We start from the raw sequence: 288,358 nt of genomic DNA, 5'->3' as shown, positions 1-288,358 counted from the left end.
ATGTACAAGCACACATATGTACCATTTATAATGTATGTTTATATGTATACCTACATGCCATATATAATATAATGTATTATTTGGCATATGTACTATGCATGTATACTGCTCAATGAGTGAAAAAAGAAATTAATCCGTCGATACCCAGACTTTCCAGGTACGAGCACACCTTACCCTCTGGTTCGGCCTCGGGGTCCTTGAGTTAGTTGTTGAGCCTGAAGATGAATTTGAGGAACTTGGGGCTTGAGAACGTAGCACAGGAGATGTCCATGGGTCCTGCCTGACCACGTGGGTGAGATCAGATAACGGAGAACTTGAAGCTTCTCCTGTGGGAGACAAGGACGGTTTTTGAGGAGAGGAACAGATTTGACTTAACTGCGTGTTCTAACTGCAGTGTGGATGGTGGCTTGGGCTCCCCATGAATGCTGCATCCGATACGTCCACTGGTTCTGCCCTATGTTTAAGACATGGCGGCGTCCTTATGCCTTGGTCCCGACAGCTTACTGGTGGCAGTCCTACTGACCTGGGATGATCTTTTCTGCTTCTTCAACGTGCCAAGGGGCATTGTTCCAAGATGGTGCGGGGGGGATAGTCCCCAAGTCACAGAACTCTATTGTTGACTATCTCGTAAGACTAGTATGCCCTCATTTCATTCAGTCTACCGTTGACCTATGTGTTTGCTGATTCTTTCCAGAGCTGTTTACTGAGCACCAGCTACATGCCAGGCACTTGGCAAGACCCTGGGGACAGAGGGGAACACCCTGGGAAGCAATAGGAAAGCACATCAAAGTTGACAGGAAGCCTGCTTCCTTGGGGGCCCTCCAGAAAACCATTTATATGGGAAGGTCTCTGGGAAGGAAAGAAATGACCAAGAAATGTGAGAAGGCTCTAGACAGAAGTCGCAAGTAAGGGATAGAAGAGCGGATGGGGCAAAATCGTGGGCCATGTGAGAGCCAGGGTTTGGGGCAGTGGTGGCCTTTGGTTTATTTCAAAGTATTAAAAATATATGAAACTTTTTAATTTCATTTCATTTTATTTCTTTACTGTATTTTATTTTTTAAGTTTATTTATTTATTGTGTGTGTGTGAAAGAGAGAGAGAGAATGAGTGGGGAGGGAGCAGAGAGAGAGGGAGAGACAGAGAGAGAGAATCCCAAGCAGACTCCACACTCAGCACAGAGCTCGATGTGGGGCTCAAGCTCATGAACCCTGAGATCATGACCTCAGCCAAAGCCAAGAGTCAGACGCTTAACCGACTGAGTCACTCAGGCGTCCCCTATGTGAAACTACTTTAAGAAAAGTTATTGTGCTTTAGAAACTTAATAATTGTGTTTTCCACAATTATTTAACTAAAATCCGTTTAGTATGTCTTATAACCATAGTTGTCGTAGCCACATGGAAAAGGAGAACTGACTATGCCATTTATTTAGACAACCCCCCAGGGAGGTCTCTACCGGTAGAGTGGTAGTAAAGGAAGCCACTTGACATGGGTGTTGTGGATACCAACAAACTTCAGGCCACGTGAAGTGGCCAACTCGTCAAACCACTGCAAGAGTGCTTCCTCCCACGTTTGGCTGGTATAAGTTAATAGACATTAAGTTCTCCCCCATTTCTCTCTCCCCTGCTCCTTTCTTCTCTCTGTATCAAGAGCACAGAGATTGGAGGAGGTAATCGATGCCTGATTTGCCTGAAGAGAAGAAGTTCTCAAGGACTGTCGCGTGTTTGAGGCAGCTGGCCTCAGAACTAGGTTGGTGAGTCTGTTCTGGAATCAGACAGATTCGTGGTGATGTGGGCAGGGCCTGCCGTTCGCAATCAGAATAGATGTGAGTTCAAATTCTAGCTTTACAAGCTGTGCGACACTGGGAGGGGTGCAGGACTTCTCTGACCTCTAGCTTTCTTATCGTGCAGTGGAAACGGTCACCCCCCCCCCCCCCACACCGTGAGAATGTTCGTGACGTCCTTCTGCACAGCGAGAGCTCAGAAGGGTATGGGTTTCTCCACAGGCCACATGTCATTATCCAACTCTTGAAGCGTGGGTAGTGTCGCATGTGGAAGTGATGATGTTTGAGTATTTCGAACTCCATTAAATCTATGACCGGAATGAATTTCTCCTCCTTCCTTTTATTTTACTAAATGGGGCTGCTAGAAAATCAACAATTACGTTTGTGGCTCTCATTGTGTGTTTGTCACATAGTCCCATTCTAGATATTTTCCTTATTTGAAGGGGGCTGATGACCTGGGTCCCCGTTAGGATGAGAACAGTGATCGGAACTCCCAACAAGCCAGGGACTAAGCTGAGAGAACGATGTGGAGGACACGGAGGGGCCAAGGGGATGGCGGGAGAGAGAGGGCGGAGAAGAAGAGAGGCAGCGCATATTGGAAGCATGATTGGAAACTGCGAGCAAATGATTTCATTGACATCTGCAGAGGGGATGGCACAGACAGCCGTGGATTTCGGCGGGGGGCGGTTGGCTTGTGTCACTGAAGTGGATTTGTAGTGGATTTGTAACATTGGGGCGTCGAAGTGTATTTGTGGAGAGCCCTGAGCTGCCTGATCTGCCGACGGGGGGCAAGTTAAGCGGTAGGTAAGATATGGGGGAGGGGGTGGTGGGGACAAAACATGGTCCAATATCCCTCACATGGACACTCCCAGCAGGTCCACACCCCAAGATTTCAGTGGTTTGTTCACATGGAGGGTCCCTGTTCCCAGCGCTACCGCCAGGGGGTCTTAGCTAAACGTTCCTATACCATATTGTAGAACCTTTATCAGTTTGTGGGGAGAGGGTGTATTTGGTTTTCTCTCTAGACTTCGCAGTGAAACTTCTCCTCCCCCCGCAGGAGGTCTAAAGGACTGTGGAAAAATTAGATTACAGAAAAAAAAAAAATGTAGTGAAAACATCTAATTATGTTTAAATTTAAAAAGCCCGGCTGGAAGGCCAGAGGGGGAGTGAAATCGAGAAGAGAGAGAGAGAGAGAGAGAGAGAGAGAGAGAGAGAGATGCACTTTAGACCTAATGCAATTTGGTTTATAGGCTCATTTTGAATGTTGCCTTCTACAGTTTTCAACATTTTATTGCCATTTTTTTTCTCTCTCACGGCTTGAAGTCAGTAGTGCTCTCTCAACTGCAGATGGCCGTCTTTGGCTTAGCTTGCTTTCATTGTTGGCCATGTGGAATCCACTCAGCCTTCCCTCTGGAACCTTCACTGTCCCTCCCCTGTTCGTCGCTCTCAGCTGGATTTACCCTGGGAATTAGGCCCTTGATTGCAACCCCTCTCTACCTCCGTGGGATCTTTGATGCAGAGACTGTGACACATGCACTTCGGGGGGGCTTGAGTTTTGGTTATAAGCTTGTGTCTGTGTCCACACCCTGTCCTCAAACAGCAGTGCCACAAATGGAACTGAGAGAGAAAATACAGCTGAGAAGTCTTGGAAACAATCAAAGTTTGCAGCGATGGGGCAAGGGTTGGGCACCAAGAGGAAAAAAAAAAACCCAGGAAGTTGACGGAATGGAGTCATACCAGTTATTTCTAGGAGAATGAAATTGGATTTGTGCGATAAAACCGGTTGCCTCAGATTTGCGTGCCCTTCGAGGTTCCGCAGACTTTTTCTGGGACCATCTGGGTTAAGCACTATGCCTCTGCAGTGGTTTCCCCAGCTTCTCTCTGTGTAGAACAAATTAAAATGGTAAATTAGGATAGGGGATTCAGCCCCTTTGCAGACGATGACCCAGCTGTCCCACTAACGGTGTGCGGCAGGAATTTTCCATGACTGCGGACCGAGGCACACATGGCCACACCTGGGCAACGGAAGCGTGAGCTTTGGAAGCAGAGAACACTAGGTGGAAATCACACTAACTGGCTGTGTCAGGTGGACAGTTTTTCAGCCTCTCTAAAAAACTTTTTTTAAAATGTTTTATTTATTTTTGAGAGAGAGAGAGAGAGAGCAGGAGAAGGGCAGAGAGAGACACACACACGCACAGAATCCGAAGCAGGCTCCAGGCTCCAAGCTGTCAGCGCAGAGTCCAACGTGGGGCTCGAACCCATGAACAGCGAGATCACGACCTGAGCCGAAGTCAGATGTGGCCAACTGAGTCACCCTGGGGCCCCTTAGCCTCTCTAAATAGGATGTCCTCAGCTATGAAATGGAGTCAACCATACCTACATTGCTAGATGCTTTGAGCGTGAAACGAAGACATCTTTGTGGAATACAACACCCAGTGCTTGATAGACAAGGCTCCTGGGGAATTCTGGTTGCTTCCTTAACTCTTTGTTTTATCTGTCATGGGTAAATCCAAGGCATGGCCAGATGGGGTTAGGGATAGGTGTGCACTAACATACCAGCTGTGTGTGTGTGTGTGTGTGTGTGTGTGTGTGTGTGTGTGAAGTCAAATTTCCTCAGTGAACAATAAACCTATTACCTTGAATTTATTCGCAAATTTTCGAATCAAGGGAGCTAATCGGGCCAAATAATTGTGTGCATATCAGCTCTGGGGTAGCCTCATAAGGTAGGCGTGAAAATAGGGTAGACACTGAGGCCCTTTTTAGAGGCTCTGCTCCCAAGACTCCAGGTTCTGGGATCCTCCTGGTCCTTTAAGCCTTGAATACAGTGGTGGAATGGAAAAATTGGTTGGAACCAACCGATCCCTTGGCGGGTGCCATTGAGAGAAACTGAGTCACTGTGGGTAACCTCGGATTTCAAGTGAGGCTCCCTGCCCCATAGAGAGTTCCTGAAGTTTTGGTAAGGAGCGCTTCACTACGTTTCAGTTCTGTCATCTCAAAATGGGGGTAATAACAAATATCTCATAGCTACTTGTTGTGACAATTCATGGCTTAGGCTACGCATGATGCCTGTCTGTGGCATCCTCTCGACAGATGACACTGGGTTCCTACTGTTATCACCCCTATCATTATCGCTATTATCACTATTAAATTTCCACTTTCAAGACTCCTCAGGGGTGCTGGGTGGCCCAGTCCGTTGAGCGTCCGACTCTCAATTTCAGCTCACGTTGTGACCCCAGGGTCGTGGGGTCAAGCTCTGCGTCGGGCTCTGCATTGAGCATGGAGCCTGCTTGGGATTCCCTCTCTGTCTCTCTCTCTTTCTCTCTCTCCCCCGCCCCTCTCCCAGGTCATACACGCTCTCTCTCTAAAAAATAAAATAAAATAAATTAAACAAAGACTTCTCAAGGTACCCTGATTTTCGTCCTTTTGTGATTCTGGTTTTGCACCCTTTCCCTCGATCCTGTTCTCGCCTGATGTCCTTCCAAAGATTCCTGATTACCCAGAACCATTTTTCACCACTGACTCTGATGAGATTCAGGGGTCTGATCAGGGGAGCCAACCCTAATATTAAAATGCCTTTCTACCTAGGCTCAAACGTTCTCTATCATGATAGACTAATGGCTTTCTGTATCGACTTGAAGAAAATCTTCAAATGTCCTTTAGTTAAATAATCCAAGGCTGGTCTTCTTGAAGTCACTTTTCTTGGGATTTCCCTACCTGTTATTACTTTAGTCTTCCGTTCCTAAACACTTAAATAGGAAGAAAAGAAGCCTTGCTCCCTAAACTGCTCCCCATTATTTTAAAACAGCCCCATTCATTCATGTTGGGAATCTTGGGGTCATCACTGTCTTACCTTTTGTCACTTCCTGCCAAACAAGACCAAACGCAGCCTGGGCTCCTGTCACCTGCCTGACTGCGACTTGTAATACTCTGGCCCCTCTTATCCAGGGCCATGGCTGTCTCTGGCCTGCTTCCCTCCTGGGACCCGTGCACACATGGCCCTCACCTGAACACTTGCTTCTTATCTGTCATGACACTCTTTTACCATGTCCGTGAAAAAAAAAAAAAGGCTTTTGTCTATTGTGTTCCCTCCTGTGTCTTCACTAGGTAGAAACATTCCTGGCACAAAGGAGGTGCCGAATAAATATTGTTGAGTGATGATGAGAAAAATTATTACCAGTTAGGTAAATTATTCCGGTGTCACAAACCTATCACCTGGTAGATTTGGGAATTAAACCTACATCTGCCTGGCCCCATAACCGTGTGCTTTGTTTCATACGGTTAGTAAAATAATTTCGGACATTCCCACGTTTCTAGTCTCTGACTTTATCTTTCCCTTGAGGCGTTGGTAAAATCACTTATAAAATCATCTGGATTGATGTTTTATCATTCTGGAATATTTACAGATTTGAATTCTTTAATCGTTACATGACTTCTGGTTTTCCATTTCTTTTTGAGTCAGTTTTTCTAAGCTATATTGCGTAGGGATCTATTTCTTCCAGGTTTTCATGTTTATAGTCATAAAGTTACTTAACTGTTTTCGGGGCCCTCGACCATCCACCAGTTCAGTAATTCACTGGAAGGACTCACCTGCCTCTGCATAAAGTTTTCCTCGTCAATAAGGTTTATTGTAGCACGGGATACAGTAGAGCAGAAAGAACATTCCCGTAAGTGAAGTCTAGGGGCTTTTAAGCAACCTTTCTCCGTGGGGTTTTGTGGTAGTGTTTCTTTCCACCTGCCTGCCACAGAGAGAGAGATGTGAGATGTGTTATCACTCAGGGAAAACTGAGTGAGCTCACTTGGATCTTGGGGTCTAGAGTTATTATAAAGACTTAAAGTAGCTATATGACCAGTCAGGGTGCTGAACCCAAACCAGCCGCACTGGGTGACCTCTCATGATTATTTTAAATGGTGCTGCTAGCCTGAGACACCCTGATCCACTGCCTTGGGCATACAGAACAGGATCCTAATCACAGACCAACTGAACGTTCCAGGAATTAAGCTCTCAGAGTTTGATCTGGGGTCAAGGCCAGGGCTCCAGATGTCCCCAGGGAGAAGGAGTGCTTGAGAAAGTAAGATCTGCTGTGTTCATTCTTTCTTCACAGCAATACCCTGTTATCCTTGATCCCACAGCATTTATAGATTTTTCTGTAACATTGTGTTGTTGATGTCTTTTGCTTATCCTGCTAGAACTTCATACTCCTTATTTCAAGTGTACTCTATAATATTAGATATGCTATTACATTGTATAAAATATATGTTATGAAACCTATATTTAAAAATATCTAACTATATATTTGGCACTACTATATATTATATTCTGTATATGTCCTATATTAAATATACAGTAGAGTAGAGGCTCCTGAGTGGCTCAGTTGGTTGAGCATCCAACTCTTTGGTTTCAGCTCAGGTCATGATCAAGGTCATGGGAGCAAGCCCCACATCAGGATCTGCACTGAACATGCAGCCCTCTTAAGATGCTCTCTCTGTCTCTCTCTTTCTCTCGGGGCACCTGGGGGGCTCAGTCTGTTAAGTATCCAACTTACCGTCCGTGAGTTCAAACCCCGTGTCGGGCTCTGTGCTGACAGCTCGGAGCCTGGGACCTGCTTCGGATTCTGTGTCTCCCTCTCTCTCTGCCCCTCCCCTGCTCACGCTCTCTGTCTGTCTGTCTGTCCCTCTCTCTCTCAAAAATAAATAAACATTAAACATTCTCTTTCTCTCTCTCTTCCCCTATTCCCTGCTTGTGCGCACTTTCTCTCCAAAGTAAAAAATAAATGAAATAAATAAAAACTCAATTTAATAATATACAATATGGTATACCTAATCAAATCTAGTCTATTTTGCCTCTCATTTTCATTATTTTTTTCCTTCTATTTTCTTTGGCGTTATTTTGTCGAGGCTTTGTTTATATCCTGGTAGTTGGTCATGGTTTTGGTAAGTACTGTACATGTGTCTGAAAGTAAAGTGCAACCTTGACTATTGGGTGCAAGATTCTGTGTCCACCAGTTCAAACTTGTTAATGTTCTGATCTGTGGTCTTCTTGTTTTTGTTTTGTTTTTTGTGTTTTTCCTTGATTTATAAAGTACTAAAGGAGATGTGTTACAGTCTTTCCTTAGAGGTTAATTTGTGAATTCCTCCTCGTAGCTCTGTGACGTTTTTGTTGTGCCTTGGTGGTTCAGTTGGTTGAGCGTCCAACTCTTGATTTCGGCTGAGGTCATCATACCGTCATACCCATGGAGTTGTGGGATTGAGCCTTGCATTGGGCTCTGAGAGTGGAGCCTGCTTGGGATTCTGTCTCAATCTCTCTCTGTCTCTCAAAAAAAAATTTTTTTTTCTTTTGTCTTACGAATCAAACACTGCTTTGGGAGCACTCTTCCCATGGTCTTTGCCTCAATGTTTCTCCCTTCATTTTACCTAAAATATTTTGTGTAAGTCTATGACTCTACTTGGCGACTTGGTAACCACCCCCCAGCTTCCTTTACCTAAATACATCTTATCCATTTGTAAGAAAATACCTTTAGGAAATATACTCAGCAGTCAACATTTTGTAGCTTACAATACAAATATTATTTTTGCCTCTTCCATAATTTATTTTATTATTTTTTTAGTATGAAATTTATCGTCAAATTGGTTTCCATACAACACCCAGTGCTCATCCCAACAGGTATCCTCCTCCATACCCATCACCCACCCTCCCCTCCCTCCCACCCCCATAACCCCTCAGTTTGTTCTGTTTTTAAGAGTCTCTTATGGTTTGGCTCCTTCCCTCTCTTTTTTTTCCCCTTCCCCTCCCCCATGGTCTTCTGTTAAGTTTCTCAGGATCTACATAAGAGTGAAAACATATGGTATCTGTCTGTCTCTGTAGGACTTATTTCACTTAGCGTAACCCTCTCCAGTTCCATCCACGTTGCTACAAAGGGCCATATTTCATTCTTTCTCATTGTCACGTATTATTCCATTGTGTATACAAACCATAATTTCTTTATCCATTCGTCATTTGATGGACATTTAGGCTCTTTCCATACTTTGGCTACTGTTGAAACTGCTGCTATAAACATTGGGGTACAAGTGCCCCCATGCATCAGCACTCCTGTATCCCTTGGGTAAATTCCTAGCAGTACTATTGCTGGGTCATAGGGTGGATCTATTTTTAATTTTTTGAGGAACCTCCACAGATTTCCAGAGCGGCTGCACCAGTTTGCATTCCCACCAACAGTGCAAGAAGGTTCCCATTTCTCCACATCCTCGCCAGCATCTATAGTCTCCTGATTTGTTCATTTTAGCCACCCTCACGGGCGTGAGGTGATATCTCAGTGTGGTTTTGATCTACAATACAAATATTTTTAACTTGACCCATTGCGGCCAACCAAACTGGTTTCCGGAATGTCTTCCCAATCTACGTTCTCAGGGCAAGGCAAGCCCTTTGCTTCTCTATACCCCCATTCCGGCATCTTCCAGCTTCCTACGTTTTCCGGACCTAACATGTATACAGCGATGTGTTAATTTTGCGACAACTTCTATTTCTCTGATTACTCCTCGATGTGAGCATCTGTTTGTTTTAGGTTTACTTGTGTATCAGTTATCTTCATAATTTTTACCCTTTCTAAAATTACAGTAATTGTTTTCTTTATTACCTGTGGGATCTTATTGCCCGTTGTAGAGACGAATCCCTTTCATTTGGGCATGACAAATATCTTCCGCCTGCTTTGGCATTGTTTAATAAACTCTCTTGACTGGGGATAGAGTTGTGATTGTGCTGGGTGCATAAGTGCTACAGATTTGCTGTGCGGGGGAGGGTCTGTAGTAACAGAATGAGACTGGGCACTTCAGATTGCACTAAGAAGGTAGATCTCATGTGAAGTGTTCTTACCACAAAACAAAAACCAAAACAAAGGGACAGGAGGAAACTCTTGATGGTGGCCATGAGACGGTATCACAGGTGTTTGCGGACGCCTGAACGCATCAAGCTACACATCAAATATGTGTGGTTCTCCATATCCATTGTGCTTCATGAAAACTATTACAAGTGAAGAGATCTCATTAAATTTTATAGGTAAATTCACCATTTTCTTTGTTACGGCGTGTAGGTCCAAAGTTTTCCTTCATCAATCTTTTTTCTGTCAGAAAAATGTTCTCTTACCATATTTCCTATTAACTGAAAATGTTTACTTTTACATTAACATTGTTAATATACTCAGCCTCCACTTTTATACATGACATTGGGCATAAAACGATTTTTATTTTTTTTCATTCAATGAACAATTATTCTCACCATTATGTGAAACCACCCATATTTTTTCTTTGGAATTCTGGTGCCATCTTATTCAAATGTTAACTTGTTGTATAGAAATCAGTGGCTTCTCCACCTGATTCCGTTGTCCTATAGGTCTTGCCTTGCCACATTCCCTTCCCTTCCCTTCCCTTCCCTCCCCCTCCCCCTCCCCTCCTCTCCCTATCCCCACCCCTCCCTATCCCTTCCCTTCCCTCCTCTTCCCTCCTTTCCTCTCCCCTCCCTCTGCTCCCCTCCCCTTCCCTCCCCTCCCTCCCCTCCCCTCCCCTTCCTTCCCCTCCCCTCCCCTCTCCTCCATTGCCTTCCCTTCCTTTCCTTCCTCTCCCCTCTCCTCCCCTGTCCCCCTCCCCTCCCCTCCCCTCCTTATCCCCTCCCATCCCTTCCCTTCCCTTCTCTTCCCTTCCCTTCCCTTCCTTATCCCCTCCCTTTCCTCCCCTCCCCTCCCCTCCCCTTCCTTGCCCTCCCCTCTTCTCCATTGCCTTGCCTTCCCTCCCCTTCCCTCCCCTCCCCTCCCCCTCCCCATCCTTCCCCTCCCTTCCCTTCCCTTCCCTTCCCATCCCCTCCCCTCCCCTCCACCTCCCCTCCCCTCCCTTCCCTTCCCTTCCCTTCCCATCCCCTCCCCTCCCCTCCACCTCCCCTCCCCTCCCTTCCCTTCCCTCCTTTCCCCTCCCCTCCCTTCCCCTCCCCTCCCTACCCCTCCCCTCCCTTCCTTTCCCTTCCCTTCCCTTCCCTTCCCTTCCCTTCCCTTCCCTCCCTTCCCTTCTCTCCCTTCCCTCCCCTCCCCTCCCCTCCTCCTCTCCTCCCCTCCCTTTCCTTCCCTCCCTTACTTCCCTTCCCCTCCCCTCCCTTCCCCTCCCCTCCCTTCCCCTCCCTCCCCTCCCCTCCCCTCCCTTCCCTCCCCTCGCCTTCCCTCCCCTCCCATCCCTTTCCCTCCCCTCCGTTCTCCTCTTCTCTGTTGCCTTCCCTTCTCTTCCCTTCCCTAAGATTAAGTGACTTTGTTAAGGATTCATGAATAAGGCAGCACCCCATCTAGCAAGTAGAGGGGAGCTCCTTCCTATGGATTTTTCTTCAAGGCCAATAAATATGTGTGTTTCAAAGACTTTGTACTTTATCTTAACATTTGGGAGGGACAGTCTGACTCTGCTCTTGTTTTGCAAAGTTGACTTCGAGAGTCTCCAATAGCATAATGTTATATTTAATTTCAGCCCATTCCCTCGTGCATACTTCATACATGTAAACAGTTAGCATTAACTGTTACATTTACATTACATTACATTACATTTACACATATTTTAATCAAGCCTGGGTCACCCTCTGTGTTATTTTGATCCTGTTTCTCTCACCAAGCATTCCCCACTTCGTTTGGAATCCTGGCACATTCTCTTGAATTTCACCATCGTTTCTATGTTCCATATTTTAAAAGCCCATCGCTTATCGGCAGCCATTTAGATTGTTTCCAATTTTTCACTCTTGTAAATTATGCTGCAAAGAACAGTACTGAGCATGCATCTCTTTAAACATCTGTGATTGACTCCTTAGGACAAATTGCTAGAAATGAAGCCCCTTCGTCAGAGCGTCTGTGTTTGTTTGAGGTTGTCTCCTGGTGCTGTCCATCCGCCCTCCAGGCAGTTTGTCTTAAATTCTACGTTTACAGGAGCGTGACGCACCCCTCTCCTTGTACGCCCCAATACTGAGCTTAATTGTTATTTCAATTGTTACAAAAACTTCCAGTTACATAGGAAAAATGATATGGGAGAATCGTATAATTGTTACTAGGACATGTTGGACATTTTAAGAATATTTACAGGCCGTTAGAATCTATGCATGGATTTATTTCTTCTGTTCAGCTTTTTCCTGACACACTCATCTTTTTCTTATTTATTTTGAAGAGGTTTTGTTTCTCATGTGGAGGGGCTGCCGGGACATGTTCCCCACTACCCACACATACCCGTCCACTGTTCATTTCTTTTCTCATCTGTAAGTTGCCTTTTGTTCCCGTAAAATTTACTTTCACGTCGGTCCTAAATTTTTGTCTGGTTGGGTTTGGCATGTTTTCCCTTTCCACTTCTTTTGTTTGTACTGATGTTTAGAAAGCTGTTTTCCTACATGAGCTCTGTTAAATGCGGACCATATTTTCTTCTGAGGTTTGTGAGGCTTTTTATATTTAAATGATTTCAATCCCAATTTCATTGCTGTTGTCTTATACGCAGATTTCATTCTGGATTTTGTCTATGTTTCCTGTTCAAGCGGTCCTTTTTTTTTTTTTTTTTTTTTTGGATTTGCATGAAGTTTCATTTACATGTTAACAATGCTTAGTCAAATGACTCTGCCTGTAACAGATACCATTGTTCTGGGATAATCTTCTGTGCCAGTGCCTCCCAATCTTTTTTTTTTTTTTAATTTTTTTTTCTTTTACGTTTATTTATTTTTGAGACAGAGAGAGACAGAGCATGAACGGGGGAGGGGCAGAGAGAGAGGGAGACACAGAATTCGATGCACCTGTTGTATTTGCCCACCTTATGTCCCTTCAGTTGCCCAACTTAGGCAGGCACATTCTCCGTTTTACTCCTTTGTGTAATACTTGTGAATCTGACACAATTTTCCCCCTGGATCCAATTAGGCAACGTGTAGAAACGTTTTCGGTGGATACCAAAATCTCAATGGTTATCCGACAGAGTGGGATCCGATTGGCACCTCCTCTGCCATCTTGGCTGGAAGGTTCTTTATCATAATCCATCATTTCTTTCAGCAGCTATACCTTTCTACAGGGAGACAGCAGAGCACCACCCAGGTGTTTGGATGGGAGTCATCTGACACGGTTGAAATGTAAAGGAACCGATCATTGAGCACAGCTAAGAAAGGTGACCCACTGAACAGCTCTGGGAGCCAGTATCCAACGATGGGCTGTGAGAACTCTGTTTGCCCACAGCCCCGGGAGGGACTTTGCACCCTGCTGGCTGTTAGTGGCAGTGTCTGGGGTGTGGGTAGCCGTTCAAATCTCCTCTCGCCCTGAGAGGAAAATAATGTTTTCCATTATTTTGCTCTTTCAAGTTCTGTTTATGTCCTATACGTGGGGTTTTCCTCTCTAAAATGGAATTAGAGTCATTGTTTTGCTTAAGAATATATATATATATTATATATATAATATATATAATACAGAATATATATATTATATATATAATATATATAATACAGAATATATATATAATATATATAATATATATAATATATATAATATAGAATATATATAATATATAATATATAATATATAATTATATATATAATTATATATAATAATATAATAATATAATAATTATAGTTATAATAATATAATATATATAATATATATTATATATATTATATATATAATACAGAATATATAATATATATAATATATATTATATATGTATTATATATATATTATATATATATAATATATATATTATATATATATAATTTGCCTTCATTTGCCTTCTGTCATTTGCCTTCTGGGAAGACATGTCTATTAATGCTTCTTAGAGCACTTCCAAGAAAATGTAATCTGCAACTCTTTGTGTAACTGACCCATACAAAATAAATCTCCCAAAGCTACCTTAAGATGCTTCTGCCTAGCAACATAATCCCAAATCACTAAGGTAAAGACAACAGACTCCACGGATAGATAGCCACCTCCTATGTCTGAGATGCCACCAGCAACATAATGGGACACAAGGAAGAAAGGGGGTCTGCCTGGGCTTTTGTGGACAAGTTGTTAGATCCCTAAAGGGCTCTGAGCTTCGTGATATGTAGGAATGGGAACTTGAGTCTGCACTAATTTTCTCTAGAATGTCTATTCAATTGCTATTCGTGCCATTCCCTTATGAGGTCTCCTTGAGTACTTTCTGTCATGCTAGAGGGACACATTTGCCAAATCCTGCTCACCTGAAATGTCTTGCTGGGGCAAAACTGATGTTCATGAAAGTGAGAAGTAGAATAAGATAAAGGGAATTGGTACTTATGCTTTTAATCATATATGGAGGGGAGCGGGATTGTGATGAACCGGAGTTTTATAACATGTATGGAACTATTAATTTAAAAATATTACATCCTGGGGCTCCTGGGTGGCTCAGTCGGTTAAGCATCTGACTTCGGCTCAGGTCATGATCTCGAGGTTCATGATGAGTTCGAGCCCCGCATCGGGCTCTGTGCTGACAGCTCAGAGCCTGGAGCCTGCTTCGGATTCTGTGTCTCCCTCTCTCTCCCTGCCCCTCCCCTGCTCACACTCTGTCTCTCTCGCTGTCTCTCAAAAATAAACATTAAAAATTAAAAACAAATAAAAATATTACATTCTGAGTAAAATGTATATCATGTCTAATAACATGCTATGCATAGCATATACGTCTTAATCTCCCAGGAAACAGCGTCGTCTAATAATCAAAGCGTCTTAATAAGCTCTGTGGTTTCCCATCAGACCCTTCCTCCACCTGGCAATTCCTAGAGCCTTGCATGGAGGAACTGTCCCAACAGAAGACTGTGAGTTTCAGGGGCTCAGAGAGGCACACAGACAAAACCCCCATGGACACTGCTTTTCCTTGCTCACCTTATGCCCCCTTCTCCCTCTTTCACCCAGGGCCTCTTAGTTTTCCCTTCTTCCCAACACACACAGCATTCCTCACCTCTCAGGAGGCAGGACATCCTGCGGATGCTGAAATGCAAAGTCACCGTCGGGGTGGAATCAATTAGCACTAATTAACAGACTCTCCCGATTTTAAGCCACCTGATCGGTTGCAGGGTTTAAAGGTCTGACAAGTGCAGAGGAACCACCCTTGTCACGGTTGTGGGAGGGAAATGGTCCAATTAGTGAGGCAACATTTGGCTGCCCCGGTAAGAATGCTGCTGACCTTACCTGGCGTGACGATTTCCCACCTCCTTCTAGCTTGGCGAAAACATCGTCTCTCCCGGTGCCTCGAGTTGTGCGTTGAACGTCTCTTGTATCGGATTCTCTCTGCAGCCTCAGCCTTTTCTGAGCGACGGCAGTCAGGACATCCTGGTCTTTTTGTTTTGTTTTGTTTTGCCTTGTTTTGCTCCAGAGGGTCCAGGTAAAGGAAGAGGCGGGGTGAGCGACTGGGGAGGAATCAGCCTCCATGAAATGTTCCTTAAAATGCCAGAGTTGACGTCCAAAGAAGAGTGCCTAACTAGGTCAGCGCTGATGGAAATGAAAATACTATGGGTTTGGGGCTTTCTCTGTTGTTTCCGTGATGCGGCTGTTTAGTGACAAGGATTGGGCATTAGCTGATGACAGGGAACACATTCAGTAGATGCTTTGGGTCAAAATAAAAATGGAGAGATGGATCATCTGCGGTCGGATACTAGTGATGTATCTCAGACTGCCTTCAACCTAAACAACTGCTTGTGCCGAACACCGTGCCTGTTCTCTCTTGTCGCCAAGAGTCGTGGTGAACACGGTGGAGGACGCTCCTTCGTGCTCAGCCTCAGATCTGGGCAGGTCCATCTGTGTGTCCCTTCTCTCAGAGTAGACACGCTCTAACACCTGTTACTCACTCGCTGGAGGAAGGGGCTTTGCGGGGGGGTGGGGTGGGCTCTGGGAGCGTCCACCTGGCTTTTGTACCGTTATACCCTTGCCCGTCGCATAATTGTCTCGGCAGTTAATGGGAGTCGTGGCCCTTCCCATGCAAACAGGTCCACGGAAAATATTTTCCCCAAATTCCTGGGGGCTCAAGGCCCCCCAAGGCTCATTCAGTGACATTCATTGTGCCATGTCCACCCCCCCCCCCCAAAGTTTGCCTTCCAAGCTGCTGCAGAAATACACCTGCTGACACTCTTGCAATTTCTACAGTTCTGATGCTGTGCCCTCCAGCTCTTTATAGGCTTCTGATTGGGTGAAAAAAAGCAGCAATTTATTCTTTTACTTGTTTAATTCACAAAGAGCTATGAGCTGCTGTTCCATGCCACCCTGATACCACATACAGGGTACAGAAGGGTGACCGCGAGACGCATGGCCCTCACCCTCGGGAAAAGTAGGCGTCTGTAATGACCACAGATTTGAGACTTGTCAGATCAGGAAATCACTATGTGACTGGTTTATTGACCAATGGCCCACCCCAACTTTGTGAACACAACTCGTTAAGAAGAGAAATTCTTCACTGCATCCTGGTGACTTGCGGGCATCGTTCGAACCTCAGGGTATTGGACATCTCACCGACGTGTGAGATTGTGTGTGCGTCGGTCTTGCACATCATAATGTCCTGATGATACACGCTGATTGCTGAGAAAGACCCCATTTGCTCCACTGACACTCTCATTTGACTCAAATCTCAGCCTAATTATCAATTTCTAAGACTTCCTTCCACACGTCCAGCAAAGTTGAATTAATTAACAGAAGGAATAGAACTGGTTTAGGAAGCAGTCCACCTGGGTTTGAGGCTGGTGCAGTGAGCTCTTACGTCAGACCAGAGTCAACTTATTGCAAAGACGATAAGGAACGCTAATTCAGGAAAACATTTCTGGGTGTTATTAGAGCTAAGCATTTGATCGACAGCAGAGAACGTCTGGGTCTTAATCCTACATAGAAGGTGCTTGGAAGCCATCCCTTCTACCCTTGCAAGGAAAAAAAAAACAAGAATAAAGCTGAAGAACTGAAAATTAACGACGCATTTTATATCCATCAGATGATTGAGGCCACAGGGGAAATGGCTGCCCAAAAATTGGAAAGACAGACAGGAAGATACAGAAAATCACAGCATAGGGGGAGAAGTCCAGGAGCAGAATCTCCAGCTAATGTGAGACTCTATGAGAACATTAAAAATTTTTTTTAATGTTTATTCATTTTTGAGAGACAGAGAGAGACAGAGCATGAGTGGGGAAGGGGCAGAGAGAGAGGGAGACACAGAATTGGAAGCAGGCTCCAGGCTCTGAGCTTTCAGCACAGAGCCCGATGTGGGGCTCGAACTCACAGACCGTGAGATCATGACCTGAGCCGAAGTCGGATGCTCAACCAACTGAGCCACCCAGGCGCCCCTCTATGAGAACATTTTAAACCATGATTCACAAATGGCTGGAGGATCAGAGTGGTTGAGAGCTAAAAACTCCACAGGGACCCAGTCTTATGCCCCCGACCCCACGCTGTCATGAGTTGATCTTGAGAATCCCTACCAGGTTCTCAAAGTGATGATCAGAAGTTATTTCCTGGTGGGGTGTCTGGGTGGCTCAGTAGGTTAAGTGACTGACTCTTGAGTTTGGTTCAGGCCATGATCTTTGGTTCAGGCCATGCTGACAGCACAGAGCCTGCTTGGAATCCTCTCTCCCTCTCTCTTTCCTCCTCCATCACTCATTCTCTCTCTCTCTCTCTCTCTCTCTCTCTCTCTCTCTCTTTCTCAAAAATAAATAAATAAACTTAAAAAAAAAAAGACGAGATGCCCTGGGGCTTCAGGCAAAGCCATAAGAAAACAATCATTTAAAAATACATGCGGACCTTCTGTTCTCCTTAGTAAGGCCTAGTCTCATGGAAGCTATTTTACCAGAACCTAACCTATCCCGGGGAAGATAAACACCCAACTGCATACAGCCTCATCTAGCCTTTAATGTGGGGAAAGCGAAATACTCAGTACAGGCTCATTGAAAAGACTGAAACCATGCATAGATCTATATATAGCGTGTTTCTCTCCTCGCTCACTCCCTCCTATCACAACAACAGGACTCCCGTATAATACCATAAGATTATAGCTAAAAGCATTACAAGCATCAGACCCTAGCGAAGGAGTCTCTAGGGATACCAACAGATAATATAGTGACAAAAACAAGATTCTAGGGGGTGCCTGGGTGGCTCAGTTGGTTAAGCCTTCAACTTTGGGTCAGGTCATGATCTCACGGTTTGTAGGTTCGAGCCCCACATTGGCTCTGTGCTGACAGCTTGGAGGCTGGAGCCTGCTTCGGATTCTGAGTGTCCCTCTCTCTCTCTCTTCCCCTTCCTCGCTCACACTCTGTCTCTGTCGCTCTCTCAAAAATAAATAAACATTAAAAAAAAAACACAAGATTCTAGAAGATATTCATTCTAGCCTCTGAACACACAGCCACGACAAATAGTAAACATAGCTTAACTCCTGGCCAGATCATTTGTAACACACGTTAACAGCTTAAATACCTTAGTTCCTTTTACTCAATACATCACTTACAACTTTCAATAAAAAAATTACGAGCAAGGCTGAAAGAGGGGGGGTGGGGGAAGCACAGACAAGAGATAGACTCACCAAAGTCAGATGTGGCAGCGTTTTGGAATAAGCAGACCAAAAATATAAAGTAACTATGAGTAAAGACTCTAACTGAGTACACAGACAACACGAAAGACATTCACAGAAAGAATCAGTGAACTTGAAGACATACTGATAGACACTTTTAAAACTGAAATGCAAAGAGGAAAAAAAATAATGAAATAAAATGAAATATCAAAGGATTTTCAGACAATTATAAAAGGTATAGCCACCATGAAAGGTGATAGGCTTACCAGAAAGAAAATAAAGAAAAAAATAGCAGGAAAAATATTTGAGGTAATGGCTGAGATTTTCTCAAAATTATTGACAAACACCGAAATGCAGATCCAAAAAGCTCAGACAAAGATAGGTAAGCACCAAAAGCAAGCACCTAGGCATATCATATTTAAATTTTTTTTTTCAACATTTTTTATTTATTTTTGGGACAGAGAGAGACAGAGCATGAACGGGGGAGGGGCAGAGAGAGAGGGAGACACAGAATCGGAAACAGGCTCCAGGCTCCGAGCCATCAGCCCAGAGCCTGACGCGGGGCTCGAACTCACGGACCGCGAGATCGTGACCTGGCTGAAGTCGGACGCTTAACCGACTGCGCCACCCAGGCGCCCCGAGGCATATCATATTTAAACTACAGAAAAAAAAAGGCAAAGAGACACTTTCAAATACACGTTTAAAGAAGCCAGAGGAAAAAAACACCTTACCCATAAAGAAACAAAGAGGAAGTTTAAATTGAACATGTCTTCAGACAAGATACAAGCAAGAAGACCATGGCGTGAAATACTTAACATGTTAAGAAAAACAAACAAAAAACAAAACAAAACAAAACAAAATGCAGCAACCTAGAATTCAGTATCCAGAAAAATGATCTTTTAAGCATAGAGGACAAATAAAGACCTCAGAAAAACAAAAATGGGGGGAATTTGTTGCCAGTAGATTTGTCTTACAAGAAATCTTTAAGAAAGTTCTTCACACAGAAGGAAAATGATGTCAGTCAGGAACTAAGACATACATAAAGAAAGGAAAAAAATTGGAGAAGGGCTAAGTAAAAGTGTAAGAAAATCTTTTAGTTTATTCTTAACTGATCTAACAGATAACGGTTTGTTCAAAAATAATAATAGCATGAATGTATTTCATCACCATAACACGTGGACAAATGAAAGGCATTGCAGCAGCATTTTTCTTTTTCTTTTCTTAAATTGAAGTATAATATACAGTATTACATCAGTTTCAAGTGTACAGAGTAACAATTCAACGATTCTATACATTTCTCAGTTTTTATCAAGGCAGGTCACTCCTAACCCCTTTATGTATTTCCCCCATCCCCCTACCCACCTCCCCTTTGGAAACCACCCATTGGTTCTCTATAGTTAAGAGTCTGTTTCATTGCTTGCCTCTCTCCCTCTCCCTTTCCCCCACCTTGCCCATTTGTCTTGTTTCTTAAATTCCACATATGACATATGAGTGAAATCATATAGTATTCGTCTTTCTTGGACTGACATATTTCACTTAGCATAATGCACTCTGGCTCCGTCCATGTTGTTTCAAATGGTAAGATTTTATTCTTTTTCATGGCCAAGTAATGTATATATATATAAAATCACTGGTGTCTAAAATCACTAATCTAAGCTTACACTTTAGGAAACTGGAAATTAAAATCAAATGACATTATAAGTAAAAAGAAGAAAAATATCAGAGAAAAAAAATATATATGTCACATCTTTTTCCCCTCACAGCTTCTTTATCTCTTCATACAAAACAAAAAAAGCCAACTACTGAATAGGAGAAGATATTTGCAAATGACATATCCTATAAGCGATTAGTATCCAAAATGTATAAGGAGCTTACACAACTCAACACCAAAATAAAAGAAAACAAAACATCCAATTAAAATGTGGCAGAGGATCTGCATAGACACTTCTCCAGAGAAGACATCCAGATGGCCAACAGACACATGAAAAGATGCTGAACATCTCTCATCATCAGGGAAATGCAAATTGAAGCCACGATGAGATACCACCTGTCAGAATGGCTAAAATAAAAAACACAGGAGACAACAAGTGTGGGTAAGGATGTGGAAAAAAATACCCTCATGCAGCGTTGGTGGGAATTACAGCCATGCTATAAGGGGTGGAAGCATTGGGAATGCTCTGGTATAACATATTTGCACTACTTGTGAAGCAGTATGTGACTTGAAAGTGCACTTGGGTTAGTTGTAAATGTACATTGCACATGCTAGGACTACCACCGAGAAACATTTAAAAGGTAACATAATTGATAGGTTAAGACAAGAGAGAAAATGGAATCATATAAATGCTAAACTAAAACCAAAAAAGGCAGAAAAAGAATACACACACACACACACACACACACACACCAAAGAACAAGGGCAATGAATAAAAAAACAATTCCCTATGTGGTAGATATTAATATAGCTATATCAATAATCACTTTAAATGTCCATGGTTTAAATACATCAAATAAAAGGCAGAGATTCACAGAGACCGTCAGACTGGATTAAAAAAAAAAAAAAAAGACTTACCTATCTGTTGTCTATAAGAAACCTGCTTTAAATGTAGTGATATAGATTAAAAGTAGAGGGATGGAGAAAGATATACCATGCTATTACTAATCAAAAGAAGAGATAGTTATATTAATTTCAGCGAAAACTGCTGTCAGAGTGGGAAAAATTGTCAGAGATAAAAAGAGGAATTACATAATGATAAAGACGCCCATTCTACCAGGAGACATAACAATCTTGTTCAATGACAGAGTATCAAAATACATGAGGCAAAAACTGATGGGACTGCATAGAGAAGTAGATGAATCCGCTATCATAGCTGGAGACTTCAACACTCCTTTATCAGTAATTGACAGATCCAACAGACAGAAAATCAGAAAGAACGTAGCTGAGCTGAACAGCACCATCAATCAGCTGGATCTAATTGACATTTATAGAGTGCTTCATCCAACAGTGGCTGAGTACACATGCTTCTCAGGCTTTCAGGGAACAATCACCATTATAGACCACATTCTAGGCCATAAAACACAATTTAAATTCAAAAGAGTAGAAAGTACACGAAGTGTGTTCTCAGACCTCAGTGGTATTAAAGTCGAAATTAATCAAAAAATATGGGTGGAGAATCCTAGAACTTGGGGACATTAGAAACCACCCTTCTAACTGACAAATGCATCAGAGAAGCCTCAAGTAGTATTAACAATATTTTGTACTAGGTGAAAACAAAAATCCAACCTATCAAAAACTGTGGGAAGTAGGGGAAGCAGCCAAGAAAATGCACAGCTTTGGATGCATATCTTAGAAAAAAATATATATATATATATCTAAAATCACTAATTTAAGTTACACTTTAGGAAGCTAGAAATTAAAATTAAATGACATTCTAAGTAAAAAGAAGAAACAAATGTCAGAGCAAAAATCCATGAAATTGAAAACAGGAACATAGTAGAGAAAATCAATACAACCCAAAGCTGGTTCTTTGAAAAAGTCAATAAATTCAATAAAACCCTAGCCAAGGAATCAAGAGAAAAAGAGAGAAAATTCAAATGACCAATATCTTAATATTTATTAAATGAATTGAATAAAAAATTAATAACCTGCCAAAATTGAAAGCAGCAGGCTCAGATGTTCTCATTGGTGAAGTCTACCAAACGTTTAAGGAAGAAATTCTCTACATTGTAGAAAGAAAACAGAAGAAAAAGGAACACTTCTTACTTCATTCTATGAGGCCAGCATTACCCTAATACTCATACTAGTTGAAGACATTACAGGAAAGGCCAGTATCTCTCACGAAATAAATGTAAAAATATTCAACACAAAATTGAATCCAACAATGTGCAAAAAATATATACACTAGATATTCAAGGCTAGTTAACATTAGAAAATCAGTTATTATAATTCATTACATCAATAGGCCAAGAAAATAAATTGACAAATATACAACACCCGTCCATGAAAAAATTCCCACAAAACTAAAAATAGGAGGAAACTTCTTGAACATGATAGAAAACACCTACGAAAATCCTTCAGTTAATATTTTACCTAATGGTGGGACACTGGATGCTTTCTCTCTAAGATCAGAGACAAGGTAGGGCTGTCCTGTCTCCCCACTCCTACTCAATATCATATTGGAAATCTTAGCTAATGCAATAAGAGAAGAAAAAAAATGAAGAAATTAAACTGTCTTTGTTAGCATATGATTGAAATATAAAGTAAAAAAAAACTAAAGAAAAATTAAAAATTGCAAGACTCTCCCACTACACATTAAAATGGCCAATTACACATAAAAATTAACAAAATACACAAAATCCATGCTCTGAAAATATTAATTTCAAACTACTCAATTTTTTTGAATCTACTTCTCTTTGGGACGACAATATTGTTTTCTAAAAATCTGCAAAAGACACGTTGTTGGATATTTCCTTGAAGATAATTGGAATGCTGCTGAGGGGTGTATTTTATCATACATGTAGTTTTTATTTATGTTAATGAAGATAGGTTAAATTATGATAAGGTAAAATGTTTAGGTAAAGATCCTTTCTGCCACTTCCAATACACAGAAACTAAAAGAGATGCGTACTTGTAATAGGACAAAAAATTAATGATCAAAAAATTGGGGGGTTAAGTTGCTTTTGAAGGGATATAACAGAAACTATCTTGAACTTGTTTAAGTGAGAAAAGGAAGCTTACTGTGGAACAGAGCACAGATTCAGGAAAACCACCAGGATTCAGGAATGGAATCCCACACACGCTTGGAATGTTTGGCATTCCCATAGGGCTGGTGTCCTGCGTGTCATTCCTGTTTTCTTTCTTTCCATCTGCAGACCTCCTTCTGGTTAGCCTCCGTTCGTGTGTGGCAATAGTGATTCTCTCACCTTTGCTCCAAATTTGCATGCTAGTGATTTTATCGTGTGCAGAAACCAATTAGTTATTTTCTCAATCTCCATTAAATGAAATATCAGGACAAATGTAAATGCCTAGTATACAGATGAGTAGTGTTCAACATCATGATGCGTGAATAAACTGCCACGAGATACCGCTTTACACCCGCTAGAACGACTACAATTATAGAGACTGACAATGCTTAATGCTGGAGGGACAGCAAAGGCAGCTTGAACACACAGCTAATGAGAATGTAGATCGCTTCAGAAAACCAGTGCTGCCGCTTTGGTCAGTGGGTGGTTTCTTATAAACGGAACACAGGTGTTCCATACCCAAGTATTTGCCCATGAAAAATGATAGCATATGTCTACATGTCTATATCAAGGTTCATTCAAGAATGTTCATGGCAGTTTTTATCTATCTATCTATTTATCTATCTATCTATCTATCTATCTATCATCTATCAATCTATGTATCTATCATCTATCAATCTATCAATCAATCTATCATCTATGTCTGTCATCTTTCAATTTATCTATCTATCATCTATCTATCTATCTATCTATCCATCCACCCAACTATCCATCTTTCTCTCTCTCTCTCTCACTCTCTCTCTCTCTCTATCTATCTCTATCTCTCTATCTCTGTATCTATCAATCAATCAATCAATCATCTATCTGTTTTTTTGTATATTAGCTCCAAACTGTGAATAGTCTAGATGCCCATTGAGAGGAGAATAAAAAACTGTGGTTTGTCCACTCCATGGACTATAGCTCAGCAATATACAGGAACAGCCACTAACATATATGACAACACTGATGTAGCTCAGAAATATACTGAATGAAAGAAGACAGACATAAAGGGATCTGCATTATTTCACTGTATGAAGTCCCAGAACAAGCAAAACTAAACTATACTGATAAAAATGATAATGGTGGTTTGTGGAGGGCAGGAGACTGACTGTAAAAAGGCATGAGGACATTTTTTGAGGTGATCGAATAGTTTTATATAATGACCTGTGTCTTAGCTGCACAGATTACGCATTAGTTAAACCCCATCAAACGGTACTCTTGACAGCTGTGGATTTTACTATACGTACACTATATTTCAATGAATCAAAGTAAGTAATGCATTGGATGAAGCCATATAAAAAGTTGCTTATACAAGACCTTTGTAAGGTACAGAATGGCAGTTTTTATACAATACAGCCTGTTAATAGCTTTGGTCTTCAGGGAAGATGTGAAAATTCCCTTTGAGACTTCTCTATAACGTCTAGAGAGGAGATGGGTGGAGGAAGAGGTGGAAAATAATGAACTATGGATAAGCAGCTTGTCCTGGAAAATCACTGTGGAAGAACAGGGAAGGGCGTGGGTCCACTGTCCTCTCCCTACTGGTGTGTCAGGGTGTGTGTACATCTGTGTGCATGCATGTGTGTGTATACATGTCTGACTGCCCACACGTGTGTGTGTGCATGTATGTTTGTGTGTGTGTGTGTGAGTACAGGTGTATAGGCACATGCCTTTATGTAGTCACGCTGTGTGTCTGTGTTGGATGTATCTACAAATGAATTTCTAACACCTGTCAAGGCCGTCATGTGCTTATTGCATATGGAGAACGCTAAGTTGGCCTTTCTGCAAAAGAAAGGGTCACTGAGTTTCAAGACAGGCTGGACAATTTATCCACTTGCTTCCTGTGAAAATGATTTTCTTTCTGAAAATCACAAAATCCACTTTCGCTTAGAATACGTATTTTCTACTGGTTGAGACTTATTTTAATGCTGTAGGGCGGAAATAAATTTTGTGACTTCTCAGAATCCTTCTCAGCCTGCCAGGGACCCTACGTCTGAATGCGCTTGTGGAGAATATTGAGAGGAGGCTGTTGAGATGCATTGGTTTATTGGGAAACTGAAAACAGTAAATAGTTAATTGAGTAGAAAATAGGTTTGGCAAGGTTTTATGAGCTGGAGATAAAAGTTGATAGACTGGACCCTGGAATCATACAAATGAGAATTTATATTGTTCACACTCGACTCAATGGCCTGTGACGACCATGGGTCAATTGCAAATCTGGCCGGGACCTTGGAAAGATACGCTGGGCACATGTTCCAGGATGGCCACTGTGGGCACTGCATGGACAGCCTCTACTCCTCCTTGGGACCAACACCCATTCTTTGGTGAGTGAAAAACAGCCCACAGTGGCATAACCATGTAGCATTTTGTCAGCTGTGTTACCCTAGTGACGTGTCTGTCAATTGTGAAGGGGTCCTATTCTGGGTAATACGAGAGACCCTTCTATTCTGGAAGGTAGGTGCTATTCCAGGCCATACGAGAGAGGCCTCTATTGTGGAAGGTAGTTGAACTCATCCTTCCTTCAGAGAAATTTGGCTTACAAAACATGCTGGAGTTTCTTATGGGAAATGAAACAGGAAACCAAATAAAACAACTCAACAATAAGGCGTCTGGGTGGTTCGGTTGGTCGAGCATTCAACTCTTGAATTCAGCTCAGGTCATGATCCCAGGGTCATGGGATCAAGTCCCACATCAGGCTCTGTGCTGAGTATGGAGCCTGCTTGAATCTCTCTCTCTGCCCCTCCCTGCCCCTGCTCGTGCTCCCTTTCTCTGTAAAATAAAATATAAAAAAAACTAAACATAAACATAAACAACTAAACAATAAAAGGCAAGAATAAAGGAAATAGAAAACCAGTTTTCAACAACAACACACACCAATAATAATTAGCTGTGTGATAGCACCGCTAATAATTATATGGCAATTGCAATGTGCCAGGGAACGTTCTAGGTACATCAGATACACAAACTCATTTCATCAGAAAATCCTGTGACATGAGTACTAATATTATCCGCATTTTACAGATGATGAAGCTAAGTCACAGAGAGTTTAAATGCCTTGCCCGGGATAGCACAACTAAGTGTCAAACACAGCAAGTTGGGTTGAGTCATTGTTTTCCCAGCAATTTAGCAATATCTCTATGAAAATTGTTAATCTGGAGGTTGATTTATATTCAGATATTAGCACCCCAACTAACACGCATGTGCATGTGAGCGTGCATATATGCATAGGTCTACACACACACGAACACCGACATGCACATTCACACCTAATCTCATAAGAGAAAGATCAAGAATGATCTTTGGAGTTTGACCTGCATTTGGCAGCTGGGTGACCTTTGGCACACCACTTAAACCCGGACTTCAGTGTGTCTCATACGATGCTTTCCCTGGAAAGATTAAGGAATAGTAATGGGAACTAAAAAGACGTTAAAATACCTGACAAGTTTCGTTATTTTGTTAGCAATATTTTATTAATGAGAATTACTTATTTTTTAAACTTTGTAAATGTTTGTTTTATTTTTGAGAGAGAGAGAGACAGAGAGAGTGGGAGGGGAGGGCAGAGAGAGAGGGAGACGCAGAATCCAAAGCAGGCTCCAGGCTCCCAGCTGTCAGTACAGAGCCCGACACGGGGCTCGAACCCACAAACTGCAAGATCATGACCTGAGCCGAAATCAGACACTTAACTGACTGAGCCACCCAGGCGCCCTACGAATTATTTTTGTAACTACGTGCTTGTTCTTGTCTCCATAGAGTTGGGGCCTCCAATCAGCTTTCCTGCCCAAATTATCCTCCTTATTTTCAAAATCTTTTTCCCTACTGGACGACGAGGCAGACAGACATTCAGCTGTCTTTCGACACCTCAGAATCTGGAGCTCCTTTTCAACATCCCGTTGTTACCTGCCTGCATTTCACTTCCGAAGAATGTGGATTTCAGCAACGAAATCCACTCGGCAGCATGTTTCCCGGTGCCGTGTCAATTGTCCCTAAATCTTCCCAACACGGATGGGGTTGTCCCCTGGGGCTGGCTGCTGAAACATGGGTCTGGGCAGGTGGAGACTGTGTTATGACAAAGCTGGGCTGACCTCAAAACGAAAAGCCTCACAGAACCCTTTGCCTGAACACACAGAATTCCTAGTTTCGGTGGTGGATGCCGCCGTTGGTTGGGTCTTTATTTGGGGGAATTAGGCCCATTTTCTTTTTAGAGGTTTTAGGTGGTGGGATTATATCATTGGAGGACAAAATGAAGCAAAACTAGACCCCCCAAAAAAGCTTCTTTTTCCCTCATTGCTCTTACAATTGCTTGTTCACTTTCAAATTAGAGAATGGCATTTGATCTTCTGTTGACTGTTTTTATGCGGTGTTTAGGCAATTCTACGTAAGCATAGGGCTGGCCTGGAATGAGGTTTGGCCTGTGAGTAGCTCCAACATATCCGATTTCTCCCGAGCGCTTTGGACCAAGCCTTCCAGTCACAGTGGCCTTCTCTATGTTTACACTAGTTTTACAACATAGATCTTCTTAAATTGGGTCCAAGGAGTCACAAGAATAATCTTAGAAGCCTTCTGTAATTTCTCCTTGCTGAGTTAATCCTCTCTCCCCCTCTATTTTTATAGCTTGCTTGTGATCCTATGTAAATCCTAATTATGGCCTGTCTTGTTCAGCTATCCATCCATCTACCAATTTTCCACCCATCTACCATTAATCAATCATATATATATATGTATATATATATACATATATATATATGTATGTATATACATATGCATATATACATATATGCATATGTATATACATATATACATATGCATATATACATATATGCATATGTATATATGTATATACATATGTATATGTACATATGTACATATCTATCTATGTATATCTATATATCTATCTATCATCCCTTTATATCTCTTTATATCTCCCTTTATATCTATCTATCATCTATCATTAATCAATCATTTATCCATGTCTATCATCTATCACTTTTTTAAATGTATTTTAATGTTTATTTATTTTGAGAGAGAGAGAGAGAGAGAGAGAGAGAGAGAGAGAGAAAGCAGGGGAAGAGCAGAGAGAGAGGAGAGAGAGAATCCCAAGCAGGGTCCGCATTGTCAGCCTGATGTGGGGCTGGAAACCAAGAACTGTGAGATCATGACCTGAGCTGAATTCAAGAGTCAATGCTTAACCAGCTGAGCCAGTCACCTAGGCGCCCCATCTGTCATCTATCATTAATCAATCATCTATCCATATCTACCTATGTATCTATTATCATTAATCATTTATCTATATCTATCATAGCATATCTATACTTATCTATCTATCTATCTTTCTATCAATCTATCATCTACCTGTAATTGCCTTATTTTTTCTACTATCCAGTAGTTGTTTCCAGAGTGGGGGTAATGGACACGATTGCTTTTGTTTTTTAAGGTCTTACAGACCACGGGATCATGTTTTATAAAAACTAGGGCTCTAAAATGAGTTTCTCCAAAAAACTTGTTTTGGATCAAAATAAATAGAAAACTATCATTTATCCTCCATGGCATGGATTTGTGTTCGAACTTCCCAACCCTGACCTCCTACCACAAAAGACCTCATCCTGTCATACAATGGAAATATACAAAGAAATCAGCGGCACATGATGAATTGAGAAAATGCCAGTTAGATAATCATGGGAAAGAAAATGTAGCAATAAAATTCTAAGATATCATGGCAAGAATCATGAATAGTTATGCTCAAGGCCCTGAAGGTAAAAAGGGATATTACTGGGGAAAATAATAGGCCTCAAAGTGTTACCTTTAAGTATTTTTCAATGCCAATTGTGTTTGTTAAGTAATAGGCACATTTTTCATTTTTGATGTTCTTGAAGTAAGAGTCATCTACAAGGCAACATTGCTGCAAAACGAAAACTTCTTTGGGGAAACGAAAATTCCATTTTCATGGATTTTCCAATTACATGTAATTTCCAATTACATTCCATGTAAGTGCATTGATCACAGATCATTGTGACTGCCACACTCGAGTCTTCTACCTATGAATCTCGTACATACGCGGGAAACTCTGGATATGATGACTTGGTGTTAGAACGGAGGCACTGCATGCTCACAAAACACTGTGGTGCAGCCCGTGGCTTTCTTCACATGGTTATAATTATAGTTATGAGTTACAATTATAGTTATAGGTATAATCATAGTTATGAAAATGTGATTTTCTGAGTGAGGTGTGAGGGCCAGTTCATTCATCCATCCACCCATCCATCCGTCCATTCATCTTGTTGACGGTGACCCATGCCTAACCTGGTGTTTGTCTGCTACCTGCTGGTAAATCATTGTTGAATATAAGAGGATTAAAGCAAAGGACATTTGTGTACCATACTCAGCACTAGATGCCAAGAATATAAAGTCTCTATTTTCAAAGAAGTTATGATTTAGGAAATGGAGAGACGGGTTTACCGTTAATTGCAAATGGAAGTTATATCTATATGAAATAGAGAGCGAATCCATGGGGGATAAGACAGGGCTTTCACCAGATCAAGACACGCGAGCAGAGCCATGATAGTGGGAAGGAACAGGGGACCTTAGGGGACAAGACACAAGATGTTGTTGATAGCGTGGCCCGCTATGGGCAGAGCCTGACCACAGGGGGTAAGATGCATCATCTGGGAACCAGATTCTGTTCCAGCTCCTGGTTGGGGCTTTGTTCTGTGGGTGATAAGACTCTGCCGAGGGATGGCAGCAGATACCCGCACCAAAGGCTTTCTCTCTGGGTAGCAACACGGGACCAGGGACCGCAGCATAGAAGAGGAAGTCTCCATGGGGCTTCCGGGTCTCTACAGCTGGAATAGACGTACTCGAGATGACACGGTGTCTGTCACATTTGCCACACCAGAGCAGTGGTCAACAGCTACTTTGCATATCACAATGAGCCCAAGTCACCAGGAGATAATTCCTTATAATGTATTTATGTTGTCCAAATGTTTACTATAAAAATTTCCCCAAACACACACACACACACACACACACACACACACACGCACACGCACAAGTTCAAAGAAGACTTAAACAAGCATTTAAAACATAGGTACCAGAGAAACTCTCCGAGGCAGCTAGAAAGGAAAGACAACTTAAAAATGCAATAGAGTCGTAGCGTCTCAGATCAAGCTTCTCGGTAGAAACCACGCAGGGCGAAGGATAATGGAATCACATGCGTCAGGTGCAAAAAGAAAGTAACTCGATATAGAATTGACATGAAGTGACCACATCTTCCAAAATTATGGTAAAGTGAAGAGAATTCCAGGAAAACAAAAACTAAGAGAATTGGCCATTCTTTGACACAAACGAAAGGCTACTCTTCAGACCGACAGCAAACACGTCTTGACGGAAGACTGCAGAGGCGAGAACGAAATGATGACATCGTCAAGGGCGTTGTGCTCCAAATGGCTTGAAGGAGTTTAAAACCTTTCCGGTACAGCCGTCAAACGCCCTGCTTCATTTCATGTCTGCTTCAGTGACGAAGCCAGACGTGGAATACAAAACGTGCGTGTCTTGTGAGCATTGTGTTACAATGGGGGTCCCACAGGACGCACAGAGAGCGAGCGGTGTGGTTATATGGGCAGGAGCAGGGACAAGGAAGGGACCCCAAGCAGGGGCATCTCCTGGATTAAAGCTGGGAATTTTTCCAAGTCCTTTCTTCTTTGGGATGCACTTCAAACGCACTCAGGAATCCAGGTCAACAGGTATGAGGACGTGAACTCCAAATAAGTACAGCCACTGATCGCACCCTCAAAACTGAGTTTGTGAAGAATTTTCTGAGGGTAGGCTAGGTTGTAATCTAACAATCATTTTTCCCGTAGCCTTCCTGATGAAAAAAAAAATCTGGTATTAGGACCAGTTGCATCTTTCGTTGTATGTAACACATCTCAGTGAGGTTTATTTGAAAATCATTTTTTCCTGAGAACGTTTTGTATGTCTGACATTGGGCGAGTTATGGGAAGTATAGTAAAAAATCTAAAACTGGGGAAGCACAGAAAAATCTAAAATCGTTTTTCAGTCGCACCTGTGTGGCTCAGTCAGTTAAGCATCCGACTTCAGCTCAGGTCGTGATCTCGTGGTTTGTGAGTTCGAGCCCCGCATCGGGCTCTGTGCTGACAGCTCGGAGCCTGGAGCCTGTTTCAGATTCTGTGTCTCCCTCTCTCTCTGCCCCTCCCCCACTCATGTTCTCTCTCTCTCTCTCTCTCTCTGTCAAAAATAAATAAACATTAAAAAAATAAAAATAAAAAATAAAATCGTTTTCTTTGTGCAGTTGAGATTCTAGCGAAAGAGTCACTGAAGTAAGAAAAGAATTAAACTGCTGCCTGGTGCGTTAGGAGCGTAGAGACAAGACTACCTTGGTTCTCCAATAGCACAGAGGAAGAAGTTGCTTAAGGTCCATGTTGGAGGAGGGGGATTCATTCACAGAATCCCAGGGAAGATAATATTTCAGACAAACGTTAAGGCACGGAGAAGAGTCAACAGATACACAAGGGGTTCGTGTGTTCTAGTGGTGGAGGCAGTGTCAGCCAGGGGTGACGTTGTGGACTGGGGCAACGGTGAGAAATTCAAGGGCGGAGGGCATGATAGAAGTGTAGGAGCCCTTTTATTAGACTTTACCTCGAGCGATTTTAAACAAGGGAGTGATGAGGTTAGTGCATTTCAGGAATAGCCAACAAAGAGGTATTTCTTTCTCTCTTTTTTATGTTTATCTATTTATTACGAGAGAGAGACAGAGAGAGAGAATGTGTGCCTGAGTGTGGGAGGCGAAGAGAGAGAGAGAACCCCAAGCCGGCTCCACACTAGGTGCAGAGTCTGACGCGGGGCTTGAACCCAGGACCCTGGGATCATGACCTGGGCTGAAACGAAGACTCAGACACTCAACTGACTGAGCCACCCAGATGCCCCAAGTGGTAGTTTCAACTGTGAATCCGCACTATGGTAGAAGCCAGAATGACGGACACCTGTCCGGGAGAGACAGTAGGGAAGTCTCACTTGTCACCTCACTTCATCTCCATCACGGAGCTCTGGGGGTATTTTTATCACGGCAGATACAAATCTTAGACCACACGTTTTACGGATGTGCGAAATGTTACTTTGTGTGTTCTATACTTATCCTGAATATCCTCCGAATGCTCTCTCACTAGCATTACAGGTGCAATCACAGTTAAGTGACAAATTCATCTAACTGAGTTCCTTCCCAGCCCGCCCCTCAGCCTTGTAGCTGAGGGTGTGTTTATGTCCTGGAGAGTGGGGGATGCTATCATCTCTTTCCTAAGCTGAAACGCTCTTTTACAAAAAAAAAAAGTTTTTTAAATGTTTATTTGCTTTTGAGAGAGAGACAGGCCTAGTGTGAGCAGGGGAAGGGCAGAGAGAGAGGGAGACACAGAATCGGAAGCAGGCTCCAGGCACAGAGCCTGACGCGGGGCTCGAACTCACAGACCGTGAGATCACGACCTGAGCTGAAGTCGGACGCTCAAAAGACTGAGCCCCCCAGGCTCCCCTGAGCTGAAATTCTCTTAATCATCCTGGCTGTTTGTCAGTCCCTGGGAGGTGATCCACAGGGATCACATCCAATCCTTTGTGTCTCGCACCGGGACCTCCGCTTGAAAAACTTCATAGGCAAACATTTGCCTATTTTTTCTAATTCTCTTCTGTGCTTTTCATAAAAACATTTCCTTGAAGCAAGAGACGCCTCAGGGTCTAGCTGTTGAACAGCACAAGGGTCACAGGGTAACAAGAAATGTTGCAGACAGCACACCAGTTGATATTTCAGTTTTATATTAAAACATCCTTGGTCTTACATTAAAGCATCTTATAGTAAGACATTATCTATCCAATCTTCTGTTGAAGCATTTTTGTTCCCATATTTACACGCGAAGAGACAGCGCTTACCAAATGATCTGTCGGGCAGTCAGGGTCATGGGAAAGGATGAGGACCGATTAGAGAGGTTTTGCTTTTTAAATTTCACTTCAGGATATTTATGGTGGGGGGAAGGTATCTGACTTGAATGAGAAGCTAGTATCAATAGAAAGCTACATGGTAAGAAATACATAAACAAGTAATTTAACCAAATTGCCTTTTCAGAATCCAAATAGAGGGGGTGAGACTGCGTGAAGTTCATAATTATGTTGCTATGGTTACTCTTCCTGATTGGAACGATACTGTTGGACAGCTGGTTATTTTAAGTTGACTTCAGGTAACGTTGAATTTATCGGGGAAATGCACCGAATTTGCATCCGGACGTATTTGTAAAACGGCATTGTGGTGTAGATTTACAAAACAAAAGGAGAAACTGATTGTTTGCAGTTTATAGATGTCTCAAAAGTACATATTAAACTTCAAGAACACAAGCCTAGGTGGTTTCTTTCTGTTTTACCTATCTGGGGAGATTATCCTGGAGGTCCAAGTGGAAATTTCCTGCAGTTGGGAGTTGGACAGAAGTAGCATCACGTCATGTCGCTCGTGACCCGTGCCATCAGGCTCAAGTTAATTAACATCTTTGAGCCTTAGTGTTCTAATTTTTATAGATAGCACCGATAACCCTCCTAATAGCATGTAATACAATGTGCAGTAAAGTGCTAGGCAGCTGGGTCCAGTATCCTGGGCTGCTATTTCTGTGGTTACAGGTGTTAAAATGCCAGCCATAGAAAACGGATGAAAATGGCTTGCCTCCGTTCATTTGCAAACTTGGCGTGAATGGTTAAAAAAAAAAAAAAAACAACGTAGGGGCGCCTGGGTGGCTAAGTGGGTTGGGCGTCCGACTTCAGCTCAGGTCATGATCTCATGGTTTGTGAGTTCAAGCCCCGTGTCGGGCTCTGTGCTGACAGCTCGGAGCCCGGAGCCTGCTTCGGATTCCGTGTCTCCCCCTCTCTCTGTACCCCCCCTCCCCCCGCTTTCTCTCTCTCTCAAAAATAAATAAATATTAAAAAAAAATTTTTTAATGACAATGTAGATGCACTTTGGGTGGGACATCCAAAAGGAACAGTTAAGGGGGTTCTACATTGTTTGGTATTAAATTTATGCGGCTGACGTCAGCGATGGGAAAATCTTTCTGTACTACACAAATTAACTTGCATCACTATGACACATATTGACTCTTCCTATCGTAAGTGACACATTGCAAACATTAGATGAATAGCGAGTGCACATTGCACAGTACCTTACTTCAAGAGCCTGTGCCAAGTAGATGTTAGAAGACACAGAAGGCGAGAAGGAGTATCATGCCAAACCGTACTGCAGTCTCAGGTAGAAGAAAATTCAGTAATACTAATCCTGTCTTTATTTAACAGTTTTATACTTTGTTGTGATGGTTAATTTTATGTGTAAACTTGACCGGGCCACAGGGTGCCCAGATATTTGGTCAAACATTATTCTGTGTTTCAGTGAGGATGTTTTTGGATGAGACTAACAGTTAAATAAAGATTAAGTAAAAGAGATCGCCCTTCCTAATGTGGGTGGGCCTTATCTAATCAGCTGAAGGCCTGGAGAGAGCCGAATAAAATTGCCTTCGAAATGGGACATCAGCTTCTTCTCGCTTTTGAGCATGGACTGAAACATCGACTCTTCCTGTGTCTCAAGCCTTCTGGCCTCAGACTAGAAGTATACCATCATTTTTTTGTGGTCCTCAGTCCTTTGGGCTCCGACTGGAACTATAACATCAACTTTCTTAGGACTTCGGCTTGCTGAATCACCCTGGAGAGCCGCTGTAATCGCGCAAGCCAATTCTTTATAATAAATCTCCCTGTCTAGATGGATAGACAGAAGATGGCTAGAGGTAGATGGGTTTTACATCAAGTTGTATTTATGTTTAGAAACTATTACACCAAAATATGACATATCTTGATTATGGAGCTTTTTAGTGTCCTCTTACATTTTGCATCCAAGGTGAGTTTCTCACTCACTTCACCAGTCCTGGCACTGCATCGGACATGTTAAAATATACGTCTCCATCAATTTGCCTTTAGAAACTCAGGGGATCTTCCCAAATTTCCATCGATGGATGAATGGGTAAAGAAGATGTGATATATATATACAATGGAGTCTTTCTCGGCAATCAAAAAGAATGAAATCTTGCCATTTGCAGCTACGTGGATGGAACTGGAGGGTATTATGCTAAGTGAAATTAGTCAGAGAAAGACAAAAATCATATGACTTCACTCATATGAGGACTTTAAGAGACAAAACAGATGAACATAAGAGAAGGGAAACAAAAATAATATAAAAACAGGGAGGGGGACAAAACATAAGAGACTTTTAAATAGAACAAACAGAGGGTTACTGGAGGGGTTGTGGGAGTGGGGGATGGGCTAAATGGACAAGGGGCATTAAGGAATCTACTCCTGAAATCATTGTTGGAGTATATGTTAACTAACTTGGATGTAAATTAAAAACAAAAATAAAATTAAAGAAAGAAAGAAAGAAAGAAAGAAAGAAAGAAAGAAAGGGAGGGAGGAAGGAAGGAAGAAAAAAGAAAAATGAAAGATAGAAAGAAAAAGAAAGAAAGAAAGAAAGAAAGGAAGGAAGGAAGGAAGAAAGAAAGAAAGAAAGAAAGAAAGAAAGAAAGAAAGAAAGAAAGAAAGAAAGAAAGAAAGAAAGAAAGAAACTAACTCAGGGGCTCTTTTTGCCTTCTTCCTGAACATTCTTCACATTACACTTACAGAATCCATTCTTCCTCTCCTTCCCCGTTGCCATTGTTTCTAAATTGCACCCAAACTGTTGTGATGGTATCCTGTGTGGTTTATTTTCCTCCAGGGCACATTATTCTTCGATCCATCTTTTTTTTTTTTTTGATTCATTTTCGTAAAATAGCACTTGACTGCATCAATATTCTGCTTAAAATCTTCCTTTACTCACTATTTCTAATATTCTCAGCATTGGACAGAAATTATATTTCTTTGTTTTATGCCTTTTGCCCTTGACAATGCCCGGTGAACTCAAGTCACACAAAAGCACCTGCCGAGGCCAAACAGGCAATGTTCTTTAACTGTGTCAACTCAAATTTACCTCCCTTCCCAGCTAAACTCTTAGGGTGGGAGAGAGAACACCTTCCCTGTTATTATGAATCTTTCGTACCTATCTCTGTGCTCAGTCTTGGGGAGACTGGAGAAAGTTTTATGTCATGAAAGAGGGAGAGTTTTGGGAGTTTCTGATTATGCCAGAAATAAGTTGGGTGGCAGGAAAAGTCCCTCAGAAATGTAAAATTCTAGGGGGGCACCTGGGTGGCTCAGTCAGTTGAACATGCGACTTCGGCTTAGGTCGTGATCTCATGGTTCGTGGGGCAGAGCCCTGCATCAGGCTCTGTGCTGACAGCTTCGAGCCTGGAGCCTGCTTCAGATTCTGTGCCTCCCTCTCTCTCTGTCCCTTCCCCGCTCATGCTCTCTCTCTCTCTCTCTCTCTCTCTCTCTCTCTCTCTCTCTCTCAAAAATAAATAAACATTAAAAAAAAAGAAATGAGAAATTCTCAGGGAGTATGGTGCCTGCCTAAAATTTGGCGTGTCTTGTACCAAATGACAGTACTATGTATATTTTAGGTTGTAGAGCCATGCATCTTTTACAGTGATAAAGGAGAAATCCAAGAGCCAGGTAATTTTTTTGGTGTGCAATAAATATATAAAAACAAATTTCTGTTCAAATTGAAAGATATAAAAAGCAATCGTTGAAAGGATGAGAAACTTGGAAAACATTTTGCCAGTTGGCATGGAATTCTAGTTTCTTAATTTCACATGTACCACACTTTGTCCCAAGAAATTTAAATCTCTGGAGCCCAATTCATGTAAACACTGGACTTTTTTACTATAGAAGGGTCTGACCATCCTGCCAGTTTTTTGACTTGACTCTGTCTTGATTGTCCTAAAATGGTTGGGATACCCTCACGGCCTCCAGACAGTTCCTTATTTCTGCCTGTGTTTGGGTTGCCTTTTTTTTTTTACTTGAGAGAGAGAGAGAGAGAGCAAGCAGGGGAGAGGGGCAAAGAGAGAAAGAGACAATCGTAATCAGGCTCCACGCTCAGTACAGACCCTGATGCAGGGCTTGATTCCATGACCTTGAGATCATGACTTGAGCCAAAATCAGGAGTCAGACGTTCAACCGACTGAGCCACCCAGGTGCCCCTCGGCTGCTTTTTTATTTATTTATTTATCTATTTATTTATTTATTTATTTTAATGTTTATTTATTTTTGAAAGAGAAAAAGAGCACCAGTGGGGGAGGGGCAGAGAGACAGGAAGACACAGAATCCGAAGCAGGCTCCAGGCTCTGAGCTTTCAGCACAGAGCCTGACGCGGGGCTCGAACTCACAGACCATGAGATCATGACCTGAGGCGAAGTCGGCCGCTTAACCGACTGAGCCACCCAGGCGCCCCAAAGACAGAGCTCGGCTGCTTTTAATAATGGATCTTTAGTTTTTTTCTTAGAATCTGAGTGTGAGTTCTCCTATGTAACTCCTCTTGTGGCTTTATTTTACAAGAAGGGTGTAAGGATTTGTCTTTGCCTATGATCTAATCCTATTTGTAAATCAAGGACAGCCACGGAATAATCAACCCCCAGATTCTGCTAAAAATTCCTGTACATTTCCAGGTTGGGTTCCATTTATTTAAAAGCCCCCATTCTTCCTGAAAAGACCCCAAATTCTGTCCCTTTTTTCCCCACTAAAATTTTGTATACCACATCTTCTGTCCTCTGAAAATGGAAAATGAAAACTGATCCAGATTTTCCAATAGGCATTTTGATTAGGGCACATATTTGAAAACACTGCTTTCCTGGCCTTTTTGGGTTCCAAAGTCTGCAGTGGTAAAAATCTCTCTATATAGGTAGCAACATGGACATTTATTTAAATTGTGTGTTTTTGGGGCAACTGGGTGGCTCAGTCGGTTAAGCGTCCGACTTCGGCTCAGGTCACGATCTCGCGGTATGCGAGTTCGAGCCCCACGTCAGGCTCTGTGCTGACCGCTCAGAGCCTGGAGCTTGTTTCGGATTCTGTGTCTCCCTCTCTCTCTGCCCCCCCCCACCCGTTCATGCTCTGTCTCTCTCTGTCTCAAAAATAAATAAATGTTAAAAAAATTTAAAAAAAATAAAAAAAAATAAATTGTGTGCTTTTATGCAAGTTCTTGAAATATAATTTTTCAAGGCCATGTGTCCTAAAGGGGAAAGAGTAGTTTATTTTATACTGTCCCTCCACATCTTAAAATAACATTGATTTAAATAGCTGTTAGTTTTAAACATTACTAGGCAAGTCAGGAATAGTTACCCTCAAATCACAAATGAGGTTAAGGTACCTATACCTCAGGTAAGAGACAGAACTGTAATCAGACGAAATCAAAACTTCCAAGTATGATATTGTTCATAACATGCCATTTTATAATCATACCCCTGAGGAAAACAGGAAATTTGAGATTAGAAAAAAATAATTAGAATTCTTGAGTTTACACATTTATTGGTTCAACAACTCAATCTTCCACGATCGAGGTTGTCTTTTGGAAAACAGCCAACTATAGGTTTAAAGATCCTTTTTTAAAAACTTCCAGCAAAGGATGTATTATTTTGCTTATGTAGTTTTCTTGCCGTGACATTCACGCAGTAAAGGGCTGAGCCATCTGCTTGGGGAGTCATGCAGAAAGTTGAATACGATCTTTGCATGCTGGCTGGCAGTTTGCGCGGTCCTAATGGAAGGCACGGCTTCACCTGTAGGACCCTTGACCTTCAAACTCTGCCTTAGGGTTGATGAAAATGCCCCCTCCTGGACTTTCACGTGACCGTTCTTTGGATAAGTAAGGACTCTGAGCCATTCTATTCCATTCCACATTAGGGCTCTCCTCTTCTGGGTCCTTCCTTTGGACACGCTGGCACACAGGTCTCTCTGGGAAACTGCGTCGGACCTCCCCACGGTTGCATTTATTCTTGGAGGAAAGCCTGACTAACTTCAGGAGGTGAGTGTGCCCTACACCCTCCAGTAGTTGCTGACAAGACCAGCCAATGTCTGTACCCTGCGGATCCGAGGAGATCCCCTCCCTTGCTGGCATAGTTTTCTCGAATCCACGGAGCCCTCAACGGGCCACGGCACTATGGGTAAGCCTTATTTAATTCCCCTCTATGGGTTTGATGCCAAGAATATTTACCAGCCCCTCAGTGAACTCCCCTGCCAACAAGCAAACCACCACCTTGCTGATGTTTCCCCAATAAACACTCCCCAGGATTCGTATCCTCCGTGAACGCTGCCGATTGCTTACTGGGCAAGAGGTTCTGCTAAGAGAACACATTAAACCTTGTTCCGAAATCCAGGACTCAAAGGTTTTGCTGTGAAATATAACCCACACTAACTCCGTCTGCCTCCACGCGGCCGACACTTCTTCTCCTCCTGGGTACAGCACAGATTCTACCACTTCCCACCTTTTTAATCGAACCGGATGTTCCCAACAAGTAAATGCTACAGCTGTTACATTCTGAACACAGCTAGGAAAATGACTCAGGTCTGTGTTTCCTAAAGGTGCCTGGCGTAACCTTGCTCTCCTACTCCCAAACATGCAAGATCCACAGAGGCCAGTAGAATACTGTCTTTTTCAAATTAAGGTTATCACTCTCGCCCCTCAGAAGATTTGTTTTCGTCTCCAAAACCACTGTGACAGGCAGGTTTTTTTTTTTTTTATAGCACTAAAAATAACAATTTCTGGACAAGCACTGGTCATTGTATCACATTAAATCCAATATTTAACCCAAGTGAGTATGTCAGAAAAGTTCAAGTTGGGGATTTGTATTCCGGGGAGATGACAGATTCCTGTTGGCTCCTGTGGAATGCGTAAGGTCAGTTATTGACTTGTCTAAGGGTTATTTCTCCCAGTTTCAGGTCTGCATTGCCTGTATGCTCAGGATCCTCAAATCTTTAGCTCAAGGCGAGGTGTTTTCTGAGTAGGAGACACACACACCCACATCCAGGGTCCTGCCGCAGAGCTCCCTTCGGGCTGTCTCCTCAAGCTCGTGGAAAATTCTGGACTTCATACCTTCTTCGTCAGCTTCTCTTCTTGTCTTCTCCACCTTGGAAAGGTTACCGGGCCAGATGCTGAGAGATTTCCACCTGCCTCTCTCTGGACTTCATCTCAGTGGATCACCAATGTCTTCTGAGCGAGAGCCCTCCCCTCTCTCCCAAAAACGGTATCCTGGTTTAGGTCCTAGAGTCTTCTCGTCATATTTTCTCTTAATGTTTTACTTCCTTTCAATCGGTTCTGGATGTGCTAACAAAATGGTCTTCCTAAAATACAGAAAAGGAGCATCCCGTTCTTTGCTTAAAACCTCTCCATTTCTGGGGCGCCGACTTCAGCCAGGTCACGATCTCGCGGTCCGTGAGTTCGAGCCCCGCGTCAGGCTCTGGGCTGATGGCTCGGAGCCTGGAGCCTGTTTCCGATTCTGTGTCTCCCTCTCTCTCTGCCCCTCCCCCGTTCATGCTCTGTCTCTCTCTGTCCCAAAAATAAATAAAAAACGTTGAAAAAAAAAATTAAAAAAAAAAAAAACCTCTCCATTTCTCCCTCATTGGTTTTCTTTCCTTTTAATGAATGAAACATTGGTTAGTATGGTAAAATATAGATGCCATAAATTTTGTCATCTGGACCATTTTTTTAATGTTTGTTTATTTTTGATAGGGGGAGGAATGGGGGAGGGGCAGAGAAGGGAAGGGACAAAGGATCCAAAGTGGGTTCCGCACTGACAGCAGCAAGCCCTGTGTGGGGCTCAAACTCGTGAACTGGGAGATCACGACTTGAGCTGAGTCGGACACTCCATGAACTGGGCCAACTAGGCGCCCCTCGCCTTGACCATTTTTAAGTGCACAGGTAAGCGGTATGAAGTACATTCATATTGTGCAACCATTACCACCATCCACCCCCAGAACTCCTTGCATCTTTCAAAGCTGCAGCTCTGTCCCCAGTAAACACTGGCTCCCCATCTCCCTCCCCCAGTCCCTGGCACCCGCCATGCTACTTTCTGTCTCTAGCAGCCTGACTGCTCTCGGGGACCTCATATAAGTGGAATCACATAGAATCTGTCTTTTCGTGACTGGCTTCTGTCAGTCTAATATCCTCAAATTTCATCCCTATTGTAGCACTCTGCCTCTTTAAGGCTTCAGAATGTCCCGCCATAAGCATACATCACATCTAGTTAATCCATTCGTCCATCAGTGGACGCTTGGGTTGCTCTCACATTACAGCTATTGTGAATATGGCTGCCTACGCACATGGGTGTAGAGAGTTCTATTGTCAACAGTCAACACTCGTTATTTTCTGTGTTTTTTTTTTCTTGATAGTAGCCATGGCAATGTGTAGAAGGTGGTATCTCATCGTGGTTTTATTTACTTTATTTTTTTATTTTTTATTTTTTTATTTATTTTTGGGACAGAGAGAGACAGAGCATGAACTGGGGAGGGGCAGAGAGAGAGGGAGACACAGAATCGGAAACAGGCTCCAGGCTCCGAGCCATCAGCCCAGAGCCTGACGCGGGGCTCGAACTCACGGACCGCGAGATCGTGACCTGGCTGAAGTCGGACGCTTAACCGACTGCGCCACCCAGGCGCCCCTCATCGTGGTTTTAAATGCATCTTCCAAACAATAAGTGATCTTGAGCATTTTATTGGGCATGTGTATTTGAGGAAAGGTCCGTTTGCCCATTTTTGAGCCAGGTAGTCTGTTCTTGTTGAGTTTTAGGGGTCCTCCGAATACTCTGGATAGTAATCTCTTATCACATATATGGTTAGTAAATAATTTTCTTTCATTTGGTCGATTGCCTTTTTCTTTTATTAATAGTATCTTTGTATGCACATATGTTTTTAATTTTGATGAAGTCTGATTTATGGTTTCTTTTCTTGCTTGTGCCTTTAGTGCAATATCCAAAGAATCACTGCCAAATTCAATGTCATGAAACTCTGTCCTGTGTTTTTTTTTAAACTTTATAGTTTTAGTTCTTATGATTAATTTAGGTTTTTGATATAGTTTGACTCCATTTTTATATATGACGTTAGGTAAAGGTCTGCTATGGTCACAATGTTTGTGCTTCTCCCAAATTCATATGTTGAAATCTTAACCCTCAAGGTAATGGCATTAGAAAGTGGGACCTTTGGGGGTATTAAGTCATGAGAACAGGGTCCTCTTGACTGAAATTGATGCCCTTATAAAAGAGACCCCAGAAAACTAGCTGGCCCCTCCTGTCATATGAGTTTTCAGAGGAAATATGGCCATGAGGAAGCAAACTCTCACCAGATACCAAATCTACCAACAACTTGATCTTGGACTTCCAGCCTGCAGAACTCTGTGACATAAATGTTGTTTCTAAGCTACCTAGTTTATGGTATTTTGTGATAGCAGCCCAGACAGAAAGATAATCTTCAACTTCATTCTCTTACAGGTGAATATCCACTTTCCGCAGCACATTTGGTGTCAAGACTCTCCTTTCCTGGTTGAATGACCTTGGCCTCCTTGTTGAAAGTAATTTGACCATATGTGTGGGGAATTGTTTCTGGGATCTTTATTGTTTCACTGCTTCATATGGTTGTCTTTATGCCTTTACCATCCTGTTTTGATGACTGTAGCTTTGCAGTGAGCTTTGAAATTAGAGAGTGTGAATACCTCAATTCTGTTCTTCTTTCTCAAGATTTTTTTTTCACTATTTGGGGTCCCACATAAATTTTAGGATGGGTTTTCTATTCTGTAAAAATTTTCATTGGGGTTTTGATAGTGTTTGCATTGAATTCATGGATTACTTTGGGGAGTATGGGCATTTTAACAATATGAGGTCTTGTGATCCCTGAACATCAATGTCTTTCCACTTACTTATGGTCTTCTAATTTCTTTCAGCAATGTCTTGTAGTTTTAATTGTAGTTGTTTTTCACCTCCTTGGTTAAGTTAGTTCCAAAGTCATTTTTTAATGCTATCTTAAATGAAATTGCTTTCTTAATTTCCTTTTCAGATTGTTCATCATTGTCTGTCAATATGCAACTGATTTTTATGTGTTGATTTTGTATCCTGCTTCTTTATAGAACTTGCTTATTCATTGTGTGTGTGTGTGTGTGTGTGTGTGTGTGTGTAATCTTCAAGATTTTCTGCATATGAGATCATGTCATCTGTACACAGAGACAATTTTACTTCATCCTTTCCAATTTGGATGCTTTTTATTTGATCTTCTTGACTACCTGATTTGGCTAGAAAATTCCCGTTGAATAAAAGTGGTGATAGTGGGCATCTTTGCTTTTTCTTGATCTTAGAGGAAAAGCTCTTAGTCTTTCACCATTGATTGTGTTGTTGGCTGTGGATTTTCCACATATGGCCTTTCTTGTGTTATGACAGTTTCCTTCTCTTCTTGAGTGTTTTATGATGAAGGGGTACTGGATTTTGTCAAATGTTTTCTGCATCAATTGAGACTATTGTGTGATTTTTGTTCACTTAATCTGTTAATGTGATATATGACATTGATAGATTTTCATACGCTAAGCCACCCAGGAGTAATTTCTAGTTGGTCATGGTATATAATCTTTAAAAAAATTTTTTTAATGTTTATTTATTTCTGAGACAGAGAGAGACAGAACATGAATGGGGGAGGGGAGAGAGGGAGACACAGAATCAGAAGCAGGCTCCAGGCTCTGAGCTGTCAGCACAGAGCCCGACACGGGGCTTGAACTCACAAACCATGAAATCATGACCTGAGCCGAAGTCGGTCGCTCAACCGACTGAGCCACCCAGGCTCCCCGGTATATAATCTTTGTAATATGCTACTGAATTCAGTGTCCTACAACTTTGTTGAGGATTTTTGTATCAATGTTCATAAGGGATATTGTTCCATAATTTTTTTTTGTAATGTATTTGTCTTGCTTTGGTATCAGGGTAATTGTCATGGAATGAATTAGGAAATGTTCCTTCCTCTTCAAAATTTTGGAAAAGATTGAGAAGGATAGTGTTTAGGAGAATTCACTAGTGAAGCCATCAGATCCAGGGATTTTCTCTGTGGGCAGATTTTTGATCACTGAATCAAACTCTTTAGTAGTTATAGGTCTATTTGGAGCCCTTTTTCTTCATGATTCAGCCTTGGTAGGTCTTGTAAATGGTAAAACCCATTTCATCTGGGTTATTCAGTGTGTTGGTGTATGATTTTTCATAGTACTCTCAGAATCCATTGTTCTTCTTGCAGCATTGGTAAGACTGGCCCCACTTTCATTTCCAATTTTGATAATTTGCATCTTCTCTCCTTTCTCCTCGTCTGCCTAGCAGTAAGTTTGTCATTTTGTTGGTCTGTTCAGAAAACCAGCATTTGGCTTTGTTCGTGCTCCCTATTGTCTTTTTCGTCTTGATTTCCTTTATCTCTGCTGTAATCATTACAAATTCTTTGTTAGCTTTCGGCATAGTTTGTTCTTTTTCTAATTCCTTAGGTTGTCAAGTTGATTTTAGACATTTCTGCTTTTGTAATGTGAACATTTATAACTATAAATCTCCCCCTTGGCAGTGCTTTTGCTACTTCCCGTAAGTTTGGGTGTGTGGCGTTTTCATTATCTCAAGATATTTTCTAATTTCCCTTCTGACCTCTTCTTTCAGTCACTGGCTGCTTCAGAGTGTGTTAGTTTACACACGTTTTCGAATTTTCCAGTTTTCCTTGTGTTACTGATTTCTAACTTTATCTTAGTGTAGTTGGAGGAGATACTTCATGTTTTTAAATATATTGAGACTTAATTTGTGGCTTGACATATAGTCTGTCCTGGGGAAAAACCCATGTGCACTTGAGAAGAATGTGTATTTATTCTGCCGTTGTTGGGTAGAGTGTTCTGCGTGTCTTTTACATCTAGTTGGTTTGTCTCCTCTATTGCTTTTTCCATGAACTCTATCCTCTTTAGTGTGGCATTAAGTCCTTTGTGGTCAGTTTCATAAAATCCTGGCAGATTCACATCCTCTTATCCCCAAACTCATTCTGTGTGATGGCCATGAGGGTTCATTTGCCAATCTGCATGCGACACACTCTTTCATCCATTGTGGTCTCCACCCTGTATGTTCTTTCTCCATTCTCTACTCACCATTTCTAAACCTTCTTGTAAGACCCAGAACATACATATCTCCCTCAAGGAAAATGTTCTGGTTTTCTGCAGGCTGATTTAGCAGCCCTTCCCCAGGCTCCTATAGTATTCTGTGTTTGTCCATGTTAAGTGTGCAACACAGTGCCTTGTAAATGTTCAAAATTTCCATATCTTTTAGACTCTTTTTAAGTTCCCAGTGCCAGGACAAAGCTGGCCATTTGTTTTCTGAATTGAATTATAAAACTTGACATAGCCTTTCATTGTGTGCTTCTTAAATGACCAGCTCCAGTTGATGAGAGTTTCAAAAAGGAAGGACCATGTTTATTCAACAGAATTTTCATCGCCTGTTTTCCCGGACACACACATAATGGAGACACTAAATAAAAGTTTAATGAGTGAAAGACTGGTTCTCAGCCCTGTTGCCTTCTCTGCTCACAGCTTCTTCGGCACTGCACACGTGTCTTTCCGGTTTTTGCTTGTCTTTGTTTTGTTTTGTTTTTATCCCCGGATGAAAGAGCAACGGTGTTTCCCTTGGTCATTGTGTTGAAGGGGGGGCAGGTCTATCTCTGACAGTCTCTGGGATTCTTATATGACGAGTTCATCTGCTCATTGCTCACTGATTAGAAAAGACTGTCACATTATAGGATAGCTGAGAGTTCAAGATTATTGGGACTATGGGCATATCGTTTCTCCCATTTAAAATTGCTATGAAATGGAACATTAAGCTTGATATAGATCACATTTCAATATCCTCTCTGGCTCTCTGAAACTTGCATAAGTAGCCATTGTAAAATTCGGCCTGCTATATAATCAGTGAACTTCAAAAGGACACCATCGAGGAGGCAACATCATTGGAGCCATGGCATATATTATATGCTGGGTACAAGTGGCACTGGACATAAGAAATCACACGAGCGTGCATGACAATCTCACTTCATCGTGTGATGTGACACACCCAACACCCTCTCTGGCTCTGTCCGTTAGGACTGGTTAAGTGAAAAAGAAGGTGCACAACTGTGGTTTTTTTGTGTAGTTCATGTCGATGCGTGCACTGCCAGTTTTCTCACGCTCCCGGAGGATCAAGCTCCAAAATACGTACATGATGGGTTTTTGGCCCCTGCACTGCTAACTTCCTAGTATGGGATGGTGACAAACCGGAAGCCAGCTGGAAGTTTTCCTCGATTTGATTCTTGTAGCTGTCGTGTCGTGAGGCTAGAAGCCAGCGCACACCTAGGATTGTGTCACTAGGCTTTTCTCTTTTTTTCTCCACACTTCCCCCACAAAGGGTCCTTCCCCCTTCTTCGTTACATGAAGGAACGTGTGACGATCTGGGAGACAGCCCTTCCTCACCCTGTCTCAGAACGTGTTTAACATCACTGGAGGAGCCTCTGGCTCGGTCTTTCATGTGACTTGGCAATTCTGAATGAGAAGTCCCGAAGTGAAAGTGACCAAAAGTGCCCCACGTGTGTTGTGTTCTGACACTTGGATGCTGTTTGTTTGGGTTACGTCTTATTGCCTCACAGCGCCAAATGGAGGAGATGAAAACACCAGCCATTTATCACGTCTCATAATTCCGTGACTTTGCCAAGAGCCCCGCTGAGCGGTCCTTCTGTCCCATGTGGTGTTGGCTGAGGTTGCTCATGTCTCCAGAATCCACTGGAAGCTTCACGGGGTCTGGGACTCGCAGAAAGGCCTCACTCCTCCGTCTCACAGTGGTGCTGCCTCAGGCATCTCTCTTTCTCCAGTGGTCTCGACTTGCTTCCTTCGAGTGTGGAAACCAGAACGCAAGAGAGGAGACTGAAGGTTGCCGGGCCTGGTGAACCTAAAACTGGCAAAGTGTCAAATCAGAACCTCATCCCGATTTGAGGGAAGGGACAGCAGCATGCCCATCAGTGCCAAGGAGCGGCTGTTGGAGGCCATCTTTAAAGACAACCTACCACTCTACCGTTCATCCCAGAGACGCCTCCAGAACACCTTTGTTGAATCCTGTAGGCGCCCCCATCCCAGGGTGAAGGTCGGGAGGGAGGGTAGCAGTCTGAGTGTGAATGAAGGCACTACATAAATCTCACATAGAAAGAAATCGGGGTGAGAATTGGACCCCACAACATTGTGGTGTTGTCCTATGAAAGACATCTTTTGCTGGATGCTTCTCTTGAAACATGAAACAAGTGTTGCAAACAGTTTTCTGTGACCATTTTTGGGAAAGGACCTAGCTTCACTTTGGAGGAATCCCCTATCCCAAACCACTGGTTTTCCTTCCACGAAGAGGACCTCAGGCAAATAGAGGGTGGGAGTCCATACAGGTAGGCAAAGCCCTCACTTTATACCTCGTCTGGCTTCTCCAGCCATCAGACACGTAGTCAGCGTAAACCACTCAACTCCCCTTGGCCTCTTTACTCACATAGAACTAAGCAATTTGACCGACATTCTATAAAACTGTCAAAAATGGATCCAGTTTCCCAGGTTTAACCTGAACATTGTAATCAATCAACCGGGTGTTTTTGTCTAAATTCTTCATCCAGATGTGTTAGGCTTTGTACAGAGAATCATGGGGGATGGCTGGCTGAATATTTGCTTTTCCCCACTAATGCTTTAGCATTATATAGACACGGATTCAGTGTGCACTCAGGCATCATAAGGAGCTGTCAATTCTGGTTTTTGAAAAATGAACCAAACCTGTAAGGAATTCAAGTCCAGATAATGTTGTTTGGCACTGCACCTCAATGAATAATGCAGCTAATTTGCACCATAGTTATTTGCACATTATGAATGCACATGCTTTGAAAGTATTTCTGTAACTTTGCCATATTGCTTATTAAATGCGTTCTGAAAATGGAATGCCACGTGAGCACGTAAGTCCACGTTTAAAGAGTATGTGAATTGCAACTCGGTGACCTTGTGAACAGTCTCTGCCACTTCTACAGACTATTTTTATATGACTGTGGTTAGAAAACAGTCTCTCCCTTTTAAAGGTTTTTGGGAACAAAAATGTCTCATCTTTAATATATACGTTTGGAAAAGAATTAAGTTTCTCGGCTGTGTAGGATTACATTTTTTTTATACCTCTATTGTCTGTCAACCCATGTTTTAATTTTTTTTACTGCTTATTTATTTTTGAGAGAGACAGAGAGTCGGCGGGGGTGGGGGTGAGGGTAGAGAGAGAAGGAGACACAGAATCTGAAGGAGGCTCCAGGCTCTGAGCCATCAGCACAGAGCCTGATGCAGGGCTAGAGCTCACGGATAGCAAGCCGAAGTCAGATGCTCAACGGACTGAGCCACCCAGGTGACCCCGTCAACCCATATTTTAAATTGTTATGGTTGGTTGAATAAACCTCATTTAATTATTTACACTCCTTAAGGAGTTCCGTCATCTGGGAGTCAACAAGTGTGTCGAGGAGAAGAAAGAAGTGGGAGAGGAACAGGAGAATGTAACAGTCCTATCCCCGAAGACAGGGGTTCTGTGTCATTGGTTTCCAGCTCCTTGTATTGGACATAGCTCTCCAGAGAAACAGAACCAATACTACATTCTTGTGTGTAATTTATTATGTATTTTTTGTTGTTGGGAAGAGTTGGCTCCCACAATGCTGGAGGCTGAGATGTCCTCCAGTCTGTTATGTGCAAGCTGGAGAGCTAGGAAGGCCAGCAGTGTAATTTGGTCCTCGTTAGAGGCCCCAGGACCAGAGGAGTCAAGGGTATAAATCTTAGATGAGATGAGATGTCTCAGCTCAAGCCACGAAGCGGGAACAGATTGGATGGTGCGCACAAGATGGAGGAGGGTGATTACTGAGTCCACGGATTCAAATGCTAATCTCGTCTAGAAACATGTCCACAGACACACCCAGATATAATGTTTAATCCGGGGACTCAAGGGCCAAACTGACATGGAAAATTAAAAGGTTTAATAGGGACTGTCATAGTCTCTATCCCACAGTGCCTGACACAGAGAAGGTGCCTGAGACACACAGATGAACGACCGATAACCTGGACCACGCGAGCAGAATCCATACAACTGGCACAAACAAAGAACCTCCTTCTCGGTAAGTGTGTCACTCACGACATACACAGAGAAGGTTAAATACTTGTTCACAACTTTTTCCCCTTCCATGTCATGGCTCCATATTGAAAATGAACAGATGTGTTAGAATGTAGGGAGTCATAACATTTCTGTTTGGAAATCTGTGCACAATTAGTTTGAAATAACAATGGACCAAGGGCGCCTGGGTGGCTCTGTGGGTTAAGCATCCAACTCTTGATTTTGGCTCAGGTCCTGATCTCATGGTTAGTGAGTTCAAGTCCGACATCGGGCTCTACACTGACAGACTGGATCCTGATTGGGATTCCCTCTTTCTCTGCCCTTCCCTGACTCAAGCTTGTCCTCTCTCTCTCTCTTTCTATCTCTCTCTCCCTCTCAAAGTAAATAAATAAACTTAAAAAGAAAGGAATAATTAGGGTCTGAAATATTCACAAAATACCTTCGCCCATCAAATAATAAGCACACCTACTGATGTGTGCCCCCAACACACATCTTGTCTTTTATAGCCAGTATCTAGAATAATCTGATACAGGTATCCCAGGTCATGTTTTATTTAGGCCAGCTCTGTCTCTCAACTTGATCTTCATGAATTGGCATGTGTAAGTTCTTCTTACCTATTGGGAAAATGCTTCCCACTCTGAAGATACAACTCAAGACAAACAGGCACAGTGCAATTTTAATATTATTTTCAGAATTATGTTGTATATATGGGCATGAGACGACCTTTAGGTAAAGAAAAGCCAGGTTATCATAAATCAATTTGGGCTGTTTATATTTGGTTTCATACAGAAAACACAACGAATTGCAGAAACTTGCATCGTAACAATTCATTCATTTCAGCCATTTCATTCTCAGTCATTTATAATCAGTGCTCTTCTCAAACCCTTCTCTGCTTCTATTTAGATCAGTTTCTCATCGCTGCAGCTTATCTAATGAAATCTGTTATTGCCACAATTCTCTTTCACTCTTTCCCACAACCGTTAATCCACTGGTCTCTGAGAAAACCACAAAAGAAAGCCAAGTCAGTTTCTGAGCTAAGCCTAGAACGAACTGGGTACTTCAGGCAACTCAAGAACACACGAAAAATAAATGCAAAAGTAAAAGACAGCTTAATTCAGGCCTGTGTTGGCCTAACTAGGTACTGTGGAAGTACATACATTGTTCTGTATGGAATTTTGACAGGCGATTTAGAGGGTTAGAGCCTTGGCAATCTTCTGAAATGGCGGAGCTGACGTGTCGAGAATCTAAGAAACAAAACGAACTTGCGAAGGGGAAAAAAGGAAGAGAGGGGCAAACCGAGAAACAGACTCTTAACTGTGGAGAACACCCTGGTGGTCACCAGAGGGGAGGTGGGTGGGGGGCTGGGGGAAACAAGTGTTGGGGACGTGCAATGAGCACCAGGTGTTGTATGGAATTGTTGAATCACTATATTGTACACCTGAAACTGATATAACACTGTATGTCAACTAGTGGAATTAAGTTTCTTTTTAATCTTTATTTTTGAGAGAGAGAGACAGAGTGTGAGCAGGGGAGGAGCAGAGAGAGAGGGAGACACAGAATCCGAAGCAGGCTCCAGACCCCGAGCTGTCAGCACAGAGCCCGACGCGGGGCTCGAACCTGCGAACCGCGAGATCATGACCTGAGCCGAAGTCGGACGCTCAACCAACTGAACCACCCAGGTGCCCCTTAACTAGTGTAAAATAAAAACTTAGGCGCCTGGGTGGCTCAGTTGGTTAAACATCCGCCTCCGACTCAGGTCATGATCTCCTGCTTTGTGAGTTCGAGCCCCGCGTCGGGCTCTGTGCTGACAGCTCAGAGCCTGGAGGCTGCTTCCGATTCTGTGTCTCCCTCTTCCTCTGCCCTCCCCTGCTCACTCTCTCTCTCTCTCAAAAATAAATAAGCATTAAAAAATAAAAACTCTTAAAGAATTGTAAAAAAAACAAACTTATAACAGGCCAGGCACTGAGCTGAGCTACCTGGGATATAGGCCTGCCAGGACACCTAAGAAGCTGGCCTAGAATTCCTCCAGGGTCAAAGTAAGTACTTAGGCACGTGTTGGGTGGCTGGTATTAATTTTTCAGTTATTTCTATGAACGAACAGGTAACCGCTTAGCCAGGGACTGTCTAGAGCAGTTGAGAGGGGCCAGGAAGGCACAAAAAAATCCCTGTGGGAATGACAAAATGAGAGTATCTATGGGAGCTCCTACTGGGTTCTTCACCCAGTTCTAGTTCAGACGGGGACAACATGGCCTTGCTAGGGGAATGCGGCCAAAGGAAGCTGGCCTCACGAAGAAAGTGCTCCCCCCCCCCGTGACTGTGTGCCGATGTCCCCGTGTTACTCCTGGCCCTTCACCTTTGTCTGAAGGGCAATCACCCAGTCGGGCCCCAAGGCTCTGGGATGTTAAGATTGTGACCCAGGGGCGCCTGGGTGGCGCAGTCGGTTAAGCGTCCGACTTCAGCCAGGTCACGATCTCGCGGTCCGTGAGTTCGAGCCCCGCGTCAGGCTCTGGGCTGACGGCTCGGAGCCTGGAGCCTGTTTCCGATTCTGTGTCTCCCTCTCTCTCTGCCCCTCCCCCGTTCATGCTCTGTCTCTCTCTGTCCCAAAAATAAATAAAAAAAATTAAAAAAAAAAAAAAAAAAAAAAAAGATTGTGACCCAACGACAAGGTGATGGAGTCGAGGACAGAATTCCGTGGGTCCCTCAGTCACTCATAATTCCGCCCCGCTCGCTGAGTCTCTTCATCCCCTGTTGGGGGACACCCCTCCCCAAAGCATCACACACATTTCCATTTAGATGTAAATTCTAAGTGTAAACAAAGATGATTTCGATATGGCCCTCCATCTGGATTACCCGTGCCCTAGCTCTATTTAATTAGCAAAAGTACCTCAGAGGCGACAGTCATGTGGGGCACGTACTGGTGGGTAATTCTGGTTTCTGTTATGTTTTCTAAAACGCGAAAGGCCTGGAGACTTTGAAATGGTGGGGAAAAAATGCACGAGCAAAAGTTATCACTTTTTTTTTTTTTTTTTTGAGAAATGATGCCATTAGTTCACATGAATGCTCTAGTTAAAAATAGAGGCAGGGAATGAAGAAAAAAGCCCCAGGAAGGTAACCTTTCATTTGAAATTGGGTGCATTGTGATGCTCGTGCTGTATGAATCTGATGGTGTATTAATGTCCTCACATACATTATCTCAAATTGTACCTTTCAGTTATAATGGCTGTTCCAATAACATAATAGCCACTCACCTGTAATTATAAGTTTTCAAAGCCTGAAATGATTCCAATTGTTTTTCTTTGTGCTTTCCACGTGCAAGGCTTTGTGTAGCCACGACTTCCAAAAGCCTGGTTGCAACGTTCCCTGTGTCTGCAGATCGTCCCATGTTGCAATTTAAAGGCATCTTGGGCGAGCACAGAACTGTGAGGACAGCACCAAGGGCGTTTGGCACAAGGCACTTCAACCTCGAGGGTTTCGGGGACTCATGTCAGTCACCCCGACGCCCACCTACACACATCTCAGTCCCATGTTCCTTTTTGAGCAGATTCGGCCTTGGCCCTGCTCGCGGTCTGCTGTCCTCGCGAATCTCGCCACGAGGTGGGTCCAGGTGGCCCCTTCATTCTGCGCCATGACCGGCCTTTCGGAGGGAGGGGATGGTTCTGTGGGAGGGGCTAGGAGCTGAGCTTGCCCTTCTCCGCTGGGTAGGGAGCACACCCCCCCCCCCCCGGCTTCCCCCTAAACTGCGGGAGGGAGCCTGTCGAGGAGCCTGTCAGAGTGAAACCCTTTCCCTCTCTCAACCCCCATCCCTACTCATATCTTGATTCTAGGAAAAGAGGGAGAAGACAGATCCCACAAGACCTGGAGGGAAAATAGAGAGGGAGCTCTGTTCAGGTTCATTAACTCCCCGCAGGACATCTCTTGGGGCTTGGACAACTTGCTGAGTACCCTGGTGCTGTCACGGGACTCCCGTTCCAAGACCTGGGTCATCTTGGGGGTTGGAAGAAGGGGAGGTGGGACTTCTTACCTATGATCACCAAGACCCTACTGGGGGAGGTGGGGAGGGTTAGCTCGCTGGCAAGAACGGAAGACAGGAGCTCCAGCCGGCGCCTCCCTATCCTTCCTGGCCTTGTGTAACAAGCACGCGGGTGTGCCCACACGTGCACACACACACACTCACGCATGCACACGCTCACACACGCACACGCGGTCACACGCGTGCAAGCACCCAGTGGGGGAGTATTCCACAAGGCCAAGTTCAAGTGGAACCAAACCCAAAGGGTCATTCTCTTCTGACTGTCACCAAGATAGATGCGAGGGGCAGAAACTGTCTCGTGGTTAGGAAAGGTGGAAATTGAGACAGAGGCTTTGTGCCCCAGGCCTGGCTGTGTTGGGGTCCAGGCATTGGAGAAGCAGGTTAGTGGTGATTTAGGTGTGTGGTTCTCAAGCTCTAGGGGACGGCAGCAGTCCCTACAGGGCTTGTGATGGTGGCGGCTGCTGGGATCACCCCTAGAGTTTCTGATTTCGTAGGTCTGGGCGGGGTGTGGGATTTGCATTTCTAACACGTGTCCAGATGCTGGTAGCCCACTGACCTCACTTTGAAGACAACTGATTTCTGCTGCCACTGTCCACCCCCCCCACCCCCCACCAGGTGATTCTAGGAGCAGAGCCAGAGGCAGGGAGGACTCAGAGAATCTTCTCGGAGGTTTGGCCATGATTCTGAACCAAAAAGACTGGAGGCAGGCTCTCCTGTGGGGTTTGAGAAGCACCAGGACCGCCTGGACATGGGAAAGGATGGGAGAGAGACAGTATAATCCTACCACCCAAACTACCACCTGCTGCCCCAGGAGTTAATTTGGGTGCAGGTTCTTTGGGGTGATGGGGTCTGGGGTGTTTCATTAGAAGGTGTGCTCTTTTTGTTAGCTCCGTCCTCTCAGGGGCAGCAGGAGGACCCTCCCCAACACAGGCTGCAGGGCATTTGGTCACATGATCTTAGGACGGTACCTACCTAAGAGGGCGCCCAGCACGCCGCGTGATCGAGCCAGCGTCGGAAATAAGGGGCGGACAGCAGACCTCAGCATCTCTCCCCATCAGTCTGGCTTAGACACAGACAAGACGGAGGTGTCCCGTCTCCACCAAACTGTGCCCCTTCAGCCGAGCAGACCCCCTCTCCCTCCCTGCTCCTGCCTTGTCATAAATATACAAAAACCCTGTGGAATTAGGCGCCACAATAAGAAGAGAGGAGGGGGTGAAGAAAAGTGCTTGGCCTAGTAATACGTGAGTTGAATTAAATTTTTGTCGGAAAGCGATGGGATTTTATTTACTTACTTTTTACTTTTGAAAGTTATTTCGAGAGAGACAGAGAGGGTGAGAGAGCAGGGGAGGGGCAGAGAGAGAGAGAGGGAGAGAGAGAGAGAAATGCAAGCAGGCTCCGTGCTGTCAGCGCAGAGACCATCATGGGGCTCCAACCGATGAATGAAGGCGTCGTGACCTAAGCAGAAATCAAGAGTCCAACGCTTAACCAACTGAGTCACGCGGGTGCCCCAAGAGGTGAGATTTTAAACCAGTGACTAGTATTACCAGGAGTGTCCAAATTATTTTCTGGGGCTGATTGGGGAATAGGAACACATAAAGGAAATAAATATATTTTTATGTTTACATGCCATTGATTTGACATTGTCAAGGGGAAGAGAAACTAAGAACTTGACCGTTGACCATTGATTCGTGTTTATCATTCACTCAATAAATCTACAGCCGGCAGCCGATCTGGGTAGTGAACTACAGCAACCAGTCTTTGCCTGATCTCAGCAGAATGGTAATATATTATAAGATATTGAGTGGCTTAGACAATTTCCAGGAGAGCTCAGGTCCATGTTTGAAGACCATGCCAGAATTCAAAGTCTAAAATCACATTATGAATCAGGTCTGGTGAATATGTCACTCCCTGCTCTGTGTGGCCCCAAATCAACTGACACCCCGAGTACTGGGGCAAGAGATGTTGCTTCTAGAGACCATGCAGCCCCTGGAAAAGGGAAGCTGTTAGTGCCTGAGACCCCACACGCCTGGGGCATTCTGGGCAATTACCGTGCCTCTGGATGAGTGGCTTTCTAATCCCAGCCAGGATGGGGACACAAGTGATGAACCCAGGCCACTTGTCTGCCTTGGGGATGGGATGGTCAGACGTTGTGAACTTCCTAAGTGGGAGGAGGTCTCTGCGTTCCTCTAAGATTCCCGGGGTGGGACGTTCACTCATAAACATGATCCCAGAGACGGTGACCAAACGAAAGGGACGCATCCACCAGACCACTTTGTGGACAGGTAAGGAAACAGGTGGCCATGCCTGGTGCCTGAGGTCAAGGTAGGGGCCGCTGGAGCAGGCGTTCCTGCTGGTACTGGGGCAACCCATCCCTTCAGGTGTATTAATGTCTTTATTCACTTTATCTTTTCTGCTCTTAGCCTGGAGACCATGGCTAGGGTCTTTCTCTCCCTAGTGTCTCCCGTCAGGTGTGTGCGCACATCTCCTCCACCTTGAGCCCGTGTGTGGACCACAGCGTTGGATCTGGGTTTGGGTTCTAACGTTGGTGGCAGACGACTTGGGGTGCTCCTTGGCTGAGCCCCAGGTTCCTTGACCTAATGAGCAATGATGGCCCCTCAGGAGCTGTGTCAGGGCCTGGTCTTCTGCACACAGTAGACACCAGCTCCTCTTTAGAGGAACCTGTAAGCGTGTGCTCCGTGCGCGTTCGCGCAGGAAAGCTACTGGTTTTCATGGTAACGCCAACCCTGAGCGTCGCCTCCTGGGCAGGGCATTGGTGACAGATAAAAGAGCCTTGCACCCGGGCTCTCAGCATTGTGTCAGCTCAACAGAAGTAGTTTTGTTTACTTAGAATTATTCTCATGATGCAAAAACCACACTGGGAGAAAGCGAGGAATCTGACCTCCGACCTTGTTGAATGGTTACGTTGTTGGAGCACAAGGCCTGGGAGGGCCTTGGTGCCGTTACCCTATCACTTGAAGAAAATGAAAAATGCTAACCGTTCCTGTACCCCCGGTGCCCCAAACCAGTCACACCTTTCATTCCAGAGGGGATAATAAACTCACGTAGGTGTTTTGTGAACGTCCTCCTTGCAAAAACTGCTCAGACATAGAAATAGTTTTCTGAACCAACATTGAATTATGCCACAACCCCTCTTGTATTACTGCCTGCTTGTTTTTACCCCCAAACAGCAGAGGTAGACTTGTTTCGATGTCAGTGACAGATTCTAACTCATGCTCGTAAATGGCCGTGTGGTTTTCCATTCTGCGTTTCTAGCATCATCGACTAAACCACCCTATGCTGATGGACAGTCCACGAGTGCATTTGTGACTCTTGGAAGCTTCGGAAGCTGCTGGGGAGGTGCGATGATCCTGAGCAGGACTCAGGGGCTGGGGGTCAAATCCTACCTCCATTCTTTCCAACGCTGGGCCGGCACAACACAGGACGGTCCCCAACTCCCACTTGCTTTCTCTTTTTTGCCGGCAATAAAGACAGCGCGCAGGTCAGGGAGAAGATTAAAAATACAATAATGTTTAGTCCAGAGCTTTGAAACATAAAAAAGCACCGTGTTGTTATATCTCTGCTGATCACAGCTACTGCATTAAATAATGATTTCATTCTTTCTTCCCAACCCATCACTTGAAAATGGGAGCGAGTGTGTTCAGAATAAACGGTCAGCCTCTCAAAGGCTGGAACAGAGTTAACGCGTGCCTAGCTGGTGGGCATGTTGCTAAGTGCCGTTGGCAGCTAAAATTTCTCTGAGCACTCCGGCCTCCCCCGTAGGATTCTGCAGCCCTGGGTCTGTGTTTGCCCGGGGGCTGGCTTCAGTTGGTCCAACAGGCTTTCATTCCCAGAGTGAATCCAAACCGAGAGAGTGATTTTCAAAGGGCTCCAGTCATTTGTAGTCTATTTGCGTCCTGAATGTTATTTCAGCTTCTCTCCCACAGAGCAAGTATCACCAGAGGCAAGACCATATCTTTTCATATCTACACGGGGCAAAAACAAAAGGGTGTGTGGGGGGGGGTGGGGGGAGAGTTTAGCAACCTCAGTGGAAGATACAAAGATTTGAGGGTTCGGGGAGTTGTTATGTTTTCTTCCCCTGAGAATTGAAGAAAAGGAAAGGCAAAGGGCAGGGAAGCTTGGAATGGTGGGGAAATTCTTTGCTGAATTTCGTGCATACTTGATGAGACTCTTGGCGACCCCGAAGAGCCAGCAGGGGCGATGGGTGGCTCATTGAACGCCTCACGGTCTCCCCAGGTTTCTCAAGAACGGCGATTTCCATTCCCAAACCCCCGTGATGCAGAACGTAAAATCAGCCCCCACATGCCTGGCTGGCTCTGGCAAGACCGCGCAAACATAAGGTAACGTGGTCCCATATGATGCCGCACAGACCAGTGAGTTTTTAGATCTCATACCTGATGACCCACGTCTGCGTTTTTAGTGAGAGGGAAGAAAGCAAACATTGGTGGGCATATAACCTAGCACTGGGCAGTTTTTATATAATACTTTTATTTCCGGCCGTCACCGCGAGAGAGGTATCATGACAAGCATTTTGCGAGTGAGGATGTGAATCCCGGAGTGGACAGGCCACCCGCCTACTGATCAAGAGGTGGGAAGCCGGTATGGAAGCAATCCTCTGGGCCCCGAGCAAGCCCTTCCTCCAGTCAAGGCCACCGTGCTGATATGCAAATGCAACTCACCGGGTCTCCTGGCATTTCCCTCTCGGTTTAGACAGTTTAGACGGGTGAGAAGATCTGAGGAGTGTTCCTGTGTGTGATCCTAATTATTCGTTGCATCTATATTTCATTGGAAAAATGAAGCGACACACCGAGCCAAGTCACCTGCCCAACTTGCGAGAAAAAAACGTGCATTTCCATGTATGACATTATGACTGGTTTGCACATAAACAAGAGTCTTATTCTTAACAAATACGCTTGACTTATTTTATTTTTTTTTGAGTATATGCTTTTTTAATTTTTATTTGAGAGAGAGAGAAAGAGTGAGCAGGGGAGAAGGGCAGAGAGACGGAGAATCTTAAGCAGGTTCTACGCTCATCGTAAAGCCCAGCATAAGGCTCGATCCCACAACCCTGGGCTCGTGACCGGAGCTGAAACCAAGTCAGATGTTCAACCAACTGAGTCACCCAGGCGCCCCAACAGTGACTTTTAGACATATAGCCACCTCCTTAATAGTTCAGGATTTTAATAATGGAAAAAAAAAAAGCAAATATTTTTTTGAGTGCTGGGCATCATCACCCCTACTCCCCGAGCCCCTAGGCCTGACCACTGCCCACCGCTTTCACCCGAGCCCATTTTCACTGATGCAGAGACAGAGGTCCTCCTGGGTTCAGTCATCTGTCCCAAGTCACCCAGCTAGAATGAGGCCCGTCCATGGGTGGATGTGGGCTCCTCAATTTCAAGCTCATACTAGCTCTTGTCTTTTTCTCGTGCGGCTGTAAAGAATGTTGGTTTTATCTATTTGAACTCCTTTATTATTTTGTAAGTTTTAATTTTTTCATTTTAGAGAGAGAAAGAAAGAGAGCACGTGAGTGGGGGGAGAGGGGCAGAGGGAGAGAGAGAAAGAATCCCAAGCAGGCTCCACGCTCAGTGGGGAGCGGGACGTGGGGCTTGATCCTAGGACCCTAGGATCATGACCTGAGCTGAGATCAAGAGTTGGTTACGCGACCAACTGAGCCACCCGGGCGCCGCCCCCCGCCTTTGTTATTTTAGCAGCTTTATTGACATAGAATTCACATACCATACCATTCATACGCTGGACACAATCCACAGACGTGTACGGCTGTCACCATTGTCAATCCTAAAACATTTTCATCACCTTGAAAAAAATCTCTTAATTTTTACATATGAGAAAACAGTACAAGGAATGTTCTGAAAATCATATACAACACAAGCTTTATTTTTTGTTGCCTTCTCATTTTGTGGCTTTTGGCTAAATTAAAAAAAAAAAAAATCACAGTGTCGATTACTTGCTCAGGCTGGATTTTTGGACATTCTAAGGGAGATTCAGACCCTGTCACGGTTCTCACCAGCTGTCTCTGAGATTACCTCTCTGCACCTTGGCTTCCTCATTCATGAACTGATTTTGGGAATCGGAGGGGAGCCCTCTGTGGGTAGAATGACCTGTCCGTGCCTCAGTGGAGCTGGCTCTGGTTTGTCAGTGGTATTGAGTTCCGGGTTCTTTCCACCTGTGGTTTCCAGACCACATTCGCTGAGATCGCCAGGCATCCCTGTCGTACCCATAGATGATCCTCGGCCCAGCGAGGTTCCCTGGTTTTTCCCAAGGCTTCTCAAATACAATGCGATGGAGACAGAGTTTGAACAAGCCCAGGACTGTCTCTACATGACTTGGGAAGAGATAGATAGATTTTTGGGTGGCAAGATGGAGAAAGAAAGATCATCTCCAATTTGGTGAGGCAACAAGAGCAGGTATTCTTACATTATTTGTTTATTTCTTTGTGGTCATGAACAGGACCCCCACACATGGGTCCTGGCAGACACAATGCACGGATGGTTTCCCAGGTGACCTCCAGTTGACTGTGAAGGCACAGAATGCTTGCCACGTCCGAGAAAAAATGCATTCATTTTTTGTCTCAAACATGGTGAACGTTTAAGAGGGCTAAAGCAGTGGTTGGCATTTACCTTTTTTTCTTTTTCAGCTAACTTGGATGAAGCTTCTTACTTGACTGACGTCTGGCTGTCTGCCACGGGGCTATAGACTTTGATGATGTCACACCAGCTTCCTCTGACTCTGAGGTCTTGGTTCTGATTAATTGAGACTCATTGGCCTCAAACTCAAGTCCCATTACCCATTTTGCTTTGTTGGGCAGGCTCGTCGCTGCCTAACGAGAAGTAAATCAGGCACCAGTGACATGCGTTGACACAGAGCCTGGGCAAGGGAGGGGTGGGCCTTCCTTGTGTGCAGATAGATATGTCTATGAAGACGTTTCCAAAACCCTGCTTATCTCTCACTCTCTCTTTTATTTTATTTTATTTTTTTTAGTTTACTGATTTATTTTGTGAGACACAGAGAGAGTAAAAGCAGGCCAGAGAAAGGGAATCCCAAGCAGCCTCCAGGCTGTCAGCGCAGAGCCTGACGCGGGCTGGAACCCCCAAACAGTGAGATCGTGACCGGGGCCGAAACCAAAAGCTGGACACTTAACCGACTGAGCCACCCAGGCACCCCTCAAAAACCCTGCCTCTCTCTTAATAAGTATTCAAAAAATATCAATTTCCTAACACACATTCCTTCTATTTTTTTTCTTTTTTGAATGTATCCCAGGATCCCACTGTTATGAACTGTCTTGGCGATGGATTTTGCAAGTACTTACAAAATCGGGCAATGATCATTGTTGCAATTAGTTTGTTTCCCCTTTGTCTTGGAAAGTCTTGGGTGTCAGACGTGCTGGGCATGTCCTTCGTTGACGAACAGGAGTGTCGTCTTTTGATGAGAGATGTGTCCTGGCTATGACTGTCGTAGATGCTGTACCTGGGGCATCACCAGAAGGGGATGGTGTTATGGTTGAAAATGAGCTTTGAGCTCAACTAAAGCAAAGTCAGAGCACCACGTCTGTCTCAGGAGTGTTCAGGTGGGGAGGAGAAATCTACATGAATGCCACTTTCTGAGTCTACAGAAGGTGATCTGGCCACTGTCCAGCTGCGTCTCCTTAGAGTTCTAGAGCAGTGCTCCCACAAGAACTTGCAATGAGGTCTACCTGGTGGGAGCTAAACGATGGCACTGGAGCTTCCCACCCAACTTCCCAGCACTGTGACTCAGAGACTATGCTGGCCTAGACACCGTCCTGTGTCGGCAGCCACTGAAGGATCCCACCACACATTGCCTGCGTAGCCTTGAAAGACAGCCACGCGAGCTGGGACCACGACGAGCCACCTCGGGGAGCTCCTTCAGAAACAGCAGAAGGGCCGTATCACCTCGCCTGGCTCCAGGGTGGCCATTACTGACACCTGACTCCATATTTAGGAAGCATCCTGCTTGGCCCACTGTCGGCTCAGCACCCCGAAGAGAAAATGGGCAGTGCTACGCTTCTGGTAGTTTTCTTGCTGGGGAGATTTTGGGGAAGATCTGTCTGGCTGGGAAGACACGATGACAGCTAGATGGTTGAATTCAGCCCGAGAGGCAGGTCTATTCAGATCACAAGCCAGAGAGGGCAGACAAGGATAGAACAAAGGGAACAAAGAGGAAGAGACGCATGCCTAAGAAAGAATCTGAGCTTTTCTAAGAAAATATGCCCTTTTGGAGTGCTGTGAACCAGGAGGTAGTTGTGGGTTTGATACAAATTTTAGGAAAAGGAGACAGGAGAGCTCGGATTGTTGCTCTTGTTTTCTACACTGATTCATTATGATTGAGAAAAAAGACAGTTGTAAGAATGCCATGCTTGGAAAAAGTAAAACCCGATGCTGCTGGGGACGTAATGAAACTGGCATTCTTACAGTGCCGGTGGCAGGTATAAACCGGTACAGATCTTTTGGAAAGCAATTTGGCAGCATGGGTCAAAAGCCATTAAGTGCGCATTTATTTTAACTCGGGAACTGCATTTGGATGTTCCTTTGCTAAGGAAATTACCCAGAAATACGGGAAAGCTGTTTGCACAAAGATGATCTTGGAAGATTTTGTCATCATTTTTTTAGGGATAATAAGTTGAATTCTCATTTATAGTAGGATGATTAAGTAAATATCAAGTGTGTTTGCTGGAATGTTAAGCAGCTATTTAAAAGAATACACAGCAACACAGAAAACGTTTATGATGTTATAGTAAATGAACAAGTAGATTAAATACTGCTAGTCGGATGATTGCTTGTTATCAAAACAGAATGATAAATTAGCCCAGAAAATTTTTAAATTGCCACATGGGCCCATTTCCCCAAAGTCACGCAGACAGTGGCTCTGAAAACCCTATTAACGGCACAGTATTTGTTGTTCGCTTTTTACGCCGACTGAGATGAAATACTTGATAAGTTAACAGACCTGCGGTCTCGCACTGGCGTGGTCCTCTGAAATAGCAGAGATGCAGAAAGCTTAAAAATATCTGGGTTTTGTTTTCGTTTTTAATTTACCAGATGACCCAGCCATCTCGTATTTTTTTTTTTTGAATGCTTATTCACTTTTGAGAGAGAGAGAGAGCGAGAGAGCGAGCGAGAGCATTAGTGGGGGAGAGGCACAGAGAAAGGGGAACAGAGGATCTGAAGCAGGCTCTGAGCTGACAGCAGAGAGCCCGATGCGGGGCTTGAATTCACGAACCATGAGATCATGACCTGAGCCGAAGTCGGACGCTCAACCTACTGAGCCACCCAGGCGCTCCCCCTGCCCCTGGCCACTTCATTCCTAAACACCTTCCCAAAGTGGGGAAACACAACAACTTATGTTCATGCGAACATGTGCTCGTGGATGTTCACACCAGGATGATTCCTACCTGCCAAAAAGGTAAAAGCCATCCACATGTCCAACAACTGGTGAATGGATAATCAAAATGTAATGTAGCTGGTCAACGGATTAGTATCCAGGTATTGAGGGGAATGAAGTTCAGATACACACTGAAACAGGAGAGACCTCAAAACGGTGCGAGCGGAAGAAGCCAGAGGCAAAAGATCACATACGGTGTGACTGAGTCGATCCGAGATGGCCATATAAGGAGAATCTGAAGAGACACAAGGCAGATTCGTGGTTGCCTGAGCCAAGCATGGGAAAGCGGGGTAACTCTAAACGGGCAAAGGGATTTTATCGGAGTGACGGGAAGATCGTAAAACTGGATAGTAATGGTAGTTGCACCACTCAGTGAATCCACTGAAAATCGTGGCATTTCACACTTAACGTAAGCATTTGATGATACTCAAATTACGCGGTAATAAAAGTGTTGGAGTAATCTTTTTCTCGTCAGATGTAATCGATGTTAAGGATAAAATGAATGTTTGAGATTTTTTCCATGGGCGCCCACATACCTGGTCATGGTCCATTCAGAAAACAATAGGCTGGAATATGTGCTTTCTGGAGAAATGGAAGTTTCCCTGATTCTCTCTCTCCTCCAGCTCATCAGATCCTTCTCACACGGGTGCCCCTGGGAAGCTAGACCCTGAGCTCTGAGGCGAGACCCGGAGGAGCGATGTGGCAGGTCATTCTGTGGGTGCTCTCACAGTGGCACTAAGTAGGCCCCGATTGTAAGTTAAGAAATACTCCAAAATGCAGGCGAGCACCAGATATGAGATGACGAACTCGTTACAACCCACTACTCAGATTTGGGGAATGTGAACATGTTGGCAGTTTTTCTGTCATCTTTTTAACAATTAAAAAAAAAAAAATCAGAGCACCGGGGTGGCTTAGCCAGTTAAGCAACCGACTCCGGATTTTGGCTCAGGTCACGATCCCCTGGGATCAAGCCCCGCATCGGGCTCTGCACTGGGTGTGGACCCTGCTTAGGATTCTCTCTCTCTCTCCTCTCTCTGTTTCTCTGTAAAAGAAAAACATAAAAGTTAAATAAAAATTAAAAAAGAGTAGGGGCGCCTGGGCAGCTCAGTGGGTTAAGCGTCTGACTCCTGCGTTCGGCTCAGGTCACGATCTCATGGTTCCTGAGATCGAGCCCTGTGTTGGGCTGCGTGCTGATAATGCAGAGTCTCCTTCAGATGCTCTCTCTCCCTCTCTCTCTCTGCTCTCTCTCTCTCTCTCTCTCTCAAAAATACACAAAATAAACATTCAAAAAATTAAAAAATAAATAAAAATAGAAAAATAAGTACATAAATAAGTAAATACAAAATCAGATTTGGTGAAGGTCCCTCCCATGCGTTTCTCTCCCTCCTTCCCATAATGCATAGGAAACACAAACCAGAAGCCCGTGTTCACTTTTTCTGGGTATGTCTTTATAAATCTCATGCAGGCTTCTGGATCACCTGCCATGCTAGTTGCTGGAGAAACAGAGTACCCACCGCTCAGACGTGGTCACTGGGTTTTCCTCTCAGGGCTCCAGGCTGCAGTTCAGGCATTGCTTTCCCCTACATCAAGATGGAAAATCAGGGGAGCAGGAAAAACTTCTCAAAAGGGTCTCACTTTCGTTTACAGGAAAGACGGTAGAAATTCTTCACAGGATTTCACCTACATTTCTTTTGTTAGATCCGGGTTTCATGGTAGGTTGGATTCTAACACGGTACCAAGTTTCCCGCTTCGCCCTATACATATTGTGTGATTCCTCCTCTTGAGTGTGGACAGGACCAGTGGTCATGACATTAGGTCACTCCTATGGATAGGCTCTAAACCCGTCAACTCTGAGCTACTCAAACGGGAAATTATCTTGGGTGGGCCTGACCTAATCAGAAGAGCCTTAAAAAAAAAAAAGTGAAACATCTGCCAAGATGGAAGAAGGCAGACGGCCACATTATGAACCCCCCGTGGGGAGGGTCGGGCTCCTGGGGCCGAGAGAAATGCGCATGGACCACCAGCAAGAGAGAGGGACCTCAATTCTACAACCAGAAAGAAATGAATTCTGCCAACAACCTGTGGCTGGAAGAGAACCCTGAGCCTCAGATCAGACCCCAGTTCTGGCTAACAGCTGGGTGTCATCCAGGTGAGACAGGGAGCGGGAAACCCGGCTGAGTCCCGCGACACTCCCCACCACCCACAGTAGCAGTGAGATCATGAATGGGGTTTTTTTTTTTTTTTTTTTTTAAGCTATGCAGTTTGCAATGGCTTCTTTTTTTTTTTTTTTTTCGATGACACCAATACACCCTGAAGGAATCCCGGGCAAAGGCAGGGGTGTCCGTGGTGCTCTTCTTTGGAGTCATTTCTATCATATTATTGGGCATTTTCTTTCTCTCTCCTTTTTTTTTCAAGTTTATTTATTCAGAGGGGGAGAAGGGGCAGAGAGAAAGGGAGAGAGAGAATCCCAAGCAGGCTCCACACTGTCAGGGCGGAGCACGATGTGGGTCTCGGGGCCACGAACACGTGAGATCACGACCTGAGCTGAAATCAGGACTTGTATACTCACGGACTGAGCCACCCAGGCACCCCACATTATTGTGCGTTTTCTACTGTTCATCTGCTCTCTGTGCTACTTTGCTGTTTTCTTGCCCATCTTTAATGAAATTACCCGTACTTTATTCACTCACACGCTCGCCTTTTTTCCCTTCTGCCGATTCTTCTTCCTAGAGGGGACTATTCTTAAATCATCTTCACTTGATGCACACCATTGAAAGGAAAGCAATGTCACTGTAATTTTCACTCTTTTCCCAGCCATCATGTCATTATTATTTAGCGTTTTCATGCTGCTTCCCGTTTAATCCTTGCAAAATAACGACACTAATTTGTAGCACTTGTAATCAAGAAATATTTAGGTTTATTTACATGTCTACCAGTCATTTATTTGCTCGCTATGGCTTCTTGCATCCACTTGCCTTCCTTGATAAGTTCCTTCTTCCTGAAGGCTCAAGGCCCTCGAGGCAAGGAAGGTATGGAAGGGAAGCCGAATGGGCCTGCCACAACGTGCTCTTTGGCAGAAAGATTATTTGGAACCAATTGTTTGGAGCAACTGAAGACGCAGGAGAAGCTCTGAAAAGAAAGTAGAAGGTTCTGTTTTGTAAGAGAAACTTGCATTTCTTTTTTTTAAAAAAATTTTTTTTTAACGTTTATTTATTTTTGAGACAGAGAGAGACACAGCATGAACGGCGGAGGGGCAGAGAGAGAGGGAGACACAGAATCGGAAGCAGGCTCCAGGCTCTGAGCCATCAGCCCAGAGCCCGACACGGGGCTCGAACTCATGGACCACGAGATCGTGACCCGGGCTGAAGTCGGACGCTTAACCGACTGAGCCACCCAGGCGCCTTTAGAAATTGCATTTCTAAAGGATATTTGCAATGGCTAGAGGGCCACACCAGGAAGACAGCCATTCCCAGAGATCACGTTTTCACTGGTCAGACTTTACCTGCAAGGCAGGTCAGTCTTTGTTTACCAAGTATTTCCTCTTGTCACCCTCTTGTGAATTGCTGTCCCTCTTTGAAACCTCAGACCCTGTCCCTTTCTTCAGCTCTATAAGCCTCAATAGTCTAGTTACCTTTTGAGTTCCCTACATCTTTGTGGGATTCTGTACGTATGTACATAATTACAATTATTTTTTAAAATTTTTTAATGATTTATTTTATTTATTTCTTTTTTGAGAGACAGCAAGAGATTGTGCAAGCAGGTGAGGGGCAAAGAGAGAGGGAGACACAGAATTCAAAGCAGACTCCAGGTTCTGAGCTGTCAGCACAGAACCCGAGGCAGGGCTCGAACCCACAAACTGTGAGATCATGACCTGAGCCAAAGTCAGACACTTAAGCGACTGAGCCAACCAGGCGCCCCATTACAATTATTTTTTATCCTCTTGTTAATCTGTCATATGTCAGTTTAATTTTTGGATCAGCCACAGAACCTAGAAGGGCAGAAGGGAAAAGTTTTCTTTCCCTACAGCAGTCACAGAATCTAAGAGGGTGGAAAAAAAAAAAAACCCTCACTAATCAAGATAAAGAATCTATTAATTCAACACTGTAAAAAATCGAAGTTTTGAAACACTTTGAGAACCAAAATCCAACATTTTGAAAAATCAAAATTAATGAAAAGCCCTGATAGGGGTAGAATATCAAAATTTTATGTGAAGGCAGGCTATTTATTTGTTTCATGACCTCGTGTTACTCTGCAATAAGAACAGGTGTTTCCAGTTGGCCCCTGGCCCTTGGCACACGAAACAGAAGAAAACACTTGTGGGGGTTAATTCTTTGGGTGTTATGATTCGCTGCTGACTTCTGGTTTAACTACTTGTGTTATGGATTCCTTACCTCCCAGTGGTACCCTTGTGTCCTGCCTGTCTTTGTGTCCTGAGAGTGTGGGTTGGATCCAGGGGGAATGTTCTCTCTCTCTTTTTGCACCTGCTGCATGGACAGCTGTCAGACTGGGCGCCTGAGACACTTTCCTACTGACTCTGCCCAGCTCTCGGGGGACGGTCAAAATCTAAATGCTTTCGTTTGTTGGCCTTGTTGCCCATGACAACCTGGCTTCTTTCTTTTTTGACTATCTTTGGGGGTCACTTTGGATCATGGCGGCTGCATCCGTGGGAGACGCATCTTGCATTCATGGGTATGCCATGAAAAGGCTTCCTGGATTTGAGTCACAGTTTGGAACTATACCTTAGGAGAGTCTACATTGCCAATGGCTGGGTGACAGATCCTTTGAATGGAGAAAGCTTTTATATTTAGAAAGATGTTTGGAAAGTTCTCGCACCGAACACATGTCCTCTTGGTACCTATCGGAGGATGAAAGTAACAAAAGGGGAAAAAGTATGGTTTACTTAAAATACTCCTTTAACAAAATTGAAGCGCAGATGTCCGATTTAGAACAAAAATTAAATCCACAGCCACCGTCAACCCTGTCCCACTGTTGTAAAATGTCTCCCGCCGTGAGGAGAATTTAATGTTTGTTCCAGTCGAAAAGCTGGTGATAGGCGAATATTGCCACAAATTGCTCCTGAGAGCAGCTCTTTCAGAAAACTTGGATCCCTTCTTTCCTTTCTTGACATGTAATTTCTGTAGCACCTAGCACTGCCCTCTCGAGGGCCTGACCGCTCTCTCTTTGAAAGGAAAACATCTGGGGCACCTGGGTGACTCGGCTAAGCGTCCAACTTTTGATTCCGGCTCAGGTCATGATATCACCAGTTCATGGGATCGAGCCTCACATCAGGCTCCATAGCTGGCAGCATGGAGCCTGCTTGGGATTCTCTCTCTCTTGCTCTTCCTCGCTCTCTACCCCTCCCCCACTCAATGCTGTCCCTCTCTTTCTCTCAAAATACATAAGGTTTAAAAAAATAAAAAAAGAGGGGCATCTGGCTGGCTCCGCCGGTTGGGCGTCAGACTTCGGCTCAGGCCATGATCTTGCAGTTCCTGAGTTCGAGCCCCACATCGGGCTCTGTGCTGACAGCTCAGAGCCTGGAGCCTGCTTCGGATTCTGTGTCTCCCTCTCTCTCTGCTCCTCCCCTGCTCTCACTCTGTCTCTCAAAAATCAATAAACATTAAAAAATCATAATAATAAAGAAATGAAAAAGAGAGGAAATATGTGAGGTTGTTACTGTGGTTCCAAGTCAGAAAGACACCTTACTTTAACTTCTATCATGACTGATAACACCACCTGGAGTTAAAGCCACAGCCTCCATAAGGTTCTATGCCAAGAAAAAAAAAAACCTTAAAAGTCACACCCGCAAATATTGATGGAAAGCTTTAGCCCTCATATTGAACACAAAACACACATGGACTTGTTCTCTGTCAGAAACATGCTTTGGATTTAAAAAAATGAGGCAAAGGTGATAGTCAACTTATATAATTATTGAGTTCTGTATTTAAAGCTGACTCATGGCTAAAACCTGAGCATGAAATCCATCAAATCTCAGTTTGCCTCTGTCTGCCGCTGTCTGCATTCATATATGTATGCTATATGCGTGTGTGTATACGTGTATGTTACGTGTATATATATAAAATATATATATATATATTATATATATATACACACACACATAGCATACATATATGACTATGTATGCTGTTCATATATACATATATATGTATATTTACATATATATATACATATATATGATATTTTATATATATGACATATATATGCATTCATATATGTATGCTATAAGTGTGTGTATACGTGTATATTATGTGTGTATATATATAATATATATAATATATTGTATATTATATATGTTATATATTATATATATACACACACACATAGCATACATATATGAATATGTATGTTGATACATATATATATACACACATATATACATGCATATGATATTTTATATATATGCATTCATATATGTATGCTATAAGTGTGTATATAAATGTATATTACATGTATATATAATATATAATATATATAATATATGTATTATATATATTTTATATTATATATATACACACACATAGCATACATATATGAATATGTATGCTGTTCATATATACATATATATGTATATATATACACATATATATACGTATATATGATGTTTTATATATATGACACATATATGCATTCATATATGTATGCTATATGTGTGTGTGTATATATGTGTATATTATGTGTATATATATTATATATATTATATATATTATATATATTATATATAAATATACACACACACATAGCGTACATATATGAATATGTATGCTGTTCATATATACATATATATGATATTTTGTATATATGACACATATATGCATTCATATATGTATGCTATAAGTGTGTGTATATGTGTATATTATGTGTATATATATAATATATAATATATTATATATTATATATATTATATATTATATATATACACATACACATAGCATACATATATGAATATGTATGTTGATACATATATACACACACATATATACATATATATGATATTTTATATATATGACACATATATGCATTCATATATGTATGCTATAAGGGTGTATATAAGTGTATATTACATGTATATATATAATATATAATATATATTATATATACACATAGCATACATATATGAATATGTAAGCTGTTCATATATACGTATATATATGTATATATACACATATATATACATATATATGATATTTTATATATGTGACACATATATGCATTCATATATGTATGCTATATGTGTGTGTGTATACGTGTATATTACGTGTATATATATAATATATATTATATATATACACACACACATAGCATACATATATGAATATGTATGCTGTTCATATATACATATATATACGTATATATATACACATATATATACATATATATGATGTTTTATATATATGACACATATATGCATTCATATATGTATGCTATATGTGTGCGTATACGTGTATATTATGTGTATATATTATATATATTATATATATTATATATATTATGTATATACACACACACATAGCATACATATATGAATATGTATGCTGTTCATATATACTATATATACGTATATATACACACATACATATACATATATATGATATTTTATATATATGACACATATGTATACATATGTATGATATTTTCTGACCTCTGAAAGATATTACAAGGAAGTTGTATTCTAAATTTGTTTACAGAAAAATAAGTGGTTATAAGTTAATAATAATAATAACTATATATTATAACTATTATTATTATTATTATAAGTAAGTTCCACGCCCAGAGTGGAACCCAACATGAGGCTTGAACTCATGACCCTGAGTTCAAGATCTGAGCTGAGATCAAGAGTTGGATGCTCAACCGACTGAGCCACCCAGATGCCCCTTAAATGAATTTTTTTTGTAATTTTCAGCTATATGGGAACCAACTCAAAAACTTTCTAAGTTCACATGATTTGGATACATCTTTGGTAAATAAAACTAGTTTAATAGTCATGGTTACGAAACCGAGGTATGTTTTCAGAGTTGCCAGTATTAAACATAATGCAGAAATATAGTTTTTATTCCACTTATGTTTACTAGAAAACAAATATTATTTTATTATATATTTAAGGTTAAAGGCATAGGTTTGATGTTAATCAAATTGAGTCATGGTTCTGACCAACTTTGTTTCCACAATAACTGTTTTATAAGGTATCTGCATAAAAGTAGTTCCCAAAATCTTTTTATGACTTGAAACTTTAATGTTATATTGAATGCCATGTCAGATATTCACTGAACATCTTTGTCCTTTCTCAATATGATAAAACATCCAAACATCAGTTAGTGAACATAAGTTTACGTGTTTATACTTTTGACATTTCAATTTTTTATAGGGAGATGAAAGTTTGGGGGTGTAATTAATAAATGTGTTCATTTGCCACATCAAAAACTGCACTATTAAAAAAAGCATAGCCTCCAGAGATCTTAAGAGTATATTCAACATTTGCTAATCTACCACAAAATGCCAATACCTGACCATTTACATTTGTCTACTTTCTAGTGTTCTCTGGGAAATAAAGAATACTAAGAAACAAGGTTTATAATCAATAGGTGTATATTAAAGTACTAAAACAATAAGGGCGGGGGCACTTGGGTGGCCCAGTCAGCTAAGGGTTCTGCTTCAGCTCAAGCCGCGATCTCTGGTGGTTCATGAGGTTGAGCCCAGCACTGGGTTCTCTGCTGCCGTCGGCAAGGAGCCAGCTTCAGATCCCCTGTCTCTCTTTCTCTCTCTGGCCTTCCCCTGCTCCTGCACGTGTGCATACTCTCTCTCTCTCTCAAAAATGAGTAAACATTAAAGGAAATAAAACAAAGCAATAAGGGTGAAAGGAAAGAACGTTGCATGCAAAGTATGCAAGGAATGTAAAGTGAGTTTTCCATAAGGACAAGTACACAAGACATGCAGTATGAAGGGAAAAATTTTGTTAAGAAAATAAAAGGGAAGTAACTGTTGTCCTTAGGTGATTGTTCATTCATTTATTTATTATTTTTTTTTAATGTTTACTTATTTTTGAGAGAGAGAGACAGGGTGTGAGTGGGCAGAGAGAAGAGGGAGACACAGAATCCGAAGCAGGCTCCAGGCTCTGAACTGTCGGCACAGAGCCCGACGTGGGACTTGAACCCATGAGCCCTGAAATCATGAGCTGAGCTGAAGTAGGACGCTTAACCGACTGAGCCACCTAGGCAGCCCTGAGTGATTGTTTAGAGGTTAAAGACTGTTATGGAATGATGGGGAAGAAATAAAACACAACAACCACAGGGTTTATGGATAAAAGGAAAGAGAGAAAAAGAGAGAGAGAGAGAGACCTACCTTTTACACTGAAACTGGCCAAGCTAATTATAAGCTTTAAAATGAGCTTCAGGGGTGCCTGGGTGGCTTGGTCGGTTAAGCGGTTCGGCTCAGGTTATGATCTCACAGTCCATGAGTTCGAGCCCCGTGTCGGGCTCTGTGCTGACAGCTCAGAGCCTGGAGCCTGTTTCAGATTCTGTGTCTCCCTCTCTCTCTGCCCCTCCCCTGTTCATGCTCTGTCTCTCTCTGTCTCAAAAATAAATAAACATTTAAAACAAATAAATAAATAAAATGAGCTTCAGGGGCACCTGGGTGGCTCAGCCAGTTGAGCGTGCAACTCTTGGTTTTGGCTCAGGTCATGATCTCCTGGTTCGTGTGTATGAACAACAGAGCCCGTGTCAGGCACTGTGCTGACAGTGTGGAGTTGCTTGGGATTCTCTCTCTCTTTCTCTCTCAAAATAAAGAAGTAAACTTAAAAAATAATTTAAAAAAAATAATAAAAAGAGCTTCAGCATCTAGAGTGCATCAATGCCAAAGCAGACTCTGGTTTTCTTTGTAAAATGAAAAAGTTTTCCTGGACTGTTGCTCTGCTCCTCACAAGAGATTGTAAAAGGTTTCTGTTTAGCTTGTGAGGAATTTGCCTAGGAAACAATAATTTTTCTGTCCTATCAAAATCATTTCTTATGGCTCATGTTGTCTTTATCGCATCTCGGATGATTTAGACAAACTGAGTCCTCCCAGTAATGAAAGAACTACGTGTGTTTCATCATGTGAACTCCTATATTTATTTTTGAAATCTTTTATGGTTACTTTGGCTAAATGGATAAGCAAATGCTTTTCCACAGTGACTTGTGATCTTATCTAATCAGATGTTGAAACTTCTTGACCCTTTTGACAACTTCCCCAAATCAAATTCTAAATGAAATCTTCTTGACCTTGAAGTGACTTTGAGATTTTGCAGAGGGCCCCTGGAACATCTCGACTTATTCTCTCACCTTATAAAAAGAGGATGTTAAACTACTCGGGTTTATTTGATACATTAAATTGTCAAATGAGAAGAAATGCATATCCTTCATTATGTTCAATTTATAGGGACGTCTGTTATTAACAGAAGTATTTTAGAAATTATATAAACTTCCTAGAAATTTATCAATGTCCTTGCTGTCCATGGTATGTCCTGATATAACGTTATCAGTCATAATGCCAACAACTGCCTTAAAATGTTATATGTCACAGAAACAACCAAATTTCCTTGTTAATTGCATTATAATGTAAATAAAGATCTCATCAGATCTTTAGCCAAGGGTATTTTGAAGGTTTTTTCATTAACAGATACTTATTGGTTTATTCTGAAGCTTCTCTGAGAGTTCTCACAATTAGCTACGGGCCAGAAGCTTGTTTTCAACAAAAGGTACTGTCTCAGAGACTCCTTCCTAGAAAGGAGTCTGGTAGTAACTCTGAGGTTCAGGCTCCTGATGGCATTAATACCTTTGACCTCATACCCCTGGACTGAGTAAGGATTTCCAGAACTAATAAAAAACTGATGGATTTGTGAAGTTACTAACCCAAGACCAAACAGGACTGGATTTAACCACACAGGACTGAGTGAACTGATAAAAAAATAATTACGATTCCTTTTATGACTCTTGCTTAGAATATTGGGTTTTTTTAATGTTTTATTTTATGGATTTACGGAGTACCTGTTCTCTTAAGTCCTATAACTTACAGAAATTTGGCAGATCATACTTTTATAAATAGAAATAAAACATTTATGTTTCTACCTACTTGATCCCTCCAGAATTCAGAAATTCTTACTGACTGTTTTTATATTCCTGGCAATATAGTTACTTTGTACAAGTTCAATAAGAATCTGTTCTCCTAAAGGGAGGCTTTGTGTACTGTCTGTGGGAATGTAAATTGGTGTAGCCACCATGGGTAACAGCATGGAGGTTTCTCAAATAATTAAAAAAAGAAATACTGTACGATCCAGCCACCCCACTTTTCAGTATATATCTGAAGAAAATGAAATCTTTATCTCAATAGATGCCAGCAACACCCCCCCCCCCACCCTGTTCATTGCAGAATTATCCATAATAGCCAAAACATGAAAATAACCTAAGTGTTCATTGACAGATGAATAGGTAAAGAGTGATATATACAATGTTATAAGTTAATTATATCTCAATAAAACTGAAAAAGAAAAAGAATCTGTTCTCCTCACAACAGGATAATAATGTTGGTTATATAACCAAGGCTATGACTGGAAAGTCATATGTGAAAATGAAGTGCATAGGGGCGCCTGGGTGGCTCAGTTGGTTGAGCGTCCAACTTCAGCTCAGGTCATGATCTCACAGTTGGTGGGTTTGAGCCCCGCGTCGGGCTCTGTGCTGACATCTCAGAGCCTGGAGCCTGCTTTGGATTCAGATTCTGTGTCTCTCCCTGTGCCCCTCCCCTGCTCATGCTCTGTCTCTCTCTGTCTCAAAAATAAATATAAAAGTTAAAAAAAATTAAAAAAAAAAAAGAAAATGAAGTGCATAGACTCCAATGTGAGAAGTTTTAAAGATTGAAGTTGACTTTGTGAAGCCCGTGCTCACAAAACCCTCTTGGAAAACCTGACTTTGTTCTTGGCTTATGGGTTTCTCAGCCTTTGTCATGTAGAGGCCAAGGGCAGGCTGCCCTCAAATGGGCCACTTTTTCATATCGATTATTTTAAATAAAAGTTACATATAAGAGACAGCCTTTGCCAAAAGGACACTCAGACCCTCCTCTGTCCCCCTTGAAATCAGGAAACACATCTCCGGTGTGAAAGGTACTCACCCTGTACTAAGAAATAAAAAGACATCCTTATCACCAGAGACACTTCAAAGCTCTGAAATCTGTAAAAATAAACCTTGTTACTTTTTTACTCATCTAATACCCCAGCCCAAGCTCCACTCAGGATTCCCTACTGACTAAAGCTCCCTATTTTCCTTATCCTGTCAATTCCTCACAAATGTATTGTCTCTGTGTCTAAAATGTGAAAAAACTGCCTGTCCTGGTCATTTCTTTGGATTGGAGGCCTCCGTGCACATGTAATGAAACTTTGTGTTTTTTTTTGTTCTCATGCTCACCTGTCTCATGTAAACTTAATAATTATTAGTCTGGCTGGACGAGCGGAAGAATTTTCCCTCTCAACAGCGGTGAGTCAGGGAGCTCACTTCCTGGCAGGCCCTGGAATCTTAGTTTATGTTGGAGACCTTCAGAAGAGAGGAATTCTGTGAAATGTGATGACCAACTCTTGGCTTGGCTTCACAGCCCTTAGTGGCCTTCAGAAGTCGGATCTGAGATTCCTTAGCCAAGGTCCGGCAAAACAAACCTAAAAAGACCTACATCACTGATTAGCATCGTTGCCGCATTTTTGTACATCGTGAGGCAAAATGTAATGAGATAAGGCTTATTTTTCTAGCCAGACTTACCTTTGATTATCTTTGGTCAAAACTAAGATGGCGGGCCTGTGCCGATAGAAAGTGATAGTGTCCCATGGGCGCCATCAGATTTCAGTCCTGGGCATTGCTTTTTAGCTATGTCCACCTCTTTGGAAATTGGATCCTATTGTCTTATGCATGACTAAGAAGTAAGATTGACTTTTCCTCAGAGTCCCGCACATTGAAGCTCTTTGACTCAATACAGATGTCAAAGGATTCATGGGTACAGCGGTGTGGGCCTCTCAAGAACTTCACCAGAACACACATATCTTCCCAGCTCTGCTCCAGCAAACAATCTTGATCTCTGTCACTGTCACCCTTACTGAAGGTGTTCTGAACCCACCATTGAGAGGTCTGGCAGCCCTCTGGACGATGACAGTGGGTTAATAATTTACTCCAGCTGTTACCCTCGGTTCCCTCCGTTTCCTTCTTTTAGTTCCCTTTGCGGATCTCTTCTCTCACAGCTACTAACTGGAACCTTCTCTCCACAGAAACCTGCCAGGGTTTTTGTGAAACTCCTAGGGAAATTTCAGACAAGGGAATTGTGGGGACCACTCAGACTTCTGGAACTGACATAAAGCTTGTGATAAACTCAGGATGTTTGAGATTCAACAGATAAATAAAGAAGCCTTCTGGGAGCTTCCCGTATCTCCCTAAAAGCAGATGGTTCCCTCTTCCTAATGGCAGAGTGAGGCTGTCAGAAATCTCCTCACCAGAGGAGATTAAAACAAACAAACAAACAAACAAACAAACAAACAAAACACTTGCACGTGCATAAACAGACATTATCACAAAAATTTTCTTAAATGTTTATTTATTTTTGAGAGAGAGAGAGAGAAAGAGGGAGAAAGAATGGGGGAGGGGTGGGCAGAGAGAAAGGGAGACACAGAATCGAAAGCAGGCTCCAGGCTCTGAGTTCTCAGCACTGAGCTGGACTTAGGGTCACACCCACAAGCCTTGAGACCATGACCTGAGCCGAAGTCAGACACTTAACCGGCTGAGCCACCCAGGCGCCCCTATCACAAACTTTATTTCCCGTTTGTTTTCCTAGAAACCTATTTGCTCTTACAATGTAATTTTTTTCCCACTTCCCCATTAAGCTAGGTACACAAATCCACATCTTCATCAGTTTAGAGTGCCACTAAAACTTTGTCCCCCCCCCCCCCCCCGCTCCCTGGTATGGTGTCAGAGTTGAAGTCACATGTCCCCAGACACTGAACCTAAGAGGTTACAGGAAGTTTTTCTTTCTGTACAAGCACTAAAGTCTCCCGGGTTTTGTCTGAAAATGTCACTGTATGGTCCCCTCTCCAGATGATGGTTTAGATGGATATAATGAGGATTTACTCCTGTGGATGTGGGAAATCCTACTGTGGTGTTGTGGTGGGAGTGAAATCGGCAGAAAAGAAATTATTCTAAAACCGTTCTCTTCTGGAGCCAATCTGGGCCTGATTCCCATGCTATTGTCAAAGACAACCTATTGTCAAAGGTTCAGATTCCACCTGCCCCCAATATCCCAGGACTCAAAGAGGCCATCACTATGAGCTGTAAATGCCTCTCTATGTTAATACTGCCTGTATTCACATTTTATGTATGTCATAATACAATCGTGAATAAAGAGAAAGGTATATGAGGGGGAGAGAAGAAAAACAAAAACATACAGTGAAATATTTAAGGTGTCTGTATTATTCATCCATTTCCCAAAAAACTTAAAAAAAAATCCAGCTAATAGGTTCATAATTTAAAAATGGTATTAAATTAAGACAAAAGGGGGAATTATAGTCCATCAGCCAGGGTTAAGGATTATGGCCACGCTGCGGGCTACAGGGTTGGTGTTTCTAACAGCTTTCTCTCTGTGCTCTGAATGCTGTGGGGATTTTACTGCCTTAAGCCCCACTGATCCTGATTCCAGGATAATTGTAAAGAGATCAAAATTCAGGAAACAACTTCTAGCAGGCACTGTTACAGTCATAAAATGTCAGGGCTCAAGAAGACAGCGTCAGGGGCTGACTTTTAAAAACATCACTGTCACTTTTTAATAAAAACATTTGGCTAGCATCGCAAACATGCAAGGCATCAGATGTCCTTGCTCTGGGCTGTTTCTTGCTCAAATGAAAATGAGGATGCTCTCGGCTTTGCTTCTGAGGGCTACAATTCTCACCTCAAAGTACAAGGACTCTCAGTTTGTACCTGGGCTCCTGGCTATGCAGAAAAAGGCACATGTTCCCAGTCTCCCTAGCAGCTAAGTGTCACCATTTGACTGAGCCCAGCTCTACAAGATAGGATAAGAGAAATCATGTGCATCATCTGGGCCACGACCTTGTTCCTATTTCCTCCCTTCTAGGACTTGCACTTGGGTATTGCTGGTGAATCATCCCATATCAGGAGAAGGAGGACATTTTCTGAGGCTGGAGCCGACAAATTTTCCTGTGAAGGGCCACACGGGTTGTACCATTGGGCTTTGGAGGCTATTCAGGGTCAAAGACAAACTAGACACTAGTTAAAGTGCTGTGAACAGATTTCAACTGGTGATGTGGTGTTACAGCAGGGAAGATGGTCCAGCATGACCAGCCTGAACGGAACTCAACTCTGATGGGTGTAGACGTGACCAAGCACTTTTATAGTTTTCTTTTTTTTTTAAGTTTATTTATTTTGAAAGAGAGAGAGCAAGCACAAGTGGGGGAGGGGGAGAGGGGGAGAGAGAGAGAGAGGGAGAGAGAGAGAGAGAGAGAGGGAGAGAGAGAGAGAGAGAGAGAGAGAGAATCCCAAGCAGACTCTGGGCTATCAGCGTGGAGCCTGATGCAGGGCTTGAACCCACGAACTATGAGATCATGACCGGAGCTGAGATCAAGAGTCGGAAGGTTAATCGACGGAGCCGCCCAAGCACCCCAATGGCTGGGCATTTTAAAGGAAGAATGGGCAGTGGTGAACAGAAGCTTAGCAGGGTCAGGGAACTAAAAAATTACAGAAGCAGGAAAAATAAGACCCATGTGGTTTTGCTGATGGGGTCTGGGATCCAGGGCCCTGTCTCCAGATGCTGGCTGGGACAAAGAGTGAATGCCCTGGCCACTGTGAGTTTTCTCAGGTAGGCACTACAAGGTGGGGTGGGGGGTGTGTGGGGGCAATGGCAGGGTCACCCTACAGATGTGGCCTGCGGCTGTTAGAAACTACTTCAGTGTCTGTTCCAGCCTGTACAGGCTATGGCTGAGACCTACTCAGAGGAGGGCAAGAGGCCCCAGGCCAGAATCAGGTCAAGGGGAACATCTTTGTCAAGCGTATTAGTGGAAACCCAACTTTGCTATCAAGAGTGTGTGGTCATAAACCATCTCTGAACAATAGAACTCTGTCTACAAAAGCAAGCTTTGGGTCTCGTTTTGCCCTTAGTTTTAGCTGGCTGATGGTGAAGCCAAAAAAAACAGAGTGAAGGTTGGTCTTTGAAAATGGCAGGGTCCAGCCACTGAAACCCTCAAAATATAAAAAGCAAGAGAAATTTAACGCAGGAAGTCCATATTATCGGTGACAGAGGCATCTGAGAGGCCAAGTGGGGGCAGGAGGGCACCTCAAAGACCAGTAAAGACAGAAACAGCCTTCCCCTGCCCACCCTCCCCAACCCCCCCCCAAGCCCCCCCAACCCCTCCCCCCCCACCCACTGTCCCCTACACAGGCAGGAGGTGAGCACCGGGAGCCACAGACCCTCTTCCTTACAATCTTTATCTCAGGACGAGGTAGACTTTCAGCTCGCTTAAACTATTCTTATTTGTGTTTCTGTTAAATGGGATCCAGCCGGATCCTGACTCACGTAGATCTGCTTCCTGAGTCCACAGTTTGGGACACTGCATGGAAAAGGCAATGTCTCGTTTTGAGGCTCACACACCGGACCCCCTGGGGCAAGATTTCAGTCCAAGTCTGGTTGAGCACTGCCTTTCTGAAAGGGAAAAAAATTATTCCAACTTTAAGTGGAAGCCGAGAAAATATGGTCTCACGATGTCTCAGTCTTTCTTTCCTTTCTTTCTTTTTCTTTCTTTCTTTCTTTCTTTCTTTCTTTCTTTCTTTCTTTCTTTCTTTCTTTCTTTCTTTCTTTCTTTCTTTCTTTCTTTCTTTCTTTCTCTTTCTTTCTTTCCTTCCTTCTTTCTCCTTCTCCTTCTCCTTCTTCTTAAATTTGAAGTGCGATATTGTGGAAATCGTGTTATGGGACCGGCAGAGAATGTGACAGTTTCAAATACGTCTGTTTTTTTCTTTCTTTTAAACAGCTTTCTTGAAGTCACACTGATATGCAATAAACTGCAGACCTTAAACATATATCGTTTGATCAATTTGGACAGAGGCATCTAGCCGTGAGGCCATCACCGTAGTTAGGGTGAGAGACCTAGTCATCACCTCCCAAAGTTTCCCTGTGTCCCTTTGCCATTTTTTGAAAACAGTTATTCATTTTTTGAGAGACAGACAGAGCATGAGCGGGAGAGAGGCAGGAAGAGAGAGGGAGACGCAGAATCCGAAGCGGGCTCCAGGCTCTGAGCTGTCGGCACAGAGCCCGACGCGGGGCTTGAACCCACGAACCAGTGAGATCATGACCTGAGCCGAAGTTGGACGTCACCTAACTGAGCCACCCAGGCACCCACGCTGTGCCCCTTTGTCTTTATTTCCTATTCTTCCCTGCTAGGAACACGTAACAGGAGATCTACCCTTTTCAACAACATGTAAGTGCACAACACAGTACCATTGATGATAGATAACATGCTGGACGGCAGATCTCTGGAGCTTCTCCATCTTGCATCACTGACATTTTGTACCAATTGAACAAGTCTCATATGTCTCCCTGGGCCCTGAAAGCCACCGTTTTGTTCTCTGCTTCTGTGCGTCTGAATATTTGGGTACCTCACACAAGTGAGATCATGCAGTCCTTGTCTTCCATGACTGGCTGGTTTCACTTAGTGTAGCATTCCGGTTCACTGATGTTGCCTCAGATGAGCCCAATTTCCTTTTTTTTTTTTTTTTTTTAAAGGATGAGGGGCGCATGGGTGGCTCCGTCGGTTAAGCGTCTGATTTCGGCTCGGGTCATGATCTCATGGTTTGTGGTTCGAGCCCCGCATCGGGCTCTGTGCTGACAGCTCGGAGCCTGGAGCCTGCTTCGGATTCTGTGTCTTCCTCTCTCTCTCTCTGCCCCTCCTGCAATTGCACTCTGTCTCTGTCTCTGTCTCTCTCAAAAATAAACATTTAAAAAAGCAAAAAGAGAAAGAAGGAAACAACACAACTTTAATGTTTTTCTTCATGACGCAGTATGAGGAAGTGACATCGATTACTGGAGTGGTTTCCTTTCGTCTTATATTAAAACACGTCAAGTGGAAACAGGAGTATTACCACTATTCCAATAAGTGTAAGATTTCCATTGGTAACACGATTTTTGCTGTTAATTTCACCTTGCCATGCAGATGCACCGAGAGGTGTCCTCCATTCAATTCCAAATGCTGTTGAACAGCTGGCCTTTTAGAGTTACGTTGACACTGTCTTCTATTTTAATGAAAATTTTATAAAAGAGAAGGGTAAAAATTAGAATGTTTCCCAAGTGATGGCATTCTGATTGTGGATATTTTGTCCTTTTTTTTTTTTCTTTTCTCTGAAGAAATGATCAGGCAGAAAATGTACTTTCAAATGTGGAATGATGAAATGCATCCAGTGTCTAGAAAACGCTTGAAATGAAGGCTATTGTGGTGACGTTAGCAAATTTTTGATGGATCCTGCGGCATTATCTGATAATAAGAAATGAACAGGAGACTAGCAATCACAACGCACGCCTTCCTCATTTTTGCTCTCTTTCTCCATCACTCATTTAAAACCTCCCAAGCGGCTGCTTTTCCTAAAGTGTTTATCTCACAAAATACCAGCCTTGCAGGAGCTTCCGGTACAACAAGTATCAGCGGACTGCTTGCCTGTTGGGCATCCAGCAGGGAACCACATTCTTCTTTGAACATCTATAATGCATACCTGTTGGGGCTCCCGGGTGGCTCAGTCGGTTGAGCGTCCGACTTCGGCTCAGGTCACGATCTCACGGTCTGTGGGTTCGAGCCCCGCATCGGGCTCTGTGCTGACAGCTCAGAGCCTGGAGCCTGTTTCAGATTCTGTGCCTCCCTCTCTCTCTGCCCCTCCCCTGCTCATGCTCTCTCTCTGTCTCAAAAATAAATAAAAACATCAAAAAAAATTTATAATGCGTACCTGTGTGGTAGTCATGAGGTGGACAGCTGACCTGTTTGTCGCCCACACCCACCTGCCTGGAGGTGATAGATGGGTTCCAGTAATTGTAAACATATTTTCTTAAATCGTTGTGGTTCAGGTGTTCCTAAAATCCTTATACCCACTGGCACATGAGCTTTATTGGCTGGTATCTCTTCTCCATTTTAAAATAGAACCACTCCTTTTTTTTTTTTTTTTTTTTTTAAGCTCATATTGTTCCTTGTCCTCAAGGGCTTAAGCTTTATATCCTCATTTGTCTCGGTGGATACGGGAGAAGAGCCTTTAGCTCATCGTCACCGAGTGCTTAGTAATTTGATTGACGAGGCTGAGGATTTTGAACCACAGACTGGCTTAGTGGACTGTGTCTTCTCTAAGTTATGATAATCGTCTCACTGCAAATTTTAAACCCTCGTCAATAAAACCTTGGCATCAGGATCACCCTCTCCACTTGGAGGAGAATCTTGATTGCATTGATCGTGGAGAAAAGAGAAGCGTTCTTGAATTCTCTAATGTTTCCATTTTGTGCCGTTATTATTTCCTTATTAACCCTATATTTCTGGCCACCTAACTTTATGTCTAATGCATTCCCGCCCTCACACCCTGCTCTCAGACCCCGAGGACACTGTGGCTTAAGTGTTACGGATCGATAGATGGTGTTATTGTCCTCAAGAATCTGGTTTCTACAATAAGGATTTGCTGTTACAGATTTTGTTGTCTGTTTTATAAATTAGATGTAAGGGCGGGAAAAGGGAACAAAACAAAGTGTGCCAGTTAATAGCTGACAGAGTACTTAGATCAATTAGTCCAGATTCAATCCAAAACTCACAACTTACACGTCTGAACATTTCCTATGTGACTCAAGGTCAAGTCCACGCACCTTTGAGTCAAACTATCTATTACTCTGTGACTATCGATATATTTCATATGATACAAAGGCGCATTCGACATAAATATCTGTTTTAAGTGTCCAAGGCAATTAACACATGGCTTCTGAATTATTATCATATTAAGCAATGACAGTTGGGATTTTGTTCTTTTCAGGCAGTAGAGAAGATGTTTCACACAATGACATTTCTTTTCTGAATGAAAAAAGTACTGTTGCTAGTATACGGAGATAAAATTTATAACACAGAAAAGTAAATATAAGGTGAATCAGATCCTTTTGCAATCCTCTCATTAAGACAAAGAGAAAAATTACTGTTTGAATTGGATGGCACAAATGTGTATATATTTATACATTTATAAAATCAGAATCCTACTGTTTTGAAATGTATTTTATATTTGCTGAAACGTGAACATGATCTTTCCCTCTGACATTGTGTCAAAACACGTAATTTTTAATAGTAGACTCTTAATATTTGGGAATGTTTTTTAAAAATTTTTTAAAAATAATTTTTAATGTTTATTTATTTTTGAAAGAGAGAGAGACAGAGACAGAGTGAACGGGGGAGAGGCAGAGAGAGAGAGGGAGACAGAATCTGAAGCAGGCTCCAGGCTCCGAGCTGTCAGCACAGAGCCCGACACAGGGCTCGAATCCACGAGCTGTGAGATCATAACCTGAGCCGAACTAAGATGCCCAACCGACTGAGCCACCCACGTGCCCCAATATTTGGGGATGTTTTTAAGAAACATTCCCATTATATTAGAAGAGAAAAGAATGCATGTAGTGCCATTTCTGTCACCTTTTTTTTTTTTGGCGATTTTGTCTTTTTTACTTCTTATCTGCGTTCTTATATGGCATTGTATCTTATATATCTTATATCTAAGATATCTTATATCTCTTATACCTAAGATATCTTATATCTTTACTTCTTATATGCATTCTCCCTTTGGTTATTTATTTTGTTTTTCCTTGAAATTTAGAAAGCATACACTCCCATTTAAATTCTTTGATGAGCTACTTCAAAGACATTTTTCAAGACTGCTTTCGAAATATAAGCTAATAATACAACACAATAACTAATATACAATAATACAAGTAATGTAAGCGAACACCCCCAGAACAATGTGATTTAGCCTCTAAGTTCAAAAATTATCCATGTTAAAAATATGTCTGGCGAAAGATACCAAAGTGAAGGAGTTGCTAAGAGAGTGTCCAAAACAGAGTCTGGGGGATATTGACGAAGCCCGGCCAGGGTAGGTCTGCTTCAACTCCCCAAACACTATGAACTTCTGACTTTTGCCCATTGCAATTGTCAGTTGCACCTGCACCACCACCTGGAACACTTCCTTCACCTCTGGGCCAAGGTAGAGGTTATGTAACACCTGTTCCTTGCAGAGCCAGTTGCTTAGTAGTCAGCTCACCTCTGTCCCCACCAAATCATCATTCTTTCGAAACAAATTATGCAGCCCTGGTGGTGGTGCCTTTATCAGCTGGCCCTGCCGGCTTGGATTCCGAGCTCCTTTCCATTTCCTCCCACTGTGGCTCCTAGATTACAATCTCCAAGACCCCAGAGAAACACCGATAGTTACTTTGTAGGCTCTTCTTGGTCAACAGTGTATAACTCAGAGCACAAGATCATGTTCCCTCCTTGCCTCCCTCCTGAATGCTTGTTTGTACACGCTTGGATGATCTTAACTAACTTTTAGTTGTGCATCTTCTTACTAACCGTTCAATTGTTAATCTTCTCGCAGGAGTTAACTTCTTTTCAGTGTGTTCTGCTTGGGAGCGGCTCAAATCAGTTACTGAGTTTGTTTGGCTAGTCGCAGTGGTCACTCGTTCATGTTATGTTGCAATACCACCATCTTGCTATGTTTTTAAGGTTGATTCAAATATTTATAAACTCGAAAATCCTTAAGAATATTTTTATGGAGTGTCCATATCGATAGCTTGTTTCTCGGGACTTGGGACGTCTGGGGGCACGTTTTGTTGCCTGCACTCATGAACTGTGACTTCTCAGTTTTCCTCAACATCTTAGGTATTGGTCCGAAGTCTTCAGTTGCGTATTTTATTTTTTTAATGTTTATTTATGTTTCGAGAGAGAGAGAGAGACACACACAGTGTGAGCAGGGGAGGGGCAGAGAGAGAGGGAGACACAGGATCCGAAGCAGGCTCCAGGCTCTGAGCTGTCAGCACAGAGCCTGACGTGAGGCTCGAACCCGTAAACCATGAGATCATGACCTGAGCTGAAGTTGGACGTTTAACTGACTCGGCCACTGAGGCGTGCCTACCTCGTGTTTTAAATACTACCATTACCACTAATGATGATGATGATGGTGATGGTGATGACAAATGCTAACCGTGGGAAACACTGGTAACTGTGGTAACTGTCCATGAAATAGCATTACACACTTTCCCCTACATACTTCTTTTTTAAAGTGTTTTTTTTTTTTTTTTGTGAGAGGGAACAGAAGAAAGAGAGAGAATGCACTCATGAGAAGGGGAAGGGGCAGAGAGAGTGGGAGAGACAGAGAACCCCAAGTAGGCCCCCCGCTGTCAGCCCAACATGGGGCTCGAACTCATGTTCTGTGAGATCATGACCTGAGCTGAGATCAAGAGCAGGGCATTAACCCACTGAGCCACCCAGGCGCCCCTCCACATACTTCCTTCTAGCCCGATGCACCCACCCCTCCGTGTTGTCTGGGCTTGTGTCTGAGATCCACCTTCTCCAAGTGCTGCATTGAACGTTATTTCCCCAGAACCTTTATGGGGTCAATGCATCCCATCCTCCGCCAACAAGTCTGCCCTGGCCTTCAGATATCAGCGCCTTTTCTCTCCCTAATGGATCTTTCCTTGGAATTCCCCACCTCCCACCTCTTTTCTCTGTTGTCTTCGACCACCGACTCTTCCAAAGGCTCATTTTGGCTCACTGTGTCTGAGTTCTGTCCTCCATTTCTCCTCCGTGCCTCTCACGATGTAGCATTCACCACCACGGCCGCCTCCAAAGCCACCAAACACCTTCTTGTTAAATCCAAGTGTCACGCTCAAGGCCTCACCTAACTTGCCCCCAAATGGTCGCTGGATGCAGCCAAGGCTCCCCTCCACCTGCACATGTAATGCCCGAGGTTGCGAACCCCCCCTCAAGAGACCACCAGAGTCGTAAGTCAAAGCCAAGCGGCAAGGGTCATTTATTGCAGGTTTGAACCTGGACCTCTGCGCACTCGTCGCCAGTGACCCTGAGAGGCCCCGATCAGGGTTGGTACAGCGTTTTTATAGACAGAGACAAATAGCATAGGGGAAGTTTCAGGTTATGAGGGGCTTGATTGGTTAATTTTAAAGTAAAGACATTTGTTGTTCTCTGATTGGGCGTCCTTTGTCTGTCCTTTGGCGGGAAGGCTTTGTCCGTTACTTGTGGCGGGAGAAAAAGGGGGATGGGGAAGAATGTGTTAAGCAAGCAAGATTACAGAAGCAAGAAAATGCTGGTTAGTAAGTATTTTCATAATCTTAGGGTATAGCAAACTAAGTCTAGAAAAATTTAACGGTGCTCACATCGAACAATAGGCAAGACATACAAAATTTTAAATTCATTTTCTACACACATCTTTCATCAAGTAGTTTCAAGGACACCGCACTACTGATTCCATCCCCCCACCCACTTCACCCATTTCTTCTTGGCCACCCATATTATCTGGATACTCGGCTGTCTCCTCGCTTCTCCAAAGTCTTGCCATTAGAAAGTCCCAGCTCTTTTCTCAATTAGCTAGTAGCCATTCCATTTTTCCGGTTGACAAGACCAAAGTCTTGGACTCATTTGGCTTTTCCTCGTTTTCATGCTCCGCATACAATCCATCAGAAAGTCCTCTGCCTTCCAAGCGCGTCCAGAATTTGGCCATTTCTCCCGCCGTCCCTGGGACCCTGAGGGCCATCCGCCATGACATTTTAATTGGGATGTCGTCACAAGCTCTGAACCGGGTGTCTCTATTTCTGACCTGCGTCAATCTATTCTCGGCATGGCCACCATCCTCAGGAGACGCCACTCCTTTCATGCAAACCACCGGGGTGTCCCCACTTCACGGCCACCCCTGCCGCCCTGCGCCGTCTCCCCTGCTGAGACCCCCACTGCTCCCTGTTCTGCAGTCATGTGGCCTCCTTCCCGGTTCTCGTGCCTGGTAAACACCTCCTCATTCCAGAGCTCTTCCCAGAGACCCGCAGGGCCTCCCATATCCTTTCTATTCTTTCTTCTATGTCTCCTTCTAAGTGAGGCCTTCGGGAAGACCATTTTATTTTATTTTATTTTATTTTATTTTATTTTATTTCACAATGTTTATTTATTCTGAGAGAGAGGCAGAGTGTGGGCAGGGGCGGAGCAGAGACAGAGAGAGAGAACCCCAAGCAGGCTCCGAGCTGCCAGTGCAGAACTGGACGCCGGGCTGGCTCTCATGTGAGATCATGACCCGAGAGCCGAAACCACGAGTGGGATGCTTAATGGACGGAGCCAACCAGGCGTCCCAAGACCATTTTAAAATTTGCCACTTCTGCTTCCCGAGATTTCCCTCATCTTTTTCTCTGCTTTATATTTCCTCCCGGGCACTTAGTGAGTTTCTGCCTCACACACTGCTTTGCCAATTGTCTGTGCCCCCTTCCTCTGCCCATCCCACCCCCCTGCCCAAATGCAAACCTCACAAGGGCAGAGGCTTTTGTCTCTTGGGTTCGTTGTTCTGTTACCCAAGATTAAGATCACTAACCTGCCTAGAGCAGGTGCATTACACAAATGTTCAAGCGAAGGGAAGATATTGCATCATGATGGACCGTGGGCAAATCAGTCTAGTAATGTCACAGGGGCGAAGCTTTATGGAGAACATCTTCTAAAAGTGTCTGTGCATCGCTGAATGTACATGCAGCCCCATCTGGATATGACGATGTGTCTCAGAGAGACCAATTTCCTGACCGTGCAGGAACTGCAGAACTGGCTGTTCTCTGTGCCTCCCCCCCAGCCCTCCGCTTAGGATGGACATGATCTTGCTTCTTTTGGCATCCGGTTTGGGACTGCCTGTGCCCAGCTCATGTGGCTTACCCTGATCTCTGTATATCACATTCCCTATTTATAATCACAGTTCGGGATTTATACTTTCTTCCTTAGTGGAAGGCCCGAGGTGAATACTGCTTTTTGGGGGGGTGTGTTCTTTGAAGAATAATGATTTTCCTATTTATCGCGAATACCGCTGTTCTTTCACTATAGACCCGGGGCATCTGGGTCCTTCCTCACCACTGTGCAACCTTTTCTGGAAGAGAGGTCCATTCAGCTCCATGCCCACACCTGGATGGAGAGGTCAGGTGCTGCTCATTCTCCTGATGGTTGTTAGATTCCTCCTTTTAAATTTGAAGTTCAAATCTAATGGCGTGTGAGGCTCCTGCTCCAATGCCTGCTGTCTCTGAATTATTTATTTCATGAGGGAGCTGGGCCCGGGACCGAGGTCCTCGTTTGCTGCACAAGAAAGTGTGAAATTCATTATTGGAGACTCTGAAATTATCCTTAATTCTTTCCGAATGGAAAAGGGCAATGAACAACTGTTGTCCGTAGATTGTAAAATGTATTAAAGCTTATTTATCGCAGATTATCTTCTAAACCTTGAATGCAAGGTATTATCAGATGTCTCCTTCTGTCTCTGGAGGCGCTCAGTGCTTAGGGATTTCGGCATGGAGAGCTGATCTATAAGAATGAGGATTTATAGTGACAAAGGGATACAGAAACTGAATAAGAGAGGGACACCTTTCTGTGGCTGGTTGACTTAATTTGAAGTGCTGTATCTTTCTGAGATTTGAGGGAGGTGATATGAGACATAAATTAAATTATCGTCCTTCTCACCAGTGGCCTTGCACTCCCTTAGGTAGGAAGGTGAAAAATTGACATTATAAGCTGCAAATTACAGTAACTCCCATTTTGGCTTTGTATGTAATGAAATTCCTTTTGGAGTCTAGCAATAGTTTTCGGGGTTATTATGAGAGGCATTTCAATTCAGAATGTTTACAATTTTTTAAATGTTTATTTCATTTTGAGAGAGAGAGAGAGAGAGTGAGAGAGAGAGAGAGAGAGAGAGAGAGAATGAGCAGGGGAGGGGCAGAGAGGAGGGAGACACAAAATCTGAAGCAGGGTCTAGGCTCTGAGCTGTCAGCACAGAGCCCAACATGGGGCTCGAACCCACAAATCGTGAGATCGTGACCTGAGCTGAAGTCAGAGGCTTAACCGACCGAGCCACCCCAGTGCCCCCAGAATGTTTAAAATGTTCATAACTGGGATCAGACAGACCTGGGTTTGAATACCACTTTTTCAACCATCTAGCTGCATGATGTAAATAGTAAAAATTCGAGACATGGGTTTTCTTATCTGTAAAAATTAGGAACTATCTGGTAAGGTTCAAAACTGATTGAGATCATGTTTGTAAATAACTGTGCCAGAGGTGGGGCATAGCAGGCTTAAAATGTGTGCTGGTGATTACTGGAAGGTTCTTCATGGTCTTAACTGCTGTTTTGGTGAAACGGAGTATTGAATTCCTATCTGGATACTATCATGCAGTGAGCACCTCCTCTATTATTTTGTTAAATCCCACCCCCCCCCCCAGAATTGTTTGGAACAGGGTTGATCAGTGGGGGATACTGTAGATTTGGTGTCGTAGTTGGAATATCAACTCCAGTAATTTTCTATCCCATCGGAAATGTGTGGGATAGAAGAAGAAGAAGAAGAAGAAGAAGAAGAAGAAGAAGAAGAAGAGAAGAATCAATCCAAAGGCAGGATCTTCTATTTTATTGGAGAAAATAAAATCATAATAAGTGTGTTCAATCATGGGTGAACCGATAATTCATTCCCCGAATCAGAAATTGTACCACACTTTTAGCTGTAAACCATGCCCCTCCCCAAATCAATTGAATAAACATGGACCGTTTTAGAGTATCAAATATACATTAGGTTTTCTTACAAAACAAACTTCTCAAAAGAGATAAACTGTCTCTTTCTGTCATTAGCAAACCGCATCGGGCGTCCCTTTAGCTGGTGGAGAACGACGATGAGTTTTTAGCTTTTAGGGATTGTCTCCTCCCATCTTGAGACAACAAGAGCAACAGCACAGGGAAATGCACTGTAATAGTCCCTGAATTACAGCCCCAAACAAAGTAACCATAATCATGATCTGTACGCTCGTTCAGAGGAACCCTCCCTGGAATATGTCTGAGAAGGCACAGCAGAAAAACACACTTGAGACACGAGTACATTTGAAAAAGGAAAATGCAAAGCCCGGAGCTGTCCGTGGGACTTAATTTGTGTGTGTTTGATTAAGAGTCAAATGATACTCGGCGCGCATTAGGAAAGGGGGAAGCGGGCCTCCCATCCCAAGGCACCCAGCACAGGCTGAGCATTTGCATGGCCCCTGTGACTCCACTAACATACAGAAGTAAAACCCCAGGCTGCGTGGGTCTGGTTGCAGATTTCTCATCAATATTTCTGTGCACAGAATATTAGAAAGTGATTAACAACTCTGCACTTGCATCTGAAGACCGTTATTTTCTTTCCTCTTGGGGACAAAGCCTAGGCAGCTGTACCCTGTGATTTTATGAAGCACAGTAGCTGGAGATTTTGCCTTCTTCATCTGCTCCGTTTCAGTGAAATAATAAATGCATAGGGAGAAATTTCAAAAAAGAAAGGAAGCAAAATAACACGGCAATCCAGAACCGAAGGCATTAAGTAAACCTCTATGCCTCAAACCTTCAATTTGTAAACAGCAGCAGCTGGCGGAGGGGAAGATGTTATTCGCACACACGCATGCGTGCACATAGACCCACACTCGTGTTGTGTCTTGGGACGCGCACACACATGCACCTGTCCATAGGCATGCTTTGTGCCATCTCGCGGAGTTTTCAACTCGCTCAGTGTGATGTGGAAAAAGGTGGTTTCGGAGAGTGGACGGGAGAGGAAAATTTCTATGAGCCTGAAGCAATATGCCTGTCTGTCGAAACTTTCATATGAAGGGCGCCTGGGTGGCTCGGTCAGTGAAGCATCTTGACTCTTGATTTCGGCTCAGGTCATGATCTCACAGTTTCATGAGTTCGAGCCCCACGTTGGGCTCTGTGCTGACCGTGTGGAGCCTGTTTGGGATTCTCCCTCCCCCTCTCTCTGTCTGCCCCTCTCCCACTCTCTCTCTCTCTCTCAAAATAAATAAGCATTAAATAAAAACTTTATAATGAACTTCATATTATGTCACAAAATTTGTGGAGAAAACCGACGCCCCCCTCCTCTGATCTCTCTTTCTCTCCCAGGTGCATATTCATACCTACCGTCCCCCCGTACCCCCAAATTCTTTGGCTTTATTCTCCTTGGTTCTCCCGCTACATATCATGGTCTGAGAAGGACAACAAGGATTACAGAGTCCCGAGAGAGGGTGGGGCAGCTGATCAGGAAAATGCCTTCTTGCTCCTTACATTTCAGACTGTTCACTACACCCTCTGCCTTCGGGCCACTTGAGAAGACATCGTTTTAGGCCAGGAGTTAGAATAACTCCCATAAAATAAGGGGTTAAGAAAGAGGTTTGGTAGTTCAACAAAAGTCTGTTGGCCTCTATATCCTTTTTTTCTTTCTTTTTTTTTTTTTAAACCAGGTTTTTTTCACTCAGGGAATGCCGGGGGAGACAGACAGGAAAATTTTTTATAAAATCTTTTCTGCTATACAGAAGTCAAGAGTCTGAGGATTCAGCCGCTGAGCCACCCACGTGCCCTTTAACACACTGTTTCCAAATCGAGGCACAAATTAAGTCTCACACACGACAACACATTTGTTCTTAGATTTCTTTAGCCCCACTTGTTCAAGAGTAGCCACCCCGCCTTTAAATTTCAAGGCAATGAACATGGGGGATATTTAACGTGTCGACCACCCACCGCTGTGGACTTGCGTGCGTCCTCACGGTGCCATTTACTTTGTCCCTCCCTCCGCTGATTTTTTCTGTAGCGTCTAAGTGTAACCTAAAGGCTTGATTAAATCAGCTTTTAAATATTTTGACAATAATACTCCATAGAGAATGCTGTGCACGTATTTTAGGAACTAAGCAGCTAATCCTCTGATTTTCAAGACGAGTGGAGCAAGACTCAGGGAAGCGGAAAGAGCAGCCTGAGTAGGTCCCTCTGCAGGTGACCGCCTCTGAAAAACGTCTGTGGAGCCACGAGTCCCTGGATTCAGCGGATCTGCAGAAGAGTGTGCTTGTTCTGTTCCCAATTCTGTCATCCGTTCCCCTACCTGGGACGCCCGGAACAAAAAGGTCCAAGACCATCCGAACCTCGTATAGTCTCATCATGTTTATAGATCTGAGGGGTGTGACAGGTTCACAACCGTAGCCTGATTCAAGTTCTTGGCTACGGAGGTCTCAGTGGCTCCTATGGCTGATTCATTCTTATGTCTGGCAGGCATGGCATATTTGGAGGGCTTGTTTAAACGCAGATGCTGGGCCCCACTCCCAAAGTTTCTGATTCAGAAGGTGGGGGCAGGGGCCCCCAAAGTGACACGTCCAACAAGTTCCCAAGAGAGGTCGATGCTGTTGGTCCGGGGACCACGCTTTGAGAACACAAGTTCAAGGCTCCAGAGTCCCATGTTGGAATTCTGCAGGGGTCATCCTTTAGGCCAATTCTTTTGTTGCCCTCATGAATGGATCAAAAGTGAAGGAAGTTTAGGCGATGGTGTGCTGAGACCTGTACTTGAACTTCTGAATTTCCACCCCATAGGTAATGTTCGGGCAGCTTCCTGCCTTACTCTGTCTCCCCATTTGTTAAATGGGTATGCTCATACCAGATGATTTCACAAGTTGGTAAAGACCAACTAGGTCATGGATGTGAAAAATTTTAAAACTGGGAACAGCTAAACGCCACAAAATACCACTGACAGGCTCACTTCTTGACGTCAGGGCTTGGAGGAAACATGAATTTTTCCAGAGGGGACAGGCTGCACCTGGTGTGGTGGACTGGCCTGGGACTGGACCACAAGGAAGAGACTTGACAATGATTCGCATTTGGTCTTGGGAGCAGATAGAGAAAATTAATGACAAGGGTGAGGTGAAGAGGGAGCCAAAACAAATTTTACTTACTTCCCAATCTTAGTGACATAAAATATCAGCTCGTATTAGGAGAAGGGAAGAAACAAAAGGTGGAAACATTGAAACCCATCGCCACGTGTTAAGACGGGTAGACATTTTCCTCAACACCCCAATGACTCCCTGGTGGAAAATTAAGGATCATTGAAAACCACATGAATTCTAGTAAGTTATTCTTTCAGAATATGGCATTTCCTCCTAAATGATGAAACTGGAATTATGGCACAATGGAGTTGAGCTTGAGGGTTGTACAGAATCCCCACCTCATGACATCCCTACCACCCAGACCGTGTGCAAGAAGGCACTGAACCTTCGCGAGTCTTTGCTTTCAATACTCAAGCATTTCATAATGCTTTCTGGGGCTAAACGCCTTTGTGTGTGTGTGTGTGTGTGTGTGTGTGTGTGTGTGTGTGTGTGAAAGTACATACATAGCAGGGCACCTGACACAGAGTAAGTATTCAATGACATTCAGCTGCTGTGTCCATACGCTGGGGTCTTAGGAGAGTGTGAGGTACTCCTTCTTGTGGCCTAGGTAAAGTTCATTACCTGAACTATATCAGAAAATCAAAGGGAAATCTAGGTGCTGATTATATTTATAGATTTTGAAGCCACTGTTATATTCCATAAGCATTCGGGATTATTTATACTGGCCCCTCCAAGTTCAATTTTAATGCTATTATGATTGATGATGTTCTTGGTTTCTCATTAAGAGGTTTTTCAGCTTTACTTGGAAGAGCTCATCTCAGACTGACTAGGCCATAAAATATGGTACTCATTTTCTTTAATTTATCGTTTATGGTCTGAATATTCCTTTGTGTCGCTCACTGTGACGGGGCGCTTCCGGAACAGGGAGGCTACTTGGAGGGTCCTGGCAAGGCTGAGAATCTTAGAATGTGGAGCCCTCATGCACCGTGGCTGTTAGATAGCTAGCCTTCTCTTTACCCAGATCTGGGTATACACTGCAGGCAACCCAATGGGCATTTGTGACGAAGGGTCCCATGCACCCTTCTCCATCTGTGTCACTGAATGGAAGCCAATATTTGAGGTCTCTCAGGCTTGAGGTTATTCCCTTAACTTGTTGATTTTGGTCAAGGATTGGCAAAATTTCACACAAAAAGACATCAATCTCTTTGCAGGTGTAGTCATGACAAGTACAGTTGATAGGCGGCGACTTCTCCTTGTTTGCTATGGTCTGTCCGACAAATTGTATCCTGAGATGAAATCCCAGCTTAATGGTGGAGTCAAAGCTCTAGTGGGGGGGCAATGAATGGCATGAGAAAGAGCTGACAAGTGACACGAGGGGTTCCAGGAAGCAGAGAAATTGCTAACAAAAGACTCTGAGGCGATTAAATATTGAAATCAGAATGTCAATAACCTAAAGCTAGTTTGAAACCAAGAATTACCCATTGTGGCAACTTGCTCCCCTAATGGCATACCTAAGTGTCAACAAGAAGTCCCAAAGGTTTCAGACAGCATTGCTTGTAAGCAAGACCAGAGGGAGTGGTTTACGCTCAGCTTCTGCTTTGACGTGTTATGGGATGACTCACCAAACAGTGCCCTCCCGAGGAAGTCACTGGAGGAAGGATCCATTGAACCATAAAGGGGAACCACACTGCATGAACAGATCATGGCTCCTGTAATCCCACTCCCTTTCTAGCTATCACTGGAGGAAACCGGGAAACAAAAAAGAAGAAAGAAGCTAATGTAAAGCAAAGTAAGCAAGCTACAAATGATTCAGGCATTTTCTCTGGAAATGTGTCAATCCATGGCAGTCTGATGGGGTGTCCTGAGGGAGGAGCCATTTACACAAAGAGATTTATCAAGCCAGGCACTGCTGCATGTGTGGGAGTTAATGAAGACACTAAGAAGAAAGAATTACTTTACCAGCAGAGAGTAGAGCTCATTTCAGATAAGGAACCAAGTTCCATTAAATGAAGAAAACAGAAACAGAGAGTGTGGCTGACATGGGAACTTCTTCAAAAATGTGGGCTAATGATACTTGGAATTTAAGTCAATTGATAATGGAAGGTGGAGTTTGGTTACAAGTAATCAATAGTTTAAAAGTGCAGTGTGTGGAATGTTTCAAAGGGTCCAGTCAGCAGGCTGCTTGTCGAGAACATGGCGCCCACCAAGGAAACGGGAGGCGGGGGGTGCTGAGTGCAGTCAGGCACCGGAAACAGAAGCATTGCCCACACCTTCTGCCTGCCAGCATCCTCCCCAAACTCAGCTTCCGCTTTCCAAGACAGTGGCTCCACGTTAAAGGAATATTAAAGGAAAGAATAACAGAACCCTAGTTCACTGATGTTTTCTCATGTTCTGCACAGTTTCAACCAGTGTGTGTGTGTGTGTGTGTGTGTGTGTGTGTGTGTACACACGTGTGCACGCACGCACGAACTTGTCGGGAAGTGCGTGTGTTTCTACTTTTGAACAAAACAGTTCTCAGCGATTACCTTGCTCAGAAAATATCCCTTGAAGTTCACCTCAGAAGCATCTCTTAGCTGCCTGATCCTGATCTTGACCTTTCCGGCCACTCTTTCTTCAGCTAATTGTCTTTATTTCTCCTACTCGCAAGTTTGGCTGATTATGCCACCGATAACATTCTTGGGTGCTACTGTTTTACAATGAAGATAATTTCTTTTTTTTTTTTTAAGTTTATTTGTTTACTTAGAGAGAGAGAGAGTGAGCACAGAAGAGGGGCAGAGAGACGGGAGAGAGAGAATCCCAAGCAGGCTCCACGCTGGCAGCTCAAAGCTCGATGGGAGGCTCGAACTCATGAACCGTGAGATTATGACCTGAGCTGAAAACAAAAGTCAGACGCTCAACTGACTGAGCCACCCACGTGCCTCTAAGATCATTTCTTTATGGTGAGATCATTCCAGAAGTCATCACTGTGTGCTCACCAGGTCCCACATTGCTTCCTGCCGGGCAGCTGCTTGTAAACTGGGGGTTTATAGGAGCCAAAGGAGCATTAAGGGGACAGCCATGCTGACCTCTCCACCCCATCTTTCCATTCTAGGTGAAAGCACAACTCCATTTGGAAGCCCTGAGATTTGGGAACTGGTTTTCATGGGGGAAGTTTGGTTTCCATTAAAGTCTGTGTTGGCAAAATAGTGTAAACTCTAGGGAGACTTCCTCCACTGACTTATTTCTTAGAAATAAATACCCAACCATTGGATTGATAGCTTAAAGATTAATAACTTCCTCTTCGCTCTTGAAATATATTCCCATTTTGCTTTCCAAAACTGTACCAATTTGCAGTGTCATTGGGAAGGGGTTAGTGTGATTCTGTGTGACTTGTTTTGGATTCAATCCTAACATGTATTTAGATTTATGTTAATTTAATAGGTGGAAAATTGACTTTCATTGTTGCTTAAATTTCTATGCTTTCATTACAATCTTCTTGGACATTTTCCACATGTTTCCTTATTGTTTCCAGTTCCTAATTTGTGAAGGTTCCTCTCATAATAATTACCCATCCATCTATTGGAGTGTTGATAATTTTCTTACAATTTTCAAACCACTCCAATTCTTATGGAAAAGATATTTGCTAATTGCAATAACAATAAATATGTGCAGAGAAGCCTAAAGGAAAGGTGTGGGGAAGTGAGTATGAGGAGGACTGCAAACAGGGCCAAATCTGTGTCCTCTCCCTTTAGTGCCAGCGAACAGAAGATAGCATCGATTAAGGTAGAGCGGCTTCCAAGTAATTACAGGTAATAGCTGTTAAGTTTTTGGTGACAATCTGTGTTATACCTTTTTGCAAATAATCGTCCACTTTCTTTTTACCTTGTTCATGTGAAGTTTTCTCTTTGTATACAAGAGTCACTTTTTCTGTTATAAAATTTATCAGTGCCACTTAAAAATGATGCAGGTGGGAATATAGAATTGTTTTTTTTATTCTTTATTTGTAGTTTTTGTTTGTTTGTTTGTTAGGAATAGTCAATGGTGCAGGAATCGCGTTGTACGGTTACAAATGGTAGTTATACTTGTGGGGAGCATAGTGCAACTTGTTGAATCATTATGTTTTATACCCAAAACTAATGTAGCATTGAGTGCCAACTGTACTTAGATAAAGAAAATAGAATTGTTTAAAATCTATGGGATAATCACACAGTCCTTCTCCACTAACGTCAGAGCTGAGCCATTTGACCAAGAAAGTATGACTGGAAGCGGCATTGGCACGTTTGAGAGAAAGTTTCAAGAAGTGATGTGGCTCCACAGCGCCCTTTTCATTCATGGGAAATGTAGATCTGGGCATGCTCGTTCAGCCTGGACACCTGAGTCAAGATCAAGACTAGAGAAATAGCACCCTGGCCAATCCATGATGCACATGTAGCATGGGTGCGAAACCCATGTTTTATTTCAGCAAGTCATTAAGATTGTAGGTTATTTTTTATTATTACCAGCCAACATAACCTAAGCTGCCTCATAAAGTCACATACCTTCTAAAGGGCATTGCATAATTCCTGTTAAATTTCTTTTTACTTACTATACATTTGTTATTACTGCTGTAAACAATATCCATTGTTTTACCCTGTTTTCTTATTGATGATGGTTTATACCACAGAAGCTAATTTGTACTTATTATTTGTTTTTATTTTATTTTTAATGTTCCAACCAAATATCTGTACTGTCTACAACATTGATCTGTTCTACATTTCTCCCATAGTGTCATCACTGTTCCTTACATGCTTAAAACTTCCAAACCCAAGCCTTTAGTCCAGACCCCCGTTTTGAGCACCAACAGTAAATATACTGTATACCTCATCCTTGAGATTTCTAAGTTCATCTATGAAGCCATTGAAAAAAGAGAATTCTTTATTTTACCCCCAAATATAATTTTCTTCGCATATCCACTCTCCCGAATAATAGTGATGCCAGGACCCAGTCACCCACACCTCCAACATGCTTTGACATCCTCCTCATTTCATCAGCGAATCTCAATTACTACACCTTCTGTAAGCCTTTGACACATGCCGCCTCCTTACCTTTACACTATGTCTGTCTTATTTCACTCCTGCATCATTAACCACAGCTATGACAACTCCAACCCTTTCTTAACGTCACTACCAAAGGCGAGTTCTCTGCAATCCATTTTTGACTACTTTTAATAATCCTCCATCATTCCCCATTGTTTCCAGGATAAAGTCTTTGACTTCTATTTTGTACTAGTTGATAAGATCATTTCAGCTTCCTGATTACTTACTCATCATTTGAGGTCCAACATATTTCTTTTAAAAATGGAAAAGAGACAAGTTGGGGAAATTGTGCTCATTAGGGTTGTATCTCCTTGGGATTCGGCACCAGCAGCTGGGAAATACACCAGGATTTCTCATGTCCACCCCTAATGATGCAATGCCTGGCCAAAATAGATTTATTGATCCACTGTTGTAAGCTTTAAATGGATTACTATGTAAAGTTCTTAGCTGCAAGATTAGAAGCCTGGAAACTCTGATTCCTATTTACAACACCCATGGCTTTGCCATGTATTTCTTAAGAATACTAACAACTTCTGTTGTCAACACACAGTTTCAGATGGCCTCCTTCCAGGAAGACAATGAGATGGATGTGAACTTCAGGAAGTGATCCCAGTACATGATATGTAACACTGTCCTTGCTGTCATTAACGTTTACTTATCCTGTCTTGTTTCCAGTCACTCTGCCTTTTTATTCAGCAATAATAGTGTTGTCTATGATTCATTGTTTTTTTGTTTATATCTTTTACCTTGTGTCTTTACATGTGCTTTCTTTCTAGGTAGAATTCTGTTTCTGCTCTTCTCTATCTGGGAAATGCCTACCAACCATCCAAGTCTAGTGCAAATATCTGGTATATTGTACTATATCCTCCATCACATGCCCTTGGGACTCGATCTCTACATTCCTTCTGATTGTATATTGTACGTATTTGTGTCACAATTGTCACAGTATATCTCAAATATTTATTCAAATATTTCTCTCTCTTATTGGAGCATGAGCTCCTTTAGGAAAAAGGAGCTTTGTCTTTTTCATCTTGTCCAAATAGACACTCAACAGATGTTTGTTATTTAAAACAAGAGGAGGAACAAAAATTGCAAACCTGTGAGTCTCTATTTGCAAACTCAAATAGGACCATCTCTATTTTTAAAAATATATATAATTGAAAAACATCTATCAGGTTCATGTAGTATCTTAATAACAATCTGACTAGTTACAGAGGAAGTACCATTTATCATTTTCTTATCTTTAACTTTTACTATAAAAATTTTCAAGCATATAAGGAAATTTAGAGAATATTAAAATAAACATACTCACTGTTGACTTAATAATTGATAGCATTTTTTCCATACATACAGTATGGTTTTTGTTTTCGTCCATTTTCTTGCCAAATTATTTTAAAATCAATTATATTATCTTTCTCTGGTTGCTGAATTGTTCAGATCCTGAAATTTGTTTTATCTGATATTATATAGTTACTCCAGTTTTTCTCTGATTCATGTTTATCTAATATAACTTTGTCTATTCTTTCATTTTCAATCTTTCCAAATTGTTATAGTTGAGGTCAGTTTCTTGAGGACAGCATCCAGTTGGTCATGGTTTGTAATCCTCTCTACTAATCTCTGTCTTTTAACTGGTTTAGGTAGACTTTTTACCTTTAATGTAATTGGTGATATGTCAGGGCTTAAATTTTCCATTTTAAGTTTGGTTTTTTATTTTTCTGTAGTTTTTTGTTCATGTTTTCTTCCTTCTTCCTTTTTGTCAGTTATTTGACCATTTTTAGAAGAGCATCTTCATTAATTTTTCTATAACATTTTTTTGCTATATTTCTTTGGGTAACATTTTTAGTGATTGCTCTAGATGTAACATTTTGTATACAGTAAAACCTTGGTTTGAGAGCATAAATTGTTGCAGAAACATGCTTGTAATTCAAAGCGCTCATATATCAAAATGAATTTTAAGAACCGTTAGTTCAGTTGTGATCATGTGATGTTCGGCATCACATACTATTTATACTGCAAGACATCACTCATTTATCAAGTTAAAATTTATTATAAATGTTTGCTCATCTTGTGGAACACTCGTGGAATAAGTTACTTGCAATCCAGGGTTTAACTGTACATGACTTATCACAAGTTCTTGGTAACATCATTTTACCAGTGAATTGGAAAAAAATCTTCTCTCTCTTTACATCCCTTTAGACGTCTTCATTTAAAATTGTTTAAAATATGTCCTCGATAAACATTTGGAATCATATCGGTGTTATACTTTTGCCATAACTGTCAAGTATAATTTAGAAAACTCAAAAGAAAGAAAGCCTATTTTACTTACCCATATTTTTGCTTACCAGTCTCCTTCTTTCCTTCTTTCCAGGTTTCCTCTTTATCTTTATCATTATCATTCTGTTTAGAGAATTTTTTAGCCATCCTTTTATGGTACTTCAGCTGGGAGTACATTTTCTTAATTTGTCTTCATCTGAAAATATATTAATTTCCCCTCTATTCCTGAACAATATTTTGCTAGATATGGGTTCTTTTCTCTCAGCACTTGAAAATACTATGCTTTCCTGGCTTCCATGGTTTCTGATGAGAAATCTGCTGCCATTCAAATCGTTTTCCCCTGTAGGTAAAGTATGATTTGTTTTACTGCTGCTTTAAACATCTTTTCATTTGTCTTTATTTTCAGAATTTTAATTATGAGGCATACAGGTATAGATCTCTTTGGGTTTATTCTGTTTAAAATTTACTCAGATTCCTGAAACTATAGGTTTATGACTCTTGGAAAATTTGGAAAGATTTCTGTCATTATTTCTTTGAAAAAATTTTTTTAGACTCACTTCTTTCCACCACCCCCCCCCCCCCGCTCTGGGAATCTGATAATACAAATGCTACATCTCTTTTTGTAGTCCCAGAGGTCCCTAAGATTCTCTTTTTTATGCTATATTGTTCCTCTGTTGTCTAGACTGGATAATTTTTCTTGTTCTCTTTTTCAGATCACTGATTCTTTCCTGTGTCATCTCTATTCTCCTGTTTAGTCCATCCACTGAGCTTTTTCTTTTATGCATTATATTTTTTCACTTCTAAAGTTCCAGTTTGATCTTTCTTCATGGCTTCTGTGTCTTTGTTGAGGCTTTGTATTTTTTTATTTAAGAGTGTTTGTAATTGTTTCTTAAAAATTTTTTTTTACTGTTTATTTTTTATTTTTGAGACAGAGACAGAGCATGAACAGGGGAGGGACAGAGAGAGAGAGGGAGACATAGAATCTGAAACAGGATCTAGGCTCTGAGCTGTCAGCACAGAGCCTGATGCAGGGCTCGAACCCACAAACTGAGGTCATGACCTGATCCGAAGTCGGACGCTTAACCGACTGAGCCACCCAGGCGCCCCTGTAATTGTTTCTTAAAGCTTTTTTATGATAGCTGCTATAAAACCTTGGTCAGATATTTCTACCACTGCTGTCATCCTGATGTTGGATCGTATTAATATTCTTTGTTTCATTCAGTTGTCGTTCTGTTCCTTTGCATGATGAGCAATTTTTCAATTGCAGTTTGGACATTTTCATATTGTTATGAGAAGCTGTATCTTACTGCCTCATTACTTCCAGGTGGGGGGTTCTTGCTTTCCGGTCACTGTGTAGAGATAGTCTTGCTACCTTTCGGTGATGATGAAAGTCTTCCCTAGGTCTCTGACAGTACCCAGTGGGGAAAGATGTGGAAACTGGGCTCCCCATGTGGTCTCTACTGACACCATAAGGAGAAGAGTGCTTTTGTTGCCAGCAGTTGGGGATGAAAGATCTAGTTCTCCCTTGGCTTTCTTCAACTCGACCTTGATGTGGGGAAAGGGGCCCCTCATTGCAGCCTTAGAAGGGCAGCGGTCTGTGTTTCTGGCTCAGCCTTTGTGGATGTAGTTGGGGGTAGGACCATCGTTTGTCCCCAGGTTTCTGTAGTAGAACGTTTACTATGCAAAATTTTCTACCTTGCTTATCTGCCTCTTTCCTGTTTCCTTAGATACAGAGAGAAGATTTGTACTGGGAAACAGATTTCTATTGTTGTGTTCATGCTCCTTCACATTTCTGGTTTGCTGCTGTCTTTAGCTCTAAGTCTGGAATATTCTGAAACAAAAAGAAAACTCCCAGAAGTCACCACTGTGCAGCTGCTTGTGTCCTGAGATCCCAGGGCAATCTGCCTTCTTCTCTATGCCTTTGAGAGTCTTCCTCAGCCTGTTTTATTTATGACATCCTGGAAGTTTCTTTTTCCAGTTCTGATTTACATTTTTCTTATTTTTTTAAAAGTTTTATTTTAATTCCAGTTAGTTCACATATGGTGTAATATTAGTCTCAGGTGTACAATATAGTGATTCAACACTTCCATACATCACCCTGCTCTCATCAGGACAAGTGCCCTCCTTAGTCCCCACCCCCTATTTAATACATACCCCTGCCTCCCCTCTGGTAACCATCAGTTTGTTCTCTATAGGTAAGAGGCTGTTTCTTGGTTTGCTTCTCTCTCTTTTCTTTTACCTTGGCTCTTTTGTTTTGTTGCTTAAATCCCACATGAGTTAAATCAAATGGTTATTTGTCTTTCTCTGGCTGACTTATTTAACTTAGCATAATACTCCCCAGGTCCACCTATATCAGTGCAAATGGCAAGATTCCATCCTTTTTATGGCAGAGTAATATTCCATTATCTATATATCTATATCTATATCTATATCTATATCTATATCTATTATCTGTATCTATCTATATCTACCTATATCTCCAGAAGTTTCCATTAATATTCCATTATCTATCTATCTATCCATATCTATCCAGGAGTTTTAATTATACTTAAAGTTAGTTGAGACTAATTTTAGTTGTATAGGAAGGATATAGGAAGAGTAGGGAAAAGTGTGTCTGTTTCATTTTTCCAGAAGCTGGAGTCTCTTCTGTCTCTTTCAGTTTGGAGAAGAATCTTTCTCTACTGGGAAACAAGGAAGTCTTCAAACCTGAATAGGGTTCTGACAAAAGGATCTCCAAATCGGCTTGAAGGAAATTCTATGGGACAGAGTTGGGACAATTAAAGCACCCCCCCCCCCATGATGATCACAATTGATGGAAACAAAAAAAAATCTATCTCTAGATTTTTGTATGTGTGGTCTTTCCTTAATTCTACAATTACATTCACAAAATGGAAAGCCACACACACACACATTAACAGAATGTATTTATCACTATTGGAGGTGACTATTACACTGAATCTTTTCTTTGAAAATTGAAAACTTAAAGGAAAGAAATAAGTATTAAACCACCTTTCCAATACAACTGTATGTCAAGGTAAACAAAATTTACCTTTACAACATTTTTGAAGCAAAAGCTCTTTTCACAAAAGGAATTGTTGGATGTGTAAACCCTAATGGTATAATTGATTCCGACAATCATCATCAAAGGGTGACAAAGTTCTCGTTTGAAAGTTTGTGAGAAAATGAAGAATTCACATTGTGCGAAGTTATCGTTTCATGTACCGTTACTAGTCCTGAGGGCTGCAACATGATTTCAATAGAGAGGTCTCTCTGTCACCAGTTTAACCCAGTGATTAATCTCAGTGTCACTATTAGTGACCTTAGGTCACTGGAGGTGTCCCCTGAGGTGATGCAAATGAAGGGTAGAGCAGACCCTGCTAAGATTCTTCCTAAATTATATAACCTGATCTAGCTGAGCCTTTAGACTTAACTTTCGGTTAACTATCTAAAGACAGAAGGCCAAGTTAAAGTACATCATGATGAAAGTTGGAAAATCCAGAATGTGGGTCATTTTGTAGCACCAGCGGGAGGCCCTTTTCCAAGTCAATAGTTTGCGTAGGAGTAGCGTGGTGCTGTGTATCTGAACCTCATTACAGCTCAGTCAGACACTTTCAAGCAGCTTTTAAATACTCAGTTTGACCACAGTGATATACCCTCCAGGGTAGAAGAACCAATGACACATGACACTCAATATTTCCTAATCATCACTCTTCACGCAGAATGGATCTGTGTAAAGAAGAAAGAAGGAACCAAAAGAGCTGTACTTCTCCGAAAGGTCCTTTAATCCCTCGCTTTCCCATCCCAGATAAGATGGTCTTTTTAGGCAAATTATCAGAAGCACTTTAGCAGGTGCTAAAGAATTTTCAGTGGGTCCTTGGGTGTTTCGGAGATAATCGAGTGCAGCGGCAAAGAACATGGGGCTGGATCCAGACTCCCTTCATTTGTTGACCGTGCGTGTTACCTGTAACCTTTGGCAAACTTCGGAGCCTCTCGGTGCTCTTGTTCTTCATGTGTAAAGTGAAAACAATAAATAGTGCCTATATTATGGGGCGGTTTGAGGTTCAATGGAGTAATACCTGTAAAGCAGTTCACAAAGACCTGTTGCCCGCCATGCCAGTTCTAATGTTAGTTAATATCGCCATCATGACAAACCCCACAATTGAGTCAAGCCAGCTGAGATCTATTGAAAATGTGTCCGATGCCCTCGTATTCAAGCCCTGCCTCCGTGCAGGTGGCCTGACACTAACTCTGTGATCGACTTTCAGCCCACCCTTTAAGGTTTAGCTCAAACGTTGAATATGTCCCTACTGTCTTCAACCGAAACCTGTTGTTACTTGGGTCTACTCATTTCTCTTGTGGTATTTGCGCGGCTTCTTTTGCACTGAGGTCGTTATTTCCCCCAGCACGACTTAAGATCCTTTATGCGGTCATAGATCTTACATTTAGTGAGGGCTTGCTAGGTGCCTGGAGGAATTTGGTCGATCGACATGTTTTAATTTATTTATCCAACCCCCTTTTCTTAACATGGGGAAGCAGTGGGGGACTTCAATGGGAAGAATAATGAGAAATCTCTCCCTCACCTCCACCCTGCCCAACCACACGCACAAGCACACCCTGGCTGTAGGACTATGCCTCGATGTCCCCTTCTCCAGATTGGGGAAACATATTTTACCCAGTTTCCTCCCATGGACACCACGCAAGGGAGGGGATCGGACATTAACAGCATTCTGATAATTCCTGTCTCCCTCCCGTTTATTAATCTTAACTCTGTTCGTTCAACCTGTGCTATGGCTGGAGACCATCTCACCCAGGAAGCCCTGCTTGAATGTGTCGATGGCATCATTGGGCAGTGTATGTGACCTTAAAGTACAGTTCTTTATTATTCTGGTCTGACGTGTTGGACTCATTTGTTTTTTTGTTGTTGCTGTTTTGTTTTGTTTTTAGTGTATTTATTTTGAGAGAGAAAGAGAGAGAGAGTGTGTGTATGCAGGAGCAGCAGAGAGGGAGAGAGAGAATCCCAAGCAGGCTCTGCACTGTCAGTGCAGAGCCTGATGCGGGGCTTGAACCCATGAACCGTGAGTTCATGACCTTAGCTGAAACCCAAAGAGTGGGATGTTTAACCAACCAAGCCACCCAGGCACCCCTGGACTCATTTGTTCTGAGTGCTGGAGTCAAGGTCATAGACCAGCACACAGCCTGAGGTGAGCCGCCCCCCCCCGGGGCGGGGGTGGGGGTGGGGAGGTGGGCAGTGAATAAAGCAGCAGCAGCTTCTTGTGATGCATACATCTTAGCTGATACTTTCTGCTGCTTCTTAGTGATGGTGTCAGCGTTTGACGTCCTTTGTCTTATTTGCTGGGTAACTTTATCAGTTGCTTTTCATTTGTTGGCAAGTTCAACAATCGAAATTCAGATGACAGCTAGGTAAAATGAATTCTTCTCATAGATTTCTTAAGGTCTAATTAGATGGATACTTTCAGACGTTGTTAGCATCCAAGGGCACTGACCTTTCTTACTGAGAAAGTAAATCAATTGTATTGGAAGCATTTTCTGGGTCTTTGATAAATGACGAGCCATTCTCACTTGACAACTCTACACAATAGAAAAATGGATACAAGTTTTTAATTCACTAACCAACTGTAATTCCCATGACTGTCTCTGGGTATCTCTACACTAAGCTGTTTGGAAATCCTATCACGGCTTGGATGCTTGTTTACTGACACATTCTGAGAGGTTTTTGGATAATAACATCACACTTTTGCAGATCATTTTGGAGGTGAATGAGTAGTGCTCAGCAGGAACAGCATGATTTGCGTCAAAGTTGGTGATTCAATGGCCTCTGCACTATAACCCGGCTTTGGTGGGTCTGGACTCCAACTGGCTTCCCTCCTGGCACAATGCGTCGTCTGGTGGGGTGGATTCTTTCTTTGTGACTTGCATTTAAGACACGGAGGGGCGCCTGGGTGGCTCCATGGGTTAAGCATCTGACTCTTCGTTTCGGCTCAGGTCGTGATCTCATGGTTCATGAGACTGGGCCCTGCGTCGGGCTCCGTGCTGACAGTGTGGAGCCTGCTTGGGATTCTCTCTCTCTCTCTCTCTCTCTCTCTCTCTCTCTCTTTCTGCCCCTTTCCCACTTGCACTCTCTATCTCCCTCAAAATAAAGAGACTTTAAAAAAATTAAAAAAATAAAACACAGATGCTATCGCCCATTACCAGTGGGATAGTGGATGACTGTATGAGTTGGCTGCCCCATCATGTGCTGTGACAACATTCCACATCGTGGCCCGTGTGCCTCCCCCACACCATCTGGACCCTGGCCACCTCTGCCTATCTCTCTTTCCCTTGCTCATGAAGCTGGGCCCCATCTTCCTTCTTGGCCCACACCCCATAACACCTTCCTCTCCCTGGATCCCCCTGATCCCTCCTATTCTGTGACCGTTTCATCCAACTTCCTCCCACACATGCCATGCACAAACAGGCACATAGCCATTGTCAACATTATGGCCGTTCCTGCCTCCCTTTCCTGTTGTGTCCCAGATCAACATGTGTTACCAGGCCCTCTGACTCAGCAAGCCTTGTCCAACCGTGTCTCTGCCCTGTGACTGTTTGGCCCTTTCATTTTTCTTCTTACCACCCTGTCATCTGCCATTGTAGTTACGTGTCAGTTTCCTACATTACAAAGCAATATCCTTGAGGGCAATGCTTTGTCACTCATGGTCACTGATGAATCCCAGTGCCTGTACAGTGCCTGGCACATGATAGATAGCTCAGGGCACATTGGTGGAATCAATAAATCAATCGACCGATTGATTTTCTAGGCAGGTTGTGCAGTGGTTGGGATCCAGGCCCTGGGAGGCAGATGCGTTGAAATGCTGGGTGGGCCTGTTATTCCCTATGTGGCTTTGGACATGCCATTTAGGTCCCCGGGACTCATCTGTTTAATGGGGAGAGTAATAGTCCTGTCTCATTGCAATGTTGTGACTGTAAAATTGATTAACATGGGAAAAAGGTTTAGACAATTAGCAGGCTTTTAGGAAATTACAGTCACAATAAATATGAGCTATCATTGTTATTTCCATAGTGCCTTATAATTTTCAAGCATTTCCCATTTTTTATGTTGTTAAATCCTGTAGCAATTCTATGAGGCAGAAAGGTATTTCAAAGGTGAGCAAACTGAGTTATGTCATTGTGACCCATTCAGCTCCGGCGGGGGGGGAGGGGCGTAGGGCTCACACCCCAGGTCCCCTAGTCCCTGACTGGTGGTCTTTTAATTAAAAAAAATCGAGTTTTTCAATATGGTACTTCTGTTTCTAGGTAATTTCAATCTCACCTTACCCCTCTTGGATCACTGTCATTTTCTCTCTGGCTGCCTTCAGGGTTCTTTCTAGATTTTGATATCCACCTGTAAAATCTTCTTTTTTTAAAATGTTTATTTATTTACTTTTGGGAGAGAGAGAGCACGAGCAGGGAGGGGCAGAGAGAGAGAGGGAGACACAGATCTGAAGCAGGCTCCAGGCTCTGAGCTGTCAGCACAGAGCCCAACGCAAGGCTCAAACCCATCAACTGTGGGATCGATCATGACCTGAGCCGAAGTTGGACGCTTAACCGACTGAGCCACCCAGGTGCCCATAAAAATCCTCTTAATATATAGCATCTGAACTGGTTTTGATGGAAACGCTGATGAGAGTGAGGAGGACGGTAGCAAATATAAGAAGCATGCTGTCATGTGTCCATTGCTGTTTTCCATACTTTACAAGTTAACTATCCTTCAAAACAAGGCTATGAGAGAGGTATAATTCTAATCCTCACTTTGCAAGTGAGCAAACTGAGGAACAGAGACCCAAGCAAGGTTCACAGCCATCCCAACTCCAGAGGACACAGCCTCAGCCTTCACCTCTGGGCAGATAGCTACTGGGGTTTCCTCCAGAGCCAGCAGACCCAGCCACGAAGCCAACCCTCTGTGGGCAAGACACACACTCGATCTCCTGACCCTCTGTCCCTTCAAAAGAAGGCTACCCTGTCCTCATTACGGAGACACTCTCATTTCAGTTGTTGCTGTTCTCCTAACCTCACCTGTGGCGTGAAGTCAGTGGTTGAAAGACACTGGTGTTATGATCCCCCCAGAAAGTATTTTTGCATTGATTAGAAGGGCAGCTGGGTAACAGGTTTTTGGCCTGTAGAGTCGTTGGCTCTATCCAAAGAGGATCACTTATCCTGCCCTGTGTCCTCAAGCTGCCTTTCCCAAAAAAGAGCAAGTCAAGATACATCAAAAGGACGATATGACTTAAGGTTTGACTTACTGCAAGAGAGATTTGACTCACGTGTCCCAAAGAGTCTGACTTGCATCACAATTAGGGGCTCTGGATCACATGGAAAGGTTTCAATCTTCCCACCAATCTTGGGACAAAGTAGAATAAAAGTAAAGTCTTCTGAATAACTGTACAAAACATGTAGTCCCAAATAGCGATTACTCCACAGACTTGCCACCTTCTGTGAAAATGTAAAGTTTGACCTTTTTTTCAAATTTCAAATGCATGAACTCTTTGAACTTAAAGGAAAGAAACTTGAAATGTGCCAGAGGTTTCGGCTGAATGGGTAACCTTGAACTGCAAGTTCAAATGTATTGATTTATTCTGCACTTTCGTTTTCAAATGTGTCGAGGCTATTGGTTTCCTTCCAGGCGCCCCTGGGACGACGGGATCTGCGCTCCTGTCACGGTCTCAGCTCCGCTCCTCTTCTGGTGAATATTCTAGACCATCTGGCTCCCGGGCTCAAGGAATGGGTCCCTGAAGTGCCTTCCACCCGACTGTCAGGGATGTGATGGCATCTGCCCTGGAGGACTTGCGGGGCCTCGGAGCACTCATGGAGGATGAATCCCTAGTTAGGAGAGAGTGAGGTGGGCAGAAATGTTGACCGGTTTCTGCGATATCCACACATAACAGGCAAGAGACAGTCAAAGCATTCCCCACACCATTCTAAGCCAGCAGTGTATGATTTAAAAAAAAAAAAAAAAATCAGCCTCCTGGTAGGATGGGAGAGGTATGAAGGGGGAAAAGCAGAAACTTACAAGGGAAAAATTCCCATTTGTCACTACCCCAGGGGACTCTTCCCGGTACAGAAATGACCCATTTCTGTCTGACAACAAATGAGAGGAAAACTAGGGACGGGCTTGGAGGTGTTTGGCCTAGAGTCAGCTGATGGGGGTTCCTGTCACGTAATCTCTAAAGTCCAACACAGACACTCTGTCCAATAGCAGAACGGTATGTGGACACCCCATTTATCACACGCTCCTGTGCTCTGCGTCCCCCGCAGAGGGACGTGTTTCCGGGCCATGCGTTTTCATGCTCATGTAATCTTTGGCATATGGAACCAATTTGTTTCCCCTCCTGCGGGATTGTGACTTTTGAATAGGATCTCTCTCTCTCTTTTCCCCTCCTCCCATTACTGTTTCCACCTATGAACCCATCCTCGCGGCCCCTTTGTGCATCCCCTGTGGTAGACTGAGCTCTTTGTAAAGTCCCAAAGCCGCTTTACTCATCTGCCTTCCCCGTGTGGGCCCCAGGGGCCCTCGGTAGCCACTACGTCGCCGTCTTTGTCCGGAGTACTGGGCACCGTTCGCGTCTTCATTGTATTTCTGAGGATGAAGTCGATTTCATCCGGCTTTGGTATTCTGCGTCCTCGACCATTTCCAGGTTCATGTTTTCAAACCACTTGATCCAATCAGGTGGTCTCAGGGTGAACAAAATTTGCTGTTAGATACCTGCCCCTGGGAGGCCATTCACTCCTGCATCTAAAGTATCAGCCAGGAAAACAGACTTTTCAGTAACACACTCTTTATAGCTCTGCTCACTTCCTACCTCCTCCTCATTCAGCCAGACCCTGAACACTCTCTGGAAACCGAGAAACATCGGAATGTGGTCTGTGCCGTGCGGTGCCTCCTTTTCTCAATATATTTCCCCCTGAGATGCTTCCTAGGTGTCATTCTATCCCCACACGATTGGTAGAGTCTGGCTGCAGGGAGTAGGTGGGATTGGCTTGGCGGGGTCCCAGCCACAAGCAGGCAGAAACCCCAGAACTCCGCGCTGGCTCTTGCTGGCCACAATTCTCCTGCATCAGGAGTCATAGCTTCCAGAAGCAGCTTCCTCTCGGTCCAAAAAAAGAGTCGTCCTCATACTGTTGTTACTGGACAGAGCTTGTCCACGTCACAAGGCCTGCACAAAATTGTTGAGCAATGCAGTCACGATAACCTTACCAACCTATGTTTTCAAGAACCCTTAGGTATCAGATACGGGGATTTGGGATCACAGAATGTAGTTTCCGTATACGTTTTGCAGAATCATTTGTACATCCGTGCACATCAACTTTCAGAAGAAACGCAGGAAGACGGTAAGTAGATGAATGCCTTTTATTGGTAGTGAACTCGAAGTTGAGGAGGTCACGCCTGAAATATTTAGAGTTATAATGAACAGAAATTGGACCTTGGATTAGCAAAGGTTTGCTCATCTGTGATATGGGGGTTAGGATCATATTTGCTTTATGTACTTCTTCTGAGGAGTAAATGAGACAATCCATGCAAGGTTCTCAGACTTGTTCTGGGCCTGGCACATGGCAAATTCAGGAATATTGGCTGTTATTACTTTTTAATCAAGGAAAAGTGAGGAATAGTTTATTTGTTTATTTACTTCCTTATTTATTTATACATTATTTATATACATTATTACAGTATTTATTTATACATTATTTATACATTACTTATTTATTTACATTACATTATTTATTTATCTATTTATTTTTAAGAGACAGAGTGAGCAAGCAGGGGAGAGGGGGCAGAGGGAGAGAGAGAATCTTAAGCAGGTGTCATGCTCAGTGTGGAGCCTGACGTGGGGATCGATCCCACAACCCTGGGATCAAGAGTCAGACGCCCGACCGACTGAGCCACCCAGGTGCCCCTGGAAGGAAATGATATATTTTATAATTCAGACAGCATCCCTTACTTCTGAGGATGGAGAAGTTTAGGTAGATCTCGGGAAGCTTATTTTAATCAGTAATACATTAGAAACTGACACTATATTTAGGAGATTGATTACATTTGAATAATACAGTTGATTAATCTTTGTTAGTAAGATTTCCATTTTTCGGGACCTCACCAGCTTAGGGATAAACTGAGCAGCTGCATTTCAAATAGAGTCGTTCCACCAACGTCCACCTCACAACCCTGTCTGCTCCTTCTGGATGTCCCACAGAAGAATTTGAGACGGGACACCCAGAGATGGTGGGAAGCTCACTGGTGATCCCAGCAGCCAGTAGTCAGGTTGGAGTGGTGGGGAATCCGGGAGAGGGCTCAGCACAGGGGCTTGGCTGGGTCTCCACCCAGGAGATTCGTCCAAGATGGCGGGATTCCAAACCATAAGCTGGGATATCGGGATGACACTCTAGTTCAGAGGAGACCTGGCCCGAAGCTGGCAAGACCACTGGCTGTCTTGGCCACTGGGCTAAGTTCCAGGCCTGGAGGCAGCGGGTGCCCCCGGAAACACACAGGGATGTGACGCGGTGCAATCCTATGGGATACTTGCCCCGGCTCAGCGGCTGAATAGCGACCGCAGCGTGGGGCACACGGATGTCTAGACCTTGCCTCTCGGGACGTTGTAGGCTGGGTCTTATACATGGCAGACAGACCCCCTGTCCCGATGAAATAACTCCGTCCTACCAGCACGCTGAAGGAGGCTTGCTCTCTCACCGAGAGCTGGGGCACGCGCGAGGTGGGCGTGGGTGCTGTGTGTGCTGTGTTGTGTATGTGCCTGGTGGTGTGTGTGTTTGCTGTGGGTGGGTGGGGATGCACGTGTAGATCCAGAGGCAGGGAATATGGAATGAAGCTGATCTGGGACACAAAATCCAAATGAGACGAACACAACCGACAACAACGAGGGCCAGCACAGACTGGGGACCGACCCGCTGGGCGTTGTGCTAGACTTTTCATACACACCGTGCGTCCAGCGGCTTAGCCGGTAGTTCCAAGTCACCATCGAGCCATTGAGGAAGCAGAAACCCAGAATAGCGAAGCTATAAGGCCGAGAAGAGGCAGGAATAACAGAGAGCCAACACCGTTAATGAGGCCTGTTTGACTTTAAAGGTAGCATCCTTTCAATGACAGTATACTGTCCAGAGTCTATGAGGTTCAGGGTGACCATCCCTGGGAATGTTGGCTCTGTTCCCGTCCTTCCTGCACAGCTGCTGACTCCCGCCTGACCTTGTCCTAGCTGAGGTCCAGCTTGGCTGTGCACCCGATCCATGGGACCAAGCTCTTAGGTCACGAAAGAGGAAAAAGAGTACAATGAAGAAAGAGCCACATCCATTTTCTAAAACATTCTTAATAGGAATAGAGATGCTGGGGGCGCCTGGGTGGCTCAGCCAGTTAGGCGTCGGACTTCGGCTCAGGTCATGATCACACAGTCTGTGAGTTCGAGCCCCACGTCGGGCTCTGTGCTGACAGCTTGGAGCCCGGAGCCTGCTTCGGATTCTGTGTCTCCCTCTCTCTCTGCCCCTCCCCTACCCATGCTCTGTCTCTGTCTCTGTATCTTTCTCTCTCAAAAATAAATAAATATTAAAAAAATTAAAAAAAAAAAGAAATAGAGATGGTAAAAGTTATCCTAGTAGGGGAGCCTGGGTGGCTCAGTTGGTGAAACGTCCTGCTCTCGGTTTCAGCTCAGGTCATGATCTCATGGTTTTGTGAGTTCGAGCCTCACGTGGGGCTCTGCCCTGACAAAGCGGAGGCTGCTTGGAATTCTCTCTCACTCCTTATGTCTACCCATCCCGCCTTTGCACTGTCTCTCTCTCAAAGTAAATCTAAAGATAAGTTTTCAAAGTAAGAAGATTATTTAATCATTCACTTGAAAAATACCTATTAAATACTTGTTACCTGCTTCACTGTTGGAAGGTTAACAAATAATCATTGTTGCATTTAATTCCCAAACTAAGTTGGTAAAGAAACCGATGCTATTTCTTTTTGTTCTTTGTTTTTTTGTTTTCAAAATACATCTCAGAAGGGTTTAATACGTTTCCTTCAGTATTATGTGGCAGGGGTAGGCTTAAAAATCATAGTTTTCTGATTTTTTTTTTCCCCACGACTGTCTTTTGTGATAGGGATAATACTGTCAGACAAAAGGGAAAAACAAGAGAAACTTATCTGGAAAAATAACAGCTTCTATCAAAGTTCTATTTTTGTTGCATCTATGGAGTAACAGCTTCAGGAGAAGAAATGGCTCCGATGAAGTGAATTTTGACTGTACTTTCTAGAAACCAGGCACATTGGAAGGAACTGAATGCACGAAAGAGAAAAGGACTTGGGGAGGTGGGTCTGTTCTTGCACAGGATGAGAGCATCTTGAAGTCCTCAATGGAGGTGAATGTGCTTTGTCTCCAATATTTGGAAGATGGATACAATGACATTTCCCACATTAAAAAGTAGCAGGCAGGGGCGCCTGGGTGGCTCAGTCGGTTGACCGTCCAACTTCAGTTCAGGTCATGATCTCATAGTCTGTGAGTTCAAGCCCCGTGTCGGGCTGTGTGCTGACAGCTCAGAGCCTAGATCCTGCTTCGGATTCTGTGTCTCCCTCTCTCTCTGCCCCTCCCCTGCTCATGCTCTGTTTCTTTCTGTCTCAAAAATAAATAAAAACATTCATTTTTTTTTAAGAAGCAGATAATTACAAGTGCTTACTTGCAACGTAACGATTTATTTCTTCTTTTGTCCTGGCCCTTCCGCAGCTGTGCCCATTATTGCCAAGAATTCCATCTGCTACCATCAATCAGGAGCAGGAGTATCACATACAACAACACGTGTGGCCTTCTTTTGCCTTCTGAAAGGGGTCTGGGTACCTCTCCGGGTCCTGGGAGTGAATGCCTACAGGGACTCAGGGATGCCCCTCGCAAGAAAGTGTGTGTTTCCATTTCTCACTGTGTGGTTTTTTTTTTTTTTTAGTTTATTTATTTATTTATTTTGCGAGAGAGAGAGAGAGAGAGAGAGAGAGATCGGGGGGGGAGCAGAGAGAGACGGAGAGAGAGAGAGAATCCCAAGCAGGCTCCGCAGGGTCAGTGCAGAGCCTGACGTGGGGCTCGAACTCACGAACCGTGAGATCATGACCACGCCCCTTGGATTGCTCACTGTTAAAGGGCCCCGACTGTGCTCAGTTCTCTAGAGCAGAATTTCCTACCTAGCTAGGCTACTTGTAGATACCACCCCAGGAACCAATGGTGGGATGGTCTCTCTCTTTACCCCCACACTGAACTTTGAGGCCGGGGCTGCTGATGGGGCCAGTAACATGATTTGGGGCCGGTCATCAGGGTTGCTGAGGATGTAAGCAGTGGTAATCACAAAATAAGGAAGATCTTTCTTTCTTTCTTTCTTTCTTTCTTTCTTTCTTTCTTTCATGTTTATTTATTTTTGAACAAGAGAGACAGACAGAGACAGAGTGTGAGCAGGGGAGGGGCAGAGACAGAGGGAGACACAGAATCTGAAGCGGGCTCCAGGCTCCAAGCGGTCAGCACAGAGCCCGATGTGGGGCTCGAACTCACTCACGGGCCTCAGGATCATGACCCGAGCCAAAGTCGGACGCTTAACCGACTGAACCACCCAGGCGCCCCAATGGCAGAAATCTTAAAGACAGACTTGCTGGTGTCTTTGTCCCAAGAGACCATTTTTCTTTCAATTTCCAAAGGCTGTTGGTAAGTAGGGATTGCCAATACATAATATGCACCCGTGTGTGTTTGTTCTGTTTATTTATTCTTTTTTTGAGATGATTCCTTTCTTTGCCGAGCTCAGATGCTAAAGGAAATACAGAGAATTTGATATTTACGATTGCCTTGTTTCTTCAGTTCTACACTGTAAGATCCTTGTGCATAAAATCCGTGGCTAATGCGGCTCTGTGTTCCCACAGTGCCTTGTGCCCTATAGGTCTTAGCAGTTGGGCGCAGGAGGCCGGATGCTTCCCACCTGCCTGACAGTCCAAACGGTGCTGAGGGGACCTACGTGATCTACGATATATCTAAATAAGTGGCACAAGGCCAGGATTAAAAAAGAAGAAATCATCCCATCGTTAAATCATGTTTTTGGAAACCTAGAAACAAGAATTGACCGCGTTCACTGTTTCCGTCCTGTGCCAAAGCTGTTTTTAAATATCCTTTGAGTGACACTCACGAGATGGATGAGGTCACTCCGCGTCAGTTTCGAACTGACCTGAGCCTCTTTGCCACAGGCCCAGCCATACTGGGGGATGACCCAGCGTCCTCTTCTCCTGCTCCAAATTCTTTTTTTAAAAAAATTTTTTTCCCAACGTTTTTTATTTATTTTTGGGACAGAGAGAGACAGAGCATGAACGGGGAGGGGCAGAGAGAGAGGGAGACACAGAATCGGAAACAGGCTCCAGGCTCCGAGCCATCAGCCCAGAGCCTGACGCGGGGCTCGAACTCACAGACCGCGAGATTGTGACCTGGCTGAAGTCGGACGCTTAACCGACTGCACCACCCAGGCGCCCCAAAATTCTTAAGGAGAACTGACCCAAACGGATGCATGTTTATACCTCATCCAATCAACGCTGGCACGAGGGAGGGACTATAACGATAGAATGAAACAGAAAAAAAAAAAAAAAAAGGCATGCAGATTAGCAAAATAGAAAGTTTTAGAAAACGGGGAATAGTCGCCCTATCAGAAGATTTTGGCCATGATGCTTTGCTGAACAGGGTAATTCCCTGAGGAGGGCCATACCCCAAGAAAGCAAATCTGGTAGCCGTGAGATTTTACCCAGAGGACTGAAAGGTGTGCCATTAAGAAGGCTTCGGCTATAGTCCACTGGGAGGTGATAAAGGTTGGAAGGAGATACCCTGCTTTGTAGGGAGCCATCGGAGTCCCAGGGTCCTTTTGGTCTTAGCAGATGTACAGAGACCATGGTGTCACAGCACAGGTACGGACCGGGTTCCCAGGCACCGTGTTCTACCAGGACAACAAGATGGGGCACCGAGGGTGCAGGGGAAGCTTCATTTCACGGACAGAAACAGTGAGGCAAGTGGGGCCAGACCGTGAGCATCATGGATGCCTTTACCACAACAGGGGTCCTGGCCAGGGTCACTGTCAAAAGGCCAGAGAGGTCCTGGTTTAGGAGGGAGGGAGTCCCAGACTTGATCAAGGCAGGCACCTATTTACGAGAAGTGAAACGCAAGTCGATGGATGCGATCCTATTCATAGAAATAAAACTGTAGCCTCTATTCAGCACTGGGTCAGAAGGAGGGATGCAAAAGTGGTTTTCCATTACGTGAAGGCGGTAGCTGGAGCCTTGGGCTGGAAGTAAGGACGGAGGCTCAGGACAACTCCGTGACGTCCAAGAAGTGTGTTTATTTATTTTTGAGAAGTAGAGAGAGAGACAGAGAGCGAGCGAGCGAGAGCTAGGGCACAGAGAGAGAATCCCAAGCAGACTCCACACTGTTAGCGTTGAGCCCGACACGGGGCTCAAACTCACAAACCATGAGATCGTGACCTGAGCCGAGGTCAAGAGTCGGATGCTTACCCCACTGAGACACCCAGGCGCCCCCGGCCTTTCCTGTTTCTAAACGCACTGTGCACATCACTTCAGCAGATACACGGAGTCTGCTCGTGCAACAAGGAAACACATTGTGGCTCTGATTGTTCTCGCGTTCCCGCATTCAGCTGCCACAAACCATTTGTATGACATCATGATGACCCGGGTGATGCATTCTTAAAGCAAATTGATTGACATTCCCCCCCCCGCCCCCCAGGTAATAATTCATCCATCTCAGCTTATTTTCAACTCCTCTGACCTAGCTGGTGGTGCAGAAAATCCCTAGTTCAGGATTCATTCTGTTACAAACACCAAAAGTCGTTTCCCAATTCTGAGATTATTTTGGAAATGAGTCATGCGAGAAAGCTTGAAGACCCAGGAGAGAAAGAGAACAGACGCTGGAGGAATATTCCAGGGAAGGATCAAGGGGGTGAGATGGAGAACACACGCGTGCAGATAAATCTAAACAAGCGGAGAAGTTTGACCTTCACTAGGATGGGAGAGAACAAGGTGTAGGTGGGAATAATGAGACGTGTGTGTGTGTGTGTGTGTGTGTGTGTGTGTGTTGGGCGAAGGTCAGGAGAAATTCATGTCCGATGCAGAATTGCACAAATTGCAAAGACAGCATCTTCTCTGGGTGGGTCAACCACCAAACAACTCCCTGTCCCATCAGACAAATTACACAAACTGACAAAGCCCTGTGCCAGCACGGACCGGATGTCAGTTTCCACTCCGCCCCTCAGTCTGTTGATTTTGTGCAGTGCACGTCCTGCACACCTGTGTCCTTGCCAGCTCTGTTTTCCTTTTGAAATGAAAAGTGTGGATCTGCTACTCTGCCAGTCAAGAGATTGACGGAAGGAGATTGGGAGGGACATCGTGCATATTTAAAATAGTCCCTGAGTCACCTAAGGGAACGGGACCTTATTAGGGAGACGCAAATGAGATCTGGCCACTTCTGAGCTTGGAAGAAAAGAGGGTCTTGTGGTCACTTCTGTGTCTGTATACGTGGTTAGGGATTTGAATGGTAGGGTGAGCAGTGGAGGATTAAATGGGGCAGGTGAAGGCATGTTGACAAGAAAAACGGAAAGAGCTAAGAGAACAAGGGTGTCGTCCACATGACGGATGATGATGTATATAAGACGATGCTATAAGTGAGGCCAGAGAGGGCACCCGAGGCTGCCGACGACGGAGGGTCAGGGTCTGGAAGGACTGATGAACTTGGCCAAGTGAACGAGGAAAATCCCACACCTCCAATTTCGTGATTGGCTCTGTGGTGGGGAGGGGGGTCTATGGCAGAAGGAGCTGGCCCCCCACTCCCTCACCCCGCCCCCTGCTTCCAGCAGCCACCTGCTGGAGGGGAAGACAGCTGTCCAGGAAGTGTATGTAGGAGGAGGACAGAGCGAGTGCTTTGGAAGACTGGGGGTGCAGCCTCCCACCCCAGCCCCTCAAGCCCTGCAGACACATTTATCCTCTGAAGGAACCCCTCTCCCACTGCCTCCGCACAGCACCCACAGTATAGCCAATGTTTTGTTTTTGAAGGCTGCCTCTCCCTTCCCTTGGACTCAGCACATACTTCCCAATTTCTAGAGCAAAACTTGATGCCCTGAAGGTTTCCAGTGATTTCTAAGTGTAACACTGCTTTATGGGCAGCTGTGGCTGAGCTGATAGGCATCTGCCAGGAGCCTGGAACAGACAGCACGCTGAAATTCACCCGGAGTCCCCGGGTTAATAACACTGGGCGTAGCTGCTCGGGGTGGTGTGGGTCAAGGACCAGAGTTCCTTGCTTCTGCTGCGAGAGGAAGATAAAATCTGCATTGCCTACGTTTTAGTGGTTTTTAAAATCAACAAAAGTGATCAGAGCCCTTAAAAAATGTGGGTTTTTTTCTTTCTTTTTTCCCATTGCAGTAACCAGAATGGAGATTTGCATAAACAGGTTATGGCAACACAGCTACGGCATTTCTGTTTCCAAAAACGAGGAAATAAAGTGCAGATATGTTAGTGAAAATCATCAATGGGACGCGATATGCAGAATTCCGTCTTGTCTCTTAGGGAAAATATGAGAGCGTAAGTGGAAGGTAATAGTTCTCTGGGAAATACGATCACTTTGCAAAAGGGAAGGGATTACTGGTAAACTGCCATCCCGTCGCTGATAAAATATTTAGAATGGCAAAAAGTCTTCGAAAGATACACAGATTTTGTTCAATTTTTCCCCCCTACATCCAGCTTCTAATCCGTGTGCTTCAATTCAGACCACCCATCGGATAGTTCTGTGAGGAGTGCAATCCAGTGACGAGCAAACGAAACATGGGAGTGAAAAAAGAAAACCAGCGCCCAGGGCCAGATAGCACAAAACACCACCACCCCCTCCAGCCCATTACTTGAGCAAGCCGACCCGACCAGCTGATATCTGCAGCAAGAGAAAAACCCTGATAGACTGTGTTTCTGGCAGTATTTCCTAATAAGGAAATGGATTCCAGAGAAAATTCAGAGGGGATTTTAAAAAGTGAAAATGACAGCGGTTATGATGTGAGGAATATAAATAGCGCTGTAGGCGTAGAGTGAGGTGAGACACAATGGCGTATCTGTGGACACTCTTTTTGGGGTGAGACGTGGAGTGGCCAGGGGATGCGGCATTGGAGCCGATCTCCAGCCCGCCACTCCAGGGACGCTGCTCTCATTCTCTGGCTCTCCCCCAGCAGTATGTTGTCAACGACCAACCCCACAAATATACCCTACAACACAGCAAGACACGCACGCAAACACCCGTGCACGTGACTGCACCGTCACTTTTGTCTAATCTCTTCTCTTCCATTCTCTCTCATTTTTAGAATGCTGGTCTTGACCCACTATGTTGATTTCAAACCCTGCTAACATGCTGCCACATAGATGGAATAGGGTCTGCTTGCGAAAAGGTCTTTTTTTAAAATTTTTTTTAATGTTTATTTATTTTTGAGACAGAGGCAGAGCATGAACGGGGGAGTGGCAGAGAGAGAGGGAGACACAGAATTGGAAGCAGGCTCCAGGCTCTGAGCCGTCAGCCCAGAGCCGACGCAGGGCTCGAACTCACGGACCGCGAGATCATGACCTGAGCTGAAGTCGGACGCTTAACCGACTGAGCCACCCAGGCGCCCCTGAAAAGGTCATTTTTAAAACTCGAGGTATAAGTGACATTCTGTTAGTTTCAGGTATACAGTGAAGTGATTTGATATTTGTAAACACTGTAAAATGGTCGCTACAATCAGTCTAGATAGCTTCCATCACCATGCGTATTTACACATCTATTTCTTGCCTTGAGAACTTTTAATACCTACCCTCTTAGCAACTTCCAGTTGTACGTTCAGTATTGTCGCCTAAGGTCACCATGCTGTACATTACACCCCGTGACTCATTTATTTTGTAAATGGACATTTGTACCTTCTGACTCCTTTTTCCCATCCAGCCCACAACTTGTCCCCCCCAACCCCCCCCTCCCCTTTCTGGCAACCACTAATCGGTTCTTTGCATCTATGAACTCATTTCGTGCTCTTTTGTTTTGAAGTGACATCATACGGTATTTGTCTTTCTCTGACTTCACTTCACTTCGGATAAAGCCCTCAAGGCCCATCCAAGTCGTCACAAATGGCACAATTGCTTTCTTATGGCTGCCTGTTCCACCGTGTGCGTGTGAATTCTTCAGGCATTCACCCATCAAGGACACTCAGGAGTCTACGTATCTTGGCTGTCGTAAACAATGCTGCGATAACCATAAGGGCGAAGACATCTATTCCAGTTAGTGCCCTCATTTCCCTCTGATGATAGTGCCCTCATTTCCCTCTGATGAATAACCACAAGTGCGACTATCGAATTACATGGTAGCTCTATTTCTGATTGTTTCAGGAACCTCCCTACCGTTCTCCGGGGTGGCTTTGCAGTTTGCATTCCCACCAACAGTGCCTGACGGTCCTCTTTCTCCACATCGTCGCCACCACCTGTGGTTTCTGGCGTCTGTGAGCGTAGCCATCCCGGCAGGGTGTCAGGTGATATCTCATTGCGGTTTTGATTCGCATTTCCCTGATGATGAGAGAGGCCGAGAGCCTTAGCACGTACGTACCTGTTGGTTTCTTAATGAGCGTGCGCTCACTTGGTCTTCTCCCTTCACCTTTTTGAAGGTCACTTCCTCAGGTCACGATTCTCCCTTTAGACGCAGAACCCGATTGTCGTTCCCTTTAGACACAGAACCCGATTGTCGTTGCCCACTCGTGAGAACGTGCCAGTGGACCACGTATGAACAAGGCCCGCTCACCAGCGCCTAAGGCCTTCATTGTGACGTGGGGTTGGAGAAGGGACCTCCTGAAACTTTTCACTTCGTCTGACCACGGCCATGCCCAGATCCTAAGGTTCACAGCTTGAGGGGTCGAAACTACTTACAGACAACGCCCCGAGATGATGACGTCATCGCTGATGTCTTGCCTCGCATCTTACAGAGAAAAGAAATGGATGGGGACATTGTTTTCATCTTCCTGACACCAAGTGTACCCACTCCACACATTGGTATCAGCATCCTGCATGCTCAGGTCTGGCACGACAGCAAAGTGCCCTTTTTCCGTGCAGAGCGGCTCCTGTTCTCAGCCTTGGGACACCAGTCATGCCCCTCTTTATGAATGTTTTGCACCTGCGATTATCCTGTCTTCCCTGCATCACCGGCTTCACTCTTTCCCTTCAGCCCACAGACACCCGTTAAGTCCCATGCATCGAATCGAAACAACGGTGCCTCATTCTAGAAGGTTCCTCCAGGCTGCCTGGAAACGCTGCACGTGTTCGCTGTGTCTACTTCACCTCAGTCTGTCACCGTCTATTCCTCCAGGACCTGATGCTGGGTGAAGTGGCTCGTGATGTGGTCACTAAGGATGTCACGTGATGCCATCGGATGCCACTTCATGGGTCTCCCCGCGCGGCTGCACGGCTGACCACACCCTCTTTCTGGAAAAGCTGTGCTCACAGCCTCCTGATTTTCCGTCCATCTCACCGGCTGCTGCTTCTTCCTTCCAAAAAAAACTTTGTTTGCTTGGTGCTCTCTTGCTCGGTTATGCCCTGGAGCCCTCGTCTTTTCCATCGTTGATGTAGTTAACTTATTGTCAGTTTCCACCACTCAATGTGCATTGTCCCAGGACAAGGATTTTCCTGCCTTTCTTTTTTGTTCCCTGATAGTCTCCGGCATCCAGTACAGTGTGTGATCTGGGAGCCGTTCCATATTTTGTTTGAACTCAGGTGGTAGCGTTGTAGACGTGTATGTTTTAAAATTTCATAAATGCTACCATGCGATAAGTCTGCTTTTCTTTCTCTTTCTTTTTAGCACAACCCTAAGCATTTAAAACCATCATGTTGCCATATGTCAAGAAAATATTCTGCGTTTCATTGTGGCCTGGTATTCTCTGTCAAGGAAACATCACATTTTATTTGCCCCGTTTCTTAGCAATGAACATTTATGCTTCGTCCAACTTGGAATACTGCGTATATGGCAGCCAAGATTAGTCCTGTGAACGTCCCCTTATGACCTGTGGATTTTTCTGGGAGGGGTATTTGCTTTCGTCAATCAGACTGGTGTCGAATGGTGTCAAATGTCTTTTTCTTTCTAATTAAAATTAAAAAAAAATGTCCCAATACAACTTTAGACAGGAGCACTGAAATTTGAATTTCAATAATTTTCCCTTGTTATGAAATATTCTTCCTCTTTTGTTCCCTCCCCATCCAACCACTGAAGTGCCTAAGATCATTCTTAGCTCATGACCTGCACAAAAATGGGCAGCGGAGTGGATGTGGCCAATAAGTCATGATCCAAGCGGTGCGTAGAATGATGTTTTATTGCTGCTTTTCCTTGAAATTGTCTGACTACTAATAAACGTAAGCATCTTCTTTCTGAACTTGTTAGCTTTTTGGCGGCTCCCCTTGTGTTATTTGTCTGTTTTCTGTCTTTGCTGAACTGCACTTTTATTGGTTATCCTGTATTTGTTTGTTTGCTTATTTATCTACTGATTTTATTTTGAGAGAGAGCAAGTGAGAGCTTCAGCAGGGGAGGGACAGAGAGAGAAAGGGAGAGAGAAAATCCCAAGCAGGTTCTGCGATATCAGTGCAGAGCCTGACGCGGGGTTTGAACTCCTGAACCATGAAATCATGACCTGAGCTGAAATCAAGAGTCAGATGCTCAACCGACTGAGCCACCGCCCCCAGGAGCCTCAGTTTTCCTGTATTTGTTTCTATTTTTAGGAATCTCTTTGTAAATTTTGAGGAACAAAATTTGTTCACTCCAAAAGAAAAAAAAGTCTCTTTTATATTCTTAGATACTCATTTTTATCCAGTGTCTACATTTCAGTGATCTCCTCGCTATTGCCTTTCAAATACGCTCACATTTGTCTCTCTTGGTTGAACGGATATTTCCAATTTTGATGTAGCAAGTTCCAGTAATTTTATTGATCTTGATGGCTTGTGAGTGTTTACTATTACTGCAGAGATAATTCTCTACTTCTAGGTCACAAAGATACGATTTTATATTTTCATCTCTGAACTTTATCTTTCATTTTTGTTTTATTTTTTAATGTTTATTTATTTATTTTTGAGAGAGAGAGAGAGAGAGAGAGAGAGACAGAGCACAAGCAGGGGAGGAGCAGAGAGAGAGGGAGACACAGAATCCGAAACAGGCTGCAGGCTCTGAACTGTCAGTACAGAGCCCGACGCGGGGCTCGAACTCACAAACCGTGAGATCATGACCTGAGCTGAAGCTGGAAGCTCAACCGACTGAGCCACCCAGGTGCCCCACGTTTTTGTTTTATTTTACTTTATTAAGTTTTTTTTTTAAATTTCGTTAGTTAATATGCAGGGTAATATTAGTTTCAGGTATAGAATATAATGATTCAACACTTGCATACATCACTCAGTGCTCATCGTGACAAGTGCCCTCCTTAAACCCCATCACCTACCTAACCATGGACACTTGGGCTGTTTCCATAATTTAGCTTTGCAGATAATGCTGCCATAAACATTGGGGTGCATGTATCCCTTAGAATTATTAAGTTTGTATTCTTTGGGTAAATACCCAGTAGTACAATTGCTGGATCATAGGGTAGTTCTATTTTTAACTTTTTGAGGACCCTTCATACTCTTCTCCAGAGTGACCGCAACAGTCTACATTCCCACCAACAGTGCAAGAGGGTTCCCCTTTCTCCCCATCCTCGCCAACACCTGTTGTTTCTTGTGCTGTTGATTTTAGTCATTTGACAGGTGTGAAGTGATATGTCTTTGTAGTTTTTTTAAGTTTATTTATTTATTTTGAGAGAGAGGGAGAGAGTGAGTGAGCTAGGGAGGGGCAAAGAGAAAAGAATCCCAAGCAGGCTCTATGCTGTCAGCACAGAGCCCGACAGGGGCTCGATCTCACGAAGCGTGAGGTCATGATCTGAGCTGAAATCAAGAGTGAGATGCTTAACCCACTGAGCCATCCAGACACCCTTGTCATTGTAGTTTCGATTTTGATTTCCCTGATGAGGAGTGATGTTGAGCATCTTTTCATGTGTCTGTTGGCCATCTGGATATCTTCTTTGGAGAAATGTGTATTCATGTTTTCTGTTCATGTTTTATCTTTCATTTTTAAATCTTTAATTCTGCATCTGCCTTGTAATTAGTGAAAGATAGAGTCCCAGCTTGATTTTCATGTGAAGTGAATGGTCTTCCTCAAGTCACGTATCTAATGATTTCTCCTTTCATTATTGGTTTATTGGTGCCACACTTATTATATGTTGTTTCATCTGTTTTACCAGGGTTTATTTCTGAGCCTGCTATCCTATTGCAGGAGAGTTTATATTTGAATTGGCACTACAGTATCATGCTGTTTTTTTATTACTAACATTATTATTATTATTATATTATATTCCATCTTAAATTCTTCTGACAAGTTTCTTTTTTCTCAAGACTAATTTAGCTATTCATGGGTCTTAATTCTTTCATATAGTTTTTAAAATAATTTTGTTGAGCACTTGAAAAAATCCAACTGAGTTTTTAATGTGATTTCATTACATTATAAATTTATAGATTAATTTGTAGTTAACGAATATATTTTTCTTTCTTTGTACTCTACGGTTTTCAGAATTTTCTTCATGGGGCACCTGGGTGGCTCAACCGGTTAAGTGTCCGACTCTTTGGCAGGGGGAGGATAAGGTAGCCATTTGGAATATATATCCAAAGCATTCTTGCTTTCCTTAATAGGGCCTGACTTCAGGAAAACCACTTTACCAGAGCCGAACCAACTTGGTGAAGGGAAATATCCAACTCTAGCCTTTGGACTTCATCTCTCAAATAAAAAAGAAAGAAACAAATAAAAACTCAAGCTGAGAAGTGCTTGGGAACAGCACAAGCCAGGAACATGGGTTCACTAAAAGACTGATACATACTGATAGGAATATCCTTTCTCTGCCTGCCCCCCTACCCCATACCACTACATAAATAGGGGTCGTGTGTGATAACAGAGAAATGCAATGGAAAGAACTCAGAAGTTATTTTAAAAAAAACATTATCTAAGGAAACCTAAAGACTACAGAAGAGACAAAAACAAGGGTTCGAGGGGAAATATTAGCTTCTGACACCTAGGGCTAGAGAAAGCAGTACACAGTCTAACCCTTAGCCATACAAAATATAAAACCTCACACAAAAGGGCTCTGTGTCTCAGGTTCTGCTAACCACTACCTCATGTCCATATTTCAACAAAAAATTATAACACATACTAAAAAAAACAAACCAAAAACCCTACAGAAAACAAAAACAAAACAAAACAAAAAAACAAACAAAAAAAACCTACAAAGTTTGAAGAGACAGAGTAAGCATGAATACCAGATTCAGATATGGCAGAGAGTTTGGAATTACCAGACCAGAAATTTAATACAAATATGATTAATAAGCTGAGTGGACAATGTGCAGAAATAGGTGGATAATGTAGGCAAAGAGATGTGAACTGTAAGAAAGAATCAAAAGAAATCAAAACACTGTTGTCGAAATGACGAATGCTTTAGATGAGCCCACCTACAGATTCCACACAGTCCAGGAGAAAGTCAGTGCGCTTGAAGAACATGTCAAAAGACACTTCCCAAGCCAAAGTTCAAAGAAAAAAAATGAAAAAGAAAGAGTAGAATATCTAAGATTGTGTACTTGGATATTCTATACAAGAAAGGGGAAATACAAAAGAGAGTACAAAAAGAGAAGGAATGAAAGGAGCAGAAATTGGTACTTGAAGCGATACTGACTGGTTAGTTCCCCAAAAACATGGGAGACACTGAAGTAGACACAGGCAGCTCAGAGCGCACTACAAATGATAAATATGAAAAAAAAAAAACCGGGGCGCCTGGGTGGCTCAGTCGGTTAAGCGTCCGACTTCAGCTCAGGTCACGATCTCGCGGTCAGTGAGTTCGAGCCCCATGTCAGGCTCTGGGCTGATGGCTCAGAGCCTGGAGCCTGCTTCCGATTCTGTGTCTCCCTCTCTCTCTGCCCCTCCCCATTCATGCTCTGTCTCTCTCTATCTCAAAAATAAATAAACGTTAAAAAAAAAATTAAAAAAAAAAGAACCAACCCTATACCCAAACATATCATATTCAAGCCACAGAAAATCAAAAACAAAGAAAAAAATCCTCAAAGAATCCAGAGAAAGAAACACCTTACAGAGCAGCAGCGTTAATATAAATTATATCAGATTTCCCTTTAGAAATCATGCAAGTGAGAATAAAGTGAAAATTTAAAGTGTTGAATGAAAATGTGGAATTCTGTGTCCAGCAAAATTATCCTTCAAAGGTGAGAGAGAAATAAAGCCTTTCTCAGATGAACAGGAATTGAGGGAATTTATCACCAGTAGATGTGGCTTAAATGAAATGTTCAAAGAAATATTTCAGGAGGCACCTGACTGGCTCAGTCAGAAAAGAATGTGGCTCTTGATCTTGCGTCAGGAGTTCGCGCCCCATATTCTGTGTAGAGATTACTAAAAAAATTAAATAAACTAAAAATAAAGAAATATTTCAGAAAGAAGGAAAACCAGATAGGTCAGAAATCAGAAATTCAGATGTATGAAAATAAAGGAGGAACATTAGAAAAGGAATAAATAAGAATAAAACAAAATATTTTATTTGTCTTATTCTTAATTGATCTAATATAACTTTTCAAAATGGTAGGAATGATGCATTCAGTGATTATCATTTATGGATAAGTGACATGAATCACTGTCACGTTACAAAGGTTAAGAGGGAGGAATTGGGAATATCTTATTGTAAGCTACTTTCACTACCCAGGAGGTTGTATGGTTATTTGAAAAGGATTTAGATTCATTGTAAATAGCAAAATCAAGAACAACTACTAAAAAGTTAAAGGAGTATAATAGAAATGCTAACAGCAGAAAAAGTGGAGTCAGAAAACATTCTGAGTTAAAACTAGAAAAGACACACACACACACACACACACACACACACACAAAACTGGAACACAATAAAGAGAAACAAAGACCAAAGGCAACAAGCAGAAAATGGTAACAGATATGATAGATACTAATCCAACTATATCAATAATTCCTTTAAACATTGGTAGTCTAGGGGCACATGGGTGGCTCAATCGGTTAAGCATCTGACTCTTGATCTCAGCTCAAGTCATGATCTCGCAGTTCGTGGGATTGAGTCCCACTTCAGGCTCTGAGCTGGCCACAAAGAGACTGCCTGGGATACTTTCTCTCCCTCTCTTCCTGCCCCTATCCTGTTTGCACACCTTCTCTATCTCTAAATAAATACACATTAAAAAATAAGAAAAATCAGTAGTCTAAAAACACCAATTAAAAGACAGACTGTCAGCATGAATAAAAAATAGTTCCAATTGTATGTTGTCAAAAAGAATCCCACTTTAACTACAAATTCAGATATATTAAAAGGCTCAGAGAAAGATCATACTCATCAAAAAAGAGCTACAGTAGCTATATTAATTTCAGACAGACTTCAAAGCAAAGAAAATTATCAGGGATATAGAGAAATATGACATAATAATAAAGGGGTTGAAGCTACAAGAAGACATAACAAACCTTAATGTGAATGTGCTTAACAATAGAGCAGCAAAACATGTGTGGAAAAATCTGATAAGACTATAAGGAGGAATAAATGAATCCACTGTTTTGGTTGGGAGTTCAACCTCTCTCCATCAGTAACATATCCAGTGTGCAGAATATCAGTAACGACATCGGCCAGGAGGAGGTCAAACTTTCATTCTTCACAGATGACATGATACTCTATAAGGAAAACCCAAAAGATTCCACCAAAACACTGCTAGAACTGATCCGTGAATTCAGCAAAGTTGCAGGATATAAAACCAATGCACAGAAAACGGTTGCATTCTTATACACCAACAGAAAGCAACAGAAAGAGAAATCAAGAAATCAATCCCATTTATAATTGCACCAAAAGCCACAAATAAATGCTGAGGAAGAAATCTAACCAAAGAGGTGAAAAATTTATACGCTGAAAACTATAGAAAAGTTATGCAAGAAAATGAAGAAGACATTAAAAAATGGAAAAATACTCCATGCTCCTGGATTGGAAGAACAAATATTGTTAAAATGTCGATACTACCCAAAGCAATCTACAAATTCAATGCAATCCTTATCAAAATAACACAGGCATTCTTCACAGAGCTAGAACCAATAATCCTAAAATTTGTATGGAACCAGAAAAGACCCCGAATAGCCAAAGCAATCTTGAAAAAGAAAACCAAAGCAGGAGACATCACAATCCCAGACTTCAAGCTATACTACAAAGCTGTCATCATCAAGACAGTATGGTACTGGCACAAGAACAGACACTTAGATAAGTTGAACAGAATAGAGAACCCAGAAATGGACCCACAAACGTATGGCCAACTCATCTTGACAAAGCACGAAAGAATAGCCAATGGAATAAAGACAGTCTCTTCAGCAAGTGGTGCTGGGAAAACTGGGCAGCGACATGCAGAAGAATGAACCTGGACCACTTTCTTACACCATACACAAAAACAAACTGAAAATGGATGAAAGACCTAAATGGAAGACAGGAAGCCATCAAAATCCTCGAGGAGAAAGCAGACAAAAAACTCTTTGATCTTGGCTGCAGCAACTTCTTACTCAACACACTCCAGAAGCAAGGGAAACAAAAGCAAAAATGAACTACTGGGACCTCATCAAAATAAAAAGCTTCTGCACAGCGAAGGAAACAATCAGAAAAACTGAAAGGCAACCGACAGAATGGGAGAAGATATTTTCTTTTTTTTTTTTTTTTTAATTTTTTTTTTCAACGTTTATTTTATTTTTTGGGACAGAGAGAGACAGAGCATGAACGGGGGAGGGACAGAGAGAGAGGGAGACGCAGAATCGGAAGCAGGCTCCAGGCTCTGAGCCATCAGCCCAGGGCCTGACGCGGGGCTCGGACTCACGGACCGCGAGATCGTGACCTAGCTGAAGTCGGACGCTTAACCGACTGCGCCACCCAGGCGCCCCAGGAGAAGATATTTTCAAATGACATATCAGATAAAAGGTTAGTATCCAAAATCTATAAACAACTTATCAAATTCAACACCCAAAAAATAAATAATCCAGTGAAGAAATGGGCACAAGACACGAATAAACACTTCTCCAAAGACATCCAGATGGCCAACCAACACATGAAAAAATGCTCAACATCACTCATCATCAGGGAAATACAAATCAAGACCACAATGAGATACCACCTCACACCTGTCAGAATGGCTAATGTTAACAACTCAAGCAACAACAGATGTTGGCGAGGATGCGGAGAAAGAGGATCTCTTTTGCATTGCTGGTGGGAATGCAAGCTGGTGCAGCCACTCTTTGAGTATGGAGGTTCCTCAAAAAACTAAAAATAGAACTACCCTATGACCCAGCAATTGCACTACTAGGCATTTATCCAAGGGATACAGGTGTGCTGTTTCAAAGGGGCACGTGCACCCCCATGTTTGTAGCATCACTATCAAAAATAGCCATGGAAAGAGCCCAAACATCCATTGGTGGATAAATGGATAAAGAAGGTGTGGTATATATATACAATGGAGTATATATATGGCCATCAAAAAGAATGAAATCTTGCCATTTGCAACTACGTGGATGGAATAGAGGGTATTATGCTAAGAGAAATTAGTCAGTCAGAGAAAGACAAATGTCCTCACTTATATGAGAACTTTAAGGTACAAAATAGATGAACATAAGGGAAGGGAAGCAAAAATAATATAAAAACAGGGAGGGGGACAAAACATAAGAGACTCTTAAATATAGAAAACAGAGGGTTGCTGGAGGGGTTGTGGGAAGGGGGATGGTCTAAATGGGTAAGGGGCATTAAGGAATCTACTCCTGAAATCATTGTTGCACCATATGCTAACTAACTTGGATGTAAATTTAAAAAGAAAGAAAGAAAGAAAGAAAGAAAGAAAGAAAGAAAGAAAGAAAAAGAAAGAATAAAAAAAGGAGTATCAGTAATGACATTGTTGAATTATATAGCCCCGACAATCAACTAGATGTAACTGACATCTATTATAGGATAGTTCATCCAATAATGGCAGAATACACATTCTTAAGCTCATATGGAGCATTCACCAAGTTAGACAACATTCTGGGCCATAAAATGAACCTTAACAAATTAAAAAGAATATAAATCATGCAATGTCTGCTTTCAAAACACAAAAGAATTAAATCTGATATTAATAACAGAAAGAAACCTAGGAACTTCTAAAGAACACATGGGTTAAAGAGAAAAAACAATCTCAAACTATTTTAAAATATTTTGGAATTTATGGAAATAAAAACACAATTATTAAAATTTGTGGGGTGCAGCAAAAGTAGTGTTTAAAGGGAAATTAAAAGCACTCAATGCCTCAATATAAATAAGAAAGATTTAAGATCAATTATGAAACAACAAAAAGACTTATTGAACTTGAAAATAATAAGCCAATAGAGAAAAAACAATGAAGAGAAAAGCTGGGTCTTTGAAATGATGAATGAAATTGATAAACCTCTCACCATGTTAACTAAAAAAAAGAGAGAGAAGATATAATTTAATATCAAGAATGAAAGAAGGATCATGACTAAAGATTCTATGAACAGTAAGAAGACAATAAAGAATATTATGGGCAATTCTATGCCTACAAATTTGATAACAGATTAAATATATCAATTTCTTGAAAAATACAATTAACCAAAAGTCAAATGAGGAGATATAGAGAATTTGAAAAGGCTTCACTCTGTTAAAAAACTGAATCAATAGCTATTAACTTGCAAAACAAAGAACACCAAACCCCAATTTTTTTTTCTGATAAATTCTACCAAACATTTAAGGAAGATGTTTTTTCCAATTACTTAAAATTTCTTCCAGGAAGTTGGAGAGGGAATATTTCTTAACTCATTCTTTGAGGTCAGTATTATGCTAATATCAAAACCAGGCAAAGACATAAGAAATATCTCTCATGAACATAGATGCAAAAATCCTCGCCTGAATAGTAAGAAATCTAACAATGTATAAAAAGGTTATACCAGACCATGTGGGATTCATCTCAGGTATGCAAGGCTGGTTCAAACATTTGAAAACCAATTAATGTAATCCATCACATCAACACGTTAAAGAAGAAATATATGATCATGCCAAGAGATGTAGAAAAAACAATTTAAAAAATTCAACATTCATTCCGGTTAAAACCTTAGAGTAAACTAGGAGTAGAGGTTAGCTTTCTCAACCTAATAAAGAACATCTACAAAAATTCTGCAGCTAAAATCAGACTGAATGTTGAGAAAATAGATGTGTTCACAACAAGGTCAGGATCAAGGGAAGGATGTTTGCTCTCACCACTGCTCTTCAACATTGTACTGGGAAGCCTTAGCCAATGCAGTAAGACAAGAAAAGTAAATAACAGGTATATAGATTGAGAATAGAGAAATAAAACTGCCTTTGTTTACATATAATATAATCGTCTATGTAGGAAATCTCAAAGAACTAATTACCCCCCTTCACCACCTCCCTCCTGAAAAATCCTTCTGGAACTAATAAATGATTATAGCAAGGTTCAGGAAACAAAGTTAATATTGACAGTCAATTGTGTTCTAACATGCAAGGAACAAATCATTGGAATTTGAAGTTAAAAGCACAATATTATCAAATTAGCAACAATAAAAAAGAAAACCTAGGTATAAATCTAACAAAATGTACATATCAAATCTATTTGAAAAGCTGTAAAAATCTGATAAATGAAACCAACCATCTAAATAAATGATGAGAGGGGCGCCTGGGTGGCGCAGTCGGTTGAGCGTCCGACTTCAGCCAGGTCACGATCTCGCGGTCCGTGAGTTCGAGCCCCGCGTCAGGCTCTGGGCTGATGGCTCGGAGCCTGGAGCCTGTTTCCGATTCTGTGTCTCCCTCTCTCTCTGCCCCTCCCCCGTTCATGCTCTGTCTCTCTCTGTCCCAAAAAAATAAAAATAAAAATAAATAAATAAATAAATAAATAAATAAATGATGAGATACTTCATATACATAGATAAGAAAACTCAATGTCATCAAGATATTAATTTCTCTTGATCTATAGATTCAATGAAATCCCTAGCAAAATCCCAGAAAGTTATTTTATGGACATCAACAAATTACTTCTATAGTTTGTACTGAAAGACAAAAGAACCAAAATAGCCAATACATATGAAATGAGAAGAACAAAATCAGAATACTGATATTGCCTGACTTCAAATATCACTGTCAAGCTACAATAATCAAGACAATGTGGCAGTGGTGAAGAAATAAACAAATAGAAATGAAACAGAATAAAAAGCCCAGAAACAGATGCACAAAAATATAGTCAATTGAACTTTGACAAAAGATCAGATAATTCAATAGGGAATGAACAGACTTTTCAACAAACTGTTGTTGGAACAGCTAACCATTCACATTAAAAAAAATGAATCTAGGGGCGCCTGGGTGGCTTAGTCGGTTGGGCGTCTGACTTTGGCTCAGGTCATGATCTCGAGGTTCATGAGTTCGAGCCCTGCAACGGGCTCCATACTCACAGCTAGGAGCCTGGAGCCTGCTTTGGATTCTGTGTGTCCCTCTCTCTCTCTTTGCTCCTCCCCTGCTTGCCCTCTGTCTCTGTCTCTCTCTCTCAAAAAGAAATAAACATTAAAAAACAACTTAAAAAAAATGAATCTACACACAGACCTTTCACTTTTTACAAGATCCATAGACCTAATTGTAACCTACTAAAGTATACCTATTCTAGAAGATAATATACAAGAACATCTCGGTGACATTGGATTTAGTGATATCCCTTATATAAAACACAAAAGCAGAATTCATGAAAAAGAAAAAAAAATGATTAAGTTGTACTTGACTAAGATGAAAAACTTCTGCTCCTTGATAGACACCATTAAAAAAATGAAAAGATAAACCGCAAATTGGGAGAAAGTATTTGCTAAACACATATCTGATAAAGGACTGGAATCTGAAGCCTCAACAATAAGAAAACAAACCACCCAATTACAAATAAGGCAGGGGTGCCTAGGTGGCTCAGCCGGTTAAGCATCCAACTCTTGGTTTTGGTTTAAGTCATGTCTGAGCCCCGCATCAGGTTCTTTGTTGTCGGCGTGGAGCCCACTTTGCATCCTCTGTCTTCCTCTCTCTGCCCCTCCCCAGCTTGCACTCCCTCGCCCTCTCTCTCAAAAATAAAGAAGCATTAAAAATAATTAAAAAAAGAAAAAAAAAGGCAAATATCTCAACAGATACTTAACCAAAAAGATACACAGATGGCAAAAAAGCGTGTGAAAAGATGTGTAACATCCTGTGTCATTACGGGATTGCAAATGAGAACAAGAGAATTCCGTGACACGCTTTTTAGAGCGGCTAAAATCCATACACTGCCAACATAAAATGCGAGCGAGGTATGGAACAACAGGAACTCTTTCATCCCCCACAGGAATGCAAACTGATACGACTTTGGAACACAGTGTGGCAGTTTTTTAGAAAACTAAACACATTCTTTTTGTACAACCCAGCAATTTTGTGCCCCCCTGGTATTTACCCGAATAAGTTGAAAACTTATGTCCCCAGAAAAATATGCACACAAATGTTTACAGCAGTTGTATTCGGAATTGCCAAAACTTGGAAGCAATCACATTGTGTGACAACAGGTGAATGGATAAACAAAATGTAATACATGTAGGCATCAAAAAGAAGTGTCGATTTAGCTCAAACTGCTGTAAAAAAACATCACAGACCGAGCAGCTTGAGAGCATGAGCTAGGGAGGGGCAGAGAGAGAGGGGGAGGAAGAGAATCAAGCAGGCTCCAACGCTCAGTGCATAGCCCCATGTGGAGCTCAATCTCATGAACGGGAGATCGTGATCCAAGCTGAAATCAAGAGTCAGAGCGACAGAGAGAGACAGAGCACAAACGGGAGTGGGGCAGAGAGAGAGGGAGACACAGAATTCAAAGCAGGCTCCAGGCTCTGAGCTGTCAGCACAGATCCCTACGTGGGGCTCGAACCCACAAACAGTGAAATCATGATCTGAGCTGAAGTCAGACGCTTCACCGACTGAGCCACCCAGGCGCCCCTTACAGTAAATCTTTATAGTCAATCAGATACATTGACTTTCTACCTTTACTTTAATTTTTTTCTTATTTGTCACTTATCTACTATTAATTAATTTGTTCTTATCTTGGTTATTGTGGGATTTTTTAGTTCTAATCTTTCCATCTGGTCCTTTTCTCTTCTACTTCTCCGCTGCAACATTCTGTTTTTCCATTTGTTTCAAGAGCTCTCATGTTTGGTGGTTAGACTATTCCGATGTCTGTGTGGTCTTAGTCTGAGTCTTATTGTCTGTTGTCCCGTCCTGTGGGTGTTGAGATTTTCCTGATTCTTTGTATACCCAAAAGTTTGGTTTATATTTTAGACCTTTGAGTGACTAGCTACCATGTAACACATACTTCAATCTTGTATGTTTAGTCCAAATTTTTTCCTTCTTTTATATTGCAAAACCTTTTGGAAAATTGGTTGGAGTTAATTTTTTAAATGAATCCTCCAAAATGAATGGCTTTGTGGTCATAAAAGAAGAGAGCACATTCTCTTTGCATTTCGTCAATGTCAGCTGAGTTTCTTTTGGTGTCTTTTCTTGCATGCTAGCTAAAAAGACAATTGACTTAAGTTTGTATCATTTGTTTATCTTCATTTCCCAGTTTAATGGAGTGAAAGGATGCCACTAGAAACAATGGGTTTCGTAGCAGGAAACTCAAGCCTATGTAGTTTATTCTTTGTATTTGTTACAGGTGTGGTGGAAACTGGATTTCTGTTCCCTATATTTGGACTGAATTTTTTAAACAGTTCTTTTTTTAAGTTTATTTATTTATTATTTGAGAGAGAGAGAGAGCGAGAGAGAGAGAGAGAGAGAGAATCCCAAGCAGGCTCCGCACCGTCAGCACAGACCCCAATACGGGACTCAATCTCACAACTGCAAGATCGTGACCTGAGCTGAAATCAGGAGCTGGCCGCCTAACTGAGCCACCCAGGCGCCCCTGTTTGGACTCGATTTTATGTGCTGCTTCCGGTGCTGCCGGCCATGGGGAGCTTTGTTTAGAAGATGCCAATGCGGTGGAGAGAAGCCCTCTTAACTGACTTCTCTGTTGGTGCAGCCTTCCAGCCGAGCTGCTTTCCAATGATGTCGACCTAGACCCCTTTGAAGAATTCTGGATCCCTTGGACTCTCGGTGTCCTATGCCTTGATCTGGCCATCAAAACTGGGGGGGCTGCGAGGGATTAGTTGGCTGTGCCGACACAGTTTTGAATCTATAACTGTAACTATTTCTACTGCGTTTTCATTTGGTTAGAAATGAACTAGTCCAGGTACACACAGCATTGGCCATCGAGTTGTTTGATGCCTTACATGTTGAAAACCCTGGATCCTCACAGCCAAACCCAGACGTCTGTAGCTTCAAACACACACCGGCCTCGAATCTGTGCGGGTGCAGCGCATCTAAGCCATGGGCTGAGATGGATTCACACCAGAATCCTTGATCTTCTGACTCTGCTTGTTTCTTAATAACTTGGCTTCTCTCCCATCCCTGTGTCTGTGCACTTACCGTGGAGCTCATTCTGTTTGCTTATGTTTTGTCCTTCTCCTCGACAGCTAACATTTAGCATGATAACGTGGCTAAGAGAATGGGGGCACCGCCTGCCCTTCCTGACCTCCTGAACCCCCGACCCCAGGCAGCCGCCGGCCGACCTCAACCTCACAGCCCTGTGGAGGTTATGGGACATTCACGTCCTTTCTGGGCTTTGGGGGCCTTGCTTGTTGAAAACTCAGACCTGTTCCTGGCCGTTTTTCTGACCACCTCCCCCTGTCCAAGCTGCTTCCTCTCTGCAGGATTTGCAATCTGTTATCTGCATTCACCCCTTCATCCTCCAGGGCTGACCCCTCCCCAGTGGGCATGTCCGTGTCTGGGCTTCTGACTACTGGTTTCTCCCGAGAACCACTTCTGTTACCCTCTTTGTGCCTGGCTGCTCCTACGTTTGAACCGAGCCTTTGTTCAAGTAGAAGAGCACTCTCCTAATTTTTGACTAATTGTGGGTCAGTTTTGCTGGCTTTTTGCAAGCTGCCTCAGCGGCTTATTTATACCTTTTATAAATAAGGTAGATTTTCTTCTTAGATGCATTTTCTTCCCCTTCTTCACAGTGGAGATCATTTGTCAGGTTTCTGCTCGCTCACGGAGCCCTATGAGTTCCCTTTTTCCTGCAATTTATCCTTGCGAGCCTGGCATTTCACTGCCTCTGAGATCTGCAAAATAGGGCACTTCATGGTATATTCCATTCCTACGCCATTTATAAAAGAGTAAAAGCGAGGCCTAGCAGCACTGGGTGAGGGGCCAAACTATTTACTTTTATTTATCATATATTGTTTTCAAGAAACATTTATTAAAAATGTAGAAAAAAACAAAACAAAACGCGTGCTCCACTGGAATAGTATATAGCCAGTGGAAGATGGTGGAAGCTATAATTGCAAAGATAAAAAAAAAAAATCTATAGTTCCCGTCTTCTCAAAGAGAGACTGGGTGTGTACATAGGATGTGATATGGAGAGACTAAGAGAAAAATTACCAGGTGTACTCACAACTGCAAAGAAAAGACCTCCCCCCCACCCTCCCCACCCCCCCTACCCTCCCCACCCCCCCAACCCCCCCCCACCACACCATTCCCGGAACCAGCCAGGGCGTGCCCGGTTGTGGTCTGACCTAAAGGCGGGAACCAATCAAGTTCTGCTGAGTGTTCAAATTTAAATGTCAACCAATAACAGCCCTGTAACGGCAAAAAATCCCTAACTTGTTTGTGCCTGTCTATAAAAGAAGCTGTAAGATCCTCGCTCGGGGCCTCTTAGCGTCACCGGCAACGAGTGCGCGGAGGACCGGGTTCGAACCTGCAATAAACGACCCTTGCCGCTTGGCTTTGACTCTGGACTCTGGTGGTTTGTTTTCGGGGGGGGGGGGTCTCTCGAATCGGGACATATCAATATTTGCTGTGATACCGCCCTGTAAGAGTGACCAACAGATGGTGCATTTCAGAGGAGGCCACCATCAGGTCATTTAACTTACCTAATTATGAAGGAGAATGAACCAGAACATCAAGAAATGTTGTGTCTCCAGGAGTTTTCGCTGGGGGAGCACTGATCGTGATTCATGGGGAATCGTTACTGAGGAAGCGTCCTCAAAGATGTTGGCCACTGGTCTACCACAGGCAACATGCACGTTACGGACACAGGATGCATCACGAACGAAGGTTTGGGAGGCAGACGAACGCAAGTAATAGTTCAGCTGGGGGTCCCCCTGTTCTACTCGGTAGCCACTCACTACGTGTGGCTATTGAACCACACATCCGAATTGAGATGCGTTGTAAGTGTAAAACTACAGAGTGGATATGAAAGACTTAGCACCCCCGAGGGAAAAAAAAAAGCAATGAAAAACAAGTCATTATCTTTTTTATATTGATCACATGTCAAAGCATTACTATTCTGGAGACAGTGGATTAAATAAAAATATGATTAAAAGTTATTCCTACTGGAAAGATGAAAAATTACCTATGTGGCTCAGATTATTTTTCCATTGGGCAGTGCTGGATGAGGGCATGAGGTAATTCTGGGGAGAGAGAAATTAGTCAGTGCATCAAGGCCCTTGAATACCTGATTAAGTAATTCACATCATATTTTCTAGGTGGTGGGAATTCATTGATTTTTGAGTAGAGGAATAAAATAGAATACCGAGAGAAGATTAATCTAGTGGCAAGGGGCATATTTCAATTTCTAGTTCCTTCTTCATGATAAAGCATGGCTCCAAACCTTAATGATCATTCATTTTATAGCTTTCCAGTTGAAATGTTGCCAAAGGAAAAAATGATTTGTGTCATCATACTTATTTACTTATTTTCTTATAGATTGTCGGTAGGTTAATACACCACATTTCCCCTTATACAGACCTTGTTACATATGTATATATATATATATAATAATTAAATATATTATATGTATATATATAATATAAATTATATATATAATAATATATATATTATATATATAATAATTAAATATGTATTTAATTATTGAAGTTTTAACTTTTTACAGTTTTAAATTATTGCAGTTCTGATATCCAAGTGACAAGTTAAAATGTGACTATTGGCGAGGTTGACTCTAATTGTCCTGAGTTTTCAATTTCAATAAATGATTTAGACATTTTGAGGCCTCTTTGCCATCTGTGTCTCTATAGGATTCTTGTTTGGTTTTTGTTTGCTTGAATTATGTGCCTGCCAGTGACCCATTCAGTCTGAATCCTTCCAGTCTTTCCTGCAGATGATACCTCGATCAACCTCGACCAGTTCCAGAGCAATCTTAAGGTGATTTTATCAAGATTGTGTTAAAATGATAGCATTTGAAATCTTTGTTATATAGAAAGATCTCAGTTTAGAACCTGATACATCTATCCGCTTAGTTTACTCTCATTTCCCTCAGTGCTGCTGTATAATTGTGTTTGCTTAGGCCATGTGTATTTCCTACAGAATTATATCTGTAAGTACTTTCCACGTCTTGAAACTTTTCGAGAACGATCACGTGTGCGTGCAAACTGCATAGTGCTGTAATGAGGAACAGTTGCTTTAATATTTAATTTGTACATGACCTCATTACTGAATTGTCATTATTTCTGAGAGCTTTTCAGTCTGTTCTTGTGCTGTGCGTCATCAACCTGTGAGTAATGATGATTGTTTATCCTTGTATTGTGCTGGCCTCAGCCTACCGATAACCAGTGTTGTGGTCGGACTGGCCCCTGTGGTTCCTATTAAGACTTCAAGATAGGGGCGCCTGGGTGGCTCAGTCGGTGAAGTGTCCGACTTCGGCTCAGGTCATGATCTCACGGTCCGTGAGTTCGAGCCCCGCGTCGGGCTCTGTGCCCACAGCTCGGAGCCTGGAGCCTGCTTTGGATTCTGTGTCTCCCTCTCTCTCTGCCCTTCCCCTGCTCATGCTCTGTCTCTCTCTGTCTCAAAAAAAAAAAAAAAAATAAAAAAAAATAAATAAATAAATAAATAAAAGATTTCAAGGTGTCCTTCAGCAACAACCATCAGGAAACTGAGAAAATTCAGGTTCATTACTAACAAGACCTGGAAGGTATACAGCACAGCAAAGCCACCCAGGGAGGTCACGGGTAGAGAGACAGAGAGAGACAGAGAGACAGAGAGGACCATAGAGTGTGCAAATTCCACCCTGAGGTTCTGCCTTTTTGGGGCTTGATCTAGGGCCCAAGGTTTTGAAGACTCACTGTCTACTGGCGAATTGAAAACGTAAGAGAGGGAATTTAAAGCTTGGAAAGAAAAAAAAAATGAGCGGCCCAGATGTTCAGTTATCAGAATCCAGCAAGGACCTAAAACAAAGGACTCTCAGTGGGAGGAGGCTGCGTGGCTGGCCACATGATTACTGGGGATATGGGTCTTTGAAGTAGAAGCTTCTTTGAAAGGGACGCCTTACAAGTTAAAGCTTCAGTCAGGCAGTTGCATTACATAAACGAAAAAAGAAAGCAACTGTCAGGGCTTAACACCACACTCTCCTTCAATATGCATGCCTCCTCTTTCTATTGGCTTCTGGAGACATACGTATCAAGGAAATAACAGTAACCGACGGTGCTGGTAGACATCTCCTGGGTACTTTCCAAGACTTGTGCAAGACGCCTCTAGTCATTGTGCTTTCTTCTGTTTTACGTGATTTTCCTTGGCCATGTGCAGGTTCTAGAAATTTATGACAAGCTACATGACTACTTGCGGGTAAGGGCCATGGGATTTTATGAGATGCCTTTCAGAATTATTCAAAACCTATGCTTTTCCTTCTTTTAATTATTAGTACTTAATTATGTTGTCTCAGTGTGGAATCGTTCTTGAAGTACACATCATGGTCAACAGTACATTACCAGTTGAACATAATGCTAAAATAAATTTGCTAAAATTATAGTCAGGACGCTTGCCTACACGGCTGAAGAAATTTGTTCTTTGTATTGTTTGGACTAGCTTCGATGCCAGCCTTATGTTGGAGGAATAAAAGAGAACGGAGGACCTTCAATTATTATTTTTTAATTCACTTTCATGATTTGGAATGGGAGTTGTCAATTCTTTATACAGCTGAAAGGACGTGTCTTTAACTTCCCTGCAGACTCGCTGTCTTCTCTCTTGTATTTACATTCTGTTGCTCCTTCTTGGTGACGTGTGTATTATATTGTCTATTTAAAGGAGCCAAATTTGATTCATTTGTTAATTAGAATCTTTTCCATTGAAAAAGTCGTTCATTTCATGTATTTCCCTGGATTCGTTTGTTTGGTTTGTTTTTTTACGACTATGGCCGGAGGCGAGGAGAATGAAGGGATGGGAGAATAGGGGGAGGGAGTGAACAGGTACAAACTTCCAGTTACAAAACAAATAAGACAGAGCAGTAATGTACGACAGAGGTGACATAGGCCGTCCTATTGTAACACCTTTGGGTGGTGACAGATGGTAGCTAGAGTTTTGGTGGCGATCACCTCACAATGTACATGAATATGGAATCACCAGGACTATACCTGGAACTAACAGAATATTGTAGGTCAACTACACTTCAATTAAAAACAAAGATAAAATCTCTTGGTTTTGTTCTCTTTTGTTGAAGTACATATTTTCTTTTTTTTTTTAACAGCGTTATTGAGGTATCATTGATATACAATCCACTTCACATATTAATGTATATAACTTGTTGGGTTTTTTGTTTTTGTTTTAATTTTTAAAGTTTTTTTAAGTTTACCTATTTTGAGAGAGAGAGAGAGAGAGAGCAAGGAAGGGGCAGAGAGGGAGAGAGAGAATCCCAAGCAGCCTCTGCACGGTCATCACAGAGCCTGATGCGGGGCTCGAACTCATGAACTGCGAGATCATGACCTGAGCCAACATCAAGAGTGGGACACTCAACCAACGGAGCCACCCAGGTGCCCCTTACAGTTTGCTAGTTTTTTGACATATGCTTGCTATCATTACCACAATCAAGATGAATAAACATATCCAACCCCTCCAAATATTTTCTAGTTCCTCTTTGCTTTTGTGTGCATGTGTGTGTGCACGTGTGTGGGTGTGTATGCATGTGAGGCATGCATGTGTGTGTGTGTGTGTGTGTGTGTAGTAAGATCACTTAATATGGATCTACCCCTTAAGCAAGTTTTTTAAGTGCAGAATACTGTATTGTTACCTACAAGCATTATGCTGTCCAACATATATCTAGAACTGATATAGTCTGACATAACTCTAAACTCTATGCCCACCGAACAACTCCGCATTTCTCCTTCACTCTGTCCCTAGCAACCAGCATTCTTGTTTTCTGTTTCTGTTAGTTAGACTCTTTTAGATACCACATAGAAGTGGAATCACACAGCATTTGCGGCTGACTTATTTCACTGGGCACGATGACCTCCAGGTCTATGTATGTTATCACACATGGTCAGATTTCCTTACAGCCCAGGAAATAACCAACATGGCGGAAAGGCAACCTAGTGTAGCCAGCAGTTTCCAGAATGTATTCCAAAGAAGGGGGGAGAAGAAGAATCAGAAGCAGGGTGAGGATGAGGCGGAAGAAGCTATTTGGGTCTTTGTGGTCTTTTAGTTGCCAGTGTTCTGGAATGTGAAGGACTCCATCCACTTTGCAAATTCAGGTCTGAGTTGGGTTAAGAAGGAGTCCAAATATACGCACCGAGTGTAAGGTCTGCTTACTTAATTTAAGACTTTCCTGTGACCCGACTTCTGTGACATTCCCTTCGGTCTGGCAGTTATGGTGCCTGCTTTCCCGGCTCTGGAACTTTCTGGTGACCGAAGGATCTGTGAAAATATTGATGCAGTGAAACATCATAACTCACGGTGAAATATCACTCTAAGGCTTAAAACATTGTGATCATTCATAAAATAATTACATCCATAAAAAGTCAATACCTCCCTGAAGACTATTTCAGGGCACTGAGATTTATATGTTTCCCACATTACATGAGTGAAGTTAACCCACTGCTAGTACATAATAAGTCCAGAAGGGCCAAGGGAAGGAATGAGCTTTCAAGCACACTCCACATTGCTATTAGCCCCCCAGCTAACCATCTCTAGAAGATTTATACACAATAAATTGAACCGTCTACATTACCGGAGTAGTGTTTCACAACTTGTGCGTTGTGTTCCTGAAGATTTTTAAGGAAGCGTGTTAGAACACCCCTGATTCCTGAACTGAAAAATACTCTCAAAGAAAGACAGAGACTGAAGTCGGGATTTCAGGCATTTCTTTACTTCATTCTGCTGTCTCGCCACCTGCTTAGCACAAGGGATGTGGTCTGTGTAATTGCTTTTGTGCTTTCCTAAGCCACATTTCGTTTTTCGCTCTTTTTCGACTGTACTTCCCGAATCTTTGGAAGTGCAGACGTCTTGCCATTGACTTAGATAAATGTTTTCATTGTTGAGTTCAAACCTCTCTAAGTCACCGGGCCCTAATTTGGAAATTGGAAATAATCCTACTTGCTCTACCGTGACCATTAAGGGGATTAGATGCGCTTCTTCCGTAAACATAGTTGTCAAAGTCTACCAATTAATTGCTCTCTCCTTTCATTTGTAAGAAGGCTTCCCTACCCCTGGGGATGCCAATTCCAGGCCAATTTCCTTTGTTGGCACCATGGCCCAGCTGAACACCTACAACCTTCTCTGAAGTGGGTCAAGTCGCAGTCAATACCTTAGGATGTAGGGAAAGGGCGGTGGGCAAGTTCTTGTCGAGCGCAGAAATCGGACCAGTGAGCAACATTTATTTTCAGTTAATTAATACCAGTTGAAGGCTGGTGTGGCTCTTTTGAAATTGGATTTTGTCCTTCTGTCTAGGGGACTTGGAAGAACTGGAAGGTGAGGTTCGTCTGGCTGGGCAAGAACGGTGGCTTAACGGCCAATTGTGGAGAGGAGTGAAGTTGCGTTTGTGGGTCCATCACATCTTATTTAGCTACCTGGGCACCATCACATGGGGATGTATCCCCAGGAACTACTTACTTTCTTGTCCTTTAGTCCAAATTATGAACTCTATTGGTCACAAAGACTTCGATGATACTTTATTGAAGACTCCTTTTGAGGTGCATGCAGATTGGGAAAGTTTATCGTTATCCTACAGAGGTGTATTTCCCGTCTAAAGTATCTTGACCCGGGTTTGCAAAACCTGGCTCCAAATGCTTTCTAGGTGCTGCTCAGTTGCTAAGGGAGGAAGGCACCAAAAAAGGGGATCAGCCCTCTCGTTCAGGGGATGACAGGTGGAAGGATGGTCTTCTCAGTGGCCTGGCTTCATCACTTGGCACAGGATGCGTCTTGCTTACTAAATTACAATCGGTGGCTTAGCAAAAGGTCCCAGGGGTCAGCCACTAAAAACACCAAGTTGAGCATTGCATCATCACAATGATTATTGATCTCTTCACTTAATGTTTACATAACATTGGCCAGGCCTTAAGCCCTTCACATAGCCTAAAGTTGACAGTGTCATTTATTACTCTCTCTGAGTAAAGAACTATGTTCTGAATAGAAAGGCAACTTGAGGGGCGCCTGGGTGGCGCAGTCGGTTGAGCGTCCGACTTCAGCCAGGTCACGATCTCGCGGTCCGTGAGTTCGAGCCCCGCGTCAGGCTCTGGGCTGATGGCTCGGAGCCTGGAGCCTGTTTCTGATTCTGTGTCTCCCCCTCTCTCTGCCCCTCCCCCGTTCATGCTCTGTCTCTCTCTGTCCCAAAAATAAATAAAAAACGTTGAAAAAAAAATTTAAAAAAAAAAAAAAAAAAAAAAAGAAAGGCAACTTGATTTTAACCTAAAGGTCAATCTCATCGCCGAGGCAGAATTATGCATGAGGCCATCTTAAAAGAGAAAATAATCAACTATTAATTATTTAAAGTGCTTAATGATGCATGGAATTTGGTACATTTCCAAGTGCGTTTCTAGTTACGTATGCACAGATGATAAAAGCCCTAGGATGTAAATCGCAATTAATTTCAAATCAAAATATATTTGAAACTCAGCACTCTCCACACTTCTTTTTTTCGAAACCTCAAGATTTAGAGGAATCTACGCCTTGCCTTAGCGTTTTATTTATAGCTGCAAGCTTCGATGAAATGCACCTGTTTATATTAGAAAAGAAACAGCATATTCTTGCGAAAGCTTTAGAATTTCGAAAGAAATTGAAGTCAATATCGTTTGAAAGCAACCAAGTCAGGTTTTGGAATGTTATGTTCAGATCTCATCAGTAACAAGATCAGAATAAATGCTAGTAATATATGAAAAAGAATGAGGTCACTGTTTAAATAGTGTACCTTGCGAGAGTTAGGAAAAAGCAGACATTTGAAAAACACAATTAACCTTTGGAAAGAAAAAAAAAGCCACATCCACATTAGGGAATGGGCAAACGTAACTAATGAAAATTTATAGCCCTGTAATGTTTGCGAAGAAAAAGTCTCTCTTATTTGAAATGTCAGAATAATCTCGGATCTCCTGTTAAGCAATTTGTTAAACTTTAAATGGTGATAAATATTAGATTCAATAATTGAAAAACTCATGTAGAATGAGGGTCCTGAAGTGCATCTGCCAAATGCTTCTCTTCTCTTCAAACATCTGTTTGTTTGTTGATTACATTATTTATTCATCCTTTTAATCGTGCCTTCAGCAAATCTAATGCCTCCTAGGTGCTGAAGCATTGAACCAGACTCTGTTGACAAGAAAAGTAAGTCAATGAGGTCCCTGTCCTCAGAGTCCTCACTGTCTTGAAAGTAAGACACATATGAAGAAATCATTTAAATGCCGCAATCAGTGCACTAATGGCTCAGCATTGCCTCTCACGTCAGTTATCCACTCTTCTCTTGACACAATCCCCTTTGACTTTGTTACAAAATACAGGCAACGATTTCCCAGACTCATTTTCTGCTAGGCATGGCCACGGAAAAGGTTTTGCTGGTTCCATGTCAAGGAAAACGTGTTGGAATAGGGCTGTGTCTTTCCTGCTAAGTGGAATGCAGTCACCATGGCTGAGCACCTACAGCCATTTTGGATTTTTAAGTAACCTTGATGACACATGCTGTGTTCTGAAAAAAATGGTTCTGACAAAGGGAAACAGTCTGAGTCACTGATAATTATGGGATGTCCAAACACCCTTGGGGAGATCACCTGGGAACTCTGTTTTGCAAAATGGAGAAATACAACTCTATCTTATTTGGGGGTAACATGTGAGAGACCACTGAATCCAACCCTGACACAATGGGTTATTCAATTATAATAAGCCAGCACCTTATAACCTAACATATATGCTCAATATGATTCCAGTATATCAGAGGCATGGTGGTAAAGAAGGCAGTCTCAGCTTTCCTCCCATGCCATGGAGACAGAGAACAAAGAAATAAACACATAACATAAAAAATACAATACTGAGTTAGATACATTTTATGTAGAAATTAGAATGGTGGGGGGCGCCTGAGTGGCTCAGTTGGTTAAGCAACCGGCTCTTGGTTTCAGCTCAGGTCATGATCTCCTAGTTTCATGAGTTTGAGCCCCACGTCCGGCTCTGCACAGACAGCGTAGAGCCTGCTTGGGATCCGCTCTCTCCCTCTCTCTCTGCCCTCCCCCGCTCACTTACTCTTGGTCTCTCTCACTCCCAAAACAAATAATTAAACATTAAAAAATAGCAATGAAAGACATTGATATGGTGTGTCAGGCATTGACAAACTTTCGTATTTAGTAGTGTATTTCATCCTAAAAAGCACTGCAATAGACAATAGGCTATAGTTTAGGTGCTATTTTTAACCCCATTCACAGATGAGGCTGCTACTCAGAGAGGGTAAGGACCTTGACAGAGGTCAAGTCACGGTGGAACCAGAGCTTACATTTGTACAGCACTTAAAACTTTGGAAGACCAAAATCATATTGAATTTTCATTACCACCCTTTGGCTTTGTTCCTTCTATCTCCTTTCTACAAAGAAGCTAAGATTCGGAGAGGTAGACCCACTCATTTAGTGTCACAATGGGAGAACATGTTGGGGCTTGAGTCCGTGGCTTCCGACCAAGTGCCTTACATCTTCCCACTCTTGCTGGTCAGCTCAGCCATCCAGTTGCCTTACTGTTAACTCAGGCTCAAACTGCTAGTAAAGCCTGTCACCCCTCCATCAAGGATTATTCTCTTTCCAGAACGGCCAACGCTTTGCATTAATGTAGCGTGCTTCCCAGGCTTGGTCTCGAAATAGGAGCCTACGGTGCTAGTCCTGTCTACTGGGAGCAGCGGTAGACCGGGGCCAATCTCTTGAGCAGTTTCCCAGGAGAAGAGGCCGGCAATTCCTCACAACAGAAGGCCTCTGGGATCTGGCGCTCATCCCGCCTTTGATGGGACCAACACAGGGTTTTCTGCAGGACCCTTTGAAGCCTATTTCCAGGGGGTCAGCCCTCCGTTTTCCTGGTAATCCTTTGGAAATTCTTCATAAACTGGGAGGACTTCGGGGATTTGACCATCTGGTTCTGTTAGAAGCCATCTGCGTTTGCAAAATAACGATTGCCTGTGCTTCTATTGGAAAATAACTTACTTTAGGCGTGCAAGTAGAGAATTTCACCTGCAGTACTAAAACCGCTCTGGAAGGGGAAATTTATTTGTCATTTATCAGTGGGGGGCAAATCACTTAATATTTAATATTATTTAAAGGAAAGTGTTTAAACATGGGTTTTCCACCCCCACCCCCCCACCATTGATTATTAACCTGGCTCTGAAGGAGTTCCAGAGTTTGTGACAAGCTTTCCCACTAAGCTTGAGTCTCTATGAGTCTCTGAGGATCCATAGCTTTTCATCAAAATGGTGAGTTTTGGCAGGGCATTTGGACTCTCTGTAATTAAGTACTCACGAGGGGCAGGGCAACCTGTTCTACGGGAAGAGCTGTCAGGGTCGTGAGAGGGGAATGGGGTGGGCAGAGCTAGTTGCAACTGTGGGATCTCAGAGCGGAACATTGGGGGTCTTACGTTTCTGTCCCCTCCTTAGCTTCTTAGAAGTTTGCTGACGATTAGCCCTAATCTCCGTCACCAGGGAAATGGATATGTCATTTCTGGCTGGACCAGGGCAGAAAGACATGTAATCTAGTGGGGGCGGGGGGGCTTGTGGCAGGCATGAGGTGGGAGCCCTGGAAGGTTTCCCAGCCTGGGTTCGTCGGAAATGGCAGCTGAGGGCAAGATCCATGAGCTGCCTCTTTGTGACACGGGTGGATCCTATGGAAGAAGAGAGGATGCGGGAGGTATGGAAGCAGAGCCTTGGGGGGAGAAACCCGGAAGGATTCGTTTGCCTACTTCTATCAACCATAGTTTAAATCCAAAGAGGTCTCACTCTGGGTGCTCCCAGGTTTTGCACACACAACGGGAGCCCCCTTTGGGATCAAGAGGGGAATGCCGTGGGGTGCCGCCGGGCTGTGCCTGCCTGGGCCTGTCCCTTGTGTGTGAGCCTGGTCACAGGAGGGGTGGCAGGATCAGAAGCACGAGTGGGTCTGGAGCACAGCACGAGAGCGCACAGAGTTCATGCCCTGAACCATCTCAATTACATTCGGCTCCTATAATACCGCCTGGGGACTCCATTTTTGTAAAACCAAGAAGCCCTCCCTTCTTCCCGGAAAGGAGAGGTAGCAAGCAATCCGTTGCCTTGTTCTTGGTTGCCCACCGTAGCTGCAATGACCCGTTTCCTGCCACCACCCGGCAAAGAAGCTCGCAAAGGTGCCCGGGGAATCGATCCTGCCGGTCCCAGGGACACCCGTTCCTCAACACAAGGGACCAGGTGACAGCCGCAGTGGAGTTTCATGGCACACTTGTGACTCCTTCTGGCAGCAGCCTTGTTTGTTGGGAGTTAGGATCTCTCACTCCATTGGGCCTCAGGCGGAGAGAAGGAGGGCTCGAGTTGCTTCTGTGGATGGCTGTGTTGGCCTGCGAGGAGTTGTTGGACTGCCTTCTAGAGTGCGGCGTCCCGCCTTGCAGGGGGTGTCCTTCAGGTGACCTGTTACGTGAGTGCTGACAGGTTCCTACACATTCCTACTAGATCCGCCGTGTCGGGTGATGCACCTGGATAAGGTCAGTGCATCCCAGGGTCCGATGTATGTCCGTTGTTATCCCTTTTGTTTTTTGCCATAAAATGTGTCTCTTGGTCTGGTGCAAACCTGTACGGGGATGCCACATTGGCACGCACCTTCTGTAAGTCTTCACATGCGTGGCAGCGGTGGCTGAGGCTGTGCCTGCCGGGAAGCAAACCACATGCAAATATACACAATAACAAGTACGTATGGATTCCAATAAGGACCAATTGCTAACCGCTTCAGGGTGGCTAAAGGGTCCATGGACTGACTGTTCTGATCAAATCATGGTGCTCATGCTTTTGGCAGGTTGGGGAGTTGAGAACAACACTAACCTATCTTGGGTTATCAAACCCAAGAGAGAGAGAGAGAGAGCCCATGACCTTGGCCTGTGTATGACTCTATCCCTGCCGCCATGCTTGCTCTGTCAATGGAGAATCACAGTGCAACAATGGGGTGGCCAAAGACAAAGATGAGCCATTCTGTCCACCTGTCTGTTGGGAGCCTCCTTGGGAAAGAGGTTCTGTGGTGGGCACTCCTGTGAGACCTTACATATGTGCTGACTTCCTGCCTATTCCCACTGGTCCATCCATTTGCTAAAATTTCCCAGGCCTTCCTGTCCTTGATCTGTGACCTTGGCTTCTTCAACCGCTCTTGCTAACTGGCCCTGGCTTTACCCACTGTCCAGGACGCTGCATTTCTGTAGCTCAGCCCAATTCTCTCCGTAGGAAGTGGAGAACCACAGGACCTCTCTCAGTACTGTCTTCGGGAAGATTCCCCTTCACCACTATTCTTTGGGGCCACCACAGGCAGAATCTATCTTTTGCTGACACCACCGCATTTTGGCATTATCTTAGCACGTCTGTGACCTAGGTTATAATTCTTTCCTCCTCTATCAGGAGGGCATTGGGAATCTCCCCAAATTAGCGTCCTTTTAAGTGGGGGCTTCAGTGCAAAGGAAGGGGATGCCATGGACAGCCGGCCTCTCTGTTAGTGAAATGTACCCATCATTCCTGGACGTGCGTGGAGCTTTTTCCTAATAGAACATTTCCATTAAATCCTGGATTGCTACACTCACCTGACTGTGTGGTCCGGTACATTTGAAAAGGCCTGACCTATGGTCGCACAGTCCCTGGGAGGTCCAATCTCTGCTGGGGTCCCCTCATCCTTCCGTGGTGACATGTCAAGGCAGATCCAGCATCTCATCCTCTTTTGTTATAGGTCAGCCTGGTGCCCAGATGGCCAGGCTTCATTCCAGCAAGTGCAGTGGGATCAGCTCCAGGGTCCCGAGTGGGAACTCTGAAGTCTAAGTCATGAGTGATATGCCATAGGTCACTACATTCTTCCTGACCTAGATTTATATTCTTTTTTTTTTTAATTTTTTTTCACGTTTATTCATTTTTGAGAGACAGAGAGAGACAGAGCATGAGTGGGGAAGGGGCAGAGAGAGAGGGAGACACAGAATCCCAAGCAGGCCCCAGGCTCTGAGCTGTCAACACAGAGCCCGACGTGGGGCTCAAACTCACGAACAGCGAGACCGTGACCTAAGCTGAAGTCGGGCGCTCAACCGACTGAGCCACCCAGGCACCCCCTGACCGAGATTTATATTCTGATGGTTCCACACAAGCACACGGGCCTCACTCACATCCTCTTCCACGGATGCTTCCCTGGTGGCTGGAATTCCTTTGTCATTTGCTATGCCTTCTGCAGGAGTGGGTTGTGTTGAGATTTGACTCTGGTTTTCAACCCCGAGGCCACGTGGGACGGTGTGTTAGTTGGCCACCCTTGGGTAACAAACCTCCCCCAACACTTGGGGGGCTTAACACAGTAAACACTGATTTTATTTATTTATTTATTTATTTATTTATTTAATATAATATAATTTGTTGTCAAATTAGCTAACATACAGTGTATATAGTGTGTTCTTGGTTTCAGGCATAGATTCCCATGATTCATACCTTACCTACAACACCCAGTGGTCATCCTAACAGGAGCCCTCCTCTATGCCCATCACCCACTTCCCCTCTCCTCCGTCCCTCCCCGCCCCTCATCAAGCCTCAGTTTGTTCTATTTACAAGTCTCTTATGGTTTGTCTCCCTCCCTCTCTGTTTGTAACTAATTTTTTTTTTTTTGCCTTTCCTTTCCCCATGGTCTTCTGTTAAGTTTCTCAAGATCCACCTATGAGTGAAAACCTATGGTATCTGTCTTTCTCTGCCTGACTTATTTCACTCAGCATAATACCCTCCGGTTCCATCCACGTTGCTGCCAATGGCCGGATATCATTCTTGCTCGTTGCCAAGTAGTATTCCATTGTGTATATAAACCACATCTTCTTTATCCATGTTCTCATTGTTCCTGTGAATCAGATTTCCTGGGTGGCTCTGACTTAGGGTATCTCATGAAGTGCAGTTTAGGTGTTGGTGGGGGCTGTGGCCTCAAGTGAGGGCTCAGCACAGGGAGGGTCATATATCCCAAGCTCACTTAGATGGTAGTTTGCAGGATTCAACTCTTCCCTTGTAATTGGACTGAGGGTCTTATCTCCTCACCCGAATATTGGGGGCGACCTGCCTCAGCGACTTGTCATGCAAATTTCTCTACAGAGCACCTCACAATATGGCATTTGGTCTTCCTTGGAGTGAACAGGTGTGTGACAGAGGACAGTCCAGCACGAAAGCCATGGTCTCTTCATCTTTATGTGGCTTTTGCCATATTCTATTCCTTAGATGCCAGTCACTTGTTCTGGCCGGCACCCAATGAGAGGGTATTACACAAGAAACGAGAAGGCCCAGGGTCACCTGGGTGGCTCAGTCGGTTAAGCGTCCAACTTAGGCTCAGGTCATGATCTCACAGTTTGTGAGTTCGAGCCCCGCATCGGCTCTGTGCTGGTAGCTCGGAGCCTGGAACCCACTTCAGATTCTGTGTCTCCCCCTCTCTCTACCCTTCCCCTGCTCATATTCTGTATCTCTCTGTCTCTCAATAATAAATAAACGTTAAAAAAAATTAACAAAAAAAAAGAATGAGAAGGCCAGAAGGTGGGATTCAAGGCCCTCTTACAGACATAGGAAATATGTGGTTCTCTCACCCCATTCTGAGCACCAGTGGTTTTAAGAGTTCAGCAGTGAACACAGACTGGATTCTTTGCGATTCAACGATCATCAGCACATACCCCTGTGTATAAACTTTCATGGGTCTACTGTGTCACTGTAGGTTAAAGTCCAATATTCTGGATTTGTCCTGTCACTTTTCTAAATTAAACACACTTGCTTACTTAAGTCACACAGTCAATGACCCAAAGAAGAAGACCACATTATGAATTTAATGGTCCTTGGGTGCTTCTGCCTTGTTAGACCACTACTGTATACACACACACACATACACACACACACACACACACACACATTATATACGTATGTATACATACATGCACACACAGATATATGTGTGTATACAATATGTATAAAAATGTAAACAGGGCCGCCTGGGTGGTGCAGTTGGTTAAGCGTCCGACTTCAGTCAGGTCACGATCTCGCAGTCCGTGAGTTTGAGCCCCGTGTCAGGCTCTGGGCTGATGGCTCGGAGCCTGGAGCCTATTTCCGATTCTGTGTCTCCCTCTCTCTCTGCCCCTCCCCCGTTCATGCTCTGTCTCTCTCTGTCCCAAAAATAAATAAAAAACGTTGAAAAAAAAATTAAAAAAAAATGTAAACATATGTATACTGGCTCTTGTATATATATATACAAGTATATGCAAGTGTATGTTTATACATACGTAAAATTTTCTCACAGTGACATTGGTAGAATGACATGTATCACTCAGGTCGGATTATATTCCTTTTCTTTTCTTCTGATTTAAAAAGACACTAGAGGGGCGCCTTGGTGGCTCGGTCGGTTGAGCATCCGACTTCGGCTCAGGTCATGATCTCACAGTCTATGAGTTCAAACCTGCATTGGGCTCTGTGCTGATGGATCAGAGCCTGGAGCCTGCTTCTGATTCTGTGTCTCCCTCCCTCTCTGCCCCTTCCCTGCTCATGCTCTGTCTCTCTCTGTCTCAAAAATAAATAAAAACATTAAGAAAAATAAATAAATAAAAATAAAAAATAAAAAGACACTAGAACATAAAACATTTTCATGGGCTCCTAAAATTGTCACGAGCCCTGCCTGGGGCAGGTGAGATTTACCATCCCTGGAGCAGCAGGAGTGCAGGAGACAAGAACCTGAAGTGTGGGCTGGACCGCCTCGGTTGAATCCAGCCTCTTTGCCACTTCTGCTGCACGTACACATCAGCGAGTTACACGTCCGGGTTCAGTTTTCTCATCTGTGACTCTTGACTCATCACCTTACCTGCCCCACTGCCCTGTTGTCAGGATGAAGGGGTTTCAACTTTCGTGGAAGACCATGTGACTTCATCAATATCTGGTGTATGTCTCTTTCTGGGCACATGGGACGACTGGAATGCTCCATCCTTCTGAAGTTAGGCGTGCCCACGGGACTTCATCTGGCTAAGGAAATGATGGGTATCAACTCGGAGCGAAAACACCTGGTGGTTGGTCTGGACTTTTTCTGCCTTGCTCTTTACCTTCCACAGCTTTGAAGGCAGGGGTGGAGATGTTGCTCCATCAATGTAACGTGGAAACGTAGCGTGAGTGAAAAGTAAGCTTTGTTGTATGAAACCACTAAGATATGAGGACTGATTGTCACGGCATAATAACCCGTCCTCTCCTGCCTCATGCAATATGGAAGCGTGAAGGGCAGAACCTGTCCCATCAACACTCAGTAAGCATTTTATCCTTTTCTTTTCTTTTTGTACACTTTAAAAATTTTTTTAATGTTTCTTTACTTTTGGGAGAGAGAACAAGCAGGGGAGGGGCACAGAGAGAGGGAGACGCAGAATCCGAGGCAGGCTTCAGGCTCTGAGCTGTCAGCACAGAGCCTGACGCGGGGCTCGAACCCACAAACGGTGAGATCATGACCTGAGCTGAAGTCGGATGCTCAACCGACTGAGCCCCCCAGGTGCCCTTATACACTCTTTAAAAATTTTTGTTTCTGTTTGAGACAGAGACAGAGCATGAGCAGGGAAGGGGCAGAGAGACAGGGAGACACAGAATCAGAAGCTGGCTCTGAGCTGTCAGCACAGAGCCTGAACACTCAGTAAGCATTTTAAGTCAGAGGACACGGGGGCCTACCCAATTTGAATACCTTTCTCTGGATCTGATCATTTGGGTTCTGTGATTTTCTGTGTATGCAATGTTAGATACGTTATACTGTCTCTCTGTACTTCAGTTTCCTTATCTGCAATATTGGGTTAGTAATAGTGCACATCCAATAACTTGACGTGAATCTTTAGTACGTACAAGAATACAAAACACAAAATGTGGACCAGGAGCCTTCTGTTTTTCCTTGTTTAATTACTGCTCTGTAGAAAACTCGATGCGCCATAAGTGCACGCTGATATAAGCAGACACGCTTAGATTCTCGGGAGCTACGCATCTTGTGGGAAGAGAGATGCCAATGAAAATAATAAAGTAGTATGCTGAGGCCTGTGAGAAAGGCCCAGACAAAACAAGTTTTCATTAGAAAGGCACAACAAAATGCTGGGAACTTGAGTGGGATTAAAATGATATGATATTTAGCCTGGTAATCGAAAGATGTTCTGGGCTTGCGTAAAGAGTGGGGAAAGAGTAAGTAACATCTCGGGGGGAGAGAGGATCAGCTGAGCACCAGAGAAGATTCTGGCACTTGCAGTTTTGTGAGAATCGTATTGGGCGGGAGATTCAGCCGGAGAGGGTGACTCATGTCTGAGCACCGAGGTCCTTGGAGGGAAAGGGCTTGACGCGGGACCTTCTGTTTTCCTGGTGCACTCAGTTAAGCAAGGTGTTCTGCCCACACGGGAGATGTGTGGAACACACTGATTAAAATCCAGGGGGCCTTTTGCAGATTTCACTTCCGTTCACTCTGGGGAGAAGAAGAGGAGGCCAACCAGGTTGGTGTCAGGGCCCAGTCCTTGCCGGGCTCGGGAGTTGTGCGCATTCCCACCCTGCCCTTTGTGGTGGAAAGTGTACCCGTGGCTCGGGTCCTCTGCTTCCGTGAACGTCACTATCTCCAATGCGCATGCGTTGGTGCCCCTGGCCTGGCCTCTCCCGTTTCAATCTTGATATCCTGTGAGGCCCATCCCACAGAGATCATGTCTGATTTGTTTATTTCTGCAAATCCAGCTAGTAGCTCAGGAAGTATTCAATGTACATTTGGGTAAAGAATCCCTGAGTGAATAATTCTTGCTATACTGTACTCCGTAGGCAGGTTTATTGCATAAAGAACACTTCTGATGGTGTCCAATGGTGTCTCTTCCTCTCTTAAAAGTAATCAGTGGCTCCCTAGTACCTTTAAAATTGAGTTGGAATTCCTTTCTCTGAGCTGCCACGCTCTTCTCATTCTGGCCTTGGCTACGTTTTTCCCCACCTTCATTCGGGGGCCTCCTTCTCGCTGACCCGGCTCCAAGGTCATGGATGCCTCTCCAGGACGTGGGAGGGATATTGCAATCACCATAGGTGACACTTCTTTGGGCCTCTGTCATGTACCAAAGAAGGGGTTGAGAATATGGCCCATAATCGATGTAGGTAGTAAGTGGTGCAGACAGATTACAACCCGAGGGATGTGACTCCAGTTCCCAGCCCAAGCTGCTACCCCCGAATCGGCTTCTTATTTTATGTTGACGATACAGCTCAAAACTCACGGTGTGGATATTTATAATACTTACATATTCTTCATGCATGCTGAGGCCACTTCAATACAGACTTTGATTCCACTGCTGTAGATACTCTCACCTGTCCGTGCTCTTGAGTCCACATTCAAGGTCATCGAAGCCGTGGCTACCGTTGTACATCTCAGTTTCTCTTCCTCTGTTTCCCCTCACATGCTCTTACGCTTGAGCTAAATCAAGCAAATGTGCGGTCACTACTTGATCTCTCTACCCTTCCCTCCTTCATGTCTCCACACGTCACAACCTTCTCCATCCTTCAGCGCTCGCCTTCAAGTGTTAATTGCCCTAGACGGCCTCGTGATCACTCCTTCCCCCGGTCTCCCCACTCCAAGTATCCCACTGGACTTGCATCTGTACCTTCTTAATTAATTCTTCCACAGTCTCTGTTTTATTTATCCACAGGCATCAATAAATATACCATATTAGGCTGTAAACTATTTGAAGTCAAGGATCCTTGACTTCAAAGTATCCTTGACTATAGAGAAAGATCTTAAGAACTCCAAACTGCATAATGGAGGGTGGATTAAATTTGAGAGAGTTGGACCCTGCCAGAATGTCTTCATATCCCATCGTGGTTGTGCAGTCTGTTGACAGGAAAGCTTTCCGTCGGCATTGTCTGTGTTTTCTCAATTCCTACTGCTTCTCCTACCTACGAAGACTTTCCCACTCATTCTAGAATATTTTTGTCCAAATCGCAGTGGCCTTTGCTTTCCTAGGCCAAAGACCACTTCTCTTTCTGGAACTTACTCCACATCTTACCAGCATTGGAAGTGACGACGCCCTCCCTCCATCTTGCAGTGCAGTCTGGCTTTGGCTTCTGAGATGCTACATTCTCTTTTGGGCTCACTTTCTGCCAAATGAGATGCGTATCTTTCACTCGTTTCTTCCCCTGGGGTCAAAATGAAATGTTGGAAGTTCCCAGGGAGCAGTTCCCACTCCTCTTCCCTGCCATAACCACGTTTTTTTCTAAGTTGATTTGGCCCAATCCGTGAGACCAAGCAAGGAGGACAAAGAAGTACATTATTTCGAGGACACGTAAGCACACTCCATCAGGAAAGCATTTCTAAGGCTTGAGTCACCGTTTCCTCCCGGGAATGGTGCCTTATTTCATTCATAAAGCCGTGCTACCTAGAATTAAGGAGTTAAAGTTCCTCTCTGGTGGCAGACCTCAACAGATCTAACTAGATAAATAAATAACATGCAGTACTTGTCTCTCTTAGTTATATCCACAGAGCATAATTTTTTTTCTTCAAGACGGCTTCCCCCACAGGTGGTTTGAGAATTCCCTCCTGCAAGAGCCTATCTCCTCGAAGGAACTCCACGCGTAACACATCCTAAAGAAAAAAATTCTGCTTTGGGCACATGGCCGGACTTTCTAAATCATGCCAATTAAATAAAATACTCATTGCGTTTATGACGTTTTCACAACTTCTAAAAGATATGTGGCTGCCTGTGCCCGGCTGATTATACTTGTTACCTTTTTCAGGAATATAACTGTTGGTTTACCTAGCACTTGGGTTTATTAAGCAGATTATCATTGCAATTGTAATGCTGACTATTAGCGTGTGTTTAGGGACTGCTATGCTTTACGATATTAGGCAAAAAAGAAGATTCATGATTGCAAATTAGGCTATCCTTTACGGAATTCTTTATTTTGAGAAACATACCTATGGTTATACACGGATGAAGATTTTTTGAAGAATTGAGGAAACCAAGTAACGTTTTACATGCTTTTAATTACCAATGTAATCAGTTATTTTAAACAAATTCCGCCTCAGAAACCTTTAGTGACTTCATGACTATTCTATTCCTGTGGATTAGAGAGAAACCTTATAGAGCGAAGTCATGGGATGGTATTCCAAGGTTGACAAAAAAAAGCAAAAAAAACGTCAGGTGTCCTTCATTTCAACAGAAAACGTTCATCTGGAATCTGTAGGAGAAGTGTGTAAACCTAGCTGTTACTGGTCGCCCATGAGGGGAGCTGTTGGGACCAAAGGAAGAGGGTAATCTACAAGCTTCATTAAATTAATAACTTATGGGAGCCCCATTGAAAATGAATCCTCAAGTGTTACAGTATAAACACACAACTTGCTGGTTACCGTTCATATAGACCCACTTGAGTTGTCACTCGGAACCATCCTGGAAAACGGGTGGAATTTGGAATTCAATGGGTGGTTTGGATCGTAGCTCCACGCTGTTATTTTTATCTTTTTCAACATTTTAAAGCTCTGTAAACCCTCATTTCTGTGAGCTAAAATGTCATCGTACAGAATACTATGAGTTAGAGGTGACGTAGCTCCATCGGTGTGACCATGAGACCATGTGCGGAGCTAGACGAGAGCCTGATAGGAAAGGAAAATGTTGTCCGAGACCCTGCTCCGTATCATGGTAGCTAAAGAAAACCTCCCAAATGGGTAATGAGCCACGCAGAGTGGGTAGAGGGGTGGACTCAGAGTCATAAAAGCTCTGAAGTATATCCGCTAATTCACGCTGCCTTGAGCGTGTTTTACTCTCTGCAAAAGAAAGAAAGAGAATAGATTACCATTCCTCTTAAATTACCCAACGCAAGCTCAGGTTTCTTTGAAATGTCCTGATTAACCACTAACATGAATTTTGCATTCTACTTCATAACATAGACATGTTTTGTTAATGGGGAATGATTCTTTAATTAGTTGCAAACTACATGACTTGACTTCCCTCTCTCCCCAAAGCTTTGGGAAAAACTGATATGTCCCAGAGTTTTTTCTTGTAGCTTTTCAGACACCTCCCCGCCCCCCACCCCGCCCTACCAGCCATGCAAACCAGAGGCCCACAGGGTTCATGTTTCCAAATTTGAGAAGCACTCTGTGAGGTGATTTCCAAGTTCCCTCCCAGGCTTAAATTCTGTTCAATTCATGAGTGGAGAAAACATTAAAATGACACCCATTGGAAGATTAATCTATTCGTGAAAAGGTATAATTAAAAGGATTGCTTAAGCTGGAAGAGAATGTGGATAGGGAGTAATTAACATCAACGAATTACATCTTCTCAAACCGTCCTACTGAGGAATATTCATACAGCAAGTCAGATTATAATGGATATGACCTGATGAAGTAAAACACGATTGCAGGCTTTGTTTTGCTTTGTTGTTTTGTTTTTTGTTTTCTGGGTCTTTGTTGTTGTTGTTGTTGTTGTTTTTCTAATAAACCCTGAGTAGACAGATAACCTTGAAAGAAATGTACCAGCCACCTTACAACAAATTCCAACATAAATAGAAATAAAAATGACATAACAGCGTACGTACTTTGAACTAATTCTCTGTCTTCTTTGTGAATAAAGCAAAGCTAGTTGTTGGATGAAACTAATGCATTTGTCAAGGGGGTGTCAACCCTGTTTTCTATATCAATTTCCATTTCCCTAACAATGAGGTGGGGAGTAGACCTGGTCTTGTGTTATCTGCTAACCAGAGATGGATGTGACGAGGTCCTTGGCTATTTTTTCTGCTTTGCAAGATAAGCCAGAAGACACTAGGTTATAGTGCCAGGCCATGATAGACAATACATAGTAGTAAGTGGCAGAAACCTTTCTTCGGCCAGGGTTATTTTACTTGGAGGAGGGATGAGTTTGCTTAAAAACAAAAGAGCATGAGTTGAAATTTAAAGGGATTTTTAGAAGATAATCACATGTTAAACTATTATTGGATAAAAATCCCTCCAGTAAGAAAGAACAGAATGTGCAAATATTCAAGAAATGTTTCTCAAAAATATTGGAAAACATGTCATAGGTGGTGAAGTCTAACTATTTAAATATGACTGAAAAAGGTGCATGTGGGAAACCAGGAAAGATGGGGCCGAAACATAGTCAGTAAAGGGCTAAAGAAGAGGCTCTTGTAGGTGCACCTGGGTGGCTCAGTCGGTTGGGCGTCTGACTTCAGCTCAGGTGATGAACTCACGGTCCATGAGTTCAAGCCCCACATCGGGCTCTGTGCTGACAGCTCAGAGCCTGGATCCTGGTTCAGATTCAGTGTCTCCTTCTCTCTCTGCACCTCCCCTGCTCACACTCTGTCTGTCTCTTTCTCAACAATAAAAAGCTCTTGTAGATCTACTAGTTATTTGATTTCACCTTTAAGTCCATAATAGACAGAAATTGAATGATTTTAAAAACGGAAGTAATATGTTGATATTTATCTTTAGAAAGATCACTTAGGAAACACAAAAGATGTTCTTTGGGAAGGGAGGAAGGGGCTTAGAGGTTTAGAGACATTTTCAGTGTCTACACAAGACAGAAGTACCAGAATTCAATAGCTATGAGGGTGTAAAAATGTGGGCCAACTTCCGAGTTCTGCGGAGATGAATCAAGAAACTTGGTGACCAGCTCAACATAAGGGATGATGTCAAGGAAAAATTAGCCTCACGTGGCAACGCTGTGTTTGACTTGCTCACTCTTATAACCATTATTTCAAACAGCTGTTGACTCATGGTAGGCATCCAGTAAATATGTATTCATTAAACTAAGAATAAGTATGTAAATGGTTTTTGTAACTTAATATTTACAGAGGGCATATGGGTGAGAGAAGCTGCCATGTGTAGTGTGAGGTAAAGAGTTAATGGGTAATCCAGAAAAGGCTGTTCAAGAGTCAGGTAGAAATAATTATCCAGAGGATTCCAATTTTAGTGATGGTATAATGAGTTGTCTTAGACACATACTATAGCACGTAACAGTAAACTCTGAATGAAGAATTTTTAAACACCAGGCTATTTGTAAGTCCTGGAAAGTGAACTGAAGCCAAAAGAATATGGAGATGATTGACTACTGAAAGGAGGAAGCGATATTTTCTCCAGAAGAGACTTTTGAGTGAAGACACTAGGGTTCAAGTAGAAAGCCACAGTCATTATGGCTTGAGATGCACAAGGAAGGAGATTGAGGCTATCAGAGGAGCTTAAAATTGAAAGTTGGAATCTCCGAAAGGAGGAATTGAAGAGAGAGATTGCACACGTATATACAAAAATTCTTCTCAAAGGTCTCACTAACCACTGAGCTGTGCACCTGGAGAAGACCTCAAGGAACTCAGTGGTTAACTAGAGTGGGAAACCGGAAATATCAGAGCAAATACATTACCTGCCGCCATGACAAGAGAGACAGAGTTTGGGGTTTGAATCCTAATAAATTAGAAGAGCTTGGTAAGTACCCCAGGCTCTCCATTAAAATAGGCCCATTCTGATCAAATGCAAATTCAAACCTATACAATTCCAAAGAGCTAATTTCTGAAAACAGTACTCTACCTGGCTGTGAGAACAAAAACTATACTCAGAGGAAGACAGCAGAACTCAGTCTCTATAACATACTCAATAAATCATTCACAATGATGAGTATCTAACACAAAATGACTAGATGTGGAAGACACATGAATATATCACCTATGCTTAAAAGAAGCAGTAACAGGAAATGACCCTAAGATGACTCCAATATTGGAATTAACAGCCAAGAGTTTTTTTTTCTAATTACAAAAATGAGCAGTTGAGACTTTTAAAGCAGCTATTATAAATGTAATCAAAAGTTTAAGATAAAGAGGGTCATAATGAGTGAAGAGGTAGTCTTAGTAAAGAAATGGAAACTATGAAAAACTTGGAAAATATATAAATAAAAACTATAATATCTGAAATGAAAAGTCCCCCTAATGGAATTAATGGCAGAAAGAACATAACTAAAGAAATTACCAGTGAGCTTAAAATAAATCAGTAAAGAATTACGTAATATCAAAAAGACAGAATAAATGGAAATATATTAACAGGGTTTAGTAACTCCATCAAACAGTATCAAACACATTTTTGGAGTACCAGAAAAAGAGGAGAAAAAAATTATTAAGAAAAAAACATGAAGACATCAGGTCAAAGACCCCCAATTTGTTCGAAATCATTCACTTCTAGATCCAAAAAACCCCTGCAAACTCCATGCAGGGGGAACAAATCAACAACATCAGAAACCCAAAACTTTGGTCCATCATAGTGAACACTACTGAAACCGATGACAATGGGGAAATCCTGAAGAAGCCAGAAGGAAACACACACACACACACACACACACACACACAACCACACATATGATAGAAGGGTGTAATGATATGAATAAGATCTTACTTCCCAATAAAGTCATTGGATATCAGGATACAATGGAAAGACATCTTTATGGCATTGGAAAGATAAGAATTGTCAATATGAGTTATATATCCAATGAAAATATCACTCAAACTAAAAGCAAAATAAAAATATTTTCTTTTTAAAAAATTTTTGTAATGTTTGTTTATTTTTGAGAGAGGGAGAGAGAGAGCACAAGCAGGGGTGGGCAGAGAGGGAAGGAGACATAGATTCTGAAGCAGGTTCCAGACTCTGAGCTGGGGCAAAGAGCCTGATGTGGGGCTTGAACTCATGTACCGTGAGATTATGACCTGAGCTGAAGTCAGATGCTTAATCGACTGAGCCACCCAGTCACCCCATAAAATAAAGATATTTTCAAATCAATGAAAGCTGACAAAATTCATTACCAACAGAATTTCATTAGAGATATATTTAAGGAATTATTTAAGTTGAAGGAGTGGGACATCACATAAAAACAGCAAACTCTATTCTATAAGAAAGAATGAAAAGTATTTGAAATGTTAATAAGTAAAGAAGACATTTAAAAAAATCACTTAATTTTTAAAAACCACAATCCCACATCTGAAAATTACAACATTTTGCTATGTGGTTTATAAGTATATGAATTATATATATATATATATATATATATATATATATATAACAACAATATTACAAAGATTGGTGTATTTTCAGTTATATTGTTGCAAAATTCTTATATATTGCATACAGTAATACAATATTAACTCTACATGGATTGTGGTAAGTTAAAGATGCATAATTTGATCCCTAGATCAACCACAAAAGTACAAAAAAAATATAGCTAAAAGTCTCTAGAGAATATTAAATGAAATATTGAAAATATCTTGTTTACCCAAAATAGGACAGGAGTAGAGGAGAAAAAATTGATGGGAAAAATAGAAAACAAATAGAAAAGTGGCAAACTTTCATACAACAATTTCAATAATTACATTAAATACAAATGAAATAAAAGTCTCAAATTAAAAGGCAGATATTTTCAGACTGTACAAAAAACACAAGTCCTAATTCTCCCAAAGAAACAGTTTGAATATAAAGACAGAAATATTTTGAAAGTGAAAAGAGGGAAGAAAAAAAAAATTGCCATGTGTATGTTAATATCAGATGAAGTAATTGTACTAGTTTTATACTACTATTGTAATAAATTATCACAAATTTGGTGCCTTAAAACATTGAAAACTTATTATCTTAAAGTTCTATAGATTAAAAGTCTGGCAGGGCTCTCACTGGGTGAAAATCAAATTGTTAGTAGGGCTGTATTCCTGTCTGTAGTCTGTAGGGGGAGAATTTGTTTGTTTTAAATTTTTTTGTGTTAACTCATTATTTTAAAATCTTTTAATTATATCTCTGTTAAATGCTATTTTTTTCTAATTTGCCGTAAACTTCTTAGTTACAAAGGTAATATGTATTAACTTTTTTCCCCTGTAAGACAGAGCAAAATAAAAATATAAAATTACACGTGATGCTCACGTTTTGACTTTTTCGTATTCATTCAGTTATTATTACTATTTTTTTTTTATTCTAGCAGGTTAGGTGAGATTATTTTTCCTTGCCTTTCCCTGCTTCTCGAAGTTTCCTACATTTGCTGAGTAATGTCTTCGTCTTACAAGCCAGCAACTTTGCATTCCTGTGATCATTATTCCCTGGTCACAACTCCCTCGGGGTTTTCCCTGCAAGGACAATTTCTCTGATTTTAAGGATTTGTGTGATCAGACTGTGTCCACACTGATATTTCAGGGAAATCTCTCTACCACAAGCTCCCTAACTAAATCACATCTGCCGAGGTCATTTTGCCATGTAACATAGTCACTGATTCTGGGAATTAGGGCACGGATATTTCGGGGACCCAAGATAAGATATTATTGTTAGTACCACGCATGTTGGAAGAGGGACATTTTATAAACATAAAATATAAAGAGGTTTATAAAATATCAATATAAATGTAAAGAGGTTAATTCATTAGAGATATATAACCATTGTAACCATCATCTGATAATAGGGAAAGACAAAGCATAAACTAAGTGAACTAATAAAAGAAATAGAGAAACCTACATGTACAGACTTTAATACCCTTTTCTCAGTGATTGATAAAACAACTAGACAAAAAAAGTCCTTAAGATTATGAAAGATATGAGAAGACTATCAACATTTATAGAATACTACCCACAATAACTGCGGAATTCACATTCTGTTTAATGGCATAGCCAATATTTACCAAATGAAACCGTATCTTCCACTGTAAAATAAGTGGCTATAAAATTTGAGAATGAAATCTACAGAATAGATGTTCTGACTTTACAGAAAATCATTTGAAATTCACAACAAAATACGACACTCATAAAAGGCCTAAATATTTAAGAATTTATGAACATTCAAATAATGCATTTCTCAAAGAAGAAATGGCAAGAGAACTCAGAAAATACTTTCGATCAACTGATATTTGAAATGTGGCATATAAAGAATTATGGAATACAGCTAAATTAGTGTTTAAGGAATTTATTTATTTATTTATTTATTTATTTATTTTTGAGAGGTGGGACGGGCAGAGAGAGAAGGGAGAGAGAATCCCAAGCAGGTTCTGCACTGTCAGTGCAGAGACCCACCCAGGGCTTGATCCCATGAACCATGAGATCATGAGCTGAGCTGAAATCAAGAGTCAGATGCTTAACTGACTGAGCCATGAGCCATGCGGGTGCCTGTGGACATGTATAATTTTAAATGTTAAGTAAATTAAATTTCCACCTTAGGAAGTTAAGGAATTATGAAAAAGAATAATCATAAATGTATACATATAGGGAATACCTAGCAGAAATGAATGAATTATAACAGAGAGAAAACAAATGTAGAATGTTAACAAAGGCCAAAGTTGATTCTGTGGAAAGATTAATGAAATTCAAGTCCCTTAACACTGTGGCTCAGGAAAACCATTATAATGAATGCAAAGTGTCAAAACCATAAATGAAAGGCTGGATATCCATTCATATCCTAGAGATGATAAAAAGATCATAGGGAGTATAAAGAACACCTTAATGTCAACAAATAAGGCAATATAAACACTAAAGGCAACTTATTTAAAAATAAAATTTCAAAAATGGATCAAAGAGAACCTATGACTATCAGTATATATCTTTAAATTTTTTTAAATTTTTATTTATTTTTGAGAGAGAGAAACAGAGTGCAAGTGGGAGAGAGGTAGAGAGAGAGGGAAGCAGGCTCCAGGCTCTGAGCTGCAGCACAACAGCCGACGTGGGGCTCGAACCCACGGATTGTGAAATCATGACCTGAGCTGAAGTTGGACGCTTAACCGACTGAGCCGCCCAGGTGCCCGGCTATCTGTATATATTTTTAAAGTTTTTATTTCAGGGTTACCTGGGTGGCTCAGTCGGTTAAGCATCTGACCCTTGATTTTGCCTCAGGTCACAATCTCACAGTTGATGAGACAGAGCCCCCTGTAGGGCTGAGCCTGCTTGGGATCCTCTCTCTGCCCCACTCTCTCTCTCTCTCTCTGTCCCTCTCCTGATCCTGCTCACATGCACCCTCTCTCTTGCAAAACAGATAAATAAACATTAAAAAAATAAAAATAAAAGTGATTTCATAATCAAAGGCCATCTCTTAAAAAAATTCCATACTCAAGTAGTTTCTCTGCTAAATTCTATGAAAAGTCTAAGAAGGAAAGAATACCAATCTTACGCCAACATTTTTTTTCCCAGAAATTAGAGGCAGATGAAAGTTTCACTACTTATTTTACATAACCAGAATATCCCTGAGCAGCATAGCCTGAAAAAAAGCCTAAGAGAGGGTGATTGTAGACCAACCAGTATGTCTCATGAACCTAGATGTAATAAATACTTAAGGAGATATTAGCAAATCAGATACAACTAAAAATTGAAAGGTTAATATTTCATGACCCAGTGGAAAATGAAACATATATCCACAAAAATTCTTGTGCAAGACTGTTCGTGGCAGCTTGATACATAACAGCTCCAAACCAGAAAGAGCCCGATGTCCACCAATAGGAGAATGGATACAAAAATGGTGGTGTATTGACATGATAAGATTGAATGCTTCTCAGCAATAAAAATTGTGGACTATAAAAACACAACACTATGAAGGATTCTCGAAAGCGTTATGTCGAAAAAAGAAAACGGGGCTGAGAGAGTCTCCATCATAATTAATCAATTCTGTGTGAGGTTCTAGAACAAGCAAATCCAATCAGAGGCCATAGAAAGCAAAACAATGGTTGCCTATAAAGAAGAGGTTGGTATGAAGAAACTTTCTACTTTCTAGGTCTTTATTACATTGAGGGTTTTATACACACACATATGTGTATGTGCACATATGTGTGTGTATATTTTTAACTCATCAAATTTCACACTTAGCATCTGTGCATTTCACTGTGTGTACATTGGATCTAGAAGTCAGGAATGTGATCTTGGCTGGAAATTTGCAAAGCTGCACACACTTGTCACAGCTGAAAACATGACTTCAGAAGAAGGATACAGAGTAAGAGGCAAGAACAGCTTCTGGAGAACACAAATGTTTAAGCATGGTGGAAGGAGTGGTATCTTTAAAAGACACTGAGAACAAAAGTTCTAACTATAAAAGAAAGAAGATGACAAATTGGACCATATTAAAATAAGAACTTCTCGGGGCGTCTGGGTGGCTCAGTTGGTTAAGTGTCTGACTTCAGCTCAGGTCATGATCTCATAGCTCGTGAGTTCGAGCCCCGCGTCGGGCACTGTGCTGACACCTCGGGGCCTTGGAGCCTGCTTCCGATTCTGTGTCTCCCTCTCTCTCTCTCTGCCCCTTCCCAGCTCACACATTGTCTCTCTCAAAAATAAATAAAAATAAATAAACATTAAAAAAACTTAAGAACGTCTCTTTAGCAGAAGACGTTAACAGAATGGAAAAAAAAACACCTATATTACGAGACAAAATGAAGACAGATAATGGATGACAGGTGAAAGAAGGAAAGAAGAAAGAAAGAAAGAAAGAAAGAAAGAAAGAAAGAAAGAAAGAAAAAGAAAGAAGGAAAGAAAGAAAGAAAGAAAGAAAGAAAGAAAGAAAGAGAAAGAAAGAAAGAAGGAAGGAAAGAAGGAAAGAAAGAAAGAAAGAAAGAAAGAAAGAGAAAGAAAGAAAGAAGGAAGGAAAGAAGGAAAGAAAGAAAGAAAAAGAAAGAAAGGAGGGAGGGAGGAAGGAAAAAGAAGGGAAGGAGGGAAGGAAGGAGGGAAGGGAAGAAGGTAGGGGGGTAGAAAGGGGAAAGGAAAAAAGATGGATGGATGATAGATATACTAGGTAAGTGGAATGTTACAGGCAGTTTGTATTTAGAACATGTAAATGACTTCTAAAATTAATAAAACATTCAGATAACCCAAGGGAACAATACATTTGCACAGACAAGTAAAACAAGTGTATCAAAATCCCCTATAAACATGAGAAGAGGCTCAATTTTCTTAATTGTCAGGCAAGTGTAAAACACAACCACCAGGCAAAATCACTTGTCTCCACCAGGATGAACTAAAGAAAAAAGGATGAAAAATACCAAATGTTGGAGGGGGGGGGAGGGTGGCGGGGATATACCCCCACCCGACGTCTCACACTGTTCTGGTGCGATTGTAAACTGACACAAAGCTACTGGTATTTACTAAAGCTGAACTCCCCACTCAACTCCAGATATGAAAGTAGAGATATGAAATAGCAGGGTGCAAGCGGGTTCATGAAGAGACGTGTACCAGCGCGTCTGGAACAGCACTACTCAAGATGGAAACGACAGTCCGCGGTAGAGTGGGCAGTTAAGTTGGGTCGCGTTGACGTCCGGAATCCGGTACAACAATGAGAATGGACAGCAGGTCAGAACGTGGATGAGTCTGGCACACAAAATGTGGAGTGAGGGAGGGTCTGAGGCGAGGGCCACATGACACGGCGTGGTTCCCTGTGGAAGATGGCAGTCGTTGGTCACGTTCGGTGCCTTCCTCAGAGTGCCCGTTGCACAGGTGCGTTGGTTTCTTGGACGTCCGTTGGACGTTCATCTGGATCCATGCTTAGGAAATGCACGCTGGGCTGGGTGCAGGGTGGCCCCTTCCAGTGATCTGGAACGGAGAGGCTGAGGGACAGACTGTGACCCTGTGACTGATCTCATGGCAGGGACGGGAGCGAGGCGGCCGGGGTTGAGAGCCATTAGTTTACTCCCCCGGAGAGAAGACACTGGGCATCGCCCCACTCTCGGCTGGTTCACAGACGCCTAATGAGGTGGATGCTCCAGAACATCCTGGGGGTGGGTATTTTGTGACGTTTCGCGCCTTTTCCTTCCATGCTACACACAGTCTCCCTAATTTGCAGTTCAGTGTCCACAGTTCTCCTCTCGCCGTGTAACATGGGCAGATGGTCGTGTCTCTACACCGGGATGAAAGCGTCGTTAATGCACTTTGGGCACTGATGTCGTGCAGGCAGGAAAACTCAAGGGGCTCTTTCCTCGTCCCTGAACATGACCTCCTGTCCCCTGGCCCAGCGCTGCCTCCCACTTGGAGGGCTCCTAGAGCCCCTGCCCCTGCTCTCTGCCTCGGTGGCTCCCATCCCTCCAGTTCCCCTCCGACTTGTGGCTGGAGGCGCTTTGGGGAGGGCTGGGAGATTTTTCCCCCTCTCGCTGTTGGTCGGGTGATTTCCGTGGAATTTCCAATTCTCCTCTTCCTTCCAGAAAATAACATGTTCCTTCGAAGCTTCTCACAATCTTTGGTCAAGACACCTTTACCCACCCGCCTACGGTTCTTTCTGGGACTGGCTCCCTTGGGTTCTATCTCCGTCTCATCCTTGCTCCCAAGGTCTAGCCTTGTAGCTCTCTTGCCTGATGGGCACATGCCGGGGACGTCCCTCCAGCATCCCAGAATCCAATGCGAGCTGGCCACAGTCTCCCAGCACTGTCCTATCCTGGATGTCCCCGTTTTCTACAGCGGACGTTTCCACCCTTTTCTACCATTTCCATTACACAAGATCCAACCTTTTCTGATTCTGCCCCATTGTCTCCGAACATCCGGTGCCTCACAAAGCCTGTTGATGATTTCATTTGGCATATTTCTCCTCATTGGTTCCTTTTTTTACATGTCCCCCCCCCCCCCCCCCCCCCCCCCAGTGTGGCCCTTCTTTACTTCTTGCCAGATTTTTAACATCTTAAAACGGGTTCTCGTGCGCATAATCCTCAATTTACCCTCAAGGGGCTGCCTTCAGGATCTGCACCTGCAGAAAGCGGCCAGGGAAGCAGGTGGGGGGTGGGGGGGGTGTGCAGGAGAAGACAAGATGGAGCATAGGCTCAGCACCAGCCTCACTGACCCACCTAAGGCTCCGGATCTCTGATTCTCCTTGAAAGGTATTTCCCCTTAGGTTGAGATGGCCAGACCTTTTTATCCCAGCATCGGGCAGTCCCTGATGCTGGGCAAGGAGTCTCCCTGTGAGTTCAGTCCTTGAAGGGGTTGCTGGTGGGAGGGTCATCTCTAGCCAACCCTCTTAGCACGTGGGCCAGTGAAGGGAGATCTGGGAGGTTCATGCCATTGGCCACCAGAGTTCTCGGAGGCTCCCTATTACTGACAGGATACAACTCAAGCTCCTTAGCCTGAGCATCCCTAGTCTGGTGCCAGGGTCCTTCTGGTTTTACATTTCCTGGTCCCCACATATAAGGCGTGGGTTGCTGTCATGCTGAGTTAGTGAGTATTCCTCCCACGGGACACACACTGTTCGTCTCTGTGATTTACACGTTTTGGCTCATGTTGCTAACACTCCCTATTCAGTCATTTCTTTATCCCAAAAATCTCCTCATCTTTCAAAGTTCAGCCCATTGATCCTGGTTTGTAATTCCTCCCTGATATTCATATATTACTCTTTTCTCCAATTAAAACTTGTATGGGCCTTTGGGGTGCCTGGGGGGCTCAGTCGGTTAAGCGTCCTACTTCAGCTCAGGTCATGATCTCACGGTCCGTGAGTTCGAGCCCCTGGTCGGGCTCTGTGCTGACATCTCAGAGCCTGGAGCCTGCTTCGGATTCTGTGTCTCCCTCTCTTTCTGCTTCTCCCCAACTCATGCTCTCCCTCTCAAAAAGAAATAAAACTTGAAAAAAAAATTTAAAAAAACTTGTATGGACCTTCGTAAAATCATCATCATTGTCATCGTCATATTCAGGTCTGCTGTGCTTGCTACCGTTACTATCCCTGCCATTCCTGCCACTGGAAGATCGTGGGACCCTTCTGTTTCCCAGATGCTACAGGAAATGCTGATTGCCTTCCCATATTTGTAAAGGTCTCTATGCTCTGTGTCCCCTACAGCGTGGCCGGACATGGCGGCATTCTCGGTGGAACCCAATGCTTGGCCCTCAAGAGTCAACGGGAGTTTTCCGAATGACTAAATATATAGATAAATGTTACTCAGTAATATGTCACAATAGGGGCTTCTCTCCTGTTTTGCTCCTCACCTGGCGGAACGTGGTCCTTGATGTGACCGCGAAGCAGGAAGAAGGAGTAACTGAAGGTCACGTCTCAGGTCTGTAATTCCTAAAGCATTCTACACTTTTTCACAGCCCTGATAAAAACCACCTGTACTCTCAGAAGGAAAATTTTATTTTTTTAAACCTTTAAAAATGTTTATTTATGTATTTTGAGAGAGAGAGAGAGAGGGAGAGAGTACATGCGTGCATGCACACAAGCGGGCAAGGGCAGAGAGAGAGAGAGAGGGAGAGAGAGAGAGAGGGAGAGAGAGAGAATCCCAAGCAGGCTCCAAGCTATCAACACAGAGCCTGACGTGGGGCTTGAACTCACAAACCGTGAGATCGTGACGTGAGTCAAAATCAAGAATCCATGCTTCACCTACCGAGCAACCTAAGCACCCCACAGAAATAGAATTTAAAGTGCCTCCGTGAATCCCACTCGTGCCAACGTGAAGCCAGCCTGACCTGCCGTGTAGGTGGGGTGTGCTTGCTGTGTGCCCCCAAAACGATGCCAGAAATTTGGGGAGAGCATAAATGTAGAAACAGGAAACACTGAATCGTGAAGTGCAGAATCATACTAGCCTCGGGGGCTGAAATTCCCTTTCAAGTCTTAATACTACTGGTCTTCCTTTAGATCTTTCCAGATTCCTTGGAGAAACAAGAGCTTAGCTTCTTGGGCACAAAGAGCACATTTTACTTAAGTCGATTCTGTTCGTCTTCACTATTGGACCCACACGCTCTCCTGCTTTCCCCCTGAGAAAGAAACTGAGGACGCACTAGGTAAGGTGTTAAAATTGTTTAGTAATGAGAAAGCATGTGGAGTGGGGGGGGGGGCGGGCAGAGCTGAAAGAGGGATGTGTTCTAAGTTAGTGTTGCTAAGTTTGTTTTGCGCTGTGAAAAATAGCACACATCAATTATGCATGGATAATATTACGGCAGCAATAACCTCATTCAAGTTTATACCATTATAAAATGCAATATATAGCTCATTTTTATGTGGGGGAAAAATTCACTGTTTCTCAAGGTACCCAGGTGCAAAAATATATTTGAGGTCTCCTTTGACCTTATGGAAATTTTCCTTCCAGTTTACAAGGAAAAGATGGCTTAGCCTCAACGGACCCCTGTTGCCAAGTCTTCCTTAAAAAAGATCCTTCCCGATACTTTTATTTAATCAAATAGAGCACTGACCATGTTCTTAATAGAACAGAAATCCTGCAAATAATAGATCAATGGAACAGCATGCATCCACCTTCAGATCATTTAATGAATCCTTAGAGGGGGGGAAAAAACCCATGTAAATTTAATTCAGTGCGTTTCCTGGAGCACAATTTGATACTGCTCCTTCATTTACCAAAACTATTTTAAAAAATTTCTTTAAAAAAAAATCACTTCATGGTGTGTTTTCAAACAGCCAAAATATCAGCAATTTACAGCATATCCCCTGTTCTTTAGCCATGGGAATGTTTAAAATAGCTACAATTAATGTGCTCATTAGGAAAGGAAGAGGGAGGGAGGCTCACAGGGCGAATCACGCCCCAGTCTAGGTTTTAAACCTCAACTAATTAACACAGGGAATTGGCGTTCTCACAGGTCTCTAATTACTGTCCCGCCCGCATCAGCCACCCTCGCTGCTGGTCCCGGAGCCCCTCCGGATGGAAGCAGGCCGGGGGACAGTTCCTGCCTCCCTCCACTTTGTGAACTGCAGTTGACCATGGCAGTTTTGTTTCATCATTCGAAACTACATGAGAGGTCGCTTTAAATGTGATCCGCTGAAGTTAAGACAACTTAATCTTATGTAATGTTGGCCTTTTCTTTTTTTTTTTTAAGGAAGGGAATGCTAACCCTTACTATTCTGGATGTTATACTAAGTCAAACGTAAGATTAGAACATGAACAGGTGACTTTAAATTCACCGAATGGTAAAGACCTTGTAGAATTGTCTTGGGGGGTGGTGAGCTCTGTGGGTGAGGCACATGCACGCACCTGCACACGCGCACACACGTGGACGTGCCTATGGATACGTATTTATAACTGTCGCTGCATAAGACACATCTGTGTGAAATTTACCCCTCCCTGCTGCCTTTGTAGGTTCAAGCCCCTCGTCGGGCTCTGTGCTGATGGCTCGGAGCCTGGAGCCTGCTTCGGATTCCATGTCTCCCTCTCTGTCTGCCTCTCCCCAACTCGTGCTCTGTCTCTCTCTGTCTCTCAATAATAAATAAACGTTAAAAAAGAAATTTTGTAAATTCTTATTTATTTTCGAAAGAGAGAGACAGAGACAGGGACAGAGGATCTGAAGCAGGCTCCAGGCTCTGTGCTGACAGCAGAGAGCCTGACGCTGGGCTTGAGCTCACAAAACCACGAGATCATGACCTGAGCCGAAGTCGGATGCTCAACTGAATGAGCCACCCAGGGGCCCCACAAACATTCTGCCCTTGACAGTGAAGGCACTATTTGCATTCTGTTCTGCGGTGATATTTATGTCCCCCATGGGTCATCCGACCATTGATTCTGACTGTGGAAGATGAATCCCCAGTTGTCGCCTTATTATGTCTCAAGTTGATGGAATGAAAAAATACGGTAATTAGAGCCACAAGTGGAAGGACTAAAATCACTGTAGAGGGGGGAGGTCAGCATCTAAAGCTAAATGCCATTTTTTAGTAATATGATCGCAAGGTGTTTCATGAAGATGGTGAACAAGAGACAGGTTCAAACATGAGAAGAAGTCTGGAAAGAATTCTGGTTCTGTGCTTGGTGTTGGGAATGGGGCCAGGGGACAAGGGAAGGGCCAACTGTCCGTGGCTTTGCTTGATAAGATCTTTGCCATGCTTCTCTATTGTACTCCTTGTACGTATTTTTTCCCTGCATAACCGAACCAGCGTTAGGCTAGATGAGAGGATAGGAACACACATTCATAGAGGGACGCGCTTAGATCTCCGACATTCTAATCTCCTTTTCCTGTTCCTTACTCATGAACTCTTGGTGGTGGCCCCAAGGGACACACCCTGAACGAGTCAACAGGGAGACGAGTGCATATATTCCTTTAGTTCTTACTACGTTAATATGCTAGCAGTAGCTCCATTAAAAGGAAAGCAGTGGCAAAGCACATAAATCTGTCACTCCGAACCCAGATTCAATGTCTCTAATCACCGTCCTTTAACCAAATTCTCAAACCGCCTTCCGTTAGCCTAGTGGCACAAGAGGCATTGGGCAAGGGGCGCCTGGGTGGCACAGTTATGTGTCTGACTGCTGATTTCGGCTCAGGTCATGATCTCACGGTTCATTGGGATCGAGCCCTGAGTTGGGCTGTTCGGGGTTCTGTCTCCCTCTCTTTTGGCCCCTCCCCAAATAAATAAATAAACATTAAAAAAAGAGGCATTAAGGAGAAGTATGAAGTAGGGGTGTTAGAGTGGAAGGGACAGGGATCTCAACCCGGAATGCAGGATCTATTCTATTTTGGCAAACTTTGTGAAAATATGTGGGCCAGTGATCAAGCCAGTAGGACGTCCCCCAGGGGCCCTCGGAAGGAGCCATGCCAGTGGGACACGATGAAGTCTTACTTTCATTTTTTCATGATGACTCTGCCTCTGGATACCAATCTTCAATAATTTATGGTCACGGTGGGAAATTTAGAAAAATTTAGACAAAGTTCTAGCTCCAAGAAAAGAGAAAGGAAATATTAAAAACATTTTTTTGAATGCTGTGCTGTCAGCACAGAGCCCAATGTGGGGCTCGAACTCACGGACCGTGGGATCGTGACCTGGGCTGAAATCAAGAGTCCGATGCTTAAGCAACGGAGCCACCCGGGCACCCCTGAGAAAGAAAACCTTTTGAAGAATGTCCCACCTTGTCTAACAAATGGTTATCCCACAGAAACTCAAATGCTTGAGTTTCTCAAATCCTCTCTGTTGTATGTCCAGATAAATGACCGTCTGAAGTTCAATTTTGGAGACTGGTCTTTCTATGCACCTTGGAATTTCCTCAAACGTAATTTTCTGATATTCTGAGTTAGGTTCAGCAAATTTGGATTTTCATGCCTCAGGTGCAAAAACTTATTTCAATACATTGTGGGCCTTGCCAGCCAACATTTTAGCTTAAGTGGTATCTCCTTCTTTGTTAAACAGATCGTGAAATTACATAAATACTTTACTGCAGTGACTTTCAACCCATGCTGCAGAAAAGTTCTGGTCTGCCATTCCTAATCTTGAAAATAAGGGACTATGAATAAATGGGTTTTTTTGAGGCGTCAAGTCCTGTTCTGATATTCTAGTTTCGATTCTTTGGCCAATCTCGTACGTTTGAATAATGTTCGCTAACATAAAGTACAGCATCTTCCTTCTACTAGGAGACGAAGAAGAATGAAGGAAAAAAGATGGTTTTTGTTCACATCCTGAGTGATGATGTGCTTCTTTAAGCCTACTTCCTCACTTCTAGAATGCTGTGAATGACATGTGATCTAGATGCATATCGGGGTCGTGAAATGAAATTATAGCAGAATGTGCCTAGCACGGAGTCTTGTATCTTTTTTTTTTAAATGTTTTTATTTATTTTTCAGACAGAGAGAGACAGAGTATGAGCGGGGGAGGGGCAGAGACAGAGGGAGACACAGAATCCGAAGCAGCTCTGAGCTGTCAGCACAGAGCCCGACGCGGGGCTCAAACTCACGGACCGTGAGATCATGACCTGAGCCGAAGTTGGCCGCTTAACAGACTGAGCCACCCAGGCGCCCCAATGGAGTCTTGTATCTAATTATTATCTATCATCACCATCATCACCACCACCACCTTCATCATCATCATCATATCAATCAAGAATTACACTTCTTTGTTCCCTGGTGCAAACGCAGTGGGGGACAGTAGCGGATGTCACGCGTCAGCAGAGGACAAAGGGGTTGCCGGAGTGGCTGGCCAGCTGTAAGTGCAGACATCTTTATGCCTCTCTCTCTCTAGTCATCCTTAAGAATGCAAATAAAGATAAACGAAAACCACTTTCTTCCCGGGCCCCAGGAGCTAAGTCGTCTGTGGAAATGAACTTCCATTCTCTCTGACAATTAGTTTCACTCTAAAATATGATGATTCTTCGAAGGCGCACCACGAGCGGAAATATGGCACGCTCCACGTTAAGCAAAGGAAATATACGGTGCTGCCAGAGACATTCATTTCATTTGCTCTGCACCTGATTTTTCACCGTTGGAATATTGTAGCGGAGCTCCGTGCTAAATCTCAAGCAATTTAGCTCAGCAAAGGAGATTAGTTAGAGCCAACGCAAAGCTCTACCTTATAACTTTCTTTCCGTAAAGTGATATTCAGATATATAGTCTGAGGCCTAGACTCAGAACGGAGATGTTCTGCTTTTTCAGTTTTAACAATATTAGATGTGAATAAAGACAAGAAAAACAGGTACTTGCGGCCCGGACTCTTCCTGTAAAAACATTAAAATCTTAAGTAACTTTTATACAGTTGGTGCCTCGGCCCAAAAGGGAAATCTATCGTGAAGAAGACTGTCAGAAATAGGTTGGATGAGAAGTCGGAGAGTTTTTATATATGTCGACTTAGCTCTGCAAAAATTGTCTTTTCTCTTTTTTCCAAGGACACACACTTAACTGAGCTATTGTTTTACTGACTGTCATTAAATACCAGGGCTCCATAGTAGACTCATCTGGGCCTTGGGTGACTCCCCAGCCAATGGTTTTGTTCGAATGTCTTACTGATACAACCGATTGCCTGCCCTTCCCTCATCCTTATCATCCAATAGCCATCCACACGGGACTGTTTTGGGTTGAATGGTGTCCCCCCAAAACACGTGTCCCCTGGAACCTCAGAATGTGATCTTATTTGAAAATAGCATCTTTGCGGGCATACTTCGTTAAGGTAAAGTCACACTGGAGTGGGGGGGGACCCTAAATCCAGTGCATGTTGTCCTGCTGAAACCATGCAGAGAGATGGAGGCACACACGCGGAAGAAAGGAGGCCAGTGAAGATGGAGGCAGACGTGGAATAACAGAGCCCCAAGCCAAGGAACCCCAAGGATGGCCAGCGACCACCGGAAACTACAGAGAGCTAGGGAAAGATTATCCCCTAGCGCCTTTGGAGGGAACACTTGCCCCTTAATTTTGAACCTCTGGCCTTCAGAACTTGGGGAGAATACATTCTGCTCTTTTAAGTCACCAGGTTCGGGGCAGTCCCAGAAAACTAAGACAACATTGTGGTCATAGGTCCACAGTAGAAACTCTGGGTCAATGCAGTTATCACCTCTCCAGACCATCGACTTTAGATCTGACAGTCAGCCTTGTCTTAGCCGTGAGGTCCCCAGTTAGCACAATGTATACCCGCAATAGACCTTTCTACCCATAACATCGGGCCGCATATTCATCTCTGGACCCCACGCGTCAATGCTTGATGTCTTGTGTGTGCTTCAAATCTTCTTCTTCTTCTATCCCATGCAGACTTTGATCAGCCTGGCCTAAATGCATCCTGCAGCCCCTCCCCTTAGACCAGCCCCATACCACCTGACTTCCTGCCACAGAGCTTCTTTGAGCCTGGTGTGGGCCACTCTGGGAATGTGACCATTGCCCCCTAGTAAGGGGGAGTCAGCACCTATGAGGTGCCCTTGGCTAAAGAACACTGGAGTCAATGGGTAAGTGGTTTCCCTGTTGTGTTCTTTGCCTTTAGGTACACCTCATAAAACTTTACTAAGTGCTGAAGATTGCAGACTAGTTGCCCCCAAAGGGTGGAAAATCGGGAAGCGTGTGATTTGACTGGCATGCCTTCCCTCCTGGTGCTCCCCCACCCCTCACAGTGCTACCCAAATAAACTACCCACATGATTGCCTCAGATTCCACTCTGCGGGGGAACCCAGGCTCATGGCTAGAATTAGCCCTAGTAATTAGGACTTTAAAGGCCTATTAAGAAGGAGTTCATAGCTGGATCATTCTCTAGTGAGAAAGCAAAAAGACCCCCTTGCTGGAGTAAGTAGGTGGTGATAATCCCACGCATGGAACACCACCACTGACGCCCTATCACCTGTGAGGGCCGGAAACAGGTTCAAGTAGCAGGTGAAGAGTCCGTTGTATGTTAACTGTGGTATATGATCAGTATTGGGAAAGGAGATAAAGGTAATTTTAAGTATTTTGAAATTGGCTGGAAGTCTTGAGATAAACCTGGTCCCAGGGCAGCCAACTGGCGGCTCAATGTGCTTTGTAAGCTGCAAGTCCTCTGTGCCCATGTTTAAGAAGACCCTCATCTCCTATAGCTCTAGAGGAAAGACAGGGCAGAAAACCAAATCCAGGATGTAATTGAAACAATTTCAGAGCCACAGAAAAGACAGACTTCTTAGTCATGATAGATCTCCTAGAACAAAATCAGGGCCCAGGAGAAAATTTCAACAGGAGGGCATTCTTCTATGACTCGACAGATAATGATTTGACTGGAACTCATGGAGGCGATCCTAATATGTTGTGATAATGTAGAAAACCTAGTAACTACAGTCACCTACAGTTGCAGGTTCCCCAACTCCCCTGGAATAGCACTGAGGAAGGGGCCAGGAAGCTAAAAAGCAATGTTAGAATGGATTCTTCGTGAGACCAGGAGTCCTCTTGGACGACGCGTGTATTAGGGGAACCCAGAGGCTCAGAAGGGACTGTCACCTCTAGGCATACATTGACAGTAGGATATAATGACATGGGGCTCCAGAACTGCCAAGAAGCCAAGCGGAAATGATGCCCAGAGTGAACAGAAACCAGGGGTTCTATGGTGGAGGTTAACGGACCAATGAGTAGGAAGAGCCAATAAAATGTTGCTTCCCTTGTATTATAAACAGAAGTGGAGAGTTGGTGAGCAGAGAAGAGGGGCAGGGAGATATGGAGAGGGACAGAGAGGGAGTTGGTGATCAAAAATTGTAGTGCTCGCTTCATTTTCATATTCAAGTCAATTCGTAGACAAAAAGTCCATTGATTACAGGCGAGAACTGATTCCCCTTGAGGACGGGCTCTGTGCATCTTCACAACAAGAAGGATAAGCATCGCCAAACACTTACCAAAGACATGGGCAGGCATTCACCAGGGTAACTATGTACTAGCAAACCGGTTCCTATAAAGAACTGACATCGATGTAATTCAAATGCCATCATGATCCTCAAATAAGATTGGAATCTAAAGGAGGCCGGGTGTTAACTTGACCTTTGGCCCAAGTCCATGCCACAGAGATCCAGAGTGTCCATAAACCCTGGTTGTAGTCCCATTCTTCTCTCTATAACATACATTCATAGCTGGAGTAACCTTCTTACTGGTTCTTTGACCTTGGAGTAAAAGTTTAAGATAGGAAGGACCAAGAAGGAGCTGGTGCAACATCCCCCACCTCCTCAAACCAATATAGCCAATCAGAAGAAATATATGGAGAAGAATTTTAGAAAATGAGGGCGTGGGTAAGATGATGAAGGTCAGCACAAAACCTGTAGTCTCAGCTTAATACCACCCCGCCACCAGAAAGCATTCACCACGATGAGACACTTCAACAGTTTTCTGGACGTAATATCTTGATTAAATTTGCTTCAGACCCAGGGACCCATTTTATGGGCCTGTAACCGCAGATTCTACTTATTATAGAGTATGCCTCATCACTGAAAGGCTGACAGCCCAATAGAAGAGTGGACTAGCCTGCTGAAGTCTCAATCAGACTTCAGCTTGATAGAAATCTTATGATGGGTGGGAGTGCTATCCTCTGAGTTGTGATATTTATATTGGACCAGTGGCCAATGGAGCTTTATGGCATTATGGCAACGGTGTTGGGTCTCAATGCGTAGAACACACCTGTCTGGGAATCACAGGGTGTAAATAGGATCGATCTCTCATCAAGACTCCGCGACCCCTTCCAGAATTTGAATATTCCACTCTCCTAAATTCAAGCTCTGTTCTAGTCTCTGAAGGGAAGTTCTACCAGAGTATCTGGCACGAGTTCCATGGAATGTGATGCTATCACTTGATTGACTTAGGCTCCTAAGGCCAGCGGGCAGGCAGACAAACTTAGAAGTTGCTACATTAATGGGACGAATTTGCCCTGTATTCTGTGAGGATTTAGGATTGGCGCTACACAATGGTGATAAGGAGGAATGTGTCTGGCACGAAGGGTATTTACTGAGGTCTCCCTTGGTGTTTTTTCTGCTACATCAGAAAAGTGTATAAGAAACTCCAGCCACCATGTGCCATCCAAAAAAAAAAAAAAAAATTATGGGCTTAAAACTCTTGGAGCAGGTTTAGTAATCAGCCTAGACCAGCCTAGACAAATGACTATCTAGTTTGTCCCCGGAGCCATCTCCAGTGACAGCAGTAACAGTGGCTTATTCTTCTCCTAAGACCTAAGTGGAGTTAAACCCTTGCATAACTAGCGTCTGGCTCCCACCTTGATCAGGCAACAAAACCCAGCTGTGAAGCTGGCTTCCTACTGCCAGCTTTCCTTGGATTCACATGCAGGAAGTTCATTGGGGAGTTCCCTGGGGATCCATGCCGATGAAAGAGTGACATTGAATCGGGCAGAGGCAGAGCTGAACTGAACCGTAACACGATCTGCACAAAATCCCAGCAGATCCCATGAAGCTGGGATGACCATTCACATCTGGGCAAGGAAGGTGAGTCGTTGGAAGAACATGGGCCGTATGTATCTGGGATGCCCCTGAGGAGGGACTGTGACCTCGGGCAAGGTGGTTTTCTTCCGCTGAAGGCAATTCCCAGAGCGGGACTCAGCAGAGCAATCAGCCCTCGATTCTCCTGGCAGCTGAAAACTTGGGCATGTCAGTCAAGAAGGAGCTTATGTGGGCAGCACACTGTGGCATTGACTGTGCCTAGGAACTTTGAGACCTGGAAATCCCAAAGAAGAGGAAGAATCAGCCCCAACTCTCCATGCACATGGCATAGCAACACCTGTACAACAGCCGAAAGTAAAGAATATAAGCTCTGGAGGGGAACTTGCTGAGGGACAGATCCTAATGAGGCTGCCTATTACATACAGGACCTTGGGCAAGTTCCTCCAGCCATTGTGGTAATGGTTTGTGTTTCGATTATTTGTTTTAATCTGTGAAACAGGAGTCATGGTTTGACAAACCTCATAACGTTATTATGTAGGTAAAAAGAGTTAATATTTGTAAAGCACTTGCCAGAGAGTAAGCTTCGCAGAAGGATTTGTTAATTAATAAAACGGCCCCAGGCAATAGCATTTATTATGAAGCGTTGCAATATAAGCAGAAGTAAGAGTATTTCCATAAGTAGATATCTGTGTATCACATGTTAGGAAATACTAGATTAAGGAGAATAAAGACTTTTTTTTTAAGAGAGAGAGATCAGGAGTAGGAGAGAGGGGCAGTGGGAGAGAGAGAGAGAATCTCAAGCAGGCTCCACACTTAGCACGGACGCTGATGCGGGGCTTGAACTGGGATCATGACCTGAGCCAAAATCAAGAGTCAGATGCTCAGCCAACTGAGCCACCCAGGTGCCCCAGGATTTTTTTCTAAAGGAACAAGAATAGTGCACAAATTAAATCTGCTTCAGATCTGCATGACAATTTAGGAAGTATAAGGCATAGATACAAAATTTAAATGTTTTATGTAAAATACACATACAATTACACTTAAAGGTGTATTTCATGTGAGTATCATGTATAACATACAAAAAATTATAATTATGACAAGATAAACAAAGAGACTTTGGGGAGAGATCCTTTTTCACCAAGAAGAAATAACATTGTTTTTCCTAGCATATGCCTATAGCAATACAGACTGAAAGAAGAGATATTTTTTCCCCCTTTTCCAACAAAACTTACAATAGAAAGAATAAAAGAACAATGATTTTAGAGCTGGCAGTGAAAATTCTGCCGGAGATTTTTAAAGATTCATTCAGCGAGTCTCGTATGTCTTCAAACACTGTACCTATTTGGTAGTGAAATTTCTAGGACAAATACACCAGTGACTGTTTTGCTGAGCAAACTTAGTGTCACAGACCCGTTCGTTACTTTGTCAGGCTCCAGTCCACCGTTTCTCTCCCTTTAATTTCCCACCATGCACATGGGCCCCGTTGGTTGGAAGATCTATTCTGCTTTCTCATATATGAAGGCTTTGATATATTGGTGGCTTCAGCCCCCAAAGGTTTTTCTCATTACTGAATTCCCAGTAGCTACTCCTCTACACGGTAATTGAATGGCACTCTTAGGGGCAAGTGTTCAGGGCACACGGTGTCTCCAAGCTAGGTGCATTCTCGAAAAATGAGGAGATTATGTCCATTAAAGCAGGGGATCATGGACAAATATATTCCCCGAGGTGAGGCCAAGTAATCGATAGCTAAATGGGGAAAGCAAGCCTCATTTTTGTGCCGATTAAGAAAGGATCAAGAGCCTTCCTCCCTAGACCAGAGTGACCTGTGGCACTTAATGAGTGAGTGCAATCTGTGCCTTCTTTCCAATGGACAATTAAAGCTCTATGCTGACTTCCCCACATCCCCAAATCTCGAACATTCACACACACACAACATATATATATATATATATATATATATATATATATATATTTATAGGGAGGGGGGTTGGGAGTATCAATCAGTCCAAATATTAATATTTATCATTATTCAACATGTATGCCTACCCAAGCACTGAACAGATTATTTGTTTTTAATGTGTTTAAATATACTTTAATCCATGAAAGCATTTCTAATGATAAAGATCAAGTACTTCTCAGAGCAATCTCTATGCTTTCCATGAAACACTGAAAAGTTACCTTCCAGAATCTCCAGTTCCATATGCTAATGGCTGGATTCTCTTAAAAATTATGCATTGAACCGTGGCTGTTCCTGGCATAGGAGTTGAAAGGATGACGGTTCAGATTAATTGAATCACTGGCCAAACATTTAAAGGTACGAGGGGCCCCTGCGTGGCTCAGTCGGTTAAGCGTCTGGTCATGATCTCATAGTGCGTGAATTCGAGCCCCCCATTGGGCTCTGTGCGGATGGCTCAGAGCCTGGAGCCTGTTTCGGATTCTGTGTCTCTCGCTCTCTATCAAAAATAAATAAACATTAACAAATATTTTTAAGGTACTTAGGAAGTATCAGGTATTCTCTGGGTGGAGAGCAGGCAAAGGGAAACAGGGTCCCTGCTCTCTACCAGGATGATGAGTGCCAGGCAGAGCAGAGTCCTCCAGGAACATTGTTTCTCCGGGCCCCGTGAATGGGGCACACAGGAGAGAAAGCCTCCTGGGGTCTCGACGCATTATTGCAAGCGTATATCCAAATGCATGCGTTATGATTTTCAAGATTATCATTTTATCCTTAGGATATTTGTTGCTGGGATGACTCGAAGTGAAAACGAACAGATGAGAACAGAAATGAAGCAAAGACTTTGAGTAACTTTCGGTAGAAAACAAAAAGGAAATATTTCGTTAGAAAGGAGAGTAATATGCTATAATTTCTAAGGCTACATTCACGGTTCAGGTGTCATAGTCAGTGCATCTGCTATGCTATATGCCTAAGTGAAATACTATTATAATTCGTATCATATATGTTTAACTTTGTTAATGTGGTTTGTCTTAAGTAGAGTATAGTCATAGGAATGGACAGGAATCTCTTAACTTCCAAACGTGTACCCATCATCATCATCTTACATAGAATATGGGAGATTTTTTAAAATATAATTCATTGTCAAATTGGCTTCCCTACAACATCCCGTGCTCATCCCAGCAAGTGCCCTCCTCAATGCCCATCACGCACTTTCCCCTCCCCCCTTACCCCACATCAACCCTCATTTTGTTCTCTGTATTTAAGAGTCTCTTATGGTTTGGCTCCCTCCCTCTCTGTTTGTTACTATTCTTTTTTTCCCCCTTCCCTTCTCTCATGGTCTTCTGTTAAGTTTCTCAAGTCCACATATGAGTGAAAACATATATTATCTTTCTCTGACTGACTTATTTCACTCAGCATAATACCCTCCAGTTCCATCCACATTGCTGCCAATGGTAGGATTTCATTCTTTCTCATTGCCAAGTAGTATTCCATTGTATATGTAAAACACATCTTTATGAATATGGAAGTTTTTACGTTCTATCAAGTTGCATGACGATAAAACATTTGCGACACAAATTCACATCGAAATTTTTTTTTTGATTGGGGTAGAAAACACATACAAAATTTACCATCATAAAACAGTTTTAAATATACAGTTCAGTAATGCTATGTACATTTACATCATTGCGAAACAGACTTCCCAAAGTTTTTCATCTTGCAATACTGACATTCCATATCCAGTAACCAACGGCCTACCCCCCTCCTCAGCCCCTGGCGCCCAAGACTCTATTTCCAGTGTCTATGATTTGGACAACTTTAGATACCTCATATGAGTGGGATCATAGAACATTTTGTCCTTTGGTGGTTGGCTTCTTTCACTTTGCATAATATCCCCAAGGTTTATCCACATGCTTAGCATGTAACAGGATTTCCTTCCTTTTTTTTCCTTTTAGTTTATTTATTTATTGTGAGGGAGAAATAGCTTGCAAGCAGGGGAGGGGCAGAGAGGGAGAGAGAGAATCCCAAGCAGGCTTCACACTGTCAGCGCAGAGCTCGATGTGGGCTTGACCTCACAAACCGTGAGCTCATGACCTGAGCCAAAATCAATAATCGGAGGGTTAACCTGAGCCACCCAGGCACCCCTGGATTTCATTCTTTTTAAGAGCTGTGTAGTATTCCATTGTACGACACAAATGTACGACATTTTGTGTATCCATTCATCACATCGAACAATCTTTAAAACTTAATTTTAATGGGGTGCCTGGGTAGCTCAGTCGGTTGAGTGTCTGACTTTGGCCCAGGTCATGATCTCATGGTCTGTGAGTTTGAGCCCCACATTGGGCTCTGTGCTGACAGCTCGGAGCCTGAATCCTGCTTTGGATTCTGTGTCTTCCTCTCTCTCTGCTTCTCCCCTGCTCATGCTCTGTCTGTCTCCCTCTCAAAATAATAAATAAACACACTCCATGCTCATGGATTGGAAGAATAAATATTGTTAAAATGTCATTATTACCCAAAGCAATCTACACATTCAATGCAATCCCAATCAAAATTGCACCAGCATTCTTCTCGAAGCTAGAACAAGCAATCCTAAAATTTGTATGGAACCACAAAAAGACCCCGAATAGCCAAAGTAATTTTGAAGAAGACCAAGGCGGGAGGCATCACAATCCCAGACTTTAGCCTCTACTACAAAGCTGTAATCATCAAGACAGTATGGCATTGGCACAAAAACAGACACATAGACCAATGGAATAGAATAAAGACTCCAGAATTGGACGCACAAATGTATGGCCAACTAATCTTTGACAAAGTAGGAAAGAATATCCAATGGAAAAAAAACAGTCTCATTAACAAATGGTGCTGGGAGAACTGGACAGCAACTGGACAGCAGAAGAATGAAACTAGACCACTTTCTTACACCATTCACAAAAATAAACTCAAAATGGATGAAGGACCTGAACGTGAGACAAGAAACTATCAAAACCCTAGAAGAGAAAGCAGGAAAAAAACCTCTCTGACCTCAGCCACAGCAATTTCTAATTTGACACATTTCCAAAGGCAAGGGAATTCAAAGCAGAAGTGAACTATTTGGACCTCATCAAGATAACAAGCTTCTGTACTGCAAAGGAAACAATCAACAAAACTAAAAGGCAACCAACAGAATGGGAAAAGATATTTGCAAATGACATATTGGATAAAAGGCTAGTATCCAAAATCTATAAAGAACTCAACAAACTCTACACCTGAAAAACAAATAATCCAGTGAAGAAATGGACAGAAGATATGAATAGACACTTTTCTAAAAAAGACATCCAGATGGCCGACGGCACATGAAAAGATGCTCAACGTCACTCCTCATCAGGGAAATACAAAGCAAAACCACACTGAGAGTGTGGCCGCTGGTCAGAGTGGCTAAAATGAACAAACCAGGGGACTATAGATGCTGGAGAGAATGGGGAGAAACAGGAAACCTCTTGCCCTGTTGGTGGGAATGCAAACTGGTGCAGCTGCTCTGGAAAACAGTGTGAAGTCTCCTCAAAAAATTAAAAATAGATCTGCCCTATGACCCAGCAATAGCACTGCTAGGAATTTACCTAAGGGATACAGGAGTGCTGATGTAGAGGGGCACTTGTACCCCAATGTTTATACCAGCACTTTCAACAATAGCCAAATTACGGAAAGAGCCTAAATGTCCATCAACTGACGAATGGTAAAGAAGATGTGGTTTATATATACAACAGAATACTACTTGGCAACGAGAAAGAATGAAATCTGGCCATTTGTAGCAACGTGGATGGAACTGGAGGGCATGATGCTAAGTGAAATAAGTCATACAGAGAAAGACAAGATACCATATGTTTTCAATCTTATGTGGATCCTGAGAAACTTAATAGAAGACCATGGGGGAGGGAAAGGGGGGGTGAAGTTACAGAGAGGGAAGGAGGCAAACCATAAGAGACTCTTCAATACTGAGAACAAACTGAGGGTTGATGGGGGGTGGGGAGGAGGGAAAAGCGGGTGATGGGCATGGAGGAGGGCACCTGTTGGAATGAGCACGGGGTGTTGTATGGAAAGCAATTTGACAATAAAGTATAATAAAAAATAGTAAATAAACATTAAAAAAGTTAATGTGCTTTATTGTTATATTTTAAGTAATAGTTTTTGGTTGCAGAATATTTGAAAAGTATAAAGATGAATAAATAACTACTTTAAAGGTAGTAATTCTACCATCCAATGGCAATCACTCTAAAATTATTTTACAAATATTCTTCATGCCGTTGAAATGCTTACGTACATTCACCTCATTATATATATGTATGTATTTGTATATGTATTTATTTAGAAATTTCCTCCAGCCCACCCCCTGCCCCACTTCCCAAACCCCAGACTCACCTTGGCAGTTTTGATTTAATTATCTTTATTTAGTTTTATGTTTTACTTTTTTGAGAGAGAGAGAGAGAGAGAGAGGGAGGGAGGGAGAGAGAGAGTAAATGCACGCACGCCAGGAAGGGAGGGGCGGAGGGCGTGCGAGACAACGTCGAGCGGGCTCCCTGCCAAGTGCAGAGCCCTACGTGGAGCTTAATCTCACGAACCGTGAGATCGTGACCTGAGCTGAGATCAAGAATCTGATGCTTAACTGCCTGAGCCACCCAGGTGCCCCTGTGCTGGCAGTTTTTAAATAAAATTATTCCAATCATCAAAATAATGTGAAAATGAGAAATAATTTATAAAATAATGAACGGTGTCATCGTGTATGGTTAGTTTGGTACATTTCCATCTATTTTTCCCCATTCTCTATTTCAATAATTATATTTGTGGTGTACCTGCATATATTGTGACATTCCCTGTCTATGCCTCCCTCTCTAGATAGATTTGTCTATCTCTAGATAGACAAATAGGTAATAGATAGATAAGCGATGATACATAAGTAGGCAGATCATAGATAGATGGGTAAGTGGATGAAGCAGATCGGGTTGCTTCAGATTCAGCTTTAGTGTATTGTCGTGGGGACCCTTCAGTTGAGCTCAGGGTGGACACACATTTTTCTGCAAAGGGCCAGATGGTAAAAGCTTTAGGCTCTGAGGGCCAGATCATCTCTGTTCTAGCTCCCCCACTCTGGCATCGCAGGACAAAAGCAGGCGTGTGGAAATGCAGAAACACGTTATGCATTAAAGCAACACTTTATCTACCAAGCCAGGCAGCAGGCCAGAGCTGGCCCTTGTGCTGTGGTTTGCGGACCCTTGGTTCAGTTCCACTTTCTTCTCCAATTTGACCAACGAAGACGGTGGGATTCTCTTGGGGCCACCTGGGCCTTGCTGCCCAGATCGCCTACCTGTTCCCTCGCTCATGGCGTATTCAGAGTTTCGAGCAGAAAATCCAAACTTTTCCCAGTCGTCCTATGTCCTGGGCTCCCGTGCGCATCCTGCCGCTGGCGGGATGGGGAGGAAAATGGCAGGAGGGACCAGTGGAGGTCAGTATCTGGTACCTGTGTTTTGCGGAGTAGAGACAGACAGACGGTTCTTTTCCAATACAGTGGACGACAGCTAAGTCAGAGAACCATAAAGACTGGGGTCCTCGTGTCCAGCCTCATCCGCACAGAGTCTGGGGCTCCCGGTGGGCAGGTGAACTAGGTTGGCGTGGCTTCTTCGGGGGCCACCACAGGTGTAAGGCGGGGCCTCGATCAGTGGTGTTGCACACCTGTCAGCGTCTCACGCTCTGTATACACTGGCTGTCGGAGGAAATCACCCCAGTGCCCACCTGTGCTTTCCTTTAAAGCAATGAGGACACTGTTGCCTCTGTTCCCAATCTCGAATGCTTGGCTTTAAAAGCGGGCCTTTTCCCTTTCTGTCCTTCCTGAGCTTCATTTTTGCAAATGGTTTCGCTTTGTACTCTCATCATATCTTGGTGAGTTCATAAAGCTCTAAAAGAGTTGCCGAGGGACGGCCATATTGATGTTTTCTGTATTGGAACTCACTTCGTCAGTTTATTCTGGAAGTGCGGTGCACAGCCAGGTTCATACTGTTGCAGTGGTGAACTAATGTCTGGTAAGGGAATACTTTTGATAGCAAGGTCCTGGAGCCCTCAGCCCCACCTTCTAGATGGTAATGCCTGGATTTCACACCCAAACGTTGGGCAAATATCCAAGCATCCAGTCAAATCCATATCTCAATCCTGGCCCTTCCAATGGAAATACATCCTTCTTGGGGTGCCTGGATGGCTCAGTTGGTTAAGTGTCTGACTCTGGGTTTTGGCTCTGGTCATGATCTCAAGCTTCATGGGTTTGAGCCCCACATCATACTGTGTGCTGACAGCACAGAGCCTCTAAAGATTCTCTCTCTCTCTCTCTCTCTCTCTCTCTCTCTCTCTCTCTCCCCCTCTCCCTCTCTCTCTCTCTCCCCCTCTCCCTCTCTCTCTCCCTCTCTCTCCCTCTGCCCCTCTCCCCTGTTCTCATGCTCTCTCTCTTTAAAAAAGGAGGAGGGGATGCCTAGGTGCCTAGGTGGCTCAGTTGATTAAGTATCTGACTCTTGGTTTTGTCTCAGGTCATGATCTCAAGGTTTGTGGGTTCGAGCTCCACGTTGACAGTGTGGAGCCTGCTTAGGATTCTCTCTCTCCATCTCTCTTTCTATCCCTCCCCCTTATGCTGTCTCTGTCTCTCAAAATAAATAAATACACTTAAAAAAAAGAAATACATCCTTCTTACTAAGGACCTAATTTCTAGAGACTAGAGTTTTGATCTACTGCTCATCCTTACCCCGTTAGAAAGGGCAGAAGATAAATCCACACATGCGCAAACACACATGCACACACCTTCTTGCTTTCTGCGAGAGTGAGAGTTAGGAAGTAGTGGTTGCCACACTTGAGTGAAACCTTTCACGATTATGGCTACTCACACGTGGAACTGAGATCTCATCGGGAAAGATTTTTATATCAGTCAGTTCACTGCTGCTTGTGTGCAGACCAGTCATTGCTGATCTCTGCCACTGGACAGTCCAGTCCTTGTGTGGAATCACTGCCACATCCAGACGCAGCCATGACCTAGACCTTAGCTATCATCTGAACAAACACAAACAGGCAACCATTGTGCTGTCTTCTCACAAAGAGCTCCGCTTCAGGGTGATGCTCCTCTTTAAGGTAGTGCTCCTCTTCAGGATGGTGAGTGCTCCTCTTCAGTGTGAGCCTCCTCTTCAAGGGGGTGCTCCTCTTCAGGGCTCTGGATGGTGGTCCTCCTCAAGGCAGTGCTCCTCTTCAGGATGATGCTCCTCTTCAAGGTGGTGCTCCTATTCAGGGTGATACTCCTCTTCAGGGGGTAATCTTCTTCAGGACTCAGGACGGTGCTCCTCCTTAAGTGGTGCTCCTCTTCAGGGTGATGTTCCTCTTTAGGGAGGTGTTCCTCTTCAGGGGATGCTCCTCTTCAGGGCTCTGGACGGTTCTCCTCCTCAAGGTGGTGCTCCTCTTCAGGATGATCCTCCTGAAGGTGGTGCTCCTCTTCAGGGTGATGCTCCTCTTCAGTGTGGTCCTCCTCGTCAGGGGGTGCTCCTCTTCAGGGCTCTGGAAGGTGCTCCTCCTCAAGGTGGTACTCCTATTCAGGGTGATACTCCTCTTCAGGGATGTGCTCCTCTTCAGGGCTCAGGACGGTGTTCCTCTTCAGAGTGGTGACAGGAGCATATGTGGTCCATGGCTGAAAACTTCAACTCTGAATTGACTGGTTTCCTTGAGAAGCAAACTAAAAATAAAATATGAAGCTAGTAGAAGCTAAAAGGCGACTTGTATCCTTTCACAGGTGAGTAGGTGAAAACGCTTTAAGTCTTTTTATTTTTAGAGACATGGGGCGGAGAAGTAAAAAAAAATGTGTTTTTATTATTTGACACTGAAAGAAATAGAGGCAGATATTTCAGACTGTAAAATAACCACTTTGTTTATTTCTATTTCTCAACCTCCTAATTACTCTTTGAACCTATTGTTCAAAAATTTCTGCTTTTGTTTTTGTTTTTTTTCCCTCCATCCTAGAAAAGACCGTTTCTGACAAAGAGAAGCTAGACCCACTCTGGCTTCCACGGTTTCCTGTGTTGTTAACCTGAATGGTGTCAATATGTAATTATCTCTTTAGACGTGAGTGAGAAAAGAAGAAATCCCAGGTTTTCAGGTTCTTTGCTTGAGTGATTTTACTTTTTGTCAAAACCATTAACAGAGTTATTTTTAGGAGTTATTAAGAAGGACAACATCTACTAGGATTCTGAGGGCTAGGCAAGCATCTTGTTGAACATCTATATATTTTTAAAACTGTTTAGTTTTGAGGGGCGCCGGGGTGGCTCAGTCGGTCAAACGTCCAACTTCAGCTCAGGTCATGATCTCATGGTTTGTGGGCTCGAGCCCCGCATCGGGCTCTGTGCTGACAGCTCGGAGCCTGGAGCCTGCTTCGGATTCTGTGTCTCCCTCTCTCTCTGTCCTTCCCTGACTGCATCTCTCTCTCTCTCTCTCTCTCTCTCTCAATTTCTCAGAAATGAATAAATGTTAAAAAAAATTAAGAAAGAAACAAAAAACCTAGTTATTTTTGACAGAGAAAGAGAGAGAGAGAGAGCCAGGGAGGGGCAGAGAGAGAATCCCAACTAGGCTCCACACTTTCAGTGCAGAGTCTCGCATGGGTCTCAATCCCATGAACTGTGAGATCATGACCCGAGCCAAAACCAAGAGTGGGACACTTAACTGATTGAGCCATCCAGGTGCCCCAGAACATCTCTATTTTACAATAAGAATGCTGAAGTTTGGAGAAGTCAGAAGAGTGGATCAAGGCCACCAGGGATTTAATGGAGATCAGAATGAGACCAGATTTTCAGTCTCGTGCCTCACTTTTCCACAGCCAGTCTGTACAAGGCTCATTTCGTATTTCCCATTGAATAAGTAACAGCTCTTAATTCCTAATAATCTCAATGATGAATGTCAGCAGAGATGCTTTTAAAGAAACTGTGAGGCTAAGGACAAAGCATCGTTAATTGGTGAATTTGTTGCATTACTGTTTATTGAGCATCTTCTCTGGGCCAGGCAGAGTGGCAGGGATGGGACACACAAGGCTGAGAAGCCATCCGTGTTCTCTGTCTTACAAAGGCTTGCAATCTAAGAAATACAGATGGAAAATGGGGGCAAAACAATGAAGGGACAAATCATGAGTAGGACTCAGAAGGAAACAGAAATCATCAGTGTTGGGGGGCTCCTTTGTGGGGGAAGGAGGAGGCGGGTGCAGAGCGGGGAGGAGCGAGCTTCAGCAAGGGGAAACCACACGTGTCCACGAAGGCGTAATGCTCTGGAAACCTGTAAGTTCCACAATGAGCTTTTCTTCTGCGGATCTCTACAGTAGGTGCTTAGCTCTTGATTAAAAAAAATACACGCTTGTGTTTCTAGGAGTAAACAGGTGGGGATTACATACTTTTACGGGCCATTGGCAGGGGGTGGGGGGGGGTCAAAGTAACTCCGAAATATCTGTGATCCGAAACACTGTCCACCGAGACCTACAGGAATACAAAGAGATGGACATAGTAGGACATGCCAAAGGAACAAAAATGCCCACCCTGAACTACAGCCTGCTGGAAGACACATCATTCTGTGTCGTTTCGTGAATTCAACTTCTGCCTCTGATCAGACTGTGAGGGCAGAGAGCAGATTCTGCGTAAATGCTGCGTTGTTCCACACAATGCTTTGGACGCGTCACAGATGAACAGAGAGGTACTGACTGTTGATTAACGAGGAATGGTGACAATAAGATAAACCCCTCGGTCACATCCTATTAAGGCTACTTCTTAATTATTCGAGGAGGGTGTGCTCCAGGTTTAGGTGCAGTCACTCAGTGAAGGGTAGAGAGGGGTGACAGTTACGTTTGTAACAGTTCAATTTCACCTCTGAAACATCATGTAGGGACTTCAGTGCTAGACGGTGTGGTCAGGAGAGAAAACTTAACCTAAGGTTGGGAAACCTTACCTCCTTATAACCAGGGGAAGTTTGGCATGTGCTAGGCTGTGGAACTTGTTTCTAGGTAATGATGCCACTAATCTAAATCAGATCACTCCAAATGGCACGATGGCTTTGCATTGGATCTGAGTGTCACGGATATCCAGGATGGTTTCCCTTCATGGGATGTGGCGACGCTGCTCCCCAGCCAGAGCAAATGCTGTCTTGGGGTCTCCCCTTCGGTCCCCAGCTGACCAGGAGAAAGGGCAATCATCCTGACAAGGGCTGGAGGTTTCTCAGAGCCCTGCCAAGCTAACAGAGACTTAGTGCGAGAAGGTTCCGGAGAAAGGAGAGGTGTGACATAGGAGTTGTCAGAAACATGTTCTGGGATTAAAGGTGTGGTGAGAAAACTTTGTGTCTTGGGGGGTAACCCCAAACATAATGGGAATTTACAACGGCAAGGCAAATTTCAGACTAACCTTGTGGGTATCTATGAAGGATGCTAAAATCCATGGTTAATATTGACCCAATAATCCGATTAGCTAAGCCTCCCAGTCATGGAGGCTGATTCTTGCAGGTTGGAAAAGACAGAGAACCTACGTGTGTGTGTGTGTGTGTGTGTGTGTGTACGCGCGTGTGCGTGATAGTGAGGGCTATACAGAGACAGAGAAACAAAGAGTTGGATTTTTCCAGTGAGCTGGTAAAATGTTGAACGATTGGTTCTCTGGGGGAAGAAGTTCCGTTTTGAAGCATTTGCAGATTTCATGACTGGTTCCAAGTGCCCACATGACATCACTGAATTGGAATCGGAAGGTGACGTGAAAAATAAACTTGGTCGCTCGTACTTGCAGGGTCTAGCCCACTGTTACTATCCGTGTATACACATGAATTGATCTATGAACAAGCTGGGTTACCTTAGGTCATCAATAAACCACATCCTTTCCAAACATTTTAATTCGTTGCTTGCAACTTCATATTCTTCATTTATTGAAATATCCATTTTTGTTTTCGTGGGCCCCTAGATTATTATAAGAATCCTAAGGATAACTTGACCCAAAGTAGCTAATTGTGCATCTGTTCTCCATTTGGAGAGGCCTGGGGCATTGAATCGGCAATTCTGTTCCAGAGGGTCCCCGTATGTAGCCTCCTTTATGTCTGTAGCTGCCACACGGCATCTGGGCCAGAGAGTTTGATGCATGGTTAGCCCCTGCGGGATTCCCCAGTGGATCCCACAGTCGATCTTCACCGAAAAGTGGACTTTCTTAGTGTCACCCTGGAGTATACTCACATGCTAAGCTGTTTTTCCTAAAACGTGTTCTTATTTCAGGGGGTACAGGTAGGTGTGGTGGACAGAACCGCACCAAACTCCCATTCTCCTCCCCCTCCGTGCGTTTACAGAAGGGTGTAGCTATGCGGAGAAATGAAACGCTGGCCATGGTATGGCCATGGGGCCAAACGTGGTGGGATTTTCACACTCAGACATGTGCCAGGCTACATCGACCACCCAGAGTACTGCTTTTGGTTACATACAAAGAGAAAAAAAAAAAAAACAAGACAGAGGTATCACAGCATTTAATATAATTAAAACAAAGTCCTGGGGCACTGGATCAGTGGGGAAGAACGCAGCAAGGGTCTGATGGTTCCATCAGGTCCTCTCGGATGTTTACCGTGTCCTCTCAGTGGGGTTTGTTTTAGCCTCGTTGGAAATGGAGTTGCGAGACAAGAGCTGTAGTGCGGAGTGCTAGGACGTTTGCTTTGGAAAGGCGGTGGATGGATTTTTGACCCACTCTTCTGCTAGATTTTACTTTGGGAAACATCTTTTTACTTCTGTGCTGGCCCGTGGACATTTAGTTTGGGGTCTTATTTTGTTCCAATGGCTAATCGTCTGTTGTTGAATTTTTTTTTTGTTGTTGCTGTTCTAATGAAAGAAGGAAATCATGAAGTGTTAGGAGACTGCGCTGTGTTTGGCAATAAGATATCGACCATTATCTTCAGTCTTCTTAAGAAACCCTGTGATCTTTTTACATTAAAAAAATTGTGATATTTATGGGATGCCTGGGTGGCTCCGTTGGTTAAGTGGCCTCAGTTTTCTCATCTGTAAGATGGGGGTGATGATAGTGTCTACATTAGAGGTTACATCAGTGGATTCATATAAAGTACTCACAATATTGCCAGGCTGCTTATAAGTACTGTAAAAGTTACCCTTTTATTAGTATGGTCACAGTTATCAACAGTTGAGGTCACTGCCATGACAGTGGGCTCTCAGTCAGCATGTGTCACAATGCCCCTAATAGTCAGGTCTATTTCTGGGCTCATAGAGTAATCTTTACATTAAAAAAAACTTGCTTTCTCCTGTTTAAATTTTTAATTTTGTTTCATGTTTATTTTTATTTTTGAGAGAGACAGAGACAAAATGCAAGTGGGTTAGGGACAGAAAGAGAGGGAGACACAGAATCCGAAGCAGGCTCCAGGCTCCGAGCTGTCAGCACAGAGCCCGACGCAGGGCTCGAACTCATGAACCACAAGATCATGACCTGAGGGGAAGTCGGACGCTCAATCGACTGAGCCACCCAGGCGCCCCAAACATGCTTTCTCCTGTAGTGCAGATCACATTTTTTAACGTGGAGAGAAAGATCAGAGGGCTTCTTTCTTTTTTAAACTTATTTATTTATTATTTAAAAAATATTTAATGTTTACTTTCGATAGAGAGAGAGCAAGCACAAGTCGTGGAGGGGCAGAGAGGTTGGGGGACAGAGGATCCAAAGCAGGCTCGGCCTTGACAGAAGCAGGTCCAAGGTGGGGCTTGAACTCACGAAGCCCGAGATCATGACCTGAGCAGAAGTTGGGTTCTCAAACGACCACCCAGGTGCCCCTAAGTTTATTATTCTGGGGCAATGAGAAAGAGGGAGAGCGTGAGAGGGAGGGGCAGAGAGAGAGGGAGAGAGAGAATCTCAAGCAGGCTCCACACTGTCAGCACAGAACTCAACGTGGGGCTCAATCCTGCAAACTATGAGATCAGGACTTGAGCCAAAATCAAGAGTTGGGCACTTAACCTGCTGAGCCACCCAGGCACCCCGATCGCAGGGCTTCTTAAGCAGGCACTGCCCTGTGGCATGTTTTTTCTTGCGATGTCCTTTTCTCCTCCACAGGTTCTCCCGGAGCACGACTTCACGAGGGGCGTGGCTCCCTATTGTAGACACTCACCTGTATTGTGCATTTATCGTATGGCGGGGACTTGCCAGCAGTATGAATTTGCCTGTCGCATGGATTCTTCTGGGCATGCGTTCCTCTGAAGCATTGGTTTTCCCTCAGCATGAATTGTTCTCATGGGTTTTCAAATATTTACGGATAACATAGTGTTCGAGCATGTCATACCTGCTGAAATTGACATGTACCCCACACACCCAATTGTTTTATCCGACTGTACGACTTTTGGTGTGCTTATGTGACAGTAATCATTCTCGCAGATGGGGCGTCAATGTACAACAGGGTCATTCATTAACAGACCATTTCCCAGGACCGCCGAATGAAATACAGCGGAAGCCCATCTCTCCAATTTGGTGACATAACATAGGAGTTTGCTTGTTGAACAATTCAGTTAAGATATGGAATAAAAATATTATTAGCATAGACAGTTTGCTTTAGCTTAGAAACATGACTGGACATTCATTGTGACTGTTTGGTGAAGGGACAAGATCTGTATATTTTTATTATGCGGTCCAGTCTGGATTTCAGCATACTCTTCATATCTCACCCCTAAAGCAATATCAAAGACTTCCAGTTCCGGCCTCTATAAAGCGCACTGAGGATCTAAATGTACTTGGGAAACAATCAACACGTACGATGCTTCTAAATTTGTATGATTTCTTGCCCCCGAGAACTTTCACACTGGTCTAATTTGGCAGCCATGTTTTCAGCAATTACCATTTAATGTTTTTTTTCCATATTAAAAAGTGGGCAGGAGACACGAACAGACATTTCTCCAAAGAAGACACACAGAGGGCCAACAGACACATGAAAAGACGTTCAACATCACTCATCACCAGGGAAATGCAAATGAAAACCACCATGAACTGTCACCCTACACCTGTCAGAATGGCTAAAATCAACAACACCAGACAACAACTGGTGTTGGCGAGGATGTGGAGATAAAAGAACCCTCGGGCACGGTTGGTGGGAATGCAGACTGGTGCAGCCACGCTGAAAAGAGTATGAACGTTCCTCAAAAAGCTAAAATAGAACTACCCTCCAATCCAGTAATCACAGTACTTGATATTTACCCAAAGAGGCCATCATAGCAATTCAAAGGGATCCATGCACCCAAACAATGGAAGCAGCCCAAGTCTCGATCGATAATTGATAGATGAATAGATAAAGAAGATAGATAAATAGATAGATAGATAGATAGATAGATAGACAGAGATACATATTTTCTTAGCCATAAAAAAGGATGAAATCTTGCCATTGCAAGATGGATGGAGCTAGAGAGTATAAGGCTAAGTGAAATAGTCAGAGAAAGACATCGTATGATTTCACCCATATGTGGAATTTAATAAACAAAAAAACCAGCAATGGAAAAAGAGAGAGAGCAAACGCGTGAAACCAAGAAACAGAATCTTAACTAGAGAGAACACCCTGAGGGTACCAGAAGAGAGGTGGGTGGGCTGATGGGTGGAATAAGAGATGGGGGTTAACGAGGGCACTTGTGGTGATGGGCGCTGGGTCTTGCATGGAAATGTGGAATCACGATACTGTGGACATAAACTAATATAACACTGTACATTAACTATACTGGAAATACAATTTAAAAATCAATTTAAAAAACCCCAAAACATTGGGACGCCCGGGTGGCTCATTCCGTTCAACATCTCACCCTTGATTATGGCTCAGGTTATGATCCCAGGGTCGTGGGATCCTGGAGCCTGCTTAAGATTCTCTCTCTCTCTCTCTCTCTCTCTCTCTCTCTCTCTCTCTCCCTCTGCCCCTTTTCCCTGCTCACACTGTCTCTAATTAAAAAAAATATATATTTAACAAGGTTATTCTTTTGCCTAATAGCAAAGCAGTTTCTTAAAAAGTTTTGCACTCAAGTTGATAGGCAAATGGATTGCTGGTCTAATAAAGTCCAATTTTCAGTTATACACCCGTATACTTCCAAATCACAGTATTGTCTTTAATTCTGCTCGAATGGCATGACCCCGAAGGAATGCCTCGTTTGTCACAATTACTTGGACCTGTAAAAATTGAGTTACTGTTTCCATCATTAATTTTTCACGTTTGTGAACCTTTTTTTTTTTTGCGACTAATTTTAGGGAATCAAAAATCTCACACCAAACAATAGAAATCACAATAACCTAAATTTGACAACCGGAAATAACATGAACTGGCATGAAATTACATTAGCCTGAATGTGATTCGACTAAAGTACCTGTGATCAGAGATCAGCTGACAGATTTATTATTTGTAACATACGCACAGCCTTCTAGTCCCTCGTGATTGTTAATATGAACGGAATGAGCTTTTAGTGAAAATCATTACTTAACTTACCTTTCCAATACGAGGGGTGTGTGTGTGTATGTGTGAGAGAGAGGTGGGGGGAGTAAGGCAGGGAGGATATTGCATTCTTTACCCTGTAAAGTTGAAGTCAACCAGCCTGGAAATCACCCAGGTCTGGGAGCCGCACTTTGAGGGCCCCCTTGTTGGTCCTGGTCGTCAATCTACTCTACCTTCCTCCATGGTGACTCTCCTATGTAGTCCTTTCCTGACAATGACTCTTGGCAGATCCATTGCAGATCCATCTGAGAGGACTCGCCTCCGTGGGGAAGAGTCCTTCCCTCCCGGGAGCTCCTGTGTCCTTCTGGAAACGCATCCATCTGCCCGTCAGAGTCCAGCTTTGTCAAAGGCCACTGGGAATGGTGTTGCGACCGGTGCAACAAACACCGAGATCAGGGTCCTGAGGGTAGGGGAATGTAAGAAAAAAAAAGAGAAGAGAAGCCAGTTTGGGAACAGGAGGGTCCCCTGGGCTGATGGCCCAAGTGACGGCTTTATTGTTGCTGTACACAATCTTTTATATCAAGACTCTTATGGATCAGGTCATTCTAAGAATAAACAGGTTTCACATGATCGCTGCCAGCCAAAACATTTAGTTCTGTGTACCTTGTGAACTTTCTAAACTGGTCACAACAAGACCTTGTTGATAGATTGCTAGCAAAACACAGTTCCCATGTTTGTTTCTCTTTGACCCAGGGTAGAAAGGGGGGTAACATTACTGCCAACACCCACAGACCACAGGCTTCAGGAATTAGATTTCTCAGCCTTGACAAGGCTTTCGTATGCCTTTGCAAGTGGGGGAATGGGAGGGGGAACCACCGGGTTGGCTGAGTCAACAGGGAGCCGTTGCTCGACCCGGTCTCAGCCTGGCACCGGGGTCCGGCCTCCCACAGAATGGCTTCTCAGGGCACAGCGTATGGAGTGTTCTTGTGCTGGCAAAACCAATGGGGCGTGATCAGGAGAGTCTTGCTCTCATACAGAAAATCTGCTTCTGTTTTCTTGCTTTCTTCTTTAGATATAAGTTGGGTCTCAACTGTCATTCCCTTGCGGTTGTATAGATCAAGATACTGATTACACACACACACACACACACACACACACACACACACACACAGCCTTGATAATTTACGACGCGTGATGAGGCTGCAGGCGCTATTTGAGATCCGCAATGTGCCATTCATCTGCTTTGACAGCATTAAAGACAGAGCAGAACACAGACCTGACAACATTTTGTCATTGAACAAAGCTGAAGACCAAGCACGACTCATGAGAGCCACGGGTTTTTACCACTGCCGTAGCGTCATGGCAAAGGGCTGGAGAAGGTACCCGTAATTAAAATAATTCCTGACGTACCTCCCCGTTAAACGGATGTAAGAAGGCTTAAAAATGTCATTTCCAAAGGGCATTTGTAAAACACTGATTGGATTATCATAATGTAACCAAAATACAATTATCCAAGTTAAATTAGAAACAGTAAGCCATTATTTCTTTCTCAGCCTTTGCCGTTCCCAGTGTACTTTAGTGTGGTTCAACTATACATGCATTTGTGTCTGGGGATTAACAACTAGAACTTAATGATCGTAATACATCTTCTTTGGCGCCAGCAGCGTGCAGTGATCGGGGGTCACTGCATTATCTGTGTGAAGTGAAAATAGTCAGAAATGACGTGGACAATGCTCACAGTGTCTTAGGAGAGCATCGGGTCTCCTGGGCTGCGCAGGCTTTTTGTTAACCGGAAAACACAGATTTGTTTTCTGTGGATCTCACCCCTCACCTTTTCACCCTGTGAACCAGGCCTGGCCCCTGCTCTTCTCATTCCCCGAATGACCTTGCGTGGCCACAGGTAAAGCTTTCCGGATGCATGGAAGCAATCCCAGATAACGGATCTATCTCTCCCCCTCCTTATCCCCACCGTGTTCCAACACCCAGGGTCCCACCCCAGCTGATCTGACACAGTATCCTCCCTCCCTGTGGGTTGGGGCTGCATAGACTCCAGTCGGGCATCCGAGAATTTGAACTGGGAGAGAGGAGGGCCTAGGAAGCAAGAGTATCTTCAGCCGCAAAGACAGGGAAGAGAGGTGGAGAACATTCTCAACAGCCTAGGGGAGGGAAGTAAACCTAACCAGGAACTATTCTGACATCAGACTGCAGGGGCCCCTTGGGTGTTCCATAAACATGGGTACTTGCCCTTTAAGTGCTTGTATTTTTGAGCATTTATACCATGGTTTTTCCTCGTCTTCCTTCTGTACTTCATTTCTTCCTTCAACCTTCCCTTGTCCAGAGGGAAAGGAAACGGTTTTGTTCATGATGCCACTGTCTGCATTTTCTCCCGTAGATTCCATATTTCCAGAGCAATTGGAAAGGTTTTTTTTTATTTTTATTTTTCCCCTAGAACATACAATTTGTATGTGATTTTTTTAAATGTTTATTTATTTATTCTTGAGAGAGACAGACAGAGGCAGGAGAGAGGGAGACAGAGAATCCCAAGCAGGCTCTGTGCTGTCACTGCAGTGCTGGACACGGGGTTCAAACCCATGAACCATGAGATCATGACCTGAGCCAACCAAGAGTCGGTCGCTTAACCAAAGGAGCCACCCAGGTGCCCTGAGAATATTTTTAATGTATATTTTTGGATCTTCCACAGTTTTTTTTCCCCTTTTTAACTGGACTATACCAATGGCTTTCTCCTTCATGGCTCTTGGATCTTTCATATGTAAATGTACTGTTTAAAGTAACAGCAGTTGTGGGTTGCGTTTAGGGATAGAGTGAAAAACTTGACTTTAAATGATCACCATTATAGAACAAAGAGATGACGGCAAAATATAAGCAACCAGGCAACTCAGATGCATTTTTGCCTCCTGAATCTCTAGATGATGAAGACAATAATGTAAGACAGTGGGCCCATGAGTACTGCCCTGTCATCTAGTAATAGTGAGTTTAGAATGGAGAACCCAAAAAACACATCTAATGAAAGGAGAGGTCATTGGGTAAGCTCACTCTTGCTTCAAACTCTGTCTTTTTGCTTTACTTTTTGCTTTACTTCTCCTGCTTTTCTGAAGACGGATGAATGCTATTGAAGACTGTAGGCTTTCCTATGGCTACAATTAGATTGTATCTTATACGCAATGGTCACTGAAATTAACCATTTAAATGAGCACATTTGGGGAAAGAAAACGTATCTGGGGTATATACACACACACACACACACACACACACACACACACACACGATGGCGAGGCCAAAAGGGTCATTGGGAATGGAAACATCTTGGAAATGTGTCTGCCCAAAATGATTGACTCCTGGAGGCGGCCTCCTTCAGTTCTTTGTAAGTTACAGACTGGATAAAACGTGTAGCTCCCCGCTGGGAAGCTTGCCCACAGTGTCCGCAGCCGCCTCTGTCAATCAGCATTAGCCTTGAATCAATCCAGTAGCAGGAGCGGGGAACAAAGGCCAGACCAGTCAGTCGACCTTAAGAGGAGAGAGAAATCCATTTTGGGAGGTATTTATGTTTGAAATTAATTCGATCATATTGTCTACAAGACATCAAACGGCTGGAAAAGCTACCCCGGCGTCCTCCAAAGCGTTTCGAAACCACCGAGCTGAACCGTGTTCTAATCAAGATGGAATTCGTCTGCTTCTAGCTTGACTTTTTTTTTTTTTTTTTTTTTTTTAATGTCCTGCCCTCCCGTTTTCTTCTCGAGTGCCTCACTTGGTAGACAAGTACACCACCCTTTTGCCCTTTAGGTCCATTTTTCTTGAGTGCCTCCACCTTTCCGATACACAATAGCACTTAGGCACTTGTGGGGGTTACGAGGCTTACCTGAGGTTTGTTTACACCCTTAATACAAATCCAATGTCTTCCCAAGTTCTCCGAAGATTGCATTTCCAATATGGGAGAAGAGGTGATTCAAAGGAGTGTAACACACATCTAAGTAACTACAAATTACCTCTTGCTTTATCAAAACCTACTTCTCCAGCATTAACTTCATGCTGCAACACTGCGGCCAGAACAATATATCTTACATAATAGCATTCCTACAGTAGGTTATTCGAATGGCTTTTGAATAAGCACCATTCTGTTTCCCTCAGTGCCTGGGCTTCCAACAGAGACTTTTCCAGCACTAAATTGGGAATAAATAAAGCATACTGTAGAAGAGTGTCTTTGAGGCTTATGCTTATGCTAATTTATTTAAATATATACATTAGGACAGTGTGGATCTGAAGATTTAAGGGGTCTTTGAAGGTTCTATATGTAGACTATCTCTTTTTATTTAAGATCCAGTTAGCGCCGGTGTAATTTTTCCTCGTTGACGTTTTCTGTTTCTGAAAAGTTATTTATCACTTCAAAGCAATGATCATCTTTGCCGCATTGTCCATTTTTTTTTTAAATCTTGTTAAGTGTGTGCAAACAAAGCAAGGTGACAATTAGGCTTGGAAAATTCAAGCTTTGATTGTACGGGGCACTTTGAGGAAAAACTCAGGACCACGTCTGGGGAATCTGGGGTTTTGGTAGCTGTTGCGCTTTTCAGCTGCGAGCCTGCGCGATGGGGTAACCGGTGCACATGCAAATCCCCATCTTTGACCTACGTAGCCGGATGCCACGGCAAGGTTTTAGATCCCCTGGATGTCTATCTCAAACGCTTGGGTGAGTCCAGGAAGCCAGGTGACAGCCACGCAGGGCCACCAACACTGATACAGCCTGAAGCCATTTCCTGTGCACCCAGATGGTCATGAGGTAGATCTTTTGTCCTTCATGTTCATGATTGTTCATCTCCTGTCCCTTCTAAACCTGTAAGACCACCCCACCCTACCCAGTGATGGGACAAGTTCAAGTGCAACCTCTTCTGTCTCCACATCCATGCTTTCCACACACCATGACAACATAGACTGCAGAGACCCACTTTCCCTCAGCTCTCTTGGCTTCTCCACGGGATTTCTCACTGGGTCTTCCAATGGCCATGACCCTGGTCTCCCTGCTTCCTTCCTGAGTCCCTATATCACGGGCCACACAATTTCAGAACCACCTTTTCTTTTGAATATTCTGCAACAATCTTCTTTTTTAACATTGTTATATAGATCATAAAACTACCATATACTTCTTTTTTAATTTTTCAATTTTTATTTTTTTAAATTTCTTTTAATGTTCATTTGTTTTTGAAACAGAGGGCGACAGAGCGCAAGTGGGGGAGGGGCAGAGAGAGAGGGAGACACAGAATCTGAAACAGGCTCCAGGCTCCGAGCGGTCAGCCCAGAGCCCGATGCGGGGCTCGAACCCGTGAACCGTGAGATCGTGACCCGAGCCGAAGTCGGACGCTTAACCGACTGAGCCACCCAGGCGCCCCATATGCTTCCGATTAAAGTATAATTGAATGACTCAGAGGGGATAAAAAGGGAAAAAAAAATCTTCTCTTACCGACGAAAGTTTCACTCTCCAGACATGGTAATTTTAAACAATGAGTTTCGTGCTTCTTTATTTTCCATATGCTGATTTTCCACATATTTGACTCCCTGGCATGGGACACAAAGTCACTATCATCCACTGCTTCTGCCTACCTCTTCTTTCTGCTGATTTGGTCCCAATACGGTTATTTATTTTTGGATCGCTACGGTTTAAAATATTTCATTCTATACTTATAATGATGTCGTCTCTGCTTTGTCCGTATGTCAATCACAAAATCTGAGATATATCACATAGTGATTATGTAAACAGTAAATGCTTTCTCGGGTAACGTAATTAGACTTAGAATCCTACATGTAAATACTAACGGGGAACATTCATGGAGGAGACCATCCCCTGTGCATCTGTGAATGGCCAAGTCTATGAGATTAGGTCGCTTTACAAGATCCCTTGAGTGGTTAAGCGACAGGGAGCAGTAAGTCAGGAAGTTGCTTTCCTGCCCCTGAGTACCTACTACCCAGAAAGTAACCGGACCCCAGGGGGCAGGACTCCAGAACACAGGCTGTTTGCCACTTGGGCCGAGCCCCTGGAAAGGAGGGCTTCTAAAGGTCAGAGTCAGAGAGGCTGACCTGTGCCAGTGACTCTCTGTCTTTCTCCTTGCTGGAAGTAAGAAGATGGAAAGGGCCCAGAAGAGAAACAGGTAAAACACTAAGGTCTGTGAGTTCAAGCCCCATGTCGGGCTCTGCACTGATGGGGCCCAGGGAGGGAAGGAGCCTGAGTCGCAGAGGAGGAGCTGGGCCAGCCACAGCCCCCCAGCCCAGGTTTCCTGCTGAGTGATGGGAGACAACGAAACGGCCCCCACGAAATGCCTTCCCATTTGCCTTAAGGCCTGTCATTTCTCCAAACATCCATTTCTGTTCTAATGTCCTTCCATTTGGCTGTTCCTTTCTCTCTTGAACTCCCTTGAAAATGATCTTGAATCTCCTAGTTTTATGTTGTGCCTGAATTTTCTCATCTTCTCTCTCCCCCCGCCCCCCCCCCATCTCTCTCTGTCTCTCCCTCTGTCCTGCTCCTTCTCACTCTGGCTCCTGCTTCTGCTACAGGTCCTCAGCATCAGACCCCTGGATCCTCACGCCTCTGCACTGTACCAGTCACTGTCCCCACTAGCTTGTGCTGACACTTAGGAGTCACAGGTTTTCATTACCAAGAGTCCCTATGATCTCAGCCGCAAGGGCGAAGCACACAGCTCGGGGGGCATCGCTTTCCTCCACAGAGAGCTAGCTATTCTCTTGGGACATCTCTTTCACGCCGGTGTCCTTGACATCGGGGGCCCCTGATGGTCTCCTCCTGTTAGTTCATGGAGGCGTTGATGAGTGGCTTGGCTACTGCAGTGTTTCAGCACAGCGTGCACGGTGGTGGGAGGCGGGGACGTGGAGAAGTGGGGGTTCCCCCCTTGCGACACACGTGGGCGGGGACAGGACGGCAGGGAGATGCACTTGGTTGCCAAGGTCAGGAGAACATCCTATGTAAAGGAGCCTGTGTCCCGGAGGTGCGTGCCAGGGTAGGGCTGGGTGCACATTCTTTTCCATTCCTGTTTTCCTCTTCTCTCCTTCCTCTGACTGCGGTGCAAGTGAGATCCCCATTTCTGCTGCCCCCTTGGACCCCGCACTCACGGTCCTGGCCGTCTCTCTCTTTGGGGCAAGTCTGGCCCAGGGGAGGGCTCCACTGGTGTGTAGGGCATTTGCAGGGTTCCAGGGGCCACTGTTCAGGATGCCCCATCCTCGGGTTAGCCCAGATGTCACAGGGTCAGCCCAGATGTCCTTGGGTTGGTTAGCCTGGGTACCTTGAACAGCTGACTCACATTTGTTTTTTGTTTTTTTTTTTTTTTTTTTTAATAATCCGATCTTTTTTGTTTCAAATATCCTTTCACAATTTTGTTCTACTGTTGGTTTTCTGTCTTTTCCCCCTACAACTATTATGATTGTACCATTTTAAGCTCAACTATTATGATTGCATCGTTCTAAGCTTGACTGAGTGGGACCCTGGGGGGGTATTTTTAGGGGGAATAATTATCAACCACTTAAAAGCATCAGGGGCTTGGGGCACCTGGGGGGTTCAATTGATTGAGCATCCCACTCTGGCTCAAGTCATGATCTCAAGGTTTGTGAGTTCAAGCCCCATGCTGGGCTTTGTGCTGACAGCGTGGAGCCTATTTTGGATTCTCTCTCTCTCTCTCTGCCCCTCCCTCCCTCTGTCAAAAATAAACATTAGCAAAACAATAATAAAATAAAACCTCCCAGGTCCCCCATTGCCCCACACCTCCACGTGGGCAGCAGCAGGGACTCTCTCAGGAGCCGCCCTCTCCTCCTTCTACGGCCTCACCTCTGCTTTCTGCTGCCCAGGGTCCCTCTGCAGAGGCTCCACGGGCCCTGTCACACATCCCCGTGATGCTGTCCCCTCTGCCTGCCCTTGTTCCTGTGAGAGTCCCCATTTCCTTTCCCTCTATCGCCGCTAGCCCACCTTGTAATTAATGATCTTATTCCGGCGATTGTATTCAATATCTGACTTCACCACTGTAGGTGCCGTGGCTGGGATGCAAGGCTTGTGATCCTGGTTACCCACCAGCCACAGGCACACACACACACACACACACGCACACACACACACGCATGAGCTCACACACACACACACACACACATGCTTAGGCACTTAGTAAGTATTTGCTGAATTAGTAAGACATTATTTGATATTTGCATCTTTTTACCCAGGCATGCATTCACTTATTCAATAGTCAAATTTTATGCATTAAGTGGTTCACAATTTCAAGGATGCACTACCCCCCCGCACCCCGCTGTTGATGGGCAGCATGAGGGTGCACGCCGAGGTCCGCACACAGTGCTGTGAATTACATTATGTACTGCTTCATAAAACACTTTGCACCCGGCTTCCCTGATGAGCATGTGGCGACTCAGAAGCCCAGGCTGACGGGGGTGGTGGGGGGGGGGGGGAGGGTGAAGCAAGGTCCTTCTTGTCTTTCTCTCTCTGCTCCGTCTCTCTCTGCAAGGCCCCTGGCCTCACACCGTCTTCCCGGGCGACACGTTCCAGCCTTGTGCTGACCCTCCTCTGGGCAACCCCTCCGGGCCCCCCTCCCTGCCCTGGCCGGGTGCACACACCTGTTGAACTGTCAGCTGTCAGAAGTGTGAACCTGGGTGGGAAGCCGGTGGAATCCGTGGAACTGGGCTCAGCACCGGTTTGGCAAGGAATTTTGGGTTTCCCGGTTTGCATAGGTGGTATAGAAGAGGAGCCTGGGGTCTGAGCAGGCTCACCCCCCTTCCTCTGGGGGACTTTCTTTCTTTCTTTCTTTTTTTCTTTCTTTCTTTCTTTGTATTTATTTTTTGAGAAGCAGGGGAGGAGCAGAGGGAGAGGGAGACCCAGAATCCGAAGCAGGCTCCAGGCTCCAAGCTGTCAGCACAGAGCCTGACGTGGGGCTCGAACCCATGAACCGTGAGATCATGACCTGAGCCGAAGCCGGACCCTTGACCCACTGAGCCACCCAGGCGCCCCAAATTTTTTTTAGTTTATTCATTCATTTTGAGAATGAGAGAGAGTGTGAGTGGGGGAGGGGCAGAGAGAAGGAGAGAGAGAATCCCAAACAGGCTCCTCCCTGCCAGCACAGAGCCTGACTCGGAGCTCGAACTCCCGAACCGCGGGATCATGACCTGAGCCAACATCAAGAGTCAGACGCTTAACTGACTGAGCCACCCAGGTGCCCCTCGGGGACTCCTTTCTGTGCGGTGGGCAGTGGTGTGGGTGAGCCAGAGTCGGGTGCTCTCAGTCAAGAGGTCCTGTGCCTGGGTCTCATGTCTTGACTGCAAGGAATTTGATGCATATGAGCTATAAACGCCAGAGTTGATGGACATCGCGGCCCCCGCAGCTGGTGGACCACTGAACAGACTCCCGCAGCACCCTGTGGTAACGGCCGTGATGCATGACCCTGGCTTTGGAGAGTTGGGCCGACCTGGCAGAAGGTTGAGCGAAGGGACCGATCCAGCCAGGGGAGTGCGGGCAGGATCAGTATTTCCGGCACAGGCACAGGTGAGCCGGCATGAGAAGTGCATCTGTCGGGGTTTATTTGGACATAAGTTACACCAACCCTAAATAATAACGGTCTTCGGTAATCCAAGTTCGCTCTGAACTCTGGGTGGGAGAGTCCCTGAGGCTGGAGAATTTGGTTTCCTTGTGGTTCCTTTTCAGCTGCTGCAAAGGAGTCATGCCGGCTGCCTTCCGGAAAGAAAGGAGCAGGAAACCGGGGAAACTGAAGATGTTCGTCCTTGAGAGGCATTGCCATTTTTTTCCAGAAGGTGTGCATCAGACCCTCCCACCCTGTCAAGTCTTAAGAATTCCCCTCCGCTCTCATTTGGGCTACAGGAGCTGGAGCCCAGGAAGGGGCCCAGCCGGGCTTAGGGGGACAGGGTCGCCACGGCTGGTCTGCTCTGCTCACACGGGTCTTGGATGAAGGGATCTCCGCCCTCCCGTTGACTCTGACATATAAATCGAGAAGAAAGAAGTTGGCAGGATGCTTGAGATAGGCCACTTGCATCCACTTCGAGAAGGAGTCAGATGTGGGGAAGTGTTGGCGGTTTGGCACGTTTGGGACAGAGGGTGTGGGGGTGGATGCCCCAAGAGGTGAGGCTGCACAGGACGGAGGGTGCGGACAGCCTTTCGGGAAGGTCCCCTGACTCAAAGCGATTGTGCTGTTCCTGCCCGTTAATTAAAATACACGGAATAATGAACGGCTCCAAATGAATAAAAGTTGAGGCTCCTGTGCAAGCACCCAGCACGTATCACACAAGCGTCTCCATATATTTGGAAAACAGTCGTGCGTGCCGGGGAGAAACTCATTATGTACGCAGCGTGCACGCCGCAGAGCTTTTCCAGGGCACAATGAGGTGTTTTAATTAAGAAAATGACAAGATCAGTTTTGCCTTTCACTTAGTTAGCTTTGTGGCTGGAAGAAGGAGGCCTGGAAGTGATTAAGCAACTTAAAAAGTATCGTCTACATCCAAGTAGGGGATGATAAGAGCCGGGATTAAACGCACAAAGTGAATTCTAAGGAGCCAGAGTCGACAGAGCTCGGGGACTGACTTCCCCTGGGCCTCTGGGTGCCCGTGTCCGATATCCCGGACCAAGTAAGCGCTCCACACGTGTCCGCGGAGGACAGAATAACGGAAAGGCAGGAGGCACAGACCCGGAGGGCGAGCGGGGGTGGGAGGCAGGTTGACTTGAGGTCATTGCTGAGTATCTAAGTGGACATCCTGATCAAGGACTCAGGAGAGAGAGAGCTGTGTTGGGCTCACATTTAGGAGAGGTCAGCGTGCAGAAGAGGGCGGAGGTCAGAACCCTCGAGAACAACCGAGCGGGGAGGGAAGAGAGTGAGAAGGAAAAGCAGAGCACCTCGTTACCATGAAATCCAGGACAGCAGCGAGGAAAAGCTCTCCTCCACGCTGCCAACTTGAGTGGAGCCCATCAGCAAGGGAAGGATGGAAGGGTTGTCTTCGGATGCAGCAATGAGGAGGGGTTGATGAGGAGGGGTGGAATATGTACCTGTCATACAGGAGTACCAAAGTTCGGGGGCGCCAGGGTGGCTCCATCAGTTAAGCATCTGACTTCGGCTCAGGTCATGATCTCACGGTTTGTGGGTTCAAGCCCTGCGTGGGGCCCTGTGCTGACAGCTCGGAGCCTGGAGCCCGCTTCTGATTCGGTGTCTCCCTCTCCCTGCCCCTCCCCTGCTCGTCTGTCTCTCAAAAATAAATAAACGTACAAAAAAAATTAAAAGAAAAAAAAAGGACTACCGAAGTTTGGATATAGGCAGAGGGCAGTGTGCCTGATACAGGCAAGAATACAAGACCCTAAATGTCACCACCAAAGATCACATGTGTCTGGAAAAAGCATAGGACAGTGTGTTGGGGGGGGGGGGGGGGAGGGAGGAGGGTGGGGGTGGAGGAAGGCAAAGAACAAAGGACAGAGGGAGGTCCCACCTCCTTGAAAGGCCCAGACACAGAACATCAATGTCACTGACGCACACAGAACAGACCGGTTTCAACAGGAACTTTGACTCCTAAAATACTTGGAGGACCATGGTGTTGTCTGCCGTTTACTTTCGGAGCATTGAGGGTGCTGTCCTGTACCTGTAAATTACACGTGACTATTTCCTTTTTAAGGAAGCATGTGACATATTCTGTACTAAACGCATAAATTATCTGACACGTCTGTATGTTGCTTCAGTAATTTCCCCCCCTCCCCTTGGACTCTCTTTCCTCGACAATAGGCGATCCTTTTTCTAAATTCATTTCTATGGTCTTTGTAAACTTTACAGTTGCTGAGAATCCATTACATTCTTTAAAAAATATTATTGTGTCTGTTTTTAATTAAAATTGGTTCATCAGGTGCACAGCATGGATGTAAAAGTAATAGGGTCATTTTTCATCCCGGACTTTCTTAAACGTGTGGTTGGTTTTTGCCCTTAATTGTCCACCAGGGCTTACTGCATCCGGCTTATTATTTGTTTGTATTTCACTTTTTCATCCAAAATTGCTATCAGGCACGCTAGGCAGATAGGAGAATTTTCTTCCTGTGTAATTTAAGTCATAACGTTTCGATGTCAAAGCCTTCAAAGGATGGAGAGTGGTTCTTGTAGTCTATAAGAAACATTACAGTATTCTGGAAGCATTGTGACGATGCTTTTTGTTTTAAATTTATTTCATTTAACCGAGAGAAATACTGCTTGAGGGCCAATGAGAAAGACTGCCAGTGAATAATGGCTTCAGCCAGTCAAACCCTTCAAATACGTCCCGCCGGCCTGATGAAAATACACAGCAAGCACCCCAAAACTATGGAGACGCGGGGAGGGGCTGTTACAGTAACATCCGCTACTGTCGATATTTACTGGCCTTTCCGATCAGTCGGCATGAAGTGGATGCTGTCAGGTGTCAGTCTTTACCTTTTATTTATTTACTTTCGTCCATTTCCACCTTCCGGTTTGCAAGACCGGATTCTCAGTGTCCTCGATCTCCAAATCCCCCATCAGGACGCTGGGGCTCAGGACCCATGCAGGTGTCCTGTCATTCTCCAGCACAATCTGGGTATTTTTCTGGACTCACCTTTTTTTTTCTGCCAAGTGTCCATCCCAAGCCTTTTCTTTCTATAGGTGGCCTCATCTGTAACTTTCTTTGGGACCAAAAGAATTCAGAAGTGATCCGACTCCTGCCTTCCTGGCTGCTTTGCCAGCTGGCTCTCCCTGCCTGCCCCTCCCACTCACAACACCGGCTCCGCCTCCTGGCCCCGGAGGGCCCCTCTCTTGTGCGTTGGTCCTTCTCCCTGCGGTGTACTCACCTCTCACTCTCTACCGGCTGCTGCCAGTCACTCTTTGCACGGACCCTTCTCTCAACAACAGAAGTGCGCTTAGTGGGGGGGGTCTGTGGTCCAACGGGGCTTTGTTCTCAGAAGTCTTGGGTCTACACTGCCCTCTTCCTGACTACTCACATCCTCTTTCTGCAATTGCTGGCATGTGGCTATGTGGACCCCAGACTGCTGAGCACAGGACACAGTTTAGGAGCTCGCTCGCCCCTCTGAGTCCATCCAGAAATTTGGTCTTGAACCACCGTTGGAGTTACGTGCACTTGTGCGGTCTTCCCAGAAGACCCAGGAGTTTAGTCTTGAACTGCCACGCCAAATGATTTCTGAAGCTGGGTGTCCAACCATCACTTGTTCAGAAATGCCACTCAAATGCATACGTGTCCTGGCTCAATGTAGGCTTTCTCAAGCATCTTTCAGTCTTGGGGCTGCTTTGTTTCTTAGCAGATATTGGTTACATCTCTACCGTGAAGGGGATGCTGTACCCACGATGCTTTCTCAGTGCAGATGCTCTATTTCTTTTTTTTTTTTTAATGTTTATTTATTTTTGAGAGAGACAGAGACAGAGTGTGAGTGGGGGAGGGACAGAGAGAAAGGGAGACAGAGTCCCGAGCAGGCTTCAGGCTCTGAGCAAGCTGTCAGCACAGAGCCCGACGCGGGGCTCGAACTCCCAAACCGCGAGATCGGGACCTGAACTGAAACCGGACCCTTCCCCAGCTGAGCCACCCAGGCGCCCCCAGATGCTCTATTTCACATTTTGTTTCTCTCAGGGTCCCTGAACAACTGAGATGGGAGCAATTATATCAGCTTCTTTTTTGGGGCGGGGAGCAATGACATTTCCAAGGTGGAGAGGGGTCTGAAAGGGCATCCCCATTCCATAGGGGATGCACAGCCTATGGATGAATCTCTGTATATAGGCGCCACCCTTCCTGCAGCCCTGAAGGTAACTTCTGCCCCTTGAGGCCAGAGACAACTTCATCAGGGGTCCCCTACATCCCGCTCCTACACATGATGACCGCAGACATGTAACAAGAAAAATTACAAAGCTCTCTGAGTTAGGAACTTACTTAGCTTTCTGAAAAGTCTGGCAAGTCCTATTTATTTAGGCAGCCTATTTTTTTTTTTAATTTTTTAACATTCATTTATTTTAGAGAGTGGGAGAGGGGCAGAGAAAGGGAGACACAGAATCCGAAGCAGGCTCCAGGCTCTGAGCTGTCAGCACAGAGCCCGACGCGGCACTCGAACTCACAGACCGTGAGATCCTGACCTGAACTGAAGTCGGTTGTTCAACCGAAGGAGCCACCCAGGCACCCCTATTTATGCGGCCTATTAGCATAAACTATGTTCCGATGCTACAGCACGCTGGAAAAAGGAATTGTCCTTTGAAAAGCCCCATAGTTTAAGGAGAGAGAGAAAGAAAACTCAAAGAGATTTCAGGGATTTTGTGGGTTTCACCTCTCATAAAGTGCTGTGTCTTCGTGATATTAAAAAAAAAAAAAGAAAAAAAAACAAAACCAAAAACACTTTAACATAAAATTTGATGAAAGATTCTGAAGTCAATTTTTAGGCGGTGCCTTTGAGGACAACCAGTCCGAAAGCCATCGATTGTTCTTTTCGGTTGTGTTGATTGAAACCAACATAGCACAGGCCTCCTCCCCCAAAATGAGGAGGAAAATCTCCCTGGTTTTCCCATTTCTGCTGTGTTCAATTGAAGTGTCTTCTGGTAACACAGAAATCAGATTATCCAGAGCGGGGGTGGGGGTATGACGGGAGTGGGGGGGCAGGGGAGGACCCTGAATCTTGTATTCCCACCGACCTCAGCACGTTGAATGCCTGAACTCACCAGGCACACAGGGCTGTGCCCACCTCTGAAAGGCTTTAGGTTGTGTGGGTTCCCATCACGGGGAGAGATGACCCGAATGGCCTTATTGTTGTACCGGGATTAAAAACAGCGACTTTTAACATTTTTTTTTTTTTTGGAAGGTCAAGCTGAAATCAAACAAGCTAGCTTAATTTCGTTTTGTTTTGTTTTGGTTTTTTTTCTCCTTGAGGTTTGATTATCCCGGAAGTGCGGAGGGAGAAACTTTTCTATACCGTGTCTCTGTAGATAAAGAATCTGTCACATCTTGTCTCAGACGCGAGAGGCTACCGGCTCCTTGCGCCCCTCGGGAACGGTTACGTCGAGATATTTAAGATCAGAACGTATCTGACACACGTGGCTGGTGGCCGCCTGGAGGGTGCAACTGTGAACTGTCAAAGATAACAATCCGTGCGGAACTGGTTACTCTTCGGGAATTAGCAGAATCCATGGAAGCCTGAAGCCTGGGCTTGTGAGTTCTTTTCCCTAAGAGCAGCAATAATTGACCTGCCTATGAACTGGCCTTTACTGAGAGGTGAGATTTACCCTGAGTCAGCACCAGCCTCAATGTTTTCTATATATTATCGCCCTTATGCCAAACAGCAGCTGGAGGAAGCAGATGCTTCTATTTTGTGCCCACTTTCTTGGCGAGAAGCTTGAGGCACAAGGAGTCTAAGTAACTGAAAACAACGTCTGTCCGTGTAGGGGCGCCTGGGTGGCTCAGTCGGTTAAGCATTCAGGTCATGATCTCATGGTTCGTGAGTTTGAGCCCGGCGTCAGGCTCTGTGCTGACAGCTCGGAGCCTGGAGCCTGCTTCGGATTCTGTGTCTCTTTCTCTCTCTGCCTCCCTTGCTGCTCGTTTTCCCTCTCTCTCTCTCAAATAAATAAATAAACATAAAAAGCCCACAATGCCTACATTTATTAATGGGGAGGGGAGTGGTTAGTGGGCTTCAGACTCAGAGAATCCCAGCCTTTTGCCAGGACAAGGTGGCTAAAGGCAGGATGTATTCCTGGAGTGATGGTGGGGGAGGGAGGGAATGTTAGGAAATAAAGTTCATGTATTTCACAGTCTCGTTCAATTCCCTCAACAATTATGCCACAGCCCCTCTACCCCATCCCCTGGCTGAAGTTTAAGAAACACAAAGATGGGGCCCCTGGGCGGCTCAGTCGGCTGAGCGTCCGACTTCGGCTCAGGTCATGATCTCGCGGTCTGTGAGTTAGAGCCCCACTTGGGTTCGGTGCTGATAGCTCGGAGCCTAGAGCCTGTTTCGGATTCTGTGTCTCCCTCTCCCTCTGACCCTCCCCCGTTCATCTCTGTCTCTGTCTGTCTCAAAAATAAATAAACGTTAAAAAAATAAATAAAAAAAAAGAAACACAAAGATACATAAAAACCACCTCCTTGCAAAGGAGACAGTAGCAAATACGTTGTGATCATTTTATGAGGGGAAGCGCCAGGAAAGAGACTGCAGAAGGGGGTGATCTCCTCTCTGAGAGCAGAAACCTCAGAGAGGCAAGGGTGTCTGGGCGTTGGGTGAGCAGAAGGGTCCCCACCTATGGGGATTGGAGGGAACGGCTTAAAAGGTGAATTCAAGATGGTGAATCCGGCTGCCAAGATGGACATTTAAGAAAGATTCATGCTCAAGAGGCTGTCCTGAAAATGACTGTTTGAATCTGACACCAGGACCCAGGCAAAAAAAAAGAAAAGTCAAAAATAAGTAGGTGAGACTACCGCCAATTAAAAAGGTTCTGCACAGGAAAGGGAGCAGAAAACAAAATGAAAAGGCAGCTGACGGAACGGGAGAAGGTGTTTTGCAAGTTTTCTGAGAAGGGGCTAATGTCCAAAACATATAAAGAATTCATAGAACTGAATTGCAAGAAACTGTCTGATTAAAAGATGGACAGAGGATCTGAATGGATTTTTTTTTTTTTCCTGAAGAAGACATCCGGATGGGCAACAGACGCATGAAAAGATGCTCAACGTCACTCCTCATCAGGGAAATACAAATCAAAACTACAATGAGATATGACCTCACGCTTGTTAGAACGTGGTCATCAAAAAGCTAAGACCTAACAAGTGTTGGTGAGGATGTGGAGAAAAGGGAACGCTCAAGCCCCCAAAGAGGACTAACCTATGATCCAGCAATTCTCCCTCTAGGTGTTTATCCAGAGACAATGAAAACACTCACTCAAAACGATACGCACACCATTATGTTCACTGTGGCGTTATTTACAGCATCCAAACGACAGAAGCAACGTAAGTTGTCCGTCAATGGATTCATCGATGCTCTACGGAAAAAAAAAATCGTGGTCTAAGTATGTAACAGAATATTGTTCAGCCATAAACAGTGAAACATTGCCATTTGTGGAAGCATGGATGGGCTTTGAGGACATCGTGCTGAGTGAAATTAGCCAGACAGAGAAGGACATATACTGTGTAGAATCTTAAGAAACAAAATAGAATCAAGCTCATAGGGAGTTGGAACAGACTGGTGGTTGCTAGAGGCAGGGGTTGGGGGTGGGAGTGGGAAAAATGGGTGAAAGGGACAAAAACCAAAGGAGGTGAGACTGAAGGAGGAATTGCAGGATGGTTGAGATTCGCCACCGGCTCCCGTCGACACTATTTCAAGGGTCTCAGGGATCACATCCCCCCCTCCCCCCCCCCGCCATAGTTACTTGCAGGCTGGGCTGCTCTTTTCCACCTATAAGAAAATAACATCTTGTGAGAAGCGGAGGAGGCAGGGCCATGAGGTCCTAAGGAAACCCCCTAGTCCTGAAGCCCAGAGAAGTTTCTAGAACTGTGATTACAGAGCCAGGCAGGGTCAGGAAACAAGAGGAAAATACATGTGTGGGGTCTGGATCATGCCCCACTCTCCTGGAGGTCTGTCCTAGGCAGAGACCTTTCTCTCTGTTTAAAGAGGGAATTCAAATCTAGGTGGGAAACTCAAGGTGAAGAGTCACAAAATGGCCCTAATTACTTCCTTGTGTAGCCAGTGTCCTGGGCTTCTCTACCCTGTATAGCTAACCTTTGAAAAATGGGAGTAAAAATCAGTGAAATCTACTCGAAGGAATTCAATGAACATAATTAAATTAGGCTTCTGTTCTTTGGTATGCAGCTTAGGGTGGCTGTTGTGAAAAGAGAAATAAGGATTTTACAAGAAAAGGGGCTTTAAAACCCAAAGAGTTACAAACCATTTCCAGCCTATAGGCTGATATTCCTAAAGCACAGGATGATTCACTCTCAAAAATTAATAGAGTGCCAGGAGAGAACCAAACACTCGTAAGACAGACGTTTTTCGTGTGTGCATATTGCGAAAACAAAAATGCTATGTGGAGAAGCTGAAAATTAACGTATCTAAACGTTTCTAATTAAATAATAAAAGCTCAAGGGTGAGCTCTACTTCTCCGTGTTTTTGTTTTTGTTTTAAAGGGCTATGGGAGGATAAAAGGGAAGAAAAATACCTTTTCTCCCTATTGAACCTTGCGAATTCTCCCAGCACGTCGCCCACCGGTTTCTTCTTTCGGTGACACCTTCCCGTCACCAATAATTGTTTCCTCCCCTCTCTTGATGTGTGGAGTGCTACTTTTCTTCTCGTTTTCCTGAGCAGGACTCTTGACTTCTGGATGTGCTCTCTCCCTTGTTTCCAAGGTGTTTCTATGCTAAGATTCTTTGATCTCCAGGAGCCGTTTTCCCCGGCTGTGAATTCCTGGCGAACATCAGACGCTGAGGAATTAGAAAGAACTTGCAGTGTCCAGGGGTCCTCTGAAGACTCACTCTGTACAGTTCTGGGGGGATAATTGCTTCTGATTAAAAAAGAAACTCTTAATGAAAAAGGAGAAAAAGAAAACAGCAAAAACTTTTCCTGGAAAAAGTTTCAGCCACCCAAGTAGAACCCCTGCTAATGAGGACCTGCCCCTGATGAGTCAGGAAGCTGGAAAGAGCCCTCTGATCAGTGCTCCCCCCAGAGGCCCCAAGTTCTAATTCGGGAAGCATTCCTGTCAGGTGGAGCATTGGCCCCAAGACAAATCTTTGGCTTTTCAGGAGAACATCTCAAGTGCTCCTCTCATCCTGCCTTGATCTGCCCTGCTGTGAAAAGACTTGTTCTTTCACACCTTCTCAGTGCCTTGTTCTCTCCGCGCTTTCTCATGCTCTCTCCACGGTGGCTCTAAGTGAAAAGCCAGCGCCCTGCTCTATGACTGGCACGGTCCGAGACACCAGGTCCCTTCCCCGTGCTCTGCTTTGAGGACACAGCTGGCCCTGGAACACAGGAATCCACAAGACACAGGGACATCATTTTCTTAAGCTCCTAAGGTCCTCCTTCCTCCTTTTGGCCACTCCTCCTCTTTAAGCACATCCAGTGCGCTCCAACGCGGGGCTCCCCTCTGGGATTGGCTGAGGGGGCGCAGACAAATGTCTCACGGCCTTTGAGGCAGCTGATTTATTTTCAGCTGCACTTTAAGCCAATTCAAATGGCTTTAATGACATTTACTACCCCACGCCTAACGTGAGGTAGGTTCATCAAGTCGGGGGCTAGATGGCACCGGGAAGAACTTAGACCTTTTCCACGTTTCTGCCTGTGTTTTGTCTTTGTTCCCTGCCTTTGGCTTTGTCCTCTGGTGATGGCAAAATGGCAGCGGTGGGTCCAGGCATGGCCTCTTTTCACAACAACACAAAAGTGTCCTTACAAGAGAATTCCAAACGAGTTATGAAGATAAACCTTCCAGGATGGGCTTAGTGGCTCACTTCCAAAGAATGCAGGGTGGAAAGGGAAAATATTGACTTTACAGACGAGAACCCTGGCAAGCAGCAGCTTATCCGACCGATCAGCGTTACACCCACCAGTGATGGGGCGCCTGGGTGGCTCAGTCAGTTAAGCGTCTGATTCTTGGCTTTGGCTTGGGTCGTAATCTTCAGGTTCATGAGTTAGGGCCCCGCATCGGGCTTTGGGCTGACAGCACAGAGCCTGCTGCTTGGGATTCTCTCTCTCCCTCTCTCTCTGCTTCTCCCCTGCTTGCGTTCTCTCTCTCTCTCTCTCTCTCTCTCTCAAGATAAATAAATAAAACTTACACTTTAAAAAAGCCACCAGCGATATCATGGGGACGTTATTTACCTCCTAATGTAATGTGATGACAAGGCACTTGACAGGGTGTTCTTTCCCAAAACCCACAATCCCAGCTTAATATACGGAAACCATAAGACAACCCCAATTTAAGGGACAGTCTATACAAATACTTAACCAGGGCATGGCCATGAAAAATCAAGACGAAGAACCTGTTACGGACCAGAGACACCAGAGATGTGTCAACTGACCGTAGCATGGTATCCAGTGTAGGATCCTGGAACAGAAAAAGGCCAGAGGACAAAAACTGGTGGCATCTGAATGCCGCCGGGAGTGGAGTTAGGAGTAACTCACGGTCCCGGCTCCCTAGTGTTGGCAAATGTATCTTGGTCCATTGAGACGGTAACTTGAGGGAAAACGGAAAGTGGGTGACAGGTCCATGGGGACTCTGTACTGACTTTGTAATTTTTCTATCAATCTAAAAATCTGGAAGGGAAAATAAAAATAAAATCTCCTGCCAACTCACAAAGAAACACGCGCGCACACACACACACACACACACCAGAAAGCTCTCTCTACATTTCGGTGGAATGGAGAAATCTCTCCTAGAAGCCACTCGGAAGATGCGGGAGCTGCCTGACCCCTTGAGCCCCGAGTAGAATCAAAGGAGAAAGGGGAGCTTGTGCAGCTATGGTCACACGTGTCAGGGGGAAAACCACAAAAGCCCCTGAATCTAGAATTCTCTGAGCTGTTCTCTCTGCTCTGTAGCCCCTGTTTTCATAGATGGCCCCTCGGTTTCTAGATGAGTTTCTTCGTGCTCCTGAATCATGACACCTCGGGCAAATGGGGGACACACCGAACCAGCCTGTGCTGAGATCGCAAACCGGTCTCTCCTTCGGTCGGGAGGGGCCTTTTCCTTGCCAGCCCCCACCACTCAGCAGTGACTGGGTCTTACCTTATTTCTTGTGCTATTGCGGGGGTCTTGGGGAACTCACAGGGAGCGGGGAGGGATGTCTGCCTGGGGTCAGGTGGGGGCCTCTCGCAATTTCAGAGCACATCCAGGCTTCAGCCCCGCTGGGCGGTCGCCAGATGAAACAGTGGCATAAACGCAAGGCGTGAACTTTCCAGACCCAGATGGGAAGGGTAGCACATTCAGACAGACTGTGGCAGACCGTGTGGTCTCAGTGGACCCCGGGACCAGTTCTCTCCTTTCTCAGTGGCTTTGGTGGACCTGTCCTTCCTCTGTGCAGGGCTCAGGCGTCTCTCCTGTGTCCACTGTCCTCTTGTTCCCATCAACGTCCTTCTCCATCCGACCTCCCCAAATGAGCCCAGGAGAGTTTCAGTCTGGGGGTAGAGGTGAGAAGTCCCTCCCCCTCCCATCTGTCTGCACCTCGAGTCCTCTCTTGCCCCTTAAATCTTAGAGAAAATATTGCTAGAAGGACTTCCTCTTTTCTCTGAAGGAGAGCCACATAGTGCTCTGTGGCTGTGAACACAGAGAACAAATTACAGAATGGAGTAGGGCTGGGGCTGGGGGTAAAAGTGCTGCCCCGGATTGAATCAGTTTCCCAGGCTGCCTTAACCAGGGACCACGGACACAGGGGCTTCAAGCTTAAAGCAACTGCATTTTATTGTCTCACGGTGCTGAAGGTCAAAGTGTCAGCCGGACCATGTTCTCTGAGCCTGTAGAGGGCACCCTTTCTTTGCTTCTTCTAGTCCCCGGGGTGACAGCAATTGTTGGGGATCCTTCGTTTGTGGCTATGACTCGTCCAGCCTTGCCTCGTTGTCCAATGGCATCCTATTGCTGTGCCTTCACGTGGCTTTTTATAGGGACACTAGTCATAATAGGGTCCCGCCTTAACCCACTAGCTACAGCGCGACCTCGTCTTAACTAACTAGACCTGCAATGACCCCATTTCCACATGCGGCCGCATTCTGAGTAACAGTGAGTTAGGACTTCAACGTATCCTTTATAGGGGACACAATTCAACCTGAGAATTAGAGAAAGAGAACTACACTGTGACTTTCATTGCCCTGCTACCCCCGCCCCCACGCCCTCCAGGCTTTCCCTGGGTCAGCCTTGAAGGCCACTCCCCTAGTCCAGAAGTTAGAGATGAGTCAGAAAGGAGGGTGGGACAAAGCAGTGTATCCAGGGGCCCCCTGAGAACCACCTGCTCCAGTGGGAGTCCTGCAAGTCTGGAGTCACAGCTGGGGAGGTGCCTTCCATCTGGGCCCCGGGGCCCCTTCCCTGGGGGGTCATTTTAGGGCTCGATCTGCTGTATTTCCCCTCTCTTCTCTGTACCTCGTTTCACATTTGCTTTTGCCTCCAGTTCCTCAATTCATTCTTCCTGCCGCACTCTTGTCCACAGCGCATTTCTGGGAAATGTATTTTACCAGGAACTGGAGCCCATTACTTTGTGGTTAAAAAAAAAAAAAAATTAAGAACGAACTCTCTCTCCCTTCTTAAAGTCCAGTCCCACTTAGTTTTTTTCTAAACATATTTGCAGTGGGGAAGAAATGTAGCTTATAAATGTAGGAACACTGATATATATATATATATATATATATATATATATATATATATATATTTTTTTTTTTTTTTTTTTTCATCAGAGCTGTGGTGTTTAAAGGCCCTAGGTAAATGATGGGTTTCTGATACAGTAGCAGGTGGAAAAAAGAAAGTTCTGTGTGTGTGTGTGTGTGTGTGTGTGTGTGTTTAATTATAAAAAACAAAGTCTTCGTTGACTATAGGACTCCTGGGAGTGTAACAATCATTTGCTCATTTCCATTTTGCCACTGCAGCTATGAATTCATGGCTCAGGTGGACGGTGGGCAAGGCGGGGCAACAGAAGGTCAAAGCCATCCTTCCATTGGGGTGATTGGGGGTGGGCACTCCAAGCCCGGCTCCGAGACTAGAGATGCTGAGATTCAAAGCACACTCCTGAACACTTCCTCGGTTCAGATCCTTGGACCTCGCTCCTTGGCTGCCGTATGTAGATACAGCTCAGTCTTTTAGGGTTGCCGTGTGAAAGGATGCTAAAACATGTTCTGGTGTATCACAGATACTCCTTAATTTCTTTGTGTTATTTTATTTGAAGATAATATTTATCTAGACCAAAATGAAGCAACGTAGATAAAAGATGGCCAATTTTATGTCTTTAAGCATGAAATATGTCCACAGTTGATATGCTATTGACATTATAAAGCCTATGCTGTGCTCCACTAAGCTACTAAGGTCACTTGTTTGTTATTTAAATAATAATTAGTATTTTATTTGGGTCCTGAAGGAGCCACTACAGCAAATCCATGTATTTAAATGCTTTTGCCCAACATTTGTTGACGTTAGCCACGCACGAGCCGCATGCATAGGAATACTAACAAGATCAAGACAAAGCACACGCTCCACGTTTTCTGCTTTAGTGCTGTTTGGAAGCAGGTGTGTAAAGATTTGAGTGACCCGAGGTCTTGTTTCTAATTTATCCACTGTGGCGGGCAGAATTTCACGATGGCCTCAAGATCCCCATCCCTGGTGACCACGCCCTCTAAAACCCTTTCCCCTGAGTGCCAGCAGAACCTATGGATCACTGAAATATCATTTTTGGGGACTTTGAGTTAATCAAAAGGGAGAGGGGGTGTGCGAGCCTGCCATAATCAGATGGGTTCTTAAAAGGACAGAGTGGAAGCTCAAGGGTCTATGGAGCGTCACGTTGCTGGGACTGGAAAGCACTGAGCTCAGATCGGGGTCTCTAGGATCTGGGCATCAGCCAGCTCCAAACGAGGAGCTCAGTCCTTTAGCCACAAGAAACAGAATTCTGTCCACTCCAGAATGATCCTGAAAGGGACCCTAAACTCTAGATGAGAATGAGCCCTGGTCACCATGTTGATTTCAGCCCGGTGAGATCCTGAGCAGAGAACTAGCTGAGCTCAACCTGGACTCTTGACCCACAAAGACTGTGAGGGAGTAGACGTCTTAGTAATTTTCTACTCATCTTCTGAACTGGTAGTAACGTGTTACTCATCCAAGGAAAACGAATACATCCACTCACGTGAAACGGAATTGGGAAAGATCCTAAATAACTTCATAGTAACAAATCCGAGGGCATCTTCTCCTTGTTTATTTTATTTGACTTCTTTTAAACACTTTAGATCGGTAAGCATAGGGTTTGGGTTCCAAGACCTGATTTTGGCTCCCACTTTCCACAGTGAAGCTGGGACCGATTGCTTAGCCTTTTTTTTAGCTCCTTACTTTCAGAATAAAATTCTTATTTCCATAGCCACCTCATAGGATTGTTTTGTATATTCAATCATGCGTGCAGACACACACGAGCGTGATCTGCCTCCGCACTGAGACTCTGCCCCTGTGAACAGCATTCTGTCTTGTCACTCTGTGTGGCTTCGTGTTTCTGTGCCTCAGTTTTCCAAAACAGTAGGGTTAAACTACCACTCGCAGTGTGGTCTACAGAAAACATCGATCCTCAGAGGACTCAGGAACCTGTCTACATAAAAAACTTCACAAGTACAGATGCCGAGTGTGTTTAGAAATGTAACTCTTCCGTATACTATGTGCAAGGACATGATAATTCTGTTTACAAAGAGATCAGCTCACAATGCGCTATCATGATTTGGCGGGAGCACAGGCAAGTTAGCTGGGTACAGTGCTCTGGATCTCATGGGCTGCCATCAAGGTATCAGCCAAGGTGACTTTTCATTTGGAGCTCCGGATCCTCTACTAAGCTCATTCGGGTTCTTGAGGATTGGCTTCCTTGCAACTGGAAGACCGAGGAAGAGAAACATGAGCAAATAAATAAAATAGAAAGCAACACAGGTACCTCCCTCACCAGGGTGAGTATGAGAATCAGCAGCCTGAAGGCCTGTAACATTTCTCGTGGTTCCAAAATTATCTGAATCGAAGCTTCTTCTTCCTTTGCCTCATCTCATCCGTGGACGGATTTTGGTTTAGGTTCTAAGACCCTGGAGTCCAGGTGCCTCCGTCCTCGGGAGCTCAGAAGTTGGTGGGTTTCAGTGACCTGGAAATGCAAGGTTTCAGATGAAAAACACTTCTGTCCAAATGACCTATTTGGAGTTCAACATCAAGATGATTACCCAGTTCATGGGGAAATCGAATGGTGCACTACATTTGACAAAAGAAATCATCTGATGCTTCAGAGCTTATTAGTGCTAATGAATACCCCCCAGCATCACAAAAACTCTGCACTGATGGGGCTCTCATTTGAGACTGATTTCCCTCAAAAGGCTCTGCACCTCTTAAGAGATTTTCCAAAGTGAGCCAACACGCTGCTTTGAAATGGGTAATTGGTCATTAGCTGATGATCTCACTCGGAGTTATTTCATAGACAAAGAAGGTCTTCGACACTGCAAGAAGGTCAGGTGGCTAAGAACATGCCCTAAACAGTAGAGCTGGGTTGGGTGCAGAGATACCCAACTGGAAATGTTCTCTGACCCCACACTGTAACCCTCACCTAAAATTGGACTCCTTTAGCTGCCTATATGCCTTGCGCATGTTACTAAAATGATCACGATCCTAGTAACTCCAGCACTGCTGGGGGGGGGTGGGAGTGGGGGGGATCAGGTCACTCAAAGGCTCAACCAAACACTAACACAAGTGTGAAAGGAGCATAGTGCTTTACATTTATTTTCAAAGCCCATCAAAAATTAAGAATACAGTATGCACATTTTCCCGTTAGCTAACCAAGTTCTGGGGCAGGTGAAAATCTAGACGAAAACCAGAAAAAAAGCCATTAGAAGCCATTAGACACATGTGTCTATTTATAAACATCCTTATTGTCCAATATGGGACTAATGATACTGTTATGTTTCTGTTCACCTTTTGAAATGCTCCCATTTAAATATTTCATCCAGTGATTCTATTATATTGTCCCCTATTCTTACTGAGGTTTTTTTAAAAAAATTTTTTAACATTTATTTATTTTTGAGACAGAGAGAGACAGAGCATGAACAGGGGAGGGTTGGAGAGAGGGAGACACAGAATCTGAAACAGGCTCCAGGCTCTGAACTGTCAGCACAGAGCCCGACACGGATCTCAAACCCATGGACCGTGAGATCATGACCTGAGCCGAAGTTGGCCGCTTAACCGACTGAGCCACCCAGGCGCCCCATGAGGTTTTAAAACTACAGGGAAATTGAAAGACCAAGACTTTGAGGAACAGAATTGTTCATGATCTGCCGAGAGATCACCCAGCCAAATCCCGGGACTGCGAGAAGGCTGTGGAGGTATTCTCACCAAGGTCAAGGAAATGATTGGTCATAACCACCAGAGATACCTAGAGAAAGCAGATAGTTAGGTCCGGAAGCAAAACAGAGAAATCCAATTCTTGTGTGTGTGTGTGTGTGTGTGTGTGTGTGAGTGTGTTGTGAGTTTTTCTCGATCTTCTACTAATTAACGCTGGATGGGGAAAGTCCAAGAGCAGTGAGGGAGTGCCCCAGCCTTTCCTCCTAACAGAATATCAGGATCTTAAGGAAATAGACACATACACCAAGAAGACACCCCACACTCCATTCTCTCCAGGGAAAATGAGTCTATGCTGACAATGACTCCAGAAGCCGCTTCCTCACCCATAGGATTGCCTTTCTTGCATCCATGTTGTCAAAGTAGTGGGCTGATCTTCAACCACTGATTTGGGGTGGGAGAGAAATCTTTAATAAAAATATGAAGTCAAAACCAAACGAAACAAAATTAGCCTATCAGTTAGGGTCTGGCTCTGAACTGGTCATTTTAGCTGTTAACTGGAACCATCAGGTCTAAGGGCAAAGGGCTGACATTAAAATGCATGTCCGAGTGGGAGATTCAGCGATGTGTCTGTTTCAAAGGCGAGACAGCAAAGTCCCAAGAGCCTGAGTATAATTGCTATATTAATTCAGCTTGTCAAAAGCCACTGCAAACATGGCACTTGCTTTACTAACGATGCAAAGGACTTTGGCACATCGGTTGGTGTTAATTTGCCTGAGCTGCCCCCATGCATCTGGCTGTCCACAAGCCGTTGCCATACTCTTCACATGGATCGATTTCACCATATGGACCATTGTGTAAGCTACACTCTGGAATTGGGGGAGACAGTGTTTCCGAAGTGATACAATAGTTAGCACAGTTGTTTGTCAAAACAACAACAAATTCAGCTGTCTGGGGAACTCTAAAGCTGAGTACCCTCTTTCAAAATAAGCAAAATCACAAAAAGGGGAGAGAAAAGATCTTTAGATCATCATTGTTCTAGGCGATAAGAAAGGACGACAACAAATTTAAGCCGAAATTGAGAGGTAAAATTCTAAGACATATGTTTATTTGCAAAATTGAGCACTCCGTTGGCATAAACCATGATATGAGTGCAAAAGTGGTCCCTTTATGGCCTTAAAAGAGACACTGTGTTATTAACAATGGCAAAAGAGCTCGAGAAAGAGAAAGACTGAGTGAGGACCAGAGAGGAAAATTGGAGTACCCTAAATGTGCTGAGGGATTTTGCACAAACAAGGAATATCAGGAGAGCCTTTCTAGGTAATGATCTTTACAATAGATAATGTTGGTTTATGAGTATGGATGTTGTTCTGAGAGCAGATGTTACTGTTTATCTGTGTTCTAGGATCACCAGGCTTTAGAATTCCTGTCTTGTCAAACAGGGCTCCCTTGGAGTGGGTTTTAATTGTTGCCAGTAATGAACACTGTAGCCTCACCTCTTCACAGATCCTGTTATCAAGCCATCTGCCCGTGACCAACCGAGATATTCAGCTCTTCGGTCAGGTTTTAAGGACAGAGTTATATCATTTATCTCAAGTCAAGTGGAGAAAGGGGGGGAAGGATGTGGAGGGGTCACCCTGTGTGTTCCTCAGCAGCCACACATACTGACATGGCATCTTTTCTTTTCTTTCCTTTTCTTTTCTTTTCTCTTTTCTCTTTTCTCTTTTCTCTTTTCTCTTTTCTCTTTTCTTCTCTTCTCTCCTCTCTTCTTCTCTCCTCTCCTTTCCTTTTTTCTTTCCTTTCCTTTCCCTTTTCTTTCCTTTCGTCTTTTCTTTTTTCTTTTCTTTTCTTTCTTTTCCTTTTTTCTTTCTTTTTCTTTTCTCTTTCTTTCTTTCTTTTTTTTTTTTTTTGCTTTTCACGTGGGCTTCATGCCCAGCAAAGCCCAATGCAGCATTGAACTCACGACTCTGAGATGAAGACCTGAGCTGAGATCAAGAGTCCATGCTTAACCGACTGAGCTACCCAGGCTCCCAGACATGGCACATTTTTTTATTTTATTTTATTTTATTTTATTTTATTTTATTTTATTTTATTTATTTTTTTAAAATATGAAATTTATTATCAAATTGGTTTCCACACAACAGCCAGTGCTCATCCCAATGGGTGCCCTCCTTAATACCCATCGCCCACTCTCCCTCAATACCTCCCTCCCACCTCCCCCCCCCCCCCCCATCAACCCTCAGTTTATTTTCAGTTTTTAAGAGTCTCTTATGGTTTGGCTCTCTCCCTCTCTAACTTTTTTTTTCCTTCCCCTCCCCCATGGTCTTCTGTTAAGTTTCTCAGGATCCACATAAGAGTGAAAACATATGGTATCTGTCTTTCTCTGCCTGACTTATTTCATTTAGCATCACACTCTCCAGTTCCATCCACGTTGCTAAAAGGCCCTATTTCATCCTTTCTCATGTGGCACATTTTCTTAATAACGTCTCAAAAGCCTACAGCATGGCACTTTGGAGTCGCATGGAAAGCATGCCATACCCCCCGCCACCCCGCCTGTGCGGGTGGTGGTGTCTCCAGCGCCAGAGAGGAAGAGGGAAGTCAAGGCAGTGAGGAACTTGAAAGGCAAAACAGTATGTTGGAAACAGGCCTGGCAGTCATAGGAAATAGGTCTATGTCAACCTATGTCAATGCTATAGATAACGGCGAATATGTGAATTGCCTCATGGGAGGTCCAGAGCTTTTAGAGGACTCTCCAAGTGCTCCAAGATAGTAAAAAGGGAAATAGAATGAAGGAGAAACTAGCCGCAGTGCTGGGTAGACAAAAGAACGGGAGGGGGCATGGCAGCCAGGTGGAAAACGAAAGGAGGCAAGAGCAGGGGCAGGTGGCCCGATTGGGCATCAAAGAGTTTGAGGGGCGCTGGATACGGACACGGAGGTTGGTAGCTGACTACCTTCCCAGGCACCAGGTCCTAGGAAAGAACGGGAACGGACTGTAATTGAGGACTCACTGGTTGTTATTCTGAAGACGTCACATCTATTAGTACCTTTCATCCTTAGATGACCCCTCTGATGTGGGTCACCTTAGCATCCTCATTTTAGAGACACAGGTTGTGGGGAGCGATGTGCACCGAGCACCGAGGCCAGACCACAGCGTGTAGGTGGGGAAGGTGTGCACCTGCAGCGGGCGGGGTGGGGAGGCCTCTCTGCCTTCCTGATCTGGATGGAAAGTGCCTGCCATTAGCTTTGTGTCCTCCCAGGGACACCTCCCCGCCCCCGAAGGCAGCAGGCTCCCACTCTGCCCACAGTGAGATTGCCACTTGTCTCTCGGCCCCAGCACAGTCTCTGACTTGGCCTGCAGCCCCTGCGTCCCTGCTGCCCTCCCTCTCTGGATTGATTACTGTTCTTCCTTGTCTTACCTTTCCTGCCCTGGGCTCCTCACAGGGCCCTGCTGGGCCGTATTTGCAGCCCCACCAGTCGGGGTGTGCCTTGTGCCTTCTCCGTCTCCAACTAGCGATTGCATTTCATTCCCGGAGGCCACGTCCGGGGGCTGGAGTTGCAGGCTTCCTAAGCGGCTTCTCAGTGCTCAGTGCCAGTGCGATCGGTCTCCTCCCTCTGCAAAGGCCCCAAGAGAAATGAAGTCACACGCACTGAGTGCCAAGGTTCGCTCGTGCCTGGGCGCTTCCCTCCTGTACAGGACTGTTACTGCAGGAGGAACATTAGCATCCCTGCCGCTGTGTTAGCGTCGTGTTCAGGCACGTAGTCACATGGTGTGTCGGGTAAAAGTCTCTCCACTCCTGCCATGTCCCCGGAAAACAGCTTAAAACCACCATCTCTCTCTCCCGGTGTGATTTCAGGGTTCTTTCTCATCCCCATTAATGGTACAGTCACTCATCCCTGTGATCAAAGAGGGCTGCCATGACCTCATCGGAGTTGTTTTTGTTTGTTTGTTTATTTATTTATTTTTTTTCATTTAATCGACTGTAATGGAAAAATCACAGATGCTAAAATCAAGTGTTGGCCAGGGCAGAGCGAAAAAGCTTTTATTCCACCTCTTCAAGTGTATTCTTAATTGTGCTACGTAATGCTGCATAACCGTCTCCTTGGTGACAGCCAACAAGGTTGTTCCATGATCTTTAAATATGCTTTTCAAGACCTGTGAACCATGACCGCGTAATTGCCCACCCCATATAATCGGAGCTGTAACCGGTGTAGGGGAAAAGTACAAAATTACAGGACATCAGGGCTACCTGGATGTGGGTTTGCCGGGGGCCAGTGCCTTGGGCAGAGTCTCACAGGTCAATGCTTCTAGTAGGTTGCACCTCAAGATTGCCTCTCTTTTTGGCATTGTAAATCTTTACTAATTATTCGTGGTTTTGAAAACTGTACATGTGAGAAACTACTTTTTGCGTATGTTATTTGATTCTCCATGCAAGTGATGAGGTGGGTAGGAAGCTGTGATCGCTGTCATTTTCTAGATGGGACACAGATTCAGAGTGGTTAAGTGTCCCTCTGCCAAGAGCTGAGCACAGAGGACTGGAATAATAATGAAGACATCAGGCACCTAATCTGTAGGCTTCTGCACCAGATTGGGAGAATCAACAGAGAAAGCAAAAGCATCTTCCTTTACGTTTCATTTTTATTGGGAATTTTTGACTTCACCTTTCTGTTCTCCCCTCCGGGGTTACGCTAAGTTGCAAGAACCTGAGAAGGCTTCGGTAGGTCCAAACGGTGAGGTGGCCAACATAGGTCACCTCTGTGCATCAGGTGGGTCCAACCCTATCTAACTATTATGGGGCATCTCTCTGAGCTATGGCTTGGAAAAAAACAGAGTGTGGGGAGAAGTGTGCCACACTGGGACCTCAGGAAAACCCCTTCATTCCTAGTTTGGCTTGAACATAAGAATCAACTCCTGGTTCTCAAAGACTTCACTGTGGCTCTTTTTGTTTAAAAAAATCCCGCAATGCAAGAATTAGACCAAACGAGATGAATAGCTTTGAAGAAAAAGTGGCTCAGACTGTACATGGCTCTTCCATTGACAAACAACTTTATTGCCTTTCCAGGTCTCCAGAAGACATTCCTAGGAACAATATAAAGAGTGCCTGAAATTTCTTTTGTAGTTTTTGAAGATCCCCACTGCTCAGTTTCGGCATCAGAAACCAACCTTCCTACACTCAATTTATTTACCCACGTAAGAAACAACTGTCCCTGGTAAATCGTATCTTCTCTTCGCTTTTATTGAATGCCCTTGTAAGAAACACCCATTTGAAGAATTGGAAACTTGTAGTGGCTGAAAATATTGCCTGTGGATTCCAAAATCCTTTATATGAGAACTGAAGGGATATAATTTTCATGAATCTATACCCGGGAAAGAGCATCTCTTAATTTAAACAATTTGTTAGCTTCTCTTTAGCAGAACATAACAAATATAAAACCTGAGTAACTCAGGGATGATTCATGATTGATGATTCAGGGCTGTACTGATATCAGACGTTTGTATCTAAGTTTATAATTTACATGCATCCTCGTCTGGACTTACTGTTAACATTTGCAACTTAAGAGACCCAAAAGAAGACATTCTTACCCTTTTCTGAATTGTTGCCCCAGCCCAGGCACCAGAGCCTTTGAGGAACCAGCGCTGGGACACAGCTGCCCTTCAGCAGCTGACACCATGGAACAAGCAGTGGGCATAGAGCAGAAGTGGGGGCCATGGAAAAGATTCCTTCAGAAACAAAGGGAATCCCTTCCCCCTACCCTCTAATCTTCTACACGTGGCTACCATTGGCCAAAGTTCCTCGGAAAGCCTGAGGAAAAAGACTGACCCAGAGCCCGGAAGAGGAAGGTCGAAAAAGGGGTGTGAAGGAAATGAGCACCCTTTTTACACTATATTCTATGCCACGTGTGTACTTGACCGCATATATACTTGACCACAGACACACGATACTAACCGATTGTCAACCTCTACAGAAGAAGAAACATGGGGTCAAGCAAATAAAAGGCAACAAACAAAAGGGAAAGAACCCCACCCAAGGGAGCAGAATTTTCTGGTCTCTACACCGTGTTATCTCTCTTGCAGTCCTGGTCTCTTCCCTTAGAGACTATTTTTGCTCCTGGCTTCGTCACTTAGAGTAGTGGCACCATTGGTATACACCGGTGGCCCAGGTCCTACCACTTGGGCGTCTGATCAAACTGTGTCTCACCTCTTGCCTATTCTTTGGTAGAGTCTCGGCTCTCAAAGGATAAAAGATACAATCTCACCTGTCATGTAAAACATCTTCTTGAAATTTTTTCCCCTCACACTGTTATCAAGTCTCTGTCTTGCATTTCATCCAAAGCTGCTGCCCTTTTATCTGCCTCACCTTCCCTAATCAACAAGGTACCTTGTTGATTTTCCAAAGTTCCATCAATTTTCCAAAGTTCTGTGTTTCGCTTCTCATTCAAACTGCATTTTCTTGATGATTTTAATTATTCTCATGATTAGCACCAGAAACACTTATTATTAAACTACAGAATATGAAATTAATATTAATCAGATTAATATCAAACATAGCATATTAAACTATATTACTAGAAAGACCTTCTCTTCCGGATTCCAAATGTGACTTTTGAGTGGTTTTCTAAAAATACACAGCAAGCATTAGGAATTCGACATATCAAATGCTAGCTTCTCAGCTCGGTACTGCTACCTTTTTGGACCATATAATGTGTGGTGTATTATGGGATGTAGATTCGTTGTGGGTGCATCGTCATAGGTAGCATTCTCCTGTGGCCCCCAGTGGTGACAACTAAAAACATCTCCAGTCATTTCTATGTGTCCCCTTAAGGGCAAAATCTCCTCTTGTGCAGAGCAATTGCCTGATAGGTCTTCGAGTTCACCTTGGCTCTACACATCTACATTTCCTTTGATTCTTTGATTCATGAGTTTGCTGCTTCCTAGTATTGTTAACAGCGACAATGACCTCACCATCCTTATGATTTGAAATTATAAGCATGATTTTATCTTCCCCATATGCTTCATATTCTATCTCCATCCCCTGGCTACGTTGTTTAATGGTATCTTCACAATGTCTCTTGAATCTACGCTTATTTTCACACTTCTGGACTCAAATCATGTCCCTATATGTTCTCATTGGTGCTATTGCAATGGCACGGTAATCTGGATAGGCTACTTCTAATTTCTAAGCATAGTGATCTATGGTTAGATCTGACGGTTTATACCGTCATCAGTTTACTCTCCAGAGCAGGCAGCTCCTGACTGCACCCTCTAACTTCTGCAATGACTCCCCCATGTGTCCATGTCAACAGTAACTCCTCCCCTGTTACTCAATACAAACAGCCATCTGTTTATTTCAAACAATGTTCGTTGATTGTCAGGTACCGTTCTTGATTCTCGGGATCCACTAGTGAACAAAATTGCCAGAATACTCTTCCATCGTGGTCCCACAGTCTAGTAGGGGAGAGAATGAGAACCTATACATAAATAAACAACTTGTAGAAAATATTAAAAAGGTAGTATGTGCTAGAAAAATAAAAAAAAAATAAAGCTAGAAAGTAGGGCAGGGAACGCTGGCATGGGCATATATTGTGGATTTTAAATATAGTGGTTCATGAAAATCATCAGTGAGAAAGGAACATTTGGGCAAAGACTAAAAAAGAGTTATAGGGAGGACCATGAAAATACTCAGGAAAAGATGAGATAAAACATCAAATGCGAAATGCCTGTAGTATTCAAGTAATGGCAAAGAGACCTTCATGGTCAGAGCGGATCTAGTGACTGGCAAGGTAAGTATATGACAAGGTCAAAGAGTTAAGTGAGGGGGTGCATGACTTTTAAGGCTTTTTTCTTTAATGTTTATTTATTTTTGAGAGAGAGGGAGAGACAGAGCATGAACAGGGGAGGAGCAGAGAGAGAGGGAGACAGAATCCGAAGCAGGCTCCAGGCTCCGAGCTGTCAGCACAGAGCCTGACATGCGGCTAGAACCCACAAGCCGCGGGATCATGACCTGAGCTGAAGTGGGATGCTCAACCGACTGAGCCACCCAGGCGCCCCGATGACTTTTAAGGCTCTTAGACAACGTTGCCTAAAAAAGACAAATGTTCTTATGCTCCGAAATGAGAACCCATAGGCAGGTTATGAGCAAAGAGTGAAATAAACTAGTGTACTTTGTTTCAGGGTTACATGGGCCTCTGCATTTAGGGGAACTATTTGAGCTGGGATATATACACACATTGATGTACAGCCGGTATCTAAAGCCATAAGACTGAAGATGGGTGATGGATGATAGAGAAATTTAACAGGAAAATATCAATCCGAGAGCCCTGGGATACCCCAACATCAAGAGATCAAAGGGAAGAAAGTCACAAGCTCTGGTTCTTGAGTGAAATATGTAGCTACTCTGACCTCAATATCTTCATGTAGGGTTTGTCTACTTCATCATATTGTTGTGTTGGGAGAATGAAGGTGATTTTGTTTCTAGTGTATATGGCATGGTGCCTAGAACAGAATAAGTCCTTAATACAGAGGGACGATGATAATGGTGGTGATGGTGATGGTGATGATGAAGGATGGGAATAAAGGAGAATGACCACTAGTAGAGGAAGAAGAAGAGGAAGAGAAGAAAAAGGGGAAGGAGAAAAAGAAAAAATGGCGTAGAGGGAATGGAAAAATGAAAGAGGGGCATTATTTGCCCAGTAGACCTTTTTAAGTGCCAAGTTCTCAGATAAGTGCACCTAAACTTCACAGCAACCTCGTAGGATACACAGTATTAAACTCATTTTACAGATGCAGAAACTTGTGCTTATAAAACTCACCTCTTTGCTCCAGAACAGGCACACCTGTGGAAAACAAAACACACGAACAGAAACCTAACGAACAAAAACCAAACAAACAAAAGCAAAAACCCTTGTAGAATCAGATCGAGGTCTTTCTGATCCAGAAACCACTCTCCGCTGTATCTGTAATTTCATGTTAAGTCAGGATATTTACTGGCGGCTTAAGGTAATTGCAGGAAATGGTTGTATTTTATGTGGAACACTGTTCAAAGTAATATAGAAGGTTGCATCTGTGGGTCCCATAAAACTTGAGCCATACTAAATTTTGCCTAATTTGGGGCCTATTTCTCACTTAGGTAATTGCAAAATGTTGCATCAGGCTGGCAAGATTTTTTCTGGGGTGACTTCCATCTGAGAAACATTTCTCCTCTAATGAGAACAAAAGTAGCTTGAGGGAAAGGAGCTATAACTGTATTTCTTGGCAAACTTTTCTGACATCAACTTAGACTCTTCAAAATACTGATTTTAAAATTCTAATGTCACTGTATCACTGGTAACAAATGGTGGCACGGTCGACATTATTTGGGAAATATAAAGCTATTAACACCTTTATGCCATTGTTTCAAGTGTATTAATTATTTGGAAGGCAACAAAATATTATTATAAGTGGTAATAATGTCTAATGCTGACAGCAAATCATAAAAATCATGGATCCATCTCGTGGGATTAATATTTTTCAGAAGAGGATTCACACTTTGTAATTTATTGTCTACGTCTTTCTCTGCACAGCTATATATGCAATTAGCAGAATGTGGTTTTGCAGGCAGAAAGACTGAGTTCAAGTTTTGACTCTGCCGTGTACTAGAGGCTCACACCAGGACATGACCTGTCAGCGGTTAGGGCTTAAAATAGAAGGTTCGTTAACGAAAGCGTCACGTCATAGATGCAATACATCCCCAGGCACCTAGGACGCCAGCTATTGTTAGGAATAAAAGCAGATTGAGATAGTTAAACCCCTTTCCGAAATGAACTCCTGAATAACTCTATAAAGGAAATCATTGCACGTATGTATTCTATGTTCAGAATTTTTATTTCCTTGGTCTTCCTCACTCTCTCCTGACAGAAGTAACTTTGCTTGGTGATGAGCAACTCAGTGGTGCTTGGAAAGGTTGAGAAATAGTTCACAAGAGGAGGCATCTTTTACTTTATGTGTTAGAGGACATTTGAGACTGACTTTGACTCTGCTTTTTTTTTTGCTTCATTCCCTGATTTTAGAATTTAACTCTTGGTAAGATATGACTCTGCTGTATTTCCTTCGTAAAACAGCCACCGGGAATTGACGTAAAATAGCAGCCAGAGAGCATAAAGAATATGATGGCCAAAATACGGGGGTGTTAATGAAGGTGGTGGTAATAAGTTAGACGACGAAAATTTAGTGTTACAATAATTAGAAACCAGTATTATTTAGAAATATATGTAATGAGAGGTGTATACTACTTGTAGGAAAAAAACCATGCTGTATTTGGTTACATTGATTGTTCATATATAAGAGAAGTTTAATAAAGATGCATACAAAGTTAATGAAGGTATTAAATAAAAATATAGTAATAAAAGCAAAATAACTATGTACATATACACATGTATATGCTTATATACCTGTACACATATGCATGTAAACATGTAAATACATGTATGTGCATAACACCAGGAGGTTCACTTTGTAACCAACCAAGTGACTATGCATCTACCGGAAAATGAAAAGAAGAAATGTGTGTGTATATGTGTATATACATGAGTGTATACGTACAGTATTTCTCCTTCTTAGGATTTTCTTAATCACATTTTCCTTTCTCCAGCTTACTTTATTATAAGAATACAGCATATAATACAAATAACATACAAAATAAGTGATAACTGACTGTTAATGTTGTTGGTAAGGCTTCCAGTCAACAGTAAACTATTCGTAGTTACGTTTTGGAGGAGTTGGAATGTATGTGCAGATTTTCTACTGTGCCCGGGGTCAGCCCCCTTCACCCCCACATTGTTTGAGGGCCACTGTATGTGTGCACATATATGCATATACGTATGCATGTGAATCGAGAAGTCCTATCAGCCCTACCGGATTTTAGAACACAGTATAGAATAATAATTCAATTGATATAACATAGGCAAACAAGACCAATGGGGCATATGGATCAATGGGACGACATAATAATAGCAGAAATATTATGATGTTCTTTCTGTCTCTGGATTTACTAAATGACAAAGTAGACATGATAAACAGAAGTGAAGGGAAATGTTTATGCTACTAGGGAAGATGGGTTGCAATCTGGCTAAAGAAAATAAGCTCATTTTCCCTTCCTTCCTTCCTTCCTTCCTTCCTTCCTTCCTTCCTTCCTTCCTTTTCTTTCTTTCTTTCTTTCTTTCTTTCTTTCTTTCTTTCTTTCTTTCTTTCTTTCTTTCCTTTCTTAGAGAAATAGAGAGAGAGAGGGAAAGGGAAAGAGTGAGACAGAGAGAGAGAGAGAGAGAGAGAGAGAGGGAGAGAGAGAGAGAGGGAGAGATTGAGAATCTTAAGTAGGTTCCATACTCAGCACAGAGCCTGACTCAGGGTTCAATCCCACGACCCTAGGATCATGACCTGAGACAAAATCATGAGTCGGATGCTCAATTGACTGAGCCACCCAGGTGCCCCCAAAATAAGCTCTTTCTTATGTGAATGGATGGGAATTTCTAAGATTTAACCTAATAGTAACAAGGCATTACAAACAAATGTCAAACTCTGCCTTGAAAACTGAAGGTAGGTCATCTGTATATTTCCACATAATTGAACGAAAATAAAAAAAGAAGTCACTGAATGTGAAAGTGTTCATATCAAACACAAAAGAGCAAGCTATTTCCCCTACTGTAAAGAATTATACAACCATGCAAATCCATTGCCCATCTTTAAATTGGTTTATTTACTTGTCTATCTCTTTATCTGTTTATGTATTTGCTGTTAAGTTTTAGGTGTTCCTTGTATATCTTGGAGATTAACTTCTTATCAGGTACGTGGTCGGCAAATATTTTTTCCATTCTCTGGATTGCCTTTTCACTCTGTTCATTATTTCCTTAACTGAGAAAAGTCTGAGAATAGTACAGTTTCAGTCTTCTGTTTAAGTCTTTAATCAATTTTCAATTGGCTTTTGTGCATGGTGTAAAATGAGGGTCCAATGTCATTCTTTTGCATGCGGATATCCAGTTTTCTCAACATATTTGTTGAAGAGCGTGTCTTTTCTTTTGTTCTTGGCATCATTGTTAAAGATCAGTTGACGGTATATTCCTGGGTTTATTTTGGGGCTATTTTGTATCATTGGTCTGTTTTTTATAGCTCTTTATGCCAGTGCCATAATGTTTTAATTAATTACAGGAGCTTTCTCCAGAGAAGATACACAAATGGCTAACAGAGATGTGAAAGGATCCTCAACATCACTAATAATCAAGGAAACACAAATAAAACCACAATAATATGTCCCCTCATATCTTTTAAGAGGCCGATTATCCCCAAAAGCAAAGATACCAGATGTTGACGAGGATGTAGAGAAATTAGAACCCTCGTGCACGATTGGGAAGAATGTCAAACAGTGCAGCCACTATGGAAAGCAGTATGCAAGTTGTTCAAAAAGGGAAAAGAAAAAACAGAACTACCATATGACCCCTCACTCTCACTTGTGGGTATTTATCCAAAGGGAAAGAAATCACTATCTCAAAAAGGTATTTACATTCCCGTGTTCACTATACCATCATTCAGAATAAGCAAGATGAGGAAATAACATAAATGTTCATCAGTGGAAAAATTTACATTCCATTTACGATGGAATATTATTAAGCATTAAAAGGAAGGAAATCCTGCCATATGTAACAACATGGATGAAGTTTGAAAACATTGGCGGAAGTGAAATAAGCCATATAGAGAAGGAAAACTGCATGATTCCATTTATGTGAGAAATTGAAAATAGCCAAACACCTAGAAGTGGAGAGGGAAAGGTGGTTGCCAGGGGCTGGGAGGCGGGGGAAACGGGGAGTTGCTATTCAGTAGGTATAAAGTTCCACCAATCACACAAGATGAGTAAGTTCTAGAGATCTCCTGTAAAACACTGTGACTATAGTTAACAATACAGAAATGTACACTTACAATTTTGTTAGAGGGTAGATCTTCTGATTAGTGTTTTTGGCACACAGACACATGCAAAAAAATATGCAATTTAACGAGATGTATTGTATATAATATATCATCAAGGGATGACGAGTAGGAACAATTCATATCCTGAAAGAGAGCAGTAGGTGAATTTCAACAGCTCTTAGCTACCTGTAGTCTGGTATGCCTCTATAATTCGATGCCATGCTTCATTGTTCTTAATCTCAGTGTTTTCTTGTATAAAATATGGACAATGAGAGTACATGTTACAACATTGTGTGATTAAATGACAAAGCATGGACAGATTTGAATGATGGAAACATCCATACAACCCGAACTTTTTATTTTATTTTATTTTATTTTATTTCATTTCATTTCATTTTGTTTTATTATTTTACTTTATTTTTATTTTAAAAATTTTAAATCCAAGTTAGTTAGCATATAATGTTATAATGATTTCGGGAATAGAATTTAGTGATTCATCACTTACATATAACACCCACTCCGTATCCCAACAAGTGTCCTCCCTAATTGCCCTTACCATTTAACCCCTCCCCCCACCCAACACCCCACCAGCAACCCTCAGTTTGTTCTCTGTATTTGAGAGTCTCTTATGGTTTCTCAATCTCTCTCTCTCTCTCTCTCTCTCTCTCTCTCTCTCTCTCTCTCTCTGTTTTTATACTATTTAGCTTCCCTTCCCTACGCTCGTCTGTTTTGTATCTTAAATTCCACATATGAATGAAATCAAATGATATTTGTCTTTCTCTGGATAAGATTTCACTTAGCATAATACACTTTAGTTTCAAGTTGTTGCAAATGGCAAGATTTCATTCCTTTTGATCACTAAGTAGTATTCCAGTGTGTGTGTGTGTGTGTGTGTGTGTGTGTGTGTGTGTGTATACACCACATCTTTATCTACTCGTACGTTGATGGGCATTTGGGCTCTTTCCATACGTTGGCTATTGCCGATAGTGCTGCTATCGACATTGGGGTGCACGTGCCCCTTCAAAACAGCACCCCTGTATCCCTTGGATAAATGCCTAGTAGGGCAATTGTTGGGCCGTAGGGTAGTTCTATTCTTAATGTTTTGAGGAACCTCCCTACTGTTTTCCAGAGTGGCTGCACCAGTTTGCATTCCCACCAGCAGTGCAAAGGGCTTGCTCTTTCTCCACAGCCTCGCCAACATCTGTTGTTGCCCGAGTTGTTAACGTGAGCCACCCTGACAGGTGTGGGGTGCCCTATCACCCCAACTTTCAATGCTCACGGTGATTCAACCTGAAACGATATTACCGTCCCTATTCTGGAGAACGTAAATTCACGTATTGAGAAAGTAGCTAGTTAAGACTCTAAACCCGAGTTCTTTTTCATGAAAGAGCATCTCTCGAACTCTCTGATAAGAAAATAATGGAAAAATAGAATAATAACCCAGGATTTTTACAATTGCATCTGTGTCCACAGCAGACCGGAAAGCCCGCAGGCCTTCTCCGTGTGTGGGTATAGGGGAGATTTCAGTCCAAGGTCTACTGGCTCATTAGCACTTGGTGACTTGGTCGTCACAGCTCAGGGTTCCCTCCAGACTCCTCCTGTCTCAGACATGGTCCCTCCCACCTGCAGCTGAGGCGGTTCCACTGGCTGCATCCCACTCTGTGATCTGTCTTCCCATTTTCATTGTCTTTTACGAGAGCTGAGTGTTCCCAGAAAGCCCTGCAAAGGGAAGGCCTTCTGTTTTCAGGAAAGGTCTCCTCACTTCCAGAAACTCAGAATCAAGGAAACATGTTTTATCTCAGAGCAGTATCTCCAAGAAGAAAGTTATATTTATTGTTTTAAATATTATTTTTGATTTTTTTAAGTTTATTTATTATAAGAGAGACAGGGAGAGAGCTCAGGAGAGTTCGAGAGAGAGGGAGAGAGAGAAAATCCCAAGCAGGCCCTGCACTGTCAGTGCAGAGCCTGATGTGGGGCTTGATCCCACGAAAGGTAGCATCATCACCTGGGCTGGAACCAAAAGTCAGGCAGTTAACCAACTAAGCCACCCAGGCATTTCAAAGGAGAAGGCTTTAAAACATAATGCCTAGGAGTAGGAACTAAGATCTGAAGGCGAACCCCTCCTTCTTCCACTTTGCTGCTGGGAAAATTACCTCTTCCTATGTCGCTGTTAATAGAGCCGAATGAGGAGTCCGTTTCCTGGGGACAGCCAGGTGCAGATGAGAAGCACGTTTGAATGAAAGCAGCCACATTTACTGTTGCAAAAACTGTAGCGAAAAAACAATAGAGCCATGATAAACCGTGGGAAAGTGAGTCAATTATTGTATTTGTAATGTAAAACATAAGAAACCTATCAATTTGTCCCCCCACGTTGTTTTCCTTGGAAAAGTTACCTCAAGAATCCCATCCGCAGTTGGAAATACATAGCACACAGGTAGATTTTGCAGCATCATTTAGGCAGTGGAAATTAAAAGTGAAAGCGCATGTCGAAAGATAAGGGATCAAGTAAATTATGGTACACAAATATGATATAATATTATGGGATACTTAAATATCCTGAGGCTATAGGCCCTGTAAGGACTCTGCATTAACTGAAGATGTGTCTGGTATAATACCAAATAAAAAAGTATAATATCAAATAAAAATGCATAAGGAAAGCTACATTATAACTTTTATTACGCTCAAAGTGCATGCACTCACGGAAAAAAGGAAAACAGCTGATATATCTAGTGGCAATATTTCTTTCGTATTATTTCCCGTGTTATTGTTAGAATATTACTCATGCAATCAATAAAAGTCAGAAGAGAAACACATTGATTCAGGGGAGAGGAATATTTACTCTCTTAAAATAATACAAACTTACACGTTGCAGGAAAACAGCAGTAGTGAAATCAACTATCGAAATTTCAGATATGGAAATATGGAAATAAATATGGAAAAACCCAGGTGACATTTAATTTCACTTACTTCCCTGGAAACTCTTTTGAAGAAATACTCATTTTCATGCTGAAATCCTGAAATGTATGGTGTCATTTGTACTTGTAGCATTGATTTGCTTTTCCCCATAATATTTCTTTTTAATCACGATTCCGCTGAAATCTAAGCACATGGTTACATTTTTAGCATTTTGGATGTTTGGGGCCAATTTGTTTTATTATTTTAAAAGCCCTTTTTTCAGCTTTAATGAGATATACTTCACATATAACATTGTATACGTTGAAGGTGTACAACGTGATTATATATATATATATATATGTATATATATATATATGAATCAATACAAAAATATATATTTATTATAAAATGAATATATATATGTTGCAAAATAATTACTCCAGCAAGGCCAGTAAACACATTCATCACCTCACATATTACCTGTGTGTGTGTGTGTGTGTGTGTGTGTGGCGAAAACATTTAAGGTCCCCTTTTCTTAGGAAATTTCTATATATACAGACACCAAGCTGTATATTCGATCCCTGGAACTTACTCATCTTCTAACTGGAAGTTTGTAAGCATTGACTGAGATCTCCCCATTTAGCCTCCTCCCTGCAGCCCCTGACAAGCACCATTCTATTCTCTGGTTCTGTTGAGTTCAGCTACTTTGGATTCCACATATAAGTGAGATCATGCGGTATTTGTTTCTCTCTGTCTGACTTAGCATAATGCCCTCAAGGTCCACTCAGTTTTTGCCCATGGCAGGATATCCTTCTATTTCTGGCTGAATTATATATACACACATACACACACAGACGCCAATAGGTATATGAAATATATCCAAAAATTACATATAACTTATTTGTATATGTTTATATATTATAACATATACCTTTTCTTTCATCCATTCATCAGTAAGCTTAGGCTGTTCCCGCCTCTTGGCTGTTGTAAGCAATGCTGCAGTGGCCAAGGGGGTGCAGATATCTCTTTGAGAATCCTTCAGATTCTCAGTCCTTCAGATACATATACCAGAAGTAGGATTGCTGGATCAAAGGCTAGTTCTATCTTTAACATTTTTTAAGTTTATTTATTTTGAGAGAGAGAGAGAGTGTGTACATGCAAGGGGTGAGGGGCAGAGAGAGAAGGAGACGGAGCATCCCAAGCAGGCTCTGCACTGTCAGTGAAGAGCCCGACCCTGAGCTTGACACGGGGCTTGAACTCAGGAACTATTAAGATTACGACCTGACCTGAAGTCTAAGGCTGACCCTACGGAGCCACCCCGGCAACCTTATTTTTTTTTTTAATGTTTGTTTGTTTATTTATTTATTAAATATGGAATTTATTGTCAAATTGGTTTCCATACAACACCCAGTGCTCCTCCCAAAAGGTGCCCTCCTCCATACCCATCACCCACCCTCCCTTCCCTCCCACCCCCCCTCAACCCTCAGTTTGTTCTCAGTTTTTTTTAAATTTTTTTTTCAACGTTTTTTATTTATTTTTGGGACAGAGAGAGACAGAGCATGAACGGGGGAGGGGCAGAGAGAGAGGGAGACATAGAATCGGAAACAGGCTCCAGGCTCTGAGCCATCAGCCCAGAGCCTGACGCGGGGCTCGAACTCACGGACCGCGAGATTGTGACCTGGCTGAAGTCGGACGCTTAACCGACTGTGCCACCCAGGCGCCCCTGTTCTCAGTTTTTAAGAGCCTCTTATGCTTTGGCTCTCTCCCTCTCTAACCTCCTTTTTTTTTTTCCTTCCCCTCCCCCGTAGAATTCTGTTAAGTTTCTCAGGATCCACATAACCTTATTTTTAACCTTTTGAGGAAGCGCCATACTGCTCCCCACCGTGGCGGTACCAGTGTGCGTTCCCACCAGCAGAGCACCAGTGTTCCACTCCCTTCCTTTGCCAATACTCTGCATCTTTTGGTTTTTTGATAATAGCATTTCTAACAGGCGTGATATGGTACCTCCCTGTGGGTTTTCATTTGCACGTTTGCATTTCCCTGATGATGAGTGGTGTTGAACATCTCGCATGCCTGTTGGCGATGTAAGTCTTCTTTGGAAAAATACCTACCGAGTTCCCTAGTCTACTTCTAAAATCCAATGATTTGTTTATTCGCTATGGAATTGTAGGAGCTCGTTACGTATTTTGCACATTAACCCCTCGTCAATGCGCGGTTGGCAAATAATTGCTCTCATTGCGTAGGTTGCCTTTACATTTTGTTGATTTTTGTTTCCTTTGGCCACACCAAAGCTTTTTAGTTTGCTGTAGTCCCGCTTGTTTATTTATGCCTTTGGATTCATAGCCAAAAAACCCATTGCCAAGGCCAGTGCCAAGGTGCTTTTTCCTTCCTTTTTTTTTTCAAGAAGTTTTACGGTTTCAGGTCTTCCATTTAAGGCTTTAATCCATTTCAACTTTCTTCTTCTGAGTGGTGTAAGAGCGAGGTCCAATTTCAATCTTGTTCATGTGACTATCCAGTGTTTCCAACACTATTTAAGAAGACTATTTTCTCCCCATTGAGTATTCTTGGTGCATATCCTTTGATTCCATTCCCTTTATCTTTTGTGTATCTGCTGTAAGTTTTTGCTTTGTGGTTACCGTGAGGCTTTACACAAAATATTTCATAGCTTTAACAGTCTATTTTAAGCTGATTACAACTTAACTTTGAGCACATAGAATCGCTCTGCCCTTTTACTCTTCCCCTCACATCTTATGCTTTGATGGAACAATTTTATACATGTTTTTGTATTGGGTATCCATTAACTTATTACTGTAGATACAGTTATACTGAATACTTTTGTCCCTTAACCTTTACACTGGAATGAAGTCGTTAATACACCACCATAGTGCGGAATTACGTATTCTGAGTTCGACTCTATACTTGCCTTTGCTAACGTATTTTATATTTTCATGTTCCTAATTAGCACCCTTTATTTCAGCTTGAAGAACTTCCAGCATTTATTGTAAGGCAAGCCTAGGACTGATGAAATTCCTCAACATTTAAAAGCCAGGGAAAGTCTACCTTATGTGTTCATTTCTAACGGACACCTTTGCAGGGTAAAGTCTTCTGGGTGGCAGTGGGTCCATTTAGCACTTTGAATATACTATTTCATTATCTCATAGCCTACAAAGCTTCTGCCGAGAAAGTCACTGATTACCTGATGAGAGTTCTTTCATATGTGAGGATACTTTGTCTCTTACTGCTTTTATTTCTTTTCTCTTTTTATTTTATTTTATTTTGTTTCATTCTTTTATTTTTTATTTTATCTTATCTTTGACAGAGAGAGAGCAAGAGGTGGAGAGGAGCAGAGAGAGAGAGAGAGAGAGAGAGAGAGAGAGAATCTCAAACAGGCTCTAAGCTCAGCATGGAGCCCGATGTGGGGCTTAATCCCATGACCCTGAGATCATGACCTGAGCCCAAATCAGAAGTCTGAGACTCAACCAACTGAGCCACCCAAGTGCCCCTCTTTTGCTGTTCTCAAAATTATTTCTTTGTCTTTAATTTTTGGACTGCTTTATTATCATGTGTCTTGGAAAAGATTCTTTGGGGTTGAAAATTTGGGGGAACTCATAAGCTGCAGGAACCTGGATGTTCAAATCTCTCCTAAGATTTGGGAGGCTCTGAGTCATGATTTCCTTAAATAAGCTTCCTAGACACCCTTCCCTTTGCCCCTTCTTCTCCTTTGGGGACTCTAGTAATTTTTTTTAACGTTTTTACTTATTTTTGAAGGACAGAGAGACAGAGCATGAGTGGGGGAGGGGCCGGGAGAGAGGGAGACACAGAATCCGAAGCAGGCTCCAGGCCCCGAGCTGTCAGCACAGAGCCCGACGCGGGGCTCGAACTCACAAACCGCGAGATCATGATCTGAGCTGAGGTCGGACGCTTAACCGACTGAGCCACCCGGGAGCCCCTGGGACTCTAGTAATTTGCAAGCTGCTTCTGTCAATGGTTTCCCACAGTGCAAATAGGATTTCTTCCCTTTTTTTTTCATTCTCGTTTCTTTGTTTTTCTTTGACTAGATAATTTCAAATTATGTCTTCTCCTTCACAGATTCTTTCTTTCATTGATCACATCCATGGTTAATGCTCTCTACTACATTTTTTTAAGTTAAATCCGTTGCATTCTTCAGCCCCAGAATTGTTTTATGATTTCTATCTCTCTGTTAAACTTCCCATTTTGTTTGTGTATTGTTTCCCTACTTTACTGAATTGCCTTTTTTTTTTTTTTGGCTATTTTCATAAAGCTCACCGAGCTTTCTTGAAACCACTATTTTGAATTCTTTACGGTGAAAATTGCAGAACCCCGTTTGGGGGGATCAGCTACTAGAAGGTGAGTATGTTCCTTTGATTGTGTCATGGATCTTTGATTCTCTATGTCCCTTAATGTCTTGTGTTGCTGCCTTTGTATTCAAAGGAGCAGTCACCACCTGTAGTCTTTATTGACTGGCTTCAGGAGAGAAATACCTGCTAGCAGCTCTGTTAGGGACTGTGGGGTTTTCTCTGACGTTTTCTATGAGTATGCCTGCTCCCCACTTCTTTTTTTTTTAATTTTTTTTAATGTTTATTTTTATTTTTGAGACAGAGAGAGACAGAGCATGAACGGGGGAGGGTCAGAGAGAGGGAGACACAGAATCGGAAACAGGCTCCAGGCTCCGAGCTGTCAGCACAGAGCCCGACGCAGGGCTCGAACTCACGGACTGCGAGATCATGACCTGAGCCGAAGTCGGCCGCCCAACCGACTGAGCCACCCAGGTGCCCCACTTCTTGTTATCTCTTAGGGGTGATTTCCTAAGCTTGCAGGCCTTCACTCAATCCTACAAAGCCAGGCCCGGGGCTGCTAGCCTTCTGCTTGCTTTCCCTACGATCAGGCCAACTGCTCAGGTTTTTTACCCTTTCTCCCAGCCCTGTAGTATCGGGCCAGCTTTTTGCACATGCTCGCCAGCCATCTTGCAAAGGCTTATTCCCACTAACCCCTCTGGCACGCACAGGAAACTGGCCACTCTCGGTAGAGCGTGTGTGTTATCGAAGTATGTGGAGTATGGAGGCTGCCTGGCAACCAGATCGGGGGGACATACAGGGGAGGAGTCCCTAGTGGCTCACGAGCGGGCCTCCTGATGGGGTCCACTAAGAGGTTAGTAGGATCTCTGTCCCTTTGATGCCCTCTGAGAGTCCCCGCTGCTCCTCATCTCTCGGTTTATGCAGCTCACCTCGGCTTTCTGGACGGGGCAAGAATTAAGTGGGTCTTTTTCATGGCGTCCACACACCTGGGAACAATGAATGCTGAGTCCCCTCCTCTTTCCTCCCTCTGTGGAATCAATCCTAATCCTGCAGGCTCTCCTTGGGGCACAGAGCTATGTGCCTGGGAAGAAGGGTGATACAGATAAAGTGCAATTGTTCCCTTTACTAATTTTAATGCATCCAATCTTGGATTTTATTTTGTCTGCTCCGGGAGTGGGCTGGAATTTCACCCAGCCCCTAAATTCCCACCAACGCACTCTTGTCAACATTGGCGTTCTTGGAGAGAAAAATGATAGAAAACTCCCGACTTATCATTTTGATCACATCACTCCCCTAATGGGACTTAAGCTGAGATAACAAATCTCTACTTTGTACTGCAGTGGGAAATTATTATATTTTATTGTTATGTGATATTATATGACACTATACGATATTATATGAATTATACATATTATATCTTTGTAAAATTTGAACTGAAATGCAAAGCTGAATGAAGAAAGACCTTTCTTGGCACATTTCCATTCCACAGACAGAAAGGGGGTGACAAAATGTGCCCCCCCCAAATACATGAGTAGAGCAAGTTGTCTAAGATTCTGATACTTAATCCAATACCTTCAACACTTTCCACATGTGTTTGTGATGGTGGTGACGGGGATGATGTTGAGGATGATGATGGCCGTGATGTCGTGATGGTCATGATAATGATAATAGTGTTAACGGCGATGATGATGATGATGATATTCCTAATACAAAAGCAGACATCCTCTACGATAAATGCAGAACAAGAAAAATGACGATGAGGCAAAGACTTGGGCTTAGGTCAATCCTTTCCCCCTGTCTATCTTGCCACTACATTTGAAGAAGAACTGTGTTCCCAGAAAGGGAGAACGGTGGACAGAGACGTGAAGGAAAACACGTCAAGGAGTTAGCCTTGGCCACCCTTGCAGTTCAGAGATGTGGATGCCCCGAATAATGGATTTGGTGACATGAATCTTTATTATTGTACAACTTATGCCATATGTATATATATACTTGGCTCCACAAACACCATCCTGATTACAGGTAAAGGAAATTCATGCTGAGTAATTGATTTGAACACCTTGGGACCCCTTATAGTTGCATTTCCAATGGCAAGTCTTTAAACACCATTCTTGCAGCCCGGTGGGGGGGGGGCGGTTCTTGAATTTGGTTACTGTTAGTTTGTCCCATTTGGGCAGACTGAGGTTGTCGGTCAGTGGAAGTTGAAACCAACTCCTAATTCAACTCTTTCCAGTATGGGCACTAAAGGGGTTCACTTATTATATGTTGCACATGTAGTATCTCTGGACTGAGAGAATGTCAGAATGGGGGATTCGGCTTCAGTGGCGGGTCAACATCTGTAAGCGACATCTTTATTTTACCACGTTCCCTGTAAGGCAAACAAACGGGTGAAGGATCACAGAAGAAATCGTGTGATTCTGCTCTTGGTGTCGAAAACAAAGAGGACAGCAGGTTTGCTAAGCGGTTTTTGGATGAGGGCACACCCTAGTGGAAATAGGGAATAGCTAAAATGCTCTTAGGGAAATAGTTAGATATTGAGCACTGGTTAAACCAGGGGGACGTATTGAGAACAGAAGTTTGAGAAGGGAGTTACACCGTGCTACACGGGAGAATGCTGCTGGACAGTGTTAATTAAGCTGTGTGGTCCTGCCATCAGAGCATCGAAAGCTAGATATTCCTGGCGGACAATACAATGTTGCCAGTGATTGTTAAAATGTGCACACGCCAAGCACTGCCTACAAGACTAAATAATGACTTTTGTACATAAACGGATTTGCATTTTTCTAATGTGCCACAGTGTTTTTAAAGTGCATATATAGGGGAGCCTGGGTGGCTCAGTCAGTTAAGCATCCGACTCAAGCTCAGATCTTGATCTCAGGGTCACGAATTCAAGCCTTGCATTGGGCTCCACGCTGGATGCAAAGCTTACTTTAAAAAAAAAAAGAAAAGAAATAAAGTGCGTATATAAGCCATTTTGAATTGAAACTTTGTGATGCATGCCTAAATTCATAGCAGGCATCTCTTCACGATTTGTTTTCTTAGAAAATGAATATGAGAAGCATGCCTGCTGCCATCTACCCCCCTCAGGATATTTTGTTCTTCAAATGGGTCATTATACATAAAGGGATTGGGTATTATAATTCTGGGGTATAGAAGGAAAGGTGAACAGGGATTTATACCTCTGCTGTTTCTTGACTATTTTCTGTGTGTACAATTCTGTTATTCTCACTAAATGTACTATTCTCCCTCACTCTTGCTCTCACTTTTACTTTCTGAATTTTGTGTGGACATCATCACGTATCTGTATGTATCAGTCAGGACAAGGTAGATTATGCTGTGGGAACCAACCACCCCAAATATCAATGACTCAAAACAGTTGAGGCTTCTATCTTCTTCATACCTCGGGTCCCTTTCTTTTGTCAGCCAAAGGGATTCGGTTCATCGGGTTAATCTAATATTCTGATTGATGGATCAGGCATCATCTTGGAATGTGACTGGTTGTCATACTCTAGGGAAGGAGCCCTCAAGCCAGAAACCCGCTCACAACTTATTATTTTAAAAAGATGTTTCTTTTTTTTTTTAATGTATTTTGAGAGAGAGCACGCACAAAAGAGGGGCAGAAAGGGAGGGAGAAAGCGAATCCCAAGCAGGCTCTGTGCTATCAGTGCAGCACCTGATGTAGGGCTCGATCTCACGAGCTATGAGATCATGACCTGAGCTGAAGTCAAGAGTAGGACATTTAACTGAGCCACCCCGGCACCCTGGGGGCCTAGAGGGGTTTCTGAAGTGCATTCCCAGCATGGGTCTCTCTCTCTCTCTCTCTCCCTCTCTCTGTGTGTGTGTATATATATATATATATATATATATATACACAGGTATGGGTATATATATATATATATATATATATATATACAGGTATGGGTATATATATATACATATATATACATATATATGTATATATATCTCTACCAGGAGATAGAGAGCATTTTGAATCATTGCTTCCATCCAAGTGAAAGGTTGGAAAACGTTTCTATAGTCAAGATGATTCGAGTTAAATGGTCCTTATGTTAGGACAGGAACGAAATCCATAGGGAGTGAGTGAGGTCATGACCTGGCTCGATGACCCCGATCATGTCCTACAGTGGCCTTGGTTGGCAGATCCTTTTACGCCTTAAGATAATGATCTAATCAGAATGTGAGCAGGGACATCACTGATATCTAATCAATTCCTCCAGGATGTGGAAGAGCTGCCATTGATTTTAAGAGGAAAAAGTCATCAGTTATTGAACTCGTACCCACTTGAGAGATCTCTGACCGAGCAAGTGTAAATCAGGCATTTTCAAGCTTGTAAACTTTTGCAGTGTGTGGTTAGCGGAGACTGGCAGAGGGGCGATGGAAGGGAGGTGAAAGCGACTATGGGGGTTTGGCTGTAGAAATTCACCCAACATGGTTACGGTCTTGTTATCACGGTTCTTAGATTCACCGTTTCACTACGATTTCAAACTGATGCCCGTAAAATAATAATAATAATAATAATGAGATTACTTTTTTTTAATGTTTATTTATTTATTTTTGAGGGACAGAGAGAGAAAGAGACAGAGGGAGACACAGAAAGAATCCCAAGCAGGCTCCAGTCTCTGAGCTGTCAGTACAGAGCCCGCCCAGAACCTGACGCAGGACTCGAAATCATGAACCGCGAGATCATGACCTGAGCCAAAGTCTGAGGGCTTAACCCACTGAGCCACCCAGGCGCCCCCAAGATGGTTTTCTTAACTTAATTCACTGTATATCAACAGAGACTCAATTTCACGGAGAAAGAAATGGACCTCCAACTCCTTTATCAGATCATGTTATTTTCTAGTTTTGGAAATATTTTCAATGTGTTTATAACATGCAGTGAACCATGCAAACTGAGAGCAGAATATGGGGGACCATGAATACCAAGTTAGGGCATTTATTCCTTATTCTGTAAGAAAAGTATTTTGTTTTTGTTTCCTTTTTCAATGTCTTTGATAAAACTGAAAACAGGGACAAACAATAAAAAGTACAGCCTTCGTCCCTGCCAACAAAATTTTTGCCGACTGCCCCAACTAGAATGGGCCTCTCCTGGGGCGCCTGGGTGGCTCAGTCGGTTAAGCGGCTGACTTCGGCTCAGGTCATGATCTCATGGTCCCTGAGTTCGAGCCCCGCGTCAGGCTCTGTGCTGACAGCTCAGAGCCTGGAGCCTGTTTCCGATTCTGTGTCTCCCTCTCTCTGACCCTCCCCCGTTCATGCTCTGTCTCTCTCTGTCTCAAAAATAAATAAACGTTAAAAAAAATTTAAAAAAATAAAAGAATGGGCCTCTCCTTTCTTCTGAGGCCTGAGGGTTCAGACCACCAAACTCTCCTGAAAAACATCAGAATGCCAAATTCCCCAAGGTGCGCACCAGGTATTCCTTTCAAGAAGGTAATTGAGGAAGATCATGGTGGTGATCTGATTAAAATGAAATGTTTTGAGATGCAAAGGAAAAATATTTAGAAGGATCCTAGACAGGAGTTGAAGGTAGACGCAATGTGAGCAGTTACGTTGGTTTCCTATTGCTACTGTAACAAATTTCTAGACACTTAGTGGTTGTAAACAACACAGATTTACTGTCTTATAGTTCCAGAAGCCAAAAGTCTGAAATAATCCTCACGGGGCTAAGTTCAAGGTGTCTGCAGAGCTGCATTCCTTTGGAGTCTCCAGGAGAATTTCCCATCCCAAGACGCCAAGTTTAATCCCCTTTGCAAGGGCCCTTTTGCCCCGTGAGGTAAAACATTTACGGGTTCCGGGGATATTTGCAGATGTCCAAGGACACCTTTGGGGCAGGGGTTTTGTTCCACTTACCGCAGCGATGAAGAAAAAACAAAGAGTAAGCAAAGAATGGCATAGGCTTCGATGCAGTCACTCCCCACCTCTCGTTGTGTCTTATTCCTCTACCATTTGGGGCAGTTTGCTTAATTTATATGGAGCTTCATCATTCCTTTTTGTTTGTTCAGTGCCAGACGCAGAAAACTAATGCAGAATGGACCTGACCTTCTTGAGCGGCTAGAGAACAACATTATGCTAACCTAAGATGAAGTTTGACAAGTGATACATGATCCAGAAAGCCCCTGGGCCCTGAAATTGCACGTTACGCAATTATATTCAATTCCCGACCATTGTTGAGGAAGTTTTTGCAGGTAATTATGAAAGGCTGCGGCAATGGCCTTTCTGCTAGGGTTTAATGTTTCCAGTGGATGCTTATGAATAGTGAGATTTTTCCCTCAGAATAAAATCACGGGCTTCCACTTAAAACACTCATTAGCAAACTTTTTAAACGGTTGCATTGTCTGAAGCCTGATTAGTCCTGTTCGGCTTTGATTCATGTTGCTCATTACTGAGATTAAGCGTTAGCTTTGTGCAGTCCACTCCACTGACTAATAATGTGAAACATTGTCCATTGAAAGAGAGTCCCGTAGACAGATGATAGTATTTTAATCAATTGACTTAGTGGCGCCATCACAACCCTCAAGGAAGGTCTAGGCACATTGGAAAACGTCACATCGTTAATTGTTTGTCATTAGTACTGGACAATGGATGGCTTTCGCATCAGCCGAGGAGACCTTGCTGCTGGAAAACATCACATGTAGCGTTATTAACAGCGGATCTGCAGGCTTAAATCTTAGTTCCCCCGATAATCTTAATACCATGAATCTAACCAGAAATATTGTCTACTTGTTTGCCAGGGGAGGTAAATCAGGTAGAACCACAGCATGCTGTGCTCTCTTAATTGGACTATTAATATGATGGATGAAGACTCTCATTTAAAATTTTATGGGATAGCACAACGTGGTCCAGAAGTCCCCCTCTGTGTTGTGTAAGCAAATGAATGAAGACAACTACAACCCTATAAAACCTCATACAAAAGGCTGTAATTGATGAGAAATCTAATTATGGTTTTCTGCGGGGCAGGGTCAAAACTATATGAATTGCATACTAATTTATTCACGAAAGTAATAAGCAGCCTGGTTAGCAATCTAGGTGTAGAGGTAAAGACAGAAGTCCTTTATATATTTAAAAGGTAGAAAACAAGAAAAATCAGAGTTTAGGGTTTCTAAGTTTCTCATTTTTTTCTTGTTTGGTTTACGATGTAAACCGCTGTGATCTCAAAACAGAAATCAGCCCATGATGTGATTTCAGACCAATTTTGTTATCATGTACTGGTTGGGTAAATCTTCAATGTTTGTGTAAATTATTTGTGAAAATTTCAAACTGTGCAGTCTTGAAGCAAGGATATAATTCTTTGGTTTGGAGGTTAAAAAGAAATCCTTGTTTTTCTTTTCTTTTCTTTTCTTTTCTTTTCTTTTCTTTTCTTTTCTTCTTTTCTTTTTTTCCTTTCTTTTCTTCTTTTCTTTTCTTTTCTTTTCTTTTCTTTTCTTTGTCTGAGGATATGACTCATGCCATAATCTCCAGTGATCATAGGCACTGAGCCTTACAATTCATTTAAGAACTGGACATTTCTTTTCCTGTAAAACAGTATACAGTTTGTCACAGAGTGGCTGTCAAACCAACATTAGCCTCATCCATCCCTAACACTGCTGGGGAAATTATAAGTGCATCACTGTTTTAATTTAAAAATGTCCTTTATTTATTCTGAGAGGGGGGCACACATGTGAGTTGAGGAGGGACAGAGAGAGACAGGGAGAGAAAGGGTCCAAAACAGAGTTCGACACGGGGCTTGATCCCAGGAGCCATGAGATGATGACCTGAGCCAAAATCAAGAGTTGGATGCTTAACGGATTGAGCCCCCCGGGTGCCCCATGAGTGCATTATTAAAACAAAGCAAAAAACAAAAAGACACAAGAAATGTCTATTTAATCACAGCAGGGTTGGTCATGAAAAAAATAGAGAGGTATACTTATGCAAAAAGACATCACTGGTATTCAAGTTCATGTAGGCATTCAAGCCATCTTAAGAATTCTGGAGTTGCATCAAAATATGTTTTCCCATGATTTGATTCCATTATTGCCAAGGTAGTGAAATCAGTAGAATGGTATGAGCTGGTTGGGTCTGGGCTGGGTCTGGGAGGGAGGAAATGAATGGCTGGACACACGCCAGCCCAGAAAGGACAGCAGGCAGAGGGGCGGGCTGGATGGCTCAGGTGCTGCCAGGACCCGCAAGGCTCTGTCTTCCTGGGGTCAAGTCTCCGTGGTGGGGGGGAAGGAGGGAGAGGAGATCCAGGAGCCATTACACTTAGATTCTGGATCTCCACAGTCTGAGAGGAGACGTGAACCTGAGTAGAACTGGCTCTGGGTTAGTTCATTTTGAGCAGAAGACAAGCTGGTGAGAAGTAATCTGGCAATAATCTGATGGTGGTAAATGTGCACAATACGAAGTAGAAAAGACTCTAATCTGGGAGAACAGCTAGGAGTCTGCTGAAAACTCTGGGCCTCTAGAAAGAAAAAGAGTAGATAATCTGAGACAGATTTTGAGGCAAGAATTAGTGCATTAGGATGTCCTGAACGTAAGGGCACCAGGGTGGCTCAGCCAGTCAAGCGTCGGACTCTTGGTTTCGGCGCAGGTCATGATCTCACAGACATGAGATCCAGCCCCACGTGCAGACAGTGCAGAGCCTGCTTGGGATTCTCTCTCTCCCTCTCCTTCTGCCACTCCCCTGCTCATCCTCTCTCTCTCTCTCTCTCTCTCTCTCTCTCTCTCAAAATAAACAAATAAACTTCAAAATTAAATGTTTCCTGAATATGGGTGATTTGGGACTGGTATGATTTAAACACAAGCGCCGGATTTCAAGGTTCCGTGGACTAATCTCAGGGAGTATTTGTCTCATTGATGAAGGAGCACATATTGGACACAGATGGAAGGTAAGGTGGTTGTTGTGATGCATGTTAAATAGGGGTGTGAGTTGGTGGTACATCTTTCAACAGGAAAAAGTGGTCGTGTTTATCAGAGATATAAACCTGATACTTACCGAAAAGGACAACTATTGATTATCACATGCTCACAAATGTTAATAGTATGTCGTTAAATGCATATCCCAGAAAACATATAACCAAACCAGTGCAATAAATCCACTGGTAATTCAATCTGAAAATGATGTGTTCAGGTAAACAGTAATTTTGAGGCATCACTCTTCCATGATTGGTTTATATGTTTTATGAAAATGCAACTGGGAATTGCTCAAAACATCGGAAGACTGTGAGAATATGTTTGAATGCAGAGTTCTTCAAAAACAGTGGCTGGCTGTCCATACTTGGAGCCTGTACGCTAACTTTTCCAATGTCATGTTCATCTGTAGGATAATAACTTGGGACATTTTGAATTGATAGGGTTTATATGAAATGATGATTCTGTTTTTGGATTGCAGAGTAACAGAACGTATTTTATCTGAACTGACCAGCATTTTAAACAATCTCATTGCTGATGTTGTACACTTTTGGTGCCCCATAACTGCTTGAACCACGCAACAAGATACAAACCAAGACCCCTATTAATTCCATCATAAAATTCTTGGAGCCAGAACCACCAAAGTGGGAGTAAAGTTAATGTAGTATAGAGCTGATTAATTTCTTTAGTGTCCTAAAGAACACAAAAGCTTTCTGTATACTTGACATCTAAAACATTGATGTTTTAAAAACTGATTCCACACATTCATCAAGAAAGTGTTAATCTGTAGAAAAGTCAGAAATTGAGCACAGAATTCCTGCTCTATTATATACCATATGCACAAATCCACTATTAAATGAGACTTTCTCTATTATTTGTCAAGGTCTCTGGTTATTGCCTTCCTTGCAGTGTATCTCATTTAATTCACAATATCATTTATCTAGGTAGGTAATGTTATCGAAAACAATTATAGCCAAGGGAACTGAAGCTTAGGGATTTAAGTACTTTGCCCAAGTTATACGGTCCTTACGTGTAAGGCTTATGCTTTAAGCATGATGTTTGGACAACATGGTTTAATCTATCATATACCCGTAAGATACGCCTCATAAATTTGGTGGTTTTTTTTTCCATAATTAAAAGTCCCCATTTAAGAACTTTTGATCAAGAAAGGAAATGTGAGGGGTGCCTGGGTGGCTCAGTCAGTTAAGCGTCTGATTCTTGATTGTGGCTCAGGTCATGAGCTCATGGTTCGTGACATCCAGCCCCACGTCTGGCTCTGAACTGCCAGCATGGAGCCTGCTGGGGATTCTCTTTCCTTTTCTCCCGGCTCCTTCCTCCTTCTCCCTCTCTCAAAAGAAATAAACGTTTAAAAAAAGAAGTATTTTTTGGTATTTTTGTATTTTTGGTATTTTTGGTTTTTACTGAGATTAAAAATTCAAAATATATCCCAGCTCTGATCCATTTTGAAATATCGTAGGCACATTATCACTTTCTCAATAAATGATGATTAATTTCTTTCTGAATCTTTTTTGCTTGATGCTTGTCATTTCCATCAAGACTATCTAACGGCCCCCTCTGGAATAACTTTCTTTTTATTCTGAAGTTAAATGATGAATATGTGGGGCACCTGGGTGGCTCAATCAATTGAGCGTTCGACTTCAGCTCAGCTCAGGATCTCACGGTTCGTGAGTTCGAGCCCCGCATCAGGCCCTGTGCTGACAGCTCGGAGCCTGGAGCCTGCTTCGGATTCTGTGTCTCCCTCTCTCTCTCTGCCCCTCCCCTGCTCACGCTCTGTCTCTCTCTCTCAAAAATGAATAAACATTAAATTTTTTTTTAAATGATGACTATGTGACTAGGAATTTATGTAACAAACTTTGTTCACAAAGTTATACAGAGCCTATTATATGCCTCACTGGGTAGAAAGAAATGAAATATTTTCAAAGATGAAGACAGCACTTACCACATCTGAAGTTTCCAATGTATCACGTAGAAAGACATACACAATAATGATACGATAGAAACAACTAGAAGGGTTTTTTGTTTACAAGCAACAAAACTATCTTGAGTTAGATTAGTAAAATAGCAGTTATGAGTACGGTAAGTTCGCAGATTTCAATTACAGCTGAAACATTGGTCAGATACCCTGGCAACTTCAGGAGTTCCCTTCACAGGGATGTATCAGGTCAAACTATTTATTTATTTGTTTGTTTGTTTATTTATTTATTTATTTTTCATTTAAGATCTTGCTCTGTTTGAGATTAAAAGTCCCTTGGGAGAGGAATCCAACTGGTCCAATTTGGTTCAGATGCCCACTCCTTGGTTTGGATGTGGCAGGCCAACTTGACCGATAGTCCTACCAACCCTGAGTACGGTGGGAAGAAAAGCAAAAGAGGAATTGAGGCGACGTTACTCGAAAAATATTTTAATAGATGCTAAGTGGCAAGAAAGTCTTCCAATGGCCACTACAATTCTGTTATATCTATCAAACTCTGTCTTTGTCTCTATGTGTATATCTCTGTATTCTAAAGGACCACATTAAGGAGAAAGCCTGGGAGAGTGGTATCTACTTCTTGCAATTTGTAGTTTCTTACATCACTTATTCAGTCTTTCATTTAATAATATATTTAGTAAGCTGAAAACTCTCCTGTGGTGGAGAGATCACACATAACCAAAATGAACATGAGTGCAAGTCCCCCCATGATAGAGCTTCTATTCCTGTGTGAGAGACAAACACCAACACATGAAACATGGTGGTAATCATGGTGATAAGGGTAAAAGAAATGTTTAAGGAAGAAGGATCAGAAGAAGACCCTGTTTTAATAGAAAAGTCAAGGAAGGCTTCTCAGAAGAGGAGATATTTCAGGTGACATTAAATGCAGTATGATGGAAGCAAAGGGGTGAAAAATATTTTAGACAAAAGGAAGAAATGTGAAGGGGCTTGGAGCTGGTGAACGTGCATTCCTAGAAAATGTGGTTGGAGAGGCAACCAGGGACATTTCAGGGCTCTGTAGCCTATGATAAAAACTTTGGATTGTTTTTACAAGGAGGGGGAAATTGGCTTTATAGAAGAAAAGACTATTTGCGTCAGGAATGGAAGGCTCAGTACGAGTTTTTCTGTGGGTAAGGGCGAAAGGCATTCCAGGGAGTGGAAATGTCGTGAAAGGTCACATAAACATCAATGGAATATTTGAACGTTGACTTCTATGACCCAAGAATATAGTAGCCGGTGGGATGTGGTAAAACTCTGGGCAAGATGTGTCAAATTGTGGATGGCTGCCAAATAGGGTGGACACTTTTCTGTGGGCAATGAGAGACCACAGAAAGTTTTTTTGGAAGGGAGATGACTGGTGGAATGATGTGAGGAATGGTTGGAGGCAGACACAGCATATAAGACAGGATTTTTAAAGAATCCCAGGGGATGCTAGCTTCACCCCCTTCTCATTGAAAAAGGAGCCCCATAGAATGTTTGGAAAGCACATGTCTGAATACCTCTTGGGTATCAAAACACACATCAATAAGTTACTCAGTTAAGTGAGCTTAATCTTAGACTTTCCAACTTTATCTCAGCAAAGAACATCTATTCCCTTCTTTTGGTGAGGAACCTTTTTCCGCACAAAAGAAGAGAGCTGTTGCAATATTGCCAATGAGCATGAATAGTTCCTGCACTTGGAAGTTGACTGGCAAAGAAAATTAAGAGGCTGTGATAAAACAAAGGTATGAAATGACTCCCTGCTTGATCAATGCTGAACAAGACTCATAAAAAACGAGAACAATATTAATCAAGCAACGGCTATTAATCAGATATTCATTCTCTCTTTCGACCGGTGAATACTGATTTGAATGAGGTAACAATAGAGGAAATCTGAAGAAGAAGGATAATCTTGGATGGGTCTCGTGTACAAGTAATTCGTCGCCCGCAGATTTGCAACGATGTCACAGAAAAGTAATATTTGTGCCAAGTGCCAAGTAATATGCACAATGTACAGGATGCTAATCGAATATTCATCCTCAAAGGCTGGCTGTTTATCAAACTGCTTTTAGGTTGCAGGACGACCTTTCAGAATTTGAGGATGAATCAAACGAGAAGCTGGAATAACGGACGTTGTATTCTAGAGGATAATAACACAGTTCTTACTATTTTACTGATGTGAAACGTATTATATGCAATTAAGTACAGGATGATATTATGAACTCTTAAGAAGATAAAAGATTGATTTTATTAAATGTGTATTTGAAGCTCAACTTATTTATTTATTTATTTTACTATTTATTTGTTTTGAGAGAGAGTGTGAGTAGGGGAGGGGCAGAGAGAGAGGGAGACACAGAATCCGAAGCAGGCTCCAGGCTCCGAGCTGTCAGCACAGAGTCTGACACGGGGCTCGAACCCACAAACTGTGAGATTGTGACCTGAGCCCAAGTTGGATGCTTACCCGCTGAAGCCACCCAGGCACCTCTAAAACTCACCTTTACGAAAGTGATAGATCATTCCTTCTCAGCCTCAAGGCTCACATTTATTGGTTCCGACCATCCTTCTTTTGTCTCATCGAGAGGTCTAGTCCCTGTTCTCCATTTTGTTGACTAATTCATTCTCCTCTTCAGTTTCTTCCACTCCTGACAGCTTCCCATGGACCACCTTCGGACTCATCCCTCAGTCCATACCTCAACGTCTGGCTCCTTGTCCTTGCCTCGCGGTGTGAGAAACTATTTGCAGGTCACTGACCCTGCCATGCTTGCATGCACATAGACCCTCACACGTGAAGTTTTTAGCCTAGAATAGCTCTCTTCCTCCTTACTATGGCGAAATGTTCTCTATTCGTCGAGACTTTGTGTCATTGGCCCCCTCTTCCGGGAAGACTCCTGAGCGTTTCCTTCCCTCAAGGAAGTATGAAGCGTTCCTCTTCCCTATACTTTTAGCACCTTATACATTCCTCCCGCTGTTAGGTCTTTTATCCTGGTGTTGTGATTGCCCTGATTCCCCCATGTCTTTCTTTCCTGGGACTATGAGCTCCCGTCGGGCTTAGGCTGGATTGAATTCATCACTGTATTCCATCCACCAGCATGGTGGATGGCACATGGTGGGTGAATTAACTATCTCTGTATTTTATGTGTATAGATATTTCCAACGCCCAGTAGCAAATCAGCCACACCCTTGGAAAAAATGTATCATTGGAGAGCTTTATGGTGAGAAACTGGCTCGTGGGATTAAGGGAGCTGAGAAGTCGTGAGATCTGAGTCTGCAGATTGGGCACCCAAGAACGCGGGCGGCGCGATTCCAGTTGGAATCTGGAAGCCTGAGAACCAGGAGAGCTGATGGTTTGAATACCAGTCCAAGAGCAGGACCACCTGAGCTGAGCTGAGATGTCCCAGCTCAGGTGGCAGGCAGTTCTAGTCAGGCCATTGTTCTAGTCAGGCCCTCCATGAATTGGAGGATGCTCACCTGCATCCGGGGGTGACAGTCAACTTATTGAGTCCCAATGTCTTCCAGAAACACCCTCACAGACACACCCAGAAATAATGCCTCGTCTGGGCACTCCAGTGACCCAGTCAAACTGACACAAAAACTTGGCCATCACAGAAGGTGAAACGATTTCATGCAGCGGCAGTCCACTGACCTGCATAGACGCTTAAAAGAGAGTCTCTTTATTTTCCCTACACATAGGACCACACAATTTCACTGGTGAGAAAACATTTGGTACCTGGCTTTTAATCCTGCTGCTCAGTAGATTTGGACTCTCAAGATAACAAATTGATAAAGTTGGGGTCAGTCTGTCATGCCTTCTTGAACCTTTGACTTTATCTCCAGAGTAATGGCTCTGTAGGTTATGGAAAGGGAGGTGCCCCCTGACCTGTTATCTGTGCCTGTGGAGAACTGGTTTAGAGATCCTTGTTGGGCACCATATTTCTGTAGTTGAGATGCCACCTTCAGTCCCAAAGAGCATCCTTTAAATTCACCTACAGAGAATAACGAGGACTGAGGAGCTGTTCCAACTACCCAGCACAGGAGTAAACAGGAAAAAAAAACGGTTAATAAAAGTTAACCGTAACGCATTTCCATTTATGTGTTTGGTGGGGGCAAGTATGGCTTACCAGTGTTTCAAAGAGCTTATTTTTTCCAACTCCGTAGTCTAACTCCAAGAATCGGTAAGGAGATGGAACATGATTTAGGTGTCCAGTCCTAAATCCTGATTTAGCTGCAAAACCCAACTTGCTGCATCCTGAGACTCAAGTTCCTTGTCTCTAAAACGGAGGTACTGAGGACTGAGAGAGAACATACATTTACAGAGCACAGCACATGGAAAGCGTCTGTCAATGAGAAGATTATACCGGATTATAAGTGGTATTTCTCGTGATGAAAAACAGAAATTCATCAGGATGAGCCCCACAAACATGATTCAAAGAAATAGCATACAAAGTAAACTCTTGAAGCTAGAAAAAAAAAATGATTGATGACAGCAGGTGGAAATTACTCCAGAATTCAGCAAGTAATTGGTAGCCATATAACCAGATATGATAAACATTCAAATTAAGACATGAGAACTTACCTTCAGAAGAAAAATAAAATCTTACCTGATGGTCTCATGGGCTCATTTTTTAAACATTTATTTATTGATTTTTGAGAGAGAAAGAGAGTGAGTTGTGGAGGGACAGAGAGAGAGAGAGAGAGAGAGAATCCCAAGAAGGCTCCATGCTGTCAGCACAGAGCCCGATGCAGGGCTTGAACCCATGAACCATGAGATCATGACTTGAGCTGAAATCAAGAGTCAGACACTTAACCAACTGAGCCACCCAGGTGCCCAATCATGAGGTCATTTTTGACAATTATTCATTGGGACCTACCTGTCTGGTGTGGAGCTTGGGGTAATAGAAATACGGCAGCCAAGACTTTTTGCTTTCTTGCTTTCTTGCACATATTTTGGATTTAATTATAATTTTTTTAAAGGGATCTCTATTTGTCTCTGTGTCGTTTATTTAAAAGTCCATATTTGTGCTAATGATTCAAGATACCACTTTTATCAGGAGCTTGGATGGCACATTCGGTTCAACATCGGACTTCGGCTCAGGTCATGATCTCATGGTCCATGAGTTCAAGTCCCACGTCAAGCTCTGTGCTGTCAGCTCAGAGCCCGGAGCCTGCTTCAGATTCTGTGTCTTCCTCTCTCTCTGCCCTTCCCCTGCTCATGCTGTCTCTCTCTCTCAAAAATAAGTAAACAGGTAAAAAATTATAAACAAAAGAAAATTCCAGTTCTTCAGGAAATCTACTAGACTTACTTTCATGTTATGTAGTAATGGCCTTTGGCAGACCTTTACGGTTTATTGAGAATTCTCTGTACATTTCAGACCTTCTTGCTTCTAGCAGCAGGACAGATTCCAGGTAACTCCGCTGTCTGTGGGTTTGCACGTGTCCTTTGTTTTCTCACAAACTGAGTGGTGTCATTGAGAATTACACTATAAAAGATGTAAAGAGACAGATTGGGAATGCAGTTACAATAAATAAATGGATATTTTGCCAAAAAAAAAAAAGAAAGAAAAAGAAACAAATTTACTGGGAAATAGGTTTACTATTCTTGATTTATGCCAAAATACATTTTGGCTGCATCACACCCTAGAACGGCCACCGATGGCAGAAAATACCAGAAGACTAAATTCCTGATTATTCACGCATGCATCCTTTTTGCTATGGAGACCTTGAACCGGAGTTGGTCTGAGACTTGTAAACTTATGTTCTGAAGTATTAAAAAGCCATAAAAAGTCATGCTCGGGCTTGCCAGAGAGTTTTTTTCTGAAACATATTGGAAGGACTGAATGGCTTCTCAAGTCTGGTTTTCATTGTGTGTCACCCTCATTCTCTATATTTAATTCCTTAGCTTTGCTGAAATGTAAGAGCTGAACTAAAAATTCACGGCTTTGTCTATTTAATATGGCAATTTGAATAATATCAGAAGAAAATGGAAGCACAATTATATGCTTTTTTCTAAATTCAGAACTAGTCCAATGTGCTATTTTTATATGTATTGTTAGCTCAGAGCTCAGATAAAATTTAGTATTCAAATATAATCTCCTCAACACAAAAAGCAGCCATCAGAACGTGAGAATTCCATATCTATGGCTTACCAAAAGGATTTGGATTAGAATAACAGAAAAAGGTGGAGAGTGAAAATTATTTTTTAAAGCAACTTCCATTAAATTTTATCCTAGAAATAAAGTTCAATATGTGAACAGTAATGAGAGCTACGAAGAAGGCCTTAACTTGAAGGTAATTCTTCTCTCGGCCTTAACACAAATAAGCACTTTTTCTCAATCTTTTTATCCTCATTGTTCAGAAACATTTTTGTGTCATAATCATCTCCTGAAATATAGAAAGTGAAAATCAATCACTGTTTCTTCTTACATTCTTAAAAAGATACCACAGCATAGCTGAATTTTTTTGATAATACCTCTAAAAGAACGAAGACTCACAAAGTCTAGAGTCAAAAAAAAAAAAGAATGAAAAAGAAAAAACATATACCCATAAAGTTCATTATTCCCTATGTCAGATTAAATTGTGAAACGAAACCAGCCAACACAGTGTTCTCTGAAAATAAAACTTATATTTTAGATTTGAGTCTCCAAGGGCAAGAGAAGAAGCCCATTAATACCACTACTTAAAAGGAAATTTTTAATACTTTTTTTTTGTACAGGAAAATATGATGTAATTGTTCAATGTCTAAGACAGATCAAAAATGTGTATTTGTATTAATAACCTAATTGGCAAAGCACTCGGATATGTGTTTTTGCATCTTTCTGCGAGGGGGCAGTCGAAATATTGTTACCTTGTCTTACTGTTCAAGTTTATAAGGAAAAATAAATGACTTCCTCAAGTTCTAGTTAGTGCCCAGGCTGGGATTCCCGCATGTCTCCAAATTCCAACAACAGTTTTGTTTGCTTTTCAAAAAAGAAATGTCAACGCTTCCATTTGAACATCAGTTTAAAATCTCTGCATACAATGTATTTTTTTTTAATGGCCGTGGGTTTTGGTGAATGATAGAGAGTGTTTCACGCTGTATTTATTTAAATGGAAAAATAGTTTTTACGACCCCATACAATCACTTTACCCAGCTTCAACATCCACAGGATTCCCGATGTTCACTTAAAGGCAACTGATGAAAAATATTCCTTTATGCAGGAAGAAATGCCTCACCAACAGTAGATTATTATGTATAGTCATTGTCTATTGAAAAATCGTTAACACTTACATAGGAATAATAAATATGCAAAAAGTATGGAATGCCAATTTTAGAAGACAGATGATGCTTTTTATCTAATTTACCCTGATATAGTTGAGTTGATGCATCATGAAATTAGCATTCCAAGCGTGTTCCCAAATAATGGACTTTAAAACACAGCCCATTCCCTTAATCAAATTTGAAAACAGCCTAATCCAAACACTTTCTACTTTCCTACTCTGAAGCAGGCACAGTGTAAATTCTTTTGCTAAAAAAAGAGGAAAAATGTGATTTTTTTTTTTTAGTCCTAACAGCAATCTTTCCAAATAAGTACTATTATGCTGTCATATAGATGAAGAGGCTAGGACTTAGGACCGCAAGACATTTGCCCCAAACGATATGACTACACATAGCACAGCTCAATTTCAAACTCTGGGTTGTCTCACCCCAAACCATGCTCTTTCTGTTAGGTTGACAGACTAATCAGTTAATGGAGTCAAATATCAACACTTTGATATGATCCGTTCTGACATGTGGATCATAGAGGATATTTAATTCTGGCGTTTTTAAAGATTACAAATTGTAAACAAACAAAAGAAAATCACATTTTATTTTGATCCTTAAAGTACAGTGTCAAATTCTGGAAAGAGCCCAAAACTCCATTGACTGCTGATGAATGCATAAGGAAGATGTGATATATATATTATACGCATATATATTATATATATAACATATATATATAATATATATAATATAATACATATATATGTAATAGGATATAATATGGAATATTACTCAGCCATCAAAAAGAATGAAATCTTGCCATTTGCAACAATGTGAGTAGAGCTAGAGAGTGTAATGCTAAGTGAAATAAGTCAGTCAGAGAAAAGACAAATATCATATGATTTCACTCATCTGTGGAATTTAAGAAGCAAGACAAATGATCATAGGGAGAAAAAAAGAGAGGGAGTCAAACCAAGAAAGAACACACGGATAGTTACCAGGGGGGGTTTAAGGTGGGGGGTGGGTGAGATAGGTGATGGGGATTAAGGAGGGCACTTGTGATGAGCACTGGGTGATGTATGGAATTGTTAAATCACTACATTGTTCACCTGAAACTAATATTATACTGTATGTTAACTAACTGGAATTTAAATAAAGATTTTTTAAAAAGTACAGTGTGTATATGCATGTATGTTGTATACTTAGAAAATACTGAAATTATTTAGAGATTAAAGATTTTAATAACAAGAAAAGATTTTAAACAACAAGCTATGTAAGGATTTAAAAAAATTTAGAAAGATATGGGGCGCCTAGGTGGCTCAGTCAGTTGAGCGTCTGACTTCGGCTCAGGTCACAAACTCGCAGTTTGTGAGTTCGAGCCCCGTGTCGGGCTCTGTGCTGACAGCTCGGAGCCTGGAGCCTGCTTCCGATTCTGTGTCTCCCTCTTTCTGCCCTCCTCCCACTCACGCTCTGTCTCTCTCTGTCTCTCAAAAATGAATAAATGTTAAAAAATATTAAAAATAAATAAAAATAAAAATTTAGAAAGATATACTTCTATGTATAAAGAGACCATGTTTAGAGATACGTAAACTCCACTTAGATTTTTCTTCTATAGAAATTCTGTCTGTGATGCAGTGTGTAAAATAAGAAAAAATAAACAGAATGTGGGTTTGCATTATAACTTTATCCCTTACTAACCACGTGAACACCAGCAAATCTCTCCCAATGTTGCTGTGCGTCAGTTTTCCCAGCTGTAAAATAAGGGAAATGAGAGAAAGCCTACCTCACAGGTTGTGATGGGAATTAGAAAGGTTGTGTATCTCCATGTTCTTCCACGATTACATCTCAGTGTTTGGAAATTTTCTTATCTCTCATAGGCTGTTCCTCTATGTTAGAGAAAATAATTCTATTATGAGGGATATGATTTGATAAAGATTGAAAAGTAGCATGTTAGTCATATTTTGTTATAGTAGTCAAGATAGATTTTGGTGTGCTTTCGTCACAAGCCCAAAGTCTCAAACTCTATCTATTATCTATCTATCTATCTATCTAATCTGTCTCTATCATCTATCTATCTATCTATCTAATCTGTCTCTATCATCTATCTATCTATCTATCTATCTAATCTATCATCTATCTATCATATCTAGTTAGCTAGCTATCATCTATCTATCTAATCTATCTCTGTCTATCATCTATCTATCATCTATGTATCTATGTATCTATGTATCCATCTATCTAATCTATTTATCATCTGTCTAATCTATCATCTATCTAATCTATCTCTATCTATCTATCTATCTATCTATCTATCATCTATCTATCTATCATCTGTCTATCATCTATCTACCTATCATCTATCTAATCTATCATCTATCTATCTATCTATCTATCTATCATCTATCTATCTAATATCTATCTATCTATCATCTATCTATCTATCTATCTATCTAATCTGTCTCTATCTATCTATCTATCTATCTATCTATCTATCTAATCTATCATCTATCTAATCTATCATCTATCTATCATATCTAGCTAGCTAGCTATCATCTATCTAATCTATCTCTGTCTATCATCTATCTATCATCTATGTATCTATGTATCTATGTATCCATCTATCTAATCTATTTATCATCTGTCTAATCTATCATCTATCTAATCTCTATCTATCTATCTATCTATCTATCATCTATCTAATCTATCATCTATCTATCTATCTGTCATCTATCTATCTAATATCTATCTATCATCTATCTATCTATCTATCTATCTATCTATCTATCATCTATCTAATCTATCTATCATCTATCATGTCTAGCTAGCTAGCTATCTAGCTAGCCATCATCTATCTATCTAATCTATCTCTATCATCTATCTATCTATCTATCTATCTATCTATCATCATCATCTACCATCCATCCATCTATCTTTTTGTGAATGATAGTCACTGAAAGTTGGCAAGAAGGAGACTCTATTCCACAACATCACTCAGGAATACAGGTTGTGGGAGGCACCTTTACCCTGTAGTTGCACATTTGGGAACTTGCAATCTGCTGGGACGTGAAGGTGAGAGGACAGGCAGAGAAGTAGCATCTGACAGGATTAGTATCAGGCTAGAAATAACAGAGATCGCTTCCACTCACAGGTATTGGTTGGCATTAGTCAGGATCCCACCCATCCACAGGAGGGTGGGAAGTGCAGTTTCCCATATGCCCCACGGGAGAGAGGAACCCATATCTCTGACCTTCAGAGATATCTTTTGCAGATACTGGAGCCTCTGTGGTGGTTTCTGCTAACCCAGTCTTCAAATCTCCTTCGCTTTGGCAACCAGATTCTCTTCTTTCTGGAAGGAAGAAATATAGGCAAATTCTGCCAACTCACAAATATTCCTAATTTTCCTTTTTTTAAAATGTTTATTTATTTTTGAGAAAGAGACAGACCATGAACAGAGGAAGGGCAGAAAGAGAGACACAGAATCCGAAGCAGGCTCCAGGCTCTAAGCTGTCAGCATAGAGCCCAACACGGGGCTTGAACCCATGAACTGTGAGTTCATGACCGGAGCCGAAGTTGGCCACTTAACCGACTGAGCCACCAAGGCGCCCCTTTCCTTTTTTGTTTTAATATGTATCTGGGATGCTGCAATTCTTGGTAACAAAGGCGTTGTAGCTCACAAAGAAAGATACTGTCTGATAAAATAGTCTTAACAGTGTGTGGACATTTTGCTTTACTTGCAAAATCAATCTTGAATGTTTTTAAGACACCTTGTACAAGAAGGAACAAAAGCAAACAAAAAGCAAAACCAAAAACCTCTCCTCACACCTCTTTGTCCTGCGTGAGTGTCAATGCAAAATTGTTCCTTTCTGGATACAGTCACATAATAGTTACATTGATTATCTTTTTCTAGTTATTCACAATTTTTCACTTGTCAGACTTTTTTCTGTGCCCCAGAGAACCAGGACCCAGAAGGTCCCCAAGACTTTGCTGACACCATTTTGCCAGGTCCCAGTGCCTTTCCCACCGTGGAGCAGATGTGGAAAGTTCTTAAGACCACTCAGATTTTAATTTCAGAACAGTTCTGTCCCTTGCACTATTTCTTCCCCTGGAGTCCTTGGTATAAAACCGTGTATTTAAATCTGAACTGAAATCAGGGGCTCCAAACAGCAGATCTGTGATCAGTAAGTCTATGGGGAGCAGAGACTGTGTAATATCAAATCTCATTTGCTCAGGGCGCCTGGGTGGCTCAGTTGGCTGAGCGGCTGACTTCAGCTCAGGTCACGATCTCGCAGTTTGTGAGTTCGAGCCCGCGTTCTGAAGGAAGACACTCTGTCTTCCAAGGTGGTTTGTTCTGTGATCGTCCTTGAAAAAGCAATCTGGATCAAAACCCATAAATGCCTCTGCTCCCGAGATGCACAGACACTGAGACAAATTCATGACGAATGGTCTCCACACAAAACCATTTAGTGAAATCATACCCTTAAATCTATTTTGAATCCAGACCCAATTCCCACAAATCAAAATTATTTTTCTGATAACTGTCATCTTTTTTTTTAATTAAAAATAATTTGGGAGGGGCACCTAAGTGGCTCAGTCGGTTGAGCTTCCGACTTCGGCTCAGGTCATGATCTCGAGGTTTGTGAGTTCGAGCCCCGCGTCGGGCTCTGTGCTGACAGCTCGGAGCCTGGAGCCTGCTTCCGATTCTGTGTCTCCCTCTGTCAGCCCATCTGCTGCTTGCACTCTGTCTCTCACATTGTCTCAAAAATAAATAAACATTAAATTTTTTTTTTTAATTTTTTAAGTTTATTTGTTTTGAGAAAGAGAGAGAGAGAGAGAGTGAGCAGGGGAGGGGCAGAGAGAGAGAGGGAGAAAGAGAACCCCAGGCAAGGTCCGCACTGTCAGCATAGAGCCTAATGTGGGGCTCGAACTCACAACTGTGAAATCATGACCTGGGCCAAAACTAAGAGTCGGACACTTAACCAACTGAGCCACCAAGGTGTTCCCCCACTTTTTAAATTCTTTTTAAGTTGATAACTGTCATCTTTATAATAATTGAACTCTGTTCCTATTCATTCAAGTTTTTCTCCATGGCTTAAGGGAAATTGGGCAGTTTCATTACTAAAATCTCTGCAGATTTCTTGTGAGATACTTGCATATTAGGTAATTCTTGTTGTATAATGTCATTTTCCCGCTTCAATTCTTCCAATTGGTTCTTGCTGGCACACATCGAATTAAGTAGTTTGATTATTTCTTATGCCATTAAATACTAGCCATTACTCAGAATTCTTATTTCCCCTGGACTTTTGTCCTAATAATTATCAATGGCTTCTGGTTTGCTTTCATAATAATCATAATATGATTTCATAATAAATGGGTATAATGCTGTATCTTGATTGCCCAAATGTAAACTATTTATGTTTGTATTCTATCACTTTTAGGTAAAAATCAATGTATGCCATAGTGGGGTTCTCAGCCTGTTCCTGGTTTTGGTGGGAATGGGTTTAGTGTTTCAATGCAAGTGTGGTTTTGGCTGTAGAGTTAGATTCATAATCTCCCTGGGAAGGATCGGGGATGCAGTGGGATGGAATGAGTGAAAATACGTGTCCTTTTGCCTCAGTCTCCCCCACCAAGATTCCCTCCTGAAAGTGGGGTTCTCCATTAGCATCTGGCCCCTTTAAGCTGGACTCCTGTCTTACAGGAAGACATTAGGGTGAAGAAGGGACTCCCTCTAATTCTGGGTCCCCTGGTGTCTGCCCATTGTGGTTTCCCACCCTACTAAGCAACTCTTGTTCTTCCATTAAGGGGAACTTATTTACCTGGGAGCCAAGTTAGTGAGCCAAATAAGAGGCGAATGAAGTGTCAAAGCCACAAAGGAAAGTCTCTGGTCAAGTGCAGAGGAAGAAAGTATTCCTAATGCAGCCAGTCCCTACAAAGAGCTTAATCTTTGTAAAACTGAAGTCCACAGTTTATCTGGGCCTCAATGGAACCAACAGCTTGGTTTGGAATATTGGACATTTGGTTTGCACTTTGCGGTCACAAATGCCAGCCCTGGAGTGAGTGGCCAAGGGCATCAAGGCTGGTCTCACTGGCTTCCTCCAATTCCAATATCCCAAAGGTGGGGCAGACCCAGGAGGGGGTGGGTCTGCAGAACAGAAGCGACCGTGTTCTCCTGCACATTTGTAGTAATAACCCTCAGGCAGGAGGTGTAGACAAGAGGCATATTGGGTGCTTTGCATCCCCCAAAGTCTTGCTGATTAGTATGCGCTCAATGATTGCCATAGATAACTTATGGCACCAGGGATAATGGACGTCGATGTGCTTACAATGGCTTCATGTTGCCTTACTGAGGTCCCTGTGCAGGTTAATCTGCTGTGCGGGCAGGATGCTTGGAGATCTAGGCAACACAGAGCTCCTGCAAGTCCCTTCAAGTTGGCCTCTGCCCAGTAAAGGCATAGGGACACCCGAGGCACTGGGCTGTGCCATTTGACTGTGTGAAATGTGTGGCCAGGAGGAGGTGATCCCTCCTCACTGGTGGAGGGCTGGTGGGGAAAGATTTTATGAGAACTTGAATCATGTCTTCACACGAATGCTTTTTATCAATCTTCTATTTAGCAATAAGTTAAAGAATATAAATCTGTGAGAAAATGGAGGGTGGTGTCCTCTAAAAAAGAATTCATTTTTTTAAAAGTTATTTTGAGGGGCACCTGGGTGGCTCAGTCGGTGAAGTGTCTGACTCTTGGTTTCAGCTCAGGTCATGATCCCACGGTTTGTGAGTTTGAGCCCCGCATCAGGCTCATGGCTGACAGCTCAGAGCCCGCTTGGGATTCTGCCTCTCCCTCTGTCTCTGCCCCTCCCCTGCTTGCTCTCTCTCTCTCTCTCTCTCTCAAAATAAATAAATAAACTTTCTTTAAAAGGTATTTTGAGTAATAATGAATCCTTCGCTATTGATTGAATTTAAAAGAATTACTTAAAAAGAAGTGAGAAGAAAAACTTATCAGGTAAAACAGATAACGGGGTATTTCTGTTAGAAATATATATACTTGAAATCAGAAGACACAGAAACATTTTTGGAATAGATGTAGATGGCGAAGTGTGAGCTGAGGAAAAAAATCAAGAAGCTATGTGAACCAAACTCTTTCAACATAATGACTATGAAAAGGTACAGGAAAAAAAAAAAAAGTCAAATAAGGGCACCTGGGTGTTTCAGTTGGTTAAGATTTTGACTCTTGCTTTCGGCTCCGGTCATGATCTCAGGGTTCGTGAGATCGAGCCTTGCGTCGGGCTCTGCACTGACAGTGTGGCATTTGCTTGGGATTCTCTCCCTCTCTCTCTTTCTCTTTCTCTCTCTCTCTTTCTGGCCCTCCCCCACTCACGCTTTCCCTCTTTCTCACTCTCTCAAAATAAATAGACATTTTTTTCAATTGACTGTATTAATGATGTCAACACGTGCAAAGTCTTGGCTGTGCAAAGTTAAAGTAGGAACGTTGCAATAACGGGTTACCCACCAAAAAAGAGGTATCTTAAGTCCCAAGAAATTGTGCTCTTTTCGTTACATACCATCCAGGTGAATGATCTGCTGAGCAGGGGTACTCTCTTCCACTTGGGTGGCCAGACGCCAGGGTCCATGCATCCTATGTTCCATCATTCACTGGGATTCCTCATTATCTGCACCCACCAGACGGAAAAGAAAGAGTATGGAATGTTTTCATGAGCAAATCTAGAAATAGCATGTGTTTCTGCTGTCTGCATTTCACTGGAGAGAACTTTGCCCTATGACCACACTTATTTGTAGGGAGGGTAGGAAATGTATGTTAGCTGTGTGTCCAAAATGGTAAAAAAAAAAACAACAACAAAAACCAAAAAGCCAAAAAAAAAAAAAAACCCACAGAATTGGGTTTTCACAATATAAACTGAACCAGGAAGAAAAAATAAGTGAGAAGAGGAACAGGAGACACGTGTCGGAAGGAATATGCACAGTGAAGATTCAAGAGCTGGAGGGAGAAATCCAGAAAAGAGAGGGATTCTATAAAGTTCAGATTAATACTCCTTATTGGGAAGCCCACAATCACTCTTTCATTCTTGTGATACAGAAAGAACTCTTTCTGGAAAGAAGATGCAAGCTGTTAACATGGAAAGGCACTGTGTTAGCCGAAAGGCATCAGCGCGTCGTGAGACTGACCAAGAAGTCAGGATTCCCCATCCTTCCAGAAAGAGAACATCAGAACCAGCCAACATATTCCCTTTGGTTCATCTGTGGAAGTTGCCAGAGTCCTCAGCCTCCCCTTGATGATTCGCCAACATGAGATGTCTGTCTCTTAACAGGTGGGTAATCTGTCTTGTGGAAGGGTCTTCATGATGTCCCAAGGGTCATAGAAAGATCTCACACTACAAGATCTGTCTCTGCCCTGGGGCCTGAGGCAGCTACACCGAAAAATCTGGAAAACCTTTTCTCTAGTGGTAGGTGACCTGGGCCAGACATCCAGCCTTCTCCATGAAGCATCAGGAAGAGCTCACCTATAGGAAAGCCCGCCTGCCCTCTCAACCTGCTAGAACCCCCTTCTCTTCTGTGCTTTCTTTCCTAACTTCTCACGGGCGGTCTGCTGAAGAGAACTTATTTTGGCTTTTGCCTGGAATGAGAAATACGCCTTGTGGCATCGAGCCGATGTGCAGGCATTAAACTCTGAGGATGCTGGCTTAAATACAAAGGATCATCACCAATAATTCATGTCACCTCATGCAATTGCTTTCCACAGAATTACCTATTTGTTTTAATTTATTTCTTTACGCTCATATAATAGTAAATGATTAAAACCAATAGAAGGCTAGCATTTATTTCTTCCATGTTTCTATTCGTAAGTTTATTCTTACCGTCATAGTGTTTTAAATGTCCCATTATATGTATTTTTAAGTTTATTTATTTATTTTGAGAGAGAGAGGAGAGGAGGGGCAGAGAGAGATGGGGAGAGAGAGGATCCCAAGCAGGCTCCACACCATCAGCGGTGAGCCCTTACGCGTGGCTCAAACTCATGAAAGGTGAGATCATGACCTGGGCCTAAGTTAGGAGCAGACGCTTAACCGACTGAGCCGCCCAGGCACCCCTCATCTTTTTTTCCTGAATATTGGTCTTGGAGAAGAGAATGGAGAGTCCCCTCAAACAGTGGGGTAAAAACAGTCAACCGGTCAGGACTCACTCTTGAATAAAATCACGTCGTGACATGGAAAGATGCCCTTTTCTCTCTACAGTTTGCTTCTAAGAACTTCTGCCAGGCCTGCGAGAGAACAGTGGGTCCATCCTACAAAGTACACTTGAGTTACCCTGAATGTGCATACTTGCTTCCTCTTCTGAGTCACACGGGATCGTGCCTGGCATACTGGACGTGGGCTGTTCTAGTTTTGAAGCCAAGGGAGAGGTTAAAGGATCATTTGAAGGATTCTCACTCTTAGCGAAAGCAGTAGCTCTGATCCTTGGCAGATAAACACCAAAAGCAAATCGCTGTCAGCTGTGAGCCAGGTCTTGTGGTCACACTCTTGCAGTGTCTTGTCTTACAGACAGATTTTATCGTGGGGACCGAGGCCATTTAGAGTAGAGTTCTTCAGGGAATAGTGGGACTGGGCGAATCGCACTTCCACAGGTGACTTTAACTGTAAGAGTGTCTTCTCCCATCAGACACTCCATTTATCAAGATGCAACTTTTGTTTCCATTTAGGATTTAAAGTGATCCTCGGCCTCCCTTCACATAATGTTCTTCCGAGCGACTATGTTTGTCATGAACACAGACTGGTGTCATTGTCTAATCCATTGACGTGTGGATCGTGTGCCTTTTGGAATCAATATGCTCCGAGGTCTGAATTCTTCCCTCACTGATGGACGCGAGCATTTTAATACAGAAGCGTCTTCGGTAGTGTTCTCGTGATGGCGATTCCAAATGACACACGAAAAGCCTATCATTTCTAACCATCTGCAGCCCTGGGTAACTATCACTTTCATCACATGGTCCGCAGCCATCAGGGAGCCTTTGTGTGAAACCATTCAGTGGCCTTTTATTGTCTCTACAAAGGAAAGCATAAAATAACGATATCTCCTTCAATTAACTCTGTCGCCAAATGCTGTGAATGTTGGAAGATACAAAGACAAGTTTATTGTGTATTATTTTGGCGGCAGCCCATCGATCAGTTAGTTGCTACATAAAAGCTAACAGATGAATAAATCCGGGTGAGCACATGGAGATCATTAAGCGTAGTTTTGGAGATAGCTGGAGGAAGAGAAGAATTTCCCTTTGCGGCTTTTCGATGACATTTACGCGGAGCCTCGTCCGTTGTGGATGTTTCCCCGAGTGTTAAAGGAAGAGGGGATCTTCACCTCTATCTGGAGAGCCAGATCTCATGGATATGGCCAGCTCTTCGACTTCCAGATGCATCAATTCCTTAACCCTCTGGAAACCCAGGAGACTGGATTGTAATAGAAATGAGCTTTGTGAAAAGGGTCAGGAGTCTTTTTCTAAATTTACAAAATGAGGCTATTTGACCCGCAGAATTCTAAATCGCTGGTTAGCGTTCATACTTGTAGCTCCAAATGGAATGAAATCAAAATAAAAGTAAACCCAACTCTGATTTTCATGGGGATGGAAAAAAAAAAAAAACTGAGATATGATGAATGCGATAAGGTCGCTTGGGTTTACAAATTTAATTGAATCCTATTATTCATTGCAGAAAGTCAAGCAAGTCAAGACACCTGTGCTCATCGTTCAGGAACTCCCGAGAAAAGAGACAAAACAATGAATCAAAGGCAAAGAAACGCACACAGGGGGCAAAGGGTGAGTGAGCTACCCTAGATGTAGCAGAGAACTAAGTGTTGGCAGAGAATAGAGGCAATAACAGACCTAATTGCAAAAAAAGAAAAATGATACAGAAGAAGAGAGGTACGCATGAAAGCAGCGAACGTGTTGGCACATTTACAGGAGACGGACACACACCCGCTTTCTGGACTGTGGTGCAAATACCCCATTGGTCTTCTTCCATGGTCTGTCAATTGCCACCCAGCTCTGCAGGCCACCATTTGTTTTTCTTTCTTTCTTTTTTTAATGTTTATTTATGTATTTTGAGAGAGAGGGGGAGAGAGGGCGCAGGAGAGAAGCAGAGGGAGAGGGAGAGAACCTCCGTGCTGATGGCACAGAGCCTGACACGGGGCTCAATCCCCTGGACCATGAGATCACGACCTGAACCGAAATCAAGAGTCAGAACACTTAACCGACTGAGCCACCAGGCGCCCCACCGTCATTTATTTTTCTGAAACCAATGGCACTGTGATCAGTCATGCCTTTGCCCGTTGGTTATTTTTCTCCAATAATAAAAACCTTCACACACTCCCACTAGCACAGTGGACACGTTCCACGAGGCAGCCCAAGCTATGTGTCTATCCTCTGTGTTTGCCATGTGCTTTCCAGCTACCAGGACAGAAGCTGCTGGCCCATCCGTGGTTTGCTGTGTCGGGTCCCTGTGCGACCTCACGGGATGTTCCGGCAGGCATACCGTTCCTCCTCTTTCCTATGAAGCAGCATCGATTTATTCTTCAAGATCTCATTCCAATGTCACATTCTCCATGGAATGTTTCGTGCCTATCCTGGTTTATTTTATTACTTCTTCCTCTGTGTTCCTTTCGCTGTTTAACACGTACCATACTGTAACCATCCGGGTCCCAGACGGTGAAAAATGCCTCGTGGTCTCTCTTACATTGTTACATCTTGTTTTATTGCGTTTTGAGACAGAATCCTTTGCTTTTAAAAAAATGTGTGACTTAGATTCCAGTTAACCAACATCCAGTGTAATGTTAGTTTCAGGTGTGCAACATAGTAATTCAACAATTGTTGTTGTGAATTCAATTCCATATGTCACCGGTTCTCGCCACAGCAAGTGCACTCCTTAATCCCCGTCTCCTCATTCAGCCATCTCCGCAGCCACCTCCTGAGATAAAAGACTTTGAAAAATGAGAAGAAAAATGTTTTTTTTTTCTTTTTTACTTTAATTGGCAACATTTTGATGTTTTCTGGGCATGTTTGAATTTTTTTTTCTAATTTCTGTTACCTTGAGTTCCGGGGGACGTATTCTATAAAAGCAGATTTTTAAAGTGTTTTTTTTTAATTGAAGGATAATTAACATGCCACCTCCTATTAATTTCAGGTGTATATCATCACGATTCAATATTTTTATATGTTACACAGTGCTCGCCATGATAAGTCAAGTGACCATCTGTCACCATACAAAGTGATTACAATATAATTGACCATATTCTCTATGCTATACAGTGCATCCCACTGACTGATTTATTTGATAAAAAGGAAATGTTATATCCTCATAATAAGAGGTACGTAATTTAAAGGAAAAATTGTTATGGACATAACACAATTCGAGTACGTGCGTGAATATGTATATATGTGGACGTACATGTGTGCATACACATATTTATAAATACACATGTCTTGACGGCTATCACTGGATGGTACGGAAAAGGCCAGTCTGTGTTGTGTTGTTTACTCTGTTAAAAATGTGCATAAAATGGGGCTCCTCGGGGACTCAGTTCAGTTGAATGTCCAATTCTTGATATCCGCTCAGGTCATGGTCCCAGGGTCATGGGATTGAGCTCTGAGTCAGGCAGAGTGTGAAGCCTGCTTAAGATTCTCTTTCTCTGACTGCCCCTCTCCCCTGCTTGCCTATGCACTCTCTTTCTCTCTCTCTCTCAAATAAAAAAATAAAAACGTACATAACATATTTGTGTATCCCATGGGCATTAGGACTATTTAGGAAAAATAGTCTAATGAATTGTCAATCTCCTTTCTCCTCGAGATTCTGAACCTTATCCTTTGAGTTAAAATATTGGGAAGTCATAATTTTGGACCATTTTCGGACCATGTAAGTTTAACCTCCCATAGAAAAGCCTTTCCGAGATACACTTTAATGAAATGCCTTTAGGTTTCATCTAGAATTGTTCGAAAAGCAGTCCAGCCAAATTGGCTTCCGCATACCTTATAAGATATATCATTAAGGCCATTATCTTGGTACCTCGTGTGTAAATTTCCATGTGCTAGAATGCTAGCATTTGGGGCAGAAAGATTTGTGTGCTTTCCTGAGCTCCTGTGTTACTTTGTTGCTGAAGCAAGAACTATGTTAATCCTCAGGTTCTCCTTTCTGTTTTGACTGAAAGAAAAGCAAAGGTGGATTTGTAGTGAAGTAAGACAATCCTGTTAACTCTTTGAAATGCATATTGCCCTCTTTTTCTCCTGCACAGGTCTCATGGTTATGACCTGTTGCATAACTTCGCAAGACAAAATTTGGAAATGTTGTTTATAATTATTTTGGGGGGAAAAGTCAGATGTTTCACTCCTGAAAGCCTTCTGGGGATATGCATTCTGTATCAGTGCTGCTTAACCACTTCTTAATCACAGAGATAGTGCAGGCAAGGTATTTCCATTGGAAACAGACCCTGGCTGGGGCGCCTGGGTGGCTCAGTCGGTTGGGCGTCCGACTTCGGCTCAGATCATGATCTTGCCGTTCGTGAGTTCAAGCCCCACATTGGGCTAGCTGCTGTTGGCACTGAGCCGGCTTTGGATCCTCTCTTTCTCTCTCTCTCTCTCTCTCTCTCTCTGCCCCTCCCTTGCTTGTGCTCTCTCTCGCAAAAATAAATGCAAATTTAAAAATGTTAAACAGACACAGAATTCAGACCCCAAGACCCCAAGATGGAAACCAGAAAACAAGTGACTCTTGCTAAGCTCTGCATGGGACAAAGTTGATTGACAGCTTGGCAGGACAAACTAACCTTATTATCTTTGCAGACATCTGGTGTCTCGAGTTCACACTGAACATGCCAAGGGCAGAGGGACCCACGATGTGTGTTTGGAGTCCACGACTTCCCTGACGGACCCCTCAGCCAGTGTTCCTGACGGTTTCCACCTGCACAATCAGGAGGCCAGCCTAGTTTGACCACAGGCGTGGACAGTCACCACGCCCCGGACCTTCTGAGGAAGCCGAGGTCCCCTGCCCAGCTTCTTGGTGGCTCAACCAGAGATAGAACCCGTGCGTTGACCAAGCGCCTAGGGGTGTTTGTTGGAATCTGGATGTTTGCCTGCACTCTCTTAGCTTTGAATTATTTTTTTAAATATGTTTATTGAAACATATTTTAAATATGTTTCAAGTGCTGGAGAGAAATAGAGCATGAGATGGGGAGGGGCAGAGAGAGAGAGACAGAGAGAGAGAGACACACACACACACACACACACACACAGAGACAGAAAGAGACAGAATCCAGGCTCCAGGCTCAGCACAGAACCTGATGTGGGGCTCGAACTCATGAACCGCGAGATCATGACCTGAGCTGAAGTCGGACGCTTAACCGAATGAGCCACTCAGGCGCCCCTCTTAGCTTTGAAATAAAAGCCTTGAGTGAACATGCTCAGAGGAGGCCAGTGGACTCTCTCAAGCATCTGAACTTGTGACGTCCGTAGGTCTGAGCCGCCTTACACAGCTTCCGTTCGGGGTGGGAGGCATCCAGGAGGCCAGCTGTGAGGAGTTGGGGGAAACAGCGAAAATGAGAGACTGTGGAGTTTTATGAGTCAGGAAACCGCTCATGCATATTCATACAATCATGCCATTCAGATTCCTTCTCAAAGAAACAATGCAAGCGAGGAGAGCAGACAGAAATGTGCGACAGGATATTAACAATAGAATCGTGTCTCTTAACTCCAATGGCAGAGAAGTTGAGGACTGAGGGTCCATGGCAAGGACCCCCGGGTTCCAAGGTGAGGCGCTTGACCTCCTTGGCGGAGGCAGAAGAAATGCCACCCTCAGCTCAGACCTGCCTCGAAGATTGTTAGGAATTGAGAGAGGATCGCTCCGGAGAAGGGCTGTTTATTCCAGCCCCTTCCAGAATGATGGGGGCTCATGTAGGGTATTTCCCCTTCCCTGCAGCTCCGTGCCAGTGTTCCCAGGAGCTGGGACACCCGCTGGCTGTGTTTGTGGTGTGGCGGACACAAACAGGTGTCCAGAGCCTCCAGCTGGTAGCGGCGACATGGCCCGACTTGTGGGGACAAAGGGCGCTCCTCTCCGCAGGGTCTCCAGGTGGACAGGGGGACTGGAGTGTGAGGACAGAATACAGGGCACGCGGCAAAGTTTGGATTTCCCATATGCAACGCAGTATTTGGGCCATTTATGCCAAAAATGATTCAGTTATATGAAATTCCAATGGAACTGGATACGCTCTGTTTTTATTGGCTCCTTCTCAAAAATGGTAGGGACCTGCTGCGGTCAAGTTCAACAGGGAGGGTTGAAGAAGGATTTCTACAAACACCTTGGAGTTGTCAGAGCTCAGAGGCCAAAGGCCAGCTATGGGCCTGGAGGATAAAATCAGGGGCAGCCTGGCAAAGGGCAGGCGCGTCTCACACTAAGAAGCTGCTGCCAGAGGGATGTGTTGAGATTCTCCAAGGATGCTGGAAACATCCGTGGGATAAAGGGCTTTAAACATCCTCCGGGGGGAAGCAAGCCCATAGCAAATGACAACTGGCCCCGTAAACTAAGACCTGCACTGGCCCTTCTTCTCCCTCCCTAGAAGGATCTAGAATGTTCTGGCGGGTGGGGAAGGAGACAGAGCGAAAGGTGGGGGGCAGGGAGAGAAGAAGCCAAGGATGGCCCTTTTCCTCCCGCACGTTCAGGTTGAACCTGACCCAAGGTGGAGAGATGGGGAGTTCGGATAGCCGGGAGACTGGATCGGATAGTGGGAAGTCCCCCACCCCAGGGACCACAGAAAAGAACACAACGTACAGTAAACACAGCCTCGCGGGGATGAACAGAGAAACCACAACACAGAAACCACAGTTAACAGAGGGAACCGGTGGGTGAGTTATGGTGCGGAAACATCACTGAATACCCTGAGGTCCTGAGACGTTCATGCATTTATTCATTCGCTGGGTATTTATTGAGCCCGGGCTCCTGGGCACCCAGGCAGGACGCTGGTGCTGGGGATCAAGTAATGAACATAAACTGCCATGGTTCTGAAACAAATAACAGCTGTAAAGTTTATATGGCAACATAGTTAACTGTGGGCTCTGAGGTTAAGGGATATTGTACAACTCTGCCTGGGTGGAGGCGTTCAGCCCTAGCAGTAACTCTGATGCACGAAAAACCACTAGGTATAAGATGCATAGGTCCTAGAGAAGAAAAGAAGACAATATTTTCTCATGTTTACAGTTTGTCATTTCCTTTTGATTTTACTCATCGTTTCCACGATATAATTGGTGAAATCTCTGAATACGTGTGTGTGTGTGTACCTCCCACATATTAAACACCATTATAATTCATACAAGGGGGATATTCACATGCATTGTAGTAAGAACATTCCATCTGTGTCTACAAGTAAAACGTGAAGGACTTGAATCATTTTGCTGGCTAACCAGTGACCTAACTATTTCTTTAAGTTTGTTTGTTTGTTTGTTCATTTAGAGAGCATGAGCAGGGGAGGGGCAGAGAGAGAGGGAGAGAGGCTCCACGCTGTCAGCACAGAGTCGGATGTGGGGCTCAATTTCACGAACGATGAGATCACAACCTGAACTGAGATTGGGAGACAGACGCTCACCTAACTGAGCCCCCCTGGTGCCCTTGTCGTGGCTATTTTTATCAGATAATATGCTATCCTTCTGAGGCCCTCCAGAATAAAAGTTAGAATTTCCCCATGATTCTGGACTACATAGATTGAATTTGCCAGAGCCTGGTTTTGGGGTTACTGTACTGTCCCACCAGATCATACATTTGCACCAAACATTTAATGCCCCCTGCCTGTGTTTCTAGGATTCAATCGCACTTTTAAAAATGAAGAAAACTTGGAGAAATATACAGATATCCAGAGGGGACTCCTAAAGTGCTGCAGGTGTCAGGGGCTGAAGAACTGAACAAAGAATAAAATGAGAGGTGGGGGGAGGCCCAGGGGGCCACCAGCTTGGAGTCCAGTCGTTACAGAGTGATCCTGGGAGGGGAGAGCGGTCAGGTTTTTGCAGGACTAAGGAAGCCCATAGAAGGACACAGCCCAGCAGGACCTGCTAACGTTCCAACCCTTGCAGGTGATTCTGCATAGTTTAATCTCTTCTCAAGGTGCTCTACTAACAGTCAAGGCAGGGGCGCCTGGGTGGCTCAGTGCATTGAGCGTGGACCCTTGATTTTGGCTCAGGTCATGATCATTATGATCTCATGATTCCTGAGATCGGCTCTGTGCTGACAGCGTGGAATCTGTTGGGATTCTCTTTCTCTCTGCACCCTGCCTGCCCCCACTCTCTCTCTCTGTCTCAAAATAAATAAACAAACATTTACAGAAACAAACAAACAAAACACACAGTCAAGGGAGTTTTGTAGTCCTAGCTTTTTCCTAGGGGGGAAAAACAAGACAAGAAGCCTTCTTCCTTTATCCCTCCTCCCCTCCGTTCCTCCCTTCCTCCCTTCCTCCCTTCCTTCTTTCCTTTTTCAGTTGAAAAAGGAAATGAATGAATGTATGAATTCATGTTTGAACACTGGTGTTTCAAGTAGCAAGAAAGAAGCTTTGGTTGACAATATCACTTCTTTAAGCAAATATAATAAAATAAATCCTATATCTTCATGTAAACATGGTGGAGGTAGGTTAATGATTACCTCAATAACTGTTAGTTTAAAATTTCCAGCACAAAGACAAATAGAACCTCAGGTAATACACCACAACTCGTTTGAAATTTATATTTCGTAAATGAGTAATGGAAAGACCTCTTTCAGTTTTGCATAAATATTGGGAAACACGGGAGTGTCTGGGTGGCTCAGTCGGTTAGGCGGCCGACTTCATCTCAGGTCATGATCTCACAGTTCGTGAGTTCGAGCCCCGCATCGGGCTCTGTGCTGACAGCTCAGAGCCTGAAGCCTGCTTCGGAATCTGTGTCTCCCTCTCTCTCTGCCTCTCCCCGACTCACGCTCTGTCTCTCTCAAAACTAAATAAACATTAAAAAAAATTTTTAAATATATTGGGAAATACAGATTCAGTCATAAAACAAACCATTTCCAAATGCAATGCGGAAACTCAGAGCAACCACAAGACTTAGGAACCTTTGAAGCCAAGTTGGTGGATGTCATGAACTGACCTGAAGATTGGCAGAGGTTGAAAATGCAAAAGCCCTGGACATCTCATTTACTGAATAATAAAAGTTAGTGAAATAATTGATTAGACATTTATTTTACCTACAGCTAATGGTCAAAGTAATAAAGGTCAAAGCTTGCAAAATGATTGATTTTGTGCCTCTTTCAAATAACACAGCGGGTTATAGAGTTATGGGCATCACCGAAAGTGAAAAGCAGCAATTTTTATTACAAATGTAACAAAGTCAATATGCCCCAATAAAAGAGATGATGAATTCATTGATGAAGTGAATGCATTTAATCTTGTGCTTTTTAAAACAATTAACAAAAAATACAGCAAAATTTAAAAGTCCATGAAGCCGTTCAGTAATAGACATCGTACAACTGATGAGTCAGATGCCGGACCAACTGAGCCACCCAGGCACCCCTTGATGTGAGGCACTTCTTGATTGATACTTTGTGTCCCCTTCTGAAAAGAAACACCATGTCTATAAACTAGCTCAAGCCCTCCTCCAGGAAATATTCTCACTCAATACAAGTTGCAGACAAACCTTAGGTTTGCCATAGGAGATGACCTTTGCGAATCGACAGTTCGCAGCCTATCTTGCTACGATGTTTGCTCAATGGAGCAAATGAAGTTTATCCAACATTACGGATGAGGCAACATGCTATGAATAAAATAATTCTGGTAATTATATAATCAAACTAAAATCAAAATTAAAAAATCAAAGCCAGGAGGGCAAAAAACAACAAAAAAAAATTGGCCGTAATGTATTTAATTCTCTCCATGGTCGGAGCAAACTGCTTAATCAGTTTTTGAACTGCATTTGGAACTTTATGAAGGGACCGTTGAAATATTTGATATAAATATCATAATAAGCATATTTTTCTGAACAAGTAGAGTAAAACCTTTTTCCTTCCATGATTTTGCAGACTGTGCCAAAGTATTTGACCCTGCACCTTGATTCTGGGGAGTTCTTTAGCTCAGTTGTTAACACCAAACTCTACTGAGAGTCACGTATACAATTGTGATTAGGATTTTTTCCTTTTCTACCAGAAAATATGGCTATATACTTTTCATTTTGCAGAAACAAGTACTCAAAATATGGAATTTCCACTTCTGTTTTGCTATCAAAAGATGCTACAAGGTTGAATCTTTCCTCTTACACCTAAGTTCCCTTTTTTTTTTTGCGCTAAGAAAAGCTACTTTATTTTCTAGCTGAGGAACTTATTTGTGGACATGCACTTCCGTTATTCATTTAAATTCTTGCAACTAATGTTTTGCTGGTTTATAATATAGTGTTATTTGTGATATTTAAACTTAATACCTTTGTTTGGTTTTCACCGTGTCCATCTCCAGTTACATTTCTTGGCAAAGCTATTTTCATGCTGCAGGTTGGTACTTCCTGATTTAGTTTGAAAATTTGACACAAATCCAATGCAAATACTAGTAAGCATCGTATGAATGTATACAAATAAGAAAAATGAAACCTACGAAATCAAAAAACCTTTGGAAAAAGGAAAACCACAAGAAGGTACGCATCTCACTAGATATTTAAAGTCAGCTTAACAGTCTTTAGTGAAAACAGTACAGCGTTGACATACTCACAGATAGGCCTGTGGATAAAATAGAAAATCCAGACATAAACCCAGATACATATGGAAATTTAGTATATGATCAAGGTGGTATCTTTTTTTTTTTAGATTTTTCTTAATGCTTGTTTATTTTTGAGATAGAGCATGAGTAGGGGAGGGGCAGAGAGAGAGAGAGGAAGACACAGAATCTGAAGCAGGCTCCTGGCTCCGAGCTGACAACACAGAGCTTGACGTGGGACTCGAACTCACGGACCATGAGATCATGACCTGAGCCGAAGTCCGATGTTTAACCGAATGCGCCATCCAAGCTCCTGATAAAAGTGGTATCTTGAATCATTAGCACAAATATGGACTTTTAAATAAACGATAATTCTACCCAAAATGTTCATGGGCCAAAGTTGAGGAATTCTGGTCTCAATGGATCAGAGAGCCATTAAAAAATTATCAAATAAAAATACAATAAGAAAACATGGAGGGGCGCCTGGGTGGTTCGGTCAGTTGGGCGTCCGACTTCGGCTCAGGTCATGATCTCATGGTCTGCGAGTTCGAGCCCCGTGTCGGGCTCTGTGCTGACAGCTCAGAGCCTGGAGCCTGCTTCAGATTCTGTGTCTTCCTCTCTCTCTCCGCCCATCTCCAGCTCACACTGTCTCTCTCTCAAAAATAAAATAAAAACATTAAAAGAAAACCATGGAGCTCTACTCTTCAAGAACCTAGTTGAAGAGGAAATACTTGTAATTTGAATAAATTGTGGTATATCTGTCAATGAAACGCTATGCAGATATAATAAGGATTGAGGAATATCTCTGAATTCAAATGGAACCAATCTCTAAGAGGGTGTTAAGTGGCAAAAGCCAACTATATGTACTCGAGAGAGAGGCAGAGACAGAGAGACAGAGGGAGAGAGAAGCATGTATGTTAACGTTTTTGTAACAAAGAAGAGAAAATGAAAAACAAATTAAAAAAAAAGTATGCATATCTTTACAAATAGAAACACAGGAAAGATAAAGCAGAAATTGTGCAAGTTGTTTACTTCTAAGGGAGGAGAGGGACCACGTGGAGAAGACCTACTTCTCTGAATATACCTCTCTGGAGATTTTTGATATTTGGTACTTCATGAATACAATGAATATACAAAGCAAAACAGCAGCAAAACTCACAAGAGTAACAGTAGAAACAAAACAGTACAAAAAAAAATAGAATGAAAATAGAATACAAACAGACACAAGTCAACCTGAGTGGGTATCACTTGAATAACAATCTCACCCAAGCAAACCAAGAAGGACAAATCTAAATAATTTGTGGGCACCTGGGATTCCCTTCAACGAATGCAAGAACTGTTATCTTGTTTTGAACCATTACGTGTAGTTTTCTTTTCACAGCGGGTTTATTTTTCAAAGTGGTATGGATTAGCCATTTTGAAACTACGAGTATGTAATGCAGGATTGAGCAAATGATTAAATTATTGACGATTTTTTTTTTCTGTCAGAAATATATGGAAAGGGAAAAGGTTAGGTCAAAACATATGATGGTAGATTGGACCTGGCTGGGCTGTGTGGAGTTGACAATGGACGTGTGCTTGCTGACAGTTTACGAGTGTGTAGATATACAGGTTTGTGTGCAGGTGTGTGTGAGGGTGTGTGTTTCTTCACCCGCTCTGTCTGCTAAAAAACTCTGGGAGTCCCAGCTGCCTCAGAGCAGTGGGATTGGTGTCTGGAAGGACTCGGGGTGAAGGGCGCCATTGACAAGACACTTCACAGACATCTCTAGACCCCAGCTCTACGTAAGGAGTAAGGCTGCCAGTGGAGTGGCCCAATTTGCTAGGCTGCTTGGATCAGGACAAGAAACAAATGTTAGTGGCCACAATGGCATGAAGATCGAGTCCCCCTTTCTCCTTTGGAGAATAACCCATTGAAAAGGAAGAAGGCACCAAAGTTGACTAATCTTGATTTTCTTCCATGCCGGGCAAACAGAAGCCAGGTTTAATTTGATTTTGGAAAGGAATGAAATGAAACAGCCCAGCGGCTCTAACAACCACCGTATTTTGGTTTCTAGATAATATTGTTCAATGAAAGAAACTTCAATGCCTTGGAGAAATGATGCCATTGCTAGATATCTTATCATCAGCAAGTAAGGATGTACACAAAACAGGAGGAAGTCATGTTAAGGTGAAGAAATAAAATTGATTCACAATGACGGCATTCACCCCAAATTAATAAATTTTTTTAAAGCGTATTTACTTATTTTGAGAGAGAAACAGAGAGCAAGCGGCAGGGAGGCTGAGAGAGACAGAGAGAGAGAGAAAGAGAGACAGAGACAGAGAGAGAATCCCAAGTACGTTCTTTACTCTCAGCAACAGGAGCCTGACACAGGGCTTGAACTCATGAGCCATGAGATCATGACCTGAGCCAAAGTCAAGAGTTGGACCCTTAACTGACTGAGCCACCCAGGCGCCCCCAGAAGTAGCATTTTAGCAGCTCCTGGATTGCAGCCCAGGACTTTAGATCCCCTTCCATAGGCTTATCTCCAACAGCTATCATAGCATGATGCCATCAGGCACCCAGTGATGGAGGGCTTCAGGAAAGAGTCCCCTCACTGTTCAACGACAGGCTGTGTGCTTAAAGGTTGCAGTAGAAAATAGAAAAACCACTGGCGCACTCCAGTTCTAGGTGGGATAAAGCAAGCATGCTTCGTACTTCTTCTCGCACTGAATAAAACCTACACAAACACAAAATCTGGAAAGGGTGTGTGAGAAGCTGTCTAAAGGTTGAAAAGTAAATACCAGCAGGCTGACGGGGGAAGAACAGTAGACTTTGGAGTCAGCAAATTGGGGATGAATTGGCCATTTTTTCCCTCTCTCTGGCTTCCTCCACCTGAACTCAACACAGCTAGAAATTCTGAAGTGAGCACCGTGGCACAGCGAAAGTTCGAGAAGAGCTACAAGTCGGGACTGAGAAAGGAAACACTTAACACTCAAAAGAAGAGCAGAAAATCAAGAAGGTCAAAGCTGGTTCTTTGAGACAGGTGACAAAATCGATCTCTTAGTAAGGCAGACATATTAAAATAAGACAAGACACAGATTGCTAATATCATGAATGAAAGAGAAGACTATCACTACATACCTAATGGGCGTTAAAAGGATAATAAGGGGATATTTTGAATACCTCCACACACATAAATGTGACAACTTTGATTAAATGAACAAATTGCTCAAAAAAACCCCAAGCTGCCAAATGCATTCACATCACCTAGGATAAAATAGTTCACTTGAACAGACCTCCAATGATTAAATAAATTGAATTTGTAGTTTAAAACCTTCCGAGCAAGATGTTACGAGGATCACATAGTTTTCTTGGTAGATTCTATCGAACGAGGAAGAAATAGCACCAGTTCTACAAAATCTCTTCTGGAAAGAAACCCATCTGAGCTATTTTATGAGGCCAGTATCTGTAATACAGACCCACACACCTCATGAGCAATCACGCAATGATCCTCAACAAAATATTAGCTAACTGCATCAATAATTATATAAAAAGATTAATATGCCATTACCAAGTGATGTCTATCTATCCTGGTTAAGTCATTATGCAGAAAATAACCAATGAAATCCACAATACTAATAATCTAAAGGAGAGAAACTACATCATCATGCCAAGTGATGAAAAAGTATTTGACAAAATACAGTGTCCATTCATGATAAAAATGTTGAGCAAACCAAGAATAAAAGGTCATTCATGCAACTTGACCAAGGGCATCTGTAAGAAGCCCACAGCTGGGGATGCCTGGCTGGCTCAGTCAGTAGAACATATGGCTCTTGGGGCACCTGGGTGGCTCAGTCAGTTAAGCATGTGGCTTCAGCTCAGGTCATGATCTCATGGTTTGTGGTTTCATGCCTGGAGCCTACTTCGGATTCCGTATATTCCTCTCTCTACCCCTCCATCACTCACACTCTGTCTGTGTCTTTCTCAAAAATAAATAAACATTAAAAAAATTAAACACACACAGAAAAGAGCATATGACTCTTGATCTTGGAGTCTTGAGATCATGAACTAGAAAAAAAAAAAAAAAAAGCCAGGGTGCCTGGGTGGCTCAGTCGGTTGAGCGTCCAACTTCAGTTTAGGCCATGATCTCATAGTCTGTGGGATCGAGCCCTGTGTCGAGCTCTGTGCTGACAGCTCAGAGCCTGGAGCCTGCTTCGGATTCTGTGTCTCCCTCTCTCTCTGCCCCTCCCCAACTCATGTTCTGTCTCTCTCTCTCTCTCAACAATAAATAAAAAACCGTTAAAAATTTTTTTTAAAAATTTAAAAAGAAAGCCTACAGCTGACATAAGGAGTGAGGGACGACCATGCATTTCTCCCCTAACATCTGGAGAAGGGCAAGAATGTTCCTTTTCATCACTGTATTCAGCATTGTAGAATTCTCAGCCAGAGCAGCAAGAAAACAAATAAAAAAAAAAAATCATGATATAGATTGGGGCAGGGGGTGGCGGGGGAAGAAAATTGTCTCTATTTGGAATGTTCCTAAAGATGGTGGTTGCTGGCTGCCAGTGAAGCCAATCCCAAGATTAGAGGGTTGAAACTTTCAGTTTCACCCTTCCCCTCCTCACCCTATCCCCACCCCTCGCCTCCCTACCTCCACCTCTAGGGAGGGGAGAGGGGCTGGAGATTGAGTTCAATAGCCAATTGCCAATCATCTAATCAATCATGCCAGTGTAATGAAGACTCCATAAAACCCTGAAAGGACAGGGTTTGGAGACCTTCTGTGTTGACAGACGCATTCCTACCAGGGGTGGAGGAACCCAGGTCCCTGGGGATAGATGCTCTTGAGCTGAGGACCCGCCCAGACCCCTTGGCTCTCTCTTGGCGGTTCACTTGTATCCTTTCTCATTTTCTACAATAGACTGGTAAACAGAAGTGTCTCCCTGAGCTTTGTGAGCCTCTCTAAGAGATAAATGGAACAGAAGACGGAGTTGTGGCAACCTTTGATTGGTGGCCAAATGAGACAGAAACTGTGGATATCCTGGGGGACCCCCGGGCATCTGAATCGGGGTTGGAGGACAGTCATGGGACTAACACGTAACCTCTGGGATCTGACACTACCTCTGGGTAGATGGTGTTGGAATTGAGTTAAATTGTAGGACGCCCAACTAGTGTCCCAAAGGATTGCTTGTTGTGGGGAAAGCCTCCACGTGTTGGGTGACCAGAAGTATGAGAGTGAAGTGGCCCATGTCAGGGTAAAGGAGACGCATAGGAGGAAGACACACGAGATTTGTGAGTTTTTCTGACCGAGGCACCTTGATACCGATCAGCAAATTAGAAACAGCGAGGATTTTGCTCCTCTGCTTGTCCCCTGAGCTGCAAAAGCAAAGCCAGTCAGACTATGCCACGACTGGGTTCCCACTGGCCAAGGGGGGCTCCAATCCTTCCTCTCTCCCACCCTGAGCGCAGGCCAGGGAGGGGACTCTCAGTGTCATTACCCGTTCTATTCCGCATTCAAAAATAAAGTCAGTGACATATAATCTTTACTCAAAGGGGCTTAAATGATAATAATTGATTTGTCAATTGAATTGCTTGGTCGTTTATGGAAGCCCTATGACCTGTGAAGTTCTGTGCCAGGAGCTAGGGCTCAAGTGTGCATAAGATATAGTCCCTCTTTTCAAAAGGCTTATGGACAAATAGATGCAGAGAGGAGTGCCCAGTGCTCTACAAAGGTGTGGTTACACTCGAGAAGGGCGATGTGAAAGGAGCGATTGCCTTAAACTCGAAGAATTAAAGGAGAGTTCACAAAGGGGAATGGAAAAGAACACAATAGAAATGAAGGGACATTTCCCTCAAGTGCGGAGGCCGAACGAGGATGACATGTTTAGAATCACCCCCTTGCTCTCACGCAGAAGCCCCCGAACACCAGTGATGGCGCTCTAGCTGGAGGTAAGGTGGGGGAAGCACAGAGATGGGGACAAAAAGGGAGCAGAAAGCCATTCTTAAAAATGTTGACAGAGTCCCTGTGGGTAAACAGAGTCATTGAAGAAGGCAAAGCATTGGAACCAGATTTGAGGGTTGGGGGCGCCTGGATGGCTTGGTTAAGCGTCAGCCCTTGGCTCAGGTCACGATCACATGGTTTGTGGGTTCGAGCCCTGCGTCTGGCTCTGTGCTGTTAGCGCAGAGCCTGCTCCGGATCCTCTGGCTTCCTCTCTCTCTCTGCCCCTCCCCTACCAGCTCTCTCAATAAATAAATAAATAAATAAATACTAGAGTTTTAAGAAAGACTTAAGAACAGGACATGGAGGAGAATTGCAGTGGTCCGCGTGGGGGTTTGTCGCAGTCCTGTGCTGAGGCAACAGAAGCGGGGATGAAGAGAGGACCCGGCAGGAACAGTAGCCACAAGGCCCAACCAATCACTGGTTATGGGGGAGAAACCTTCAAAAAGAAGAACTAGGAAATGATTCCCAGGATTCCTGTTTGGGTGAATGGGTTGGATGGAATCCCTGATGATTACAAAAAGAGAGAGAGAGAGAGAGAGAGAGAGAGAGAGAGAGAGTGAGAAGTTTTGGGATGGAGTGGACAGGTGGGAAAAAGAATGCTCAGGACAGATTTGGCCATGGGCAAATGGAGGCGTTGGGGCACATCAAGGTGGAGATTTGGAATTGGAGTTTGAAACATAGGACTGTGCCTCAGAAAAGACAGCTGAGCTGGACGTGGAGGCATAACAAATCTGTGTCCGTAATGGCCGAATGGTTGTCAAGACCAGTGACTGGGGGCACCTGGGTGGCTCAGTTGGTTGAGCATCCAACTTCCGATTTCGGCTCAGGTCATGATCCCAGTTCATGGGATCCAACTCCTCTTTCAGCCTCCATTTTGAGTATGGAGACTGCTTAAGAGCCTCTCTCTTTCAGAGCGCCTGGGTGGCTCAGAGGATTAAGCGTCCGACACTTGGTTTCAGCTGAGGTAATAACCTCGTGGCTCATGAGTTCGAACCCCTCGTCAGGCTCTGTGCTGAGCCTACTTGGTGTTCTCTCTCTCCCCCTCTCTCTCTACCCCTCCCCTGCTCATGCTCTCTCTCTCTAAGTAAACAAATAAATGAAATTAAAACAAAATAGATTCTCTCTCTCTCTCCGCATCTCTTGCTCTCCTCTCTCTCTCTCTAAAAAAAAAAAAAAAGAAAGAAAGGTGACTGATGATATTTAGCTTTTCACGACAATTCAGCACAACTTATTCTAATATTTTGGAAGGCATGAGAACTCCCTTCCCCCCCTCTGCACCTGCAGGGGTCAGGCAGTCATCTTGAGGCACTTGCTAGCCACCTCCTCTGTCTCCCCCCCCCTCCCCACTAAGTCCCTTCTCTCAGAGGGGTCAGTCGGGGACACCCATCTGCCTGATTACCATTCAGTGACTCTTCCCTCCTGCTTTCCAGGCCCAGGGAGTCACCACTGGTCAGGAGCAAAGCCACAGCTTATCCTACCCACACTTGTCTTCTTAGGAAAGCCTCGTGGCATCCCCCCCCCCACATTTGAGACTAACGATGAAAAGGTTTCCATCCAACTTGACCCTCCTTTCCATCCCTTGCCACGTCTGAATCGCGCAGAGGGTAAAAGACTCAGGATGACACCCAGTAACCCTGGCAGTGCCTGCAAAAGCTGGGACCTATTACCATGAAGCCAGACTTTAATTTTTACTTTATTTGGACCCAATTACTGATGCAGAAAAGAGAAGATGACTTGAGAAGTTACCCCAGGAGCGACAGGTTTGAGTCAGACTGTCAAGGAGGAGCTTCCTACGCAGAGGCAGGCAGTCCTGAAATGTAATGTCTTCTAGACTAGCAGGTTACCCCGTGTGACTCATGGAGGGACGGGAATTAATTACGTCTGCCTTACCCTCGGTCTTTGGACCACTCCAGTTCAAAATACTCACTTCATCGACTCTTATTTCATCAATAATTAGTAATCTCTT

This window comes from Neofelis nebulosa, chromosome 4 (genome assembly GCF_028018385.1).
Source record: "Neofelis nebulosa isolate mNeoNeb1 chromosome 4, mNeoNeb1.pri, whole genome shotgun sequence".
Taxonomy (NCBI): domain Eukaryota; kingdom Metazoa; phylum Chordata; class Mammalia; order Carnivora; family Felidae; genus Neofelis; species Neofelis nebulosa.
Note: the sequence above shows the minus strand (reverse complement) of the source record.